At 47.5% G+C, this 243793-nt stretch overlaps 2 long non-coding RNA genes across 2 annotated transcripts; one reads left to right on the top strand and one right to left on the bottom strand.

The window, feature by feature from the left end:
* Positions 1-489: 489 nt before the first annotated feature.
* LOC138283420 (uncharacterized) lies at positions 490-137343 on the bottom strand. Its single transcript, XR_011201249.1, has 3 exons — positions 136344-137343; positions 130543-130726; positions 490-1501 (listed from the first exon to the last, which is right to left on the bottom strand). It is a non-coding gene; the product is annotated as an uncharacterized lncRNA (long non-coding RNA).
* On the top strand, positions 35992-81635 carry LOC138285569 (uncharacterized). Its single transcript, XR_011201614.1, has 3 exons — positions 35992-36098; positions 41201-41311; positions 81444-81635. It is a non-coding gene; the product is annotated as an uncharacterized lncRNA (long non-coding RNA).
* Positions 137344-243793: the final 106450 nt, after the last annotated feature.

Genomic DNA, 243793 nt, shown 5'->3' with positions numbered 1-243793 from the left:
CGCCGTTGTGCCCCCTTGCATGGCGCAAGGGTGACACAAAACTTTGGTAAATCTGTCCCTGGGTTTGTAAAAAGAGCTATTAGAGCTGCCCAAAAACACCTCAATTTCCCATCTCAGAGTGTATGGGACTACCTTTATTTCCAACCCTTTTTATTCCACACCCCTCACTAAAGGAGAGCCTTCCCATGTGGTCTGGTCAAAGTTTGCATTGCTCTTATCTATTTTAACAAAATTGTGTTTGTCAAGGTTAATTGTGCTCAATTGAACTTACTTTGCTATATGTTTGATCTTAGTGATTAGTAATGGAATATTTGCTTGCCCTGGTTATTCTTAATCCATTGTACATTTGAATGTATAGCTTATCACGGTTTTATTAACAAATATAAAGAGCTCAATTACGGGGGCTGCATTTTTGCGACCCCTCCACACCACTTTTTGTGTGCACTGCGACCACCTGCGAACCACTTTTTGTGTGCACTGGTCGGAATTACAGAAAGTTCCGTTTACCACTCTTCACCCATTTAGTTTTCCCCTGTAAACGTTTTTCAGGGGAAGAAAAGACGCGGTAAATACGAGGACATGCAGATTTTGGCATGGAAAGTATGTTATTGCTCATGTGTATCGGGATGCTTGTGACTGGTGCTAATCATCATACCCAGAAGATTCAGACACAAGGGGCAGCAGATTTTACTGGGTTCAATAATTAGTGCATAACACTTCGGGGTACTCGTAATGAGGGTCAATGTGTACTCAATTAAATACTTTCAACAAAAAATACTTAAAAGCTTTCATGGAAATAATGTTCATATAAAAAAATAACTTGTCAGTATAAACACGAATTTTAAAATATATATATTTTTTTTTTTACAAAACATGTATTTCCTTGTTTTAAAAGATACATCGCACTTGTTAGTTCCACAGAATTTTTCTCATGTTGACAGTCCAACCTTAAGTCGATGCCAACTAGGAGGCAATAGTTAGGTCGTAAAATCTGTGATGTTTAAACAGAATTTCTCCACGGCGACACACCTACTATCTGAGTGGTTAGCACTCCCTTAGGTGCTACCGATACTAGGCACCACTTTACAGCTGCTTTAGAAGGGAAACTAACATGCAATATCCATCAGATTTTAAGTAACATTTCGCATGTCAAAAAACATCCTTTCACATGCTTTGAAGACTGAATGCATTCTTGAGATAGGTAAGGATGAAACTTGCATGCTGAAATATCCCATAAAAAATAATATCAATTTTGGTTTAAGGTATACCATAAAATGTACTATTTTTTTGGACTTTACTGATAGCAGGACTACTCTCACATACTTTTCATCGTAATGTAGGCAAAGACTACACGTGTGGGCATTTATGCGTAGCTGTAGTATTTCAGATAACTTCATCTACTGAAATATCCAGAAGAACGGAATGATGGAACAAAACTTGCTCTACGGCTGGCATGAAAAATCAGCGACTGGATGTTTTACATCTCTGGATTTTGTTCTCCCTGGAAAAAAAACACAGACAAAAGAACCATAAGCAACTAGTGGTGGACCAGCACTAAAATAAAAACCTATCAGAAACACTTACTTTATTCGTAATTTGTTCTAAATACAAGCATGGTCAAATAAAACCAAAAAATTCCGTATCAGCATACTAAATGGCAACACTAGATTGTTGTTAATGTTCAGGTTATTATACCATGATGGTTAAAGCACGGCGAAAATTACTTGCCAGGTATTACAGTTTGGTGTCTGTTATATATTTAAACTTTAAGTATTATTTTTTCATCAAGGAGTTAAAACATTTCCAAGAAAATACCCTCATAAAGAACGTAATGACACAGTTATAAGTAAGTCTTCAAGTGAACAGAGCATTTTCTACACGCTCTGTAGGAAAGTAACCTCTTTCTTGGTATGGTTACCCCCTTTTTCTGCCTGGTGTCAGTGTATTTGACTATGTTCACTGGGATCCTGCTAACCAGGACACCAGTGATTATGCTCTCTCCCAAAAGCTCTGTATTTCATCTCACAATTGGCACATTGGTGTCCCGCTGTAAGTCCCTAGTATATGGTACCTAGGGACCCAGGGCATTGGGTTTCCAGGGGATCCCTATGGGCTGCAGCATATATTTTTCCCCCTTAGGGAGCCCAGGCAAAGGGTTATGCAGGACTGCCATTGCAGCCTGCATGAAAAGGTGCAAGCACCATTTCACTATCACTTTTCACTACACCAGGTCACTTATAAGTTACCCATATGGCAGGCCTTCTAGCCCAGATGGCAGGGTACAAAGTACCTGTGTGTGAGGGGACCCGTGCACTAGCAGAGGTGCCCCCATGAACTCCAGGCCCATTTTCCTGGACTTCGTGAGTGCGGGGATGCCATTTTACACGTGTGCTGGAAATATGTCATTACCTATGTCCAGCTGCATAATGGTAACTCCGAACATATGCGTGTTTGGTATAAAAAATGTTGGAATCATACCCCAATGCTTTTGCAAGCATTGGTTGTATGGTCCCATGCACTCTGGGGGGCCCTAAGAGGAACCGTAGAATTACCATTACAGCCTTTTGAAGTTTTTCGAGCAGCCCAAGCTGCTGCCACCTCATAGACAGGTTTCTGTCCTCCTGTTGCTTGAGCAGCTCAAGTCCAGGAAGGCAGAACAAAGGGTTTCCTTTGGGAGTGGGGTGTTATACCCTCTCCCTTTGGAAATAGGTGTTATAGGCTTGGAAGGTGTAGCCTCCCCAAGCCACTGGCAATGCTTTGAAGGGCACATTTGGTGCCCTCCTTGCGTAAACCAGTCTACACCAGTTCAGGGACCCACAGTCCCTGCTCTGGCGCAAAACTGGACAAAGGAAAGGGAAGTGACCACTCCCCTGCCCATCACAACCCCAGGGGTGGTGCTCAGAGCTCCTCCAGAGGGTCCCTCGATTTTGTCATCTTGAATTTAAGGTGGGAAGGGAACTCTGGACGCATCTGAGTGGCCAGTGCCAGCAGGTGACGTCAGAGTCCCTTCCTGATAGGTGGTCACCCAGCTAGATGACCAATCCCCCTTTCAGGGATGTTTAGGGTCTCTCTCTTGGGTAGTTCCTCTGATTAGGTTTGCAAAACTCCCACAGGATTCCTCTGCAACCTCCACTTCAACTTCTGACTGAAGAAACTGCATCAGGGTGCTCCAGGACCCGACACCTGCAACAACAAGCAAGACACCTCCTGCAACATTGTATCCATGGCTCCTTCCAGCAACTGCAACATTTTCCCAGTCGTGCATCCTGTGAGGACAGACCCTCCTCAGCCTGCACCAGAAAGAAGAAGAAATCGTGGATCCCCTCTCCTGCTGAGCTGCATGGATCCTGTATCACGGGTGGTGGACTGAAGTGGTCCCGATGGTCCTCTCTTCCAGCTGTCCAACTTGGGTGGAGGTAAGCACTTGCCTGCCCATGCAGGGCGTCATTTGCAGCTGCCAAGGCTTGTTGGCATATTTTCCAAATGATCTTCAGGCATCTTGAAGCTCTAGCCCCCAGCATTCCATTCCAGCATTCGATGCAAACCTACCTGAGTTGTCTCCAGCGACGTGGGATCCTTTTTTGTAGTGCTGCATGGGCTCCTTCTTCGACTTTAATATCCCCGTCCTGTGGGTCCTGCCTGTGCTTCTGTGTGCTCTCTGTGCTGCTGAGGGCCCCCTATGACTCCCCGTCCTGGGTAGAGTCCACCTGGTCCTTCCTGGTCACAGGCAGCTCCACTTTCTGCTAACCGCACGTTTTGCGTGTGTCAAGGCTTATTGGTGGAATCTGAAGACGCAAACCCGACTGCAATCCTCCTTCTGGTGTGGGTCATCACCTGCATCCTCCAGGAACTCAACTTTGTCTTCTGGGGTGCAGTGCTGACTCTCCTTCATCACCGTCGACTCTTCACTTGCACCTTCAGTCTGGTGGGTAGGGGCTTCTGCCCTTCCTGGACTCTGCTGTGCTTGCTGGACTTGGTCCCATTCTTGCACAGGTCCTCTTGTCCAGGAATCCATTGATGTCTTGCAGTCTCTTCTGGGCTTTGCATTATTCTTCTTTTCTTCCAAGTGGGTGTTCTGGGGAATTTAAAGTGATTTACTCCTGCTTTCCTGATCGCTGGGGGGTGTTATGGCACTTACCTTTAGGCTTTCCTAGTACTCCCAGCCCCCCTCTACACAATCCACTTACCTAGGACGTGGACGTTATTTCACTCACGCTGCAGTGGCAGGCCTGTGTAAGAATTGTCTGAGCTCCCCATGGGTGGCAAAAGAAATGCTGCAGCCCATAGGGATCTCCTGGAACCCCAATACCCTGGGTACCTGAGTACCATATACAAGGGAATTATATGGGTGTACCAGTGTGCCAATGAGAACTGGTAAATTTAGTCACTAGCCTGGGAGCGTGGCCTAGCCGCCGGGCAAGATGGCCGACACGGCGTGAGGCTCTGCCGGGCCCCGGGCTACTGATTCTATTTAACTTATCCTCCAGGTGGCTACGGCGTGTGCAGACCCTCGAGGAGTTGCCCGGAGTCCTCGGTGACTCTCTGGTGGACCGGGGAGCGGCCCGGACGGACTCGGGGAGGCCGGCTCCATGTGGGCGGGTCTGGCCCCGGCAGCTCCCCGTGCGCGCGGATGCTGATTGCGCGCGTGGAGGAGGGGAGGCGCTGGGACTGCTGCCGGCCTCGGGAGAGCTCGGGGGGCCTATTCGGCGGCTGCATCGAGCCGCGGACACCCCCCCCCCCCTGGAGTATATCGCGGCAGATGATATTTAACCCCTTGGGCCCCTATTGCCCTGCTGCCGGAGGATTTTCTTGGGCCTTCCGGCCCGCGTGCTCCCGGCTGTGCGTGCTGCTGCCGGGATTGAGCCTAGACGGCTGAGGTGAGTGGAGAGCGCGCTGGAGGAGAGGAGCTTTCCGGCCCCCCGGACGAAGAGACGGCCGAAGAGGAGGGATGGTCTGGACTTTTACACTCAGGTGAAAGGACGGCCGGAGAGGGTTACGACTTGGTCCTGAGATACTCTTCTGTGGATCCAGCTGGGGGAGGCCTAAATGCGGCACTGGAAGGCCTGAACCGCCCCTGACTGAAGGACCGAGAGGACACTGGTGCAGGTGGTGAGACGGGGGACGGAGGCCAGGTCTGGTGCAGAGGAGTGCTTTGGTGGGGTCTCCTGGTGGCTTGGGGCGGCGGAATACCCTGGCCCTGGCGTTTGGAGTCTGCCCCAGGTCTTTTCTCCCCCCTCTTGTGCTGCGTGGATTGCTTTGCTGCTGGCTGGTCGGCGGTGCTCCCATAAAGGAGGCTGGTTGGGTTTGGAGTGGCTGGGCGGCGAGCTAGAGCGCCTGGAAGCTGTTTGTGGCCCTGTGAGCAGAACTGAGCTGCCAGCTGGATGATTTTCGGAGGTGTGGACCTACAGCCTTCATTTCTTTTCCAGAGCTGATACTAGCTACGATTACCTGTATTGTATTGAATGATGGGCAAGGCAGATAAGCGACAAGCCAAGCTCACCTTCGCGGGTGGAGGAAAACGCAGCGCTCCCGCCGCCTCCCAGCCTGGAGACACTGAGATCGAGGACAAGTCTCCAGAGATATCTGTGCGGTCCATGTTCTTGGAACTTAAGACTAGCTTGGCAGGCATTGATGCCAAGCTGGACCATGTGTCGGAACGGCTTGATCGCAAAAGAGCCCGGGTCGATGACCATGATGCCAGGTTTGAGGTCCTGGAGTCACGTACGTCTGAAATAGAGGATGCGCGTAGTGGTGACAGAGAACAGATTGCGCAAATGGAGCGTCTCCTAGAGGTGATACGGAACAAGAACGAGGACTTGGAGGCTAGGTCCCGGCGCAATAACATACGCATTGGGGGGCTGCCGGAGGCCACTGATATGGGTCGTATGGAAGACTTCGTGGAGAATATGTTGCAGGAACTGTTTGCTGGCGAGCTCTCCCGGATGTTGGTGATTGAAAGAGCCCATCGGTCTCTGGGACCTCGGCCCCCGCCGGGTACACCTCCTCGTCCAATTATTGCGCGTCTACTGAATTACAGGGACCGAGACGCTGTCCTCCGTTTGGCTAGGGAGAGAAGGCCTCTAGTATACAGGAACTCCGAAATAAACTTTTTCCCTGATTACACCCCAGGTGTGCAGGCCCAAAGGCGGGCCTTTCAGCCGACGAAGCGTCTACTGAGCCAGGCTGGAGTTGGATTCGCCCTGTTATAACCGGCTAGACTGAGGGTGCGGCATGAGGGCAAGACGCTGTATTTCTCGGATGCAAAGCAGGCGATTACATTTGCTAGACGACTACCACGACAGCCCGGGGCTGCGGGTCCTGGAAGGGCAGGTGCAGAGGATGCCGCTCTTAGTGACAATGATTAACCGGCGTGTATGGATTACTGCTTTGTTTGGGGCTGCGGGGACGTGCGAGTCTGCTCCGTGATCGGGCCCCTGCTGTGTAGCTGCTGCTTGGCCCAATTGCCCCTCTTCCCTAGAATATTCTGGGTGGAGAGCTATCTGGCAGGCTTCTGCCCCTAGGATGAGTCCAGTAATTGATCGCTTTAAGTTCCCTGGGTGGACTTTGGGGTTGGATGTGAGGGTAATTGCGAGGGTCCGATTGGGGGGCCTATGTGGGCGGTGGGGGGCTTGGGTTCATTTGGAAATGTTCCAGGTTGCTTTTTTGTTAAGTTCTAGGCAGGTGGAGAGGTGTGGTTGCATGCAGTGCTGTGCAGCTGTTGTTCTGGATGAAGGGTGAAGCTACCTCTGCTGTTAGATGCTTGACATGGAACGTGCGGGGGCTCAATGATAATCGGAAGGTTCGCTTGGTGACTGCTTATGTTAAGCGACATGGTATTGACATATGTATGATACAAGAGACACATCTGATGGCGTCTGCTGTTGGCAGACTGAAAGTTGGTTGGGTTGGGGAGGCTCATTGCTCTACATATTCTAGCTACGCGCGCGGGGTAGCAATTATTATCCGCAAAGGATTGAAGTGGCGTATGCGCGAAATTATTATTGATCCCAACGGCAGGTATGTGTTACTGAGCGGAACGTTGCTGGACAGGGCTTGTAGACTTGTGGCTGTGTATGGACCGAATATTGATGACCCGGAGTTTTTCCTGGAGGTGTGGCGTCTTGTGGAGTCGCTGGGTGCTGGAGCTGTGATCTGGGGCAGAGATTTTAATGTAGTCCTAGATGCTAAGTTGGACCGCGAAAGTGTGGCCAGGGTGCAACATGCCTCTTCGGCGAGATCGCTGGCGGCAGTGATGAATAGCGGAGCTCTGGTGGACTTATGGAGGCAGAGGCATGTAGGTGTGCGTGAGGTCACCTGCTTGAGTTGCTTCCATGGTAGCTGGTCTCGCATTGATCGGTGGTTGGGCACCAGAGATGTGGAGGCTTGGACTAGAGCGGTTGACCATCTCCCCCGTACGCTATCGGACCACTCGCCGGTGTTATTAGAATTGGCGATCTCTAGTGAGCTGCAACCGATGGTTATGTGGCGATTGCCCAGCGGAGCACTCCGAGACGAGATCTTTCGGGAGGAAGTACGGGATGCGATCCGTTTTTTTTTTTGCTGAGAATCGAGGATCGGTGGGGTCTCCCGGCACCGTTTGGGAGGCATTTAAAGTGGTTATTCGTGGGGTTTGTCTCGCGAAGCAGCACGGGATTGTGAAAGCTTTAAGACGGGAGATGGCCGATATTGAAGGGAGGCTTAGTGAGCTGGAACGACGCTTGGCGGCGACATGGTCAAGTGAGGTCCTTGCGGAGATCAGACGTGAGGTATCCTTGTATGAGGTGGTCTCCCTAAGGGAAGTTTGTTTCCTTGGGAGACATGCACAGGCTTGTAGGTATGGGGAGGGCGAGAGAGCCGGGAGAACGTTAGCGGGATTACTTCGTAGACCCTGGGCCAGTAACTATGTCACCGAGGTGACAGACGCTGAGGGCGGCAGGGTGACCGGATCGAGTGGTGTATTGCAAGTATTTACAGAATATTTCACGCACCTATATGCGGTCCCGGTAGGTCTGAAGGAGGTAGATATGCAGGAGTACTTTGAGAATATTGCGCTGGTGTGGTTTGAGGAGGCACATAGGGCGTATTTGGATATGGCGTTTACAGTAGAGGAGGTGGCGGCGGCAATTCTAAGTTTACCTGGGGATAAGTCTCCTGATGCTGATGGACTGACCCCTGCATTTTATAAAGAATATGTAGATATCCTTGCTCCGTGTTTGCTAGAGGTGTATGAGGAATCTCTAGAGACTGGGTCACTCCCAGCCTCCCTTCGGGAGGCTTTAATAATAACAGTTTTGAAGCCTTGGAAGGACCCGACACAATGTGATTCTTATCGCCCACTCTCCATGATAAACATCAATAATAAAATTCTTGCAAAGATGATAGCGACGCGCTTGCAGCCACTTCTCTCCAGGTTGGTACTTCCAGATCAATCAGGTTTTGTTCCTGGGAGATCCATGTGCCATAATTTGCGCACCTTCTTTGCGGTGGTGGGCTCATTGGAGGCTGGCGATGATGTAGCTGCGGTGTTTCTTGATGCAGCCAAGGCTTTTGACTCCCTGGCTTGGGAGTATATGTTTGCGCTTTTGGGCCGAGTGGGACTTAGCATGCGTTTTGTGAACTGGATTAGACTGCTGTATACCCTGCCCGCGGCCAGGTTGCGCCTCAATGGAAGTGTATCGGCTCCATTTCCTGTTTTGCGGGGTACACGCCAGGGGTGCCCACTGTCTCCGCTTCTTTTTGCGGCTGCAATGGAGCCGTTGGCGGCGGGATTGCAACAGAAACACAGTGGCAGGGGCTTACAGTTTCGGCAACGTCCTGTCTTGATATCTTTGTATGCGGATGATATTGCGTTATACGTGCGGAATCCAGGACAGAATCTAGATATTCTACTAGATGAAATTGTGCGCTTCGGGAATTTTTCTGGTGTTAATATTAACTGGTCAAAGTCGGTGATCCTGCCTCTGACTTCTAGCGTGGAGAGATTTGATTCTCGATATCCTTTGGTTTGGGCGGAGGGCCCGGTGCGCTATCTGGGCATACACCTGTGCTGTGACGAGGATGCGTTACGTCTAGCTAACTATGGGGTAGCGCTGACTTGGCTGGAGGAAAAGGTGGAGCTCTGGAGGGCTTTGCCGCTTTCGCTAATTGGGCGTATTGCCATTGCAAAGATGGTGGTTCTCCCTAAATTCCTGTATTTGTTCGTGAATCTTCCACTTCCGTTAACTAGGGGCTACTTCCGACGCCTCAGGTCTGCACTCATTCGATTGGCATGGGCGGGACGTCAACCGCGTATTGCATGGGAGAAAATGACGTTGCCGTTTGAACTGGGCGGACTGGCTGCCGCGGACCTGGAGCTATATTATCAGTGCTCAGGTGCATTTTGCGTACTACTGGCTGAATCCGACACGCTATATGCCACATTTGGTGCCTGAGAGCAACTCTGTGTGGCCTGAAGCCTTGGTGCGTGTGCTTGGTAGGCGGGGTCCATCCCGTACTAGGGGAATCGACACGGTGGCCTGCACGGCGAGAGCGTGGAAGGCGCTGATGCAGCGTTCTGGAGTTGATGTACCATTCGCCCCTTCGCTGCCTGTTATGGCGATTGCTCACACGCAGATGTTCCAGGATGGTGGGGTGCGTGGTTTTCTTCGAGACGCTGACCTGCTGGTGCTGGGAGACTGGTTAGTAGACGGCCGTTTGTTGGACATTTCTGATGCGCTCTCTAGCTGTGATGGTACAGCGCTGCAGCGATTTTACGCTCTCCGGGTTCGTGCTTTGCTCCGAGATCGACTTTTTGATGAGACTGGAGCTCCCTCGGAGTTTCGAGCACTCGAGGTACTCTGTGGTGCGAGATCCCCCTCTAAGTTGATAACAAAGCTGTACAGTTCTATGCAGGAGCTGGGGAATGGGCCCGGGGTGTCCTCTAGAGCTGCATGGGAGAGAGATGTGGGAGAGCCTATCCCGGAGGCAATGTGGCGCAGATGTTGCGCTCACATGAAAGCATTGTCCCCGAATTATAGGTTACGATTGTTGCACTTTAAATTTCTGCATCGACTATATTATACGCCCAAGAGTCTCCACTCCATGGGGCTGCTGGAGGATACACACTGCGCTCGCTGCGGGACCCAGGACGCCGGTTTTTTACATCTGCCGTGGGAATGTGCGGAGGTATATAATTTCTGGGCGGAGGTCTGGCAGTCGCTTGCTGAAATGGTGGAGCTGGAGTTTCCTCTTTCCCCTAAGATTGCACTGTTGGGATGTATGGATGAGATTCAGGGACAGCATAGGCGTCTAGTAGGCCTCCTTATGTTGTTGGCTAAGCGCAGGGTTGCTATGTGCTGGGGCCGAGGGAAGGCTCCTCGCCGGTCTGAATGGCTAAGAGATGCGGCCTTTTGTCATGATCCGTTGTCAGTATTCGGGGGACTTATGCCAGAGGGATCCCGTCCTAAGGATATTTGGGCCCCCCTGAATAAATACTTGGCGGCCCGGAAGGAAGGTGCTGTGTGATTGGTGGCTCCCAACCGCTAGGTTCACCCCCCCATGGATTGTATGTGTTACTATGGTATAAGATAAGCCTGAGCGATGTGACTGCTTGCTCCACCTGCCTTTTTTGTAGTTTTGCGATTGTTTTCTCCTGTAGTTCCTTCCCCTCGACTATGTCAGTTATGACCTTTGATGTGTACGTTTTTCCCCTGCACCGGGGCTGTGAACTCCTTGCTCCGCCGGTGTGGTGGATTTTTGAAGATGGTTCCCTTGATACTGTAGCATATAAGTAGAGACTTTAGCTGAGAGCCTCTTGTGACGTGGGATATTATTGAAGCTATATGGTTTGCAATGTTTCTTTTCTCTCACTGACTTTTCCCGTCGAGGGACTTGTTTTGTATTATTGAATGTTTTTGTTCTGTATACAAAACTGAATAAATTTTTTTTTTTTTTAAATTAGTCACTAGCCTGCAGTGACAAATTTAGAAAGCAGAGAGAGCATAAACACTGAGGTTCTGGTTAGGAGAGCCTCAGTGATACAGTTAGGCACCACACAGGGAACGCATATAGGCCACAAACTTATGAGCACTGGGGTCTTGGCTAGCAGGATTCCAGTTACACATAACAAACACACTGACAACATAGGGTCTTCACTATTAGCACTGGGCCCTGGCTAGCAGGATCCCAGTGAGGCAGTGAAAACACCCTGACATATACTCATAAACAGGCCAAAAGTGGGGGTAACAAGGCTAGAAAGAGGCTACCTTCCTACAAGAAGTTCCTATCTCTCTTCGTTGTTGCAGAATCCTAAGCTTCTTCCATCCGGAAGCAGCCTTCTTGCACCTTCATCCGAGGTTTCCTGGGCTCCTGCCCCCCTGGACACTATCACGACTCTTGGACTTTGTCCCCTTGCCTTGCAGGTCCTCAGGTCCAGGAGCCCGTCTTCAGTGCTTTGCTGGTGTTTGTGGTTCTTGCAGAGTCCCCCATCACGACTATTGTGTTCTATTGGGGTAGTAGGTGTACTTTACTCCTACTTTTCAGGGTCTTGGGGTGGGGTATCTTGGACACCCTGACTGTTTTTTTACAGTCCCAGCGACCCTCTACAAGCTCCCATAGGTCTGGGGTCCATTCGTGATTCGCATTCCACTTTTGGAGTATATGGTTTGTGTTGCCCCTAGACCTATGTTCACTTATTGCATCCTACTGTAATTCTACACTGTTTGCATTACTTTTCTTACTCTTACTTACCTGTTTTGGGTTTGTGTACATATAACTTGTGTATATTACTTACCTTCTTACTGAGGGTACTCACTGAGATACTTGTGGCATATTGTCATAAAAATAAAGTACCTTTATTTTTAGTAACTCTGAGTATTGTGTTTTCTTATGATATTGTGCATATGATATAAGTGGTATAGTAGGAGCTTTGCATGTCTCCTAGTTCAGCCTAAGCTGCTTTGCCATAGCTACCTTCTATCAGCCTAAGCTGCTAGAAACACCTCTATTCTACTAATAAGGGACAACTGGACCTGGCACAGGGTGTAAGTACCACAAGGTACCCACTATAAGCCAGGCCAGCCTCCTATACTTCTCCTTTGGATGGAAGATGTCCCACGGCGTGCTGGAGGTTGCAGAAGTGTTTCCACGCAGAAATACCACAAACAAGCCTTGCTAGCTGCAAGGGTCGTGGTAGAGGTTGTTGGATGCTGCTGGGAACCAGGAAGGACCAGGATGTTGCCCCTTGGAGCAGGAGACAGAGGGGGCGCTCAGCAACTCAGAGAGCCCCCACAGAAGCAGGCAGCACCCGCAGAGGTACCAAAACAGGCACTTAGAAGATTTGTGAACTGGAGCTGGCTCAGAGTCACAAAGGAGAGTCCCATGACGTTGGAGTCCAACTCAGAGGGTTGAGCACTTCAGGACGGACTGCTGGGGACCCAGGCTAGGCTGTGCACAAAGGAAACCTTGGAGAAGTGCACAGAAGCCGGAGCAACAGCAAATCAGGCAGTACACAGGTTTGAAGTCTAGCATGGCGAGGCAAGGACGTACCTCCACCAAACTTGGACTGAAGGATCACTGGACTGTGGCAGTCACTTGGATAGAGTTCCTGTGTTCCAGGGACTACGCTCGTCAGGATGAGAGGGGACCCAGAGGACCGGTGATGCAGTCTTTTGGTGCCTGCGTTAGCAGGGGGAAGACTCCGTCAACCCACAGGAGATTTCTTCGGGATTTCCAGTGCAGGGTGAAGGCAGACAGCCCTCAGAGCATGCACCACCAGGAGGCAGTCAAGAAAGCCGGCAGGATTAGGCGCTACAGTGTTGCTGGTAGTCGTCTTGCTACTTTGCTGCGGTTTTGCATGCGTCCTGGAGCATTCGGAGGTCGATCCTTGGCAGAAGTCGAAGAGGGAAGTGCAGAGGAACTCTAGTGAGCTCTTGCATTCGTTACCTGAAGAATACTCCAGAGGAGAGACCCTCAATAGCCAGAAAAGGAGGTTTGGCTACCTAGAAAGGAGGATTGGCTACCAAGAAAGGTAAGTGCCTATCAGAGGGGGTCTCTGACGTCACCTGCTGGCACTGGCCACTCAGAGCAGTCCAGTGTGCCCCCAACATCTCTGAATCCAAGATGGCAGAGGTCTGGGACACACTGGAGGAGCATTGGGCACTTCCCCTGGGAGGTACTGGTCAGGGGAGTGGTTACTCCCCTTTCCTTTGTCCAGTTTCGCACCAGAGCAGGGCTGGGGGATCCCTGAACCGGTGTAGACTGGCTTATGCAGAGATGGGCACCATCTGTGCCCATCAAAGCATTTCCAGAGGCTGGGGGAGGCTAATCCTCCACAGCCCTTCACACCTATTTCTAAAGGGAGAGGGTGTAACACCCTCTCTCAGAGGAAATCCTTTGTTCTGCCTTCCTGGGTTGGGGCTGCCCAGACCCCAGGAGGGCAGAATCCTGTCTGAGGGGTTGGCAGCAGCAGCAGCTGCAGTGGAAACCCCAGAAAGGCAGTTTGGCAGTACCCGGGTTCTGTGCTAGAGACCTGGGGGATCATGGAATTGTCCCCCTAATACCAGAATGGTATTGGGGTGACAATTCCATGATCTTAGACATGATACATGGCCATGTTCGGAGTTACCATTGTGACGCTATACATAGGTAGTGACCTATGTATAGTGCACACATGTAATGGTGTACCCACACTCACAAAGTCTGGGGAATTTGCGCTGAACGATGTGGGGGCACCTTGGCTAGTGCCAGGATGCCCACACACTAACTAACTTGGCACCAAACCTTCACTAAGTGAGGGTTAGACATATAGGTGACTTATAAGTTTCTTATGTGCAGTGAAAAATGGCTGTGAAATAATGTGGATGTTATTTCACTCAGGTTGCAATGGCAGGCCTGTGTAAGAATTGCCTGAGCTCCCTATGGGTGGCAAAAGAAATGCTGCAGCCCATAGGGATCTCCTGGAACCCCAATACCTCGGGTACCTAAGTACCACATACAAGGGAATTATATGGGTGTACCAGTGTGCCAATGAGAATTGGTAAATTTAGTCACTAGCCTGCAGTGACAAATTTAGAAAGCAGAGAGAGCATAAACCCTGAGGTTCTGGTTAGCAGAGCCTCAGTGATACAGTTAGGCACCACACAGGGAACACATACAGGGCACATACTATGAGCGCCGGGGTACTGTCTAGCAGGATCCCAGTGCCACAATGGCTAAAACAACATACATACAGTGAAAAATGGGGGTAACATGCCAGGCAAGATGGTACTTTCCTACACAACCCCCTCCCCCCCAACGAAGGACAATAAGACTAGCCTTGTCCAGATGAGTCTTCATTGTCTAAGTGAAAATATCTGGAGAGTCCATCTGCATTGGAGTGGGTACTCCCAGGTCTATGTTCCACTGTATAGTCCATTCCCTGTAGAGATATGGACCACCTCAACAATTTAGGGTTTTCACCTTTCATTTGCTTTAGCCAAAGTAGAGGTTTGTGGTCTGTCTGAACAATAAAGTGAGTACCAAACAGGTATGGTCTCAACTTTTTCAGTGCCTAGACGACAGCAAAGGCCTCCCTCTCTGTGGCAGACCAATGCTTTTCTCTAGGGGTCAACCTTCTGCTGATAAAAGCAACTGGTTGATCCTGGCCCTCAGAATTCAGTTGTGATAGTACTACCCCTACCCCAGATGCATCAGTTTGAACAATGAATTTCTTGGAGTAACATGGGCTTTTTAGGACAGGTGCAGAGCACATGGCCTGTTTGAGCTCCTCAAAAGCTTTCTGACAGCTAGCTGTCCATAATACCTTCTTAGGCAGTTTCTTGCTTGTGAGATCATTAAGAGGGGCTGCTATGGAGCCATAATTCTTGATGAATCTCCTGTAGTACCCTGTGAGGTCTAGAAAGGCTCTCACCTGGGTCTGAGTTGTAGGGGGAACCCAATCCATGATGGTCTGGATTTTCCCCTGTAGTGGTGCAATCTGTTCTCCACCAACCAGGTGGCCCAGATAAACCACTTTCCCCTGCCTTATCTGGCACTTTGAGGCCTTGATAGTGAGGCCTGCCTTTTGCAGGGCCTCCAAAACTTTCCACAGGTGGACCAGATGATCATCCCAGGTTGAGCTAAAAACAGCAATATCATCTAGATATGCTGCACTGAAAGCCTCCAACCCTTGCAGGACTGTATTCACCAACCTCTGAAAAGTGGCAGGCGCATTTTTCAAACGAAAGGGCATTACTGTGAATTGGTAGTGCCCTCCTATGGTAGACAATTCAGTCTTTGGTTTAGCATCTTCTGCCAATCTAATCTGCCAATACCCTGCAGTTAGATCAAAAGTGCTAAGATACTTGGCAGAAGCCAGTGTATCAATGAGCTCATCTGCCCTGGGAATAGGGTGAGCATCAGTTTTTGTTACCTGATTGAGCCCTCTGTAATCTACACAAAACCACATCTCTTTCTTTCCTTCTTTGGTGTGAGATTGTGGTACAAGAACCACTGGGCTAGCCCAGGGGCTTTCAGGAGGTTCAATCACCCCCAGATCCAACATTTTCTGCACCTCTTGTTTAATGCAGTCTCTGACATGGCCCGGCTGCCTATGCATTTTACTTTTGACAGACAGGCTGTCTCCAGTGTCAATTGTGTGTTCACACCAGGATGTTGTACCTGGTACAAGTGAAAAGAGGTCTGAAAATTGGCTTAGGAGACTGATACAGTTGTCTTTCTGTTCTGCAGTCAGACAATCTGCTAAACCTACTCCCTCCACTAAGGCATCTGCTTCAGTGGTAAAGAAGAGGTCAGGGAGAGGGTCATTCTCTTCTTCCTGTCCCTCATCTGTTGCCATGAGCAGGGTGAGATCAGCCCTGTTATAGTAGGGTTTCATGCGGTTGACATGAATCACCGTAAGGGGACTCCTGGCAGTGCCCAGGTCTACCAAATAGGTAACCTCACCCTTCTTCTCAACAATTAGATGGGGTCCACTCCATTTGTCCTGGAGTGCTCTTGGGGCCACAGGCTCCAATACCCACACCTTCTGTCCTGGTTGGTACTGGATCAGAACAGCCTTCTGGTCATGCCATTGCTTTTGCAGCTCCTGGCTGGCCTGAAGGTTTTTACTGGCCTTTTTCATTTACTCAATCATTCTGGATCTTAGGCCAAGTATATAGTCTACTATGTCCTGTTTAGGAGCTTTTAAAGGTTGTTCGCAACCCTCCTTCACAACAGTAAGTGGACCTCTTACAGGGTGCCCAAAGAGGAGTTCAAAGGGGCTGAAGCCCACTCCTTTCTGGGGTACCTCCCTGTAAGCAAAAAGGAGGCAAGGTAATAGGACATCCCATCTCCTTCTGAGTTTTTGAGGGAGTCCCTTTATCATACCTTTGAGAGTTTTATTAAACCTCTCAACCAGACCATTTGTTTGTGGATGGTAAGAGGTGGTGAACTTGTAGGTAACACCACACTCCTTCCACATTGCTTTTAGGCATGCAGACATGAAGTTGCTACCTCTGTCTTACACCACCTCTTTAGGAAAACCCACCCTGGAAAAGATTCCCGGGAGGGCCTTTGCCACTGCAGGTGCTGTAGTGGTCCTTAAAGGTATGGCTTCAGGATATCTTGTGGCATGGTCCACTATCACCAAGATACATCTATTGCCTGAAGCAGTAGGAGGGTCAAGGGGGCCAACTATGTCACCCCTACCCTTTCAAAGGGCACCCCAACCACTGGAAGTGGAATTAGAGGGGCCTTTGGAGTGCCACCAGTCTTGCCACTGGCTTGGCAGGTCACAAAAGACTTTCAAAAATCTTTGGTGTCCTCTGACATATGAGGCCAGTGAAACAAGGGGACAAGTCTTTCCCACGTTTTCGTCTGGCCTAAATGCCCAGCCAAAGGAATGTCATGTGCTAGGGTGAGAAGAAACTCTGTACTGCAGGGGAATGACCAATCTCCCGGCAGCTCCAGGTTTTGGGTCCCTTGACTGTGTACAAGAGGTTATCTTCCCAGTACACCCTATGACTGTCACTGACATCCCCATTTTGCTGCTTGACAGCTTGCTGTCTGAGACACTCTAATGTGGGACAGGTATGCTGTGCCACACTCTGCTCTTCCCTAGCAGGCCCCCCTCCACCCAAAAGCTCAGCAGTGTCTGCTGCCAGCTCCTCTGGTGTAGGTTCTGCACAGGGAGGAAATTCCTCTTCCTCAGAAGGGGGATCATCTGTAGAGGGAGGGATAATGGGTAGGGATTTACCCTTCTTACCCCTAGCTTTAGGGAGCACTTGGTCCATTGTTCCAGGATCCAAGTCACCCTGTCCTTTTTGCTTTTTGGCCTGAGCCCTGGTTAAAGCTAAAATATGCAAAGGAATGCCCACCATTGCTGCATGGGCCTCCAACTCCACTTCTGCCCAAGCTGATGTCTCCAAATCATTTCCCAGTAGACAGTCTACAGGTAAATCTGTGGCTACCACAACTTTCTTTGGACCAGTAACCCCCCTAGTTGAGATTCACAACAGCCATGGGGTGGCTAAGAGTGTTGTTATGAGCGTCGGTCACTTGGTACTGCTGACCAAGTAGGTGTTGATCAGGGTGGACCAGTTTTTCTATCACTATAGTTACACTGGCTCCTGTGTCCCTGTAGGCCTGGAACTCAACACCATTGATTAGGGGAAGTTGCTTGTACTTATCCATATTAAGGGGACAAGCAACCAAGGTGGCAAAATCAATGCCACCATCAGAGACTAAAACAGCCTCTGTGGTCTCCCTAACAAGACCAACCCCAACTACATTGCCAATAGTGAGCCCAGTTACACCCTTGGATTGGCTATTAGTAGTAGATTTCCCACCACCACTGCTATTACTAGGGGCACTAGAATTTGCAGCAGGGGTTGTGGTGGTGGGGGGGTTTGGTGTTTTTCTTTGGACAAGTGGAATCACTTGCCCAATGGCCTTTGACTTTACACAAATAACACCAAGGCTTTTTAGGTTGATTATTTGGACCCAGCTCCCCCAGAGGATTTTTGTGGGCCTGATGAAGATTCAGAATGCTTACTTTTGTCCCCACCCTTCTCAGAAGACTTACCATCCTTTTTCTTGCACTCCTTGTCACCCCCTGTATGAACTTTTCTGTTCACCCTTGTTCTGACCCATGTGTCTGCCTTCTTTCCCAATTCTTGGGGAGAGGTCACATCAGGGTCCACTAGGTATTGGTGCAACAAGTCAGACACACAATTGTTAAGAATATGCTCTCTCAGAATAAGATTATACAGGCTGTCATAGTCAGAAACTTTACTGCCATGCAACCACCCTTCCAAGGCCTTCACTGAACAGTCCACAAAATCTGTCCAGTCTTGAGAAGACTCTTTTCTGGTGTCTCTGAACTTAATCCTGTATTGTTCAGTGGTTAAGCCAAATCCATCCAAGAGTGCATCTTTCAAAACTTTGTAGTTATTGGCTTCACTTTCTCTAACAGTAAGAGCCTATCCCTACCCTTTCCAGTGAAAGATAGCCACAAAATAGCAGCCCATTGCCGTTGAGGGACCAACTGTACTATACAGGCCCTCTCAAGTGCAGCAAACCACTTATTAATGTCATCCCCCTCCTTGTAAGGGGGGACTATCTTGTGCAGATTCCTGGAATCTTGCTCTCTAACTATGGAGAACTAACCCCAACCTCTGTCTTTCCCTCTCTATGTCTAGGGATTCCCTATCTAAGGCAAGCTGCTGCTGTTTAAGCTTCAGTCTGGTTTCTTAAACCTTCAACTTTTTGAGTTCCCTTTCTAACAAGTTATCCTCAGGGTGGGTGGGGTGGGAGTGCTTTGACACAGAGGAAATGTGGGAAGTTTCAAAGGGGGACCTGTCCCTAACTGTCTGGACCCTAATAACCTGGCCTCTAGGGATGAAGGATGCCCTACTGTAGTGGGAACCTCTATCACTACCAGCATCACTAGGTGCCCTGCTAGGGGGCAGGCCCTTGTAAGAACCCTCCCCAGCTTCTCCAGGGGACTCCTCTTAATCTGACTGGGAAGCTTCTCCCTTTTCTAACCTCTCTTGAGATGGGCCAGACTGGTTCTGGTCATCTACAATGAGCATGTTAAAGAGAAACTCCTTTGTAGGGTTCTTTGCTATACTCAACCCGCTATCCAGGCAGAGACCCCGCAAACTTTTAGAGTTTAAACTCTCATATGTTGCATTAACAGTTTTGGGAGGGGGCTCTACAACAGACATGATAGTATAGGTTTAAGGATAGTGAGAAAGAAAAAAGTTTTAGAACTTTAGAAAGCACTTAAAAAACTTTTTCGAACTTTGGGAAATCTTTTCATAACTTTCTTAAACGTTTTTAGAACAGAAAAGTAAACTTTTTGGTGAAGTGTACATACAATTAACTATTTGGTATATGATTCTCTTATGAAAAGTACAACATGACAAAGTGGTAAAACAGTTGCATGTACTTATCCCACCGCTGCACCACCAATGTAGGAGGCTGGCCTGGCTTATAGTGGGTACCTGATGGTACTTACACCTTGTGCCAGGTCCAGTTATCCCTTATTAGTAGATTAGTAGTGTTCTAGCAGCTTAGGCTGATAGAAGTAGCTATAGCAGAGCAGCTTAGGCTGAACTAGGAGACATGCAAAGCTCCTACTATACCACTTGTATCATATAGCACAATATCATAAGAAAACACAATACTCAGAGTTACTAAAAATAAAGGTAGATCTCAAGGGCCTTCCCTGGGGAGGTGATTGCTAAGATACACGAGGTTAAGGGTAGGTTTGTGGCCATTAGACTCCGTGTAAAGTCATTTCACTTCACAATCGCTACTTTATATGCCCCTAATGAGCGGCAGGAAGCATTTATGAGACAGGCGATTTCCCCCATGCTTGCTTCACCAGATTGGGCACTTTTGGTAGGGGGGACTTAATTTTGGTCCTGGACAATGATATGGACCGCTTTGGGCATCGTTTTGGGCAGACTGGGGCTTTGACTCTAGCGGGTTGGCAATGGCTGGTGGATTGTGACTTAGAGGATGTCTGGGGGAGGGCGCACCCAACGCTGCGGAACTACTCATTCTATTTGGCGTCCTCTAAGACATATACGCGAATAGACTTTTTTTTTGGCCTCCTCGGAGTTTGGCTCCCGAGTTAGGGAATGTACGATCGAACCTCGGGCCTTGACGGATCACGCTCCGGTTACACTGGTGGTCCATCTGGATGGTGGACCTATGTGGGTTCCCAGTTGGCGTTTCAGGGATACAATACTGCAGTCTAAGTCAGTGGGGGAGGCGTTGAGGCGAGCAACTCTTGACTACCTTAGTTACAATGACGACGGGCGGACTGGTTTGGGGGTGCTCTGGGAGGCGCTGAAGGCCGTTATCTGGGGGGAGGTGATATCTCTCTCAGCTAAGGAGAATAAAGCTAGGAGAGAGCTTAGCGAGGTTTTGGAGCGGAAAGTATTGGCCCTAGAGCGTGCTCATAAACATACGGGTGCCCCCAGGGTGTGGAGGGAACTGGAGAAAGCGTGCCTTCAGCTGAGGAGGCTTGACTGGGATCGGGCGGAGTATGCGGTGGCTCGGCTTAAACATAAATACTACGTAGGGGGGGATCGATGAGGGAACCTTTTGGCCCACAAGTTGAGGGCCTAGCGATCGGCTAATGCTATAAAGATGGTGTGCTCCCCCTCTCGGGGGAAGGAACGGACGGATCTCCAGATAGCAGAGGTGTTTGCAGATTTTTATAGCAACTTATACGCTGCGGAGGTGGAGAGTGGGGTGGAGCCGTCCTCCTATCTAGCAGACTGTAACATTGTCCCACTCCGTGAGGAAGATGCTGCCTCGCTTGACCAGCCTATACGAATAGAGGAGGTAATTGTGGGGATTTCTGTTGGGAAGGCGCCGGGCCCAGACGGTTTTACGGCGCTCTTCTATAAGACATTTTGCACTGAGTTCGTCCCGCTTTTAGTTCGGCTCTTTAACTCCTTTTTATTAACAGGGACCCTCACGCCTAGCATGTTAGAAGTGACCATCACAGTCATCCATAAGACAGGGAAGAACTCAGAGGACTGTGGCTCGTATCGGCCCATTTTGCTTTTAAATATTGATGCAAAGCTCTTCACGGGTATTCTATCGCAGCGTCTTAACCCCTTTATGCCGGGACTTATTGACCCGGATCAGTCGGGCTTTATTCCCCATAGACAGTGTGGGGACAACACGAAGCGGCTCCTACATCTGGTAGACAAAATTAATAGATTCCGTAGGGAGACACTCCTCCTTTTCATAGACACGGAGAAAGCATTCGACCGGGTGCACTGGACCTACCTTTTACGGGTGCTGCAACGCTTTGGTTTCGGCCCGGCATTCCGGACCTGGATTCAGTGAGCGGCAGGGAGGGGGATGAGGCAGGGGTGTCCGCTCTCCCCACTACTGTTTGCGCTTTTTATGGAGCCCTTCGCTCAGCGTCTCCAGGATGATGCCCAGATATCTGGCATTCGTTTCGGGGAAGACCATCATCTCATTAGTCTTTATGCCGATGACGTGATCCTCACATTGGCAGACCCTATGATATCCTTGCCGGCACTCATGCAGGCCATTAACGAGTTTGGTCGGGTATCGGGGTTCAAAGTTAACATGCAGAAATCGCAAGTCTTAAGCTTGTCAATTACACCGGAGCATGAACAAGCCCTGCTGGCTCGATACCCCTTTATATGGTCATCGTCCCATGTGCCTTACTTGGGGATTGCCCTGGCCGCATCAGTGGCTAGAACCTGTAGCATAAACTATGCTTCCCTGTCTAGAGAGATATTGAATGATCTGCAGAAGTGGGGGAAGCATGGCCTCTCTTGGTTCGGGAGGGTTTCCGCGATCAAGATGACCGTTTTACTGTGCATACTTTATGTCTTTCAGACGCTTCCCTTAACCCCCCCGCCGCGTACCATTGCAACACTTCAGTCAGCGATACTGAAATTCGTATGGTGAAGAAAGCCGGCCCGGATGCAGCGGGGTGTGCTGTACCGTCCTAAAGATGCGTGTGGCCTGGCGGTCCCCTATTTACTGCGGTATTTCCAGGCGGTTCAACTTCGCTTTTTATTGGAGTGGAGTCGACCTCTAACTGAAAAGCATTGGTGTTTCATGGATCAGGCGGTAGCGGGATCTCATACATGGAGGGAGCCATAGCTCCGACGTAGATATAGAGTGCAGGACTTTACTCCTCGCCGGTTACGGGGGTGACGCTCAGGGTTTGGGATGCATTGGCGGTTAAGAGGGCTTTGACGACCTTCCCCTCCCCGATGTCCCCGATTTGCGGGAATCCTGACTTCGCTCCAGGGTTGAAAGCGAAGTGTTTTAGGCGCTGGCACAAAGGGGGCTGCAAAAGGGTAGGCTGTCTATTCGATGAGAATGGGGTGATGGACTTTGATCAGATCAGGGAGGCCTATGGGCTTGCAGAAGCAGATAGGTTGATGTACTATCAGGTGCGACATTGGGCTCTTCGGCCGGAGATTGGGCCATTGGTATCCAGGCCATTTACCCCGTTTGAGAAATGGCTTATGGGAAAGAAAGATGACAAAAAGATAATTTCGGATTTGTACAGACTCCTCCAGACGGAGAAGCACCCCACTAAAACCAAGCAACAGGACTATGGGAGGCAGAGCTGGGGAGGGAGCTAACAGAGGAGGAGGAGTGGGAGTGTTTTTTATAGATCGCACCACACAGCATACCATGCGTCGGGGTCTGAGATGGCCTATAAGTTGGCTACGTACTGGTATCACACCCCAGCTAGGGTGTACGCATGGGACCCCGCCAAATCTGATCTCTGCTGGAGGGGTTGTGGCAGCAGGGGCACACTTATTCACCTTTTATGGCACTGCCCCAAGTTACACAGGTATTGGAAAGGGGTTCCCGACAATTTGGATAGGGTGTTTCCGACAGAAATTCCTACATTTCCATCATATGTTAAATTGGGCTTACCCAACCCCCTCACCTTCCCCCTTCGCTCTCGGAGGGGACGACAGATGGCGCTGGCCCTTAATGCTGCGATACAGGTCATACTGGCTCTTTGGGGTACGGACAGGGTCCAGACTTACACCTCCTGGCTCTATAGGCTCTGGTTCATTTTGGCGATGGAGAAACTGTCATTAGTGGCAGCACAGAGGGTGGAGGAGATGGGGGACATCTGGAAGCCGTTCATACAGATTCTTTCTGCGGAATTCAATGAGCAGACTTGCCCTGCTTATTTAAGAGTGTTGAGGATGCTGGAGGATGCCTGATGAGTGGGTTCGGACGGGTGTGGCAGGGGGACCGCATGCCGAGTGGGTCAAGAGGATCGGCAGAGAGAGGTGGGCAGAATGTGAGGTACTGCTGGGTTCAGCAAGGGGAAGCACATTTTTGTTCTTGTCTTGTGTTGAATGTATTATAATTTCTTTCCGAGTCTGACATTCTTCATACAGATTGGCACATTTTTCATTTGGAGTTGGGGCGAGGTCCACTAAGAATTGGGCTTTGAAACATAGAACTGTGTCTTATTATGTCGGTGAGATCTCTCTTTAATTGCTTTATTAATAGATAGGAGATTCTCCTGCATAATTGGTTTGCCGGCCGGCTTGGATGCAGGCATTGTGCTTCATTCATGAATGTATATGTTATATACCAATAAACAGGTTTGATCTAAAAATAAAGGTACTTTATTTTAGTGACAATATGCCAAAAGTATTTCAGAGGATATACTCCCTTAGGAGGTAAGTAAAATACACAAAATATATACACAAACCAAAAATCAGGTAAGTAAAACACTTAGAAAAGTAGTGCAAACACTGTAGAACACAATAGAATGCAATAGAAAATAGGCCTAGAGACAACACAAACCATATACTCCAAAATTGGAATGCGAACCACGAATTGACCCCAGGCCTAGTGTAGTGTGTAGAAGGTCGCTGGGAGTGTAAGAAAACACTAAGGGTGTCCAAGATACCCCACTCCAAGACCCTGAAAAGTAGGAGTAAAGTGATTCTACTTTCCCAAAAACACTAAACTTGTGATAGGAGATTCCTGGACCTGAGGACCTGCAAAGGAAGGGGACCAAGTCTAAGACAAACAAGCCTTGCTAGCTGCAAAGGTCGCGGTTGAAGAAAAAGGGTTCTGCCTGGGCCCAGGAAGGACCAGGAGGTCGCCACGTGGACGAGGAGACAGAGGGGGCCCTCAGCAACACAGGGAGCCCACGCACAAGAAGGAAGTACCCGCAGAAGTACTTGAACACAGGTTCAACAAAACTGAGCATGGCGGTCGTCTCAACACTACTAAGGAGGGTCCCACGAAGCCGGTGGTCAACTCAGCGAGTTGAGCAACGCAGAACGGAGTGCTGGGGACCTGGGCTAGGCTGTGCATGAAGGATTCCTTGCAAAAGTACACAGAAGCCCTAGCAGCTGCAGTTCACGTAGTAAACAGGATTACTGTCTGGAGAGGGGAGGCAAGGACTTACCTTCTCCAAATTTGGACAACTGGAATTGGTAAATGAAGTCACTAGCCTATAGTGACGCATTTAGAAGCAGAGAGAGTATAAACACTGAGGTTTTGATTAGCAGAGCCTCAGTGACACAGTTAAGCACTACTGACAACACACACAATTAGGTCATAAACTATGAGCACAGGGGTCCAGACCAGCAGGTTCCCAGTGAGACAGGCAAAAACATACTGACATACATGTAAAAATGGGGGTAACATGCCAAGAAAGATGGTACTTTCCTACAATTAGGCAATGTGTTTATCAATGTCTCCTTTTGGAGATAGTTTGAGATTGTCAGTGAGCCCTGTGTACCAGCTGGAGAAGTTCGGGCGGCTCCCGGTTTCCGCGGGTTCAGCTGCAGTAAGTTGTTGGAGCTAGTGCGAGGCCACTGCGGGGCACCACTTTGAAAAGCACTCACTACACAGGTGGACTTCAAGGTGAGTCTGGTGGGTCCCCTGGGAGTGTTGAGATTGCAAGGGGTGGGGGACCCTTAGAACACAGCTGGATCTTCAGTGCAGGGCACAGGGAGGCCAGGTTCAGAGCGAATAAGTGAGCCAGGAGCTTTGCGCAAGGGTGCCCTTGGAAGCAGAAGGTAGGTCGCTTTGAGGGTCGCTTGCAGGTCAGCAGGGGCACTCTGGTGGGAGGTCCTGGTGTTTTCTGAAGTCGCTTGACTGGGGCTTCCTCCTACTCCTTTTTCAGTCTGGAATGGACTGCCATTCTGGGTGTGTGACGTTGACTGACCAGTACCTGGAGCCATTGCACGGTTTGGCTGCTGGAGGTCGCAGTGCCATCAAACTTGGCACACTGGTAGGTTTCGTCCTCACGGTCCGTCGGGTGAAATTTGGTCAGACTGCAGTGTCCAGTTCCTTGGTCAGCAGCCGGTCAGTAAACTGGACTTCATTGGTCTTTTGGTCTTTGTTGCAAGATAGTGATGCCTTCATTCTGAAGGGAGAATGTCAGTGATTTTGAGAAGAGTGGAGGTCCTCTGGGGATTTGTAGAGTTCGTCCAATGTCCAAGCAATCCCTCAACTGTGATTGTCAAGCCCTGGGTTCATCAGGCAGGGTTTGGCACCTAAGTCTTGGTGCAGAAGGACATCCGTTCTCAAGCTTTGGGACTTCTTTGTTGCTGATCTTCTTGTGTTCTTAGAATCTGCATCCCTGGTCTAGGGGTGCCCACTAAATACTGTATTTAGTGGGTGTTTAGGTGAGTACCTAGTAGTGACCAATGGGTCATCTACCTTAGAGTGGTTCCACACACTAAGTGACCACTTACTGTTGGCAGAGGTCACTTTCCTACACCTGATAGGCTATTTTCCTTCTATGCAAGATGAAGAAAAATGAAATGGAATGGTCACCTTGCATGCAACACCTTAGGAGTGGTGCATCCTTGGACTGACCATTCCTCCTGTCCTTTGTGTGTTTAACTACTGTTGCTCCTGCCAAAATTGGGGGTTTGTGACAGGGGCAGCCATCCGATGCTAGGAGCAGACTTGGGGGTCAAGTTTCAAGGGTGGTAAGCCCGTTGAAGCTCGCTAGCAGGGCAGTGCACATTCCTGAGGAGGAAGGGGTTACACCTCCACCCAGGAAAGGCTTTGTTCTGGTACCCAGAGAGTAGGATTGCTCACCCCAGGGTTCTAGAATCTTATCTGGTGATTGCAGGCTGGTTGTGACCAGCCAGCAACCATGCCAGGGTAGCTTCTTCCTTTTGCAGGGGGCACCTCTAAGGTGTCCCCTGGTTACATTTTGTAATACATCTAATACTGGTACCAGTTTGGCTTTATCATTCTGAGTTGTTTGATACCAAACAACCCAGGGTTCAGAGTAGCCATCAAGTAGCTGTAAAACTCGTACTGATCAGTGTTCAACACATGTATTTGAAATGGCTGTTCTGTTCACTTACTATGTCCCCGGTTGGGCAAGCACACAGTAGAAACATATTGCTCATGCATATATGCTCACACATACAATATAGTGCACCCTGCCTTAGGGCTGGAAGGCCTGCCAGAGGGGTGACAGGCTGTGTGCCATGTCGAGTTTGCATTTTAGGATTACACAGGAACACTCTGGTTGCATGGCCCTAGAGGACGGCACAATCTGTGCTGCTGCGCTGCTCTCTGTGGCCTACCCTTAGTACCCCATGCCCTGGGTACCTTTTTACCATTTACTAGGGACTTATAGTGATTGTGCCAACCATTTAGGTAGCCCTTTAAGCATGTCTCAGACCTGCCACTGAAGAGCCTGTGTTTGCAGTTTTAAACTGCAATGTCAACCTGGCAAAATAAGCCGTTTGCCAGACCCAAACCTTTCTTTTTAATGCATATAAGTAGCCCCTAGGGTAGACCCTGGACATCTCTTCAACCCAGAACCCAGAGTGACTCCAAGGGCTAGTTGGCTTGCCGTCTGATCTGAAGTCTCATAGATCTAAAAGACTTCCAACTACACTGCTGTGCACTTCGACTCTGCCAGCTGTGAGTCTACACTGCCATGTGGTGCCACTCCAGTCCTGGACTCTTGGAAGTCGCCTAAGGTGCTTGCCAGCTGACTCAATGCATTGCTTCTGCTGAGCGTTGCATCCTCGAGTAGAACGGACGCATCTTCTTTGCGGATCTGCACATTCCTGAGCAGAACCAATTCATTGCTGCTACTGCGTGGATTGGACCCGTTGCAAAAGACTCACATCGCCACAGTGACCCACAGCTTGTGTACAATGCATTGTCTTCAGAACCACCGCTGCCTGCCACTTTACCTGGCGCAGTTTCTTTCATCTCTCAACGGCAACCTTGATGACGCCACTAAAAGTCTACATAGCAGCTTCACCACTCAGTGGAATGGATGCATCATCTTCACTGTGCAACGCATCTCCAACACCATCCTTGGCATTGCAAGTCCCGTCGTCAGAATCCTCGACGAGGACGAAGTAGGACCTTGTACCACAACCTCACCGCATCTCAGAACTGACGCATTGCGTCAGCTGCGCGATGTATCTTCGACGCAGATTAGAGCACTAGATTTTAAGGTACTTTGTCTAGTGGGCCTATTTGGGTCCCTGTAGCCGGCCCGCGCTCCATTGCGCTCAGCCTGAACTTGTGACTTTGTCCCAGTCCAGTTCAACTAGATATCCCCGCTAATGCTTCTAGCTTCTTGGTGCTAATTTTACTTAAAACTTTACAATTAATTACCTCTGGGTATACTAATTGGATTTTTGTCATTTTGGTCTTGTTATATTTGCTAAAATCTAACTCTGCCGTGGGCGCCTTTCATGGTGTGTTTTCACTGTGTTACTGTTTGAAGTGTTGTATAAATACTGTATAAACAACACCTTGCCGCTAAGTGAAGTCTGTGTGCTCTCTGTCAAGCTAACAAGGGTTGAGCACAGGTTAATTTGGGGTTTACTCTGTCTTATCCTGACATGAATAGTCGTTGCTACTTGACCAGGATTCCCACCCCAGTCAACCAAAAACCCACTTTCTTACAAGCAACATGCTCAAAGACAAATTAGCACATTTAGGGCCTGATTTAGATATTGGGGAACGGGCTACTCTGTCACAATTGTGGCAGATATCCTGTCCACCAAAATCTAAATCCCATGGGATTTAATGAGATTTAGATTTCGGCAGACAGGATATCTGTCACCGTAGTGATGGAGTAACCCATCCGCCAATATCTAAAGGAGGCCCTTAGTCCCTAAGGCAATCTACTAGTTGCCTCAACGTATATAACAGGACCTCAAGAAAAAATATATACATGGTTGTTGAGCAGCAAAGAAAGAGGAAGCTCAATTTTCCTGAGGACCGTTAGATATGAACAACTATGGTGTAATAGGATGATTGTTTACTCTGCTCAAGCACAAAGGATGAGTAGTCACAGTTGTGCAGTTATGGTTATAATGCTCTTTAAGGCTGCTCAGTGAAAAATAAAGAAGAAAAACATGAATAATTTGAGACTTCCGTCCTGGCACAGAATTTCAGACGTAAGAGCTTTGGATGATGCTAACAGAGTTTTCCAACCTGAAGGTGTTTGTTTTCCTTTACTTGAAGGAGTATTACTTTGTCAACTACCATATTTTAACTCATGCTCCCAGCTAATAATGGGTCTGTGTGGTAAGAATATGAAAGAAGGACGAGTAGTTTGAAGGTGAGTAATATGTCTCAGTCATTGATTTCATTTATGAAACCTCGGTAGAGGACATAAGTAAGGAAAGAAGGAGGGATTAATGTAAATCGGGTTGAAACGCGTTCTGTCAGGGAAACTTTGGCTTATAAAATATCTCAAGGCTTAAGGTATGTGGTTTACAGGATATTCTACATTCAGCATATTGATTCTATTTTAAGCCAATGGAAAGTACTGTGAGATATGTGGTCACAATTCTTGAGGTTCCAAGATGTTAGCCTCTGTGCTTTGTATTGTTAGGCTTGTGGCTTCTCTAGGGAGTTCATAATGCAAACAGATGCTTCAGAGAATAGCATGGGTGGGGGGTGTTAGCACAGTTGAATGAGGAGGGCCTAGACCAACCAGTATCCTTTATTAGGATGTTCCACAGCCTCATAGGTAGGAAATCTAGCTTTTAATGGAAGTTAACAATATCCCTCTTAGACAATTCCTCCCTGAGCTGCATTATTTTCGACCTTTTGTTGTCTGAAGCACTCTACACTATTTCGAGGTTTATCATAATCTAAAGAGTGACTCCTGTACAGTGTAGTTGAAGGGAGAAGATCATTTAATGGAATATGCCTCAATGTGTTTCTAATTGTTTTCACTGTAGGTTCACAGCTAGTTAAACAAGGAAGATTTCTGCTCATTATGGTTTCAGTAAGTGCTAGAAGACTAAAAGTTTCAAATTCCTTGCTTTGTTGCTGCTGTTAGTGGTGCAATCAGGAGGTTGTGCAGTGACCTAATGCTCTTCCTCTGATAGCATCCAGAATGATTTATGTACACAATAAATTCTGGAAGCCACAATAATTTTTTGAATGAATATCATTTACAGTTCATTGATTTTTTTAGATGACAGGCATTAGTTGTGATGGAAGTTTGTTTATGTATGCCACAGCTAACAATGAACATCATAGGAATTATGAGTATTTAACCATTAAAGCAGAACATCTAATCCAGTCCAATTTATAGCTTTTCCTACCTGCCTCTTCTCTGCATCTGAGTCTATCTATTGAGCTGAAAGACTCTGCATTGTTTCACCGGGCCGTCTTGATGCTGCTACAGGTAGTCAGGTGTTTTTCTTGATACATCCCTGGCTCTTCTGCTGTTAACATTGGTTTTAATGTGCATACATCACTGGATGTTGGTGCATCTGGTCTCTCCATCCAGTTGTATGTTTTCATTGGAGATAGCAGGGTAGCAGCATCTTCATCACTTAGTGGGAAAACTCTCTGTTCCCAGTTCGCAGGCTTTAAAAGCGGGAGCACAGAATTACACAAGGCTTGGAAGTCAGCAGAATATCAAGTATTTACAGTTTAATACATTAACACCCTGACCATGTTGAAGAGCCCTGGAATTTAGATTATTTAGTTATAGCATCCCCACAAACATAATTTGAAATTATAGTAAACTCAGTGCTTAATTTGTGCTTGTTGTTTCCGGTGCTGAGCACCGGCACTTATTTTTGAGGGCCGGGGCTTATTCTTTTGCCTCAAGCATTTGCTGCGAATAAAAGACACATATGGGAAAGACGGAGGAAGGGAAAAACAAAAAAAACGTCACAAAGGGAGAAAGTGGAAAGCTGCTAGTCAGCTGAAGGGGCAGAGAGTGACTTTATATGGATTGAAGAGGCCTGAGATGGCTTCAGGATTACACCACCTCAGTATTGCGTGTTCCCATATTTTATTGCAGCAGCCGCGTGTTTAAGAGGAGGGCTTTGGGCACCGGCACCTTTTTATTGATAAATTAAGCATTGAGTAAACTTCTATTGTCTAGGAATGTAACTGAAGAAACTTTACTGTTAAACTACATATTAATATGCAGGTTCCTGAACTGAAGCACTGTTGAAAAGTAGTTGTTTATAAGAAAAATAATTTTGAACAAGCATTGGCAAAGTATGTTTCCCCTGTGCGAGATCTATTGGTGTTGCCAATATCTTTAGGTTTTTCTACATGTTGCACAACAGCGAGAGCTACAGTGCAACATGGCTTAAAGCAGAAACAAAGCACTATGATGCAGCCTGCGTTGATTGCAGGAGGAGGAATCGCCATAGTCCACAAAAGCACCATCAGAGTCTCGAACAGCACCCATGACTCCCTTAACCTCGCCGAGCACCTCCACTTCAGAATCCAAATCAACGCCAACACCACCCTTAAAGGAACTCTGATCTATAGACCCCCAGGCCCCCGCTCTCATTTCTGCGAAGCCATCGTCAGTACCAATGCCCTCGACTCCACAGAGTACATCCTCCTCGCCGATCTGAACTTTCACCTAGAAAACAATGACGACGCCAACACCACCAACCTGATGGCCAACCTGGCCAACCTCGGCCTCAAACAACTCGTAAGCTCACTCACCCACTCCGCAGGCCACACACTCGACCCCGTCTTCTCAGCCAGCAACCACATCTATATCAGCCACACCACCGAACTCAGCTGGACAGACCACTGATGCACCACTTCTCCTACCAGAAGCCAGTCACCCACCACCACCGCACACAACCCCCCGACGCAACTGGAGAAAAATAGCAACGGATCAACTGATTTCCACACTTGCCCAGGACCCACCCCCGAGACCACGGACCCCAACACAGCCGCCACCAACCTGAATCGCTGGTTAGAGGACTGTGCCAACACCCTCGCACTGCTGAAAAAAGAAAAAAAAACACCCTCCACAGAATCAAGGCCAGATGGTTCACCCCAGACCTACAGGAATTCAAACAGCTATGCCGCAGAATGGAAAAAACGTGGCACCGTGAACCTACCAACTCCAACCACATCGCATTCAAGGATGCCATACGCAAACATCACCAACTGATCTGCACCACCAAAAGGACCCACTTGAAAAACCGCATTGACACCAACGCTCACAACAGTAAAGAGCTCTTCGGCATCATCAAAGAGCTCTCCACTCCCAAGACTTGCTCCAACGAACCCCGCCATCACAGAAGTTCTGCAACTCACTTGCAACCCACTTCAGTCGAAAGATAGAAGAAATCCACAACAGCTTCAACCCCCAGACCCACCAGCTGACTACAAACACCCACGAACCCAATCCCGCAAGCGACACCCACCTCCTCCACACCTGAACCCCCATCAACAAAGAAGACACCGCCAACACCATGGCCTCCATCCACTCCAGATCACCATCGGACCCCTGCTTACACCATATCTTCAGTAATGCAAATATCATCATCGCTCCCCACCTCTGCAACACCATCAACAGCTCCTTCAAGTCAGCCACCTTCCCAGAAAGCTGGAAGCACGCAGAAGTCAACGCCCTACTGAAAAAACCCAAGGCAGACCCAGACGACCAGAAGAACTACCGACCAATCCCCCTCCTCCCGTTCCCAGCCAAAGTAATCGAAAAAATTGTGAACAGCCAACTATCCCGATTCCTGGAAGACAGCAAGGCACTCAACACCTCCCAATCCGGATCCTGCAAACACCACAGCACCGAGACCACACTCATCGCTGCCACAGACAACATCAGGACCATGCTCGACGAAGAAGAAACAACAGCACTCATCCTCCTGGACCTCTCCGCAGCCTTCGACACGGTTTGTCATCACACTCTCCGCACATGCCTCTATAATGCTGGAATCCGCGACAAAGCACTCGACTGGATCTCATCAATTCTCCCAGGCAGAACCCATAGAGTCCGCCTTCCACCATTCATATCAGAAGCCTCCAGTATCATCTGTGGCATCCCCCAAGGCTCATCTCTGAGCCCCACGCTCTTCAACGTGTACATGGCCCCACTCGCCAACATCGCACGAACACACCACATCAACATAATTTCCTACGCAGACAACACTCAGCTAATCCTCTCCCTCATAAAAGACCCTAGAGCTGCAAAAAACAACCTCCACAACAGACTCCAAGCCATCGCCAGCTGGATGGAAGCAACCCGCCTCAAATTAAACACAGATAAGACAGAGATCCTCCTGGTGGCCCACCTCCCTAGGATCCGCACCACCTCCCACCATCCTGGATTCCACACTCAGCATGACTCAGCAGGTCAACGCCATCTCCTCTTCTTACTACAACACCCTCCGCATGCTGCGAAAAATATTCAAGTGGATCCCCATCGAAACCAGGAAAACTGTCACCCACGCCCTGGTCAGCAGCCGACTGGACTACGGAAACGCCCTATATGCAGGAACTACAACCAAACTCCAAACAAAGCTGCAAAGAATCCATAACGCATCCACCCGACTCATTCTGGACGTCCTACGCCACCACCACACCACCCCCCACCTCATAGACTTACACTGGCTACCAATACCAAAGAGGATCACCTTCAAACTCCTCGTCCACGCACACAAGGTCCTCCACAACACAGGCCCAACCTACCTCAACGAAAGACTCACCTTCCATACCCCCACCAGCAACCTTCGCTCCGCCAGACTCGCCCTCGCCTCCGTTCCCCGCATCTGCCGCACACCGCCGGAGGAAGATCCTTCTCCCTCCTGGCCGCCAAGACCTGGAACTCCCTACTGCTCCACCTTTGCCAGACTCAAGACCTCTTAACTTTCAGGAAACACCTAAAGACATGGCTTTACGACCAGTAGCTTCCCCCCAGCGCCTTGAGACCCCAATGGGTGATTAGTGCGCTTTATAAATCTTATGATTGATTGATTGATTGATTGATTTTGCTTTTTTTCATTGAAGAAATGATGCACAGCACCTGCACTGCTGTGCAATATATGTAAAAACTGTGTGGAGAATTTCGGAAGGGAAGCAACAAGGAGGAGTGAAGGGTGGGGAAACAAACCACAGATAGCTGCATGAAACAAACCACAGACAGTGGGAGGAAGGTGCAGGGTGCAGAAACAAACCACAGACAACAGGAGGGGTTCAAGATGGGGAAACAAACCAGACAGCGGGCTGGGGGGAAGAAACAACAACAGCAGGAGGAGGGCGAGGGAAAAATATCATGAGGGATGGAGTAATAACAGAGTGAAGAGAGAGGGGGAGGCAGAGGGACTGCATACACATGCATTTCATTAGAGTGCATGTACAAAGTCAGAAAAAAGAGTACCAGCGGGTGTCTGCAGCCAATGGAAGGATACTGGCCACAGACAAGAAGCTGTACCTGGTCAAAGCTCCTTGACAGGGACACACACAAAACCCCTCGGAGAAAGCAGAGGTGAGGAGGATATTCTGACCAATAAGAAGCAAGGAAACAAGTGATGTTGGAGCCAACCAATAGTAAGTAATGGGTAGGCTCAAAGCCTGTTTTAAGCTATAATTATTTGTTTTTTTACAAGAGATTTCTCAAGCATTGTGCAGGTGAAACCTAAATATGAGGACGGAGATGCTACTTACTAACAATATCAATTTTCCAGTATGGGTGTCTTCAACTTTCAAAACAAGTAGGCCTGTGATGACCATCCACATTTTAAACCCAATACATTGAGGTTTAGATCTGAATTTGTCTATGATGGTGAGTTCTGCCAAATACTATCAGACTAAGGGCCAGATGTATGAAAATATTTTGCACTCGCAAACGGTAAAATCGGTCGTTTGCGAGTGCAAAATAGTGGTCTGCAATGCATGAAAGGCATTCGCAGACCACAAAGAAGAAATCGAAAATTTTTTGATTTTTTGCATTGCGACCTGGATTTTGAGAATCGCAATTTGCGATTCGCAAAATCCAGGTCGCAAGGCAATGCTGCGAAAAATCGCAAATTGCAATTTTTCGCAGAATGGTATTTTCCACATGCAAAATACCATGATCTGCAACCAGGAGGTAACCTGGTGCAAAATTTAAATTGAACATGTAAAGCACACATGCCATTTTGGCATGTGTGTACCTTACATGTTAAAAAAAACATTGGGGTGCAGGAGAGGGGGCCTTAGGCCCCCAGCACCCTGGCCTTTTGCATTTCCAAAATTGCAATTTCTGGTTCAGAAATAGCAATTTTGGAAATGCAAAAAATTCACAGCTATGACAGGCCCATAGCTGCGAATGGGGCCGTATCGCAATTTGCGATTCGGTAATCGCATTTGCTATTTTTAAGAAATTGCTATTACCGATTCGCAAATGTGATACATGGCCCTTTGCGAGTCGGTAATAGCGATTTCCTAAAAATCGCTATTACCGAATCGCAATGGGCTGTGATCATACATCTGGCCCTAAATATTTATATTTTTGGTTTTCACAAACCTATGCATTTCTTTACCACAAACATTGGAGGGGTTCCTATCTCGGGCCAAGCAAGGACATTTCAAGAGTCGAAAGACTAACATGGCCATGATGCCTTGCAGATCTAGAGTTTTTGTGCAGGCACAGTCCAGCCATACAACCCTTCCATACATACACAGTGCAAAGGTAAATTTTCTGCAAAAAAAAAAATTCTGCACGCGAAAGTTGATCCATTGCTGCTATGTTTGCTGCCTTGCCATGCACAAGTGCAAGTGCAAAACCTTAGCAAATCTAGGACTTACACTGTGGAGAAAAATAACTTGCAATGGTTAACGCCAAACATTACTTGGCAGGATAATGCACAACATATTATCAACAATAACACATACTTTAAACTCCTGAGTTTCCCACACCATTCTGCACTCAAGCATGCTGTAGGTGAGATGAGTGAAACCAGTTTTGAGAAGTCAACTCCCTTAACTTAATACATTATCCCTCTATAGCTAAGTTGACTTATCTGTAACTCAACATACCTGAGAGAAGTTTGGACTACAAGATGACCACTGATTATTACTGCAGAGTTTTCTGAAAAGGTCCACTAAACAAAAAAGGAGGAACAAGGGCCACGTCTAATGTGTTATTTTTCTCATGTGAAAATGGTGATGGTCTTTCCAACACTTACGAAAGATTTAGAAGACATTGTAGGATGTGGGACTGGGCCAGGGTCAAGATGGAAGCTTGTGTTAGTGGTCCTGCTCACTGCCACTATTCCCACTAACTGATGGCTGTACCAGGGTCCAGCTCACTCTTCCATCCCTCCATGACCAGCCTTTAACCTTGTGTCTCAGTGGCCTGTCGGCACTGCAGTAGCAGAAAGAGAAGCATGAATAGATCTTCTGAAAAATACCTTGTTAAGAAAGCGGGCAACATTTGTTAACATTTCCAAATCACACAAATAGCTGGGCTGATTTGCAAAACGTTCTTGCACTGTCAATGTAAAACTTTAGGTATGATTTAACATCCCATTCATGTAAGGCTCTTTCTGCTGAAGTAATCGGTTAAGGAAAGTGTAGCGGGTTCTTTATCCCGAGTCGAAAGGATATTGGAAGAAGGCAACAGACTCAGGTTTTTTTTGGATTAGTGCTTTTATTTCTATCTGCTCAGATGGGACACTAGCTCGTGTCACAAAACTTTGGTGTTGTCAGAGTCCAGAAACTAATATGAATCCCTTTTCTTTCAGGGCCGAGAGTTCCGGGAATGGCCTGGTCCGGTGTGGAGAGAGACCTTGTTCCCCCGACGCTCAGTGGGACCGGATTCCCCAAAATAAAGAAGAAAGAAAAATAAGGCATAGGTAAGTGGGGAATATACTTTATATCCTGTTTCTTTTACGGTTAGTAGGAAGTGAGGGACGAGGTATTGTGGGGGGGGGGGGGCTGAGGTAGGTGCAGCTATGTCTCTGAATTCCTTATAGTGCCCTCTTGGTGACCCCTTTACTCTTAGCTTTTCTTGCTGTTTCTGGGTTAGGTCGTGGTTGTAGTTAGGCAGGGTCCAGGGTCCCATTTATACTACCTCCCCCTCTTTGCAGGACCTTAACTCCCTCTCCTTGCTGTCCTTCCGCCCAGTCAGCCACCCGTAGCCCCAATTCCACCCTTGGTACGCTCGTACCTGGTTGGGCCACACCCCTCCGGGGACGCGGCCGGCTTGTAGACAGTCTCCTGACTTGTCTTCTGCAGGGGCGGGAGGTGCCCTGGGTGCTCCGTTCTTCGCGCGTCCTTCTCCTCTCGCGGCGGGGTTTTCCTCCGGACTCAGTGGGTTGCTGCGTTTGGAGGTGCTCCTCGTGGTGTCGGCGTCCCTCTCTTTCCTTCCTTCCGTTCCTTGTCCGTCTTCCTGCTTTCGTATTTCTTCCTGACGGATGACGTTAGACGTCATCACGTCAGGAGTTCCTGGGATGCCCCCGGGTTTTCCGTCGGCGGCCGTCTTCTCTGACCAAGCCGCGGCGTCCGGAGGCGCCCGGCTACACATCCCCTCACACGAAGGGGGCTGTTCGAGCCCCGCAAGACCCGGGAACCGGGATAAATAGTCAGCCTGACCCATAAGGTCACCAGGGAGATGACAAACCTGGAAGGAGAAAGGTTGGAGTTCTATGAACCATCTTAATATTCGATTATTGGTATCCTTATACCTTGAGAGCCAGGTAAGTGGTGCATGATCTGTATATAACAGGAAAGGTCGGCCCAAGAGGTAATATTGGAGGCTTTCGATCGCCCATTTAATGGCAAGACACTCCCGCTCTATAATGGGATACCTTTGTTCCCTGGGAAGTAACTTACGACTAATGAAGACAACGGGGTGGCTTATTCCGTCTTCGTCTTTTTGAAAAAGGACGGCACCTACTCCGACGTCGGAGGCATCCGTTTGGAGATGAAAGGGACTATCAAAATCAGGGCATCTTAAAATCGGTTGAGTGGTGAGACACCTTTGTAAAGTACGGTAACTATGTAGCTGGATCGGGTTTAGGATCGTGATTTTGTTGGGTTGCCCTTTCCTTAATAGGTCTGTCAAGGGGGCCGCCAAACTGGAGTAGTGAGGAATAAACCTTCGATAGTACCCCACTAGTCCTAAAAAGGAACGAACCTCCTTCTTCGTGGTGGGAGCCTTGGTGTGTAGGATGGCTTCGATTTTATTCATTTGTGGACGTAGTGTGCCTTTACCAATGTGATATCCCAGGTAGGAGATCTCGTTAAAAACTAGTCGGCTCTTGGCGGGATTGGCCGTTAGTCCAGCCTTCCTTAAAGCCGAGAAGATTCTGTCGAGGTGGACCAAATGATCTTCCCAGGTCTCACTGAAGATAACGATGTCATCCAGATAGGCTGCCGCGTATCTGTTATGAGGTCGTAATATGGTATCAATGAGACGTTGGAAGGTTGCAGGGGCGCCGTGTAACCCAAAAGGAAGTACCTTAAAGTGATATAACCCTGAGGGAGTAGCGAAAGCCGTTTTTCCCCTATCACCGGGGGCCAGCGGAATCTGCCAATACCCTTTTGTCAAGTCGAGGGTGGACATGTATTTTGCTTTTCCTAACCTTTCCAATAATTCGTCTATCCTTGGGAGAGGATATGTGTCAAACTGGGATATGGAATTGACTTGTCTAAAGTCAATACAAAAGCGTACGGACCCGTCAGGCTTGGGTACCAATACCACTGGTGAACACCAGGGACTTTGGGAAGGCTCTATGATGTCTAGCTCTAACATTTTTTCTATTTCGTTTTCTATGAGGATTTTCCTAGCTTCAGGGATACGATAAGGCCTTAACCGTACTGTTTTCCCTGGGGGTGTGATGATTTGATGGTATACCAATCGGGTCCTACCGGGCATCGATGAGAACACCCGGAGATGGTTATAGAGGAGTTTGCCTAACTGTCTATTTTGTTGAAAAGAGAGGTCTGTATTTATGACAGGAATTTCTCTTTCGCCAGGTGGATCAGTGGGACACCATCCTATCTCCAATTCCTTAACGGTGTTAACTAGACATCCTGGCCTTGGTTCGGTCGGAGGTTCTTCCCATCGTTTTAACAAATTAACATGGAAGATCTGTGACCTATTAGGATTATCGTTGAGCTGAATTTTGTAGGTTACGGGTGTTACTATGCCTGTTATAAGGTATGGTCCCTGCCATTTTGCTAACAATTTGTTATCTGAACTGGGGAGAAGTATTAATACTTTATCTCCTATGGCAAAAGACCTTAATTGGGTATTCCGATCATAATTCCTTTTCTGTTTGTCCTGGGCCCTCTCCATGTGTTCCCTAACGCTTTCCCATACTGTGTGTAGGTGAGTTTTTAAGTCTCGAGCATAGTTTAGAAGGGTCTTTTCTCCTTCTTCCTCTTCCCACATTTCCGCAGCCATGTCTAGTAGGGTCCTGGGTTGTCACCCAAATAACTCAAAAGGACTATGGCCTGTAGATGCTTGTTCGTGGGTCCTGATTGCGTATAAGACTAAGGGAAGTTTTCTATCCCAGTCCTTACCGGTCTCTGAGATGGATTTTTTTAGTAGTGTCTTTAGGGTGTGGTTATATCTCTCCACCAAACCATCGGTTTGTGGATGATAGACCGACGTCCGCAATTGTTTAATCCCTAACAATTGACATATTTGTGTCATCAAGTTGGACATGAATTGGGTGCCTTGATCTGTTAAGATCTCCCGAGGAAACCCGATTCGGGAAAAGAACCCAATCATGGCGTGGGCGACACTCTTGGTGTTAATACTAGAGAGGGGAATAGCCTCAGGATATCTAGTGGCGTAGTCCACTAATACCAATATATAACGATAACCTCTGGACGAGGGCAAAAGGGGGCCAACCAGGTCCATCCCTATTCTGGAGAAGGGAACATCAATGATGGGAAGAGGTTGCAAAGGGGCCTTTCTCCGTGAGCCTGGATCAATCAATTGGCATTTTGGACATTGTTGACAGAACCTCCTAATCTGTGAAAAAAACCCCGGCCAATAAAACTTCCTCAACAAATATTCTTCTGTTTTCTCCCTTCCATAATGGCCACCCCCTGGCTGGCTGTGCGCTAAGTGTAGGACTTGTTGTCTGTAAGGTTCGGGAACTATCAACTGCTTTTTTTCTTCTTGGTTCTGATTAGTGACTCGATATAATAGATCCTTAATTACAGTGAACGAGGGACCCTTGTCCTGTGGGGTCCGTGGTCGTGCGCTTCCCCAGGCATGAATTAGACTGGGGTCTTCTTTGAGAGGTCCGGAAGGGGGGAAGACTAGTGAGGGCAAGAACCTCTGTAATTACCCTCGCGGGACTGGGGTTGTCTGAGTTGTAGGTTTTCTTGATCCTTCTTTTCTCCTTCCGGGAGAGTTTGGGTCGCACCGTCGGAGGTGACAGAGGAATGGTGGAAAAAGGAGCATCTTTCCACCAGGTATTCGGTTCTTCGACCGGGCGAACACTCTCCAAGAGTTTAGAAAACTCCGAAAAGTCAGTCCCTATAATGGCTTCTTCAACCAGCTGTTCTACTAACCCCACCCTTATGGGGTTTTCTCTTCCTTCCCAGATGAGGGTTGTCCAGATCAGTGGGTATTCTCTGGTTTCTCCGTGAATACAGCAGATTGATACCGTAAGTCCTGACATGTGGAGAGTCTTATTGAATAAATCAGCCCTGACTACTGACTGGCTACACCCTGAGTCAATAAGGGCCACCGTGGGTTTCCCATTGATAAGCAGTGTCTTTTTGTAAGGGGTTGCCCTTCTCCCAGTGTAAAAGACCCTTCCCCTCGTGACCCCTATTTCCATGGGTTCCGGTTTCTCTGTTTCAGGGGGCAACCGCGAGCGATGTGACCCCATTCTCCGCAGCTAAAACACTGAGGTTGTTGTATGTATGGCCTTTCAAGACCCCGTGGTTTCCCTATTTCCTCATTGATTCTTCGGCCCCCTGATGAAGATATCCCAGAACCTTGACACAGGGGACTAGGCGTGGATCGAGGGGTTGTGACTTTGAATTCGAGGGAGCGATGAAAAGCACAGGCTAGCTCGATGGTGGTATTGGTATCCGGGTTTGGATGTTGCTTGATCCAGTTACGCGTAGAAGGCGGTAGTGCGTCTAGGTACTGTTCTAAGAGCACAATCTCAATAATGTCTTCCCGATTAGTCCCTATGGGGCCCAACCATTTGAGACCCAGATCTTTAATCCTAAAGTATAGAGCCCGGGGATTTTCGGAGGGTCCCCATTTAGATTTTCTAAATCGGACACAATAATGTTCAGAGTCAAATCCCACCCATTCCAAGATGCTCTTTTTAATATCCATATATGGGGTTGTTCCCCCGGGGTTTACCGCCTGATAAGCGGCTTGGAGTGTTCCCGTTAATAAGGGGGCGATATATTGGCCCCAGCGCTCGGGTGGCCAGGTAGCGGAAGTAGCAACTCGTTCAAAATTGGTGAAAAAGGCATCGGGGTCTTCACCTTCTTGATATCGTTGTAGGACTGAACTAGGCACATTTGGGTGCACACGAGTAGCGGCTATTGTATCAGTGAGATTTTTAATGGCGGTTTCATGAACCAACTGGTTGTTGGCCATTATAGTAGCCTGGCTTTTAAGTGCATTTTGTAGTGCCTCTCTTTCCAACTTAGCCTCTTTTTGTTGCTCTTCCCACACTAATTGTAGGTGTCTTTGTCCTGAGGCCAACTGTTGCATCATATCAGACATGCTACACTGTCCCTCCATTTTCTGGAAGCCCTTGTCGCCAATTCCAATATCCCACTTCTGACACCACTGTAGCGGGTTCTTTATCCCGAGTCGAAAGGATATTGGAAGAAGGCGACAGACTCAGGGTTTTTTTTGGATTAGTGCTTTTATTTCTATCTGCTCGGATGGGACACTAGCTCGTGTCACAAAACTTTGGTGTTGTCAGAGTCCAGAAACTAATATGAATCCCTTTTCTTTCAGGGCCGAGAGTTCCGGGAATGGCCTGGTCCGGTGTGGAGAGAGACCTTGTTCCCCCGACGCTCAGTGGGACCGGATTCCCCAAAATAAAGAAGAAAGAAAAATAAGGCATAGGTAAGTGGGGAATATACTTTATATCCTGTTTCTTTTACGGTTAGTAGGAAGTGAGGGACGAGGTATTGTGGGGGGGGGGGCTGAGGTAGGTGCAGCTATGTCTCTTAATTCCTTATAGTGCCCTCTTGGTGACCCCTTTACTCTTAGCTTTTCTTGCTGTTTCTGGGTTAGGTCGTGGTTGTAGTTAGGCAGGGTCCAGGGTCCCATTTATACTACCTCCCCCTCTTTGCAGGACCTTAACTCCCTCTCCTTGCCGTCCTTCCGCCCAGTCAGCCACCCGTAGCCCCAATTCCACCCTTGGTACGCTCGTACCTGGTTGGGCCACGCCCCTCCAGGGACGCGGCCGGCTTGTAGACAGTCTCCCGACTTGTCTTCTGCAGGGGCGGGAGGCGCCCTGGGTGCTCCGTTCTTCGCGCGTCCTTCTCCTCTCGCGGCGGGGTTTTCCTCCGGGCTCAGTGGGTTGCTGCGTTCGGAGGTGCTCCTCGTGGTGTCGGCATCCCTCTCTTTCCTTCCTTCCGTTCCTTGTCCGTCTTCCTGCTTTCGTATTTCTTCCTGACGGATGACGTTAGACGTCATCACGTCAGGAGTTCCTGGGATGCCCCCGGGTTTTCCGTCGGCGGCCGTCTTCTCTGACCAAGCCGCGGCGTCCGGCTACAGAAAGAAAGTCCGCAAAAGGAGGTGAAATCACAAAATAACTTGGAATAAGGTGTAGATTTGTGGATAATGTGAACTAGTCCTTAGTGAACCTATTAAAAGGCGCTTTTACTGAAAACCTTTGAATTTCTCCAACAGGCCTAGGTGAAGGTATTGCAAGAAAAAATGCAATTTCCACAACAGGCTCTGTATGAGGGACATATAAATAGGCTCAGATGGGCTTCTCATGAGGGACCCTAGCACTGTTTAGTCACAGAACAGGAGGCAGCTCGATTTGTGGCGTGAATGTTCTTAATAATACTTTCATAAATTCCTTAAAAATTCTGGTGGACGACAAAAGACTGAGACTTTAGGTATTTGGAAATGGCTACTGAATCAACTATAACAGAAGAGTACAAAAGGGCTCAGCCATGTGGACTAGATAAGGCACAAACTCCTAAGAAAATAAAGGAACTGATATCAGTGCATCTGGGAGTCACTTGCATGCAGCCCCGCTCATTGCATCTGCAAGTGAAAGATGTTTCCACCTACTGGCATGCAGGAGTACTGCTTTTAAGTTCCCAGATAGAGTCTGATGCCTTGGGAAATATTCACAAGGTGAGGAATCTGTGGTTAGATAGAAAAAAATTACTTACCTGTAACTTTTGTTCTCCAGTATAGGATCTTTCATAGATTCACATGCTTAAATCATCCCCGTCGCTGTGAGTCCCACAGTATATTTCTAAAGAAGTGGAAGTAGTATTACATAGCTTACAGTGGCAAAGGACATTGGAAGTCACCACTTGCCAAAAAGTGCTAGGTAAAAGTATGCCTGTTCCAAGTTGCAGCACAGCATATACTTTTGATAGGTACTCCAGCTAACAGAGCTGGTGTTGTAGAAAGTGCTCTTGTAGATAGTATTTTAGGGACAGATGTATCAAAGATCTGTTTTGCATTTCTTAAATAGCGAATTTTAAGAAATCACTATTTAAGAAATGCAAAAAAGGATATATGAAATTTGCGATTCGGTAATAGCGATTTCTTAAAATTCGCAATAGCTATTACCGAGTCCCAATTAAAGAATGGGGCTCCATTCATCCCTATGGGCCTGTAGGCCCATAGGTGCGAATGGTTTGCATTTCTCAGTTTGCGAATTCCAGTTAGGAATTCACAAATTAGGTAATGCAAACCCCAGGGTGCTGGGGGCCTAAAGCCCCCTCTGATGCACCCCAAAAATTTTTTTGAGGACATGTGAAGCACACACATGCTCTAGGGGCATGTGTGCGCTACATGTCATTTTTAAAAATGCAATTATAATGCATTTTTTAAAATTCCACATGCTTACCACCAAATTGGATTTGGTGGTATTTGCATTTCCTAAATGCCCAATTCACATTTAGGAAATGCTTGATACATGTGCTTTAGTAATTTCCTATTATGGGGCCGCAAATTTGAAGAATTGCTGTTTTGGCAATTCCTTAAAATTGCACAGAGAATGCCTTTCATACATCTTGAAAGGGATTTTTGCATTCGCAAACGGCCAAATTTTGTGATTCGCACCGTTTGCAAATGCAAAATTGCTTGATACATCTGGTCCTTAGTACTTTCCCTCAAAGGCCTACCGCCCTTAGAATGACAGAACTGAATGCAGGTTGTGATCCATCTTGTTATGCTGGCTTTGAAACCCGGACCTCCCTTGTCATGGTTTCCATATGCCGCAAATATCTTGTCCATAGTTCGTAGAAGCTTTCTATATTGTAGATAGAACATCTTTTCACATCTAGAGTGTGGAAAGATCGTTCTTCAGGTGTCTACGGATTCTGGAAAAAAGTGTTAAGCACCACAGGTTCTTTAAGGTGGAAATCAGTTGGAACTTTAGGTGTGCACTTGGGATTGGTCCAGAGAATCACAGTATTATTCTTAAATTGCAGGAAAGGTTCCCTTATCGCGGATGCCTGGAGCTCAATCACTCATCTAGTGAAAGTGCGAGCTAGAAGCACAGCCAATTTCCATGTTGTACACTTGAGTTCTGCCCTGTGGATAGGCTTGAAAGGGCTCTTTATTTGCTGCAACAGCACTGTATTAAGGTACAAGGCTGGTGGGACTGGTTTAATTGGAGTGAACACCCTGAATAAACCTCAAATAAATTGTGTGATTAGCCTGTTAGACCACAGAGAAGGAGCTCCTGAAGTTGTTTGATATCTTGATATGGCCGACAAATGCACTTTGACAGAAGAATGCACTAGGCCAGATCTGGCTAGGGAAAGCAAGGATGGCAAAACCTGTTCTGGAGGGGATAGGATAAACCTTTGACCTTTGGCACTATAGACAAATGTGCTTCCATTTCGGGCATCAGGTTTTATTCGTAGTATCAGCAGAGGCTTTTGCAAGAATATCCCTGCAGTCCCCTGGGAAATCTAAGTGGGAAACTCATGGTATTCATGAGCCAGGCCGATAAGTGCAGGGAAGTCAGGTTCGGATAAAGGACCTGTTTGTCGTTCATTGACAATAAATCCTTTTGAGACTGTAGTTGAATGTGGTTGTTGTATGAAAACAGTAAAAGTTTACTGAACCAGTGTTTCCTGGGCCATCGTGGAGCAATGGCGATTAGATGGCACGTTCTCTTTTCATTTTCCTGAAAATCCTGGGACTAAGAGAGATTGGGGGAAAATCATATGCATAGAACCCTGACCATCTTATCGAAAACGTGCTCCCTTACGACCCTATTTGAGGACCCTAGCTTGCGCAAAACTGGTATTTCCACTTCTCCTGAGATGCAAAAAGGTCCAGTTGTGGCTCACCCAATTGTTCGAATATGGTGTTCAGAATGGACTGATTTAGTTCTCATTTGTGACAACTACAAATTGTTCTGCTTAAGGTACCCGCCAAACTGTTGCTGATTTCCGGCAGATGTTCGTCCTTTATGGTCAGCCGATGCCAATTTCCATATTTCTTCACTTCCTATGAAAGGATCTGAGATCTTGTGCCTCCTTGTTTATTGAGGTAGTGCACACTGATTGTGTTCTACATTTGTATTAACACTGAGGACCCCTGTATCCTCAGCAAGAAAGCCTGGAGGGCAACGGAGATCGCTCAGAGGTCCAAGAAATTTATGTGCATTTTCAACTGTGCTAGACTCCATCTGCCTCTTGCAAATGAGCTCTCCAGCCTTCCAGAGAAGCTTCTGTTGTAATGACCTATTCGGGCACTGAAGACAAGATCATTATCTCCGATGAGAGACTGTCAGAGTTTAACCACCAAGGAAAGGCTTCCATCATCTTTGGCATGACCTGGATGTAGGAAGTTGGCTCTGTATGTACTATTTCAAAGTAAGAAATAGCATGCACAGAGTCCAAGGGTTCCCCTTAGAGGTAAGATAGTGGCAAAAAGAGATAATTCTAATGCTCTATTTTGTGGTAGTGTGGTCGAGCAGTAGGCTTATCAGAGGGTAGTGTTAAGCATTTGTTGTACATACACACAGGCAATAAATGAGAAACACACACTCAAAGAAAATTCCAGGCCAATAGGTTTTTGTATAGAAAAATATATTTTCTTAGTTTATTTTAAGAACCACAGGTTCAAGATTTACAATCAATACTTCAAATGAAAGGTACTTCACTTAGGTATCAAAGGAATTTTGAATCAGCAAAATAGCATGTACAGTTTTGGCAAAAATGTCAATAAGCTATTTTAAAACTAGACTCTGCAAATTTCAACAGTTCCTGGGGGAGGTAAGTATTTGTTAGTTTTGCAGGTAAGTAAACAACCTACAGGGTTCAAAGTTGGGTCCAAGGTAGCCCACCGTTGGGGGTTCAGGGCAACCCCAAAGTTACCACACCAGCAGCTCAGGGCCGGTCAGGTGCAGAGGTCAAAGTGGTGCCCAAAACGCATAGACTTCAATGGAGGAGGGGGTGCCCCGGTTCCAGTCTGACAGCAGGTAGGTACCCGCGACTTCGGATGGCAGACCAGGGGGGTTTTGTAGGGCACCGGGGGGACACAAGTCAGCACAAAAAGTACCCCCTCAGCGGCACGGGGGCGGCTGGGTGCAGAGTGCAAACAGGCGTCGGGTTTGTAATGGTGTTCAATGGGAGACCCAGGGGTCTCTTCAGCGAAGCAGGCAGGCAAGGGGGGGGGGGGGGGAGGGGGCTCCTCGGGGTAGCCACCACCTGGGCAAGGGAGAGTTTCACCTGGGGGTCGCTTCTGCACTGGGGGTCGGATCCTTCAGGTCCTGGGGGCTGCGGGTGCAGTGTCTTTACCAGGTGTCGGTTCTTAGAAGCAGACAGTCGCGGTCAGTGGGAGCCTCTGGATTCCCTCAGCAGGCGTCGCTGGAGGGGGCTCAGGGGGTCAACTCTGGCTACTCACAGGGTCGCAGTCGCCGGGGAGTCCTCCCTGAAGTGTTGTTTCTCTGCAGGTCGAGCGGGGGCGTTGGGTGCAGAGTGCAAAGTGTAGGAGGCTGGCCTGGCTTGTAGTGGGTACCAAGGGGTACTTACACTCTGTACCAGGTCCCGTTATCCCTTATTAGTGTAGAAGAGGTGTTTCTAGCAGCTTAGGCTGATAGAAGGTAGCTATAGATGAGCAGCTTAGGCTGAACTAGGAGACATGCAAAGCTCCTGCTATACCACTGGTGTCATATGCACAATATCGTAAAAAAACACAACACACAGATATACTAAAAATAAAGGTACTTTATTTTTATGACAATATGCCAACAGTATCTCAGTGAGTACCCTCAGTATGAGGATGCCAAATATACACAAGATATATGTACACAATACAAAAAATATGCAGTAATAGCAAAAGGAAGTAATGCAAGCAGTGTAAAGTTACAATAGATTGCAATAGGAGCACGTAGGTATAGGGGCAACACAAACCATATACTCCAAAAGTGGAATGCGAACCACTAATGGACCCCAAACCTATGTGAGCTTGTAGAGGGTCGCTGGGACTGTAAGAAAACAGTGAGGGTTAGAAAAATAGCCCACCCCAAGACCCTGAAAGGTAGGTGTAAAGTGCACCTACAACCCCCAGAGAGCACAGAAGTCGTGATAGGGGGATTCTGCAAGGAAGACCAACACCAGCAATGCAACAACAGTGGATTTCCGGACCTGAGTACCTGTAAGACAAGGGGACCAAGTCCAAGAGTCGCGACAGTGTAGAGAGTGGGCAGATGCCCAGGAAATGCCAGCTGAGGGTGCAAAGAAGCTGCCACCAGATGGAAGAAGCTTTGTGTTCTGCAAGAACGAAGAGGACTAGGAACTTCCCCTTTGTAGGATGGATGTCCAACGTTGCGAAGAAGCTTGCAGAGGTATTCCCACGCAGAAAGACCTCAAACAAGCCTTGCTAGCTGCAAGGGTCGCAATTAGGGTTTTTGGATGCTGCTGTGGCCCAGGAGGGACCAGGATGTCGCCACTTGGATGAGGAGACAGAGGGGGCGCCCAGCAAGTCAGGGAGCCCTCACAGAAGCAGGCAGCACCCACAGAAGTACTGGAACAGGCACTTAGAAGAGGAGTGAACCAGAGTCCACCCAAAGTCAGAAAAGGGAGTCCCACGACGCCGGAGGACAACTCAGAAGGTTGTGCACTGCAGGTTAGAGTGTCGGGGACCCAGGCTTGGCTGTGCACAAAGGAAATCCTGGAAGAGTGCACAGGAGCCAGAGCAGCTACAAATCACACGGTACCCAGCAATGCAGTCTAGCGTGGGGAGGCAAGGACTTACCTCCACCAAACTTGGACTTAGGAGTCACTGGACTGTGGGAGTCACTTGGACAGAGTTGCTGAGTTCCAGGGACCATGCTCGTCGTGCTGAGAGGGGACCCAGAGGACCGGTGATGCAGTCTTTTGTTGCCTGCGGTTGCAGGGGGAAGATTCCGTCGACCCACTGGAGATTTCTTCAGAACTCCTGGTGCAAGAAGGAGGCAGGCTACCCCCAGAGCATGCACCACCAGGAAACAGGCGAGAAAGCCAGCAGGATGAAGCAATACAAGGTTGCAGTAGTCGTCTTTGCTACTTTGTTGCGGTTTTGCAGGCGTCCTGAGCAGTCAGCGGTCGATCCTTTGGCAGAAGGTGAAGAGGGAGATGCAGAGGAACTCTGATGAGCTCTTGCATTCGGTATCTGAAGAATTCCCCTAAGCAGAGACCCTAAATAGCCAGAAAAGGAGGTTTGGCTACCTAGGAAGGAGGATAGGCTCTTACCTTTCTTACTAGCCTATCAGAAGGAGTCTGTGACGTCACCTGCTGGCACTGGCCACTCAGAGCAGTCCAGTGTGCCAGCACACCTCTGAATCCAAGATGACAGAGGCCTGGGGCACGCTGGAGGAGCTCTGAGCACCTCCCCTGGGAGGTGTAGGTCAGGGGAGTGGTCACTCCCCTTTCTTTTGTCCAGTTTCGTGCCAGAGCAGGGCTGGGGGATCCCTGAACCGGTTTAGACTGGCTTATGCAGAGATGGGCACCCTCTGTGCCCATCAAAGCATTTCCAGAGGCTGGGGGAGGCTACTCCTCCCCAGCCTTGACACCTTTTTCCAAAGGGAGAGGGTGTAACACCCTCTCTCTGAGGAAGTCCTTTGTTCTGCCTTCCTGGGCCAGGCCTGGCTGGACCCCAGGAGGGCAGAAACCTGTCTGAGGGGTTGGCAGCAGCAGCAGCTGCAGTGAAACCCCAGTAAAGGCAGTTTGGCAGGACCCGGGTTCTGTGCTAGAGACCTGGGAGATCGTGGAATTGTCTCCCCAATGCCACAATTCCATGATCTTAGACATGTTACATGGCCATGTTCGGAGTTACCATTGTGACGCCATGCATAGGTAATGCCCTATGTATAGTGCACGCTTGTAATGGTGTTCCCGCACTCACAAAGTCCGGGGAATTTGCCCTGAACGATGTGGGGGCACCTAGGCTAGTGCCAGGGTGCCCACACACTAAGTAACTTTGCACCCAACCTTCACCAGGTGAAGGTTAGACATATAGGTGACTTATAAGTTACTTAAGTGCAGTGGTAAATGGCTGTGAAATAACGTGGACGTTATTTCACTCAGGCTGCACTGGCAGGCCTGTGTAAGAATTGTCAGATCTCCCTATGGGTTGCAAAAGAAATGCTGCAGCCCATAGGGATCTCCAGGAACCCCAATACCCTGGGTACCTCAGTACCATATACTAGGGAATTATAAGGGCGTTCCAGTATGCTGATGTGAATTGGTAAAATTGGTCACTAGCCTGTTAGTAACAATTTGGAAAGCAGAGAGAGCATAACCACTGAGGTTCTGGTTAGCAGAGCCTCAGTGAGATAGTTAGGCGTCACACAGGGAACACATACATATAGGCCACAAACTTATGAGCACTGGGGTCCTGGCTAGCAGGGTCCCAGTGACACATAACAAACATACTGACAACATAGGGTTTTCACTATGAGCACTGGGCCCTGGCTAGCAGGATCCCAGTGAGACAGTGAAAACACCCTGACATATACTCACAAACAGGCCAAAAGTGGGGGTAACAAGGATAGAAAGAGGCTACTTTCTCACACAAAGTCTCACGCTTCCGGCAGGAAACTTGTTGTCTTTAAAAGTTGCTTATTTGTTGCAAAGATGCTTCTTCTTTGGAGCAGAGCCGCTGTCCTCGGGAGTTCTTGGTCCTTTTAGATGCAGGGTAGTCCTCTGAGGCTTCAGAGGTCGCTGGACCCTGTGGAACGCGTCGCTGTTGCAGTTTTTCTTGAAGTGGGGAGACAGGCCGGTATGGCTGGGGCCAAAGCAGTTGGTGTCTCCGTCTTCTCTGCAGGGCTTTCAGGTCAGCAGTCCTTCTTCATCTTAGGTTGCAGGAATCTATCTTGCTAGGTTCTGGGGGCCCCTAAATACTCAATTTAGAGGTGTGTTTAGGTCTGGGGGGTTAGTAGCCTATGGCTACTAGCTCTGAGGGTGGCTACACCCTCTTAGGGCCTCCTCCCTGAGGGGAGGAGGGCACATCCCTAATCCTATTGGGGGAATCCTCCATCTGCAAGATGAAGGATTTCTAACTGTCAGAGTCACCTCAGCTCAGGACACCTTAGGGGCTGTCCTGACTGGCCAGTGACTCCTCCTTGTTTTTCTCATTATCTCCTCCGGCCTTTCCGCCAACAGTGGGGCTGTGGCCGGAGGGGGCGGGCATCTCCACTAGCTGGAGTGCCCTGGGGCGCTGTAACAAAGGGGGTGAGCCTTTGAGGCTCACCGCCAGGTGTTACAGTTCCTGCAGGGGGAGGTGAGAAGCACCTCCACCCAGTACAGGCTTTGTTACTAGCCACAGAGTGACAAAGACACTCTCCCCATGTGGCCAGCAACATGTCTGGTGTATGGCAGGCTGGTAAAACTAGTCAGCCCACACTGGAAGTCGGATATGTTTTCAGGGGACATCTCTAAGATGCTCTCTGGGGTGTATTGCACAATAAAATGTACACTGGCATCAGTGTGCATTTATTGTGCTGAGAAGTTTGATACCAAACTTCCCAGTTTTCAGTGTAGCCATTATTGTCCTGTGGAGTTCGTGTATGACAGACTCCCAGACCATATACTCTTATGACTACCCTGCACTTACAATGTTTAAGGTTTTGCTTACACACTGTAGGGGCATAGTGCTCATGCACCTATGCCCTCTCCTATGGTATAGTGCACCCTGCCTTAGGGCTGTAAGGCCTGCTAGAGGGCTGACTTATCTATGCCATAGGCAGTGTGAGGTTGGCATGGCACCCTGAGGGGATTGCCATGTCGACTTAGTCATTTTCTACCCACCAGCCCACACAAGCTGGCAAGCAGTGTGTCTGTGCTGAGTGAGGGGTCTCCAGGGTGGCATAAGACATGCTGCAGCCCTTAGAGACCTTCCCTGGCATCAGGGCCCTTGTTACCAGGGGTACCAGTTACAAGGGACTTACCTGGATGCCAGGGTGTGCCAATTGTGGAAACAAAGATACAGGTTAGGGAAAGAACACTGGTGCTGGGGCCTGGTTAGCAGACCTCAGCAGACTTTCAAATCATAACTTGGCATCAGCAAAGGCAAAAAGTCAGGAGGTAACCATGCCAAGGAGGCATTTCCTTACACTCGATAATAATGTTGAATGAGCCTTCCATCTGAACCCACTGCACATACAGTTCCTCCTGAAAACACCACATTCTCCGACGAGCACAAGAAGAATGGCTGATGACCGTGCTGAGAAGAGATCTGAGAAGACAAACAGAAACAGACTTTCTTTTTCGCTAGAGTTCAAGCTAGTATTGTGAGTTTCCTTTGTCTGTCTGTGGACAAGAATGCCTTGTCTTGTAATATACCTAAGGTTGCTCCCAGAAAATGTATCCTCACTGAAGGCGAAAGGAGAGATTTTTGATAAATGATTGTTACCCCCAGTGATTGAAACATCAGTAGGCATGCTTCTGTGGTTTTTGATGCTTGCTGGGCAGATGGAGCTTTTAGTAGCCAGTCGCCAAGGTAGAGAAATACCTGGATACTTTTTTGTTATAAATGAGCTGCCACAGGGGCGACACATTTTGTGAAAATCCAGGGGGCTGACCTGAGACCAAATGGGAGCACTTTGAACCGATAATGAATGCCGGCTTCCATGAATCTGAAAAATGTGTTGTGTTTGGATGGACGGGGACATGGAAATAGGCACTCTGTAAATCCAGACCTGTCATGAAAGCCCTGTGATTTAGAAGTTGCAGGATTTCTTGGAGAGTAATCAAACAAAAGGATTACTTTTTCAGATACTTGTTTGGTTTCCTGAGATTCAGAATGGGGCACCATTCTCCTGATTTCTTCTTGACCAAGAAAAAAAACAGTATAAACCCACTCCTTTTTGAGAGTGTGAGACCTTTTTTTGGCACCCTTGCTTAGCATAGCAAGCGCCTCCTTGCGGAGAAGATGGAGATGGGCTGCAGGCACTCGTTTTGGTGGTGTTGTAAGTGGAATCTGGGTGAACTCCACGGTATGGCCATATGTGATGAGATCCAGGACCAATCTGTCCATTGTGATTTTCTGCCATTGATGGGTATTTCTTGAGATTCTCGCTCAAACAGGGTGTTTTACTGTAATAGAAGTAACCAGCACTATAACATCATCACTGTTTCCTGCCAGTGTCTTTGGCTGGAGCTGTTGGCTTTCTCCCTGATGTCTGCTTGGAATAAACCGTGCTGGCCAAGTTCGATATAACTGATTTTGCTGGAAGGTAGACTCAAAGGGTTGCTGGTAGGGTTGGAATGGCTGGTATCTCTGGTATGCTCCTCAGTAGGAATAGGTATCTTTACCACGTACCCTTATGGAAGGTATTTTATAGAACTGCAGGGTGCTTAAAGATCTACTTGTGTCCGTATCAGTTTTAATTGTTTGCAAGGCTTCATCGACGTGTTTGCCAAACAAGGCGTCACCATTGTAAGACATATCTAAGATCTTGGTTTGGATCTCAGGCCGAAACGTGGTAGCTTTCAGCCAAACTTGGCATCCAAGTACAGCCGATCCTGCGAACTGTTGGAAACCTAGTGAGACAATGTCCATGGCACAGGCTTTTTTGTCATCTGGCAAAAAATCTAGATATGTGTCTACGTCGGACACATCCTGCGGTCATATGTGCCCAAGATTGTTAATGAATTTGCTGCCCGACAGTCATGCCCGATGTAGGAAAGTCTCCTCTTTCTGGCATGGTTATTCCCACTTTTTTGCCTGATGTCAGTGTGCTTAGAATGTTTTCATTGGGATCCTGCTAAACAGGCCCACACTGATTGCGCTCTCTCCTCCAAATTTAGTTGCTTTGGTACTTCTTACACCCCACAGTTGGCATACTGGTGCACCTCTGTAAGTCCCTAGTATATAGTACTTAGGTACCCAGGGAATTGGTACTCCAGGGGTCCCCTATGGGCTGCAGCATGTATTATTCCGCCCATGCAAATCGTGTCTGCAGGCCTGACATTTGCAGCCTGGGTGAAAAGGTGCATGCACCCTTTCACTACAGGTCACTACACCAGGTCACTATAAGTTAGCCCCATGGTAGGCCCTTTCAGCCCAAAGGGCTGGGTGCAGGTACCTGTGTGTGCTGCAGCCCCTCAGACAAGATTCTGTCCTCCTGCTGGTTGACCAGCTCGAGCAGGGGACAGCAGAACACAGAATTTCCTTTGGACAGGGTTGCATCTTCCTCTCCTTTGGAAATAGGTGTTACTAGAATGAAGAGGGGTAGCCTCGCCATTTCACCAGACTGCTTTGAAGGGCACATTTGGTGCTCCCCTTGCAAAATGCGGTTTGCACCAGTCCTGGGACCACTGGTCTCTGCTCAGCCGTGAAACATACAAAGGAAAGGGGCGTGTCCACTCCCCTGTCCGGCACCACCCTGGGGGTGGGTCCCAGCGCTCCTCAAAGTGGCCACTTGGTTCTGCCATCTTGGAAACAAGATGTGCAGAGGCCTCTGGGAGCATCTCAATGGGTAGGCCAGGTACCTGACGTCAGAGACCCCTCCTTAGAGATGGTCACTCCAAAGTGTGACCAAACTCCCTTTGTGGGCTATTTAGAGGCTCCCTTGAGGGTGAGTCCCCAGATTTGTTTGCAAGATTCCACCTGGACTTCTCTACAAAGATCTCTTTTGCTCCTGGCCTCCGGAACCGCTGCTGGGCAATACAGGAACCGAACAAGACTGCAATGCCCAAGAAGCCTTCTCCTTGCAACATTGTTTCCGCAACTCCTGTCAGCAATCTGCAACATTTCCATGGCTGTCCATCCTCTAGGGTTGGCAAGATTTCAGCTGTACCAGGAAGCAAGAAGGAATCTCGCTTGGATTGAAGGAGTCACTTCCCTGCATCTGCAAGCACCTAAGGCAACAATGTCCGACTGGTGGGATCTTCTGTCCTCCGGAACTGAGAAGATTCTCCAACACAGAGGGGATCCCCTGGGTCCCCTTTGCCTTCTTTCCAACGTGGGAGATGGTAAGCCCTTGCCTCTGCCACTGGGATAGAATCCCTGTGCACTGCGTCTGTTGCAGCAACCAAGGCTTGTTGACTCCTGCTCCAAGGGATCTTCAAGATCCAAGTAGCACCGGCCCCCAGCACTTTGCCTCTGCATGGACAGTCTCCTCTCTGCTGCTTCAGCGACATGGAAGTCCTCTTCAAGTGTGTTGAATGAGCCTCACTGCAACTTATTGTGCCTGCTGCCACTGGGTTGCTCGTGGGGGCGCCGACTGTTTCTGCTGGCTCTCCTGTCTTAACTTTCAGCCTAGACTCCCTTCAAGGGTCGAGTCCCCAGGACCTTGCTGGTCCTCCACAGCTCTGCAAAACATCCAACAGCTCCTCTGGCATTTGCTTGTCATTCTGACCACTGACCCATCTGCAAACCAGAGAACTTCGAGGGACAGCTCGCAGACGACTTCAAGACTCCTCTGCAGCACCTGGACCGCGCAACTAGATTTCATCCACCACCGTTGACCCGGCTCTTCAGCTACAGAAGGGTGGGCATTGGCTTCTGCCCCACCTGGACACTCCTGCGTGGACTGGACTCTGTCCCCTTCTTTTGCAGGTCTGCTTCACTCGTAATCTGCCCTTAGGTTCCACTAGTCCTGTCCTGCTTCTGCATTTTCCAACCGCAACGTCCCCATGTTAGTCTATGGAAAAACCAGGTAACTTACCTCTCTGCACCTGGGCGCTGGGGATCTTCTAGATACTTACCTTTTGGGGTTCCAGTCTCTCTCAGCAATTGTCTAACCACTCCATACACTCTGGTTGGGGACTCCTGTTCGCATCCCATTTCTTAGAATATGGTTTTTATGGTTTGGCCCCACTATAGGGCCTTTGCTAATTTATGCTTTTCCTAATTACTTACCTGTGTATATGTTGTATGTTCACACTTCCAGAGGGAAGTATTCATTGGCAGTCTAGTCTAGTGTGCCTATAATAAAGTATCTTTATTTTTTAAACATTGTGTGGTTCCTTTCATGTGTGATAAGGGACTGTGTTACATCTGCGGTACTGCAAGTGCTTCAAATGCCTTTTAGATAAGTCTTGGCTGCTCACCACAGCTACCATAGAGAGCCCTGACTGTCTAAACACTGTAACACTCACTAACAGGGGTTTGCTTGGACCAAGTATAAGATGTAATACCATCGGTGTCCACCACATACTGGGCCAGCTTCCCACATTCAACACTGGGGAGAACAATTTACCAATATTATCACATCATCTGCCTCCTTTGTCAGGTGGTGATGAGATTGGTGCAGATCGGTGCTGAGCAGCCTGGGTAATGACACAATCCGGCTTCGGATCCCTATCAGACATGTAGGAGAATCCTCAGGGTCTTCATATTTTTTGTTGATTCTTGGTAGAACCGGGGTGACTGTGGCTGGAGTTTTCATTATTTTAAATCCTTCTTCCCATGTACAGTCCACTATAGGGATTGCTTTCACTGTTTTCCTGGATTGTTTTTTAAAATCACATAGGAAACAGTCTGAATGTCTTATGGTGATAGGAAGCTGAAAACGCTTGGCTGCTCTTTTCACAAGTGTATTAAAACCACTAATATCTTCTGGGGGGAATCCACAGGCGATGGTTCAGGGAGAGAAGGTGTAAGAATAAGATAGTCATCCCATTCACTGGCCACAGATTGAGCATCATGAACTTCACCCTCCTCTCTATCTTCACTCAAGGAAGATGGGTCATCTCAAGGAGGCACAGCAATATTTGACACTTGGGTCATCCTCTGAGTTGCAGGTGGTGGCATAGGTTTGGGCGATTTAGGTGCAGGAGGTGGTGGACATATTGGTGAAGATTGTGTTCCTGCAGATGTAGGGAAACATTTGTAACAATCCTGCAACATGCCCTGCAAATCCTTTAGTAGGGTAATGGGACACACTCATGCTTTCATGTGTTGGAGGAGGGGCAAAATGATGAAACTGCTCCCTATACTGCTTTGGCTGTCTGTGTTATGTTTGCTCATGGTATTCTTCTTCATCATCCTGCTGTTTGACATGAAGTTCTTACGGGCTATGAGCTGTTCCAAAAGGCCCGTCATCATTATCATCAGCATCGTTGTCAAATTGATCTACATTCAACAAGTGGCTCCGTGTCAGGGGTGACACCTTGGTAGGAGAGGTATGATTTGGGAGCAAAATGTCTTGTGCCATTTGATCCCCTGTTGACAGTGTCTTCGACAATACTGTCAACGATGTAGTTGTCAAATCGGGGGTGAGAATCAACACAGGGGGCTTCTTTGCCTTCATCTCCAATGACAAAAATGACGTCTCCCCTGGATGCACAGTCGGGGATCGGAATTTTCCTCGTCTGTGTAGTCGTGGACAGCGGTGGTGTGGCCATCAACAGTGTTGTTTTGGTTGCCATTGACGAAACAGCAATGAACAACAAGGTTGTTGTCAGTGATGCGGTTGTCGGTGTTGACGAGGTGATCACCGTCACTGGAGCTGTGGTAGAGGATGTAGTCGTCATCAACGTTTTCACTAGGGTGGCCGTCGACAATGGTTTTGACAGCATTACCGTTGTCAACGAAGACCTCAGCTTAAACTTGACTGGTTCTGAGAAGGATTTTGTATGTTTTAAAACCAGGGAGGAAGATAGAGTAGCAGGTTTAGTTCTTGCCTTAAGGAGGTCTGTCAGTAAAACATCGGATGGAAAATGCTTCCGCTGGGAGTGTTCTAGAGGGTGCTGTTGCCTGATTGACTGGAGTTTGGTTCTTTGTGAATGACATAGATAAGCTATAAAACTCAATTGTCTTTGCCATTGTAAACTATGTAATACTACTTCCACTGCTTAGAAATGTACAGTGGGAATCCCACCTTGACAACCGGGATGATTCAAGCATGTGAATCTATGAAAGATCAAATACTGGAGACAGACAGTTACCTTATGTAAGCAGTTTTTTCTTCTTGCCTGGGCTGGGAATTATAATTAACTCTGCTCTTATCGGTTTATTAACCACCTTGGTCTCAGCACAGTGATTTAAACATGTCAACCAGCTTAGAAATTAATTTGCAAGCATAAATGTTATAAAAGATCCAGGTAAACTCATCAAAACCTGGTGCTTTGTTACTTTTAAGTACTTTCATGGCTAATTTTAATTCTGTTTGAGGAGGTTATGCAATGACCCAATGATCTTGCTTTTGTAACATCCAAAATGATTTATATACACAATAAATTCTGTATATTTTATAGAATTAATGCAAGATGCTGGATGCCACAATGAATTTATGAATGAGTATCATTTATAGTGCATGGATATTTGAGAAGCCAGGCTGACGTTCAAACTCCCAACATCCAACACAAAAGACATATCTGGATATAAGTTTTTTCTAGTAAGAATTTTGCAACAAATAATATTTGTGAGGGACGTTTGTTTAGTTGCAAAGTATGAGCTGTAGGAGGCTGGCCTGGCTTATAGTGGGTACCTGAGGGTACTTACACCTTGAGCCAGGTCCAGTTATCCCTTATTAGTAGTGCTCTAGAAGCTTAGGCTGATAGAGGTAGCTATAGCAGAGCAGCTTAGGCTGAACTAGGAAACATGCAAAGCTCCTACTATACCACTTATATCATATAGTACTATATCAAAAGAAACACAATACAGGGAGTGCAGAATTATTAGGCAAATGAGTATTTTGACCACATCATCCTCTTTATGCATGTTGTCTTACTCCAAGCTGTATAGGCTCGAAAGCCTACTACCAATTAAGCATATTAGGTGATGTGCATCTCTGTAATGAGAAGGGGTGTGGTCTAATGACATCAACACCCTATATCAGGTGTGCATAATTATTAGGCAACTTCCTTTCCTTTGGCAAAATGGGTCAAAAGAAGGACTTGACAGGCTCAGAAAAGTCAAAAATAGTGAGATATCTTGCAGAGGGATGCAGCACTCTTAAAATTGCAAAGCTTCTGAAGCGTGATCATCGAACAATCAAGCGTTTCATTCAAAATAGTCAACAGGGTCGCAAGAAGCGTGTGGAAAAACCAAGGCGCAAAATTACTGCCCATGAACTGAGAAAAGTCAAGCGTGCAGCTGCCACGATGCCACTTGCCACCAGTTTGGCCATATTTCAGAGCTGCAACATCACTGGAGTGCCCAAAAGCACAAGGTGTGCAATACTCGGAGACATGGCCAAGGTAAGAAAGGCTGAAAGACGACCACCACTGAACAAGACACACAAGCTGAAACGTCAAGACTGGGCCAAGAAATATCTCAAGACTGATTTTTCTAAGGTTTTATGGACTGATGAAATGAGAGTGAGTCTTGATGGGCCAGATGGATGGGCCCGTGGCTGGATTGGTAAAGGGCAGAGAGCTCCAGTCCGACTCAGACGCCAGCAAGGTGGAGGTGGAGTACTGGTTTGGGCTGGTATCATCAAAGAAGAGCTTGTGGGGCCTTTTCGGGTTGAGGATGGAGTCAAGCTCAACTCCCAGTCCTACTGCCAGTTCCTGGAAGACACCTTCTTCAAGCAGTGGTACAGGAAGAAGTCTGCATCCTTCAAGAAAAACATGATTTTCATGCAGGACAATGCTCCATCACACGCGTCCAAGTACTCCACAGCGTGGCTGGCAAGAAAGGGTATAAAAGAAGGAAATCTAATGACATGGCCTCCTTGTTCACCTGATCTGAACCCCATTGAGAACCTGTGGTCCATCATCAAATGTGAGATTTACAAGGAGGGAAAACAGTACACCTCTCTGAACAGTGTCTGGGAGGCTGTGGTTGCTGCTGCACGCAATGTTGATGGTGAACAGATCAAAACACTGACAGAATCCATGGATGGCAGGCTTTTGAGTGTCCTTGCAAAGAAAGGTGGCTATATTGGTCACTGATTTGTTTTTGTTTTGTTTTTGAATGTCAGAAATGTATATTTGTGAATGTTGAGATGTTATATTGGTTTCACTGGTAATAATAAATAATTGAAATGGGTATATATTTTTTTTTGTTAAGTTGCCTAATAATTATGCACAGTGATAGTCACCTGCACACACAGATATCCCCCTAACATAGCTAAAACTAAAAACAAACTAAAAACTACTTCCAAAAATATTCAGCTTTGATATTAATGAGTTTTTTGGGTTCATTGAGAACATGGTTGTTGTTCAATAATAAAATTAATCCTCAAAAATACAACTTGCCTAATAATTCTGCACTCCCTGTACTCAAAGTTACTAAAAATAAAGCTACTTTATTATAGTGATAATAGGCCAAAAGTATCTCAGATGATATACTCCCTTAGGAGGTAAGTAATATACACAAAATATACACACAAATCAAAATCAGGTAAGTAAACAGTTAGAAAAGTAGTGCAAACACTGTAGAATACAATAGGATGCAGTAGGAGACAATAGGCCTAGGGGCAACACAAACCATATACACCAAAACTGGAATGCGAGCCACAAATGGACCCCAGGCCTAGTGTAGTGTGTAGAGGGTCACTGGGAGTGTAAGAAAACACAAAGGGTGTCCAAGATACCCCACCTCAAGACCCTGAAAAGTAGGAGTAAAGTTACCCTACTACCCCAAAAAGACAGCAAAGTCGAGATAGGGGATTCTGCAAAGGCAACAACAGACTGCAAAGCACTGAAAACATTATCCTGAACATGGGGACCGGTAAAGGAAGGGGACCAAGTCCAAGAGACACGCAAGTGTCCATGGGGGGCAGGAGCCCACTAAACCCCGGATGAAGGTGCGAAAGGGCTGCCTCAGGGTGGAAGAAGCTGAAGATTCTGCGACAACGGAAGGTGCCAGGAACTTCTCCTTTGTACAAATGATGTCCTACGGCATGCTGGAGGATGCAGAGTTGCTTCCACGTAGAAAGACCTGCAAACAAGCCTGGCTAGTTGCAAGAGTCGCGGTTGAAGAAAATGGGGGCTGCCTGGGCCCAGGAAGGACCAGGAGGTCGTCCCTTGGAGGAGGAGACAGAGGGGACACTCAGCAGCACAGACAGCCGACACAGAAGCAGGCAGAACCCGCAGAAGCACTTGAAAAGGCGTTCATGAAATATGAGCACGGCGGTCGTCTCAACACAACAAAAGAGGGTCCCACGAAGCCGGTGGTCAACTCAGCGAGTTGAGCAATGCAGGACGGAGTGCTGGGGACCTGGGCTGTGCTATTCACGAAGGATTCCTTGCAAGAGTGCACAGAAGCCCTCGCAGCTGCAGATCATGCAGTACACAAGATTACTGTCTGGTGGGGGAGGCAAAGACTTACCACCAAATTTGGACAGAAGGACCTCTGGACTGTCTGGGTCACTTGGATCCAGCTCCTGTGTTCCAGGGACCACGCTGGTCAAGATGAGCGGGGACCCAGAAGACCGGTGAGGCATAAGTTTGGTGCCTGCGTTAGCAGGGGAAAGATTCCGTCGACCCACGTGAGATTCCTCCTTGGCTTCCAGTGCAGGGTGAAGGCAGACAGCCCTCAGAGCATGCACCACCAGGAAACAGTCGAGAAAGCTCGCAGGATTAGGCGCTACAATGTTGCTGGTAGTCTTCTTGCTACTTTGTTGCAGTTTTGCAGGCATCCTGGAGCAGTCATCGGTCGATCCTTGGAAGAAGTTGAAGAGAGAGATGCAAAGGAACTCTGGTGAGCTCTTGCATTTGTTATCTGAAGAGAAACCCACAGGAGAGACCCTAAATAGCCCTCAGAGGAGGATTGGCTCCATAACCAGGTAAGAGCCTATCAGGATGGGTCTCCGACATCACCTGCTGGCAGTGGCCACTCAGAGGCCTCCATTGTGCCCTCACACCTCTGCATTCAAGATGGCAGAGGTCTGGGACACACTGGAGGGGCTCTGGGCACCACCCTTGGGGTGGTAATGGACAGGGGAGTGGTCTCTCCCCTTTCCTTTGTCCAGTTTCGTGCCAGAGCAGGGGCTGAGGGATCCCTCCACAGGTGTAGACTGGTTTATGCAAGGAGGGCACCATCTGTGCCCTTCAAAGCATTCCCAGAGGCCAGGAGAGGCTACTCCTCTCAAGCCCTTAACACCTATTTCCAAAGAGAGAGGGTGTAACACCCTCTCTCAGAGAAAAGCCTTTGTTCTGCTTTCCTGGGACTGGGCTGCACAGACTCCAGGCGGGCAGAAACCTGTCTAAGGGTTGGCAGCAGCGGTAGCTGCAGTGAAAACCCCAGAGAGCTAGTTTGGCAGTACCCGGGGTCCATGCTGGAGCACCGGGGATACATGGGATTGGCACCCCAATACCAGATTTGGCATGGGGGGTCAATTCCATGATCTTAGACATGTTACATGACCATATTCTGAGTTACCATTGTGAAGCGACATATAGGTATTGACCTATATGTAGTGCACACGTGTAATGGTGTCCCCGCACTCAAAGTCTGGGGAAATTGCCCTGATCAATGTGGGGGCACCTTGGCTAGTGCCAGGGTGCCCTCACACTTAGTAACTTTGCACTTAGCCTTCACTAAGTGAGGTTTAGACATATAGGTAACTTATAAGTTACTTAAGTGCAGTGTAAAATGGCTGTGAAATAACATGGACATTATTTCACTCAGGCTGCAGTGGCAGTCCTGTGTAAGAATTGTCTGAGCACTGGGGTCCTGGCTAGCAGGGTCCCAGTGACACATAACAAACATACTGAAAACATAGGGTTTTCACTATGAGCACTGGGCCCTGGCTAGCAGGATCCTAGTGAGACAGTGAAAACACCCTGACATATATTCACAAACAGGCCAAAAGTGGGGGTAACAAGGCTAGAAAGAGGCTACTTTCTCACAGGCACAGCAGACCTGCCCCACACTAGAGGGTTTGAGACAGCAAGCTCTCAAACATCAGAAGGGGGATGTCAGTGATAGCCATAGGGTGTATAGGGAAGACAACCTCCTGTATACTGAGTAAAGGGACACTAAACCTGGAGCTGCCAGGAGATTGGTCATCCCTTTGCAATATAAGGAGTTTCTTCTTACCTTGGCACATGACGGTCCTTTGGCTGGGCATTTCGGCCAAAGTAAAACTTGGGACAGGCTTGTTCCCTTGTTTCACTGGCCTCATATGTCAGAGGACACCAGAGACTTTTGTCGCACTTGTGTGACCTGCCAAGCCAGTGGCAAGACTGGTGGCACACCAAAGGCCCCCTTAATTCCACTTCCTGTGGTTGGGGTGCCCTTAGAAAGGGTAGGAGTTGACATAGGTGGCCCCCTTGACCCTCCAACAGCTTCAGGCAATAGGTTTATCCTTGTGGCAGTGGACCATGCCACTAGGTATCCTGAAGCAATTCCCTTAATGACCACTACAGCTCCTGCAGTGGCAAAGGCCCTCCTGGGAATCTTTTCCAGAGTGGGTTTCCCTAAGGAAGTGGTGTCAGACAGAGGTAGTAACTTAATGTCTGCATACCTCAAAGCAATGCGGAAGGAGTGTGGTGTAACATACAAGTTCACTACTCCTTATCATCCACAAACAAATGGTCTGGTTGAGAGGTTTAATAAAGGTCTCAAAGGTATGATAATGGGACTCCCTGAAAAACTCAGAAGGAGATGGGATGTCCTGTTGCCATGCTTCCTTTTTGCTTACAGGGAGGTACCCCAAAAAAGATTGGGGTTTAGCCCCTTTGAACTCCTCTTTGGGCACCCTGTGAGAGGTCCCCTTGCACTAGTGAAGCAGGGTTGTGAACAACCTTTAAAAGCTCCTTAACAGGACATTGTGGACTATGTACTTGGCCTAAGATCAAGAATGGCTGAGTACATGAAAAAGGCCAGTAAAAACCTTCAGGCCAGCCAGGAGTTGCAAAAGCAATGGCATGACCAGAAGGCTGTCCTGAACCAGTTCACCCAGGACGGATGTGTGGGTATTGGAGCCTGTGGCCCCAAGAGCACTCCAGGACAAATGGAGTGGACCCCATCTAATTGATGAGAAAAGGGGGGAGGTTACCTACTTGGTAGACCTGGGCACTGCTAGGAGTCCCCTTAGGGTGCTCCATGTCAATCGCCTAAAACCCTACTCTGACAGGGCTGACTAAACCCTTCTCATGGCAACTGATGAGGGACAGGAAGAAGAGTGACCCTCTCCCTGATCTTTTTCACCACTGAAGCTGATGACTTAGTGTAGGGAGTTGTGCTTGCAGATTGCCTTACTGCTGCGCAGAAGGACAACTTTGTAAATCTCCTAAGTCAATTTTCTGACCTCTTCTCACTGATACCAGGTACAACTACTTGGTGTGAGCACACAATCAATACTGGAGACAGTTTACCTGTCAAAAGTAAGATGTATAGGCAGCCTGACCATGTCAGAAATTGCATTAAACAAGAGGTACAGAAGTTGTTGGACTTAGGAGTTATTGAACCTTCAGAAAACCCTGGGCTAGCCAAGTGGTGCTTGTCCCAAAACCTCACAGTAAGAATGGTAAAAGAGAGATGATGCTTTGTGTTGACTATAGTAACCAAGACTGATGCTCACCCTATACCCAGGGCAGATGAGCTCATAGATACACTGGCTTCTGCCAAGTATCTAAGCACTTTTGATTTAACTGCAGGGTATTGGCAGATTAAGTTATCAGAAGATGTAACACCCAAAACTGCATTTTCAACCATTGGAGGGCACTATCAGTTCACTGTAATGCCCTTTGGTCTGACAAATGCACCTGCCACTTTTCAAAGGTTGGTGAACACAGTCCTGCAAGGGTTGGAAGCTTTTAGTGCAGCTTATCTAGATGATATAACTGTCTTTATCTCCACCTGGGATGATCACCTGGTCCACCTGTGGAACGTTTTAGAGGCCCTGCAAAAGGCAGATAGGACAGGGGGAAGTGGTTTATCTGGGCCACCTGGTAGGTGGGAAACAGATTGCACCACTGCAGGGGAAGATCCAGACCATTATGGAATGGGCTCCCCCTACAACTCAAACCCAGGTGAGAGCCTTTATATGCCTCACCGGGTACTATAGGAGGTTCATTAAGAACTATGGCTCCATTGCAGCGCCTCTTAATGACCTCACTAGTAAGAAGATGCCTTAAAAGGTATTGTGGACAGCTAGCTGTCAAAAGGCTTTTGATGAGCTCAAGCAGGCCATGTGCTCTGCATCTGTCCTAAAAAGCCCTTGCTGCTCCAAGACGTTTATAGTCCAGACTGATGCATCTGAATTAGGGGTTGGGGCAGTGCTATCACAGCTTAACACTGAGGGCCAGGATCAACCTGTTGCTTTTATCAGCAGGAGGTTGACCCCTAGAGAAAAGTGTTGGTCTGCCATAGAGAGGGAGGCCTTTACTGTGGTCTGGGCACTGAAAAAGTTGAGACCATACCTGTTTGGTACTCACTTTATTGTTCAGACAGACTACAAACCTCTATTATGGCTAAAACAAATGAAAGGTGAAAACACTAAATTGTTGAGGTGGTCCATCTCCCTACAGGGAATGGACTATACAGTGGAACATAGACCTGGGAGTACCCACTCCTATGCAGATGGACTCTCCAGATATTTCCACTTGGACAATGAAGACTCATCTGGGCAAGGTTAGCCTTATTGTCCCTCGTTTGTGTAGGAAAGTACCATCTTGCCTGGCATGTTACCCGCATTTTTACTTGTGTGTCAGTTTGTTTTTGCCTGTATCACTGGGATCCTGCTAGCCAGGACCCCAGTGCTCCTAGTTTGTGGCCTATATGTGTTCCCTATGTGGTGCCTAACTGTGTCACTGAAGCTCTGCTAACCAGAACCTCAGTGCTTATGCTCTCTCTGTCTTTTAAATTGTCACTGAAGGCTAGTGACCAATTTCACCAATTCACATTGGCATACTGGAACACCCTTATAATTCCCTAGTATATGGTACTGAGGTACCCAGGGTATTGGGGTTCCAGGAGATCCCTATGGGCTGCAGCATTTCTTTTGCCACCCATAGGGAGATCTGACAATTCTTACACAGGCCTGCCAGTGCAGTCTGAGTGAAATAACGTCCACGTTATTTCACAGCCATTTACCACTGCACTTAAGTAACGTATAAGTCACCTATATGTCTAACCTTCACCTGGAGAAGGTTGGGTGCAAAGTTACTTAGTGTGTGGGCACCCTGGCACTAGTCAAGGTGCCCCCACATCATTCAGGGCAAATTCCCCGGACTTTGTGAGTGCAGGGACACCATTTCACGCGTGCACTATACATAGGTCACTACCTATGTATAGCGTCACAATGTTAACTCCGAACATGGCCATGTAACATGTCTAAGATCATGGCCATTCTGGCATTGGGGAGACAATTCCATGATCCCCCGAGTCTCTAGTACTGCCAAGCTGCCTTTCCCGGGGTTTCACTGCAGCTGCTGCTGCTGCAAACCCCTCAGACAGGTTTCTGCCCTCCTGGGGTCCAGCCAGGCCTGGCCCAGGAAGGCAGAACAAAGGACTTCCTCAGAGAGAGGGTGTTACACCCTCTCCCTTTGTAAAAAGGTGTCAGGGCTGGGGAGGAGTAGCCTCCCCCAGCCTCTGGAAATGCTTTGATGGGCACAGATGGTGCCCATCTCTGCATAAGCCAGTCTACACCGGTTCAGGGATCCCCCAGCCCTGCTCTGGCGCGAAACTGGACAAAGGAAAGGGGAGTGACCACTCCCCTTTTCCATCACCACCACAGGGGTGGTGCCCAGAGCTCCTCCAGTGCATCCCAGACCTCTGCCATCTTGGATTCAGAGGTGTGCTGGCACACTGGACTGCTCTGAGTGGCCAGTGCCATCAGGTGACGTCAGAGACTCCTTCTGATAGGCTCTTACCTTTCTTACTAGCCTATCCTCCTTCCTAGGTAGCCAAACCTCCTTTTCTAGCTATTTAGGGTCTCTGCTTTGGGGAATTCTTCGGATACCAAATGCAAGAGCTCACCAGAGTTCCTCTGCATCTCCCTCTTCACCTTCTGCCAAAGGATCGACCGCTGACTGCTCAGGACGCCTGCAAAACCGCAACAAAGTAGCAAAGACGACTACTGCAACCTTGTATCGCTTCATCCTGCTGGCGTTCTCGCCTGTTTCCTGGTGATGCATGCTCTGGGGGTAGCCTGCCTCCTTCTTGCACCAGGAGCTCTGAAGAAATCTCCCGTGGGTCGACGGAATCTTCCCCCTGCAATCGCAGGCAACAAAAGACAGCATCAACGGTCCTCTGGGTCCCCTCTCAGCACGACGAGCGTGGTCTCTGGAACTCAGCAACTCTGTCCAAGTGACTCCCACAGTCCAGTGACTCTTTAGTCCAAGTTTGGTGGAGGTAAGTCCTTGCCTCTCCACGCTAGACTGCATAGCTGGGTACGGTGTGATTTGCAGCTGCTCTGGCTCCTGTGCACTCTTCCAGGATTTCCTTCGTGCACAGCCAAGCCTAGGTCCCCGACACTCTAACCTGCAGTGCACAACCTTCTGAGTTGTCCTCCGGCGTCGTGGGACTCCGTTTTCTGACTTCGGGTGGACTCTGGTTCACTCCTCTTCTAAGTGCCTGATCCAGTACTTCTGCGGGTGGTGCCTGCTTCTGTGAGGGCTCCCTGACTTGCTGGGCGCCCCCTCTATCTCCTCATCCAAGTGGCGACATCCTGGTCCCTCCTGGGCCACAACAGCATCCAAAAACCCTAACCGCGACCCTTGCAGCTAGCAAGGCTTGTTTGTGGTCTTTCTGCGTGGGAACACCTCTGCAAGCTTCTTCACGCGTGGGGCATCCATCCTCCAAACGGGAAGTGCCTAGTCCTCTTCGTTCTTGCAGAACACAAAGCTTCTTCTATCCGGTGGCAGCTTCCTTGCACCCTCAGCTGCTGGCATTTCCTGGGCTCCTGCTCACTCTCGACACTGACGCAACTCTTGGACTTGGTACCCTTGTCTTACAGGTACTCCGGTCCGGAAATCCACTGTTGTTGCATTGCTGGTGTTGGTCTTCCTTGCAGAATCCCCCTATCACGACTTCTGTGCTCTCTGGGGGTTGTAGGTGCACTTTACACCTACCTTTCAGGGTCTTGGGGTGGGCTATTTTTCTAACCCTCACTGTTTTCTTACAGTCCCAGCGACCCTCTACAAGCTCACATAGGTTTGGGGTCCAGTCGTGGTTCGCATTCCACTTTTGGAGTATATGGTTTGTGTTGCCCCTATACCTATGTGCGCCTATTGCAATCTACTGTAACTTTACATTGCTTGCATTACTTCCTTTTGAGGTTACTGCATATTTTTGGTATTGTGTACATATAACTTGTGTATATTTGGCATCCTCATACTGAGGGTACTCACTGAGATACTTTTGGCATATTGTCATAAGAATAAAGTACCTTTATTTTTAGTATATCTGTGTATTGTGTTTTCTTATGATATTGTGCATGACACCAGTGGTATAGTAGGAGCTTTGCATGTCTCCTAGTTCAGCCTAAACTGCTCTGCTATAGCTACCTTCTATTAGCCTAAGCTGCTAGAAACACCTATTCTACACTAATAAGGGATAACTGGACCTGGCACAGAGTGTAAGTACCCCTTGGTACCCACTACAAGCCAGGCCAGCCTCCTACATTGGTTGTGCAGCGGTGGGATAAGTACTTGCAACTACTTACTACTTTGTCATTTTGTACTTTTCATAAGAGAATAATATACAAAACAAGTTCTGTGTATGTACACCTAACCAAAAAGTTTTGCTTTTCTTCTCTTACACTTTCTGCTAAGTGCTGAAAAGTACTCTTAAACTTTCTAAAATTTCCAAAAAGTTTGAAAAAGTTTTTTTTCTGTTCTTTAAAAAGTCCTGAAACGTTTTCTCTCTTCTCTCTGTCTCTAAACCTTTTTCTATCATGTCTGATGTAGGAACTTCTCTTAAAATGGTCAATACAACATATGACAATCTTAACTTTAAGAGCCTAAGGAGTCTCTGCATTGATAGAGGTTTAGTGGTAGGAAAGAACCCTTCTAGAGAATTTCTGTCTAACATGCTTATTGAGAATGATAAGGCCCAGGGTGGCACCTCATCTGAAAAGTTAGCAGATAGCTCACACTCTGACTCAGGGGAGCCCCTTGAAGAAGGTGTACAGGGTTCTCTTCCAAATCTGCCCCTTAGCAGACCACCTAGCAATGCTGGTAGTAATAGAAGCTCCCATCATAGTAGGGATGTTTTTGTTCCTGAAGGCCAGGTTGTTAGAGTGCAAGCTGTTAGAGGCAGGTCTCCCTCTGTTGAATCCAATATTTCTTCTGTGTCCAAGCATTCCCAACCAACCCACCCTCAAGACAAACTGTTAGAAAGGGAACTCAATAAGTTGAGAGTGGAAGAGACCAGACTGAAGCTTAAACAGCAACAGCTGGCTCTAGACAGGGAATCTCTAGATCTGGAGAAGGAGAGACAGAGGTTGGGGTTTGGACCCCATGGTGGCAGCAGCAGTATTCCTGATAGCAATCCTGTTAAAGAACATGATTCCAGGAATCTGCGCAAGATAGTTCCCCCTTACATGGAGGGGGATGACATTAACAAGTGGTTTGCTGCACTTGAGAGGGCCTGTATGGTACAGGGGCTTCCTCAAAGGCAGTGGGCTGCTATCCTATGGCTATCTTTCAGTGGAAAGGGTAGGGATAGGCTCCGTACTGTTAGAGAAAGTGATGCCAATAATTTTGCAGCTTTGAAGGATGCACTCTTGGATGGATGTGGCTTAACCACTGAACAATACAGGATTAAGTTCAGAGACACCAGAAAAGAGTCCTCACAAGATTGGATAGACTCTGTTGACTGTTCAGTGAAGGCCTTGGAGGGGTGGTTACATGGCAGTAAAGTTTCTGACTAAGAAAGCCTGTACAATCTAATCCTGAGAGAGCATATTCTGAATAACTGTGTCTGATTTGTTACACCAATATCTAGTGGACTCTGATCTGACCTCTCCCCAAGAATTGGGAAAGAAGGCAGACAAATGGGTCAGAACAAGAGTGAAAAGAAAAGTTCATACAGGGGGTGTCAATGCTGGCAAGAAGAAAGATGGTGAGAAATCTCAGGATAAGCATGGGGATAAGGGTAAAACCAAAGATCCTTCTTCACATCCTAAACACTCTTCAAGTGGTGGGGATAAATCAAATTCTTCCTCTTCTTCACAACATACACACATTAAAAAGCCTTGGTGCTATGTGTTCAAAAATAAAGGCCATTGGCAAGGGGGTAAGTCCTGTCCAGGTAAACCCCCTGAGCCAACCACCACTAATACATCAAACTCTAGTGCCCCTAGCAGTAGTGGTAATAGTGGTGGGACTGCTGGCAACAGTCAAACTAAGGGTGTAGTTGGGTTCACTTATGGGTCCATCATAGAAACTGGGGTAGTCAGTCCCAAGACAGTTTCTTTCACACCTAGTGGCATTGGCCTTGCCACACTGGCTGCTTGTCCCCTTACAATGGATAAGTACAGGCAGACAGTTTCAATAAATGGTGTTGAAGCCCAGGCCTACAGGGATACAGGTGCCAGTATCACTTTGGTGACTGAAATCCTAGTGCCTCCTGAACAACACATCATTGGACAACAGTACAAGATTATTGATGTCCATAACTCCACTACGTTTCTTCCCTTAGCTACAGTTCAGCTTATTTGGGGTGGGGTTACTGGCCCTAAGCAGGTAGTAGTATCACCTAGCTTATCTGCAGACTGACTCTTAGGTAATGACCTAGAGACCTCAGGTTGGGCTGAGGTAGAGTTTCATACCCATGCAGCCATGCTGGGTATCCCTGAGGAATTGTTCCCTCTCATTTCTACTGAAATGAAAAAGCAAAGGAGAGAAAAAGGCCTGAAAACTCAGGATCCCTCTCCAACAACAGGTAAAAAGGGAATCACAGTATCCCCTAACCACCCTGCCATTCAGGATACCATTCCTGTGGTGGGAGAAACCTCTCCTGAGGTGGCACCTGTACCAAGGGAATCATCAGCTGGCATAGCTGTACTCCCTGAGGTAGAAGTACCTCTCTGTAGGATAACTAATATTGGTGAGGAAAAGAGCACCATTTTAGTTAATATGGAGCATCCCTCCACCCCTCCCAGAGAAACTTTAGTGCAGAAACCCTGCACTGCCTCACAGCACTTAGGGCAGCAGCCCTGCCCTAGTGTGGAGCTCATAGGACAGCATCCCTGCCCTGCTCCAACTCAAGAGAAACAGCATCCCTGTTCTCTCTTCCAGCCATATGGACAAAGTTTTTGCCCAGCTACGGCTTTACTGAGACAGCATCCCTGTCTGGCATTCTCATCACTAGAATTAGGTCCAGTGGACAATTCCCACTGTTCTAAACTAAAACTTACTGATAGAAACTCTGAAAATATATCTTCACATTGTTGGTTAGCTAAAAAACTTCAAACAGGGTGGTTTACATCCCCACAGGGAAGTAACCATATAGTGGATGATAAAGGGAGTAACCAGTCTATTGCAGAGCTACTCTCCACTTACCACCACTTAGACAATACAGTCTCAACTGGCCAAGGTTAGCCTTATTGTCCTTCGTTTGGAGGGGGGGTTGTGTGAGAAAGTAGCCTCTTTCAAGCCTTGTTACCCCCACTTTTGGCCTGTTTGTGAGTATATGTCAGGGTGTTTTCACTGTCTCACTGGGATCCTGCTAGCCAGGGCCCAGTGCTCATAGTGAAAACCCTATGTTTTCAGTATGTTTGTTATGTGTCACTGGGACCCTGCTAGCCAGGACCCCAGTGCTCATACGTTTGTGGCCTATATGTATGTGTTCACTGTGTGATGCCTAACTGTCTCACTGAGGCTCTGCTAACCATAACCTCAGTGGTTATGCTCTCTCTGCTTTCCAAGTTGTCACTAACAGGCTAGTGACCAATTTCACCAATTCACATTGGCATACTGGAACACCCTTATAATTCCCTAGTATATGGTACTGAGGTACACAGGGTATTGGGGTTCCAGGAGATCCCTATGGGCTGCAGCATTTCTTTTGCCACCCATAGGGAGATCTGACAATTCTTACACAGGCCTGCCAGTGCAGTCTGAGTGAAATAACGTCCACGTTATTTCACACTCATTTACCACTGCACTTAAGTAACTTATAAGTCACCTATATGTCTAACCTTCACCTCGAGAAGGTTGGGTGTAAAGTTACTTAGTGTGTGGGCACCCTGGCACTAGTCAAGGTGCCCCCACATCGTTCAGGGCAAATTCCCCGGACTTTGTGAGTGCGGGGACACCATTTCACGCGTGCACTATACATAGGTCACTACCTATGTATAGCGTCACAATGGTAACTCCGAACATGGCCATGTAACATGTCTAAGATCATGGAATTGTCACCCCAATGCCATTCTGGCATTGGGGAGACAATTCCATGATCCCCCGAGTCTCTAGCACAGACCCGGGTACTGCCAAGCTGCCTTTCCCGGGGTTTCACTGCAGCTGCTGCTGCTGCCAACCCCTCAGACAGGTTTCTGCCCTCCTTGGGTCCAGCCAGGCCTGGCCCAGGAAGGCAGAACAAAGGACTTCCTCAGAGAGAGGGTGTTACACCCTCTCCCTTTGGAAAAAGGTGTCAGGGTTGGGGAGGAGTAGCCTCCCCCAGCCTCTGGAAATGCTTTGATGGGCACAGATGGTGCCCATCTCTGCATAAGCCAGTCTACACCGGTTCAGGGATCCCCCAGCCCTGGTCTGGCGTGAAACTGGACAAAGGAAAGCGGAGTGACCACTCCCCTGACCTGCACCTCCCAGGGGAGGTGCCCAGAGCTCCTCCAGCATGCCCCAGACCTCTGCCATCTTGGATTCAAAGGTGTACTGGCACACTGGACTGCTCTGAGTGGCCAGGGCCAGCAGGTGACGTCAGACTCCTTCTGATAGGCTCTTACCTTTCTTACTAGCCTATCCTCTTTCATAGGTAGCCAAACCTCCTTTTCTGGGTATTTAGGGTCTCTGCTTTGGGGAATTCTTCAGATACTGAATGCAAGAGTTCACCAGAGTTCCTCTGCATCTCCCTCTTCACCTTCTGCCAAAGGATCGATCGCTGACTGCTCAGGACGCCTGCAAAACCACAACAAAGTAGCAAAGACGACTACTGCAACCTTGTATCGCTTCATCCTGCTGGCTTTCTCGCCGGTTTCCTGGTGGTGCATGCTCTGGGGGTAGCCTGCCTCCTTCTTGCACCAGGAGCTCTGAAGAAATCTCCCGTGGGTCGACGGAATCTCCCCCCTGCAACTGCAGGCAACAAAAGACTGCATCACCGGTCCTCTGGGTCTCCTCTCAGCATGACAAGCGTGGATCCTGGAACTCAGCAACTCTGTCCAAGTGACTCCCACAGTCCAGTGACTCTTCAGTCCAAGTTTGGTGGAGGTAAGTCCTTGCCTCCCCACGCTAGGCTGCATTGCTGGGTACCACGTGATTTGCAGCTGCTCCGGCTCCTGTGCACTCTTCCAGGATTTCCTTCGTGTACAGCCAAGCCTGGGTCCCGACACTCTAACCTGCAGTGCACAACCTTCTGAGTTGTCCTCCGGCGTCGTGGGACTCCCTTTTCCGACTTCGGGTGGACTCCAGTTCACTCCTCTTCTCAGTGCCTGATCCGGTACTTCTGCAGGTGCTGCCTGCTTCTGTGAGGGCTCCCTGACTTGCTGGGCGCCCCCTCTGTCTCCTCATCCATGTGGCGACATCCTGGTCCCTCCTGGGCCACAGCAGCTTCCAAAAACCCTAACCGCGACCCTTGCAGCTAGCAAGGCTTGTTTGTGGTCTTTCTGCGTGGGAATACCTCTGCAAGTTTCTTCACGACGTGGGACATCCCCTGGGGCAGATTGACCTAAAATCGACCAATCTGCCCCCAAGGGGGGCAGAAATGGTCTAAATACAGTTTGCCCCCAGGGGAGCGACCCTTGCCTGATCGGTCACTCCCCATCTCTAAAAAAACAAACATACAAAAAAAAAAACACACAAAAAAAATTTGCCTTGGTGCCTAGAGGTTTCTGCCCCCCCCTGGGGGCAGATCGGCCTAATAATAGGCCGAAAATGGCCTAAAATAAATTTGCCCCCCCAACCCTCCCCCCCCCCCCCCCCCCCCCGGGAGCGACCCTTGCCTACGGGGTCGCTCCCCCTGCGTGACATTGGCGCCAAAAAACAAATCCCCGGTGCCTAGTGGTTTCTGCCCCCTTGGGGGCAGATTGACCTAAAATCGACCAACCAAGGGGGGCAGAAATGGTCTAAACGCAGTTTGCCCCCCAGGGGAGCGACCCTTGTCTGATGGGTCGCTCCCCATCTCTAAAAAAACAAACAAACAGAAAAAAATTTTTTTGCCCTGGCGCCAAATAGTATAGACTGGGACATACACACATATATTGAAGGTATACAAATAGAAAGAGAATTATCGGCTACTATACATACAAATATATTTAACTACCTTTCAGATAGATGTGAACAGGATCTTCGCATGATTAGAATAAAAGAGTTTATTTTGAAATCTACAAAACCTGTTGCAGTTTTCTTTCCAAGAGTAAAGTATCCCTTTGAAGGCTAATAAAAAAATAATTCTCATGTGTGACACTGGTGCCACCTTGTGGCCGGAAAGTGAATATATTGAAGTTACTACAATTTTTCAGTGGAACCATGGGCAACAGTCACATGAATTCCCTGCAATACTAACAGACTCATATTTAGTATTAGACCTCCTACTGAATGCTTTTATTAGGGACCTCCCAGTGTGGAATTTAGGATATGAGTAATTTATAAGCATGTATATATATATATCACAATAACATTATTGTTTGTTGTGTCAGGCAAACAAATCACTTAGGCCACACATAAATGCACCTACTCACTATATATATACACATCTGATGTTCACCTTCACAGCCTAATAATAGTTTATGTGAATTCTGGAAATACCCTAGGAAGTAAATAGAAGTCCATTTAGAGTGTAAAACATATAGTACAAAAGATTAAGTTCACTAAACAGACATGGGGTCTCCTTTAGAACACATGGTTAAAGTGTTCTCAGGAGACAGGGACAGGATAGGAAAATACTGTAAGGAATGGCACAAAGCAACATTAAAACTTGCACATGCACGGCCCAAAGAGGGCACATTTGATAATACAATAATAGAACACATGGCCACCTTCCTACAGAGTAAATACAAGGGAAATAAACTAGAGAAAAGGAAGATCACACTAGACCAATGGAGGGTCTTTTGTGAAACAAACATGAATGAGTCAAATACAAAGCCTCAAACCATCCCTTCGGCTCCTCCACCCCCCCCCCTATCAAGATGTGCAATTAAGGTTAGGCAGTGCAAAGGTACAGGGCATGTATACATTGCAACCTGGTGCCCCACACTCATTACCCACCTCTTCACATCCCCCTGCTGTGGGATATACAGACCCAAAGTATAGCCCACCATTAGAATCTTTTTCTAAACATAGAGAATATGTTCACCCATCTCCATGTCCTCAAATGGCCAGTACACCACGGGAAATGTCAGGTGGGGAGAGTACTAAATACATAGGGACAGTAGATGCCACATTTACACTTCATTTAGAGGACGAGATGTCCCCCACTAGGAAGAATGAAGGTATACCTAATGAGGGATCAAGAGGGGTACAGAGAATGGAGGGGGCTAGAAAAAAGGAAGGTGTTTTGAAAAAACCGAGTACCAATATTAAAAATGAGACAAGAAGGTTAGCTTTCAAACCAGAAAGTCCTCCCACAGAGTGCTGGAGGTTCATGCACTAGCGTAGGCAAGTGGGATACAGAGCAGGAAGATGGACGAGTAGACCAAAGAGTGACTTGGGAAAAGGAGGAAGGGCCCCTGAGGCAGTCAAAGGCTCTCACTAGCCCACAAATGAGTGAACAAGAAGGACTAGATGACACAATCTCCACACATAGCAGCTTAGGTGAAGAAGATATGGATTTAGAAAAATCCTACAAAGGATCAGAAAGGGCATTAGATGACATCACTGAACATGTTAAAAGAATGTCCCTTCTTGAGGACCATAACAAGGAACAGTCACAATATGCCTGTGAGGGAGAAGAAAACAATAAGACAGGACAGACTTTACAAAAGAAGCCAAGAGAATTACAGAGATTAGTATTTGATGGGGTGCATGCACACCCATATGAGAGAAAGGGAACATTTGATATGGCAGGAAAAATGACACTGAGAAAAGACATGGCACGTGCATTCCCCGTATGTCCTGGCAATAATTTGACACCCAATGAAATAGTAGCTCAGTATGAAAATAGTTGGTATAATGTTGTCCCTTTTACTGACAACCTAGCAGGTTGGACAGAAGGATTGGCATCACAGATGACACCATGGCCGCGAGAGGGTTCCTTTGAACCCCGAGACATGGCTAATGCAGAAATGTGCATTTTTCAGGGTGCAGGGGATCCTTACTGGGATTATCCCTATATGCAGAAAAGTTTAAGGGTGTGGCAGAGATATGCTTGTAAGTATGACTCGCGTCACCCTACTGGCAATAGGACTACAGTCCTGTCACAGCTACCCTTGATATTCAAGGGCCCAGGGGCGCCTCAATAAATACCATGGCCCCAGATGGACAAAGAAAATCTTTAAAAAACAGTTGCCACAACTTGCTGAGGGTGCTGGGAAATGGATAGCAGCTCTGGAGAAACATACTGCAGGGATTACTCTTGCAATAGGGGAGATTAAAAGTTTACTAAGTTCCCTTATAGGAGATGAGACAGACACACTGTTCACAAAGGCAGGAGTAAAGGATGTGACATTGACTAACCCAAAATGTGATGGGGCACCCTTTAATAGAGTAAGGGGAATTGTTTGGAAACAACTGAGGAAAATGTATCCAGACAGGCCAGACACTGGGTCCCTTATGGCACAAACAATGCAGCCAAATGAGGACCCAGCCCAATTCCTTAGCAGAATGAAGGAAAAATGGACACAGGAAGTGGGGGAGAGTTGGGATGTAACTGGACAGAATGCAATACTATTTTTCAATATAGTGAAAAAGGGTCTGGCAGTTGAAGGGCAGGATAAATTAGATAATATAGTGGCCTTGGAGGCCAAACCATGGACAGAGATACAAGCACACATAATACATTTTTGTAAGAAGAGACAAGAAAAGGAAAAGAGCAAGAAAGATAAAATAGAGAAAGCAGCAGCTAAATTGGTCCAGCAGAAACTAGCCAAGAAAACAGAGGAAGGAATTGCCACTGCCCCCACCCAGTTAGCTGCAGTGTCCCTGGGAATGCCTCCTTCAGGCACCCCAATGCAACCCTACCAGTATGCCCAGAGAAGCAATAACAGGAATAATAGAAGAGGAGGGCGAGGAAGGTTTCGTGGAAACACATTCCAGAGTGGACAGACATGCCACTATTGCAAAATGACAGGACATTTCATTAGAGACTGGAGGTTTAAAAAGGAAGATGAACTTAGCAACCAGACAAGGGCAAATTATGGCCAACAAATGGTACCGCCGGTTGGCATTGTAGCACAACCTGCCACGAGTCCCCAAGTGATATATCTCCCACAGCCCCAAATACAACTGCAGCCTCAACCACAGATACAGCCTCAGCAGTTACAGCAATCAGTGCCCCAAATACAGTATGGGCCACAGCAGACAGTGCAGCCCACCTTGCAGCGCCAGAACTTACAAGGAGGGGTAAGTGTCAGGGGAGGGAACCCATTTCAGAAAAACTACATGGGAGGATATGCCCGATGAAGGTGCCCAAGGAGAAGTCTCATGTGTCCAGTCTTATCGGTAACCCACAGGCCAGATGAGGAACCCACTGTGATGGTAGCCATAAATGACAAGGAGTACACCTTTCTCATTGACACTGGGGCCACTAGGTCCTGTATCCGTGAGAAGGGACTGTCATTGTAAAATTTATCAATGGACACACAGGAGTTCTCAGGGGATGTAATGAGGGTTCCATTCACTAAACCTGTGGAGATGGAAATAGGGGAGAGGTATGTTGATGGATGTTTCTTATTCTCCTCAAATGCACCAGCTAATCTGCTAGGACATGATCTCATGGCAAAATTAAATATGACTATTCACATTGAAGAGGATGGGACTATGATATGTTCAACACCTGGAGTATCTAGGACACGCATCATGACAATGGTTACACCCCCGCCCCCCCCAGATGGCAACCAAGTTAGAGCCAGACCTGTAGACATTTTAGCCTTTACTAGAGCAGTGTACACCATCATAGCAGAAACACCAGAACTGACATGGAAACTAGTTTAATTACCCATAAACGTTCTCTTTAGATGACAGGGCCCCTATTTTGAAACATTAGACAAAAACCTCATTCTGGAAATAGAGGCTCTAGAAGTGTCCCCCACCTATGGGACACTGATGGCAAGTGACCACACTGGTGTGATGTGGGCATGTGTCATCTTTTATGATCCTAACATGCAGTTGGGTGACATATCAGATGACCAGTTGTTTGCTGATGACTTTAGAAGGACAGAGATTGTTTTTCAAAACAGTGTAGCTTTATGCACCACACTGGAGACAAGGCCTGTGATACCAATAAATGTCTCCAGTCCTATCAAAGATAATGACCTTGCGCAGGTACCCTCTAACTTATGGACAAAAGGCCCTTATGATGTAGGCCTCGTCCGCACAGCAGTACCATTCAGAATAATTTTGAAGGAAGGAGCAATACTGCCAAGAGTGAGTCAATATCCTCTATCCAAAGAAGCAGAGGAGGGCATTGCACCTGTTATATAGGCATTGGTGGAGTAGGGAGTCATATACCCAGGTGTATCCCCCTGCAACACCCCAATTTACCCTATAAAGAAGGCCAAGGGAAATTTGTGGCGCATGATTCAAGACCTGCGCCCCCTTAATGACATAGTGATACCAGAATTCCCTGTAGTACCTGACCCTTCCATCATCCTAACCAACATACCCCAAGATGCTAGATACTTTACAGTCATAGACTTGGAGAATGCATTTTTCAGCATACCCCTGCACCAAGACACTCATTATTTGATTATATTTTCCTATCGTGGTTCACAGTATCTGTATTCCATATTACCTCAAGGGTACTGTGAATCCCCTAGTGTCTTGAACAGGACGGTCAAGAATGACCTCACCAATTTTCAGTGTGACAGCAAAGTGTTGCAGTATGTTGATGTACTACTGATCTGTAGTCCAAAAGAAGAGCAGTGTAAAAAGGACACTGTGTCCCTGTTGTGCACCCTTGCTCAAAGAGGTTACAAGGTAGACAGGGACAAATTACAGTACTGTCAGGAAGAAATTCAATACTTGGGGCAACTACTGTCAGCATCAGGCTGCCGAGTTATGCCCGGGAGAGCAGAATCCATTCAGCAGATGACAGAACCTGAGACTGTGGAAGGAATGCAGAAGTTCCTAGGCTTATGTAATTATGTCAGACAATGGGTTTTTGACTACAGTACTTTAATATCCCTACTGCTTGCATCTATCAAACAGGCGAAAACACAGAAATACAGGATAACATGGACTACGGAGATTAAAGAAACCTTCAGTAAGATAAAAACAGAGATAACAAATGCACCAGTGTTAGGAACACCAGACTATAACAAAGAGTTTTTTCTTTTTTGCCACTGTAATGGCCAGGTAATGACGGCTGTCCTCACCCAAAAGTATCCTTTAGGCCACAAACCAATTGCATATTTTAGTGGCCTACTTGATTCTGTCATGAGAAGTCATTACCCTTGTGAACAAGCACTAGCCACAGCAGCCTTTGCAGTAGAGAAAAGTGCTCCCATTGTCATGGGTGCACCCTTGACACTGTATGCTGTACATGCTGTGTTTGCAATAATTCAGAAAGCTAAAACAACACTAACAACACAGAGATTATCAGGCTATGAGATAATATTATCATTACCATCCTTAAAGGTGGTTAAATGCCACACAGTCAATCCTGCTACCTTCTTTGCACACCCCATTTCAGACACTGATGATGATGCCCATGATTGTGCCACATATACTCCAGATGAGTGTAGCGAAGCAACAGAAGACCCCATTCCAGGTAGTGTTGTATATTTTGTGGCTGGATCTTCCACAATAGATCAGGACACAGGGGTAGGACATACAAGTGTTGCAGTGGTCAGAGCGATGCAGCACAACTCTTCAGACACACTGCAGATAACTGAACAGATAACTTTGCCATCTCAATATTCAGCCCAGGCTGCTGAATTAGTAGCTTTACTGGCAGCCCTCAAACAAGGGGAAGGAAAAATAATAACAGTATACTCTGATTCAGCCTAGGTCACTACAACAGTGCATTCCAGCATTATGCTGTGGAATAGATGGGGATTTCTCAAGTCTGATGGAAGCCTTGTCATGCACTGCCCCCTTTTAGAGGACTTGATACAAGCTTTAACACTGCCACATGCAGTTGTAGTAGTGAAATGCGCAGCCCACACTAATGCTGAGGATTTTGTGTCCCGTGGAAATGCCCTGGCTGATTGGGCAGCCAAAGATGCAGCAACACACCCTCTTAGTGATACACATACCACAATTTTGTTAGCTAGTGAAACATTCACATCTTCAGACCCTTTGAATGCATCCAGACATTACACAGAGACAGCTCACCTGCATATAAGAGAGATACAAGAAAATGCACCAGAGCATGAGAAACAGTTGTGGGAAGCCAGAGGATGCACACAGACAGGAACAGATTTAATATACAGACAAATATCAACAGGTAAGCCTGTCATGCCCCAAGCATTGCCACTGATAGCTCTAAACCAGCTACATCTGCCTTCACATACTGCTAGAGACCATATGTCCCTCCAAATACGTCAGGACTGGTTTGTCCCTAACTTACATGAGATGATTACAATGTACATACACACCTGCACAGTGTGCCAGCAGTATTCACCAAATCCCACCTTTGAGGTAATAGCTTCTACAATACCTCGCCCACAAGGTCCCTTTAAGGAACTGCACATTGACTACATTTATATGATTGACAGATGCAATCATTATTGCTATCTTATAGTTGTAGTCTGTCCATTCTCAAGGTGGATTGAAGTAGGACCTTGTGTTCACTGTAATGCCAAATCTGCTGCTAATTTGTTGATCAGTGAGGTAATACCGCGGTGGGGTGTCCCTGAGGGGATCAGATCTGACAATGGCACCCATTTCATCAATATTATCTTTTCTCACCTCACCACCTTGTTAGGAATAACACATAAATTGTCTTCAGCTTATCATCCGCAAAGCAATGGAACTGTGGAGCGCCTTAATGGCCTCCTCAAGAACAGAATAAGTAAACTATGTGTAACATTGAAACAAAATGGCTCTACTGTCTCCCACTAGCCCTCTTTGCTTTGAGAAATACCCCAGGATCAGATCATCATTTAAATCCCCATCAAATAGTGACAGGTAGAACAATGAGCACATTTTTGCCATCAACTAGACGTAAATTGGAGACTGAGAGTGCACCTGAAGTTGTACAAACTGAAATGAATGAATACATGTCTGAGCTAACCAAAGTTGCAAAGTTCTTCTCTAAACAGGTTACACGTGTAGCCAAGAAGCGCGCCAACACATCTCCTGTAAAAGATCAACAAACACCATTACCTTTGGGAACTTTAGTATATATTCGCAATTTTGTCAGAAAGTGGAAGGACTGCAAATCCAATGGACCCTTCCCAGTGACAGAAAGCACGACTACAGCAGTGAAAGTCCAAGGCCACAAACCATGGTACCACCGCCAGGATATCCGCCTGGCCCCAATCATGCCATCCATCCCTTTGGACACCGAGCAGGAAAAAGAGGGGGGAGAACCGGAGAAGCAACCAAAGTAAAGCCTCCCTCTAAAGCTTCAGTCTTACACAATTCTTCTTTTAAGTTATGTATTTTATGTTTGTTTTTCCTCCTCGTTGCACTGATATTGTTGCTTTTAGCCCTTGGATATTGTAATTTTTTTGATCCTATATCAATTATTACACGCATGCGTAGAACTGTTGATAATGATACTGACCATCACCCTCTCCATATTGCTTTGTTTGACAATGTGTGGTATCAGCACCTGCACAGTATAGGCACATCCACATCCAACACCAGTTGTTATGTATGCTCTTTCACCCCCATGCTGCTGGAGCAGATAAATCGCATCTCCCTAAAGAGGTATCCCCAAACATTACACATTGTCTCCTGCACCTATTTGTATGCAGAATGAGAGCACAGCTACAGACAACTCACGTTAGTCCTGCTACTGCACGAGTTAACACAACTAGATTTGACACCACCCCAGAAGTCCTACAAGTCCTGACAGAAGAACAAGAGATAATGGAAGAGATATCAAGAATGAAGGAAGCAGGGCAAACAATGTTTCACCCAGATTGGGAAAAATGGGTATTACGTCGAGGTATTTTTGGAAGGTCTTACCCATCATCTGAATGTAGTAACTATTTAGCTAAACCCCTGCCCCCTGATTGCGCAGGCAGGCCAGTTCTTAGTATCACAGGATCAGTATTTGCCCATGATAAATGGCATACCGAGGCAAAGTTCTCATGTAGAGCAATATCATTGTGGAATGGTACCAAGACACAAGGTCCACTAAGCTTTAATAAGATAATAGGCCAACGTCAGGAAATATGGGATGCGAACATACAGAGATATACATGGACAGGGACTACCATACACCCGAGAATAGCAATGAAATTAACACAGTTTTCTCTTTGTTTCAGAGGGAAAGGGACAGTGAAGGTGGGGAGTAACCTCAACTGCAACATGACCACCTACAATGCTGATATGCAGGGCGGCACCTCCAGCCTGATGGATCACTACTGGATGTGTGGGGCCCGGCTCCACATGCAACTACCCCCGAACTGGAATGGGCTCTGCTCCCTAGTGACTTTGCACACCCCCTCCATGGTAATACCAGGTGTGGACATCGCTCAGTTACATGACCATCCCATGAGCCGTCCAACAACCTTGCTTCACCATTACCGGACAAAACGAGCTGCTGAGTTTCTTGGTACTGAAGTGTGGAAAGAGGTTCCACAGGAACATAGACTATTTAATGATGCCCAAATCTTTTTTGGTAGCATCCTACCATTCATTCAGGCGAAGGCAACTGCACACTGGCTGCAGATCACACTCTTTGAATTGATGAAGACCCTAAATGCAACTGAAGATGGGTTCAATGCTATCAAGGAAGAACTTCGAGCCCTTAGGCTGATGGTAATGCAACACATATATGTACTTGATTTAATGACGGCCATGGAAGGAGGGGTGTGTAAGAAGATTGGATCGGCCTGTTGTACTTATGTGCCGGCCAATGATGCGGACAATGGGACATTAACTCAGGCCATTCAGACATTGCATGATCTACAAAAGAAAATGATCGATGAGGGGGGTGCCCCTGATGGGTGGTTCGAGGGCTGGTTCGAATGGGTGCCGTCCTGGATGTTGGGGTTGTTCAAGGCCTTTTTGCCTTTGATTGTGTTGTTGCTTTTGATGTGTCTTATTTTTCAGGTAATAATAGCATGTTGCAAAAGGATGACAGCTAAATTGGGAGGGACAGAATAGTGGGTACGTGGTGATTCCCCTAGTTTCATTAGTAGATGGGAAGATAGGAAAAGTAGTGCTAGTGCCAGGGTGCCCACACACTACGTAACTTGGCACCTAACCATCACCAAGTGAGGGTTAGACATATAGGTGACTTATAAGTTACTTATGTGCAGTGAAAATGGCTGTGAAAAAACGTGGATGTTATTTCACTCAGGCTGCAGTGGCAGTCCTGTGTAAGAATTGTCTCCGCTCCCTGGCAAAATAAATGCTGCAGCCCATAGGGATCTCCTGGAACCCCAATACCCTGGGTACCTAGGTACCTTATACAAGGGAATTATAAGGGTGTTCCAGTGTGCCAATGAGAATTGGTAAAATTAGTCACTAGCCTGCAGTGACAATTTTAAAAAGCAGAGAGAGCATAAATACTGAGGTTCTGGTTAGCAGAGCCTCAGTGATACAGTTAGGCACCACACAGGGAACACATACAGGGCATACATTATGAGCACTGGGGTCCTGCCTAGCAGGATTCCAGTGACACATGGGCAAAAACAAACATACGTACAGTGAAAATGGGGGTAACATGCCAGGCAAGATGGTACTTTCCTACACTAAACTTCTACCACATTCACCGGCAATGTACCAAACTGTAGCCTTGACTGAAGCCCAAAGTGATCAAGAATGTCTTGTTTGAGAACACAGTGCTGGGCTAAGCAAAACAGTTAGATAGAAAAAATTAAAACAAGACCGTAAAACTGGTTATTGTAAAAATAACAATGCAAAGCCGAATAAAATATATCTAGGTCAAAGTGCACAGCGGCCTAGTGTATTAAACTAACGTGCACAGAGCTATAGCTAAAATGGCTACACAACACCCTCCCCTTGTTGGTTAAAGTGGTTGAAAGCCAAAACTAAAATGTCATTGCTTAAGAAAAACTAAACCTAAGATATATAAAAAACAGAACAATTTTGACAAGTTAAAAGGACACACAAGCATACTACTTGGCAATTTAAAACATGAGCATGTGGCTTATAACCGAATTCAATGATAATGTCAATTTAGAAAAGTTCCAAATTAAGTACGAGCCATGGAGAACAGGAGATCTTCCACTTCGGCAGGTGACAGATCCTGAAAGTCCGCGCCAAAAATGATCAAGGAGCAAGTGTGTTCCATGGCCCCAGTGTCAACCAAGGCAGCGTCCCGTGGAGTGCCCATTGATGAGTTGGTGGTAACTTCCTCCAGGAAGGGTAACTCATAATTAGCTCCACGTAGCAAACGCAGCCTCAGTGCGCATGTCTGGTAATGAACCCTCAGCGAGAACATCAACAGATCAGCATCTATTGCTGGGGGGCGCTGCTGTGAAAGACAAACTTCCAGTGCATGTTCGAAAGAGCACCAGAGGCACCGGAACACGGGCTGCACACAATACAAAACCGGTCTGAATGACAAAGACCAGCCACACTCCAAATGCTCCAAAAGTGTAGCTCCAAAATACTGCATCATACGTTCACGACACAGCTGCGCTGATGGGAGCGCCGTCATTTGTCCATGTTGCAGCGGGACAGCCATTGTGCATAAACAACAGCAAGGATGCCAGCTAATAAAGCCAAAGTTATTGGAAATCCCCCAAAAATACTACTGAAAATTGAGTGGATAGCTGAAGGTATCAAACCGAATATGGAGGAAAAGGTGTGAACAAAACCAGAACCAACAGCTTTCAAAAAATGTGCTATTCCAGTTGTGCTGGACGCATTAAATATTCGTCCTCTGAGTTCACAAAAGTGTCTCGGAAAGTTCGTATTTAACAGGGACTGTATTTCTGCTGATGACCTTGCCACTTGAAGTGCGTAGGTCTCGCGTGCAGATGTAAGGGCCACATGCTTTTGAAACAATAAAGCCTGGAGTCTACTTAACTTGTCAAAATTCACGTTTGAAGTAGCAATGTAAGGCCAGATATCAGCTACTTCCTTAAATTTAGTGGGGGGAAACAGTACGTTCCCGCAGCATGTAACGACCTTAGAGACCGAAACAACGTAAACTTTTCCGGCTCGCATGCCACAACAGTCTTCACTATTGAGAAGGACGTAGTTGCCATTTGAGAGCACCTGGAACGTAGGTCTAATCACGGGAACTCCCCTAAGATAACAAGCCAAGTTTGCAGCCGAGGCGTTACACGCCCCATGCAAGGACAGCTGTTTACAAATCATCAAATGGCTGACTGAAGTCTTGCATTCACTGCCGCTAAGAAAGACCTCTTTCATGCCATTGAAGCATTTGTACGAGAAGGGAAGCTCCCACACCGCATAGATGTAACTATCTCCCAGCTTTTCAAATCTGCCTACTGGAATGTGTTTTAAACAGGAGGTGATTTGTAGTGTTGAAATAGGCAGATTAATAACCCCATGTATTACCCCACTCAGCCAATGGTATTTCTGCCTTGGTAAAAGGCAACGTTTCTAATTTCTCAATGTTAAGTATGACATATGTCGCTTCTTTCCTAGCCATTAGTTGTTGTCGCGTTAGATTAAAAGAAGAAAATATCTCCCTTTCACTGACGTGCTGCCATGGAACACGACCCGCCTTCAATGTTTGGAGTGTCCAACCAAACTGCATAATGGACCTGATCTGACTCTGTCCATGGTATAAAGAAGACAAATCAGATTGTATAATGTCTATAGCAGAAGAGACAATGTTGTTAATTGTGTATATATATATGGTCGGACAAGGTGTTAATCCCATTATGCACAACAGCTAATGCCTTTTTAGGTCGAGCATTCGAGATCTCTTGTATATACTTTAGTATATACTTCTGTACTTCTTTGTGGGGTCTCTGCTTTTTCACTGGTTTGTTTCAGTGTCCTTAAAAAATCCTTGTTTCCTAGTGGTCAATCCTTGCTCTTTGTCCCACCTTTTCCACAGTTGTACACTCCCCTGGATCATGACCCTAGTATTTGTACCCTTCCACTTGTGCCTATGTAGTATGTGCTTAGGAATTACTTTTTTCTTAGGCTAATAGCATTTGACCAGAGCACTGGATGTCTTACTGGCTCCAGTCTGTTTCTGTTAACAGGGCTTTCGTCATCCAGATCACTGCTCCAGGCTTCCCCTATAAACAGGCTTGTGAAGATTGTTCTTTTCTCCTCAAATCTGCTTTAAGTTGCCCAGCGCATGCTATAAATCCAGCAGAAAGTTAACACTGCTAGCTGCCGTAGAGCCCTCCACAGGAAACATCCTGCAGTCTTGTCTCTGCGGAAGGGTCGACAAAGTATTTTAATTTTATCTGTTTTTTCTTTTCAGTGGAAGCAGCAGCCTCAGGAAAGGCAGAAGTGCATGGAAGTAATTTTCATTCTGAGACAGGGAATAGTTCACAGGCCTTCTGCATCCCGCTATCTCTGTAAAACTGCTCCTCGCACACCCCTCACCCCCACCCTCTCTCCTACGCACATAAATCACACAAGACTTTCCCTGACCTGGCCACGTCTGCAGGCAGACATTATCTTTTATTGTATACACTCCTTAACTGGCATTATTTAATGCGTCTCACACCGAATATTGGCTTTTTATAACCCGTCAGCACATTATAAATAAAGAACGAGGGTGGCATCTGGCAGTGAGAGAGGCCTGACCTCTGGCGGCAGTTCTACATTTGGACCAGCACAAACATACCCAGACCATGTCACTGTTGCACATAGCGCACTGGGATGGGCTTACGTACGCTTGTAGGAATCTGGACAATGAGGTATTCACACCCCAGCGAGTGTCCATCACTCCCCCCTCAGCTCTCCCCGCCCCAGACACCTGATGAATGTTGGCCCCCTAACAGAGGTGTAACAAACCCTTTCAACACTCTTTACTGTCAGAAGGACTAAAGTGAAGTGTGAGAGTTTGTGGTTCCAACTGCGTCGTTTTGTCTCTAGCCCATTACCTGATTGCATGAGCCACTACACAGTCTGACACTTTTAAGTAGGATTGATCGACAGTGCACGAATGTTGGCAAAGCAAGGTACACCGAAACAACCACATGTTGCAGCACTTTTCAGAGTAGACACCCTATAAGGAGAACGTGTGTGCAACGTGTGCGTGTCTGCATATGGCCACTGACAAGTACGTTATCTGAACGTGTGTGTGCTCATAATACAACACTACACAATAGTCATCTGTGAGTATCTACAACTTTAGGCTAATCGCATGAAAATGGCCAGTTTTTATTTCACCTAACTCTCCTCTTTTCTTCCACCTCGGTTGTACCCCGCTATTTCCTGTCTTGTAGATGTGGTTTAGCGCTGCATTGGGCCCCATGGTCTTCTCAACGCTTTTTGAAACACTAACTCCTTGACAGAGGAGCAGTGGGTCAGGGATGACCCCCGATTTGTTGTTGACCTGCACTGTCAGAGTGTCTGGGGGTCTCTTCAGCGCCTGGCAGGAGCACTCGCCTTTATAGCACACCAGCAGGAGGCCACTGGGATGATGACCAAGGTATTTTATGGGCACAAACAGATAAAAAGCAGGAAATAAAAAGTCAGCGCAAAAGCCCCTGAGGAAATTAGCTGTATTATTTGTAGTTAGTGGCTGCGCAATCTCTGCTGCAGCCACGCAAGAAGACTTTCAAAGCCTGCTATGAAGACAAGAATCTGCAGGTGAACTCGCATGTTTGAAGTGTTTACTGTTTAGAGAAATGCGTGAAGCATACATCAAGAGCCACCCTAATAACACCCGGATTATCCCATGAAAGCACCCAGGATGAGGGTACTTGCTTTTCACCAGACAATGAACAGGGTTTGCTTCAAACGGGATTCATACAAATGATTCAACGGGACTGGAAATATGTTGCAGGTGATAAGTGACATCGCAAGCTCTTTGTTTTGAAAGATACACATTTTGTGGCACTTTACCAAGCACAGGTTTAGGATAACTTACAGGTGAGCGCATTACTATCTATAGCAAATGTAAGTAGCCGGTTTTTGTGCTGTTTTCGGCTTTAGTCACTCTGATAATTCCTCTTCTGGGAAAAATGTTTGCGTAGCTAGTGTTACCAGGGAAGCCCCATGCATTGTAATATGCAAGTTGTGTGACAAGCTAGCACATGTGCCTCCGAGTATGTTGACAAGTAAACATCATATCAAAGCTGTGTGCTTGCGAGAGCGTTGCAGAATTATTTCAGATGTAACTCATTGGTTTGTGTCTATAATTAAATGTCATCAAAGCTTAATGTAATTCTTTTTACTTCATTTCAGGGTGTGCGATGAAGTAAACATTATGTGAAAGCCTTTGGAAATGTTTAAGGGTTCCGTGAACATAGAATCCCAAAGTTATCGGTGTTCACGGAGACAGGGTAAACATTACCTACACCCACTGCAGACGTCTAGGACTGGGTAGCATCTTTACTCAAAAGCGGGGCGTGTTCATGCAAGGCTTCGGAAACATTTATCTCCTTGCTTGTTTTGAAGGCCTATGGCTCAACACCAGAGATGCCTGCTGCTCCCACATCACCCCTGACCGCCATTAATCATGCACAAAGAATGTCAGCTTGTGTTCTTCCTACATACCACCACCCTGGGCCATCTCAGAGGTGCCTGGTTGCCTTTCCTGCTCTATCTGCCACTAAATATAGTTATCCTTCACGTTAAAACTTTTCCCCAGCCGTGGTCATGTACAGCAAGCAAGATTCAGATGTAAAGTTTGAAAATAACTATTTTAATAGAGGTTGGTGCAGATCAAGAGAGAAACAACTTTAAAACGCCTGGGACTCTTGAAGGGGAGTAAGAGTTAGGACAGCTAGGAAAAAGCTGGAGACTATGTACCATCGTTCAGTTGTGCACGAGGTGGTGGTAGCATATTAGAAGGAACTGCTGTCTGATGGAGGTGCACCTGAGATTACTGTGATGCACAGTGTCAGTCTGCGGTCCTCCCTAAACCTTTGATGCACAAGGCATCCTCCCTGTGTTGCCTCAGTATTTTCCAAATTCTACTCTAGCCTTTGTGTGCTTAAAGCAGATCTATAGGGGCTCGAGTGACATGGTGGCACTTTATAAGGCACATAAGGATTTCAGATGGGGGTGTTCAAAAGTGGCTAAGTGAGGAGAGCTACTTCCTATGTATGTTTATGTGACATTATTCCCTACACGCATACACTGACACACACTATCTCTCTCCTTTGCACACACAGCACATTTTCTACAGCAAGTGACCAACAAAATAACAAAACGTGTGCGAATACAATTGGTTGTTACACACATGGATTAATGCTTTGCCTCTGCTTCCTCTTTATTTCCATTACTCTTGCATTAACTCCTCTGGTCTTCCTCTTCCCAGTACTTACTTAGAAGGCTGTTGCCTCAGTGGGTAGACCATGGTTCTCTTTTTTTTTTAATCAAAACATACAGTGTAGCCCACCAATGCCCCACTCCAGTCCCAAACAATCTACCCCACTCCAATCCCAAACAATCTACCCCCCACAATTGGCACCCCACCTTAGAACACCACTGTGAAAAAGTAACCTCTTTCTAGCATGGTTCCCCCCACTTTTGGCCTGTTTGTGAGTGTGTGTCCGTGTGTTTTTACTGTACTGTGTCACTGGGATCCTGCTAGCCAGGACCCCAGTGCTCATAGATAAAAACCTATATGTCAGTGTATTTTGCCTGTCTCACTGCGATCCTGCTAGCCAGGACCCCAGTGCTCAAAGTTTGTGGCCTAATGTGTGTGTTGTCAGTAGTGCTTGACTGTGTCACTGAGGCTCTGCTAACCAGAACCTCAGTGCTAATGCTCTCCCTGCTTTTAAATTTGTAACTATAGGCTAGTGACTTCATTTACCAATTCTAATTGGCACACTGGACCCAGGGCATTTCGGGTTCCAGGAGATCCTTATGGGCTGCAGCATTTCTTTTGCCAGCCATAAGGAGCTCAGACAAACCCTTCCCCAGCCCTACCATTGCAGCCTGCGTGAAATAATGCACACACTATTTCACAGCCGGTTTCACTGAACTTAAGTAACTTATAAGTCACCAATATGTCTAACCTTCACTTGCTGAAGGTTAGGTGCAAAGTTACTAAGTGTGAGGGCACCATTGCACTAGCAAAGGTGCCCCCACATAATTCAGGACCATTTCCCGGGACTTTGTGAGTGCGGGGACGCCATTACACATGTGCACTACATGTAGGTCAATACCTATTTAGGGTCTCTCCTGAGAGTTCTCTTCAGATTCTATTTGCAAGTTTCCAGCAGGAATCCTCTGCAACTACTACTTCATCCTCTGACCTTGGATCAACTGCAGCCTGCTCCAGGAACCGCTGTAACAGCAAAAAAGTATCCACAAGGAATACTTTTCTTCTGCAACTTCATCTCCAGCCAGCAATCGCAACAGACTCCCTGTCTTCACCCTGCACCTGAAGGACCAAAGAAATCTTCTGTGGGGTGACGGAGTCACTCCCCTGCTCATGCAGGCACCTTCAAAGTCAACAACCGGTTCTCTTGGACTCCTCTCACAGCGATGAGTGTGTTCCTTGGAACACAGAGCGTGGACCCCATTGACACAGACTGTCCTGAGGTCCTGCTGTCACAATTTGGAGGAGGTAAGACATTGCTTTCACCTCAGAACAACAGTACCCCTGTGCACTGTCTTCTTCACCTCGTGATGCCTCTGTACACTATTTGCAAAATTTCTTCATGCACAGCCTGTCCAGATAGCCCCTAGTTGACGCAAAATGCGACTTTGCCGGAACCAAGGCTTGTTGGAGGAATCCAGTGCCAAAACTGGCCTGCATCCAACTTCATGACGTGGGCCATCATTTGCATCATGCAGGAACCCGCTGGCATCTTCCTAGGGTGCATTTCTGCAGTCTTCGTACAACCAGGGACTCTTCTTTTGCACCCTCATCTCGGTTGGCAGGGGCTCCTGTCCTTCCTGGAACTTCTTTCGACTTCTGGACTTGGTCTCCTTTTGCAGGTCTTCAGGTCCAGGAATCCACTGTTTGTTGTTTGCAGACTTGGTTAGTTCTTGCAATAATTCCAATCAAGAGGTGTAGTGTGTCCTAAGGAAACTTGCAGTACTTTACTCCTGCTTTTCTGGGCTCTGGGGTGGGGTAATTTACGTACCTTTACTGTATTCTTACTCGCCCAGCAATTCTGCACACACTACACTTGTCTAGGGGGGGAATTTGCGATTCGTATTCCACTTTGTTAGTATATGGTTTGTGTTTCCCCTAGACCTATTTTCTCCCATTGCATTCTATAGCATTTCCTATTGTTTGCAAGATCCTAGGTCTAATTATTTGCCTCATTTTGGTATCTAGTGTATATATTGTGTATAATACTTATCTCCAGAAGGAGTATTTCCTCTAAGACATTTTTAGTACTGTGTCACCCAAATAAATAACAGTTATTTTTGGTAACACTGAGTATTGTCTTTACGTGTGTATAAGTACTGTGTAACTTTAAGCGGTATTGCATGAGCATTGCATGTCTCCTAGTTCAGCCTAAGCTGCTCTGCTATAGCTACCTCTATGAGCCTAAGCTGCTAGAACACTACTACATTTCACTAATAAGGGATAATTAGTAAGTGCTATATAAATACTATTACAATTACCCTACTCCAATCTGGCCCACTCCAATCCAAAACAATCTGTGTCACTCCAATCCAAAAAATCTCCCCACTCCAATCCAAAACAATCTGTATCACTTCAATCAAAAAATTCTCCCCACTCCAATCCAAAACAATCTCCCCCACTCCAGTCTGCCCCCCTCCAAACTGCCCTACTCCATTCTGCCCTGTTCCCATCTGCCATGCTCCAATCCAAAACAATCTGCCCCACTTCAATCAAAAGCAATCTGCCCAACTCCAATCCAAAACAATCTGCCCTACTCCAATCTCCTCCACTCAAATCCCAAACAATCTGCCCCACTGCAATCTCCCCCACTCCAATCTGCCTCCCTCCAATCTGCCCCACTCCAGTATGCCCTACTCCAATCTAAAACAATCAGCCCTGCTACAATCTGTACCACTCCAACACTCCAATATTCCCCACTCCAATCCAAAACAATCTGCCCCACTCCAAAACCGTAGCCCAAACCTTTACCTCATCCAGTTCTCCCACAGTTAAATCATGCGGCAATTTATCCCCTAAACATCAATTAGGAAAATAAAACAGCTCAAACAAGTAATAAGGTCCGTTCAATAATTCTTTAAAATATAGCTCACCTCTTTCAATTGGCTGCACTGTGTATCATGGCAGCTACTATGCAGTGCTAGCACTGTAATGTATGAGGGATCTATTGTTAATTTCAAAAACACAAAGAATCAACACCCTTTAATTTATTTCCTTCATGGATTTATTGAAAAGAGAAAGCAATCTTTTTTTTTTAGTTTTGTTTGCTTTTTTTTTTCCACAGCAGCTCACGTTTCACTAAATTCTTTATTCAGAACTCCAAATGCTGGCATGACCTATTGGCTTTGTCTGTGTTTGTTTATAACAAGCTAGTATTACATTTCCAGTGTTAATTAAATAGCACAGAAGCTCAACCTTTGGTGTGTGGGGCCGTTCACCAGTGGCACTTGAATTAACAGTAGATGTTGTAGCACCCAGGATAATGTGCTGCATGTCTAAATTCTTATATAGTCCTAAAGGCGAGACCTATTGGCTATGCCAATGCTTGTTTAGATTTTCATGATCTATTTGCCTTAACCGGGCAGCAGCATCTTGTTGGGAAAGGTTCCATATTTCATTATATACTGCATATAAGAAATTCTTCCTACGTGGTATTCTGGGACCCGACAAGAAATCTTGTAAGTCAGTGGAGTTAGACAGGAGATTGAGGTGTTCTTTAACCGCGTTCAGTGAGGATGATTTTAGCCACTGTTGGCGTAATTTTCCTACACTATATGTTGTAATGATATCTGCATGCTCTGGAGATATATAGCGAGGGTCTGGCCTACGCGTCTTAAAACCCCTGAGGAGTTAATAAAACATTGATGACACCCATTGGTATCTATTGGCCACAATAACCACCAGCCTGGACGTGTCAGTGAAGCATTAAACGTACCATTCTGGACCCACTCATCAAGCTCATCTTTAGTTGCATTCGTATATTTTTGTCATTTGTAAAATTTTGCAGGGGCAGGTATACTGGGCATGTTTAATTCCCTGATTGTTGCTAAGCCTAAACAACTTGTTTGTTGCACTGTTTCATTTAAGAAGATAATTTGAACAGGAATAAGACATGCTCTAAACAAGGTTTCTTTTCCCTTAATTTGCCAATTTGGTGTTTCCCAGACACTTTTCAGATCAATTGATTTGGACCAATATTCATAGCCTTCTATCGATAGCCGGGAAACAAAGGATTCCGAATATATTAATTTCGTATTGGTCAATAACATGTGCATATCCTTAGTAGGTGGTACCTTAAAGTAATATGACTCCGCATTCTTTTGGTTGTGCCCGGAAAAATATGCAAACTGTTCAGAATATGTTTTAGAACTGCCTTGCGGTGGAGTTGGACAGTGATCCCATTGCGTGTAATTAAATACCATTTTGGGACTGCTCGCTCTATGTATGAAGTGGTGCCCATAATAATTATAGCAAAACATATCACCATAATTTTCTTTGAATTGGTAAACATCTTCGTTTTTAAAGACAGTATAATATTGCAATTTTGTCATCATAGAATCAACTGTTTTCACATCCCAATCATCAGATACAATGCCTGGTATCACTATTGATCATTCATTGATAATTTGAACACATACAATATTTGAATAATTTCCGCGGGACCATATATATCAAACATTACTTTGTCCCAAACAATCCCATCAGGAATTGGCACTGCGGAAATGTTCACAAAGGATAAATCTCTTCGGACTTTGTGTAACGAAAAATGTGGTTTCAAAACCTCCTCCACCTGTTCAACTGTTGATCTTTCAGGAAGAAAATTACCATGTATTAATAAGAAAAAGGTAATAACAAAACAAATCCAAAGTAGAAAGGCTAGGACAGTCAGAAAAAGTCATAGATAGTTCCATGGAAAAATGAAATACGTTTCATTAAGCCAGTTTATTAGCTTACGTGCAAGTGACAAATCAGCTGTTGAAGAGGTGAATGAGTCTGAGAAATCATCGTTGAAGTCAGCAAAATAACCAGAGGCAGTTCATGCAAATGGCAGAGTCGTTGTCAGCAGTGGAGTTGGTGTTTCCTGCGGTGGCACACTAAAGACAGCACCATCCGTTTGGCTTGAAGTCGAATTGACTTGGTCAAATGTTTCTAAGTTAGTTGACGATAGTGGAACTAATGCAAGATCATCTTCCACCCTCCCCAAGCTCGAAGAGGTGTCGGTGTTTGTGTAAACAACTTGTAGTGGAACTTCTTTGCCAGTAGTGAGAGGAATTCGGGAACTACTGGATGTTCCTCTTGGTTGGCTGTGCAGGATCGGCCACATGGTGTAATTTGCATTGTCAATAGACCTGCCAACGGTGGTAGAATAACAGTTCTGGTACCGTGTATCGCTAGCACAGGAACTGGTGGGAAGGGAAGGGCCAAATTCCTTTTTCACTGCAACTTTTTTTGACGTACAAGATCCCCAACTCTGGGAATCCAGCCGGTAGATGTTACTGGCACATCCTTAATTCCTGTGGAGGCGGCACTTTTGGAAGAATTATCATCACGGAACTGTTGCAATTCCTGTAAGACAGTGACACGTTCATTTATGTCCAAAGGTGTTTCAGCTGCCTCAACCCCAGGACCATCAAGATCCTTTGAGTTCCTAACAGGCACTCATATGAAGTACAACCCCACAGGGACCTTATAGGCAGGTTATTTAGTGCTCTCTGGACTCCATACAGGTGATTAAGCCAACTACGACACATACCTAAGACTCTGGCTGTTAAGGATTGCTTTAAATCGCGGTTTAATTGCTCCACTATACTATTTCCCTCGGGATGAAATGGAGACAAGTACTGGAGCTGGACCCCCAAAAAAGCCATGGTGTCCCTGAATACCTTGAGGCAAAAGCAGGGCCCTGGTCCGAATGGAAGGCTGCAACTGCATATGTACTGATAAAGACTTGCAAATCTTTAATAACAATCCGAGCATCAGCCGAGCGTTGTGGCCACACCCATAAAAATCTGGAGCATGAATCAACAGCAACTAATATATATGTGTATGCACTATCAGGTGTTAGGGGACCGCAGTGGTCCAAGTACACACACTGTAATGGTTTGTTTGAAATTAAGAGGGGTGTCTGCGGCGGGCGTTTGGCAGTGGAAACTTTGATTTGTTGACAGATGTCACAACAAAGGACATACTGCTTAGTTTCTTTGTAGAGACCTGGCCACCAATAACGGGCCTGTAAGATCGAGATTGTAGCCGCCACAACAGCATGTGCAGATGCTACCCACTCATGTGCTGCTTTAATCAATTGTGGTCTTATATCTTTGTTAGGGTTGTCTCGTATGCCTACGCCTGGTATCTTAACTTCAGCGTTCAGCATACTTCCCATATGATAATGATATCTGTTAGGAAATCCTTTAGGTAGGGGCGTACCATCAGCCGTAGCTTTCACAGCAGCCCAAATGTCTGTGTCTGGTTTTGAACTTGAGCGAGTTACTGTAGCTACAGTGGCTACTGCCACTGCTGACTTTGCGGCTTCATCAGCCAATGCGTTTCCAGCAACATGTATTCCAACGCACTGGTGTCCAAGTGTATGTACAACATTGACATTCAGTAGCGTCTCTTTCAGGTAAGCTACTTTCCCCCACAGTAGACTGTGTTTAATGGTGTTGCCTTTGGAGTCTGAGCCCATTCTGGTGCCAATAAGGCAGGTATTCATCAAAGGACTGGACACAATAATATGAATCACAAACAATCAGCGTAGGCTGTGCCGGATCCATGTGTTCCAGTGCCATCAGCAGAGCTTTTAGCTCAGCCAATTGTGCTGTACAATCCCCTAGAGTTTGTGTAAAGGTATGTAGAGGACAAAATTGATCCCCTTCCATATAGCCACTTACGACTGCGCAAGCAGCAGAATATTGATGTTTAGTTCCAAATGCAGGTTGTGCAGAGCCATCGGTGTACATGACTCTATGATACTGATCAAAAGGCAAAGTATTTGTTAGAACTGGATATTCTACTTCATATTGTAGGAATTCCTGAGTGTGTAACTTTGGGTTGAAAATGTAGTCTACATCAGTGGCTGTCAGAGACGTAGCCCATTGTATCCAACGTGGATGTAGTGCTTTTGCGTTCGGAACGCTAGCTTTTGTAACAGCCTCTAGGGCTGGGATTGGAGAAATGTCAATAATGCGTTTTCCTTGGGCAAGAGGTCTTTCTTTAATGATAGCCATTTGTACAGCAGTGAGAATTTTCTCTGTGGGAGCAAAGCGTTGTTCAGCTGCTGAATACAAATGTGATTTGTATGCAATCGGGACTGTCTCAACTTCATTAAATGTCACATAGGTGAAACCGATGGCCCCAGTTATTACTCGGATGACCAAATGTGTTTTGTTGTCCCTGGTGTGTAAATGTTGTGCTGTAAGCATGTCTGTCTGCAATTCTCTAAGAATACGTGTATGTTCAGTTGTCCAGAATTTACTTGAAAAATCTGGATGTATTAGGTCATATAAAGGCTTTATGCACGTAGCATAATCTGGAATGTAGGTTCTGCCAAAATTTAAGAAACCCAATAATGATTGGAGTTTTTTTAATCGTATTCGGTGGTTGTAACTGTGCGCACTTTTCTAAGAATTGTGGCGCTAGGCTCTTCCCTTCACTTGACAGCTCATATCCTAGAAACAGGACACTGAGGAAGGCTATTTTTGTTTTTTTATGTTAAATTTGTAGCCAAATTCAGCAAACCCTACAACAATGCGGGCTACCCGTCTTAAATGTTGTAGTAATTCATCATCCGTGAGATATATATCATCTACATAGGACAATGCTTCAGGGTCGATCTCGTGCAAAATGGCAGTGACACGAGCTGCAAACAGTCCTGGGCTGTTCTTATACCCCTGAGGTAAACTACAGAATTTAGAGAGCCTAGTGCGCTAAAGCTTAAGTCTCTGCTTTCAGGGGCTATATTCTGGCAGAAAAACCCATTGGAAATGTCTAGTGTTGTTTTGTATTTTTTACACACTATGTTGCTCATTAGTGCAGCGCTATGTGAGTTTTGTATAGCATAGGTATGTGTATTACTTAGATGTCTGTAGTATAAGACTATTCTGTATGAATGGTCTGCTTTAGCTACGGGGAATAAAGGGTTATTCATTGGCGAGACAAAGGGTTCAATCACACCCTGGTACTCTAATTGCATGAGTATTTCTCTCACTGGTGCTTTTGCTTCATGTTTTATAGGATACTGCGGTTGTGGCTGAGGTTTACTTTTAATGGGAATTACATGGTAGGGGGATTCCTTATCCCATCCTACGTGATTTCTGTATAATGCAGGTGCTTGTGCTAGAGCCCACTCAATGGAATAGGATTCAGCTAGTTCCTCTGGAACAAGGGGCGAGAAAGAAGGCTTAATGACATCTTCTCCATATGGGCAGGTACGGACAAAGTCAGGCGACCAATCTTGTTCGGCCAACAAGACATCATACACTTTTACTATGTGATCCAAAAGATTTAATCTATTGTGCGTTCAATGTCTCTTCTAATTGTAGTGTTACTTTGTACACCCTATCAGGCTTGGAGTCACGCATGTCAGCTGTTTCTACTTGTATAAAGTCATCAGTTGCTTTCACCTCCAGATGCTCTGGAAGATTCCGGCGAACTATTGTGACCTCTGCCGCGCTGTCTAGCAAGGCTAGAGCCCAATTCTTGTTCTTCAAGAGGACCCTCTTCCTGTGTGGGATGTCGGACTGTGACTGCTGCCACTTTTTTCTTTCTAAATTGTTGTTTTTGTTGGGCGGGTGTAGGAAGGTAGCCTCTTTCTAGCCTTGTTACCCCCACCTTCGGCCTGTTTGTGAGTATATGTAAGGGTGTTTTTACTGTCTCACTGGGATCCTGCTAGTCAGGGCCCAGTGCTCATAGTGAAAACCCTATGTTGTCAGTATGTTTGATATGTGTCACTGGGATCCTGCTAGCCAGGACCCCAGTGCTCATACGTTTGTGGCCTGTATGTGTTCCCTGTGTGGTGCCTAACTGTATCACTGAGGCTCTGCTAACCAGAACCTCAGTGTTTATGCTCTCTCTGCTTTTAAAAGTGTCACTACAGGCTAGTGACTAATTTTACCAATTCTCATTGGCACACTGGAACACACTTATAATTCCTTTGTATATGGTACCTAGGTACCCAGGGTATTGGGGTTCTAGGAGATCCCTATGGGCTGCAGCATTTCTTTTGCCACCCATAGGGAGCTCAGACAATTCTTACACAGGACTGCCACTGCAGCCTGAGTGAAATAATGTCCATGTTATTTCCCAGCCATTTTACACTGCACATAATCAACTTATAAGTCACCTATATGTCTAACCCTCACATGGTGAAGGTTAGGTGCAAAGTTACTTAGTGTGTGGGCACCCTGGCACTAGCCAAGGTGCCCACACATTGTTCAGGGCAAATTCCACAGACTTTGTGAGTGCGGGGACATCATTACACGCGTGCACTACATATAGGTCACTACCTATATGTAGCGTCACAATGGTAACTCTGAACATGGCCATGTAACATGTCTAGGATCATGGAATTGTCACCCCAATACCATCCTGGTATTGGGGTGACAATACCATCCTGGCATTGGGGTGACAATTCCATGCATCTCTAGCACAGAGCCCGGGTACTGCCAAACTTGCTTTCCGGGGTCTCCACTGCAGCTGCTGCCAACCCCTCAGACAGGTTTCTGCTCCCTGTGGCCTGGGCAGCCAGTCCCTGGAAGGCAGAACGAAGGATTTCCTCTGAAAGAGGGTGTTACACCCTCTCCCTATGGAAATAGGTGTGAAGGGCTAGGGAGGAGTAGCCTCCCTCAGCCTCTGGAAATGCTTTGATGGGCACAGATGGTGCCCTCTCTGCATAGCCAGTCTACACCAGTTCAGGGATCCCCCAGCCCTGATCTGGCACATAACTGGACAAAGGAAAGGGGAGTAACCACTCCCCTGACCAGCACCTCCCAGGGGAGGTGCCCAGAGCTCCTCCAGTGTGTCCCAGACCTCTGCCATCTTGGATGCAGAGGTGTGAGGGCACAATGGACAGCTTTGAGTGGCCAGTGCCAGCAGGTGACGTCAGAGACCCCTCCTGATAGGTGCTTACCTTTCTCAGTAGCCAATCCTCCTCTGTAGGCTATTTAGGGTCTCTCCTCTGCACTATTCCTCAGATAGTGAATGCAAGAACTCACCAGAGTTCCTCTGCACTTCCCTCATCGCCTTCTGCCAAAGATCGACCGCTGACTGCTCCAGGACTCCTGCATAACTGCAACAAAGTAGCAAGAAGACCACCAGCAACATTGTAGTGCCTCATCCTGCCGGCTTTCTTGACTGTTTCCTGGTGGTGCATGCTCTGAGGGCTGTCTGCCTTCACCCTGCACTGGAAGCTAAGAAGAAATCTCCAGTGGATCGACAGAATCTTCCCCCTGCTAATGCAGGAACCAAACTTCTGCATCATTGGTCCTCTGGGTCCCTTCTCATCCTGACGAGTTTGGTCCCTGGAATACAGGAGCTGGGTCCAAGTGTCTTCCACAATCCAGTGGCCCTTCTGGCCAAATTTGGTGGCGGTAAGTCCTTGCCTCTCCACGTCAGACAGTAATCCTGTGTACTGCGTGAACTGCAGCTGCTCGGGCTTCTGTGCACTTTTGCAAGACTTCCTCCATGCACAGCCTAGCCCCGGTCCCCAGCACTCCGTCCTGCATTGCACAACTCGCTGAGTTGGACTCCAATGTTGTGGGACCCTCCTTTGTGACTTTGCGTCGACCGCTGTCCTCAGATCTTCTAAGTGCCTGTTCAGGTGCTTCTGCGGGGCTCTCTGAGGTGCTGAGCACCCCCTCTGTCTCCTCCTCTAAGGGGCGACCTCATAGTCCTTCCTGGGCCCCAGCAGCACCCAAAATCCTCAGCTGCGACTCTTGCAGCTAGCAAGGCTTGTTTGCAGTCTTTCTGCGTGGAAACAACTCTGCATCCTCCAGCACGCCGTGGGGCTACCAAATGAGAAGTTCCTGGTACCTTCCGTTGTTGCAGAATCTTTGGCTACTTCCACCCGGAGGCAGCCCTTTTGCACCTTCATCTGGGCTTTAGTGGGCTCCTGCCCCCCCCCCCCCGGACACTTGCGTGACTCTTGGACTTGGTCCCCTTCCTTTACAGGTCCTCAGGTCCAGGAATACATCTTCAGTGTTTTGCTGGCAGTTGTTGTCCTTGCAAAATCCCCTATCTCGACGTTACTGTCTTTCTGGGGTAGTAGGGTAACTTTACTCCTACTTTTCAGGGTCTTGGGGTTGGGTATCATGGACCCTCTACACACTACACTAAGCCTGGGGTCCATTTGTGGTTCGCATTCCACTTTGGAGTATGTGGTTTGTGTTGCCCCTAGGCCTATTTCTCCCTATTTCATTCTATTGTGATTCTACATTGTTTGCAGTAGTTTTCTAACTGTTACTTACCTGATTTTGGTTTGTGTGCATATAATTTGTGTATATTACTTACCTCCTAAGGGAGGGTATCCTCTGAGATACTTTTGGCATATTGCCACTAAAATAAAGTACCTTCATTTTTAGTAACTCGGAGTATTGTGTTTTCTTGTGATATAGTGCTATATGATATAAGTGGTATAGTAGGAGCTTTGCATGTCTCCTAATTCAGCCTAAGCTGCTCTGCTATAGCTACCTCTATCAGCCTAAGCTGCTAGAACACCTCTATTCTACTAATAAGGGATAACTGGACCTGGCACAAGGTGTAAGTACCACAAGGTACCCACTATAAGCCAGGCCAGATTCCTACAGCGGGTTTCTCTTCCTTTTTAACAGAAACCTCCGAAGAGCGTTGTGATTCCTGTCTCGGTTTCACGTACTCTGTTCTTCGCTCTGATCGCCCACCTCTCTCATTTCTCTTTTCCGATGAGTCCTGAAAGGAACAAGACTGGCGTGTATCAGTATATTGATATCTATCAGGCGTTTTGATATTATCTCTATTTCTGAGACTATACCTATTTTCTGGGGTCTCCGTATGTGGAGATTCTCCCCTTTCTTTTTTAGGCGTTTGTTGCTTTTTATCCCAGCGTTTCTTATTACCCTCAGGTGTTTGTTTGGGTTTATCTTTATGTGATTTACCCTGAAATTGAGGTTTTTGTGGTCTGGCCCCTAGGCTATCTAGACCGATACTTGAATAGGTCTCTGCTATTATTTTAGGTAGCTCTCGTTCTTGATCTTGTTGCGGAATGTCACGAAGCCGCATGCGCACTGAAAGTGCGACAGCTTCCCCTTTAATGTTACTTAAAATGATTGAGGACACCGTGACAAAATTGCCCATCAATTGCATCCCCAAATCTAGGGCCGGGGCAGCCCCATATTCATCTTGAATTTGTTTCTGCACTTCTGGTAAACTGGCAAGTGTTGGTGTACCGTGTGCAGTTGTGTAGAGCGCAGCAAATACCGTACCCCAGGTATTACAGTTTTCTACTGTAGGGACCATCCCGAAAGGCAAGCACATCGTTAATATTCTATGTTTATCCTGAGGTCCCGTATGGGGAAATACTGCCTCCAGTGTATTAATTTTCTGTGCTAACCAAAAAGAGTTTCCTCTCGTTTGGCGGGTACCATAATTGAATATACAGTCGCAGGATTTATACCTGGCGTTACTGCATGTGGATGTGCTGGAGCAGCACGTGCTGGGTTTGTATTTAATGTTTGTATCACAAATTGTACTAATCGTCTATATATTGCTGTTAATTAAATGTATAAGCGACGAACCTCAGCTACTGCTAAATTTCCAACCGCAGGATGAGGTGTATAGGTGGCCAATAAAGGCCAGGTAGGACAGTCATTACTTAGTGGACCTAACCTTACTGGTAATATTGTATGGGGTAGTGTGCCATCAAGCCAATTATTATGTTCTTGATAAGATAGAGGTATCTCTAAATATGCGTACGCTCTGTATTGTCCAGGCACGTTCGCAGGTGTATATTGATGAAATATATTAGTGTTCCCATCAACTGCTGGAAATGTGACCCAAGAGTAAAAAAGTTCTGTTCTATAAGCTGCATGGGCGTCCACCACAAATGTGACTGGACCTCCCTGGGCCGTTTGGCCATTTGCTAGTAAGTGTGCTGTCAGAGGTTGTCTCATGTTAACAGCTATTTGTACATGTTGGGGATTCGCCATGAAGGCACACCAAAATGGGGTTTCCTTTTAAAGTTCAAGCTTGAACAACTGCCAGTTGTAGTAGGATTACCTACACAGCTGTGGTGGAAATCCTCAGTACCACGGACGTCTCCGCACACGGCATTAAGGTGTCATTATATATAATGAGACAGAGATGCTCCGGACGACCCGAAAATTAGGGCCTGACCAAACGTTGGCAGTGACATGTCGTGTAGGCTCTCATTATTCTAATGAGACTACTGGATTTTGAGCAGCAAGATCTTCCACAGTGTGGGAGACTGAGTCTGACCCACAGTGGGTGACACCTGACGCTCCAAATCCGTGTTTTGCTCCGGCTAACTAGCAGTGCCTCGTCTCTCCCGAAAGGTAGAGATGATTGGGCAGCCAAGTGCATGACATATCATACTTCTCAGGGAAGTCGTGGTCACTCAGGTCGCATCCGGTTCTCTTATTCGCAATTCAGTCTCATATATAAATGACAATAAAAGCAGTACAAGTTTTAAAGACTGGTTTAATAAAATGACTGTATTTTAGATAGCAAAGTGTGAGCTGCAATAACCAGAACAACACAACATGACAATATTAAAATGGTGACGATGACAGTGAAGCATAAGAATAACTCTATCATATTGCCACTAGAATCGATGGACTATTTTCTATATGAGTCATAATTTCAGCACAGAATGTTAAGCTCTAATTCTGCCTTTCAGGTTCCTCCGGGAGGACATCGACCCTCATACCTGAGCAAAGGCCTGTAGTCTGCATTAGCATCTGCAGCGAAGCATTCAGCAATCGGCATACAGCTGTGGTTCCCTGGCTGGAATCTCCCTCTTAACGTGTACTGGGACTAGGAAGTGTTTTTATAATAACACAGCTAATGTTCTAAGAAAATGTCCCTACATAAGGATGTGTATTTTCTACGAATGTTGGAGACAAAACTTTCACCGGCAATGTACCAAACTGTAGCCTTGACTGAAGCACAAAGTGATCAAGAATGTCTTGTTTGCAAACACAGTGCTGGGCTAAGCAAAACAGTTAGATAGAAGAAATTAAAACAAGACCGTAAAACTGGTTATTGTAAAAATAACAATGTGAAGCCAAATAAAATATATCTAGATCAAAGTGCACAGCGGCCTAGTGTAAGAGGCTGGCCTGGTTTGTAGTGGGTACCAAGGGGTACTTACACTCTGTACTAGGTCCAGTTATCCCTTATTAGTGTAGAAGAGGTGTTTCTAGCAGCTTAGGCTGATAGAAGGTACAGAAGCTATAGCAGAGCAGCTTAGGCTGAACTAGGAGACATGCAAAGCTCCTACTATGCCGCTGGTGTCATATGCACAATATCATAAGAAAACCCAATACACAGATATACTAAAAATAAAGGTACTTTATTTTTATGACAATATGCCAAAAGTATCTCAGTGAGTACCCTCAGTATGAGGATGCCAAATATACACAAGATATATGTACACAATACCAAAAATATGCAGTAATAGCAAAAGGAAGTAATGCAAGCAATGTAAAGTTACAGTAGATTGCAATAGGAGCACATAGGTATGGGGCAACACAAACCATATACTCCAAAAGTGGAATGCGAACCACGAATGGACCCCAAACCTAAGTGAGCTTGTAGAGGGTCGCTGGGACTGTAAGAAAACAGTGAGGGTTAGAAAAATAGCCCACCCCAAGACCCTGAAAAGTAGGTGTAAAGTGCAGCTGTAACCCCCAGTGTGTCGCGCCGCGGCGGCAAGTACGGGCCGCGGCGGCGTGGCACTCGCTTAATACCGCGGCCCGCAGGCAAGCCGCGGGGGAAGCCGCGGCTTGCAGGCAGGCCGCGGGAGAAGCCGCAACTCAGGTCAGGGGTCGCGGCACTCGCCGCGCCCCCTCCTTTTGTTGTTTACTGCAAGGGTAGATGCGGCAGGGGAAGAGACTCTGAGTTGGGTCTCGAACCTGCCGCGCATAGCGCATTTAGGGGGTCATTCCGACCACGGCGGTCAAGGGTCGGCGGGAGCACCGCCAACAGGCTGGCGGTGCTCCTGAGGGCATTCTGACTGCGGCGGTATGGCCGCGGTCAGAACCGGAAAACCGTCGGTGTCCCGCCGGTTTTCCGCTGCCCTGAGGAATCCCCCAAGGCGGCGCAGCTTGCTGCGCCGCCATGGGGGATTCCGACCCCCTCACCGCCATCCTGTTCCTGGCGGTTTCGACCGCCAGGAACAGGATGGCGGTGAGGGGTGTCGTGGGGCCCCTGGGGGCCCCTGCAGTGCCCATGCCAATGGCATGGGCACTGCAGGGGCCCCCGTAAGAGGGCCCCACTTTGAATTTCAGTGTCTGCTTAGCAGACACTGAAATTCGCGACGGGTGCTACTGTACCCGTCGCACACCTTCCACTCCGCCGGCTCCATTCGGAGCCGGCTTCCTCGTGGAAGGGTGTTTCCCACTGAGCTGGCGGGCGGCCTTTTGGCGGTCCCAGCCAGGCCGGCGGCTACCGCCGCCGGCCGGGGTCAGAATGACCCCCTTAGTGCGCTTAACATTCTGGTGCATTTCACATAACCCTCTTTTCCCTCACTTACCGGTCACAAAGGCAAAAGCCGACTGCATGCACATGATTTCTTTTTATGCATGCTTCCTCCTTTCCCAGCATGCTGTTCACATCCTTTCTTCCCTGCATGCATTGCTCTCCTTTTCTAAGTACATGTTCCCTATCATTAAACATGACTTTTTCCCCAATACAAGATGGTGGTATTTCTACTTCCTATTTTTCACTTCCTGTCTATGGGTATATAAGGGGATTTCAGCTTCTTTGTCATTGCGTTGCAACACTCCTTTGGTGGTAATCACGCTCCGGCTGGTTTCCTCTTGTGGAGTCAGTTATTCTTGACCTGTCTTTCGTCTCCAGTATTCCTGTACTCTCGGATCTTCAGTTCTAACGTCCTTGTGTCCTCCTTCTGTTTCACGGAACTCCTGTTGGAGTTTTTTTTTACCCTTTTGGGATTTTTCCTCTGGGACTCCTTCTGGAGGGCACGGACTGTAGTGGCTTGCTATTGTCAAACAGCACCGTGGCTACCGGAAGGGGTCGCCCCTACCTCGGCCAGAGCAGAACCTGCCGGAACCGGGGTCGTTCCCCAACTCTCATCAACTTCGACGGTAAGCCCAGTGTAAACCATGACACAGAGAGCACAGAAGTCGTGATAGGGGGTTTCTACAAGGAAGACCAACACCAGCAAAGCAACCAAAGTGGATTTCCGGACCTGAGTACCTGTGAAACAAGGGGACCAAGTCCAAGAGTCGCGACAATGTAGAGAGTGGGCAGATGCCCAGGAAATGCCAGCTGAGGGTGCAAAGAAGCTGCCACTGGATGGTAGAAGCTGTGGATTCTGCAAGAACGAAGAGGGCTAGAAACTTCCCCTTTGGAGGATGGATGTCCCACATCGTGAAGAAGCTTGCAGAGGTGTTCCTACGCAGAAAGACCACAAACAAGCCTTGCTAGCTGCAAGGGTTGCGGTTAGGGTTTTTGGACGCTGCTGTGGCCCAGGAGGGACCAGGATGTCGCCACTTGGATGAGGAGACAGAGGGGGCACCCAGCAAGTCAGGGATCCCTCACAGAAGCAGGCAGCACCCGCGGAAGTACCAGAACAGGCACTTGGAAGAGGAGTGAACCGGAGTCCACCCAAAGACACAAAAGGGAGTCCCACGACGCCGGAGGACAACTCAGAAGGTTGTGCACTGCAGGTTAGAGTGTCGGGGACCCAGGCTTGGCTGTGCATAAAGGAAATCCTGGAAGAGTGCACATGAGCCGGAGCAGCTGCAAATCACGCGGTACCCAGCAATACAGTCTAGCGTGGGGAGGCAAGGACTTACCTCCACCAAATTTGGACTGAAGAGTCACTGGACTGTGGGAGTCACTTGGACAGAGTTGCTGAGTTCCAGGGACCACGCTCGTCATGCTGAGAGGGGACCCAGAGGACCGGTGATGTAGTCTTTTGTTGCCTGCGGTTGCAGGGGGAAGATTACGTCGTCCCACTGGAGTTTTCTTCAGAGCTCCTGGTGCAAGAAGAAGGCAGGCTACCCCCAGAGCATGCACCACCAGGAAACAGGTGAGAAAGCCAGCAGGATGAAGCGATACAAGGTTGCAGTAGTCTTCTTTGCTACTTTGTTGCGGTTTTGCAGGCGTCCCGAGCAGTCAGCGGTCGATCCTTTGGCAGAAGGTGAAGAGAGAGATGCAGAGGAACTCTGGTGAGCTCTTGCATTCGGTATCTGAAGAATTCCCCAAAGCAGAGACCCTAAATAGCCAGAAAAGGAGGTTTGGCTACCTAGGAAGGAGGATAGGCTAGTAACACAGGTAAGAGCCTATCAGAAGGAGTCTCTGATGTCACCTGATGGCACTGGCCACTCAGAGCAGTCCAGTGTGCCAGCAACACCTCTGTTTCCAAGATAACAGTACTGGAGTACACTGGAGGAGCTCTGGGCACCTCCCGTGGGAGGTGCAGGTCAGGGGAGTGGTCACTCCCCTTTACTTTGTCCAGTTTCGCGCCAGAGCAGGGCTGGGGGATCCCTGAACTGGTGTAGACTGGCTTATGCAGAGATGGGCACCCTTTGTGCCCATCAAAGCATTTCCAGAGGCTGGGGAGGCTACTCCTCCCCAGCCCTGACACCTTTTTCCAACACCCTCTCTCTGAGGAAGTCCTTTGTTCTGCCTTCCTGGGCCAAGCCTGGCTGGACCCCAGGAGGGCAGAAACCTGTCTGAGGGGTTGGCAGCAGCAGCAGCTGCAGTGAAACCCCGGGAAAGGTAGTTTGGCAGTACCCGGGTCTGTGCTAGAGACTCGGGGGATCATGGAATTGTCAGAATTGCATTGGGGTGACAATTTCATGATCTTAGACATGTTACATGGCCATATTCGGAGTTACCATTGTGACGCTATACATAGGTAGTGACCTATGTATAGTGCACATGTGTAATGGTGACCCCGCACTCACAAAGTCTGGGGAATTTGCCCTGAACGATGTGGGGGCACCTTGGCTAGTAACAGGGTGCCCACACACTAAGTAACTTGGCACCCAACCTTCATTAGGTGAAGGTTAGACATATAGGTGACTTATAAGTTACTTATGTGCAGTGAAAAATGGCTGTGAAATAACGTGGACGTTATTTCACTCAGGCTGCAGTGGCAGGCCTGTGTAAGAATTGTCTGAGCTCCCTATGGGTGGCAAAAGAAATGCTGCAGCCCATAGGGATCTCCTGGAACCCCAATACCCTGGGTACCTAAGTACCATATGCAAGTGAATTATATGGGTGTACCAGTGTGCCAATGAGAATTGGTAAATTTAGTCACTAGCCTGCAGTGAAAAATTTAGAAAGCTAGAAAAATTTAGAAAGCAGAAAGAGCATAAACACTGAGGTTCTGGTTAGCAGAGCCTCAGTGATACAGTTGGGCACCACACAGGGAACACATATAGGGCACATACTATGAGCACTGGGGTCCTGCCTAGCAGGATCCCAGTGACACAGGGGCTAAAACAACATACATACACTGAAAATGGGGGTAACATGCCAGGCAAGATGGTACTTTCCTACACTGTCTTTCTGGGGTAGTAGGGTAACTTTACTCCTACTTTTCAGGATCTTGGGGTGGGGTATCTTGGACACCCTTAGTGTTTTCTGACACTCCCAGCTACCCTCTACACACTACACTAGGCCTGGGGCCCATTTGTGGTTCGCATTCCACTTTTGGAGTATATGGTTTGTGTTGCCCCTAGGCCTATTATCTCCTATTGCATTCTATTGTGTTCTACAGTGTTTGCACTACTTTTCTAAGTGTTTTACTTACCTGATTTTGGTTTTGTGTGCATATTTTGTGTATATTACTTACCTCCTAAGGGAGTATATCCTCTGAGATACGTTTGGCATATTGTCACTATAATAAAGTACCTTTTTTTAGTAACTCTGAGTTTTGTGTTTTCTTATGATATCGTGCTATATGATATAATTGGTATGGTAGGAGCTTTGCATGTCTCCTAGTTCAACCTAAACTGCTCTGCTATAGCTGCCTCTATCAGCATAAGCTGCTAGAACACTACTAATAAGGAATAACTGGACCTGGCACACGGTGTAAATACCAACAGATACCCACTATAAGCCAGGCCAGCCTCCTACATTGGTTGTGCAGCGGTGGGATAAGTACTTGTAACTGCTTTACCACTTTGTCATTGGTGCTCTTCATAAGAAAAACATACCAAATACTTCAGAATATACACAGTAACCTAAACAGTTTACCTTTCCTTTTCTAAAACTTTCTAAAAAGTTTCTGAAATGTTTCTGAAAACTTTCAAAAGTTTGAAAAAGTTTTTCTCTGTTCTTTTAAAAGTTCCAACAACTTTTTTTTCTCTCTCTCTCTGTCCTAAACCTTTTCTGTCATGTCTGCAGTAGAGCTTACTTCCACAGTTGTCCAGGCAAAATATGGGAATCTAAACTTTAAAAGTTTGAGGGGTCTCTGCATTGAAAGAGGTTTAGCAATTGGTAAGAATCCTACAAAAGATCTTCTCCTTAGCCTTCTCCTAGACAGTGACCAGAACCAGTCTGGCCCATCCCAGGATCAGGAGGTAGAGGAGGGGTTACCCAGCCAGACTCATAGGAGTCCCCTGAGGATGCTGAGGAGGGTTCTTCCAATGACCTGTCAGCTAACAGGCCATCTAGTGACACTGGTAGTGGGAGGGGGTCACACACTAGTAGGCCACCTTTCACTCCTAAAAGCCAGGTTACTAGAGTCGAGCCAGTTAGGGACGGGTCTCTCTCTGCCAATTCCCACATTTCTTCTGTGTCTCACAATTCCCAACCCTCCCACCCTGAGGATAACTTAATGGAAAGGGAACTCAGAAATCTGAGGTTGAAAGAGGCCAGGCTGAAGCTTAAACAGGAGCGGCTGGCCTTAGACAGGGATTCTCTGGATGTGGAAAGGGAAAGGCAGAGGTTGGGATTAGTTCCCCATGGTGGCAGCAGCAGTGTTTTTGATAGTAATCCTGTTAGAGAGCAAGATTCCAGAAACCTGCATAAGATAGTCTCCACTTACAAGGAGGGGGATGACATTAACAAGTGGTTTGCTGCAATTGAGAAGGCCTGCATGGTACAGATGGTCCCTCAAAGGCAGTGGGCTGCTATCTTGTGGTTATCTTTCACTGGTAAGGGTAGGGATAGGGTCCTTACTGTCAGAGAAAGTGATGCTAATAACTAAAAAGTTTTGAAGGATGCACTCTTGGATGGGTTTGGCTTAACCACTGAACAATACAGGATTAAGTTCAGAGACACCAGAAAAGAGTCCTCTCAAGACTGGACAGACTTTGTAGACTGTTCAGTAAAGGCCTTGGAGGGTGGGTTACATGGCAGTAAGGTGACTGCCTATGAAAGCCTGTATAATCTAATCCTGAGAGAGCATACTTTGAACAATTGTGTGTCTGATTTGTTGCACCAGTACTTGATAGACTCAGATCTGACCTCTCCCCAAGAATTGGGAAAGAAGGCAGACAAATGGGTTAAAACAAGAGTGAACAGAAAAGTTCATACAGGGGGTGACAAGGATGGCAAGAAGAAGGATGGTAAGTCTTCTGACAAGGGTGGAGACAAAGATAAAAAACATTCTGAGTCTTCATCAGGCCCACAAAAATCCTCTGGGGGTGGTGGGTCCAAATCCTCTTCTCACAATCAGCCACGGTGTTATTTATGTAAAGTAAAAGGCCATTGGGCAAGTGATGCCACTAGTCCAAAGAGAAACACCAAGGCTCCCACCACCACAACCCCAACTGCAACCTCTAGTGCCCCTAGTAATTGCAGTGGTGGTGGGAAGTCTACTACTAATAGCCAATCCAAGGGTGTAGCTTGACTCACTATTGGCAGTGTAGTTGGGGGTTGGTCTTGTAAGGGAGACCACAGAGGCTGTTTTAGTCTCTGATGGTGGTATTGACTTTGCCACCTTGGTTGCTTGTCCTCTTAATATGGGTAAGTACAAGCAACTATCCCTAATTAATGGTGTTGAGGATGAGGCCTACAGGGACACAGGAGCCAGTGTAACTATGGTTATAGAGAAACTTGTTCACCCTGATCAACACCTACTTGGTCAGCAGTACCAAGTGACTGATACTCACAATAACACACTTAGCCACCCCATGGCTGCTGTGAATCTCAACTGGGGGAGGGGGGCTTACTGGACCAAAGAAAGTTGTGGTAGCCACTGAATTACCTGTAGACTGCTTACTAGGCAATGATTTGGAGACAGCAGCTTGGGCCGAAGTGGAGTTGGAGGCTCATGCAGCAATGCTGGGCATTTCTGGGCATTATTTTTGCTTTAACCAGGGCTCAGGCCAAAAAGCAAAAAAGACAGGGAAACTTGGATCCTGGAACAATTGACCAAGTGCTCCCAAAAGCTAGGGGTAGGAACGGTAAATCCTTACCCACTATCCCTCCCTCACCAGAAGATTCCCCTTTTGAGGAAGAGGAATCCTCTCCCTGTGCAGAACCTACACCAGATGAGCTGGCAGCAGACACTGCTGAGCTTTTGGGTTCAGGGGGGCCTGCTAGGGAAGAGCCGAGTGTGGCACAGCAGACCTGTCCCACACTAGAGGGTTTGAGACAGCAAGCTGTCAAACATCAGAAGGGGGATGTCAGTGATAGCCATAAGGTGTATTGTGAAGACAACCTCCTGTATACTGAATCAAGGGACCCTAAACCTGGAGCTGCCAGGAGATTGGACATCCCTTTGCAGTACAGGGAGTTCCTTCTTACCTTGGCACATTACATTCCTTTAGCTGGGAATTTGGGCCAAAGTAAAACTTGGGACAGGCTTGTCCCCCTTTTTCACTGGCCTCATATTTCAAAGGACACCAAAGAGTTGTTTTGCTCTTGTGTGACCTGCCAAGCCAGTGGCAAGACTGGTGGCACTCCAAAGGCCCCTTTAATTCCACTTACAGTGGTTGGGGTGCCCTTTGAAAGGGTAGGGGTTGACATAGTTGGCCCCCTTGACCCTCCTACTGCTAGAGGCAATAGATTTATCTTGGTGGTAGTAGACCATGCCACAAGATACCCTGAAGCCATACCTTTAAGGACCACTACAGCTCCTGCAGTGGCAAAGGCCCTCCTGGGAATCTTTTCCAGGGTGGGTTTTCCTAAAGAGGTAGTATCAGACAGAGGTAGCAACTTCATGTCTGCATACTTGAAAGCAATGTCAAAGGAGTGTGGTGTTACCTACAAGTTCACCACCCCTTACCATCCACAAACAAATGGACTGGTTGAGAGGTTTAATAAAACTCTCAAAGGAATGATAATGGGACTCCCTGAAAAACTCAGGAGGAGATGGGATGTCCTGTTACCTTGCCTCCTTTTTGCTCACAGGGAGGTACCCCAGAAAGGAGTGGGCTTCAGCCCCTTTGGGCACCCTGTAAGAGGTCCACTCACTCTTGCGAAAGAAGTTTGGGAACAACCTTTAAAAGCTCCTAAACAGGACATAGTGGATTATGTACTTGGCCGAAGATCCAGAATGGCTGAGTACATGAAAAAGGCCAGTAAAAACCTCCAGGCCAGCCAAGAGCTGCAAAAGCAATGGCATGACCAGAAGGCTGTTCTGATCCAGTACCAACCAGGAGAGAAGGTGTGGGTATTGGAGCCTGTGGCCCCAACAGCACTCCAAGAGAAATGGAGTGGACCCCATCTAATTGTTGAGAAAAAGGGTGAGGTTACCTATTTGGTAGACCTGGGCATTGCCAGGAGTCCCCTTAGGGTGATTCATGTCAACCGCCTAAAACCCTACTATGACAGGGCTGATTTCACCCTGCTCATGGCAACAGATGAGGGACAGGAAGAAGAGAGTGACCCTCTCCCTGATCTCTTCTCCACCACTGAAGCAGGTGCCTTAGTGGAGGGAGTAGTTTTAGCAGATTGTCTGACTGCAGAACAGAAAGACAACTGCATCAGTCTCCTAAGACAATTTTCAGACCTCTTTTCACTTGTACCAGGTACAACATCCTGGTGTGAACACACAATGGACACTGGAGACAGCCTGCCTGTCAAAAGTAAAATTTATAGGCAACCTGACCATGTCAGAGACTGCATTAAACAAGAGGTGCAGAAAATGTTGGATTTAGGGGTGATTGAACCTTCTGAAAGCCCATGGGCTAGCCCAGTGGTGCTTGTACCAAAACCTGACACAAAAGATGGAAAGAGAGAGATGAGGTTTTGTGTAGATTACAGAGGGCTCAATCAGGTAACAAAAACTGCTGCTCACCCTATACCCAGGGCAGATGAGCTCATTGATACACTAGTTTCTGCCAAGTATTAGCACTTTTGATCTGACTGCAGGGTATTGGCAGATAATTTTCTACTATAGGATGGCACTACCAATTCACAGTAATGCCCTTTGGTTTGAAAAATGCACCTGCCACTTTTCAGAGGTTGGTAAACACAGACCTGCAAGGGTTGGAAGCTTTCAGTGCAGGATATCTTGATGATATTGCTGTCTTTAGCTCAACCTGGGATGAGCACCTGATCCACCTTTGGAAAGTTTTGGAGACCCTGCAAAAGGCAGGCCTCACTATCAAGGCCTGAAAGTGGTTTATCTGGGCCACCTGGTAGGTGGAGAACAGATTGCACCACTACAGGGGAAAATCCAGACAGTCATGGATTGGGTTCCCACTTTTTAGGCCTCACAGGGTACTACAGGAGATTCATCAAGAAGTATGGCTCCAAAGGAGCCCCTCTTAATGGTCTCACAAGCAAGAAAATGCCTACAAAGGTGTTATGGACAGATAGCTGTCAGAAAGCTTTTGAGGAGCACAAACAGGCCATGTGCTCTGCACCTGTGCTAAAAAGCCCATGTTACTCCAAGAAATTCATTGTTCAAACTCATGCATCTGATTTAGGGGTAGTGGCAGTCTTATCACAACTGAATTCTGAGGGCCAGGATCAACCAGTTGCTTTTATCAGCAGAAGGTTGACCCCTAGAGAAAAGCGTTGGTCTGCCATAGAGAGGGAGGCCTTTGCTGTTTGTCTTGGCACTGAAAAAGTTGAGGCCATACCTGTTTGGTACTCACTTTATTGTTCAGACAGACAACCGACCTCTACTTTGGCTAAAACAAATGAAAGGTGAAAACCCTAAATTGTTGAGGTGGTCCATATCTCTACAGGGAATGGACTATACAGTGGAACATAGACCTGGGAGTACCCACTCCAATGCAGATGGACTCTCTAGATATTTACATTTAGACAATGAAGACTCATCAGGTCATGGCTAGTCTTATTGTCTTTCATTTGGCGGTGGGGGTTGTGTAGGAAAGTACCATCTTGCCTGGCATGTTACCCCCACATTTCACTGTATGTATGTTGTTTTAGCCCTTGTGTCACTGGGATCCTGCCAGGCAGGACCCCAGTGCTCATAGTATGTGCCCTGTATGTGTTCCCTGTGTGGTGCCTAACTGTATCACTGAGGCTCTGCTAACCAGAACCTCAGTGTTTATGCACTCTTTGCTTTTAAAATTGTCACTGCAGGCTAGTGACTAATTTTACCAATTCTGATTGGCACACTGGAACACCCATATAATCCCCTAGTATATGGTACCTAGGTACCCAGGGTATTGGGGTTCCAGGAGATCCCTATGGGCTGCAGCATTTCTTTTGCCACCCATAGGGAGCTCAGACAATTCTTACACAGGACTGCCACTGCAGCCGGAGTGAAATAACGTCTACGTTATTTCACAGCCATTTTACACTGCACTTGAGTAACTTATAAGTCACCTATATGTCTAATGCTCACTTAGTGAAGGTTAGGTGCAAAGTTACTTAGTGTGAGGGCACCCTGGCACTAGCCAAGGTGCCCCCACATTGTTCAGGGCAAATGCCCTGGACTTTGTGAGTGCGGGGACACCATTACACTCGTGAACTACATATAGGTCAATACCTATGTGTAGCTTCACAATGGTAACTCTGAACATGGCCATGTAACATGTCTAGGATCATGGAATTGTCCCCCCAATACCATTCTGGTATTGGGGTGACAATACCATGCATCCCCGGGGGTCCAGCATGGACCGCGGGTACTGCCAAACTAGCTTTCTGGGGTTTTCTCTGCAGCTACCACTGCTGCCAACCATCAGACAGGTTTCTGCTCCCCGGGGCCTGGGCAGCCCAGTCCCAGGAAGGAAGAACAAAGGATTTTCTCTGAGAGAGGGTTTTACACCCTCTCCCTTTGGAAATAGGTGTTAAGGGCCTGAGAGGAGTAGGCTCTCCTGGCCTCTGGAAATGCTTTAAAGGGCACAGATGGTGCCCTCCTTGCATAAACCAGTCTACACCGGTTCAGGGATCCCCCAGCCCCTGCTCTGCCGCAAAACTGGACAAAGGAAAGGGGAGTGACCACTCCCCTTTTCCATCACCACCACAGGGGTGGTGCCCAGAGCTACTCCAGTGCATCCCAGACCTCTGCCATCTTGAATGCAGAGGTGTGAGGGCACAATGGAGACCTCTGAATGGCCAGTGCCAGCAGGTGATGTCAGAGACCCGTCTGATAGGCTCTTACCTGGTTAGGTAGCCAATCCTCCTCTGAGGGCTATTTAGGGTCTCTCCTGTGGGTTTCTCTTCAGATAACGAATGCAAGAGCTCACCAGAGTTCCTCTGCACTTCTCTCTTCAACTTCTGCCAAGGATCGACCAGCACGCCATGCGACATCTTCTGACCAAAGGAGAAGTTCCTGGCACCTTCTGTTGTGGCCGAATCTTTGGCTTGTTCTACCCAGAGGCAGCCCTTTTGTACCTTCATCCGGGGATTAGTGGGCTCCTGCCCCCTCTGGACACTTGCTTGACTCTTGGACTTGGTCCCCTTCCTTTGCAGGTCCTCAGGTCCAGGAATCCGTCTTCAGTGCTTTGCAGTCAGTTGTTGTCTTTGCAGAATCCCCTATCTCGACATTCTGTCTTTCTGGGGCAGTAGGGTAACTTTACTCCTACTTTTCAGGGTCTTGGGTTGGGGTATCTTGGATACCCTTAGTGTTTTCTGACACTCCAAGCAACCCTCTACACACTACACTAGGCCTGGGGTCCAGTCGTGGTTCGCATTCCACTTTTGCAGTATATGGTTTGTGTTGCCCCTAGGCCTATTGTCTCCTAATGCATTCTATTGTGTTCTACAGTGTTTGCACTACTTTTCTAAGTGTTCTACTTACCTGATTTTGGTTTGTGTGTATATTTTGTGTATATTACTTACCTCCTAAGGGAGTATATCCTATGGAATACTTTTGGCATATTGTCACTAAAATAAAGTACCTTTATTTTTAGTAACTCTGAGTATTGTGGTTTCTTATGATATAGTGCTATATGATATAAGTGGTATGGTAGAAGCTTTGCATGTCTCCTAGTTCAGCCTAAGCTGCTCTGCTATAGCCACCTCTATCAGCCTAAGCTGCTAGAACACTACTAATCTACTAATAAGGGATAACTGGACCTGGTACAAGGTGTAAGTACCAACAGGTACCCACTATCAGCCAGGCCAGCCTCCTACAATTGTAAGTGCAGGGTAGCCATAAGAGTATATGGTCTGGGAGTTTGTCAAACATGAACTCCACACTTCCCTAATGGCTACTCTGAAACTTGGGAAGTTTGGTATCAAACGTCTCAGCACAATAAATGCACACTGATGCCAGTGGGGGAATTTATTGTAAAATGCACCCAGAGGGCATCTTAGAGATGCCCCCTGAATACCAATCCGACTTCTAGTGTTATGCTGACCAGTTTCTGTCAGCCTGCCACAACCAGACGAGTTGCTGGCCACATGGGCAGAGAGCCTTTGTCACTCTGTGGCCAGGAACAAAGCCTGTAGTGGGTGGAGGTGCTTCTCACCTCCCCCTGCAGGAACTGTAACACCTGGCGGTGAGCTTCAAGGGCTCACCCCCTTTGTTACAGCACCACAGGGCATCCCAGCTAGTGGAGATGCCCGCCCCTCCGGCCACTGCCCCACTTTTGGCAGCAAGGCTGGAGGAGAGAATTAGGAAAACAAGGAGGAGTCGCCCACCAGTCAGGACAGCCCCTAAGGTGCCCTGAGCTGAGATGACCCCTGTGTTTAGAAATCCTCCATCTTAGTTTTGGAGGATTCCCCCAATAGGATTAGGGATGTGCCCCCCTGCCCATAGGGAGGAGGCACAAAGAGGGTGTAGCCACCCTCCAGGACAGTAGCCATTGGCTACTGCCCCCCAGACCTAAACACACCCCTAAATTTAGTATTTAAGGGCTCCCCAGAACCCAGGAAATTAGATTCCTGCTACCTGAACTAAAGAAGAAGGACTGCTGACCTACAAGTCTACGGAGACGATGGAAGACGACAACTGCTTTGGCACCAGCCCTACCGGCCTGTCTCCTGACTCGAAAACCTGCAACCAGCGACGCATCCAACAGGGACCAGCGACCTCTGAAGCCTCAGAGGACTGCCCTGACCCCCAGGAACAATAAACTCCCATGAGCAGTGGCTCTGCTCAACAACCTGCAACAAACTTGCAACTCTTCTACAACTTTAAAGACCTCACTCTTCCTGCCGGAAGCGTGAGACTTCCCACTCTGAACTCAACGCCCCCGGCTCGAGATCCAGAGAACCAACACCACAAGGAGGACTCCCCGGTGACTGCGACCCCGTGAGTAGCCCGAGACGACCCCCCTGGACCCCCACAGCGACGCCTGCAGAGAGAATCCAGAGGCTTCCCCTGTCCGCGACTGCCTGTAACAAGTGACCCGACGCCTGGACCAAGCACTGCACCCGCAGCCCCCAGGACCTGAAGGAACCGAACCTCAGTGCAGGAGTGACCCCCAAGTGACCCTCTGCCTAGCCCAGGTGGTGGCTGGCCCGAGAAGCCCCCCCTGTGCCTGCCTGCACCGCTAGAGTGACCCCCAGGTTTCCCATTGAAACCAATACAAAACCTGAGGCCTGCTTTGCACACTGCACCCGGCCGCCCTGTGCCGCTGAGGATGTGTTTTGTGTGCTTACTTGTGTCCCCCCCAGTGCTCTACAAAAACCCCCTTGGTCTGCCCCCAGAGGACGCGGGTACTTACCTGCAGGCAGGCTGGAACTGGAGCACCCCTGTTCTCCATAGGCGCCTATGTGTTTTCAGCACCTCTTTGACCTCTGCACCTGACCGGCCCTGAGCTGCTGGTGTGGTAACTTTGGGGTTGCCCTGAACCCCCAACGGTGGGCTGCCTATGCCCAGGAACTGAGACTTGTAAGTGCCTTACTTACCTCACAATCTAACCAATACTTACCTCCCCCAGGAACTGTTGATTTTTGCACTGTCTACTTTTAATATAGCTTATTGCCATTTAAACAAAAAAATGTATCTGTTATTGCTCTAATTCAAAGTTCCTAACTTACCTGTGTGGAGTACCTTGCATTTTATGTATTTACTTCAGATCTTGAACTTGTGCTTTTAAAAATAAATTAAGAAAATATATTTTTCTATATAAAAACTATTGGCCTGGAGTAAAGTCTTTGAGTGTGTGTTCCTTATTTATTGCATGTGTGTGTACAACAAATGCTTAACACTACCCTCTGATAAGCCTACTGCTCGACCACACTACCACAAAATAGAGCATTAGAATTATCTAATTTTGCCACCATCTTACCTCTAAGGGGAACCCTTGGACTCTGTGCACACTATTTCTTACTTTGAAATAGTATATACAGAGCGAACTTCCTACATTGGTGGATCACCGGGGGGGTCTAAGACTTTGCATTTGCTGGACTACTTAGCCAATACCTGATCACACGACTAAATTAAAAAAATTGGCATTAGAAACAGATCTTTGAAATTTTAGCTATTTTTCTAAATTTTTAAAAGTCCTGCTGGGGCCTTGTGTAAGTCCCTGTTAGCATTTCTTTTAGAGTTTAAAAGTTTGTAAAAGTTTGGATTTAAGTTGTACAAGTAGTTTTTAGATTCTTAAAACGTTATCCCAACTTTTAGAGAAATAATGTCTAACACGGATGAGATGGTGGTGGAACTCAACCTCACCCCTTACCTGCATCTAGGGATGTCAGAGATAAGGTGTAGGAAGGTAGCATCTTGCCTGGCATTTTACCCCCATTTTTACTTGTGTCAGTTTGTTTATGCCTGTCTCACTGGGATCCTACTAGCCAGGACCCCAGTGCTCATAGTTTGTGGCCTGAATGTGTGTCCCTGTGTAGTGACTAAGGGCCAGATGTAGGAACCGGTTTGCATCTTGCAAACTGCAAAAAACGCAGTTTGCGACTTGCAAAATGGCCATCACGATGCTGATTCACATTTTGCGAGTCGGTACCGACTCGCAAACTGTGAATCCGACTCGCAAATAGGAAGGGGTGTTCCCTTCCTATTTGAGACTCGCACCGCGATGCAGAATTGCTTTGTGACCGTGAAAGCGGTTGCAAAGCAATTCGCAGTTAGCACCCACTTGAAGTGGGTGGTAACTCATTTGCAACCGGGAAGGGGTCCCCATGTGACCCCTTCCCCTTTGTGAATGTCCCTGAAGAACGAGTTACTTACCTTCGGTAACGACTTTTCTGGTGGATACATTAGCTACCTGTGGATTCCTCACCTCATGAATACTTCCATGGCGCCAGCATTCTACGGAAATCTTCTTACTAGTCTCTGCACGTCGACGAGGACGTCACTGTCTTGCACGCGACGCCGTCTGACATCATACAGGCAATAAGAGGTCCTCGACGACGTGCGGACGTCAGTACCAATCATTTTTTACGTGCATGAGAACAACCAGGCAATGCAATGAAAGAACAAAGCAACATCCATTATATTGTAAAAATACACCACATTGTATGAATAACTGTAAATCTTTTTATGTACATATATATATATATATATATATATATATATATAAAACTCTCTCTTTTAAAATATATACACACACCAAGTATATACATAAAGATATATACACATATACCCATATATATATAAATATATTATATATATATACATCTATTGCACCCTCAAAGACCAAGAGGAGCACACTCAAGGATTACTTGGCAAGACCATAAAGGCAACGGGGAGGCGGGTGGGACCGTGAGGAATCCACAGGTAGCTAATGTATCCACCAGAAAAGTCGTTACCGAAGGTAAGTAACTCGTTCTTCTGATGGATACAACTACCTGTGGATTCCTCACCTCATGAATAGAGTCCCAAAGCAGTACCACGCCCGGCGGTGGGTGCCTAAATGGTCAAACCAAGAAATCCTGCAGCACTGACCGTGCAAAATGGCCGTCCCTTCTAACCTCAGAATCTAAACAGTAATGTTTTGCAAAAGTGTGAAGGGACGACCAAGTTGCGGCCTTGCAGATGTCGACCACAGGAACACCTCTGGCTAAGGCCGAAGTGGCCGACTTAGCTCTGGTGGAATGAGCTCTAATGCCCTCAGGAGGATCCTTCTTTGCCAAAGAGTAACATATTTTAATGCAAAGAACAACCCACCTGGATAGTGTTCTCTTGTGGACTGCCTTTCCTCTCCTCTTGCCCACGTATCCAATAAACAGCTGATCCTCCAGCCTGAAATCCTTTGTTCTATCGATAAAGAAGCTCAACGCTCTCTTTGGGTCCAGACGGTGCAGTCTTTCTTCCTCTTTGGAAGGATGAGGCGGAGGATAGAACGTGGACAAAGTAATTGCCTGAGCCAAATGGAAGGGTGAAACAACCTTCGGGAGGAAAGCAGCCTTGGTCCTCAACACCACCTTATCCCCATAAAAAGTTGTATAAGGGGGTTTTACTGATAAGGCCTGCAACTCACTCACTCTCCTTGCTGATGTTATAGCTATCAGGAAGACTGTTTTTAAAACCAAATACCTCAAGGGGCAAGAATGCATAGGTTCAAAAGGGGACCCCATAAGGAAAGTCAGGACAAAGGACAAATCCCATTGCGGCATAACGAATGGCTTTGGAGGATATTGATTTAGAAGACCTTTCAAGAATCTGATAACAATAGGGGATTTAAATAAAGATGGTTGGTCTGGAAGACATATGAAGGCTGACAAGGCCGATAAATAACCTTTAATGGTAGCCACTGCACAACCTTTCTGCGCCAGAGATAGAGCAAAAGACAAAACGTCCGATAGATGAGCATGTAAAGGATCAATCTGCCTCTCTCCACACCACGCAACAAATTTAGACCACCTATTAGCGTAGATAGATTTAGTGGAGTGTCGCCTGGCCGCTAATATAACATCCACTACCTCAGGCGGGAGAGAGAAGGAACTCAGGTTGCCCCGTTCAATCTCCAGGCATGTAGGTGCAGACTCTGGAGGTTGGGGTGTAGAACCTGCCCCTGCGACTGTGAGAGGAGGTCTGCCCTGAAAGGGAGACGGAGCGGCGGGCACGTTGAGAGTTGGAGAAGGTCGGAGTACCACACCCTCCTTGGCCAATCCGGAGCTATTAAGATTACTAGAGCCCGGTCTTGGCGAATCTTCCTCAATACTCGAGGAATCAAGGGTATGGGAGGAAACGCGTAAAGCAACTGGCCGCACCAGGTCATTTGAAACGCGTCCCCCAACGCTTCCTGCATCGGATACTGAAGGCTGCAGAACAACGGACAATGCGCGTTCTCTCGAGTGGCGAACAGATCTACCCGAGGAAACCCCCACTTCTGGAAGATTAAACGGATTTGATCTGGATGGAGACGCCACTCGTGGTCTGCCGAGAAGTGGCGACTGAGACTGTCCGCACGCACGTTCAAGACTCCGGCCAGATGGTTTGCTATCAAGCAAATCCGATGGTCCTTTGCCCAGGACCATAGTCGAAGAGCTTCTCTGCAGAGAAGGTACGACCCCACTCCTCCCTGCTTGTTCATGTACCACATCGTGGTAGTATTGTCCGTTAGGACCTGTACCGACTGACCACGAAGGGAAGGGAGGAAGGCCTTGAGAGCCAGACGTACAGCCCGTAACTCTAACAGATTGATGTGAAAAATCTGTTCCTCTGGAGACCAAAGACCTTTGATCTCCAGATCCCCCAGATGAGCTCCCCACCCTAGAGTGGAAGCATCCGTTATGACTGTGGCCACTGGTGGCGACTGCTGGAACGGCTTTCCTTGTGAAAGATTGTTGCTTGCAATCCACCACTTCAAATCCACAGCAGCATCTCTGGAGATCTTGACAGTACCCTCTAGATCCCCTCTGTGTTGAGACCACTGCCTTCGGAGGCACCACTGAAGAGCCCTCATGTGCCAGCGAGCATGCGTGACCAACAGAATGCAGGAGGCAAAAAGACCGAGCAGACGAAGGACCTTGAGGACTGGAACTACCGCTCCATTTCGAAACATTGGAACCAAATCCTGAATATCTTGAATCCGCTGAGGCGGAGGAAAGGCCCGACCCAATGTTGTATCCAGTACTGCCCCTATGAACAGGAGGAGCTGAGAGGGCTCCAGGTGAGATTTGGGCTCGTTCACCGAAAAGCCCAGGTCGAACAACAACTGGGTTGTTGACTGCAGATGACGCAACACAAGCTCCGGGGACTTGGCTTTGATCAACCAATCGTCCAAGTAAGGGAATACTGCTATCCCCTTCCTTCTGAGCTCTGCCGCAACCACCGACATCACCTTCGTGAAGACTCGAGGTGCTGAAGTAAGACCAAACGGAAGGACCGCAAACTGGTAGTGTTGCGATCCCACCACAAACCGGAGATACTTCCTGTGTGACTTGAGTATCGGGATATGAAAGTAAGCATCCTGCAAGTCGACAGACACCATCCAGTCTTCCATGTTCAACGCCAAAAGCACCTGTGCTAGGGTCAGCATCTTGAACTTTTCCTGCTTGAGGAACCAATTCAAGATCCTCAGGTCCAGAATTGGTCTCAAACGACCATCCTTCTTGGGAATCAGGAAATACCTTGAGTAAACTCCTTGACCCCTTTCCTGCTCCGGGACCAACTCCACCGCGCCCTTTAAAAGGAGGACTTCTACCTCCTGTTCTAGCAACAGGAGGTGTTCTTGTGAACAATACGAAGGGCGGGGCGGGATGAGGGGCGGAAACTCCCGAAAGGGAAGGGTGTAGCCTTTTCCCACAACACTGAGAACCCAAGTGTCCGACGTAACAGTCTCCCATTTGGTGAGAAAATGCTGTAATCTTCCCCCTACAGGAGAGGAGTGAGTGGGAAATGGTGGAAGCCTAAGGCTGCTTCCCCTGCTGCACCCCGCCAGAGGATGAGGAAGAGGCAGAGTGCTGCTGAGAGGCTCCCCTGGTGCGGACCCTACCCCTCCCCCTAAAAGATCTATAGGGGCGGGAAGAGGCAGGTTGCTGATATCTTCCCCGAAAGGAAGAGGAGGAAGAGCCACGCCCAAATCCACGAAACCTCCTGAAGAATCTGGAAGAGGCCGTGGAAGAAGGAGCTTGGAGTCCCAACGACTTAGCCGTGGCCCTGCTCTCCTTAAAACGTTCCAAGGCCGAATCAGCCTTAGCCCCAAACAGTTTGTCCCCATCAAACGGGAGATCCAACAATGTGGACTGTACATCTGCCGAAAAGCCCGAGTTACGGAGCCAGGCCTGTCTCCTTTCCACCACAGTTGTGCCCATTGCTCTGGCTACCGAGTCGGTGGTATCCAGTCCCGTCTGAATAATTTGGGTCGCAGCAGCCTGGGCATCAGAGACAAGATCCAAAAGACCCTGGGGAAGCTCTGTAAACGAAGAGGAGATGTCATCCATCAGAGCATGAATATACCTCCCCAGGATACAGGTCGCATTAGTGGCCTTTAACGCCAGACTGCAGGACGAAAAAATCTTCTTCGACTGCGCCTCTAGCTTTTTTGAGTCTCTGTCCCCAGGCACCGTCGGGAAAGAACCAGGCGCTGACTTGGACGAACAGGAGGCCTGCACTACCAAGCTCTCCGGCGTAGGGTGCCTAGATAGGAAACCAGGATCAGTTGGAGCCGTCCGATACCTCCTGGCCACGGCTCTGTGAACTGCTGGGGAAGATGCCGGCCTCTTCCACACCTCTAAAACCGGATCCAGCAGAGCGTCATTAAAAGGTAACAGAGGCTCCGCCGCGGCTGAGGCCGGATGCAACACCTCCGTCAAAAGGTTTTGTTTTGCCTCCACCACCGGCAAAGGCAGGTCCAAAAAACTAGCTGCCTTCCGTACCACTGTATGAAAGGAAGCAGCTTCCTCAGTATATTCCCCCGGGGACGAAAGGTCCCACTCAGGGGAAGTGTCCAGCCCACTGGCCGACTCCAGTCCACGCAGCCCATCACCCGAGTCCTCTAGCTCTCCTTCCTCTAGGGCTCGTTGGTACTCCTGCTCTTCTAGTACCCGGAGAGCACGCCTCCTTGAATGCAGTCGTTGCTCAATCCGCGGAGTCGACAATGCCTCCGCCGAAGTCGGAGATCGGCGCCGATCTTCCGAAGCCACCGACGCCGCATCCGGCGCCACGGGTAACTTCGGCGCCGACTGAAGAGCAGCTGAAACAGATGGACCCACCGGAGTCACAGGCCGAAATCTCGACGTCGACGGGATGGAAATCCCTGGGGCCAATCCCTCCGAAGCCACCGGAGCGGCCACCGGCACCGACACTGGCGCCGAGCCCACGTTCCCAAACGGGAGAAAGGGCATAAAGGGTGCCGGCCGAAGAGGCGCAGGATCACCCAAAGAAAAGGCCAAAGGCCCAGCCGGAGCACCCCCTGGAGCCATCTGTTGGAAGATGGCATACATCGCATTCAAGAATGCGGAACTATCGGCTCCAGGGGTGGGAAAAGCCGGGTACTGGGGTGCCTGTCTCAGAGGCGACCCCGACTCCGGCCTCGGCGTCTGCGCCGGAGAAAACACTTGAGGCTCCAATACCTCAATCACCGACGCCTGTCCAGGCGAAGTTGGTGACGCCGGAGAGGGCAACGGCGTCGAAGGATGCGGCGTCACCGTGGGGCTGACCTCCCATGTCTTTCGGCGCCGATCCGGAGACCTGGAACGAGCCTCCCTTGAATGACGCCGAGATTCTCTACGGCGCCGGGAGTCTCGATGACGCCGATGTTTTGGAGAAGACTTCTTGTGATGCTTCTCCTTTGACTTGGCCATAAACAGCTTCGCCTCACGTTCTTTAAGGGCCTTCGGATTCATGTGCTGACATGAATCACAAGTCGAGACGTCGTGGTCGGAGCTCAAACACCAAAGGCAATCGGAATGAGGATCCGTCACCGACATCTTGCCTCCACACTCACGACAAGGCTTAAATCCAGACTTTCTCTGCGACATTATTTCCACAGAGAAAGAGTACGCAGCAAGATATACACTGTAACCGCAAGAGTAACAGTTGCTCCCTCGAAGATAACCGTTTCGAATGCACGGAAAAAAGGGAACTGACGTCCGCACGTCGTCGAGGACCTCTTATTGCCTGTATGACGTCAGACGGCGTCGCGTGCGAGACAGTGACGTCCTCGTCGACGTGCAGAGACTAGTAAGAAGATTTCCGTAGAATGCTGGCGCCATGGGAGTATTCATGAGGTGAGGAATCCACAGGTAGTTGTATCCATCAGAAAATATTTTTTTCAGAGCAGGCAGTGGTCCAATGGAAATATGGCCTACTCTGAAAATATGAAGCCAAATGGTTTCATTATTTTTTTAATTTCAATTTGTTTTCCTTTAAGGAAATTAAGGAAAAAGGGCTGCAATTAAAAAAAAAAAACTGCTTTATTAAAAAAGCAGTCACAGACATGGAGGTCTGCTGTCTTCAGCAGGCCACCATCCCTGTGACTGTATGGACTCGCTATGGGGTCGCAAAATGCGACCCACCTCATTAATATTCATGAGGTGGGTCTTTGCGACCCTATAGCGAGTCGCAGAAGGTGTCTGAGACACCTTTCTGCATACAATTTTGCGAGTTGCAAATTCCGAGTCGGTATGACTCGCAATTTGCAACTCACAAAATTTTCTGTTGCTACATCTGGCCCCAACTGTGTCACTGAGGATCTGCTAATCAGAACCTCAGTGCTTATGCTCTCTCTGCCTTTAAAATTGTCACTATAGGCTAGTGACCATTTTTACCAATTCTAATTGGCACACTGGAACACCCTTATAATTCCCTAGTATAAGGTACCTAGGGAATTGGAGTTCAAGGAGATCCCTATGGGCTGCAGCATTTCTTTTGCCACCCATAGGGAGCTCAGACAATTCTTACACAGGACTGCCACTGCAGCCTGAGTGAAATAACGTCCACGTTATTTCACAGCCATTTTACACTGCACTTAAGTAACTTATAAGACACCTATATGTCTAACCCTCACTTGGGGAAGGTTAGGTGCAAAGTTACTTAGTGTGTGGGCACCCTGGCACAAGCCAAGGTGACCCCACATAGTTCAGGGCAATTTTCCCAGACTTTGTGAGTGTGGGGACACCATTTCACGCGTGCACTATACATAGGTCACTATCTATGTATAGCGTCACAATGGTAACTCCGAACATGGCCATGTAACATTTCTAAGATCATGGAATTGTCACCCCAATGCCATTCTGGCATTGGGGAGACAATTCCATGATCCCCCGAGTCTCTAGCACAGACCCGGGTACTGCCAAACTACCTTTCCCGGGGTTTCACTGCAGCTGCTGCTGCTGCCAACCCCTCAGACAGGTTTCTGCCCTCTTAAAGATGGCTCAGTAGATTGAGTGATCTATTCTGGCCAACAGCAGGCTGACTGCAGGCAAGTACTCCAGCAGTTTGCTGAGCTCTTTTCTCTAACCCCTGGTCAGACACACCTGTGTACCCATGATGTGGACACAGGAGACAGCATGCCTGTCAAAAACAAAATATTTAGACAGTCTGACCAAGTTAAGGAAAGCTTCAAAGTGGAAGTCCAGAAGATGCTGGAGTTGGGAGTGATTGAGCACTCTGACAGTCCCTGGGCTAGCCCAGTAGTCTTGGTCCCCAAACCTCACACCAAAGATGGCAAGAGAGATATGATGTTTTGTGTGGACTACAGAGGGCTTAACTCTGTCACCAAGACAGATGCTCACCCCATTCCAAGAGCAGATGAACTAATAGACAAATTGGGCGCTGCCAAATACTTAAGTACCTTTGACTTAACAGTAGGGTACTGGCAAATAAGAATGGCACCAGAAGCAAAAGAGAAAACAGCATTCTCTACACTTGATGGGCATTACCAGTTTACTGTGATGCCCTTTGGCTTAAAGAATGCCCCTGCCACCTTCCAAAGGTTGATGAATGAAGTCCTTGATGGCTTGGAGTCCTTTAGTGCAGCTGATCTTGATGATATTGCTGGCTTTAGTTCCAACTGGCAGGATCACCTGGTCCACCTGAAGAAGGTTCTGCAGGCCCTGCAAGCAGCAGGCCTCTCTATCAAGGCATCTAAATGTCAGATAGGGCAGGGTACTGTGGTTTACTTGGGTCACCTTGTAGGTGGAGGCCAAGTTCAGCCACTCCAACCCAAGATCCAGACTATTATAGACTGGGTAGCTCCAAAAAAAACAGACTCAAGTAAGGGCATTCCTTGGCTTGACTGGGTACTAGAGAAGGTTTGTGAAGGGTTATGGATCAATAGTGACACCCCTCACAGAACTTACCTCCAAACAAATGCCCAAGAAAGTGAACTGGACCGTGGACTGTCAAAAAGCCTTTGACACCCTGAAGCAAGCAATGTGTACAGCACCAGTTCTGAAAGCTCCAGATTACTCTAAGCAGATCATTGTGCAGACAGATGCCTCTGAACATGGGATAGGAGCAGTCCTGTCCCAGACAAATGATGATGGACTTGACCAGCCTGTTGCTTCTATTAGCAGGAGGTTACTCCCCAGGAAGCAGCGTTGGAGTGCCATTGAGAAGGAGGCCTTTGCTGTGGTCTGGTCCCTGAAGAAGTTGAGACCATACCTTTTTGGTACTCACTTCTGAGTTCAAACTGACCACAGACCTCTCAGATGGCTAATGCAAATGAAAGGAGAAAATCCTAAACTGTTGAGGTGGTCCATATTCCTACAGGGAATGGACTTTGTAGTGGAACACAAACCTGGGACTGCCCAGGCCAATGCTGATGGCCTTTCCAGGTTCTTCCAATTAGAAAAGGAAGACTCTCTTGGGAAAGGTTAGTCTTATCCTCTTTCGTTTGGGGGATGGGGGGAGGCTACCCCTCCCAAGCCTTGTAACACCTATTTCCAAGGAGAGGATGTTACCTCCCTCTCTCACAGGAACTCCTTTGTTCTGGCGTCTTCTGGAGCAGGAGGGCACAAACCTGACAGAGGGGTGGCAGCAGTGTGAGCTGCTTAGAAAACCCCAGACGACTGGTAGGAGCAATGCTGGGGGTCCTCTAAGGAGGCCCCAGAGTGCATGGAATCATACAACCAATACTGGCAACAGTATTGTGGTATGATTCCAACATGTTTGATACCAAACATGCCCAGGTTCTGAGTTACCCTTATGTAGCCAGACATAGGTAGTGGCCTGTGTCCAGTACATGGGTAAAATGGCTTCCCGCACTTACAAAGTCCAGTGTAATGGAGTTGGAGTTTGTAGGGGCACCTCTGCCCATGGAGGGGTGCCCTCACACACAGGTACCTACACCCTGCCCTCAGGAATAAGAGGGCCTACCATAGGGGTGACTTACAGTGACCTGGTATAGTGACCTGTAGTGAAAGGGTGCATGTACCTTTTCACGCAGGCTGAAATGGCAGGCCTGCAGACACAGTTTGCATGGGCTCCCATCGATGGCATAATACATTCTGCAGCCCATGGGGCCCCCCTGGTGCCCCAATATCCGGGGCACCTAAGTACCATATAGTAGGAACTTATATGGGGGCACAAGTATGCCAACTGTGGGGTGTGCAAAGTCCTAAGCAACCAAACTTAGAGGGAGAGAGCACAATCACTGGGTGTAGGACGCTGGCCTGGTTTGTAGTGGGTACTTACACCTTATACCAGATCCAGTTATCCCTTATTAGTTAAGTAGTAGTGTTCTAGCAGCTTAGGCTGATAGAGGTAGCTATAGCAGAGCTGCTTAGGCTGAACTAGGAGACATGCAAAACTCATGCAATACCACTTATAGTTACACAGTACTTATACACAAGAAAAGAAAATACTCAGTGTTACCAAAAATAAAGGTATTTATTTGGGTGAGACAGTACCAAAAATACCTTAGAGACAACACTCCTTCTGGAGGTAAGTATTATACACAATATATACACTAGACATCAAAATTAGACAAGTAAATAGTCATAGAACAATGCAAACAATAGAAAATGCTACAGAACGCAATGGGAGAAACTAGGTCTAGGGGCAACACAAACCAAATACTAAGAAAGTGGAATGTGGATCACGAATTCCCCCCTGAACAAGTGTAGTGTGTGCAGAATCGCTGGGAGAGTGAGAATACAGTAAAGGTAAGTAAATTACCACACCCCAGAGCACAGAAAAGCAGGAGTAAAGTACTGCAAGTTCCCTTAGGGCACATTATACCTCATGATTGGGATTTTGCAGCAACCAACCAAGTCTCCAAAGAATAACTGCTGGATTCCTGGACCTGAAGACCTGCAAAGGAAGGGGACCAAGTCAAGAAGTTGAAAGAAGTTCCAGGAAGGACAGGAGCCCCTGCCAACCCAAAAGAGAGTGCAAAAGAAGAGTCCCCGGTTAGTCGAAGACTGCAGGAATGCACCCTAGAAAGATGCCAGCGGGTTCCTGCATGGTGCAAAGGATGTCCCACGACGTGAAGATCGTTGCAGATGTGATTGTGTTGGAAGTCGCCAACAAGCTTTGGCTATGACAAAATTGCGTTATGCGTCAAAATGGCGCTGGCTGGACCCAGGAAGGACCTGGGTGCCTCAACTGTGTGTGAAGAGAAAGAGAGGGCTCTCAACACTTTAGAGAGCCCTCAGGATGCCAGCCAGCACCCCCGGAAGTCCCAGGACATGGGGACAAAGGAGGTGCAGCACCACAAAGGAAGGTCTCACACCACCATAGAAAAAGAAGCACCCTCCTCCGTAGCCACGCTAGGAGGAGAGAGCCACGCTAGGAGGAGAGAGCATACCAGTGTCAGCGGAGGTGTCTAAACCACTGGCATCACCCAAATCCTGCACCCAGTCCATTTGGGGGTCAAGCTGGGGAAAGTCGTCATGGCACGACCAGCGTCAGGACAGATCTGAGATCGGATCCGGAGGGGCCCTCCGGAGCCGAGGCCGAAGCCGACAGCTTTTAAAACGAGGGGACTCCAACTGACTCACCTGTGCCCAAAGGGTTCAAAGGTGGGTCAGACCGCCCAAAAATGAGGCGCATGGCCTCGTAAAATTCTTAAAGTTGGGCAGGGGTGGCTCCGGTGCCTGGGAAGTCGGGGAAGTGCAGAGCCGACCCAGAAGAAGGTTCTGTTGATGGAGGCCTAGAGCGTCCAATCGATGGGGTGAAGTCCAAGAACGCTTATCCTTCTTCGATTTCTTCTTTTTGTGACACTAATGTCCCGATGACTTGGAGGACGAAGAGTGGTAGTGACTCCGCTGCCGGTCTCAAGATCTTCCTCTCGAACTGGACCGTGAGCACCGCGGACTCGAGTGTCAGGCACCATGAGCTTTAGGGACCGCTCCCTCAAAGCCTTCAGGTTCATGGCTTGACACTCGGAGCACGACTTCAGGTCGTGATCGCGCTCCAGGCACCAGAGACACACAAGGTGCGGATCTGTCACCGACATAGTTCGGTGACAGGAGTCGCAGGACTTGAATCCGGTCTTGCAGGACATCCCTCGACGCATCCACAAACTTGTCAAAAATTCGACAAAAGTGTCGACGTAGCCAAAAAGTGACTCAGGTAGCTCTTCTCTGGATCTGTGCGTAGGCTGGTGTGGAAAGAAAACAACTGACGTTAACGCGCCGGGGTTGCACCTATATACGACGGCGACATCATCATGGCGAGCACGACACAAACGATCCCCTCGGAGTCGACCGACGCCAGCTGACCGGGCGCAGAGGTACTGCTCAAAGAAAAATCTCCGGATCCAGTCTGACCCTTGGGAAAATTCAAAATGTAAGGAATCTGCAACTAGAAGTCTCTATCAGATGTTAAAGTTTGACAGTAGTGAACTGCACTTATTTATTTTTCACTCTAAAATCCATAACTCCAATTATACATATCTGATTGTGTTTGTTTTGATGTCTAAATTTATATAGAAATCTGTTCTACTTATATAAACTGGTGCTGGATTTCTTTTGAGTCTTGTCAATTACTCATCGTCCATGGGCCCAATTCACAACAGTAAACTTAGACGTTTGGACCAAACGTCTAAGTTTATGATTTTTGGAATTCACAAAGAGCATTTACGAGTAGTACCTTAATGTGCGCACTCAGGGCAGGTTTTCTCCCCAAGTGCAGACATTAGAATACTACTCATAAATGCCCTTTGTGAATTCCAAAAGTAGCAAACTTAAACCTTTGGTCTAAGTTTAGGGCAAAAGTCTACATTTACCTTTGTGAATCGGGCCCCATGTTGGTGCTCTGAAATGCTTAACATATGTTTCTCTAGTAAAGCCTGACTGCTCTGTCACACTAGCAGGACTCAGCTAGAGATTTATTATAGTGAATCCAAAGCACCCAGTATGGGGCATTGTGTAAGTATTGCATAGTGAGACATAACCAGCCTCCCTACATAATACTCCAGTTTCCTACATTCATAAATGCATGATGTACGTTAATGTGTGCATGGGCATAGTTGACTGAGGGTATGTTTTATACAACATTGAAACCTACTAGCTTTTGTAAAGTTTGTTTTACTCCTCACCACCAACATATGAGAAGACGTCTTGAGGTTTCTAAATTTTAATGTATCATAATAAAGCATAAAAGGTTGAGTTAGTCTGGATGTCATTTGCAAAGTCGGGCAGACTGTGGTGTGCTTTTCAAGTTTGTTTGAAGTTAGCTAATAATATAAAGAATTAGGTGTTAGTGGAATGGCAAGGGCCTTGCCTACTGGGGTTTGACAAAAAATACAGTCAAATGCCTGGCAACATGGTCTAATGTGAGACAAAGGAGAATAATAAGAAAATCTCACCTTTTCTTCTCCTTCTTCCTCTGAACACTGAGGTACCCATGTATTCTCGTCACCTGACGTTTCTAAGTAAAGAGAGTTGGGGATGACTTCAGCATCACAGCATACCAAGGAGCAGGAACTGTTGTGGGTCTCTTTTAAATGCAGATTGTGTCCTTGTAACCCATCTGGATATTGGCTTGAACACCTTGCCAAAAAAGTGATTGACATCAGTTATATAACTGTTAAGAGTTCACCAATCTGCACTTTTATTCACATGGTTATATAATCCCTTACGTACAAAAATACTTGACCAAAGTGCATGGAAGTGGCTATTTATTTTGAAAAGTAAATATCCTGCTCACTAATGCAGAATGCCAAGTTGCATTTAAAACATTAGGTGGTGCTGATGTTCTCAGACCTTCATCTGGGGGTCATCCAAATACCCATTGAGCAGCTCTGTTGAATAATTAGAGTTATATAAAGTGGATGAGTTAGCATGTCGGAAAGCTGTCTTCAGAAACTCAGCAATTCAACTACTGGACTATATGTCAGCAGTTGCAGTACTCACCCTACTTTTCAAACCAAATGGTTGACAACTATTTCCTCCTCACTGCAGCCCTAGTTCACAAAAGTAACTTACAAACCTGAACTTTACACTCTGAGTAAGTTATGTTTGTAACCATTTTAAATAATTTAATTTAATGTAATATTATTTCCCTTAGGGTTTTATTTTAAGTTCCTACCTCAATTATTTTCTATAGGAGGATGTTGCAGATCCAGTGGTTGGCCATGTGTAGGGCAGGGCATACTACTGCTTTTTTAGTAGTAATTTTAATTCACAGTTTGTGAATACTGAAAAGTTGCAAACATACTTTAAAGTGCAAACATACTCACAAGTGTAAGTTACCTTTGTGATCCAAGGCCTCCAAATGTAATGGAGGTAGGGTCCTAAAATAAAACCCCGTAGGAATTTTTTTTAAATTAAAAGAAAAGTATTTAAAATATTTAAAAATATTAATATTTGTTTTAAAAATGTATACACTTAGTACATATTTAATATTTATTTACAAAATATTGAAAGAACCTATTTTAAATGATGCACAATACAAATATATATTTTGGTTCATAATTTAATTTTGAATGTAAACTTCTGAAAAATAACTTTTATTTACTTTATTATAGTTTTATTAATTAAAGTTGCAGCATGTTTATATTTTGTTCGACATTTTCCCCCATACTTTACCATGTGGAGATCTCCACTTGGACTGTGAAGCTTCCCGATGGTATAGTACAAGAACATTTAAATAATGTATTTACATATATTGTGCCATTTTTAAAATTAAATTAAATAGGTTAATAAAATATTTCATAACTAAATAATAAATAGCACTATTTTATATTTTGTTATCATTAATTTACATTTATCCATATGTTTATATATTTAATTTAAAGTAACATGACTTCCATGGTGTTTTATTGTAAGTCGCTACTGCTGTTATTTTTTATGGGAGGCTGTTACAGTACTAGTGGTTGGCCTGTGTTGTAACTTACACTCTGAGTTTGTGAATACTGAAAAGAAGTCAACTTAATCAAAAGTACAAACTAACTCAAAAGTGTAAATTACCTTTTTGAATCAGATCCATAGAGCTTAAAGCAAATATTGAAGCTTTTAAAGTTTACACATTTACAAATAGGCACCAAGCGCAACTTTTGCAGATGTTCTGAGATAATGCATCCTTTCACGCTCCAATATGGCATTTTATTCAAACTTTTCTCGAAGAAATCTGATAGCAAATTACAAAAAAGGTTGTGTAGGAGTAATAGCTAAACTTGAGGCAACAAATGACAATAGATTTTATAATTGGGAAGAGTTCAAGTTTGTTGCTAGCTTTCTAAATATGATTTTAAAAAAATCAAGCTGCAATGATTCCTGAGCTACATATTGTTTTATTCATGGTCTGTATAAAGCGCTACAGTTGCTGGTCATCTTCAAGCACAGTCAGAGTAAGAGGTTAATAAGGATATAGTGGGCACAACAACAAATACAATTGCAAAGACCAGTGAGGTTGCATTTCAAATACGCTGAATTAGCAATGGTATAGTGGGGCTGTGTTAGAAATGGGGTCTTTGGTTGGCAGTCAGGTTTCCCCCTGTCCAGCAAGGACCCACACTCTAGTCAGGGTAAAAGAGATTCACCCCCAGCTTGGCACGAGCAGTAGGCTTAACTTCAGAGTGCTAGGTGTAAAGTATTTGTACCAACACACACAGTAACTTAATGAAAACAGTATAGAATGACAACACAGGTTTAGAAAAATAGGAATTATTTATCTAAACAAAACAAGACCAAAACGACAAAAATCCAACATACACACGTCAAGTTATTGATTAAAAAGCAAAAAGAATCTTATATACTTGAGAAAACATGTAAAACACTGTTAGCGTTGAAAAGTACCTGGGTAGCGTCAAAATAACACGCATGGGTGAGTGTGTGTCGAAAAAGGTAAGCGGTGTGTTGATTTCTCACTCGCAAGCGAGTTTGGGCGCGTTTCGCCTTCTCCGGTCGGACTGGTGTGCATCGTTTTTCCTCCCCGCAGGGGAACGATGCGTCGATCCGGGCAGCACTCGGTCCGAGCAGGCGTTGCGTTGTTTTCCCGCACCCAGCAAGGTTTGCGGCGAAAATCCTGCTGCACGGTCTCACCAAAACCGCACAATGTGGGTTGCGACGTTAACAGCCTCCGTCAGCGGGTGTGAGCGTCGTACGTCCAGCTCTGTGCGTCGATTTTCAAGCTGCAATGCCGGTGGTGTGTCTATTTCTGCTGCGAAGCCGGCAGCGCGTCATTTTTCAGCCGCGTCTTAGAAGGTGCGTTGAATTTTTCCCTGCACAGAAGTCTGTGCGTGGATTTTCAGTCTTGTTCTGCCAGCTTCTCCTTTCAGTGTCCCCAGAACTGGATGGGCACCACTTGGCAGGGCAGAGGCTCCAGGTGCTGGTAGAGAGAAGTCTTTGCTGTCCCTGAAACTTCAACAACAGGCGGCAAGCTCTATCTCAAGCCCTTGAAAATGTCTTCACAAGAAGGGAGGCAACACAAAGTCCAGTCTTGACCCTCTTGCACAGGCAGAAGCAGCAACTGCAGGATGGCTCCACAAAGCACAGTCTCAGGCAGGGCAGCACTCCTCCTCAGCTCTTCTCCAGGCAGAGGTTCCTCCTGATGTCCAGAAGTGATCTAAAGTCTGGTTTTGGGTGCCCTTCTTATACCCATTTTGTCCTTTGAAGTAGGCTTAATTTAAAAGAAAGTCTCTTGATTGTGAAATCCGGCCTTGCCCAGGCCAGGACCAGGACACATACCAGGGGGTTGGAGACTGCTTTGTGTGAGGGTAGGCACAGCCCTTTCAGGTGTGAGTGACCACTCCCTCCTAGCACAGATGGCTCATCAGGAAATGCAGACTTCACCCCAGCTCCCTTTGTGTCACGGTCTAGTGAGAGGTGCAACCAGCCCAACTGTCAAACTGACCCAGACAGGGAATCCACAAACAGGCAGAGTCACAGAAACGGTATAAGCTAGAAAATGCTCACTTTCTAAAAGTGGCATTTTCAAACACACAATCTTAAAATCAACTTTACTAAAAGATGTAATTTTAAATTGTGAGCTCCGAGACCCTAAACTCTAAATGTCTATCTGCTCCCAAAGGGAATCTACACTTTAATCATATTTAAAGGTAGCCCCCATATTAACCTATGAGAGGCACAGGCCTTGCAACAATGAAAAACTAATTTTGTAGTATTTCACAGTCAGGACATAGAAAACACATTATTGTATGTCCTACCTTAACCAACACATTATTGTATGTCCTACCTTAACCATACACTGCAACCTTCCCTTGGGGCTACCTAGGGCCTACCTTAGGGGTGTCTTACATGTAAGAAAAGGGAAGGTTTAGGCCTGGCAAGTGGGTACACTTGCCAAGTCGAATTTACAGTTAAAACTGCACACACAGACACTGCAGGGGCAGGTCTGAGACATGATTACAGAGCTACTTATGTTGGTGGCACAACCAGTGCTGCAGGCCCACTAGTAGCATTTGATTTATAGGCCCTGGGCACTTCTAGTGCCCTTTACTAGGGACTTACCAGTAAATCAAATATGCCAATCATGGATGAACCAATTACATACAATTTACATAGAGTGCATATGTACTTTAGCAGTGGTAAAGTGCTCAGAGTTCAAAAGCCATCAGCAGCAGGTCAGAAAAATTAGGAGGCAGGAGGCAAAAAGATTGGGGATGACCCTGCATAAGCAAAAAAGTCCAAGAGGCTGAATCTGAAATTGCAGTAATTGCCAAAATGTACAACAGATTCACTATGTGATATTTAAAAAAAAATAGGGGAAATGTACACTTCTGTTTATCCCATAAATATGTGTGAGTTTCAATTAAATGATCCCCCTATATATACAAAAGGGAAGTGAGCAGTTGAATTTAATTTTTAATTGTATCAAAACTAAGAAGGATTCTTAAACTTAATAAGAGTTGATGTGGAGCACAGAATATCAATAGGTGTAGTTCTATGAAAATCGAAAATAACCAACACTATTTGAGGCTCACATGATAAAAATCAGCACAAGACAGCTTTATCATCCACAAGGTAGAAGCACTGGTGTGGGTAGCAAAGACAGAAACGGACACTGAAGATAGGTAAATAGAAAAATATCTTAAGGAGCCAATCTTTTTTAATTTACACAGTCAAGCAACAGCATTCCTTAGGATAAAGGCATTAAGACAGTATAAGGTGAAAAAAAATATCGAAAATGTTAATTTGTTCAATTTTAGCTGACAGCTGAGCAAACGTATCAGTTAGGGGCCAGATGAGCAGCAATGTCGTTCAGTAGGGCTTGAATTATGGGAGCAGTAATCAGCAATTCCAGCCGGGTATTCCTTCATGCTGTTCTGAGTTTTGGCGGAATGGAGAATAAGGAATAGTATCTCCCTGTAATCCTGTTTCTCCTTTAGATGAATCTTGATTATAGCATTAACGCTGAATTGCTCCATCTATATGCAGAATCACAGAGCACTTTTTACTATCTATCTATGCAAATATATATATATATATATATCTCATCCAAGTTTTCTCCGCTGAGAGCCAGATCAAAATTAGGGCGGTTAGGCGCTATGAAGGCGGAGAACCTTCATTATATAATCTTTCATTCTCCACAAGGAAGAAATAAAGCGCCCAGCCAGTAATACAGCGCAACGAGGCACTTTAATACATGTTAAATCATGGGCAAAACGAAGATTATTCTGATGCGTTTCGGCTGACAGCACAGCCTTAATCATAGATACATCGCTTTGTATTTAAAAAATGAACACGTGGTGAAGTTGACTCGCCTTTTATACTGTGGCCTTAAAGTCACATGTTCACTTTTACTGCCGAGAGTGCACTTAATTACTTGCATCAGCGTAGTGGTAATTTTCTTTGTGAATAAAAGTCAATATAATCCTTTCATACACGTTGCCAAAATTCATTTGCTGTATTAATTATATCATTTCCAAAAGCACATTTGCTGTTTCAATAATCTCTTTTTCTCAAAAGCACCCAGCAACAGGTTTCTTTGTGTTCAACTTTAAATGTAAATTTCATAAACTCACTACAGCTGCTTGTAGCTTTCCGGCCTCTTCATGCAATAAAATTGTCAATGGCCTACATTTCACCTTTGTGCCACTTAAACGCTGCAAACCAGTGAAAAGGATCCAATCTCCTTCATTTCCCTGCTCCCGGTTCCACAATAACATGCCGTATTTCATTTCTTGTTCGGTGGGTATCCCCGTACCTTTATTTTCTTGTGGCTGTGGTCACGGGCAGTTCCGGCTCTTTCAAAATAAACATCATCCAAGTTTTCTCCGCTGAGAGCCAGATCAAAAATAGGGCGGTTAGGCGCTATGAAGGTGGAGAACCTTCATTATATAATCTTTCAAACATTCTCCACAAGGAAGAAATAAAGCGCCCAGCCAGTAATACAGCGCAACGTGGCACTTTAATACATGTTAAATCATGGGCAAAACGAAGATTATTCTGACACGTTTCGGCTGACAGCACAGCCTTAATCATAGATACATCGCTTTGCATTTAAAAAATGACCATGTGGTGAAGTTGACTCGCCTTTTATACTGTGGCATTAAAGTCACATGTTCACTTTTACTGCCAAGAGTGCACTTAATTACTTGCATCAGCGTAGTGGTAATTTTCTTTGTGAATAAAAGTCAATATAATCCTTTCATACACGTTGCCAAAATTCATTTGCTGTATTAATTATATCATTTCCAAAAGCACATTTGCTGTTTCAGTAATCTATTTTTCTCAAAAGCACCCAGCAACAGATTTCTTCGTGTTCAACTTTAAATGTCAATTTCATAAACACACTACAGCTGCTGGTAGCTTGCCTCTTCATTCAATAAAATCGTCAATGGCCTACATTTCACCTTTGTGCCACTTAAACGCTGCAAACCAGTGAACAGGATCCAATCTCCTTCACTTCCCTGCTCCCGGTTCCACAATAACATGCCGTACTTCATTTCTTGTTCGGTGGGTATCCCCGTACCTTTATTTTCTTGTGGCTGTGGTCACGGCAGTTCCGGCTCTTTCAAATAAACATCATCCAAGTTTTCTCCGCTGAGAGCCAGATCACAAATAGGGCGGTTAGGCGCTATGAAGGCGGAGAACCTTCATTATATAATCTTTCAAACATTCTCCACAAGGAAGAAATAAAGCGCCCATCCAGTAATACAGCGCAACGAGGCACTTTAACACATGTTAAATCATGGGCAGAACGAAGATTATTCTGACGCGTTTCGGCTGACAGCACAGCCTTAATCATAGATACATCGCTTTGCATTTAAAAAATGACCACGTGGTGAAGTTGACTCGCCTTTTATACTGTGGCCTTAAAGTCAAGTAATTAAGTGCACTCTTGGCATGTGACTTTAAGGCCACAGTATAAAAGGCGTGATTTAACATGTATTAAAGTGCCTCGTTGCGCTGTATTACTGGCTGGGCGCTTTATTTCTTCCTTGTGGAGAATGTTTGAAAGAATATATATATATATATATATATATATATATATGTAAATATATATATCACTTTTTTTGTTTGTTGAAAAAACAATTTTTAATACAGAAAAATATTTTTTTCCAGCTAATTGAAAGCTAGTCTGGAATTCTAATTTAAAAAAACAGCCAAATTTCCATACTGGGAATGTCAATATTTAAAGAGTAGTCACATGAAAAGCTCTTTATAAAACTTCTTTTAAAGCAAAATATGTGAGAAAAGGGGTCATGTGCCAAATAGGCTGCATCTCACAAAAGTCGGAAAAGTGGCACTCCTCCTTTAAGAAAGAACACTTCAGGAATGGTACATCATGCCCTGCCAGTGGCAGTTGAAACACTTATCTTTGAACAATAATAATGAGGGTTCCTTAGAGAATATAGCCAGTTTCCACGTCTCTCTTCCACAGAGGAGGAAGGGTTGCTAAAAACTATAATAAAGATTGCCTTGTAGAAAAACTAGGAGCACAGGTAAATACATATTCCTTCTCCTCTTGAGAGTCTTAATTTACAGCCACAAGCACTAAACAGAGTAGTAAGCCCATCTCTATAAACAGCAACATTTCTGTACCACTTGGGCATCTGCTTTGGAATCTGAGTTATTACAGTAATAAGTAAGTGTAAGTGTATACGCAGCTTCCAAATGGCCCCTTTACGTAGTTCAGCAATCTAAATATTTCTCAGTAATGCAGCAGTAGCTTATTTGTTTCTTTCGGAGTGGGATCTGGGCTTAACAGCTATACTTTTTTTTAAAACACTACGATAACACAGAGGAATACACATAACACTCCATCCAGAAATAGACTGCTTTGGGTTAGGGAAACCGGAAAGTCAAGCCAATAATTGACAAAATTATATTTTGACTGTCTAACGTCCTTTATTTTATCTAAACAGAATTTCAAAACCCTCTTGACATCCACAGAATTGAAAGACCTTGTATATCTGTTGGAGAAGATGGATTCGGGAAAGCTGCTTTCCAAAAGATATGTTGCTGGGTAGTCTTATAAATTGGTTTAAAAAAAGCAGGAAACATTAACTCTAAGAGCACAAATTGATCCCTTTTAAAAAAAAACTCTTATCGCAGGACTTGCATAAAAGTGGTTTGTAAAGGACATTTTCTATAAACAGAATTGGCTGCAAGATGTAACTTTATATTATCAGAAACACTGCATTCTATCAACCAAATATATGAGATAAGAAAGTACCATCTCCCCTTGACATCTAGTCGGGGCAATATTCATCTGGATACACAAGACGTAGAACATGTTCAAGTGAAAACTGTAGGATACTTTGGTGAAGAGGTGCCTAGTCTCCCTCATTAGGTCCATAAATCTAGCAGAAGTTACCATATTGCAAGAGTACAGAAATAAGGGTGCCAAGGTCAATGTTAGAGGGTTGGGATGCAGGTTATGGCCAATGAATTTGATCAGCATTGGATTTGGAAAGGTGCAGAAGGTTAATGAGCCACCACTGATTCGGTCACTCTGGTGCAATTCAGAACATTTGAGTGCTGTCTCTCGTTAAATTGACAATGTCTGTTTGAATCACTGACATTGGTGGAAACTTCATTTAACAGCTCCTCAAAAAGGCATTGCACGACGTGGCTTGTTGGGAAAATTTGCAGGTGCACTTTGGACATTTTTAGTGTTGCAGAAAATCTTTATTGGTGAAAAACACATTTGCAGAATGTGTCGTACAGCACTTTGTCATTTAACACCCTGTCAGAATTGCGGAATGAACACTATCAGTTCATAGTGACGCTGAACTGCCTGAGACATTGCCAGGAGGCCTTAAGATAGAAACACCACTCGCCTTGCTGTAAAGAGCTAATAGAGGCTGAACACAGAAATTAGGAACCATTGAATAGGCAGCCCTCACAACACAGCACCCACACCCCATCACCCGTTGTTTTTTCCTTATCCTGTTGTCCACCACTACTATGTCCTCACAAAAACATCCCCGATTCACAGACGATGAGTTGAGGGTCATGGTGGATGTAATCATCAGGGTAGAGTCACACCTATTTGGAGCACAAGTCCAACAAACCTCGATTGCCAGGAAAATGGAGATGAGAAAAAAATATAGTCGACGGTATATTCTGTATACAGCTATCCATGCACAAGGGAGAACATCAGGAAGAAGTGGAACGACCTCAGGGGGAAGGTATGTTCCCTGGCCGCCAGACACCAGCTGGCGGTCCAAAAGGCTGGCGGTGGGTCCCCATCTCCTCCCCCAGCGTTCACATCATGGGAGAAGGGCTTGGACATCCTGCATCTTGAGGGTTTGAGAGGAATACTTGGGGGAGTGGAGTGGGGTAAGTCACAACACTGAAAATGTCACCCTAAAGTTCTGTCTTGCATGCTCACTGATCACCTTTTGACGTCTTAGAAGACAACACACGCACCACCCCTATGTCCAACTGTTCAAATACCTCTCTCTGGCATACCACAGGTCAACTAAACTCACCTGGGGGCACAGTGTCTGTGAATGGCGTGGGCAGTACAAGGACTGACAGCACTATAGCTCTCAGCAGGCACTGTTCTATCATTAAGAAAACCAGAACTGTAACCAAACTGAAAATAGCCTACATGTCAACTATACAATCAACTAAACTCACCTGAATGATCCACAATATCACAGTCTAGGGCAATGACAGCAATGCCATGGGCATCTGTCAGTATAATACCACCAGCAAACAGCTACAGATGTGCCCAATGCTAAAATGGACCTTTTAGCTCCCAACACCCATTGAAAGCAACTCACCTGGGAGGAACACACATATCTGCAGTGTGCTGTACTAGGTGTAACCTAATATATATGGCCAGGCAGATTGGTTACCCCTAAGCTGATGTACAGGTCACTTTCTACTTCACATTTTGCATCTGTCTGGTGTCTCAATACTGAACTATTGCAAACTGGGAGCTACCTTGGACAATATTAAGCTACACAGCAGATCAGATATGAGTCTATCAACAGACAGCCAACTGTCAAACTAATCTGGTATTCTGTAGCAAGGTGTATGCCATAGGAATTCCCTGTATCCCATTTAGCTCTACCCCTGATTTGAAAGCAGGTGTCACTGTCATAGCAGGGAATCTAGCTATGCATATCTACCTGTCAAAGTTTGATACCACACGTTGCATTACAATCTGTGACGGTCTGTTTCACTTCTTCAACAGGTCACCTACCTATTATGAACAGGAAGAGGACACCTGAGACAGCGCCTTCCCCCTATATGAAGCTCTCAGTGAGACAAAACCCCTGTATTTGAGGACACTGAGGATGACTCTGGCCCATTTAGGAGAACCTGGTCAGTCTACAACTGTCAACCCCACCCTGTCTTCATCAACCCCTCTCAACCTGTTGCATCTACATCCCAAGCAACCATTCGCCCTCAAACCTGTGATCCAAGGACAGTTAATACCATCTGATGCCTCCCTATACTGGTACCTGAGTCAGCACAAGAAAAGCCTGACAATGAAGGACCTGGCACCAGAGGGATTGGGCAAACTGTGCCAAGGGCATAGACACTTGGGGTAGGGTGCTTGGGACGGATGATGTAGGGTAGCAGATTGAAGCTCCTAGGGATACAACTGGGGTAGTGTGCATGGGAGGGATGGTGTAGGGCAGCAGATTGAAGCTTCTAGGGATACAACTCACCAGGACACCATCGCCCAAGTCTTGGGAGCCTACCAATAGTCCCAAGGCGTGATGGTCCAAGTACTTGACATGATGGAGGAGATTAAGCAGCTGCAGAGAGACAACCACCAGGAAGTCATGCAAAAGTGGGAGGCCCACCATGCCAACATGGCCTCCCTAACAGGGGTACTGAGAGACAATAATAGCACCCTGAGTACGTTATCTTCTCAAAAGCAGACCCCTTCCATTGGCCATGTAACATCAGACCCTTATACATCTGTGGCAGCCAGTGCAATGGATGATCTGCAAGGGGAAGGACATGTCTCAGACACCACCGCCTCTGTAGCTGATGAACCCCCAGCAAACGTGGACATCCACCAAAAAATCCAGGAGGAGCAGATACCAAGACTTCAACCACTGACACCCTTTGTGTGTCACAGATACACCATGTTGACTGTGTTACAACCACTCTCCATTTTCCTATGGTACAAGGACACTGGACTTGAGACTCCAAATATAGTAGCAGCTACCCTGATGATTACAGTCACCATGACTGAACCCTTCACTGTGTGCATTTAATGATTTGATCCCATTCCTTAACTCCTTGGATGCCCTGGGCGAGCTGGTCTCGTCCAGGCACACGGTTGCTGTGTGCCTGGGACAAGACCAGCTCGTCCTGCACCCAGCCCACGGGGGGGAGCACTAGCGCTCCCCCCCGGGCCTCCCTCCCACACCCCCCAGTTGGGAATGGATGGGCAATCGCTTCCCCTTCCACCCCCGATTCCCCCCAGCCTCTCAGTGACGCCGATGATGTCAGTGCGCAAATCGCACGCTGACCTCATTAGATGTCCCCTCGGATCGCAATGGAAGCATGCTTCCAGCGCGATCCCGGAAGAGAAATGCTTTTGCATTTCTCTTCCGACTGGGAGGCGGGCGGGAGAGACATGAAAGGAAAGGAAAACCTTTCCTTTCCTTTCAGGTCTCTCGAAGCATTCTGCTGACCACTAGACAGATGGAAGGCCCATCTGACCCCAACAGGGGCAGAAAGCCCACCAGGGACTAGGGAAGATTTTTTTTTCAAAGTAAGAGGGTGGGGGTATGGCCATACTCCCAATCCAAATAAATGGGGCCAAAGTTGTTCTGCCTACTGGGCAATTACCCCCGATCCACACCCCGGGGGGGGCAGAAAGTCTACTAGATGCCAGGGAATAAAAAAAAAATTGACAAATTGTGGGGTGGTGGCTCCCAACCAGTATGAGTCTGTTTATGCCCTGACCCCAACTGAGGGGGGTAACAGTCTTTCAGCTCTCTCCCACACACTAAAACATCTTATCCCACGGCAAGCAAGAGGACATTTGATTATTTTGGGTTTTGGTTTTACATTTGGGCCATGAGAGCTTGGTAACTCTCAAAATCGTCCCACTTGGAATGGTAAGGGCTGCATTGTTTTGACTTTGGGACGCTGCCATGTAGAAAAATCCAAAAGACTCAGACACATCTGAAAACTAAACATCTGGTTGATTCCATAGTGGTGTGCTTCACATGCACCGCACCATTTTCTTACCCGCAATGTCCTGCAAACCTCTAACTTTGCTGGAAATCACATATTTTTCCCACATTTTTGTGATGGAACCTTCGGGAATCTGCAGGAATCCACAAAATTCCCACCACCCAACATTGTCTCATCTATACCGATAACAATTCTGCTTCACTTGTCAGCCTAAAAATTTTTTTTTTCAAACTGTCCTTTTGGACCAGCTTTGGTTCCCCCTCAATCTCAACATGTTTATGGCTCTTCCCTGTCACAGGCACTTGGCCCACCTACAAAAGTGAGGAACCATTTTTACCGGGAGACTGAGGGGAACGTTGGGTGGTAGGAAATTTGTCCCAGTGGGGAGATCCCACAGAGAAATGTGGGAAAATTTGATTTTTTAGCTAAATTTGAGGTTTGCTGAGGATTCTGGGTAAGAAAACATTGGGGGATCCATGCAAGGCACACCTCCCTGGACTCCCTCAGGCGTCTAGTTTTCAGAAATGCCCAGGGCCAAAAACGCAGGTGTCCCCAACCCCCCCCCCCCCCCCCAAAAAAAACAGGTCGTTTTGTATTTGATAATTTTGATGTATCCAGATAGTGTTTTGGGGCATTTCCTGCCGCGATCACTAGGCCTACCCAAACAAGTGAGGTACCATTGGTATTGGGAGACTTGGGGGAACGCTGGGTGGAAGGAAATTTGTGGCTCCTCTCAGATTCCAGAACTTTCTGTCACCGAAATAAATGAGAGGAAAAAGTGTTTTTTTGGCCAAATTTTGAGGTTTGCAAAGGATTCTGGGTAACAAAACCTAGTAAGATCCCCACAAGTCACCCCATCTTGGATTCCCCTAGGTGTCTAGTTTTTAAAAATGGGTAGGTTTGGTAGGTTTCCCTTGGTGCCAGCTGAGCTAGAGGCTAAAATCCACAGCTAGGCACTTTGCAAAAAACAGCTCTGTTTTCTTTGGGAAAATGTGATGTGTTCACATTGTGTTTTGGGGCATTTCCTGTTGCGGGCGCTAGGCCTACCTACACAAGTGAGGTAGCATTTTTAACTAGAGACTTGGGGGAATGCTGGGTGAAAGGAACTTTGTCCCGGTGTGGTGATGCCACACAGAAATGTGGGAAAATGTGATTTTTTTTTAGCTAAATTTGAGGTTTGCTGAGGATTCTGGGTATGAAAACATTGGGGGATCCATGCAAGTCACGCCTCCCTGGACTCCCTCGGGTGTCTAGTTTTCAGAAATGCCCAGGACCAAAAACGCAGGTGCCCCCGCAAAAACAGGTAGTTTTGTATTTGATACTTTTGATGTGTCCAGATAGTGTTTTGGGGCATTTCCTGTTGCGAGCACTAGGCCTATCCACGCAAGTGAGGTACCATTTTTATCCAGCGACTTGGGGGAACACAAGATAGCACAAAAGTGTTATTGCCCCTTGTCTTTCTCTACATTTTTTCCTTCCAAATGTAAGACAGTGTGTAAAAAAGATGTCTATTTGAGAAATGGCCTGTAATTCACATGCTAGTATGGGCACCCCGGAATTCAGAGATGTGCAAATAACCACTGCTTCTCAACACCTTATCTTGTGCCCATTTGAAAAATACAAAGATTTTCTTGATGCCTATTTTTCACTTTTTATATTTCAGCACTTGAATTGCTGTATACCCGTTATAGAATGAAAACCTATTGCAAGGTGGAGCTCATTTATTGGCTCTGGGTACCTAGGGTTCTTGATGAATCTACAAGCCCAATATATCCCCGCAACTAGAAGACTCCAGCAGACGTAATGGTATGTTGCTTTCAAAAATCTTACATTGCAGGAAAAAGGTACAGAGTAAAACGTGGAGAAAAATGGCTGTTTTTGTTCACCTCAATTTCAATATTCTTTTAATTTCAGCTGTTATTGTCTGTAGGAAACCCTTGTAGGATCTACACAAATTACCCCTTGCTGAATTCAGAATTGTGTCTACTTTTCTGAAATGTTTAGCTTTCCAGGATCCAGCATTGGTTTCACACCCATTTCTGTCACTAACTGGAAGGAGGCTGAAAGCACAAAAAATCATAAAAATGGGGTATCTCCCAGTAAAATGCCAAAATTGTGTTGAAAAATTGGGTTTTCTGATTCAAGTCTGCCTGTTCCTGTTGATGCCATTTTCAGGGGAAAAAACCACAAGCCTTCTTCTGCAGCCCTTTTTTTTTTAAAAAAACAAAATTTTCGCTATATTTTGGCTAGTTTTTTGGTCTCCTTCAGGGGAACCCACAAACTCTGGGTACCTCTAGAATCCCTAGGATGTTGGAAAAAAAGGACGCAAATTTGGCGGGGTAGCTTTTGTGGGCAAAAAGTTATGAGGGCCTAAGCGCGAACTGCCCCAAATAGCCAAAAAAAAGGCCTGGCACCTGAGGGGGAAAAGGACTCACAGCGAGGGAGTTAAATATCCATGAGCACTTGTAAATAAACACTACTAAACCACATATCATGTTTGAGAGTCATTTGTCAGCTATTTTGAACCTTAACTGTGAAATGTGTTGCTTACACATGCTATTCACGTATGAACCAAATCTGTTAAGTCCCAATTCACATGTACTGTTGAATCTGGTTCAGATATATGTACATTTATACAAATGGACACACTCCTAATCCCATTTATTGCACTTTCCTGCACATAGGTTGACAACATGCCAAATATCACAACGTGCCTTACAGCTTTATAATGTAAAGCTTCAGCATAGATGTAAATAACAAGCACCCCACAGACTAATGAAGTTAGGGACATGTCAGTCTTTGTCTATACAAATAGGCAAAAAGATTGGTTCTATTAGTCATCAGCTAGAGCCTTATCTCATTTGCATTCCCATACCATACCACGCTAACGAGCATACCCCATGATACAGAGGTAAGTACGAAAGTCCCCAGTCATTGAACCTTCCACTTACCATGGCCAGGTACATGTAGGCATGCTACTCACCTATTTCAGTCTTTACACACATGCACAGAGGCCTCCAGTGAGGTAACACATTTACAGCTACATACAAGTTAAATAGCAAGCATCTACATCAAACCATTGAGAAGGTAGAGGTTATGGATTGCATAGGATGGCATGTGTCAGATACACAATATCACACATTTGACACCCTTGGACCCAGATAACATGGCACACAGGTCGAAATCGTGGAACAGTACACTACCATCACACTGTCCAGACAGTCTGGGCATGGAACTCATACACCACCAATATGATGACATACATGTAGGAGGCTGGCCTGGCTTAAAGTGGGTATCTGATGGTACTTACACCTTGTGGCAGGTCCAGGTATCCCTTATTAGTAGATCAGTAGTGTTCTAGCAGCTTAGGCTGATAGAGGTAGCTATAGCAGAGCAGCTTAGGCTGAACTAGGAGACATGCAAAGCTCCTACTATACCACTTATATCATATAGCACTATATCATAAGAAACAATGTGTCAGAAATATCTCAGAGGATATACTCCCTTAGGAGGTAAGTTAAATACACAAAATATACACACAAATCAAACTCAGGTAAGTAAACAGTTAGAAAAGTAGTGCAAACACTATAGAATACAATAGGATGCAATATGCTCTAAAAGATGAATGCAAACCACGAATGGACCCCAGGCCTAGTGTAGTGTGTAGAGGGTCGCTGGGAGTGTTACAAAACACTAAGGGTGTCCAAGATAACCCACCACAAGACCCTAAAAAGTAGGAGTAAAGTTATCCTACTACCCCAGAAACATAGTAAAGTCATGATAGGGGATTCTGCAAGGACAACAACTGACTGCAAAGCACTGAAGACGGATTCCTGGACCTGAGGAACTGCAAAGGAAGGGGACCAAGTCCAAGAGTCACGCAAGTGTCCAGGGGGAACAGGAGCCCACTAAACCCCAGATGAAGGTGCAAAAGGCTGCCTCCGGGTGGAAGAAGCCAAAGATTCTGCAACAACAGAAGATGCCAGGAACTTCTCCCTTGCACAGAAGATGTCCCACGGTGTGCTGGAGGATGCAGAGTTGTTTCCACGCAGAAAGACAGCAAACAAGCCTTGCTAGCTGCAAGAGTCATAGTTGAAGAAAATGGGTGCTGCCCAGGCCCAGGAAGGGCCCAGCTCGCCCCTTGGAGGAGGAGACAGAGGGGACTTGAACAGGCATTCAAGAAATCTGAGTACGGCGGTCCTCTCAACACTACAAAGGAGGGTCCCACGAAGTCGGTGGTCAACTCAGCGAGTTGAGCAATGCAGGACAGAGTGCTGGGGACCTGGGCTATGCTGTGCATGAAGTATTTCTTGCAAGAGTGCACAGAAGCCCTATCAGCTGCAGATCACGCAGTACAAAGGATTACTGTCTAGTTTGGGGAGGCAAGGACTTACCTCCACCAACTTTGGACAGAAGGACCACTGGACTGTCGGGGTCACTTGGATCCAGCTCCTGTGTTCCAGGGCCCATGCTCGTTTAGATGAGAGGGGACCCAGAGGACCGGTGATGCAAAAGTTAGGTGCCTGCGTTAGCAGGTGGAAGATTCTGTCGACCCATGGTAGATTTCCTCTTGGCTTCCTGTGCAGGGTGCAGGCAGACAGCCCTCAGAGCATGCACCACCAGGAAACAGTTGAGAAAGCCGACAGGATTAGGCGCTACAATGTTGCTGGTAGTTGTCATGCTACTTTGTTGCAGTTTTGCAGGCGTCCTGGATCAGTCAGCGGTCGATCCTTGGCAGAAGTCGAAGAGGGAGATGCAGAGGAACTCTGGTGAGCTCATGTGTAGGAAGTTGGCTCTGTATGTACTATTTCAAAGTAAGAAATAGCATGCACAGAGTCCAAGGGTTACCGTTAGAGGTAAGATAGTGGCAAAAAGAGATAATTCTAATGTTCTATTTTGTGGTAGTGTGGTCGAGCAGTAGGCTTATCAGAGGGTAGTGTTAAGCATTTGTTGTACACACACAGGCAATAAATGAGGAACACACACTCAGAGACAATTCCAGGCCAATAGGTTTTTGTATAGAAAAATAACTTTTCTTAGTTTATTTTAAGAACCACATGTTCAAGATTTACAAGTAATACTTTAAATGAAAGGTACTTCACTTAGGAACTTTAGGAACTTTGAATTAGCAAAATAGCATATACAGTTTTCACATAAATGACATATAGCTATTTTAAAACTAGACAGTGCAATTTTCAACAGTTCCTGGGGGAGGTAAGTGTTTGTTAGTTTTTGCAGGTAAGTAAACCACCTACGGGGTTCAAAATTGGGTCCAAGGTAGCCCACCGTTGGGGGTTCAGAGCAACCCCAAAGTTACCACACCAGCAGCTCAGGGCCGGTCAGGTGCAGAGGTCAAAGTGGTGCCCAAAACGCATACGCTTCAATAAGGAAGGGGGTGCCCCGGTTCCAGTCTGCCAGCAGGTAAGTACCCGTGTCTTCGGAGGGCAGACCAGGGGGGTTTTGTAGGGCACCGGGGGGGACATAAATCCACACAGAAAGTACACCCTCAGCGGCACCGGGGCGGCCGGGTGCAGTGTGCAAACAAGCGTTGGGTTTGCAATAGGATTCAATGGGAGACCAAGGGGTCTCTTCAGCGATGCAGGCAGGCAAGGGGGGGCTCCTCTGGGTAGCCACCACCTGGGCAAGGGAGAGGGCCTCCTGGGGGTCACTCCTGCACTGGAGGTCGGATCCTTCAGGTCCTGGGGGCTGCGGATGCAGAGTCTTTACTAGGTGTCGGGTCTTTGAAGCAGGCAGTCGCTTTCAGGGAAGCCTCAGGATTCCCTCTGCAGGCATCGCTGTGGGGGCTCAGGGGGGTCAACTCTGGCTACTCACGGTCTTTTAGTCGCTGGGGAGTCCTCCCTGTGGTGTTTGTTCTCCACAAGTCGAGCCGGGGCGTTGGGTGCAGAGTGCAAAGTCTCACGCTTCCGGCGGGAAACGTGTGTTGTTTCAAAGTTGCTTCTTTGTTGCAAAGTTGCAGTCTTTGTGGAACAGAGCTGCTGTCCTCGGGAGTTCTTGGTCCTTCTAGATGCAGGGTAGTCCTCTGAGGCTTCAGAGGTTGCTGGACCCTGGGAACGCGTCGCTGGAGCAGTGACTTTAGAAGTGGGGAGACAGGCCGGTAGAGCTGGGGCCAAAGCAGTTGGTGTCTCTGTCTTCTCTGCAGGTTTTCAGTTCAGCAGTCCTCTTCTTCTTAGGTTGCAGGAATCTAGTTTCCTAGGTTCTGGGGAGCCCCTAAATACTGAATTTAGGGGTGTGGTTAGGTCTGGGAGGGCAGTAGCCAATGGCTACTGTCCTTGAGGGTGGCTACACCCTCCTTGTGCCTCCTCCCTGAGGGGAGGGGGGCACATTCCTATCCCTATTGGGGGAATCCTCCATCTGCAAGATGGAGGATTTCTAAAAGTCAGAGTCACTTCAGCTCAGGGCACCTTAGGGGCTGTCCTGACTGGCCAGTGACTCCTCCTTGTTTTTCTCATTATCTCCTCCGGCCTTGCCGCCAAAAGTGGGACCGTGGCCGGAGGGGGCGGGCAACTCCACTAGCTGGAGTGCCCTGGGGTGTTGTAACAAAGGGGGTGAGCCTTTGAGGCTCACCGCCAGGTGTTACAGTTCCTGCAGGGGGAGGTTATTAGCATCTCCACCCAGTACAGGCTTTGTTACTAGCCTACTAGCCACAGAGTGACAAAGGTACTCTCCCCATGTGGCCAGCAACATGTCTGGTGTGTGGCAGGCTGCTAAAAACAGTCAGCCTATGCGGGTAGTCGGTTAAGGTTTCAGGGGGCACCTCTAAGGTGCCCTCTGGGGTGTATGTTACAATAAAATGTACACTTGCATCAGTGTGCATTTATTGTGCTGAGAAGTTTGATACCAAACTTCACAGTTTTCAGTGTAGCCATTATGGTGCTGTGGAGTTCGTGCATGACAGACTCCCAGACCATATACTCTTATGGCTACCCTGCACTTACAACGTCTGAGGTTTTGCTTAGACACTGTAGGGGCATAGTGCTCATGCACTTATGCCCTCACCTATGGTACAGTGCACCCTGCCTTAGGGCTGTAAGGCCTGCTAGAGGGGTGACTTGTCTATACCTGTAGGCAGTGTGAGGTTGGCATGGCACCCTGAGGGGAGTGCTGGCAAGCAGTGTGGCTGTGCTGAGTGAGGGGTCCCCAGGGTGGCATAAGACATACTGCATCCCTTAGAGACCTTCCCTGGCATCTGGGCCCTTGGTAACAGGGGTACCAGTTACAAGGGACTTACCTGGATGCCAGGGTGTGCCAATTGTGGAAACAAAGGTACAGGTTAGTGAAAGAACACTGGTGCTGGGGCCTGATTAGCAGGCCTCAACACACTTTCAAATCATAACTTGGCATCAGCAAAGGCAAAAAGTCAGGGGGTAACCATGCCAAGGAGGCATTTCCTTGCATCATGCATTTGTTATCTGACGAGAACCACACAAAAGAGACCCTAAATAGCCCTCAGAGGAGGATTGTCCACCTACCCAGGTAAGCACCTATCAGGAGGGGTCTCTGACGTCACCTGCTGGCACTGGTCACTCAGAGATCTCCATTGTGCCCTCACACCTCTGCATTGAAGATGGCAGAGGTCTGGGACACACTGGAGGAGCTCTAGACACCACCCCTGGGGTGGTGATGGACAGGGGAGTGGTCAGTCCCCTTTCCTTTATCCAGTTTCACACCAGAGCAGGGGCTGGGGGATCCCTGAACCGGTGTAGACTGGCTTATGCAAGGAGGGCACCATCTGTGCCCTTCAAAGCATTTCCAGAAGCTGGGGGAGGCTACTCCTCCCCAGCCCTTAACACCTATTTCCGAAGGGAGAGGGTATAACACCCTCTCTCAGAGGAAATCCTTTGTTCTGCCTTCCTGGGACTGGCCTGCCCAGACCCCAGGAGGGCAGAAGCCTGTCTGTGGGTTGGCAGCAACGGTAGCTGCAGTGAAAACCCCAAAGAGCTAGTTTGGCAGTACCCGGGGTCCATGCTGGAGCCCCAGGGGTGCATGGGATTGGCACCCCAATACCAGATTTGGCATGGGGGAACAATTCCATGATCTTAGACATGTTACATGGCCATGCTCGGAGTTACCATTGTGAAGCTCCATATATGTACTGACGTATATGCATTGCACGCGTGTAATGGTGTCCCCGCACTCACAAAGTCTGGGGAAATTGCCCTGAACAATGTGGGGGCACCTTGGCTAGTGCCAGGATGCCCTCACACTTAGTAAATTTGCACCTAACCTTCACTAAGTGAGAGTTAGACATATAGGTGACTTATAAGTTACTTAAGTGCAGTGTAAAATGGCTGAGCTCCCTATGCTGCAGCCCATAGGGATCTCCTGGAACCACAATACCCTGGGTACATAGGTACCATATACTGGGGAATTATAAGGGTGTTCTCGTGTGCCAATCAGAATTGGTAAAAATGTTCACTAGCCTGCAGTGACAATTTTAAGTGAGAGCATAAGCACTGAGGTTATGGTTAACAGAGCCTCAGTGACACAGTTAGGCACTACACAGGGAACACATATAGGCCACAAACTATGAGCACTGGGGTCCTGGCTAGCAGGATCCCAGTGACACATATGAAACACACAGACAAATAGGGTTTCCACTATGAGCACTGAGGTCCTGGCTAGTAGGATCCCAGTGATACAGTAAAAACACACTGACATCTACTCAAGAACAGGCCAAAAGTGGGGGTAACAAGGCTAGAAAGAGGCTACCTTCCTACAATACAGTACCTGGATCTATCCATGTTCACTTCACATGTCGGACCTGCAAATCCCACCTGTCTGTGACACAATTCAGAATTGACCAAATGAGGATGACCTTGTGAAGAAATCTGCAAAGTGCAAATGTGATACAAAAGGTATAGGCAGGTAATGGTAAGGAAGACCTATTAAGACATGTCCCAAACACAATAGTAACACTGATTGTGTAGTGTGACAAACATTAACTAAGGAGATCATCACAATAATCACAACTCCAAGTACAATTTTGCATGCACACCATAGTTATGTACTGCAGGGCAACTAATGAGCTGTCTGATGGTCATACAAAGACCCTTCTCAAACATCTCTAAGCCCCCTATTAACCCACTGAGTCAAGTATGTAACAAAACAACACATACCTACAGTCAATGGAAGTACTGATTTATGAGATCTGCCTGGCTGTCTCCACCTTCCTCCTCATCATTGTAATCCTCACTTGGCAATTCTGCATTCTAACCCACTGGAACTGCTGGCTCCCCCTCATCTGGTATATATGGGATCTGACGTCTTAGGGTGAGGTTGTGCAGCATGAAGCAGGCAACAATGATATGACACACTTAGGTGGTGAGTAGAGGAGGGCTTCATCAGAATTATCAATGCAATGAAATCTAGCCTTTAGGAGCCTAAAAGTCCGCTCCATGACACTACTTGTCCTTCTGTGGGCATCATTGAATCAAACTTCCCCAGGCGTGGTTGGGTACCTCACAGGTGTCAACAACCAGGGACAGTTTGGGTAGCCAGAATCCCCTGTAAGGAATTGTTACATGTGTGCAAACATAAATCTTTCATATCCTTATATTTGGCAGCAGACATAAGATACTGACACACATCACATATATCACTTAAAAAACAGCTAGGCCCTCTGTCATCAGCAGTGGGATATTGCTGTTACGCATGATGAAGGCATCATGAACTGACTTTGGGTACTTTGCACATACTTGAGAAAAGTAGAGGTCCGCCGAACAGACTACTTGCACATTTATGGAGTCGAGGTTCTTCCTGTTCTGATACACCTGTTCATTGCCATTTGGGGGAACGAATGCCACATGGGTACCATCGATGGCTCCCACCATATGTGCGCTAAAGCATAAAAGTCTGCCTTCACATGGGCCAAATCCTCACGTTGTGGAAATCTGATGTAGCTGTCCAGGTGTTTCAAGAATGCAGAGAGTACATCCTTCAAGCCCAGACTGAATATAGGCTGGGACATCCCTGCAGTTAGGGCCACAGTATTCTGAAAGGACCCTATGGCTATTAAATGCAGCATTGACATGACTTGTACAATGGGTGGTATGCTAGTTGAATGACGTATGGCAGGCATCAGATATGGCTCCAACTTACAACACAGATCCATGATTGTCTGCCTACCCAGGCAGCAGATCTGGATGACATGCTGATCCTCCATGGTCTGCTAGTGGAGAGTACGCTGGTGGTTGCCTTCTCATTCCAGGGTAAATAGATGAAGGAATACAAGAAGGTATGTCGATCAGTCATTGTGTCCACTGTAAGTTTGAATATGCATATCTCACACATGATGCGTGGACATGCAGTATGAAACAGTGGAACACGGTACACAGGACATACCTATGGAAATAATGGCTTATTGCTGCCATGTCATACCCTTACCTCGATCATGATTTGGAAATTGATACAGATGTCACTGAAAGTCTCAGTGAAAATGACATTCTTATCATGTTTCACATATGATAGACACTAATACCATCCATCCAATTGGGTGCAGGCCATGCCACTAATGATACATAACTCACATATCATGTATCTTACAGCATGTAAATTAACTCAGAATTAAAATACGTGGTTGCTCAAAGCCAGCACTGGAAACTATGGCATAGGTATGTTTCTGATCTTGTGACACATTTTTCTTTTACAAACATCTAGGGACCTTAAAATGGCAGCTGCCTGACCTACTATACTGGACATTAGGAAATGACCTGCGTGGTCAAAGAAACGGAATCCACATTGGCAGACATTGGGCCGAAACAGAAAGATCTAGCAGCCGAGGTGACCTCCCTGGCTACCAGAGTGGCGCGACTTGAACAAAGAGCCAAGGATGCAGAGGGGAGAAACAGGAGGAACAATGTGCGCGTGGTGGGCCTCCCCAAGGGGGCCGAAGGAGCCAACATGGTGGACTTCCTGGAGAAATGGTTTAGTACAACGGTTGCTCCCGGATGCCTGACACCCTTCTACACGCTGGAGCGAGCACACCGGATGCCATTGAGGCCTCTCGCCCCTGGCAGGCCACCCCGTGTAGTGATTGCCAAATTACTGCATTACAGGGACAGAGACACTCTTATACAGAAGGCTAGAGGGATAGGCCCGTTTAAGGTAGCAAACGGAGAGGTGACGCTATTCCCGGAATACACATTGGATGTTCAGAACAAGCAAACTTCATTTCTAGTAGTCAAAAGGGCCCTCAGAGAAGAAGGGATTCAATACTCGTTGTTGTACCCGGCCAGACTGAGAGTGATATTGGAGGGGAAAACCACTTTCCTCCAGACCCCGGAAGAAGCATGGGAATGGCTTGAGAAACGTGGGCCCCAGGTGGGGCGATCCGTGGGTGAGGGCGCGGCTAGGAGTCGGACACAAATGCAAAAAGAAAAAGGCAAGAAAGCGGCTCTGGAGGCGGCGGCTCGAGTGGGTGGTGGAGTGTCCCCTCCGGAGGGCTCAGGAGAGGACTCAGATGATACAGTGGTGTCCTCGGCTGGGGACTCGGGCTGCTCGACGCGTGCTCCCAGGGTGACACTGCAAAGTGCTGACGAACTCGGATAAGCTTGGCGTGGGAGGGCCCGGTGATGTGGTACAACAGGAGAACGAGAGGCCCCTCCGGACTTGGCCACCCCCGATCCAGCTGGTCCATTTAGGCTGGCGAGAACTGTAGCTACATGTTGAACAAGTTGCACTGTTGCATGATTTTCTGGGCTACCTGCAGGTTAGTAGGCGCCCTGGGGAGGGGGAGTTGGGGTTTACGGTTACAAGTTAATTTGGCTAAGTGGGTGGCGTTGTCTGGCGGTAGCAAAGGTCTGAACATGGGAAGGGGTAAGCCGGAAGCCTGGGTGAACCAAGGGCGCTATTATCAGACTATTATATTAAAATGGCAGACTACAATCTCTTAACATGGAATGTCAGGGGGATGGGCACACCGGCCAAAAGACATAGAATCCTCTCCTACTTAAAGAGAAGAGGTGTGCAGGTGGCAATGCTGCAGGAGACCTATTTAGAAACTAGGGAGGTGGAGAAACTGAGACGCAGATGGAAGGGACAGGTGTTTGCCACGCAGTACTCAGCTTATGCAAGAGGAGTGATGATATAGACTCATCCATTATAGACCGGGAAGGCAGATTTGTGATATTGGAGGGGAGACTACATGGTACTCCGATTGTTATGAGCTGCATTTATACCCCCAATCAGGACCAGATCCCCTTCCTGACTAGGTTATCGAGCCACCTTACCCGCCGATGCACAGGAGAACTGCTAGTAGAGGGGACTTCAATGCAATATTAGGCACTAACATGGACAGATCAACCCCGCCACTGCAGGGTGCAGTGTCCACTAGAATAGCCAAAAAGCTTTGTGAATGGCTGGGCAACTGGGGGCTGGTGGATGTCTGGCGGGAGCAACACCCAAAAGACAGAGACTACTCGTATTATTCAGGCCTCCACCGGCTGCATACTAGAATTGATAGAGTGACATGCACGGCGGGCCTTGCACGTTATATGACCCATTCCGAGTATCTTGGCCGCACACTGTCGGATCATAATCCCTTGTTGCTGACACTAAGAGGTTTGGAGGACTGGCCCCCTATACCATCATGGAGACTGTCCCCGCGGTGCTGGAAGATCAGACGTATAGAGACACCCTTCGGTGCCACCTAACAGAACATATTAAGATTAATGGTGGATCCACCCCATCTAGGTCCACAGAATGGGAAGCACTTAACCCCTTCGCTGCCAGGCCTTTTCCCCCTCCTGAGCCAGGCCTTTTTTTGGCTATTTGGGTCAGTTTGCGCTTAGGCCCTCATAACTTTTTGTCCACATAAGCTAGCCAAGCCAAATTTGCGTCCTTTTTTTCCAACATCCTAGGGATTCTAGAGGTACCCAGACTTTGTGGGTTCCCCTGAAGGAGGCCAAGACATTAGCCAAAATACAGTGAAAATTTCATTTTTTTCAAAAAAATGGGAAAAAGTGGCTGCATATGAAGGCTTGTGGTTTTTTCCCTGAAAATGGCATCAACAAAGGGTTTGCAGTGCTAAAATCACCAGCTTCCCAGCTTTCAGGAACAGGCAGACTTGAATCAGAAAACCCAATTTTTCAACACAAATTTGGCATTTTACTGGGACATACCCCATTGTTAAAATTTTTTGTGTTTTCAGCCTCCTTCCAGTCAGTGACAGAAATGGGCGTGAAACCAATGCTGGATCCCAGAAACCTAAACATTTTTGAAAAGTAGACAAAATTCTGAATTCAGCAAGGGGTCATTTGTGTAGATCCTACAAGGGTTTCCTACAGAAAATTACAACTGAAAAAGAAAAATATTGAAATTGAGGTGAAAAAAACAGCAATTTTTCTCTACGTTTTACTCTGTAATTTTTTCCTGCAATGTCAGATTTTCGAAAGCAATATACCATTACGTCTGCTGGACTCCTCTGGTTGCGGGGATATATAGGGCTTGTAGGTCCATCAAGAACCCTAGGTACCCAGAGCCAATAAATGAGCTGCACCCTGCAGTGCGTTTTCATTCTATACTGGGTATACAGAAATTCATTTGCTGAAATATAAAGAGTGAAAAATAGCTATCAAGAAAACCTTTGTATTTCCAAAATGGGCACAAGATAAGGTGTTGAGGAGCACTGGTTATTTGCACATCTCTGAATTCCGGGGTGACCATACTAGCATGTGAATTACAGGGCATTTCTCAAATAGATGTCTTTTTTACACACTCTCTTATATTTGGAAGGAAAAAATGTAGAGAAAGACAAGAGGCAATAACACTTGTTTTGATAATCTATGTTCCCCCAAGTCTCCCGATAAAAATGATACCTCACTTGTGTGGGTAGGCCAAGCGCCCCGACAGGAAACGCCCCAAAACAGAACGTGGACACATCACATTTTTTGAAAGAAAACAGAGATGTTTTTTGCAAAGCGCCTACCTGTAGATTTTGGCCTCTAGCTCAGACGGCATTTAGGGAAACCTACCAAACCTGTGCATTTTTGAAAACTAGAGACCTATGGGAATCAAAGATGGGGTGACTTGTGGGGCTCTGACCAGGTTCTGTTACCCAGAATCCTTGGCAAACCTCACAATTTGGCTAAAATAACACATTTTCCTCACATTGTGGTGACAGAAAGTTCTGGAATCAGAGAGGAGCCACAAATTTCCTTCCATCCAGCGTTCCCCCAAGTCTCCCGATACAAAATGATACCTCACTTGTGTGGGTAGGCCTAGCACCCGCGACAGGAAATGCCCCAAAACGCAACGTGGACACATCACATTTTTTTAAAGAAAACAGGGGTGTTTTTTGCAAAGTGCCTACCTGTAGATTTTGGCCTCTAGCTCAGCCGGCACCTAGGGAAACCAACCAAACCTATGAATTTTTTAAAACTAGAGACCTAGGGGAATCCAAGATGGGGTGACTTGTGGGGCTCTGACCAGGTTCTGTTACTCAGAATCCTTTGCAAACCTCAAAATTTGGCTAAAAAAACACATTTTCCTTACATTTTGGTGAAAGAAAGTTCTGGAATCAGGGAGGACCCACAAATTTCCTTCCACCCAGCGTTCCCCCAAGTCTCCCGATAAAAATGATACCTCACTTGTGTGGGTATGCCTAGCGCCCGCGACATGACATGCCCCAAAACGCAACGTTGACACATCACATTTTTTGACAGAAAACAGAGGTGTTTTTTGCATAATGCCTACCTGTAGATTTTGGCCTCTAGCTCAGACGGCACTTAGGGAAACCTACCAAACCTGTGCATTTTTGAAAACTAGAGACCTATGGGAATCCAAGATGGGGTGACTTGTGGGGCTCTGACCAGGTTCTGTTACCCAGAATCCTTTGCAAACCTCAAATTTGGCTAAAAAAACAAATTTTCCTCACATTTTGGTGACAGAAAGTTCTGGAATCAGAGAGGAGCCACAAATTTCCTTCCACCCAGCGTTCCCCCAAGTCTCCTGATAAAAATGATACCTCACTTGTGTGGGTAGGCCTAGCGCCCGCGACAGGAATTGCCCCAAAACGCAACATGCACACATCACATTTTTTGAAAGAAAACAGAGGTGTTTTTTGTAAAGTGCCTACCTGTAGATTTTGGCCTCTAGCTCAGCCGGCACCTAGGGAAACCTACCAAACCTATGCATTTTTAAACACTAGAGATCTAGGAGAATCCAAGATGGGATGACTTGTGGGGCTCTGACCAGGTTCTGTTACCCAGAATCCTTTGCAAACCTCAACATTTGGCTAAAAAAACACATTTTCCTCACATTTTGGTGACAGAAAGTCCTGGAATCAGAGAGGAGACACAAATTTTCTTCCACCCAGCGTTCCCCCAAGTCTCCCGATAAAAATGATACCTCACTTGTGTGGGTAGGCCTAGCGCCCGCGACAGGAAATGCCCCAAAACACAACGTGGACACATCACATTTTTTTAAAGAAAACAGAGGTGTTTTTTGCAAAATGCCTACCTATAGATTTTGGCCTCTAGCTCAGCCGGCACCTAGGGAAACCTACCAAACCTGTGTATTTTTGAAAACTAGAGACCTAGGGGAATCCAAGATGGGGTGACTTGTGGGGCTCTGACCAGATTCTGTTACCCAGAATCCTTTGCAAACCTCAAAATGTGGCTAAAAAAACACATTTTCCTCACATTTTGGTGACAGAAAGTTCTGGAATCATAGAGGAGCCACAAATTTCCTTCCACCTAGCGTTCCCCCAAGTCTCCTGATAAAAATTATACCTCACTTGTGTGGGTAGGCCTAGCGCCCGCGACAGGAAACGCCCCAAAACACAACGTGGACACATCACATTTTTTGAAAGAAAACAGAGGTGTTTTTTGCAAAGTGCCTACCTGTAGATTTCGGCCTCTAGCTCAGCCGGCACCTAGGGAAACCTACCAAACCTGTGCATTTCTGAAAACTAGAGACCTAGGGGAATCCAAGATGGGGTGACTTGTGGGGCTCTGACCAGGTTCTGTTACCCAGAATCCTTTGCAAACCTCAAAATATGGCTAAAAAAACACATTTTCCTCACATTTTGGTGACAAAAAGTTCTGGAATCAGGGAGGACCCACAAATTTCCTTCCACTCAGCGTTCCCCCAAGTCTCCCGATAAAAATGATACCTCACTTGTGTGGGTATGCCTAGCGCCCGCAACAGGAAATGCCCCAAAACGCAACATTGACACATCACATTTTTTGACAGAAAACAGGTGTTTTTTGCATAATGTCTACCTGTAGATTTTGGCCTCTAGCTCCGCCGGCACTTAGGGAAACCTACCAAACCTGTGCATTTTTGAAAACTAGAGACCTATGGGAACCCAAGATGGGGTGACTTGTGGGGCTCTGACCAGGTTCTGTTACCCAGAATCCTTTGCAAACCTAAAAATTTGGCTAAAAAAACACATTTTCCTCACATTTTGGTGACAGAAAGTTCTGAAATCAGAGAGGAGCCACAAATTTCCTTCCACCCAGCGTTCCCCCAAGTCTCCCGATAAAAATGATACCTCACTTGTGTGGGTAGGCCTAGCGCCCGCGACAGAAAATGCCCCAAAACGCAACATGCACACATCACATTTTTTGAAAGAAAACAGAGGTGTTTTTTGCAAAGTGCCTACCTGTAGATTTTGGCCTCTAGCTCAGCCGGCACCTAAGGAAACCTACCAAACCTGTGTATTTATGAAAACTAGAGACCTAGGGGAATCCAAGATGGGGTGACTTGTGGGGCTCTGACCAGGTTCTGTTACCCAGAATCCTTCCAAACCTCAAAATTTGGCTAAAAAAACACATTTTCCTCACATTTTGGTGACAGAAAGTTCTGGAATCAGAGAGGAGCTACAAATTTCCTTCCACCCAGCGTTCCCCCAAGTCTCCCGATAAAAATGATACCTCACTTGTGTGGGTAGGCCTAGCGCCCGCGACAGGAAATGCCCCAAAACACAACGTGAACACATCACATTTTTTGAAAGAAAACAGAGGTGTTTTTGCAAAGTGCCTACCTGTAGATTTTGGCCTCTAACTCAGCCGGCACCTAGGGAAACATACTAAACCTATGCATTTTTGAAAACTAGAGACCTAGGGGAATCCAAGATGGGGTGACTTGTGGGGCTCTGACCAGGTTTTGTTACCCAGAATCCTTTGCAAACCTCAACATTTGGCTAAAAAAACACTTTTTCTTCTCATTTCGGTGACAGAAAGTTCTGGAATTTGAGAGGAGCCACAAATTTCCTTCCACCCAGCGTTCCCCTACGTCTCTCGATAAAAATGGTACCTCACTTCTGTGGGTAGGCCTAGCGCCCACGAAAGGAAATGGCCCAAAACACAACGTGGACACAACACATTTTTTCACAGAACACAGAGGTGTTTTTTGCTAAGTGCCTACCTGTGGATTTTGGCCTCTAGCTCAGCCGGCCCCGGGGGGGCAGAAATGGCCTAAAATAAATTTGACCCTCCACCCCCCCCCAAATCCCCTTGCCTCCGGGGTCGCTCCCCCTGAGTGACATTGGCGCCAAAAAACAAATCCCCGGTGCCTAGTGGTTTCTGCCCCCTTGGGGGCAGATTGACCTAAAATCGGCCAATCTGCCCCCAAGGGGGGCAGAAATGGTCTAAATACAATTTGCCCCCTAGGGGAGCGACACTTGCCTAATGGGTCACTCCCCATCTCTAAAAAAACAAACAAAAAAAAAAAAAACAAAAAAAAAAATGTGCCCTGGCGCCTAGAGATTTCTGACCCCCCTGGGGCCAGATTGGCCGAATAACAATAGGCCGATCTGCCCCAAGGGGGGCCAGAAATGGCCTAAAATAAATTTGACAACCCCCCTCCCCCGCCCAGGAGCGACCCTTTCCTACGGGGTCGCTCCCCCTGCATGACATTGGCGCCAAAAAACAAATCCCCGGTGCCTAGTGGTTTCTGCCCCCTTGGGGGCAGATTGACCTAAAATCGGCCAATCTGCCCCCAAGGGGGGCAGAAATGGTCTAAATACAATTTGCCCCCTAGGGGAGCGACACTTGCCTAATGGGTCGCTCCCCATCTCTAAAAAAACAAACAAACAAAAAAAAAAACACACAAAAAAAATTGCCCTGGCGCCTAGAGGTTTCTGACCCCCCTGGGGGCAGAAATGGCCTAAAATAAATTTGCCCCCCCAACCCTCCCCACCCCGGGAGCGACCCTTGCCTACAGGGTCACACCCCCTGTGTGACATTGGCGCCAAAAATAAAATCCTCGGCGCCTAGTGGCTTCTGCCCCCCTTGGGGGCAGATTGGCATAGCAAAAAATGGCTGATCTGCCCCCAAAGGGGGCAGAAATGGCCTAAATAAAATTTTCCCCTCCAGGGGAGCGACCCTTATCCAAGGGGTCGCTCCCCATCTGTAAAACAAAAAAAAACAAAAAATCCCCGGTGCCTAGTGCTTTCTGCCCCCCTTTGGGGCAGATCGGCCTAATCAAAATAGGCTGATCTACCCCCCAAGGGGGCAGAAATGGCCTAAAATAATTTCCCCTCCCAGGGGAGCGACCCTTGCCTAAGGGGTCGCTCCCCTTGCGTGAAATTCACGAAAACAAAAAAAACTCCCTGGTGTCTAGTGGTTTCTGCCCCCATTGGGGGCAGATTGGCCTCATCAAAATAGGCCACCTGCCCCCAAGGGGGGCAGAAATGGCATAAATATAATTTGCCCCCTAGGGGAGCGACCCTTGCCTAAGGGGTCGCTCCCCACCTAAAAAAAACAAAAAACAAAACAAATAGAAAAAAAAAAAATGATCCCTGGTGCCCTAGAGGTTTCTGCCGCCAGGGGGGGCAGAAAAGGCCTTCCTAAAAAATGCCCCCCATTGGGAGTGACCTCTTTGCCCCAGCGCGATGGGGGAGACCCTGTGACAAATCAGCGCGCCCTCCTGTGCTGACGTCACGGGGGTGGGGGGGGTCGGGGGTGGAAGGGGAAGGGCTTCCCCTTCCATCCCCGTCTTGGGGGGGTGGGTGATGTGCACTATTGGTTGATGATCATTGATAAAATTGCTGATGTGAGTCAGTGTTGGATGGTATGTGATAATCAGTGGTACTTGCTCTGTTGTATCGTGTTTTTTATTGTAACATGTTCATGCTAGCTATTCAGTTCATGTTGAAATTCTTTGTCAATTTGTCTGAAAGAGTGTCTGTAAAGTAGAACATCTGTTAGCATTGTATAGAGAAGTGGGTTGCTTTTCCTTTCATCTGAGCATCTGCTTTGGTAACACATTTCTCCATTGCAGGTATATCATGCTATAAGTGTGAATTTATGTATGACTTTTGTTTGTTTCAGCTTTTACAGGTGTTATGGTTGTGCCTGGTAAGATAATGTTGTACAAAGCCTATTCCATGGTAAATTGATGCAGAGATGATAATAGTTTAACTCCATGATGAAACCTTTGAGTCCATATCAGCAATATATCATTTCTGTAACATGTTTAGTGCAATGGGTTAGGAAGTTATTTATCAGTTCAGTTACAAAACTATTTGTATATTGTGGTGCTGGACTTGTACCCATTGGATCTTCAGTGCGAAACATCCTACTGAAGGTAAGTTAATGTGCGTCTGACTGGATCTTATAAGGATAAATGGCAGTCACAGTTGTGGTGGCCAGAAGGAAGTTAGAGGACATATTTTCTCTGAGCTGCAGTTGACTGAACAAAATCAGTGGTCTTTTGGAAAAAGCTGCTTGAAACTAGTGCCACAATTCATTAAAACTAATGAGTTCTGAGACAGTTCCAGTCAGCTTGGTGCAACTAGGTAGAAGTCACAAAAAAAACTAAGCATTTGCAATGCAATAGGTCTTGCATATTTCAATCAAGTTAATTGTCTTCTTTTGGCAACAGCGTCTACAAGCAAAAACAAAAGAAAACATGAGCAGAAACTGAAGGGAAGACGACTCTGCAAAATAAAATAAAGTTAGCTTTAAAAAATAAAAAAATAAAAAATGTGTGCCTGCTGGGCACGTTTTTGCCAGTCACAAGCCTTCTGTTTGTGGGCCACTCGAAGTTAAAACAATAAATAGTACCTTGATCACGTCGAGAGAAGCAGACGGGCCCTAATCAAGTTGAATTAAGTTGTGCTTGATCCCTGTTGCACACAGAGAAATTGAAGTGATGCCAGGCATGCCTTGCCGAATTAAAACGCTGTAAAGAAGAGTGCCACGCAAACCAACAAATGGTGAGCAACAGGCGGGCTCCAGTCCCTTTACTGAACACAGCAGTCTCTCACAAGCAAGACGCTTGTGCTAGCCCATGCACTCACAGGCTCGACCCTAAAAGATGGAGCACCCCTTAGAAAAGTTGAAAATATGTGGTATGAAAGATTATTTTTAACAACACTTCCAATTACTGAAAGTGGGGAAGACGCTGATCTTAGCACATAAACCTTTTGTTAATGCCATTAAAACCCTGCACTTTCTTGCACAGCCCTTGTTTGGCGTTTAGAAAAAAATACAAACACCTAAGTCTACCTACATTTTGGCTGTTTTCTTGGTTCCCTCCAGGCTAACCCTCAAACCCTGTGTACCTTTTAGAATCCCCAACATGTGGGGGGAAAAGGAGGCACATTTGGGCTTGATAAACTTTGTGGGAAAAAAGTAAAGAAAGCTTAAGCATGAACAGCCTAACGCATCAAACAACTGTGAGCACTTGTGGTTTGGTGATGGGGATAGAAACCTCAGCACTAAAGACGTTAAACCTCTTTGATCCTGTTCCTCGTTGACTCTCATTTTGAGTGAACCTAATAGATGAGGGAGCGTCTAATTTTCTTTTTCATATGGCACATTTGCTTTGCCTGTGGAGGTCGTTTGTAGTTTTCATAAGCTGTGGAGTCTGACGGTTTTGTGTTAGGTTATACTTTCTGCAGTTAGGAAGTGCATGTCATTATTTTTTTATTTTTTTCATATATTTTCATTAACAATTCGCTGTTTTACATTACACCAGTCCATTAATGGGAACATCTTGTTCTTCTCTCGGTCTTTATTACCCCTACCTCTAGTGTTCTAGCATTCCTATCTTTGGGGGTCCTACTCTCTGTTGTTTTGTGTTACCCTTTCATTTTATATGTCCGCATAACAGCTTTAACTCAATATTAAACTATGTATAAACATGGTGGCTTCTTGTGGGTGGTTCTTGTGTTAGCTGGGGGAGGTCTCTCACTGGGGTCTTTATTATTAGGGGGGCAACTGACCATCCTTATTCATTTTCCTTCTGTTTTTTGTGATAGTTTGTGACCAACTCCGCTCTGACCCATGTATCATATTGTGGACTGCTGGTATACTCGTCTGACTGCTTCTCTGGTGTTTTTCCCTCCCCAAGAGGTGGCTCTATTGGGCGCATCCATTGTCTCTTCTTTATACCCACTCAGGGCCCTATTTCTACTGGTACCACATTGGGAGCTATTGGTCCTTTCACTACATCGTCCCAACTCATCACTAGGTCCTCCCATTCTGGGGCAATGGGAGTCTGTCAGATGCCTTTTGCTTCCTCAGCTTTCAGGACCTGTAATTCGGCCCTAGTCCATTTTGTGATGTCGCTTTTCCATTCAGCAAGCGAGGGGTGACTAGGAGCCTTCCAACCCTTCGTGATCAGCCTTCTGTAGAGGGCTAGGGTGAGGTTTAAGAAGCGATTCCCAACTTTACCTCGTAAAGTACCCGTTTTTATGCCCAGCAGACATATATCGGGGGTTAACAGCAGTTCCGTGCCAAATAGCCTTGACATGACCGCTATCATTGCCCTCCAGCCAATCTGTAACACTGAGCATTTCCACATCATGTGGTCAAAGTCTGCCTCACCGTCACCACATCTGGGGCATGTCCTAGGGGTCCCCCCATATATACGGAACAGTCGGTGAGGAGTAAGGTACGTCCTATGTAGGTAGTTATATTGGATGTATTGCAAACGGGTGTTACGCGAGATCGCCCTGGGATAAGTCAGAGCCCTGCTCCACTCCGTCTCGGACAAATCGTGTCTGACCATTTTCTCCCACTTCTCCTTCAGCGAATGCAGGGGATCCAGTGGAGCTTCTACCTGGGCCCGATATATTTTAGCGATCAAGTGGGGTTCTTCACCCAATGTCAACAGGAGGTGTAACACTCTGTGGACAGTGGGCTCTGCATTTATCGTATCCCAGTGGCCTTTCAGAGCATGCATCAACCTCCTGAAAAGCAAGAATTGACCCTTGGGGACCCCCCCTCCCTACTAGGTCAGCGAAGTTCCTCAACACCCCTTCCTTGAAAAGCTCTCCCACTGTCCCTATTCCTGCCCCCGTCCATGGTCCCAACCCCAGGCCCCCGGATCCCGTCCCCTTCGGGTCTACAACTAAGACCGACATCAGTAGCGCCGGAGAGTAGGGTGGGCCCACTCCAACCCTTCTCGTACATCTCTTCCAGCATGTCATCGCAACATTAGTCATTAGGTTGTCTCCAAGGGGGGCAACCCTCCTCTCTATCATACGTGCTATTATTCGAACTGTGTCTAACATGCCGTGGGAAGTAAACAAGTCCAGTTGTCCCCTGCCCACCATCCAGCCGGACACCCATTGCAATTGAGATGCCAGGTAATATGCCTCGGAGTCAGGAGCCCCCAGTCCACCCACACGCGTCGGTCTGCATACAGTCATCAGTGCTGTACGCCTGCGACCCTCGTCCCATATTAGATCCCAGAGCAGAGTGTTCAATTCACGAAACCACGCCGGGGGGATCCATAATGGTAAATTAGCGAAGTAGTAGAGGAGGCGGAGAAGCATAACCATTTTAGACAATGCTACTCTGGCCATTGTTGTTAGTTTCAGTGATCGCCAGAACCCAACCGAGGACCGCAGGGAGCGGAGCGTCCTACCTAGGTTGCCGTCCCGGAGGTCGCCCAGTTCATGGAATATTTGAATGCCCAAATATTTAAAGGTACGTGGGGCCCAGTTCACGTCCCTCGGGCATGTTTCAGGGCGCATACAGACTGGCAGCATGGGGAATACAAATGTTTAGTCTCGGTTAAGGCGAAGCCCAGATAGTTCCCCGAAATCTTCCAGAATCCTCAGAGCCCACGGGAGACCACTGGTTCCATCTCTCAGATAAACCAGAATATCGTCAGTGTGTAGGGAGATAACATGCTCGTTTAGTCCCCACTCAATTCCTTTACCCACTCCCTCGTGTCGCAGCTGGGCCGCCAGAGGCTCAATTGACAGGGCAAATAGCAGTGGGGATAGGGAGCATCCCTGCCTAGTTCACCGATGTACCGGGTATGTGTAGGATATCGTTCTGCCCATCTTCACCCTTGCTAGCGGGGATGAGTACAGCAGGTCCACCCATTTCACCCAGCCCTCCCCTAATCCCATTTTTAACATCACAGCCCTGAGGTAGTCCCAGTCGAAGGCCTTTTCGAAGTCCACCGCAAGCAAAACCCCCGTAGGAGGCTTCTCTTCTTCTGGCATATATAAGATAGCAGAAATTTGCCTTAAATTTAGCGAAGTGCTGCGTCCAGGGACAAAACCGCTCTGGTCTGCATGCACTAGTGTGGTCATAAGGGGGAGCAACCTGCCAGCCATGACCTTACTAAGAATCTTAAAGTCGCTGTTTAGCATTGATAAAGGACGAAAGTCAGTCACTGGTGCATCCCTGTTTTTTGTCTTAGGGAGCGGCACCACCAAAGCCTCACGCAGCGTGCACGGCAGCTCCCCCTGGCGCAGAGCCTCCGCGTACACCTCCGCCAACTGGGGAACCAGTAATGTCTTATATTTTTTTATAAAAGTCCATTGGAAGGCCGTCTTTACCGGGAGTCTTCCCGGGAGCCAACTGCGATATGGCCTCGCTTTTCTCCTCTGCTGTCAAAGGACCCCCCAGGCTATCCCTCTCTTCCGGGTTCAGAGTTGGGAGTGGGACCTGCTGCAGGAGGTTCTCAAAGGCCTCCACCCCAGGTCACTAGGTTTCCTGTACAGGCGCATATAATATTCCTTAAATGCTTCGTTAATTGGGCCTGGACTATGTCTGCAAAGTCTCTCTTTATCTTGTACACTCGTGATGGGCTCTCCACCCCCGCTTGGGCGCACCAGCCACACCAACAGTTTCCCTGACCTACCTTCCTCTGATTGTACTGATGTCAAGTATTTTTGCATGCTATGACACCTAAGCTGCTCCTCGATCCGGGAATGCTCTCTTCGGGCTCGATTATATTCCTCGTTCTCCTGAGCTTCAGGACCCTGTCTCAATTCCACTTCGTGTATTTTCTTCTCTAGGGCGGACAGTTCCATTTCAAGTGTGCGTTTCACCCCCACCGATTGACCCAGGCAGAAGCCCCTCGTCACCACCTTAACCGCTTCTATGCCTTGGACGAGCTGAGAAAAATGGCATCCTGATCACTTGAAATTGCTTTTGGTCTCGAGATCTATCATATATACTGGTGAAAAGCAAATTCCCATTGCAATAAACAGAGACAAGTTGGTAAACAAAAAGAAAACAAAAAAAGGAAATGACCTGCGTCTTCCGGCGGAAGACGTCATGGTGGCAGGCAGATTCTACAGCGGTGGATCTTGCCATTGGAACACATTGCTGCCTTTCGCAGTAATGGGACAATGGTGATGTCCACCAGTGGTAATTGTGTCTTACGTTGTGGATGTGACGCCATTTCATATTTCATCTCTCACTTGACTCCTGATAGTGCTGCCAGCAAGACCTCCAGGACTTGAGCTGCTGTGTACTGCCTCTGAGAGCAATCATGCAATGTCCTACAGGTGATATGTTCCCTCCCTTCTCACCTGAGGAGCTTGAGAAGCTGGTAGAGGAGGTCCTACCCCTGTATGAACAGCTCTATGGTGTAGGACGCTGGCCTGATTTGTAGTGGGTACCCTAGGTACTTACACCTTATACCAGGTCCAGTTATCCCTTATTAGTGAATTGTAGTAAGTGTTCTAGCAGCTTAGGCTGTCTAGAGGTAGCTGTAGCAGAGCAGCTTAGGCTGAAATAGAAGACATGCAAAGCTCCTGCAATACCACTATAGATACACAGTACTTATACACAATAAAAGACAATACTCAGTGTTACCAAAAATATTATATTTTAGTGACACAAGGCCGAAAATATCTTAGAGGCAATACTCCTTCTTGAGGTAAGTATTATACACAATGTATACACTAGAGACCAAAATCAGGTAAGTAAATAGTCATAGAATAGTGCAAACAGTAGAAAATACAATAGAATGCAAAAGCCCTAGGGGCAACACAAACCATATACTAAGAAAATGGAATGTGAATTACGAATTCCCCCCTACGCAAGCGTAGTGTGTAGAGGGGCACAGGAAGTGTAAGAGAACACCAAAGGTAAGTAAAATACCCCACCCCAGAGCACAGGAAAGTAGGAGTAAAGTACTGCAAGTTTCCTCAGGACAAACTACAAGTTGTGATAAGAGTTATTGCAAGAACCAAGCAAGACTGCAAACAACAAATGGTGGATTTCTGGACCTGAAGACCTGTGAAGAGAGGAGACCAAGGGGGTCATTCAGACCTTGGCGGACGGCGGAGGCCGTCCGCCAAGGTACCGCCGACAAATGACCGCACCGCGGTCAAAAGACCGCAGCGGCCATTCAAACATTTCCGCTGGGCCGGCGGGCGCTCTCCAAAAGAGCGCCCGCCGGCCCAGCGGAAATGCCCCTGCAACGAGGACGCCGGCTCAGAATTGAGCCGGTGTAGTTGCAGGGGTGCGACGGGTGCAGTTGCACCCGTCGCGTATTTCAGTGTCTGCAAAGCAGACACTGAAATACTTTGTGGGGCCCTCTTACGGGGGCCCCGCGGCACCCCCTACCGCCATCCTGTTCATGGCGGGTTTCCCGCCATGAACAGGATGGCGGTAGGGGGTGTCTGAATCCCCATGGCGGCCATGGAGGATTCAATGGGGCAGCGGTAAACCGGCGGGAGACCGCCGGTTTACCCTTTCTGACCGCGGCTGAACCGCCGCGGTCAGAATGCCCTTGGGAGCACCGCCAGCCTGTTGGCGGTGCTCCCGTGGTCGGTGACCCTGGCGGTCACCGGCCGCCAGGGTCAGAATGACCCCCAAAGTCCAGAAGTCGCAGAAGATTCCAGGAAGGACAGGAGCCCCTGCCAACCTAGAAGATGGTGCAAAAGAGGATTCTCAGGTTAGAAGAAGTCTGCAGAAGAGCACCAAAGAAGATGGCTGCGGGTTCTTGCGTGGTGCAGGAGATGTCCTACGTCGAGATGTTGGACTCAGACTGTTTGTGTAACTGGATTCGTCCAACAAGCCTTGGTTCAAGCAAGGTCGTGGTTTGCGTCAAAATGGCGCTGCCTGGACCCAGGAGGGACCTGGGGGCCTCAACTTGGATTCAGGAGGCAGAGGGGGCGCCCAACACTAGAGAGAGCCCACAGATGACCAGGCAGCACCCACAGGAGTCCCAGTACACGGGTACAAAGAAGGCGCAAATTGCGGTTGGTGCAGCACAACAAAAGAAGGTGCCACGCTGCCGGAGAACAACTCAGTGAGTTGTGCGTCAAAAGATGGAGTGCTGGGGACCTGGGTTACACTGTGCACGAAGGATTCTTGGAAGAAGTGCACAGAAGCCCAAGGAGCTAGAGATGACGAGGTGTATAGGGGTACTGTTGCAAACCGGGAAGGCAAGCTCTTACCTCCTCCAAATTTGGACAGCTGGACTTTAGGACAGTCTGGGTCAGATGGGTCCACCACCTCTATTCCAGGGAGCATGCTTGTCGTCAGGAGAGGAGTCACAGAGAACCGGTCGTCGTCTTGGAAGGTGCCTGCAGGAGCAGGGAAGTGACTCTGTCACTCCACAGGAGATTCCTTCGGTTCTTCTGGTGCAGGGTGAAGACAGGGAGTCCTCAGAGCATGCACACTTTGGAAACTGTTGCAAATGCTGGCTGGAGCTGAAGTTGCAGGTCACAGGAGTCGTCCTCGATACTTTGTTGCAGTTACAGCAGTTCCTGGGGCAGCCTGCGGTTGATCCGGCGGTCAGAAGCTGAAACAGAGAATGCAGAGGATTCCTGGAGGAGTCTTGCAGGCTGTACTGAGGAGGAACCCACAGGAGAGACCCTAACTAGCCCTGAGAGGGGGATTGGCTACCTACCCAGGTATGCACCTACCAGGAAGGGTCTCTGACGTCACCTGCTGGCAATGCCCACTCAGACATCTCCAGAGTGTCCCCACACCTTGGAAAACAAGATGACTAATGCCAGAGACACACTGGAGGAGCTCTAAGCACCACCCCTGGGGTGGTGATGGACAGGGAAGTGATCACTCCCCTTTCCTTTGTCCAGTTTCACGCCAGAGCAGGGACTGGGGGTCCCTGAACCAGTGTAGACTGTATTATGCAAGGAGGGCACCATATGTGCCCTTCAAGGCATTTCCAGAGGCTCTGGGAGGCTACCCCTCCCAAGCCTGTAACACCTATTTCCAAAGGGAAAGGGTGCAACACCCTCCTCCCAAAGGAAATGCTTTGTTCTACCTTCCTGGGATTGAGCTGCTCAGACCCCAGGAGGGCGGAACCCTGTCGGTGAGGTGGCAGCAGCTGTAGCTGCAGTGCAAGCCTCAGAGAACTGGTTTGGCAGCACTGGGGGTCCATGGTGGAGCCCTCAGAACACATGGGATTGGCCCCCCAGTACCAGATTTGGAATGGGGAGGCAATCCCATGATCTTAGACACCTTACATGGCCAGATTCGGAGTTACCATTGTGAAGCTACATATAGGTATTGACCTACATGTAGTGCACGCGTGTAATGGTATCCCCGCACTCATGAAGTCCAGGGAATTGGTCCTGGACAGTGTGATGACCACCCCAAAACCATATCTGTCTGCCACCTCACATTCTATCACCTCCCTCCCTGTAGCTCCCCACTCAGTTGGTAGTGCCCGCCCATCCAAGAGGGTGGGTGTCTCGTTCACCGCAAGCACCTCTGCCCCAGACCCTGTTAGCCCTTCTGCCCTCAGTGAGGAGGCTATTGACCTCCTGAGGTCGATCTCTGTGGGTCAATTGACCATCGTGAATGCCATCTAGGGACTGGCAACTTTAATCCAACAGAGCAATGCGTTCCTGGAGGGCATTCATGGCGCACTGGCTGGTCTACAGAGATCATATCAGGTTCTGGTATCCCCTCTGATAGCAGTCAGTCACCCTTTGCCTGCCGACATCCCTCCACCTTCCTCTTCCCAGTACGAATCCTCTCTCCCCGACCCAGCCAAAGCACACAAACAGACAGGCATGCATCCACCTCAACTTCCAAGGGTAGCGCAGACAAACATAAGCACCACAAGACAACATATACCTGCAGACACAGCAACAGTCACAACCTGCTCTGACACTCCCACCACCTCTACCATCACTGACACAACACCTGGCACACCTACCGACACCACAGCAACATTCAGTGATCCAGCAACCACACTAATCCTACCCGCAGACAGCAGCCCAGCAGACCCTCAGAAATCCACCCCAGTCACCACACCCACAGACACCACTACCACAGACACGCCTACATGCAGCCATCCACCATACCTGCAGGCACCACCCCAACAGACAACCAACCACCCACCAGCTTCTCCACCCCCCTCGGCCAACGACAAATAAATGCCCACACTCACCACACCTCCCACAAACATGCAACCAAAACAATCACACCGACACATCATACAACCACTTTCTGTCGCGCCGCGTGGTGCGGCGCGAGTCAAGTGTTCGGCGCAAGCCGGGCGTTCGGCTCGGGCCGCGCATCGCGTTTTTAAAACGCGGCGCGCCCCTAGCCTTTCCTGCACTTTACGAGGCCCCAGAATGGGCATGGGGCCTCGCTCTGCTTTCTCCCTCCGCATTTTTGGGTTCTCCTGACCCCTCTTACCTGTTCTTGCTCCTTCTTTTTCTTTTCTTCTTTCTTGGGTCTTTTTTGTTGCACCTTCCTTTATGTCTTTTCCCCCTTCCCAGGTTACCTTTTTCTTCCCAGCATTCCTTATTCCCTATTCTCTATGGTTCCTACTCTATTCTGTTCTATGTACTTTTCCCTATCTAAGATGGTGTCCTTTTTCTTCCTGTGGGTCACTTCCTGTTTTTTGGTATTTAAGGGATGTGTTTTCTTCTTTTCTTTGCGCTGCAACACTTTCTGTTCGGATGGTGTCCTCGCTCCTGATTTCCTTGCCTTTTGGTTCTGGAATTCGCCAATTCTGTGTTATTTGAATTTAGTTCTTTTGATTCCTGTTCTTTTGTTCTTGTTTTCAGGAATCATTCTGTTTGGAGTTTTTTCCCCTTTTTATAAGGTTTTTTTTCCCTCTGGCGCTATTTTCTGAAGGTCACGGTCTGTTCTTGGTGTATCCATTGCCTACAGCGCCGTGGCTACCAGAAAGAGTCGCCCCTTTTTGGGTCAAAGCCGAACACTCAAGACCCACGCCACTAGATCTGCAGATTCCAGGCGCAAGCTGCACGTGAGTCGTGACAGATTGCAGCGACTGACCATTCCGACGTCTTCAAACACCATGGATGACACAGTGGTGGCTGCTGCAGATACGGATCAATCTCTTCTGACAACGATTCAGCAACAAGCTCAAGAATTGCAACAACTACGCAATGAGAATGCTGCGTTACGACAGGCTTTGGCTTTCCGCAGTAGTGATGTTCCGACTACTTCCGCTTCTACCCCTCGCTTCTCCGGTGAACCAACCAAACTGCGTGAGTTCCTTGATGCATTGACGGTATACTTCGCCTTCCGACCTACCCAATTCTCCCATGACAGGACAAAGGTGGGTTATCTTATCAGTGCCTTATCCGGTCCTGCCTTGGCCTGGGCAACCCCGATGGTATCATCCAACGATCCGGTATTGTCGGACTATTCCGTCTTCGTGAATCGCTTCAAACAAATGTTTAGTCGTCCAGGATTGGAGGCCTCTGCGGAAGAAGCCTTGTGCGACATCCAACAAGGCTCTCAAGATGTCCTCCAATATATAACACGTTTTCGTCAGCTAGCGGCAGAGACCACCTGGGTGGAACGTACCCTGGTGACTCTGTTTCGTAGAGGACTCAAAGAAGAAATAAAGGATGAATTAGTACATTCCACCAGAATGGAAGATCTTCGTGGCCTGATGGATCAAGCACTTTCCATCGAGTATCGTCTTCAGGAACGGAGATCGGAGAAGAGAAGGAGTAGAGGGTCTTCCCAGCCAAGCACTTCACGAGCTTATCCGCATCGTTCTGAGGAACCTCGCCCTCCTGCTAGAGACATCGAAGGAGAACCCATGCAGGTGGATACTACTCGAGGCCCGCTCTCTGCTAGCGAGCGTGAAGACAGACGAAAGAAAGGGTTGTGCCTGTACTGTGGTTCTGCTGGTCACATGCTTCGTACCTGTCCTGTACGTCCGCCAAGGCCATCGGGAAACGCCACTTCCCGTCCTCTGTAAGAAGGGAGGGGACGGGATCATCAGCTATACCTTCCATCAGTTCCTTTAATGACAATACGACATCCTTGTTCATATTACCAGTCATGTTACAATTTCCTGACGGCCGTCAAGAAAAGACTATGGCATTACTAGATTGTGGTGCTAGTGGTATTTACATGGATAAAACGTGGGCCACTACTCAACAAGTTCCTACACAACCCAAAGAAATTCCCGAACAAGTGCACACAGTGGACGGATCCTTGATATCCTCTAGTCCAGTTGATACTACTACCCTGATGTTGAGTTTACAGATCGGTAACCATCAAGAACACATCTCCTTTGATCTCATAACATCCCCCAACCATACCATCATTCTTGGAATTCCGTGGTTCATCAGACATAATCCGTATGTGAACTGGGTAACCCGGACTGTTTCCTTGTCTTCACAGTTTTGTCATGAGCACTGTTTTGCTTCCGACAAGTACTGGTCACCGAAAAGATCAATAATTACTGAAGGTACTACCGGTTATTCCATTAATACAGTCCAAGGAGTCCCTGAACACTATTTGGAGTTTCAAGATGTGTTCCAAAAACCATCCAGACCTGTGTTACCTCCACATCGAGACTACGATTGTGCTATTCCCTTGGAACCTGGCACTATCGTTCCTTTTGGGAGGATGTATTCCCTCACGGAACCCGAAAAGGAAGTTCTAAAAGAGTATCTGGAAGAAAATGTACAGAATGGTCTTATTGTTCCATCGTCTTCTCCGGCCGGGGCTCCTCTCTTTTTTGTACCCAAGAAGACAAAGGATCTTCGTCCTTGCCTGGATTTTCGAGGCCTGAATAAGATAACTATTAAAGATCGTTATCCTTTGCCTCTCATCAGGGATATTCTAGAAGCAGTCAGAGGGGCTCAACGTTTTAACAAACTAGATCTACGGGGAGCCTACCACCTTTTACGCATTAAAGAAGGAGACAAGTGGAAAACAGCTTTCAGGACCCCATTTGGTCACTTTGAATACAAAGTTATGCCTTTTGGTCTCACTAATGCCCCCGCAATCTTCCAGAGATTTATGGACTCAGTGTTTTCTGACCTTCTAAACCAGACAGTTGTAATTTACTTAGATGATATTCTTATTTATTCTAGAAATCCCGAACTCCATTCTTCCCATGTGAAACAAGTCCTTCAAAGACTCCGGGCACATCAACTATTTTGCAAACCAGAAAAGTGTGAGTTCGACACAACGGAAGTCAAATATCTGGGTTATCATTTAAGTCCCACCGGCATAGCTATGGATCAAGAAAAAGTACAAGCTATTCTAGATTGGCCTTCCCCATCTTCTATTAAAGAAACACGGGGCCTGATTACAACTTTGGAGGAGGTGTTAATCCGTCCCAAAAGTGACGGTAAAGTGACAGATATACCACCAGCTGTATTACGAGTCCATTATATCCTATGGAACTCGCAATACGGCTGGTGGTATATCCGTCACTTTACCGTCACTTTTGGGACGGATTAACACCTCCTCCAAAGTTGTAATCAGGCCCACAATGTTTTTTAGGATTAGCAAACTTTTATCGGCAATTCATCTTAGACTTTGCGAAACAGACTAGCCACATAACTCACACTTTAAAGAAGGAAAATTTAACGAAAGGGTTTGTCTGGACTTAGGCGGCTGAAACAGCTTTTCAAGATTTAAAGAGGGCTTTCACTCAAGCTCCCATCTTAAGACATCCAGATACCAACAAACAATTTATTGTAGTTACCGATGCTTCCGAAAGAGCCATTGGAGCTGTCTTACTCCAACAATTAGAGGATGATGGTCTTGAACATCCTGTTTTCTATTTGTCTCATATACTCTCTACAGCAGAACAACATTACTCAGTACTTGAAAGGGAATTATTGGCTCTGAAAACAGCCTGCTTAGAATGGAGACAGTTTCTAATGGGTTCCAAGGAGCCTTTTGAGGTTAGAACAGACCACCGTAATTTACAATGTTTACGAAATTTTGTATGCCAGAATAGTCGCCAGGCTCGTTGGGCCTTTTTCTTCAGTCAGTATGATTTTTACATTACTTATATTCCTGGATCCCAAAACATTCTGGCTGATGCTCTGTCTCGCCGTTATCCAGATTGTACTCTTTCCCCATCTCAGTATCTACTGGAACCTAGTAAGATCATTGGAGTAGCTCAGTCTTTTCTGGAGGAGGTACAACTGGAATACTCCAGCCTATCTGATCACGAAGTAGAGCAACTAAGACCTTTATTACATAAGAGACAAGGATATTATTATTATCGGAACCTGTTATTCCTCCCTACTAACAGAGTTAGAGAAAAAGCATTACAAATGTGCCATGATTCACCGGTTGCTGGTCATAGAGGCATCAAGGCCACACAAGAACTTCTTTCGCGATATTTCTGGTGGCCTACCTGGAAGCTGGATGTTGAAAGATACGTTCAGGCATGTCCCATATGTGCTCAAGTCAAGATTCCCCGTACCAGACCTGCAGGATTGCTCCAGCCTTTGCCTGTTCCGCCAGCTCCATGGCACACCATCTCTACTGATTTCATGTGTTCGCTTCCACCATCAGCAGGAAACCGGGTTATCATGGTCACTGTGGATTCCTTTACTAAGATGGCTCACTTCACTGCCCTGAAAAAGCTACCTACATCCCAAGAACTAAGCCAGATATTTATCGATCATATCTTCCGTCTCCATGGACTTCCACATACCATTGTATCTGATAGAGGACCTCAGTACATTTCCCGGTTTTGGAGATATTTTTGTAAAACACTTAATATCAATAGAGCCCTGTCATCGGGGTTCCATCCTCAGACCAATGGACAGACTGAGCGTCTGAACCAAGGTTTAGAACAATACCTTCGCTGTTTTTGCAATTCTACCCAAAGCAACTGGAACACTTATCTCCCTATTGCTGAATTTTCCTACAATAATACTGTCCATAGTGCCTCCAAGGTCACTCCTTTTTTCTGTTCTTATGGCTTTCATCCTACCTCTTTCCCTACTTCTCCTCGGTCTACCTCTCCTCTGCACGCTATTACTTATCTCTCCAAACGACTTCTACAAATCCATAGACTAATTCGATCCAATCTATTACACACCAAGAGATATATGAAGAAAGTAGCAGACAAGAAACGTAGGACCACTCCAGACTACCATCTGCAAGCTAAAGTCTGGCTTTCTTCCAAATTCTTACCCTCACGTCTTTCTCAGAACAAGTTCACACCTCGCTACTACGGGCTTTTCCGTATTCTTCAGTTGATTAATCCTGTCACTGTCCGTCTTCACTTGCCTCATACATGGAAGATTCATCCAGTCTTTCATGTTTCTCAGCTCAAACCTTATGTACCTGACCCTTACTCTCGTCAGTTTCCTTGTCCTCCTCCTGTATTAGTGGATGATGTTCCTGAATATGAGGTACAGAAAACTTGTGACTCTCGTCTTTTTCACAAACGTCTTCAGTATCTGATTCATTGGAAGGGTTATCCTCTCAGTGAATGCTCTTGGGAAGATGCATCTTCTGTTCACGCACCTCTTCTGATTCAGCGCTTTCACCGTTTATTTCCTCTCAAACCTGGGCCATCGGGAGGGGGACCTACTGTCGCGCCGCGTGGTGCGGCGCGAGCCGAGTGTTCGGCGCAAGCCGGGTGTTCGGCTCGGGCCGTGCATCGCGTTTTTAAAATGCGGCGCGCCCCTAGCCTTTCCTGCACTTTACGAGGCCCCAGAATGGGCATGGGGCCTCGCTCTGCTTTCTCCCTCCGCATTTTTGGGGTCTCCTGACCCCTCTTACCTGTTCTTGCTCCTTCTTTTTCTTTTCTTCTTTCTTGGGTCTTTTTTGTTGCACCTTCCTTTATGTCTTTTCCCCCTTCCCAGGTTACCTTTTTCTTCCCAGCATTCCTTATTCCCTATGGTTCCTACTCTATTCTGTTCTATGTACTTTTCCCTATCTAAGATGGTGTCCTTTTTCTTCCTGTGGGTCACTTCCTGTTTTTTGGTATTTAAGGGATGTGTTTTCTTCTTTTCTTTGCGCTGCAACACTTTCTGTTCGGATGGTGTCCTCGCTCCTGATTTCCTTGCCTTTTGGTTCTGGAATTCGCCAATTCTGTGTTATTTGAATTTAGTTCTTTTGATTCCTGTTCTTTTGTTCTTGTTTTCAGGAATCATTCTGTGTGGAGGTTTTTTCCCCTTTTTATAAGGTTTTTTTTCCCTCTGGCGCTATTTTCTGAAGGTCATGGTCTGTTCTTGGCGTATCCATTGCCTACAGCACCGTGGCTACCAGAAAGAGTCGCCCCTTTTTGGGTCAAAGCCGAACACTCAAGACCCACGCCACTAGATCTGCAGATTCCAGGCGCAAGCAGCACGTGAGTCGTGACACTTTCTCACTCTCCACACCCAAAACCCCCTTCAGATGAATGTCCCATGTGCCCAAAAAAAAATCCTTTCTGAGTTTGACCTGTTTCATACCCCGGTAATTTTTAGGGGTGGGGGCTAGGGGGGAAGCATGCTGGAACCGTGCATGCTGATTACTAATGCCTTTACCAGGAATGCCTTTACAATGAAAAATCGCTGTAAAGGCATTTGTGGTAAAGGCATTAGTGATACCAACGAGTTTGTTGTTCCAAACTCATTGTTGAGCCATGGGTGCTTGAAGCACTCGTGGTTTCGAGATATAACCCCTAAAACCCCACTTAAGCCCAAGCCCAAACCCACCCTCCCTCAATGCCCCCATAGGATCTCTGAGGTGCCTGACTGCCCCCTTGAAGCCCCTACCAGTGGAGGTTACATGCAAGTCAGGAGTCAAGTATGGGCACCATTTAGTGCCTTTTTTGCTGTTTTTGAGTGGAAGAGGACTAGCCTATGGCCTTGGACATTGTTTTTTAAATCATTATTTTACATAAAGATTTAACAAACCAGTTGTTGGTTTTCACGTTAGATCTTTGTCCTGCATTTCCTTTCCTAGGTTATAGTTGTTCCTGGCTGACATTGGTTGTGTGGCAGTATTTGTGTGTGTGCTGTTTGATGCTTCCGGTATTGTCTGGGCAGTTTGTGTAGTTGTGTCCAGTGCTTTTATCCCCTAGGGTTAGGGTGTGTTTTGTGTGATGGGTATGTGTATGTAGCTAAATTTTTGTTGCCATGGGGGTGTGTTGTGTTAGTGTTGATATGTGTTTGTTGTAGTGCTGTGTGGCTTTGTGTGTTTGGCTTGTTTGAGTCTGCGTGTATTGTGCATGGCATAATAGGTTGGTGTACTGTGTGTGTTATGTGTATGTCGATTGCTAGGTTGTATGATGGTGTAAATGTGAGTGTTTCATCACTGATGGTTTTATATTGTGTTGTACGTGTGTGAAGTTCCTGGCCAGTGTTGGTTGTGAGTGTTTGACATGTGTTCATATTTGTGCGCTTGTCTGTGAGGCTGGCCCTATGTTGTGTTGCCATGCATAAGTGTGTGTTATTGACTTGTGGTGGGTGTGTGTGCTAGCGGCAGTTATGTTGGCAGTGTGCAGCCTAATAATGAGTCCGGCGGAAACATGGTCTCCGCCGGACTGATTGAGGCTCCAATCAACAGTGGAGGTCTGACCGAACTGACAGTGCCGGCGGTGCTTTGGCAGGAATCTGTGTGCATCACTGCCAATGTAATAATTTAGCGGTCCTCCCATCAGCCTGTTGGCGGTCGGACCGCCGAACTCGTAATAAGGCCCTGAGTGTCTAAACACAGCAATTACTCTTAGGGCCTGATTACAAGTGTGGTGGTCCAAGGACTGCCAGACTCGCAGTGACGGTCTGACTGCCCCACTCCAGGCGGTCTGACCACCACATTACAACCCTGGTGGCCGGACAACCATGGGACCGCTGTCCCTGCCAGGAACATGGTTCCCAACGGGCTTGCGGAGGTCTGAGTTGTACTCAGCCATGAGCGCCGCATGGCTGATTACAAAACAGCTTTCCGCCATGGAAAGGTTGAACGAACGCCAGTGCCGGGGGCCTCCCTGCCCAGCACCATAAGAATGTGCACTGTCTGCATAGATGCTGGTGTGCTACAATATTGGCCTTGGCTCCCTTAAAGGAGCAGAGACCAATATCATAGCATTGTTCCTGCAGGTCAGCCCTGAGGGAAGGCATAATACAATGTTCCCACCGGTCAACCAGGCGCGAACATTGTAATACACTTGGGGGGACGCCACCAGTATGATGGTGGTGTCCTACCCACGAGTTTGGCAGTTGGCTCATTGGACCAACAAACTCGTAATCAGGCCCTCAGACTCCATTTGTAAGAGATGCAAAGAACTTGTTACAGAATCGGAAATTGGAATTGCGACTACATATCGATTCGGTATTAGGAAGAGGCGTGTCAAGGTCGTCCCTTCCTAATACCGAATTGCAGAGATATGTATGAATGTTTTGTGACCCAAATGCGGTTGCAAAACATTCGCATTTTACCGCCTATTGAAAGTAGGTGGTAATGCATTCGCAAAGTGGAAGGGGTCCCCAGGGGACCCCTTCCCCTTTGTGAATGCATGTGAAAACCTTATTTAAGAGCAGGCAGTGGGACCACTGCCTCCTCTTAAAAAATGAAAAGAAAACTTTTCATTTTTCTTTTTTAAGGAAAATGTGCTGCATTAAAAAAAAAAAAAAGGTTGCTTTATTTAAAAGCAATCACAGACATGGTGGTCTGCTGAGCCCAGCAGGCCACCATCCCTGTGATTGTAGCCATTCGCAATGGGTCACAAATTGCGACCTACCTCATGAATATTAATGAGGTAGGTCCATTTGCGAGCCCTTGCAAATCACTATATGAAACTCCTGGAGTTTCATACATTCCAATAGCGATAACTTAATTGCGATTCGCAAAAAATCGCAATTTGGTAAACGCTATTGGAAATAATGATACATCTGGCCCTTACATTTTAAAAACATTTAGGGCACATGTCCCTAATACTTGAGAAGACACTTGCCAAACTGCGAAGGAACCAGAACCATGATACTCAACTGATATTTAGCCAAAGAAATAATAACCAAATTGTGTCTGCCCTCAGGTAAATCAACTGGATCTAGGCTAAACAGATAATTGAAGACAAGATCATTTCCATTATCGACAGGTATCTAATCAAACACTTTTGGTCTTCTTACCTCCAGTGCAAGATCTACCTCCCTAAACCTAAATGCCACCCTCTTGTATAGGCTCAGTTTTTGGAAGATCACTCGATGTGCATTAACGTACTCTCATTAACGTACTCTATGAAATGTCCCTTTCACTCCTCAGGTGCCCTCCTCCTCTGCACAGCTCCTTTCCTCTCCTCCCACAAGAGGCCAATTCTAACTGTGCTCCTGAAAAGCAGTCATTTTCCCCATCCTCGCTGTCACTCCCCTAGGTTTGGGATTATTTGTTATGGGAGGAGGATCACATTAGCTGCACATCATATTCGTCGATTGTCATTCTGCAAATGACAATGAGCCAGCTGGCTTTGCACGCACAGTCAGACTTACTCTTTGAACACCAACCTTAAGACTGCAGCAGTCTTTTGAGTTGTGCACTAGCAGCCAATCCAGCCCAAGCAAGGAGCCCAGTTTATCTATAGTAATAAAAACATCTCACCAACTGGCCTGACCATGAGCCTGTCAATTGTGGATTCTCTGTATTTCTTACTTGAGCCTAGCCCTTTCTTTGGGCCTTGCAGCACTGAAATCTTGCAGGGTGGGTTAATGTCATTTTGCAGGACACTTTTGGCACATAGACATCGTAAGAATTTTTGGGGTATTGGGGGACTACTAGTCACAGAAGACATTTTTAGGTGGATCATCCCACAACACTGTGCTCTAAATCAGTCCCTTATTAAAAATAAATAGCTAGGCTAGCTGGATAAGGGTCTATTCAGGTATGATTAATGTTACACACTATATTTGAGTTCTGATGCCTAGAGCACTTCCTGGAGTAAGGTTTGACTACTCACTATTGCCACCTTTGGAGAACCAAGGCCTGTATTTATACTTTTTTTGCGCCGCATTTGCGTCGTTTTTTGACGTAAAAACGGCGCAAACTTGCAAAATACCATTGTATTTTGTAGGTTTGCGCCGTTTTGCGTCAAAAAGCGGCGCTAAAAAAAGTATAAATACGGGCCCAAGTTTCTAAAAGGAATAACTCTTAACCAAATGAAATGGTTCTGAAATAGCAATTGTAACCAATGGTATCCACCACAGATACTGACATATACTTAACTGTTGCCCTGCCCCAAAGAAAAGGCCTCACGATATACCTATGTTTTTTTCCTTTTACATAAAAATATTGTGGTACACTCACTCAAGAAAGGGTAGCAAAGAGATGTCAGAATATGCTGAGAAGTTTTGAGCCTGCTGAAGGTTTTTGGCGTAGAACAATGACCACAGTCTTTTTTGTTTTTTTACACTGGTAGGAACCAATGACGAGTCAGGCAAGATATTGCAAAGGGAGGTCAGGGCAGGAGCTGTCATCTCTAGATCAGCACATGTGTAGGAAAATGTCCTACTAGGATGGAGATTTAATAGAAAGTTTGAGGAGTAAACTCAACCAAAGCAAAGGCAGTAGAGGTATTTGCCCTTTGCAGAAACCTAAATGAATTAGTTCTAAATGGAGCTCGCTCTAAGAGGTTCTACTGCTTAATACCTCCTTTACCACTAGATTTAGATCACAAATATTAGATAGTTCATGCTCAGCTCTCTGTGCAGCCAAGGGAGCTGGAAAAAAGGAGAGTTGGCTCTGCCTGCATGGTGGAAGAGCTGCTCGGGATCTCACGCTCCCTGCAACCACTGCCCTACATGCACGTCATGCAGCTGCAGGAAAACGGGCACTAGCACCCACTGCCGTAGGTTGTGGGTAACACCACAGCATCCTCATAGTAGCCGTCGGGAAGGAAAAAGTTGAGACAAGACAAAATACTGACAGGCTGCCAGAATAGGACAATTAAAATACTAATGAAGGTACACTGGAGAAGATAGGAATGTTACAACTGGCATTGCACTTTAGTGTGATGGATCTCTGAATAAGTCCTGTGTAAAGGGCAAACACATTGGCTGGGGTGGCACTGCATGTGTATTATATGATGAAGAAGAATAAAGAATAAAAAATTCTATAAATTAATTGGTCTTTCTGGATGAAATAATGAACTGAACATGGAGTCTACATTTCTGATGTCACCCTTAATGATTGAAAACATATGGGATATAGCGATCGCAATATGATATGCATTTTTGAATGCTCCTCTCCTGTGTGTTGACTTAGAGGTCAAGGGAAGTAATAGAGTAAACAGAGAGCAGGCTGAATTTGAGCAAGACGATTTCAGATCACATCCCTTTGTGAAGGATGACGCATCTTAAAACTAAACGTTTGTTTTAATTTTTTACATGGAAAATAAATAGATACGTAATTGAAAACCAGAGCAGATGGCTCAATGAACTCAGAGGCACACACTGGTCCAAAGATATTTTCACCTTCTCTCCAGCCTCTTAATTTTGTTTAGGGTGATTATGCCCACTTACATCCACCTCTCCTCTCAATGCTCTACTTTTCACCTCATCTCTTGCCCAAACTATTATCTACTCTTGCTGGTTCAGCCTTGTCCACTTGACCCCTGCATTATCTCTTCTTCATCTCTCCCAAAGCATTTTTTCTTTTCCTCTCTAACTCAGCCACTCTCACATCCATCTTTCTCCTCCGTCCCTCTACTCCTATCCTCTCATCTTTCCACCTTTCCCTCACCTTTTCTTGCCTCAACTCTTTTTACTGGTTCTGCAACCTTTACATCTAGCTCTTCCTTTTCACCAGCTTCTTCTTGCTGGTTCTACCCTTCTTACATCCACATCTCACTTCAATATGCTACTCTTTACTACTCTTCTTCCCCTAGCCTCTTTCCTTGTTTCAGCTGTTCTCTTTCTTTACATTCACCTCTCTGCTTCCACCCTCCCGCTCTCTGAAAGGCTTTTACTTTTTTTTTCTGGATTCTACCCCACCTATCCTTACTCTGCTTTTGCATACTATTATAGGTGGGCAAACCACTGAAAGATCAAGCTAGAGGCCTGGTTCTCAGCTCAATAGTGGTCCTCTTAGAATCAGAAGCCCAAAATGAGGCAAGCTTTCACAAGAGGTGATGTGGCCTAGTGACTACAGATGCCCACCAAGTATCATGGCGAGCCAGACTTGAATCCTGGCCTTTGGTCAGCACCTTGTGAATCCAGGCAAATATTTGTGCTTGAAAAAAATGAACGTGGTCTTTGTCTATTGCTCTTTGACCACAGCTAAGGTTTAAGCTATGTAAAACTGCCAAAAATACAATGTGGATCCTGTCTATCACTCATGCTCCAGTCTTGTTTACCAAGAATTAAAGTTAACTTATTAAGTTTTAATGTTGTAAAGAGATACCCTTCTAGTGGCTGACTTGCACAGTGATAAACTGGAAAACCTAGGATCAATCCTGGCTTTACTGCTTGACCAAACTGTGTTAATAAATGCTCTATTTCACCAACCTCCATTCTGTTCTGTGCTCCTCTTCACTAGACCTCGCACACACACCCCAAATCTGTCACAGCTGCAACGGAAGCCATTCCTTCTCCTACATCGCCACCACGGCTTAGAAAAACCTGCCCCTCCACTGCCAAACAGCACCCTCCCTTGTGGATTTCAGAAAGAAACTCAAGATCTGGCTCTTCGACTGAGCCCTCTGCGCCCCAGCGCCCAGATACTCCCAGGGGTGACAGTGCTGTGCTCTACAAATGATGGTTGATTGATATTAACATAGCACTTCAAATATGTGCATTCAGAGTGTTCATTGTGCAGACACATCTTGTATCTGATGTAGTAGGCAGTGAAGGGGCCCCCCCTACCAGCACCCTCGGAATACGCACTGTCTACTCCTAAGGGAGCTGAGATCAATGCCGCCGCACTGTTTCCACAAGGATGACTGGCAGAAACCTCGTAATATGATGGTTTCCACCCATCAGCCCGTAATACAAAGGGGGTGAGGCAGCCGCCTTGATGGCCACCTCACCATCACCGTATTGGAGCTGTGGCGGTTCAACCGCTCAACTCGTAATTGGGCCCTATATTTTTTGCTCACAGCTTAATAAGAATCTAGCCAACACACAAGGTACATGAACCCTGACATGCATCCTAGTCGGGGTTGTAGGAAAGTAACATCTTGCCTGGCATGTTACCCCCATTTTTACTTGTGTGTCAGTTTGTTTTTGCCTCTCTCACTGGGATCCTGCTAGCCAGGACCCCGGTGCTCATAGTTTGTGGTGTGAATGTGTTCCCTGTGTGGTGCCTAACTGTGTCACTGAGGCACTGCTGACCAGAACCTCAGTGCCTATGCTCGCTCTGTCTTTAAAATTGTCACTACAGGCTAGTGACCATTTTTACCAATTCTGATGGCACACTGGAACACCCTTTTAATTCCCTAGTATATGGTACCTAGGTACCCAGGGTACTGGGGTTCCAGGAGATCCCTATGGGCTGCAGCATTTCTTTTGCCACCCATAGGGAGCTCAGACCATTCTTACACAGGACTGCCACTGCAGCCTGAGTGAAATAACGTCCACGTTATTTCACAGCCATTTTACACTGCACTTAAGTAACTTATAAGTCACCTATATGACTAACCCTCACTTGGTGAAGGTTACGTGCAAAGTTACTAAGTGTGAGGTCAGCTTGGCACTAGCCAAGGTGCCCCACATTGTTCAGGGCAATTTCCCCGGACTTTGTGAGTGCGGGGACACGCTTACACGCGTGCACTACATATAGTTCAATACCTATATGTAGCTTCACAATGGTAAGTCCGAATATGGCCATGTAACATGTCTAAGATCATGGAATTGTCACCCCATGCTAAATCTGGCATTGGGGTGCCAATCCCATGACTCCCTGAGGCTCCAGCATGGACCCCGGGTACTGCCAAACCAGCTCTCTGAGGTTTTCACTGCAGCTACTGCTTCTGCCAACTCACAGACAGGCTTCTGCTCTCCTGGGGTATGGGCTGCCCAGTCCCAGGAAGGCAGAACAAAGGATTTCCTCTGAGAGAGGGTGTTACACCCTCTTCCTTTGGAAATAGGTGTTGAGGGCTGGGGAGGAGTAGCCTCCACCAGCCTCTGGAAATGCTTTGAAGGGCACAGATGGTGCCCTCCTTGCATAAGCCAGTCTACACCGGTTCAGGGAACCCCCAGCCCCTGCTCTGGCGCCAAAATGGACAAAGGAAAGGGGAGTGACCACTCCCCTGTCCATCACCACCCCAGGGGTGGTGCCCAGAGCACCTCCAGTGTGTCCCAGTCCTCTGCCATCTTGAATGCAAAGGTGTGAGGGCACAATGGAGGCCTATGAGTGGCCAGTGCCAGCAGGGGTCGTCAGAGACCCCTCCTGATAGGTGCTTACCTGGTTAGGTGGCCAATCCTCCTCTGAGGCTATTTAGGGTCTCTCCTGTGGGTTTCTCGTCAGATAACGAATGCAAGAGCTCACCGAGTCCCTCTGCATCTCCCTGTTCGACTTCTGCCAAGGATCGACTGCTCCAGGACACCTGCAAAACCGCAACAAAGTAGCATGACGACTACCAGCAACATTGTAGCACCCAATCCTGCCGGCTTTCTCGACTGTTTCCTGCTGGTGCATGCTCTGAGGGCTGTCTGCCTTCACCCTGCACTGAAAGACAAGAAGAGTGGGTGACAGAATCTTCCCCCTGCTAAAGCAGGCACCAAACTTCTCCATCACCGGTCTCCTGGGTCCCCTCTCATCGTGACAAGCATGGTCCCTGGAACACAGGAGCTGGATCCAAGTGACCCCGACAGTCCAGTGGTCCATCTGTCAAAATTTGGTAGAGGTAAGTCCTTGCCTCCCCACGCTAGACAGTAATCCTGTGTACTGCGTGAACTGCAGCTGCTAGGGCTTCTGTGCACTTTTGCAAGCAAGGAATCCTTTATGCACAGCATAGACCAGGTCCCCAGCACTCCGTCCTGCATTGCTCAACTCGCTGAGTTGACCACCGGCTTCGTCGGGGCTCCCTCCTTTGTAGTGTTGAGACGACCGCTGTGCTCAGTTTTCTTGAACCAATGTTCAAGTGCTTCTGCGGGCGCTGCCTGCTTCTGCATAGGCTCTCTGTGTTGCTAAGCACCCCCTCTGTCTCCTCCTCCAAGGGGCGACCTCTTGGTCCTTCCTGGGCCCGGACAGCACCCATTTTCTTCTACCGCAACCTTTGCAGCTAGCAAGGCTTGTTTGCGGTCTTTCTGCATGGAAACAACTCTGCATCCTCCAGCACACTGTGGGACATCTTCTGTGCAAAGGAGAGGTTCCTGGCATTTTCCATTGTTGCAGAATCTTCAGCTTCTTTCACCCGGAGGCAGCCATTTTGCACCTTCATCCGGGGTTTAGTGGGCTCCTGCCCCCCCTGGACACTTTCGTGACTCTTGGACTTGGTCCCCTTCCTTTGCAGGTCCTCAGGTCCAGGAATCCATCTTTAGTGCTTTGCAGTCAGTTGTGGTCTCTGCAGAATCTCCTATCACAACTTTAGTGTGTTTCTGGGGAAGTAGGGTAACTTTACTCCTACTTTTCAGGTCTTGGGGTGGGGTATCTTGGACACCCTTTGTGTTTACTTACACTCCCAGCGACCCCCTACACACTACACTAGGCCTGGGGTCCCTAAGTGGTTCGCATTCCACTTTCTTAGTATATGGTTTGTGTTGCCCCTAGGCCTATTGCCTCCTATTGTATTCTACAGTGTTGCACTACTTTTCTAACTGTTTACTTACCTGATTTTGGTTTGTGTGTATATTTTGTGTATTTTACTTACCTCCTAAGGGAGTATATCCTGGGAGATATTTTTGGCACATTGTCACTAAAATAAAGTACCTTTATTTTTAGTAACTCTGAGGATTGTGATTCTTATGATATAGTGCATATGAAGTGGTATAGTAGGAGCTTTGCATGTCTCCTAGTTCAGCCTAAAGTGCTCTGCTATAGCTACCTCTATCAGCCTAAGCTGCTAGAACACTACTAATCTATTAATAAGGGATAACTGGACGTGGCACAAGGTGTAAGTACCATGAGGTACCCACTATAAGCCAGACCAGCCTCCTGCACTGGTGGTGCAGCAGTGGGATAAGTACTTGTAACTGCTTTACCACTTTGTCATTGGTGCTTTTCATAAGAAAAACATATACCACATATTTAAAAATATACAGAGTTAACCTAAACAGTTTAACTTTCTTTCTATAAACTTTCTAAAAAGTTTCTGAAAAGGTTTCAAAAGTTTTCAAAAGTTTGAAAAGTTTTTCTCTTTTCTTTAAAAGTTTCTAAAACGTTTTTCTCTCTGTCCTAAACCCTTTCTAAACATGTCTGCAGTAGAACGTACTCCCACAGTTGTCTAGGCAACCTATGGTAGTTTAGACTTTAAAAGTTTGAGGGGTCTCTGCATAGAAAGAGGTTTAAGCATTGGTAAGAACCCTACCAAACATCTTCTCCTTAGCCTTCTCCTAGAAAGTGACCAGAACCAGTCTGGCCCATCCCAGGATCAGGAGGTAGGGGAGGGGGTACCCAGCAAGAATCAGGGGAGGGCCCTGAGTACTCTGGGGAGGGTTCATTCAAAGACCTGCCAGCTAACAGGTCTCCTAGTGACACTGGTAGTGGGAGGGGGTCACACACTAGTAGGGCACCATTCACTCCAAAAGGCCAGGTTACTATAGTCCAGCCAGTTAGAGACAGGTCCCATTCTGCTGATTTCCATATTTCCCCTGTGTCTCAGAATTCCCAAGCCTCCCACCCTGAGGATAACACCATGGAAAGGGAACTCAGAAAGCTGAGGTTGGAAGAGGCCAGACTGAAGCTAAGACAGCAACAGTTGGCCTTAGACAGGGAATCTCTAGATGTAGAGAGGGAAAGGCAGAGTTTGAGGTTAGTTCCACATGGTGGCAGCAGCAGTATCCTTGATAGTAATCCTGTAAGAGAACAAGATTCTAGAAACCTGCATAAGATAGTCCCCCTTACAAGGAGGGGGATGACATTAACAAATGGTTTGCTGCACTTGAGAGGGCCTGTATGGTACAGTTGGTCCCTCAAAGGCAGTGGGCTGCTATCTTGTGGCTATCTTTAACTGGTAGGGGTAGGGATAGGCTCCTTACTGTTGTGGAAAGTGAAGCTAACAACTACACAGTATTGAAGGATGCACTCTTGAATGGATTTGGCTTAACCACTGAACAATACAGGATTAAGTTCAGAGACACCAGAAAAAAGTCCTCTCAAGACTGGACAGACTTTGTAGACTGTTCAGTGAAGGCCTTGGAGGGTTGGTTACATGGCAGTAAGGTAACTGACTATGAAAGCCTGTATAATCTAATCCTGAGAGAGCATATTGTGAATAATTGTGTGTCTGACTTGTTGCATCAGTAGTTGGTAGACTCAGATGTGACCTCTCCCCACGAATTGGGAAAGAAGGCAGACAAATGGGTCAGAACAAGAGTGAACAGAAAAGTTCATACAGGTGGTGAAAAGGATGGCAAGAAGAAGGATGGTAAGTCTTCTGACAAGGGTGGAGACAAAGATAAAAAACATTCTGAGTCTTCCTCAGGCCCACAAAAATCCCCTGGGGGTGGTGGGTCCAAATCCTCTTATAACAGTCAAAAGAAGCCATGGTGTTACTTATGTAAAAGTAAAGGCCATTGGGCAAGTGATTCCACCTGCCCAAAGAAAAACACCAAGGCTCCCACTCCCACTACCACAACCCCAACTGCAAACTCTAGTGCCCCTAGTAATAGCAGTGGTGGTGGGAAGTCTACTACAAATAGTCAATCAAAGGGTGTAGCTGGGCTCACCATTGGTAGTGTAGTTGGGGTTGGTCTTATTAGGGAGACCGCAGAGGCTGTTTTAGTCTCTGATGATGGTATTGACTTTGCCACCTCGATAGCTTGTCCCCTTAATATCCGTAAGTACAAGCAACTTCCCTTAATAAATGGTGTTGAGGTTGAGGCCTATAGGAATACAGGAGCCAGTGTCACTATGGTGATTAAGAAACGGGTCCACCCTGATCAACACCTACTTGGTGAGCAGTACCAAGTGACTGATGCTCATAACAACACTCTTAGTGGCTGTTCTGAATCTCAACTGGGGATGAGGTTACTGGTCCAAAGAAAGTTGCGGTAGCCATTGAATTACCTATAGATTACTTACTAGGTAATGAGTTGGAGACATCAGCTTGGGCTGAAGTGGAGTTGGAGGCTCATGCAGCAATGCTGGGCATTCCTGGGGATATCTTTGCTTTGACAAGGGCTCAGGCCAAGAAGCAGAGGACAGGGAAGCTTGGATCCTGGAACAATGGACCAAGTGCTCCCAAAAGCTAAGGGTAGAAAGGGTAAATCCTTGCCCACTATCCCTCCCTCACCAGAAGATTCCCCTTTTGAGGAAGAGGAATCCTCTCCCTGTGCAGAACCTACACCAGATAAGCTGACAGCAGACACTGCTGAGCTTTTGGGTGCAGGGGGGCCTGCTAGGGAAGAGCTGAGTGTGGCACAGCAGGCCTGTGGCACAGCAGACCTGTCCCACACTAGAGAGTTTAAGACAGCAAGCTGTCAAACAGCAGAATGGGGATGTCACTGGTAGCCATAAGGTCTTTTGGGAAGAAAACCTCATTTATACTGAGTCAAGGGACCCTAAACCTTGAGCTGCCAGGAGATTGGTTATATCTTTGCATTATAGGGAGTTTCTTCTGACCTTGGCACATGACATTCCTTTGGCTGGGCATTTGGGCCAGAGCAAAACTTGGGACAGACTTGTTCCATTGTTTCACTGGCCTCACATGTCAGAGGACACAAAGGAGTTTTGTCGCTCCTGTGTGACCTGCCAAGCCAGTGGCAAGACTGGTGGCACACCTAAGGCCCCTTAAGTCTACCTCCTGTGGTTGGGGTGCCCTTTGAAAGGGTAGGGGTTGACATAGTTGGCCCCCTTGACCCTCCCACAGCTTCTGGCAATAGGTTTATCCTGGTGGTAGTGGACCATGCCACAAGGTATCCTGAAGCAATCCCCTTAAGGACCACTACAGCTCCTGCAGTGGCAAAGGCCCTCCTGGGAATCTTTTCCAGAGTGGGCGTCCCTAAGGAAGTGGTGTCAGACAGAGGTAGTAACTTCATGTCTGCATACCTCAAAGCTATGTGGAAGGAGTGTGGTGTAACTTATAAGTTCACTACTCCTTATCATCCACAAACAAATGGTCTGGTTGAGAGGTTAACAAAACTCTCAAAGGTATGATTATGGGAATCCCTGAAAAACTAAGAAGGAGATGGGATGTCCTGTTGCCATGCCTCCTTTTTGCTTACAGGGAGGTACCTCAAAAAGGAGTGGGCTTTAGCCTCTTTGAACTCCTCTTTGGGCACCCTGTAAGAGGTCTCCTTGCACTTGTGAAGGGGGGTTGGGAACAATCTTTAAAAGCTCCGAAGCAAGTCATTGTGGACTATGTATTTGACCTAAGATCCAGAATGGGTGAGTACATAAAAAAGGGCAGTAAAAACCTTCAGGCCAGCCAAGAGCTCCAAAAGCAATGGCATGACCAGAAGGCTGTCCTGACCCAGTACCACCAAGGACAGAAGGTGTGGGTATTGGAGCCTGTGGCCCCAAGAGCACTCCAGGACAAATGGAGTGGACCCCATCTCATGTTGATGTGGAAAGAAGGGTGAGGCTAGGTACATATATATATACCTTGTGTCAACAGATCATGGGGAGGTAACTCTTTTACCATCAGGGCTGCCCGTTTCTGGAATGCTCTACCCTCTGAACTTTGCCACAAACCTTCAGAACTTCTTTTTAGGAAAAAGTGAAAAACAATCCTTTTCTGCAGCTAATTGATTTTCTTTGTTCTTTCTGTGTGTCGTTGTATACTGTTAGCGCTGGGATGCCCTTGGGTAGCTATGCGCTTTATAAACCCATAAAACTTAAACTAAACTAAACTAGACCTGGGCACTACCAGGAGTCCCCTTAGAGTGCTCCATGCCAATCGCCTAAAACCCTACTATGACAGGGCTGACTTAACCCTGCTCATGGCAACTGATGAGGGGCAGGAAGAAGAGAGTGCTCCTCTCCCTGACCTCTTCTCCACTACTGAAGCTGATGGCTTAGTGGAGGGAGTGGTGCATGCAGATTGCCTTACTGCTGAGCAGAAGGACAACTGTATAAATCTCCTAGGCCAATTTTCTGACCTCTTCTCACTGATACCAGGTACCACTACCTGGTGTGAGCATACAATCAACACTGGAGACATTTTACCAGTCAAAAGTAAGATTTATAGGAGCCTGACCATGTCAGGGACTGCATAAAACAAGAGTTACAGAAAATGCTGGATTTAGGAGTGATTGAGCCTTCAGAAAGGCCATGGGCTAGCCCAGTAGTGCTTGTCCCAAAACCTCACAGTAAGGATGGTAAAAGAGAAATGAGGTTTTGTGTTGTCTAAAGAGGACTCAATCAAGTAACCAAAACCAATGCTCACCCTATACCCAGGGCAGATGAGCTAATTGATACACTGGCATCTGCCAAGTATCTAAGCACTTTTGATTTAACTGCAGGGTATTGTCAGATTAAATTATCAGAAGATGCTAAACCTAAAACTGCATTTTCCACCATTGGAGGGCACTATCAGTTCACTGTGATGCCCTTTGGGTTGAAGAATGCACCTGTCACTTTTCAGAGGTTGGTTAACACAGTCCTGCAAGGTTTGGAAGCTTTTAGTGCAGCATATCTAGATGATATAGCTGCATTTAGTTCCACCTAGGATGAGCACCTAGTCCACCTATGGAAAGTTTTGGAGGCCCTGCAAAAGGCAGGCCTCACTATCAAGGCTTCAAAGTGCCAGATAGGGCAGGGGAAATTGGTTTATCTGGGCCACCTGGTAGGTGGGGAACAGATTGCACCATTGCAGGGGAAGATCCAGACCATTATGGAATGGGCTTCCCCTACAACTCAAACCCAGGTGAGGGCCTTCTTAGGCCTCACAGGGTACTATAGGAGGTTCATTAAGAGCTATGGCTCCATTGCAGTTCCTCTTAATGACCTCACTAGTAAAAAGATGCCTAAAAAGGTATTGTGGATAGCTAGCTGTCAAAAGGCTTTTGATGAGCTCAAACAGGCCATGTGCCCTGCAGCTGTCCTAAAAAGCCCTTGTTACTCCAAGAAGTTCATAGTCCAGACTGATGCTTCTGAATTAGGGGTGGGGGCAGCGCTATCACAGCTTAATACTGAGGGACAGGATCAACCTGTTGCTTTTATCAGCAGGAGGTTGACCTCTAGAGAAAAGTGTTGGTCTGCCATAGAGAGGGAGGCCTTTGCTGTGGTCTGGGCACTGAAATAGTTGAGACCATACCTGTTTGGTACTCACTTTATTGTTCAGACAGACCACAAACCTCTATTATGGTTTAAACAAATGAAAGGTGAAAACCCTAAATTGTTGAGGTGGTCCATCTCCCTGCAGGGAATGGACTATACAGTGGAGCATAGACCTGGGAGTACCCACTCCAATGCAGATGGACTCTCCAGATATTTCCACTTAGACAATGAAGGCTCATCTGGGCAAGGTTAGCCCTATTGTGCCTCGTTTGGGGGGGGGGGAGGAGTTGTGGAGGAAAGTACCATCTTGCCTGGCACGTTACCCCCATTTTTACTTGTGTGTCAGTTTGTTTTTGCCTGTCTCACTGGGATCCTGCTAGCCGGGACCCCAGTGCTCATAGTTTGTGGCCTGAATGTGTTCCCTGTGTGGTGCCTAACTGTGTCACTGAGGCTCTGCTAACCAGAACCTCAGAGCTTATGCTCTCTCTCTCTCTTTAAAATTGTCACTGCAGGCTAGTGACCATTTTTACCAATTCTGATTGGCACTGGAACACCCTTATAATTCCCTGGTATATGGTACCTAGGTACCCAGGGTATTGGGGTTCCAGGAGATCCCTATGGGCTGCAGCATTTCTTTTGCCACCCATAGGGAGCTCAGACCATTCTTACACAGGCCTGCCACTGCAGCCTGAGTGAAATAATATCCACGTTATTTCACAGCCATTTTACACTGCACTTAAGTAACTTCTAAGTCACCTATATGTCTAACCCTCACTTGGTGAAGGTTAGGTGCAAAGTTACTAAGTGTGAGGGCACCCTGGCACTAGCCACGGTGCCCCCACATTGTTCAGTGCAATTTCCCCGGACTTTGTGAGTGCGGGGACACCATTACACGCGTGCACTACATATAGGTCAATACCTATATGTAGCTTCACGATGCAACTCTGTATATGGCCATGTAACATGTCTAAGATCATGGAATTGTCCCTCCATGCCAAATGTGGTATTGTGGTGCCAATCCGATGCATCCCAGGAGCATGGACCCCGGGTACTGCCAAACCAGCTCTCTGTGGTTTTCACTGCAGCTACTGCTGCTGCCAACCCACAGAAAGGCTTCTGCCCTCCTTGGGTCTGGGCAGCCAAGTTCCTCTGCATCTCCCTCTTCGACTTCTGCCAAGGATCAACCGCTGACTGCTCCAGGTCGCCTGCTAAACTGCAACAAAGTAGCAAGAAGACTACCAGCAACATTGTAGCGCCTAATCCTGCCGGCTTTCTCGACTGTTTCCTGGTGGTGCATGCTCTGGGGCTGTCTGCCTTCATCCTGCACTGGAAGCCAAGAAGAAATCTCCTGTGGGCCGATGGAATCTTCCCCCTGCTAACGCAGGCACCAAACTTCTGCTTCACTGGTCCTCTGGGTCCCCTCTCATCGTGACGAGCATGGTCCCTGGAACACAGGAGCTGGATCCAAGCGACGCAACAGTCCAGTTGTCCATCTGTCCAAATTTGGTGGCGGTAAGTCCTTGCCTCCCCACGCCAGAGAGTAATCCTGTGTACTGCATGAACTGCAGCTGCTAGGGCTTCTGTGCACTTTTGCAAGGAATCGTTCATGCACAGCATAGCCCAGGTCCCCAGCACTCCGTCCTGCATTGCTCAACTCACTAAATTGACCACCGGCTTTGTGGGACCCTCCTTTGTAGTGTTGAGACGACCACCGTGCTCAGTTTTCTTGAACCCTTGCTGACGTGCTTCTGCGGATGCTGCCTGCTTCTGCGTGGGCTCTCTGTGTGGCTGAGTGCCCCCTCTGTCTCCTCCTCCAAGGGGCAACCTCCTAGTCCTTCCTGGGCCCGGACAGCACCCATTTTCTTCAACCGCGACCTTTGCAGCTAGCAAGGCCTGTTTGCGGTCTTTCTGTGTGGAAAGAACTCTGCATCCTCCAGCACGCCGTGGGACATCTTCTGTGAAAAGGAGAAGTTTCTGGCATCTTCCGTTGTTGCAGAATCTTCAGCTTCTTCCACTTAGAGGCAGCCATTTTGCACCTTCATCAGGGGTTTAGTGGGCTCCTGCCCCCCTTGGACACTTTCATGACTCTTGGACTTGGTCCCTTTCCTTTGCAGGTCCTCAGGTCCAGGAATCTGTCTTCAGTGCTTTGCAGTCAGTTGTGGTCTTTGCAGAATCTCCTATCACAACTTTAGTGTGTTTCTGGGGAAGTAGGGTAACTTTACTCCTACTTTTCAGGGTCTTGGGGTGGGGTATCTTGGACACCCTCAGTGTTTTCTTACACTCCCAGCGACCCTCTACACACTACACTAGGCCTGGGGTCCCTAAGTGGTTCGCATTCTACTTTCTTAGTATATGGTTTGTGTTGCCCCTAGGCTTATTGCATCCTATTGTATTCTACAGTGTTTGCACTACTTTTCTAACTGTTTACTTACCTGATTTTGGTTTGTGTGTATATTTTGTGTATTTTATTTACCTCCTAAGGGAGTGTATCCTCTGAGATATTTTTGACACATTGGTGGTCATCACAACCCTGGCGGACGGTTTTAAAGCGGCGGTAAGACCACCAACAGGCAGGCGGTAAAAAATGGGAATTATGACCGTGGCAGAAACCGCCAACAAAGACAGTCACTTTAACACTCCGACCCACAGGGCGGTACAGACAAACAGCGTGGCGGTCACCGCCAACAGACAGGCGGGAGACAAAGTCCCGCCCACAGTATCACAACCTACCAATCCGCCACCTTTTCCGGGGCGGATTCACCGCGGATAAAAACACGGCGGAAACAGGAATTTCAAAGGGAAAACGCTCACCTCTATACACTCCACGAGGAACAACGACACCATGGAGCCAGAACTCCATATTCTTCCTGCACTAGTCTTCCTGCTCCTATACGACGATCATCAACGCTGGCGGCGAAGACAACGGTGAGTACTGCACCTACGACATAGGGGAGGGGGAGGCAAAAGACAGGGACACAACCACGCAACACCCCCACGCCCACCCCGACCCTCACCCACAACACACACACCAATGCATATCCAAACATTACAGTAACAGCCCCCAACCCCCCCGGAAGAATGCAAAGACAAAAGGAAATGAGTTGAACCATTGTAATCTATCAAAATACAGTAACCAAATAAATACATATATATATATGCACATTAAACAAAATATACATCACAATTAGTAGTGCAGGTAGTACACCATTCATTGTCCGTGGACCACTGGGCCCAAAATGCATGGGCGAGGCCCACACTAGATACCTGATCAAAATGGAGAGAATACTGCTGGGGCATCAAATAGAAATACAACAGGCACCTCAGGGGGAAGGGAAGGGGGGGCACCTCAGCCGGATGAGTGCACCACGCCAGATCCACGAGGGGGCTCCATGCCCACTGATGTATCCTGGGGAGTACAAAGCCACAGTCTCTCAAGTCTCTACAGTGGGCGGTTTGCCCACTGTTACATCCTGGGGAGTGCAAAGCCACAGTCTCTCAAGTCTCTACAGTGGGTGGTTTGCCCTCTGTACCATCCTGGGGAGTGCAAAGCCACAGTCTCTCAAGTCTCTACAGTGGGTGGTTTGTCCACTGTTACATCCTGGGGAGTGCAAAGCCACAGTCTCTCAAGTCTCTACAGTGGGTGGTTCTCCACTGGTTCTGGAGGGGGACTGGTGCCCAGAGTGCTTCATCCTGTGAAGGACAGAGGTAGTGGATGCATGTATCCACTGGTTCTGGAGGGGGACTGGTGTCCAGAGTGCTTCATCCTGTGAAGGACAGAGGTACTGGATGCATGTCTCCACTGGTTCTGGAGGGGGACTGGTGCCCAGAGTGCATCACTCACCCCGTGACGGTCCCAGTTGCGTCACTACCCCTGCCGCCCATGGGCTAGGGGGCTTGAGTTGGCGGTCTTTGCCCTGTTCAGCGGTGCTTGCCATGGCGGTCTTTGCCATGTTCATCGGTGCTTGCGTTTGCAGTTTCTGACCTGTTCAGCAGTGTTTGCCCTGTTCAGCGGTGCTTGAGTTTGCAGTTTCTGACCTGTTCAGCGGTGCTTGCCCCGTTCAGCGGTGCTTGCCATGGCGGTCTTTGCCCTGTTCAGCGGTGCTTGAGTTGGCAGTTTCTGACCTGTTCAGCGGTGCTTGCCCTGTTCAGCGGTGCTTGCCATGGCGGTCCTTCATTGCCCAGCTGGGCTGGGGCTGGCGGTCCTTCATTGGGCAGCTGGGCTGTGGCTGGCGGTGGCCTCCTGGGCACTGACTCTGGCGGTGGCCTCCTGGCCAGGGACGATCGGGCTGCCCTCCTGGGCACTAACTCTGGCGGTGGCCTCCTGGCCAGTGACGATTGGGCTGGCGGTGGCCTCCTGGGCAGCGGGGATGATGGCGGTCTTCTCCGCCGTGCTGCTCCTCCCAGACTTTGGCGATTTCTTCTGCCCCTTCCCCACCTTGGGAGGAGTCACAGCTGAGTCGACACTCCCCCCGGGACCCTTGTGAGCGGCTTTGCTGGCTGGAGACTTCACCCTCTCCCGCCGGGCACTGTCCAACTTCTGGTGCTTCACAGGGGGGGGGGGGGGGGACTGGCTGTGCTGTGGCTCTGTGTCACACTGGCTGCCCTGGTGCCTGGTGCACTCCACATACCTGTAACAACAGGCACCACTGGTCCCAGAGATTTTTGGGCTGAGGTGCTAGTACGGGACCTATGAATTGGAGGAGGGGGTGGGAAAGAGGTCAAGCTTGGTCAGGAAAGGTTTCTTAGGAACACTGGGACGGGTAGCTGGAGGGGGTTTGGGAGTGGAGGAAGAGGTAGTGGTTGTAGGAGGTGTACGTTTGGTGACTTTGGGTGAAGGTGCATGCGCTGGAGGCTGTCGTGAGGTGGATGGCTGTTGGGTGGGTGTGTGCCTGCGTTTGTGTACTTTGGGAGGGGGCGTCACAGACACACTGGGAGAGGACACAGGGGACGTGTAAATGGTAGTGGGGGCGGTGAGTGCACGTGAGCGGGGTCTGGTGGTGAGTGTGCTGGTGCGGGATGTAGTGGCTGTAGTGGTAGTGCATGCAGGTGAGAATGTAGACGAGACTGGGAGGGAGGAGGGAGATGACGAGGAGGGGGACACAGTGGAGGCAGTGGATGTTGCTGTGTCTGTATGTGTGTGATGCTTGCGTGAGTGCCTGTGGGATGTGTGGTGCTTATGTTTGCCTGAGCTTCCCTGCGGAAACCCACAGCCCTCCTCCCCCACCCAGACACCTTCACTGCGCGCAAAGTCCGCTGAATGATGTTGTACTCACCCCCTTGTGTCTACTGTGATGCCCTCAAGTGCCCATCCAACTCAGCGTAGGCCACCGCCAGGATCCGAAACATCAGGGGGGTCATGGTTCGACAGGCACCCCTCCCGTGTTGGGAGGCCATCCCTAGCTGAGCCTCTGCCGTCTTCTTGCTCCAGCGGCGAATGTCCTCCCATCTTTTACGGCAGTGGGTGCTAAGTCTATGGTGGACCCCCAGGGTCCGGACGTCCTTGGCGATGGCATGCCAAATATCCTTCTTCTGGTGGGCGCTGACCTACATGAAATGTACAGGGGAAGAAGAGAAATCATTAGCAACTGCACCGTCGAAGTGAGTGGCCCACATCCCTACCCTTGCCATGTGGTACATGCATTCACAGTCCTTCATGCACGCAGAACTGTGCCCCCTTCCTTCTTACAACCAGCCCTCTCCACACAGGCATAGCCCATACAACGTGCTCCCTGTGTACTTACCTGTTGGTCTGGAGGACCGTAGAGTAGCGTGTACTGGGGGACGACCTCATCCACGAGCTTCTCCAACTCCTCTGCAGTGAAGGCAGGGGCCCTTTCCCCAGACACACGAGCCATTGTCTCTTCCAGACCGAGGTCACAGCAGCACTTACATTGTAGGTCCTCTCCTGTTGAAAATCAGGTATCGAGTGATTGAACAGCTAGAAAATGGCGGTCACGTCTGCGGCAGTGCGTACCATCACCGCCGGCGTACATCGTCATTGGCTCCTGGGACGCATAGGGTCCAATGTTAACCAATGCAGCATTGCCCCGCGAACTTCAACCGCCTACCGCGACGGTGTACAATGCCAGCGCAGTTACCTCACATCCCATTATCCCACTTTACAGGTCTGGCAGGCGCCATTTCAGGGGCCCACATGGCCTAATTACCAACTGCGCCACACATACCTAGGCCTTGTCTCACAACACAAATACAGGCCACATTCCGTGTATGAATGGTGTTCTGTGTAGGCTGTGGGTACATACCTCTGAGTTGTTTGACTCTGTGGTCGCTGTTGTCCTTCCTAGGCACTGTCCGCTGGGACATGTGAGGAGATGGCAGAATCCTCCGGTGTACCAACCGCTGGTGGACCTGTTGACAATGGAGGAGCGGCATTTGATCATCACCTACAGGTTTGACCGTAGGAACTGTGTACCCAGTTGGAGCCAGACCTAACGTCAGCAATCCGCCATCCCACAGGGATCCCCCCTCAAGTGCAGGTGCTATCAGGGCTCCATTTCCTTGCAAGTGGGTCATTTCAAACAACAGTGGCCATGGCATCAGGGATGTCCCAGCCTATGTTTTCAAACGTGTTGCCCAGAGTGTTGTCTGCCCTGCTGAAACACATGCGGAGCTACATCGTTTTCCCTCAGGTGGAGGATTTGCCTACAGTGAAAGGAGACTTCTATGCCCTTGGACATATCCCCAACATCATAGGTGCCATTGATGGGACCCATGTAGCTCTGGTCCCCCCACACAGGAGTGAACAGGTGTACAGGAACCGGAAGAGTTATCATTCCATGAATGTACAGATGGTATGTTTGGCAGACCAGTACATCTCCCAGGTAAATGCTATGTTCCCTGGCTCTGTGCATTACGCCTACATCCTGCGGAATAGCAGCATCCCTTATGTGATAGGTCAACTCCAGAGGCACCGGGTGTGGCTATTAGGGGACTCTGGTTACCCCAACCTGTCATGGCTACTGACCCCAGTGAAGAATCCCAGGACCAGGGCAGAGGAACGCTACAATGAGGCCCATGGGCGGACTAGGGGGGTGATCGAACGCACCTTCGGCCTCCTGAAGGCCAGGTTCAGGTGCCTCCATATGACAGGTGGTTCCCTATTCTACTCACCAAGGAAGGTGTGCCAGATCATCGTGGCCTGCTGTATGCTTCACAATTTGGCTTTGCGACGACAGGTGCCTTTTCTGCAGGCGGATGGTCCAGATGACAGTGTTGTGGCAGCTGTGGAGCCTGTGGACAGTGATGAGGAGGAAGCAGAGGAAGAAGACATTGACAACAGGGACTCAGTTATCCAGCAATATTTCCAGTGACACACAGGTGAGAATACATTCCTGCCTACTACAAGTACTTTAACACTTCTACTTCTATCCTGTCTGTCGATTTCAACCAGTATATGGTAACTGAGTTGTACATTTCCATTACGGTTTCACAGGTGTGGTTTCCAACGTGTGTTATCTGCTTAGATTTCTCATGGACTTGAGATGTGTGACATAGGTATGTTGACATTACATTTGAGAACGCATTTTGTCACTGTCATTGCTATTACACATTTTCTAAATCACAGACTGACTCCAGATTGTTTTGTGCTTTAAGTGTGTTTATTTAAGTGCTAAATATTGGAGGGGGTAGGAAAATGGTGAGGGGTGATGGTGGAGCAATGTCCATGGCAGAGTCCAGTCTATTAGTCTCACAGGTGCATTGCCCATATGGGCATAGGAAGTGGAGCTGGGGCAGTTCCAATATGGACAGGGTTACAAAGTGGGACAGTAGGATGACAATCAGGGTGGTCTAATTTCTTGGCGGGGGTCTTGGCATCGTGCTCTGTCTTGTTCCTGGATCTCAGGGACAGTTTGCGGGGTGGTTCTCCATCTGCAGGGGGTGGGGTGCTGGTGTGGTGGTCCTGTGGCTGTGCCTCCTGTCCACTAGCGCTGGCAGAGGTGGTGGGCAGTTCATCGTCCATGCTAGCGTCAGGGGCCCCTTAGAGTGCCACAGTGGTTCTCCTGGTGTTAAGTATCTCCTTCAGCACCCCTACGATGGCGCCCAGGGCGGTGCTGATGGTTCTGAGTTCCTCCCTGAAGCCCAAATACTGTTCCTCCTGCAGGCGCTGGGTCTCCTGAAACTTGGCCAGTAACGTTGCCATCGTCTCCTGGGAGTGGTGGTATGCTCCCATGATGGAGGAGAGGGCCTCGTGGAGAGTGGGTTCCCAAGGCCTGTCCGCCCCCTGTCGCACAGCAGCCCTCCCAGTTCCCCTGTGTTGCTGGGCCCCCGTCCCCTGGACCGTGTGCCCACTACCACTGCCCCCAGGTCCCTGTTGTTGTTGGGGTGGTGGGTTATCCTGGGTTCCCTGTAGTGGTGGACACACAGCTGATTGACGTGTCCTGGGTATGGAGGTATGGTCCCGCTGGGTGGGTGCTGTGCTGGTGTTACCAGAGGGTGGAAGGTCTGTGGTGGCCTGTGAGTGGGTGTGGGGAACCAACTGTCCCGAGGCCCACGATGGTCCGGGCTGGTCATCTGGATCCAGTTGGACAGAGCTGCTGTCATCACTGTGGGCCTCTTCTGTGGGTGGGGTGGAGATGTCTGGACCCTCCTGTCTGGTGACATTTGGTAGTGGTCCTGCAGTGGTGTAAAAGCATGTGTCATGGTGTGCAATGGGTGGGTGACCGTGTACCCCAGTGCTAGCATTCCTGTGTGGGGGCTTGTGTGATGATGGTTGGGGGGGGGTTATGGGTATGTGCAGTGGGCATGCTTTAGTGATGGGTGTCCATGCTGTGAGAAAGTAGCCTCTTTCTAGCCTTGTTACCCCCACTTTTGGCCTGTTTGTGAGTATATGTCAGGGTGTTTTCACTGTCTCACTGGATCCTGCTCGCCAGGGCCCAGTGCTCATAGTGAAAAACCTATGTTTTCAGTATGTTTGTTATGCGTCACTGGGACCCTGCTAGTCAGGACCCCAGTGCTCATAAGTTTGTGACCTATAGGTATGTGTTCCCTGTGTGATGCCTAACTGTCTCACTGAGGCTCTGCTAACCAGAACCTCAGTGGTTATGCTCTCTTTACTTTCTAAATTGTCACTAACAGGCTAGTGACCAATTTCACCAATTCACATTGGCATACTGGAACACCCTTATAATTCCCTAGTATATGGTACTGAGGTATACAGGGTATTGGGGTTCCAGGAGATCCCTATGGGCTGCAGCATTTCTTTTGCCACCCATAGGGAGCTCTGACAATTCTTACACAGCCCTGCCACTTCAGCCTGAGTGAAATAACGTCCACGTTATTTCACAGCCATTTACCACTGCACTTAAGTAACTTATAAGTCACCTATATGTCTAACCTTTACCTGGTAAAAGTTGGGTGCTAAGTTACTTAGTGTGTGGGCACCCTGGCACTAGCCAAGGTGCCCCCACATAGTTCAGGGCAAATTCCCCGGACTTTGTGAGTGCGGGGACACCATTACATGCGTGCACTATACATAGGTCACTACCTATGTATAGCGTCACAATAGTAACTCCGAACATGGCCATGTAACATGTCTAAGATCATGGAATTGTCACCCCAATGCCATTCTGGCATTGGGGAGACAATTCCATGATCCCCCTAGTCTCTAGCACAGACCCTGGTACTGCCAAACTACCTTTCCCGGGGTTTCACTGCAGCTGCTGCCAACCCCTCAGACAGGTTTCTGCCCTCCTGGGGTCCAGCCAGGCTTGGCCCAGGAAGGCAGAACAAAGGACTTCCTCAGAGAGGGTGTTACACTCTTTCCCTTTGGAAAAAGGTGTCAGGGCTGGGGAGGAGTAGCCTCCCCCAGCCTCTGGAAATGCTTTGATGGGCACAGATGGTGCCCATCTCTGCATAAGCCAGTCTACACCGGTTCAGGGATCCCCCAGCCCTGCTCTGGTATGAAACTGGACAAAGGAAAGGGGAGTGACCACTCCGCTGACCTGCACCTCCCAGGGGAGGTGCCCAGAGCTCCTCCAGTGTGCTCCAGACCTCTGCCATCTTGGAAACAGAGGTGCTGCTGGCACACTGGACTGCTCTGAGTGGCCAGTGCCAGCAGGTGACGTCAGAGACTCCTCCTGATAGGCTCTTACCTGTGTTGCTAGCCTATCCTCCTTCCTAGGTAGCCAAACCTCCTTTTCTGGCTATTTAGGGTCTCTGCTTTGGGGAATTCTTTAGATAACGAATGCAAGAGCTCATCAGAGTTCCTCTGCATCTCTCTCTTCACCTTCTGCCAAGGAATCGACAGCTGACTGCTCAGGACACCTGCAAAACCGCAACAAAGTAGCAAAGACGACTACTGCAACCTTGTATCGCTGATCCTGCCGCCTTCTCGACTGTTTTCCTGGTGGTGCATGCTGTGGGGGTAGTCTGCCTCCTCTCTGCACTAGAAGCTCCGAAGAAATCTCCCATGGGACGACGGAATCCTCCCCCTGCAACCGCAGGCACCAAAAGAACTGTATCACCGGTCCCCTGGGTCCCCTGGGTCCCCTCTCAGCACGACGAGCATGGTCCCTGGAACTCAGCAACTCTGTCCAAGTGACTCCCACAGTCCAGTGACTCTTCAGTCCAAGTTTGGTGGAGGTAAGTCCTTGCCTCCCCACGCTAGACTGCATTGCTGGGTACCGCGTGATTTGCAGCTGCTCCGGCTCCTGTGCACTCTTCCAGGATTTCCTTTGTGCACAGCCAAGCCTGGGTCCCCGACACTCTAACCTGCAGTGCACAACCTCCTGAGTTGCCCTCCGGCTTCGTGGGATCTCCTTTTGTGACTTCGGGTGAGATCCGGTTCACTCTTCTTTTCTAGTGCCTGTTCTGGCACTTCTGCGGGTGCTGCCTGCTTCTGTGAGGGCTCCCTATCTTGCTGGGCACCCCCTCTGTCTCCTCATGCAAGTGGCGACATCCTGGTCCCTCCTGGGCCACAGCAGCATCCAAAAACCCTAACCGCGACCCTTGCAGTTAGCAAGGCTTGTTTGCGGTCTTTCTGTGTGGGAACACACCTGCAAGCTTCTTCACGACGTGGGACATCCATCCTCCAAAGGGGAAGTTCCTAGTCCTCTTCGTTCTTGCAGAATCCACAGCTTCTACCATCCGGTGGCAGCTTCTTTGCACACTCAGCTGGCATTTCCTGGGCATCTGCCCAATCTCGACTTTGTCGCGACTCTTGGACTTAGTCCCCTTGTTCCACAGGTACTCTCGTCCGGAAATCCACCTTTGTTGCATTGCTGGTGTTGGTCTTCCTTGCAGAATTCCCCCATCACGACTTCTGTGCTCTCTGGGGAATATAGGTACACTTTACACCTACTTTTCAGAGTCTTGGGGTGGGCTATTTCTCTAACCCTCACTGTTTTCTTACAGTCCCAGCGACCCTCTACAAGCTCACATAGGTTTGGGGTCCATTCGTGTTTCGCATTCCACTTCTAGAGTATATGGTTTGTGTTGCCCCTATACCTATGTGCTCCTATTGCAATCTACTGTAATTCTACATTGCTTGCATTACTTCCTTTTGCTATTACTGCATATTTTTGGTATTGTGTACATATATCTTGTGTATATTTGACATCCTCATACTGAGGGTACTCACTGAGATACTTTGGCATATTGTCACAAAAATAAAGTACCTTTATTTTTAGTATATCTGTGTATTGTGTTTTCTTATGATATTGCGCATATGACACCAGTGGTATAGTAGGAGCTTTGCATGTCTCCTAGTTCAGCCTAAGCTGCTCTGCTATAGCTACCTTCTACCAGCCTAAGCTGCTAGAAACACCTCTTCTACACTAATAAGGGATAACAGGTCCTGGTACAGAGTGTAAGTACCCCTTGGTACCCACTACAAGCCAGGCCAGCCTCCTACACATGCTTTGTTGTGTCATGCAGGGCTTGGTGTTGGGATGGGTGGTTAGTGTTATTAGTACATTAGTGAGGAGTTGGAGTGATAGGGGAGGGGGCGAGGGTGGGGGTCTGTGATAGCATGCAGGTAGGGTGGGGGATATGATAGTTAAGATTTGACTTACCAGAGTCCATTCCTCCACCGACTCCTGCGAGGCCCTCAGGATGCAGAATAGTCAAGACCTGCTCCTCCCATGTTGTTAGTTGTGGGGGAGGAGGTGGGGGTCTGCCTCCAGTCCGCTGTACCGCGATGTTGTGTCTGGAGACCACGGAACGCACCTTCCCCCGTAGGTCGTTCCACCTCTTCCTGATGTCGTCCCTATTTCTTGGGTGCTGTCCCACTGTGTTAACCCTGTCGACTATTCTTCGCCATAGCTCCATCTTCCTAGCTATGGAGGTGTGCTGCACCTGTGATCCAAATAGCTGTGGCTCTACCCGTACGATTTCCTCCACCATGACCCTGAGCTCCTCCTCTGAGAACCTGGGGTGTCTTTGCTGTGCCATGGGGTGGTGTAGGTGATGTGTGGGGTGGTGTATGTGGTGATAAGTGTGGTGATATGTAGTGGTGTGTGGTGTTTTGTGTGTGGAAGTTGTGTGGGTGAATGTGTTGAAAGACCACCGCGTGGATTCGTGGGTCGTGATAGCATGGGCGTATTTCTGTTGGCGTGACGGTGGAGGTTTTGTTTTTGCCAGTTTATCACTGACCTTTGGTGTGGCGGACTTGTGTGGGTATCTGAATTTTGTCGGATTTCGGGATGTGGGTCATAATAGCTGTGGCGGATTTCAACGGCCACGGCGGTGTGTTGGTGGTCTTCTGCATGGCGGTAAGCGGCTTTTACCGCCAATGTTGTAATGACCCCCATTGTCACTAAAATAAAGTACCTTTATTTTTAGTAACTCTGAGTATTGTGATTCTTATGATATAGTGCTATATGATATAAGTGGTATAGTAGGAGCTTTGCATGTCTCCTAGTTCAGCCTAAGCTGCTCTGCTATAGCTACCTCTATCAGCCTAAGCTACTAGAACACTACTAATCTACTAATAAGGGATAACTGGACCTGGCACAAGGTGTAAGTACCATCAGGTACCCACTATAAGCCAGGCCAGCCTCCTACAAGGGGACACTGGCTTTGTGCGATTTTGCTGTTTCTGCAGTTTCTGCGTTTTCTGCGTTGTTATGGATTGGCTGCATTTGCAACATAATGGAACTGCTGCGTAAACTGCAGTTTTTTAATAAAAAACATAATTATGTTTCTTGCTCAAATGGATCATAAGTTAACAGCAATACAACACATGTTGCTGCTCAGTGGAAAGCCCTTTAGTTGACTGGTCACCTTTCTGTTTCTTATAGTTGTATTTGAGTGTCACACTGGGGCCACTAGAATTATGTGATTGTGCAGCTACTGAGATTTTTGCATACTTATAGATTTGCTGCATCTGCCACATGATCTATCATCTGCTGCTTAATTTGCTGATTGTAACAGCATTTGTTTTGTTTCTAGCTTAAACAGTTCAAAAGTTACTAAAGATGTAGCAACATATTGCTGTGCAGTGACAGGCCCTTTGCAAAGTCGGACTGGTCACCTTTCTACTGCTTATTGTTATATTTGTGTTTTAAACTGGTACTAATGAGGCACAACCAATAGCCATACAATGTTACCAAATTAAAAATGACAAAATAATGAAGTAATACTATTACAAAATGTGGCACACCATGCTGCATAATTTGGCTTTTCATGAAGTATAATTTGCTCAACCTTACAGCATTTGGTGATATGAAACCTCTGCCTAGATTAACAAGTTACTTACCTTCAGTAACAAATTATCTGGTAGAGACTCTATCCAGCTGCAGATTCCTTACCTTAGAATTCCCTGGCGTCAGCTTCGAATCCGGAATTTTCCTGCTGAGCAGTACCCTGCACGTGCCGTCGGGTGGCGTCGTTCGGATCCGTGTGCGTCGTCTGCCTCCGTGTGGTGTCCTCAGCATTGTTGGAGCCGTCTATGATGTCACGTGGTCTATATAGACGCCACCTCGGCACGTGTACGTCAGTTCTTTTCCCACAACTTTCCACGCCAGAAGCACAGGGTCATGGAAGAACCAACAGTATTTAGTTTAGCATTTTTACTTGATTGTTTGAAGGAAAAATACATGCCTTTAAGAAAGGCAAAAATACCAAAACATATATACATATATATATATATATATATATATGTATATATATATATATATATATATATATATGTGTGTGTGTGTGTAAATATATATCCGCAGAGTGGTGAGGCTTGGAGTCTGAAGCTAGATAGAGTCTCTACCAGATAATTTGTTAACGAAGGTAAGTAACTTGTTCATCTGATAGAGACTTCTAGCTGCACATTCCTTACCTTAGAATAGATAACCAAGCTATAATTCCTGGCGGTGGGTCTTGAGGATATATTTTATACCAGGAAGTCCTGCAGGACTGAGCAGGCAAAATGCCCCTCCCTTCTTATTTGGCTATCCAGGCAGTAGTGTCTCGCGAACATGTGCAAGGAAGCCCACGTTGCCGCTTGGCAGATGTCAAGCACCGGCACTCCACGTGCTAACGCACTGGTAGCAGCTTTCCCTCTGGTAGAGTGAGCCCTCAAGCCCTCTGGAGGCTGCTTCTTGGCCAAAGCATAGCAGACCTTTATACAGAGAATGACCCAGACAGAGCGAAATGGACCATTTCTGTACTGCCCAGCCCTTCTTTGCACCAACGTATCCCACAAAGAGTTGGTCCTCCACCTGGAACTCTTGTGCGGTCAAGGTGGAACGATATTGCTCTTTTTGGGTCCAGCCGATGGAGAGGCTCCTCTTCCTTAGAGGGATGCGGTGGCGCAAAGAAGGTGGGCAGGGTGATATTTTGACCCAGATGGAAAGGGGTCACCATCTTGGGGAAGAAAGAGGCACTAGTTCTTAATACTACCTTGTCAGGTCATATTGTGAGATACGGCGGTTTTGAAAATAAAGCCTGCATCTCACTCATTTTCCTGGCAGATGTAATTGCCACCAAAAAGGCTGTTTTAATAGTGAGTAGCCGGAGAGGACCGTTATGTAAGGGCTCAAAAGGAGCACACATTAGGAAAGTAAGAACAAGATTAAAATCCCACTGGGGCATGACAAAGGGCACAGGTGGAAACAAATGCAGAAGCCCTTTCAAAAATCTTTTTACTATAGGAGACTTAAACAAAGATGGGTTAATCGGGCAAGCGTAGAAAAGCTGATAAGGCAGCAAGATAGCCCTTAAGAGTCCCTAAAGAGGATCCCTGTTGGGCAAGGGATAAAATAAACAAAAGGATATTAGATAGAGGAGAAGAAAGAGGATCAATAGACCTCTCTGTACAATATGAAACAAAACGTTCCCAACGGCAGGCTTAAATCAACTTAGTAGGGGCACATCTGGCTGCCAGATTGACATCACTGACTTCGGAAGGGAGGTCATAAACCATCAACTGTCGCCGCTCAACCTCCAAGCATGAAGCTGCAAAGTTGACAGGCTTGGGTGAAGAACCTTCCCCTGCTGCTGCGACAGAAGATACTCCCGAAGAGGCAACCTGATTGGAGGACTGATGCTCATTTTGAGAAGCTCTTGATACCAGACTCTCCGTGCCCAATCTGGAGCCACTAGAATTACTTAGGCCCGGTTGTTCTTGATTTGGGCAGAAGTGGTATGGGAGGAAAAGCGTACAGGAGGCCTGAACTCTATTTGTGATGAAAATAGACGCCTAGTGATAGTCGCCTTGGAAAATCCAACGCGCAAAACTGCTGACATTGCGTGTTCTCTACAGAGGTGAACAGATCTAACCAAGGCTTTCCCCGCTGTTGAAAGAGTCCTTGCGTCACCTCCAGATGTAGATACCATTTGTGATCCGCCAAACATTTTCGACTGAGCCGTCCGCCCTGGAGTTAAGAGAACCTGCCAGGTGTTGAACCACCAGGGTTATGCCCTGCTGTTCTAGGCAAGCCCAGAGACACTGAGCCTCTTGACAAAGGGTCCACGACCCCACACCGCACTGCTTGTTGCAGTACCACATTGCGGTGGTGTTGTCTGTGAACAACTGCACTACCTTCCCTTTCACAACAGGAAGAAATGCCTTTAATGCTAGCCGGATCACCCGACGCTCCAACAAGATGATATGGAGCCCAGATTCCGCCATAGACCAGTGACCTCTGATTTCCACCTCTCCCAGATGGCCGCCCCATCCCAGAAGTGACGCATCTGTCACTACTGTGAGATCTGGTAGGGGAGGGGAGAGGAGTCTGCCTTTGACCCAATCGCAGTTAACTAGCCATCACTGCAGATCCTTTGCAGTTCCCTCCGAGATCTGAACCACGTTGGTAAGATTCCCCTGATGCTGTGCCCTTTGGAACTTCAGGTCCCACTGTAGAGCCCTCATATGCCATCTGGCATGCTTGACCAATAGGATGCAGGAAGCCATGAGTCCCAGCAGCCTCAGAGTCTGTCTCACCGAAATCCAGGATAGTGGCCAAAACATCAGTATCATAACCTGAATATCCTGGACTCGCTGCTCGGGAGGATGGGCCCGATACTGCACTGTGGCCAGAACAGCTCCGATAAAAGTGAGCTTCTGAGAGGGAGTCAGGTGTGACTTCAGCACATTAATAGTGAACCCCAGTGAGTGCAGGAGGTTCGCTGTCGTCTGGAGATAGGTGACGAGAGCCTGGGTAGTGGGAGCCTTCAACAGCCAATCGTCGATGTAGGGGAAGACTGAAATACCTGACCTGTGCAAATGCGCTGCCATCACCACAATCACCTTTGTGAACTCCTGAGGGGCACTAGTGAGACCGAAAGGGAGCACGGTAAACTGAAAGTGCTCTTGGCCCACCTTGAACCACAGGTAACGCCTGCGGGCTGGCAGGATGGGGATATGAAAATACGTGTCCTGCAAGTCCAACGCTACCATCCAGTCTCCTTGAATTAGGGCAGACAAGACCTGAGCAAGAGTGAGCATCTTGAATTTCTCCTTCTTGAGGAACAGATTGACGTCCCTTAAATCCAGGATAGGGCGAAGGCCCTTGTTCTTTTTGGGAATCAAAAAGTAGTGGGAATAACAACCACTGCCTACTTCTGACATCAGGACCCTTTCTATGGCTCCCTTGGCCAAGAGAGACGTAACTTCCTCGCGGAGCAAAACCAAATGGTCCTCCATCAGCCATTCTTTTGTTAGAAGGATATAGGGAGGAAAAGACTTGAAGGGGAGGGAATAGCCCTTCCGTATGATCTGCAGAACCCATTTGTCCGCTGTGATGGAAAGCCAGTGAGGGAGATGAAATTGAATCCTCCCTCCAACTGGACGGAAGTGGTCCTGCAGAACTACACTAGGAGGGCTTGGGCGCAGTGGAGGGGGGCTGTGTGGTGGCCGACGGCTGGCCAGACCCTCTGGGTCTAATGGTACCACAACCACGTCCTCTTCTGGGATGGTGTGAAGCCTGAGGATGGGGGCTAAACTGTGGCTGGCGAGGTTCCACACCCCTTCCGAAGCCTTGAAAGGGGTGAAAGACAGACTGCTGTTGTACTGGCACTGAAAGGCCCAAGGATCTGGCAGTAGCTCGAGAATTCTTGATTCTCTCAAGCACCGAGTCTGCCTTCTCACCAAAAAGGTGAGAGCCATCAAAAGGCATGTCCATCAAACTTGACTGGACATCCCCCGAAAAGCCAGTTGAACGTAGCCAGATGTGGTGATGTAGGACCACTGACGATGTAATCGCTCTGCCCAGCGAGTCGGTCGTGTCCAAGCCACACCTAATCGTAAACTTGGCTGCATCTCTCTCATCCTTGACAGCCTGGGTGAGAGTGTCCCGTATGCCCTCCGGGACCTGGGGCAGCACCTGTGCCACCATATCCCATAAAGTATGGGAAAAACCACCCAATAGGCAAGAGGTGTTTACGAACCTCAATGCCAGGCTGTAGGAAGAAAACATTTTCTTTCCAAGCTGATCCTGCCTCTTGGATTTGCTGTGCGGGGGAGCAGAAGGGAAGGCACCATGGGAAGTAGAGGCTTGGACCATCAAGCTCTCCAGGATGGGGTGTTGGGTCAGGAAACTAGGGTCGCTCGGAGCGGGTCTATGGCAGTGGAAAACTGTCCTATCACAGGAGCCCTCTTGCTGGGTTTGGACTATGTTCCCAGAAGGATGTCGGTTAGGGCATCATTGAAGGGCAACATCGGCTCTGATGTTGTCACCCCCGGTTGAAGCACCTCTGTCAGGAGATTTGTCCTGACTGGCACCATGGGCAAGTCTAGGGTCAAGACCTCAGCTGCCCTACGCACCATTATAGCATAAGAAGCTCCCTCCTCCCTAGCCACATTAGGAAGCAAGAGCATACCAGTATCTGGAGATGTGTCAAGTCCACTGGCCCCCCTAGATCCTTGTACCAGTCCTGTTCTAGGTCATGTTCTAAAGGGTCCTCAGACCCCTCCCATTCCTCTCCTGTGCCTGGCTGTTCAGAATAATGCTCAGACAATGATCTGAGCCGAATCGGCACATCGAAGTCAGAGTCAGTGTCGTATGATGTCGCACCGGCTCTGGATCATCTGGAATGAGGATGGGGCTACCACCGGTATGTTCCCGGTGGTGGAGGAAGCGTTGACGTCAGACACGGTGCCGGAGGAGGTCGACCGTGAGAGACCAGCACCGGTCCGGATCCGTTATCGGATCCTGGGGTCCCCAACGGCAGCGAGGCCAAAGCCGCCAACGTCGAACCCGATGGGGTCCCTGCTGACCCCACAGTCCCGAAGACCCAACCGAGGGTTCAGCCCGCTCAAAACCAAGGCGCATGGCTTTGTAAAATTCTTTAATTTGAGCGGTGGTCACTCCGGTCCCCGAAAAGGGGGAAGACGCGGAGTCGACCGTGGCGACGGCTCTGCGGAACCGCGCTTGGAACATCGACGGTCCCTTGATGCCTCGTCAGCCAACGGGCATGGCGAAGTTGAAGTCCGCTTGGACTTCTTCTTTTTGTGCCTCTTACCTGAGTGATCAGACAACCTTGAATGCGAGGAAGAGGACTTGGGGCTCCGGGAGCGGTGCCGCGACCTCCTCCTACTGCGCGCAGGGTACTGCTCAGCAGAAAAATTCCGGATTCGAAGCTGACGCCAGGGGATTCTAAGGTAAGGGATCTGCAGCTAGAAGTCTCTATCAGATAGTAATATCATGGGAAAAATGACAAATGAATGTCACTAAATGTGCTCAATTATGTCACATAATTTGCTTTTCATTGCTGCATAAATTATGAAACTCTGCTGCATAATTGGTCCTTTCCTGACACATTACTCCAGTGGCTCTTCTCTTAGTTCACTAATACCATTATCATCAGGGTGGGGGCAAAAATGTTTCTCAGTACATGTTTAAAAACTCACTTTTACTAAATAAATCTCAATGCAGTGATATAATCTAATGTACTAAGATAAAACGTCCGTGTGTTAAAGAAATAAGCTTTTCTGGATTTTGATGAACCCCATAGATTCATCCTGATAATTTGTTGGCTCGCCCACCTCTACATGAGATCTCTTTCACCTTGTTTTTCATCCAGACTCTCACTGATTGTGCCTACAATTGTCCTCTTCCCCGTCTCTCTTTCATTCTTGCATCCTAAGTGAGTAGTGAATTTGGTAATGGGACATGATTCTTTCTTTTGCTGTGTGCTCTGCAGGACATGCAGTGTTAGAAAAGCTTTTCATTCATGCAGATTGAGGGTTCACTTCACACCTAAGGGCATTTCAAATGTCCATATAATCCCCATTATCATGCAGATGCAGTGATTAATCTGAAGCCCTTTCAGACCGTGGCTGCGAGGCCCAATGAAAGGGGGCTCCTTCCTTAGACTTCGTAGCTAGGCCTCGTACCTCTGGAATATTTTTAAATGCAGAGCTCTGGTATGTGCCCCCCTGGTTTTGAGCAGGAGTGGGACCCTGTGCAGCTGCCCACACTGCCCATACCTAGCGCCGGCCCTGCTACTCAAACGGACCCATCGGAAAACCCCATTCAGGTGATGGCAAGTGCCATTACAAACATTCACAATGAATTGGAAACTGCTAGACAGAAATGAATATTTATACTTGCTTGTACCAATCAGGTTATGCCAAGCTCCTCATCTTTTGTACATAGATATTTGCAAACATCAAATCCAACTCCTAGTACTAGCAGCATTTCCGAAAGTAAATGCAAGTTGAACTCCAAGTTCCATCCAACAGTTTTTTTCCATTTTGACAGGACCGTAGAAATTCTGAGGCAATCCCTCATAAATTCCAGATTTGCATGCTCAATGTAAGTTTGACCTTTTAGATAAACCTACACAATTTGTTACGAACACTCAGAATATTACCTTTATTTTCTCATATGTAAGTAAACAAAGGTATGTCGGCCACACCTTTATTGTGATACAAAGCCTGCAGTTAAGAGATTGAGTTAGTTCTTGCCTCAAAATGTAAACATACACACCCAAACTCTGAATGCCCCATACACTAACCTCTCAAAACACCACTCCCAGTTCCTTTAACACACATTCCTGTTCGGAATCAAAAGACCCTGGAATATAAGGAAATGGTTAACAAAAGCAACATATTGAAATAGGCAATCACATGTGGCAAATATTAAAACATTTTCAGAAACAAACAATCCGAGTAAGCAACAGACACAATAGGTTCAAGTTTAATGTTTTATAATGTTTTTGTAAAAACAAGGGACAAAAAATAAATTAACCTGTAGGAAATTGCCTCTCATGGCATGGTTAACCCCTAACTTTTTGCCTTTTGTTGATGTCAGTTATGATTGAAAGTGTGCTGGGACCCTGCTAACCAGGCCCCAGCACCAGTGTTCTTTCCCTAAACTGTACCTTTGTCTCCACAATTGGCACAGCCCTGGCACACAGATAAGTCTTTTGTAAATGACACCCCTGGTACCAAGGGCCCTGTGGTCAGGGAAGGTCTCTAAGGGCTGCAGCATGTATTATGCCACCCTGGGGACCCCTTACTCAGCACATGCACACTGCCTCACAGCTTGTGTGTGCTGTTGGGGAGGAAATGACTAAGTCGACATGGCACTCCCCTCAGAGTGCCATGCCCACAACCCACTGCCTGTGGCATAGGTAAGTCACCCCTCTAGCAGGCCTTACAGCCCTAAGGCAGGGTGCACTATACCACAGGTGAGGGCATAGTTGCATGCGCACTATGCCCCTACATTACTGAAGCAAATTCTTAGACATTGTAAGTGCAGGGTAGCCATAAAGAGTATATGCTCTGGGAGTTTGTCAAACACGAACTCCACAGTTCCATAATAGCTACACTGAATACTGGGAAGTTTGGTATCAAACTTCTCAGCACAATAAATCCAGACTGATGCCAGTGTGGGATTTATTGAGAAATGCACACAGAGGGCATCATAGAGATGCCCCCGGTATACCAATCCAACTACTAGTGTTAGGCTGACCAGTTTCTGCCAGCCTGCCACATCCAGATGGGTTTCTGGCCACATTGGGTGAGTGCCTTTGTCACTCTGTGGCCAGGAACAAAGCCTGTATTGGGTAGAGGTGCTTCACACATCCCCCAGAAGGAACTGTAACACCTGGCGGTGAGCCTCAAAGGCTCAAGCCTGGTGTTACAGCGCTCCAGGACACTCCAGCTAGTGGAGATGCCCGCCCCTACGGACACAGCCCCAACTTTTGGTGGTAAGTCCAGAAGAGATAGTGAGAAAAACAAGGAGGAATCACCCACCAGTCAGGAGAGCCCCTAAGGTGTCCTGAGCTTAGGTGACCCCTGCCTTAGGAAATCCTCCATCTTGTTTTGGAGGATGTCCCCCAGTAGGATAAGGGATGTGCCCCCCTCCCCACAGGGAGGAGGCACAAAGAGGGTGTAGCCACCCTCCAGGACAGTAGCCATTGGCTACTATCCCCCAGACCTAACACACCCCTAAATGTAGTATTTAGGGGAAACCCTGAACCCAGGAAATCAGATTCCTGCAACCTGAAACAAGAAGGACTGCTTACCTGAAAGCCTGACGACAACTGACTTGGTCCCAGCCCTACCGGCCTGTCTCCAGACTCAGAGTACCTGCACAGCGTTGCATCCAGCGGAACCAGCGACCTCTGAGGACTCAGAGGACTGACCTGCACCTAAAGGACCAAGAAACTCCCAAGGACAGAGGCTCTGTCCAAAACTACAACAAAGAAACTATCTTTAAAATACTCCAGCCTCACTCCGGAAGCGTGAGTCTTCACACTCTGCATCCGACCCCCCCTTAGCTTGTGTCCAGAAGAACCAACACCGCAGAGAGGACCCCCAGGTGACTCCAACGACGTGGACACCCTGAGTCGACCTCCCTGCACCCCCACAGCAACGCCGGCAGAGAGGATCCAGAGGCTCCCTCTGACCGCGACTGTCCGATGACAAAGGAACCCGACACCTGGAATAGGCACTGCACCCGCAATCCCCAGGACCGAGAGGAACCAACCACCGGTGCAGGAGTGACCAGCAGGCGGCCCTTATCCTAGCCCAGTCAGTGGCTGGCCCGAGAAGCCTCCCTGTACCCTGCCTGCATCGCCAGAGTGACCCCTGGATCCCTCCATTGACTTCAATACAAAACCCGACCCCTTGTACACACACTGCACCCGGCCGCCCCTGTGCCACTGAGGGTGTATTTTGTGTGCCGGTTTGGGACCCCCCCAGTGCTCTACAAAACCCCTCTGGTCTGCTCCCCGAGGACACAGGTACTTACCTGCTAGCAGACTAGAACCAGAGCACCCCTTTTCTCCAAAGGCGCCTATGTTATTTGGGCCCTACTTTGCCCTCTGTATCTGACTGGCCCTGTGTTACTGGTGCCGGGTGTTTGGGGTTGACTTGAACCCCAAACAGTGGGCTCCTACTCCAAGGAGACTGAACTTGTAAGTGCTTTACTTACCTGAGAAACTAACCGATACTTACCTCCCCCAGGAACTGTTGATTTTTGCAGTGTCCACTTTTAAAATAGCTTATTGCCATTTTTGCCAAAACTGTGTACATTACAGTTTTAATTCAAAGTTCCATACTTACCTGTGTAAAGTACCTTACACTTTATGTACTTACCTAAATTCTGAATATCGTGGTTCTAAAATAAATAAAGAAAATAATATTCATCTATATAAAAACCAATTGGCCTGGAGTTAAGCCTTTGGGTGTGTGTTCTCACTTATTGCCTTTGTGTGTACAACAAATGCTTAACACTACCTTCTGATAAGCCTAGTGCTCAACCACACTACCACAAAATAGAGCATTAGTATTATCTAATTTTGCTACTATCAACCTTCAAGGGGAATCCTGGGACTCTGTGCACACTGTCTCTCACTTTGAGATAGTATATACAGAGCCAACTTCTTATTGAAATATTGAAATTGAGGTGAAATAAACAGCCATTTTTCTCGATGTTTTACTCTGTAACTTTTTCCTGTGATGTCAAATTGTTGAAAGCAATATACCGTTACGTCAGCTGGACTCTTCTGGTTGCGGGGATATATAGGGCTTGTAGATTCATCAAGAACCCTAGGTACCCAGAACCAATAAATGAGCTGCACCTTGCAATGGGTTTTTATTCTATACCGGGTATAGAGCAATTCATTTGCTGAAATATAAAAAGTGAAAAATAGGTATCAAGAAAACCTTTGTATTTCCACAATGGCCCCAAGATAAGGTGTTGAGAAGCAGTGGTTAATTGCACATCTCTGAATTCAGGGGTGCCCATACTAGCATGTGAATTACAGGGAATTTCTCAAATAGATGTCTTTTTTACACACTGTCTTACATTTGGAAGCAAAAAATGTGGAGAAAGACAAGGGGCAATAACACTTGTTTTGCTATTCTGTGTTCCCCCACGTCTCCCAATAGAAATGGCACCTCACTTGCGTGGATAGGCCTAGCACCTCCGACAAGAAATGCCCCAAAACACAACGTGGACACATCACATTTTCACAAAGAAAACAGATCTGTTTTTTGCAAAGTGCCTAGCTGTGGATTTTGGCATCTAGCTCAGCCGGCACCTAGAGGAAACCTGGCAAACCTGCGCAGTTTTGAAAACTAGACACCTAGGGGAATCCAAGATGGGGTGACTTGTGGGGCTCTGACCAGGTTCTGTTACCCAGAATCCTTTGCAAACCTCAAATTTCGGTCCAAAAAACACTTTTTCTTCTCATTCCGGTGACAGAAAGTTCTGGAATCTAAGAGGAGCCACAAATTTCCTTCCACCCAGCGTTCCTCCAAGTCTCCCGATAATAATGGTACCCCACTTGTGGGGGTATGCCTAGCGCCCGCGACAGGAAAAGCCCTAAAACACAACGTGGACACATCAAATTTTTCCACAGAAAACAGAGGTGTTTTTTACAAAGTGACTACCTGTGAATTTCGGCCTCTAGCTCAGCTGGCACCTGGGGAAATCTAGCAAACCAGTGCATTTTTTAAAACTAGACACCTAGGGGAATCCAGGATGGGGTGACTTGTGGGGCTCTGACCAGGTTCTGTTACCCAGAATCCTTTGGAAACCTCAAAATTTGGCCAAACAACACTTTTTCCCTCTCATTTCGGTGACAGAAAGTTCTGGAATCTGAGAGGAGCCACAGATTTCCTTCTACCTAGCGTTCTCCCATGTCTTCCGATAAAAATGGTACCTCACTTGTGGGGGTAGGCCTAGCGCCCGCGACAGGAAAGGCCCCTAAACACAACGTGGACACATCAAATTTTCACAAAGAAAACAGAGCTGTTTTTTGCAAAGCACCTAGCTGTGGATTTTGGCCTCTAGCTCAGCCGGCAGCTAGGGAAACCTGGCAAACCTACGCAGTTTTGAAAACTAGACACCTAGGGGAATCCACAATGGGGTGACTTGTGGGGCTCTGACCAGGTTCTGTTACCCAGAATCCTTTGCAAACCTCAAAATTTGGCCGAAAAAACACCTTTTCCTCTCATTTCGGTGACAGAAAGTTCTGGAATCAGAGAGCAGCCACACATTTCCTTCCACCCAGCGTTTCGATAAAAATGGTACCTCACTTGTGTGGGTAGGCCTAGCACCCACGAAAGGAAATGGCCCAAAACACAACTTGGACACATCACATTTTTTCACAGAAAACAGAGGTGTTTTTTACAAAGTGACTACCTGTGAATTTTGGCCTCTAGCTCAGCCGGCACCTGGGAAAACCTAGCAAACCAGCGCATTTTTGAAAACTAGACACCTAGGGGAATCCAGGATGGGGTAACTTGTGGGGCTCTGACCAGGTTCTGTTACCCAGAATCCTTTGCAAACCTCAAAATGTGGCCAAAAAACACCTTTTCCCTCTCATTTCGGTGACAGAAAGTTCTGGAATCTGAGAGGAGCCACAGATTTCCTTCTACCCAGCGTTCTCCCATGTCTTCCAATAAAAATGGTACCTCACTTGTGGGGGTAGGCCTAGCTACGCGACAGGGAAAGCCCCAAAACACAACGTGGACACATCAAATTTTGTGGATTCCTGCACATTCCGGAAGGTTCCATCACAAAAATGTGGGAAAAATGTGTGATTTCCAGCAAAGTTGGAGGTTTGCAGGGGGTTGTGGGTTTAAAAATGGTGCGGGGTGCATGTGAAACACACCACACTAGAATCACCCAGATGTTTAGTTTTCAGATGTGTCTAGGTCTTGTGGATTTTTATACATGGCAGCGTCCCAAAGTCCATAAAGTGCAGCCCTCACTATTCCAAGTGGGACGATTTTGAGAGTAAGCCAAGCTCTCATGGCCCAAATGTAAAACTAGAACCCAAAATAATCAAATGTCTTCTCGCTTGCTGTTCGATAAGATGTTTTAGAGTGCAGGGGAGAGCTGAAAGACTGTTACCCTCCTCAGTTGAGGGCCCAACCAGGGCGTAACTAGACCCATACTGGTTGGTAGCCACCACCCCAATATTGTTTTTTTTTTTTAAATTCCCTAGCATCTAGTAGACTTTCTGCCCCCCCTGGGGTGTGGATCAGGGGTAATTGCCCCATCTGCCCACTGGTGGGCAGAACAACTTTGGCCCCATTTATTTGGTGTGGCGGTATGGCCATACCCCACCGTCTTATTTTTGAAAAAAAAAACTTTGCTGGCCTCTGGTGGGCTTTCTGCCCCCCCTCGGGGCAGATGGGCCTTCCAAAAATAGGCACGTCTGCCCCCAATGGGGGGCAGATATGGCCAACAGTAATGTGCCCCCATCGGGAGGGACCCTTACCCAAGGGGCTGTCCACTAAAGAAAACACACGCATACACACACACCAATCCCTGGTGCCTAAGTGGTTTCTGCCCACATGGGGGCAGATTGGCCTAACAAAATCGGCCGATCTGCCCCCAAGGGGCAGAAATGGTCTAAATACAATTTTCCCCCCAGGGGAGCGACCCTTGACTAAAGGGGTCAGCGACCCATGACAAAGGGGTCGCTCCCCACCTCTAAAAAACAAAACAAAAAAAACAAAACAATTTTTTTTATCCCTGGCGCCTAGAGGTTTCTGTCACACCTGGGGGCAGATCGGCCTAATAACAATAGACCAATCTGCCCACACGGGCAGAAAAGGCCTAAAATAAATGTGCCCCCTCCTCACCCGGGGAGCGGCCCTTGCCTAAGGGGTCGCTCCCCTTGCGTGACATTGGCACAAAAAAAAGATCCCCAGTGCCTAGTGGTTTCTGCCCCTCTTGGGGGCAGATTGACCAAACAAAAATCATCCGATCTGCCCTCGGGGGGCAGAAATGGCCTAAAATAAATCCCCTCCCCCCCCCCCCCCCATCTCTCCCCCGGGAGCGACCCTTGGCATTTCAAAAGCCGGATTGCTTTAGAATCCGGCTTTTGAGATGCTCTGAGAGACTTCAAAGGGAAGGAAATTCCTTTCCTTCCCTTTGAAGCCTCTCAGGCCCCCATCACATGATCGGAAGAGAAATGCTTTGCATTGAAGTGGCCTACTAGTCAACTCCCTCACCCTCAGAGCCAGAGTCCCTCAGTGTTATCTGCCTCATTTTTTGACTACCAGTGACCCTCCTGATGGCCAGCATATTCGTTGCTTGCTCCAAAGTGTTGTTCTGTATTCATAGAGCTCTGTTTAATAGAGGTCCTTCTCTGCTTAGGATATTAGCATCCTTTTACATACCTGCCAGACAGCTTAGGTCCTCGACAGCTGCCCTGGCTCTCATTCCTAGAGTAAAGAAGTTGGGATGTGACGAGCAAGGCTACGGATTTCTCTACCTCTCAGCCTTCCCCTCACCAACCATGAATTCTCCTTTCGGAGAGCACTGAAAACTTGGCTATTCAAAGCTTAATCCCTCAGCTTACATCTCAGAGTTTTGTCCTCAGTGCTGGGAGGCCTAAGGGTAGCCATGCACTATATAAATACAAATAACATAACATAACAAAGGAAGGTGAAAGCAGATATATGCCGACTTCAGTTACATACTAGAGTGAAATACACACATCATCAAAGTGGTCTGCAATTTATACATTAAAGGTTAATATTCTAAAGAAAGGGGACCCAATGTGTCAGCACAAACAACCTAATTTAGAATTTGGCAGACTGGCTGGTCATTCACAAAAACCATGGCTATCCTGCCTGCCTTATTAAAATGATAAAAGGACATATATTAAATAGCACTTGTAATAAGGCAGATGAGATATCCCTCACTTTTGTGACTGATTATCCATCTGCAAAACTCTATACCCAGCACAATATCTGTTGACGTACTAAATTCAAGCACTATTAACCTTTTTCTAAGTAAACCACTGAGTCACATCTACAAAGCTTGACAGGCATGACATTCCATGACAAATGTGACATACATTTTGGCCAACATATTGTAGGAGGCTGGCCTGGTTTTTAGTGGGTACCTATGGTACTTACACCTTATTCCAGATCCAGTTATCCCTTATTAGTGAAATGTAGGCAGTGTGTAGAAGCCAGGCTCTCTAGAGGTAGCTGTAGCTGAGCAGCCAAGGCTTATCTAGCAGACATGCAAAGCTCATGCAATACCATTGTATTCACACAGTACGCACACACATGAAAGAAAACACTCAGTGTTACAAAAATAAAGGTACTTTATTTTGGTGAAATAAATGCCAAAAATACTGTACAGACTGTACTCACTCAGGAGGTAAGTAATACACAAATTATGTACACTAGTATGCAAAAACAGGTGTAAAAACAGTTAGAAAACAGTGCAATTAGTGAAAATAAGAATAGTTAGAAATAGGCCTGGGAAACACCATATACTAAGAAAGTGGAATGCGAATGTCAGTTTCCCATCTAGGCAAGTGTAGTGTGTAGAGGGGCACTGGGAGTACTAGAAAACCCCGAAGGTAAGTACTAAAACCCACCCAAATGCCCAGGAAAGCAGCAGTAAAACTCAGTAACTGCCTCAGAACACACAGAGACAGGAGAAAGAAGATTATGCAAGAACCAGAAGAGACTGCAAGATACCAACAGTGGATTCCTGGACCTGAAGACCTGTGAAAGGAGGGGACCAAGTCCAAGAACCACAGAAGAGTCCAGGGAGAACAGGGGCCCCTGCTAACCTGGATGAAGGTGCAAAAGAAGAACCACCAGTAAAGAAGAACAGTCAGTACTGCACCCAAGAAGACAGAGTCAGGTTCCTGGTTGGCACAAGTGATGTCCTACGCCGGATGGAGGATTGCAGTCTGGTTTGCATGCAACTTTTCAAGCAGGCTGCAATGGCAGTCCTGCAGAAGCCTTTGCATGGGCTCCCTATGGGTGGCAAAAGATATGCTTCAGCCCATAGGGATCCCCTGGAGCCCCAATGCCCTGGGTACCTAGGTACCATATACTAGGGACTTATAAGGGGGCACCAGTATGCCAATTGTGGGTGAAATACTGTATTAACAGTATCCTACAACCACATTTAAGGGAGCGAGCATAACTACTGGGGTCCTGATTAGCAGGATCCCAGTAGACACAGTCAAACACACTGACAAACAGGCCAAAAGTGGGGGTAACCAAGCTAGAAAGAGGCTACTTTCCTACAAATACAACAAGTTAGATATGATTTTAATACACTTGTCATATGGTGCATGTGTGTCCTACCATGTTTTTCAATAAGTATCCCATCTGTCAACCTGTAAACCAAGCACATATTGTTATCTAGTTTTTTAAATATGGTTGACAGCAATGATCTGTGCATGGTGTAGACGCCTAGCGCATGCCCAACATTCACATCTGTAATTATCTGCTATGACACTTTCAGAACTATATACACATTACCCTTATAAAAACCTGTGTGTATGTGAAGGCCCTGAATGCCTTTGTGACTATAGTGTGGTCATACACGTGCCCAGGACCTGGATGCCCACTATAAACTTCAACTTTAAGTAATGGCCATTGGATACTATCCATGTTGCAAATGAGTTTATAGCACAGAAGTGCCAACACATCATGTTTAATGGAGATCTGAGCATGACCAATACGTTTTATCTGCAACACAGGATATGTCACATGAACCGCTTGATGAAGGGTCCGATCTCAAGTTTGTTAAGAGGAGACCCCATCACCAATGTGACAGATATCCCATTTGTAATGTTACAATTACATTACTGCCTATGTAACTTTTAAGACAGAAGATGGGATGTACTTCATGCTTGCAATGGAGAATCACATCCTTCAAAAAGTATAAAATAATATGTACGGCCTGATTTAGAGTTTGGTGGGTGGGTTACTTTGTCACAAATGTGTCAAGAATCCTGTATGCCTTATTACATGTGCATTATATCATATAGCACTTGTGGTGGATGGGATAATTGTCACATTGTTATGGAGTAACTCAATCAGGCCCATTGTTGTGATATAAGAGTTTTGTTAAATGTGTACTCATTTTTAGATAACAATTACTCAGTGTTGAGTGATACCATTAAATACTATACTCTGCGGCTGCTTTTGTAGTTTTTGGACAAGTTACTCCATCACAATGTGATGGATAGCATGTATGCCATATTAAACGTAGTTTATATAGGACTTGATTCGTAATTATGTGTATGGGATGTCTGTTGCATTGTGAAGGGGTAACTTTTCTGGCAAAGAGAAACTTAAACAGAAACTCAAGGCCTTCATACTTTATGTAGCAGGTAGATCTTGGAGTGCCCTGTCCACAAAATGCCTGTATCAATGTTATCCTTTTTGTCAAGTGTAGAGTGAAATATTCAGTGGCAGAGTCTGTGTTGACTGTCAGAAAGCTTTTACTTTAATTTAGGACATGGCTCAGTAGTGCCATGTCTAACTTACTAGTGTCTTGCCTACACCATTTAATGCAAAACATGGCAAGCTTTGTGACACCAAGGATGTTATTCAATTTGTTCCTCAACTCATTGTTGCCCTGGTAGACCACACAGCTCCCTCATGCCAAAGGAAAACTCTGCATGCCCTGACCAGTGTGTGACAGGTCAAAGTGGTTCTTGTCAACATACCCGGATGTTTAACTATTGTGAGCCTGATTTTTAGATTTGTGTCTGTTTTTCAATCAGTAATGGCTGGAAACTACATTACAACACAAATCTCGATGTATTACTGTCTAGAAATTATAAACTAAGCAGGAGTAGTGTACCAAATGGATATTTATTACATAAAACTATTTCGGTCTGCAACTCTGGTTAGGCATTGCATTTTATTTGTGAGATTTGCGGCGATGGCGGTCCAGCCACTGTGAGGTTGGTGGTCGAACCTCCGTATTACGAATCAAGAAGGCCTATGGAGCCAAGACGCGGCGGTTCCGCCGGCACCGCTAGGCAGCACAGACCGCCACAGTCATGAGGTTGCACCAGTAGGAAGAGCCTGTGTTTCTGCCGGAATAATTACAAGGTTGCACACCACCAATGAGACCGTGGCGGTCCAACCACCACGTCTCAGAAGGCAGAAACAGACAGTATAAATAGAGATCCTCGCCTGCTGGCAGCCTCACTCATCTGATGCCGCCATGGAGCCTATCACACATGTCCTGCCTTTTCTGATGATCCTTGATTGTGCACAAACCCAATGCTGCTGTGGACACCACCAACGGTAAGTACACACACCTACCCATATCAGAACATTTAATAACAGATCGCAGCACCATCATCCACACAATAGGGGGGCACACCACTGGCACTAAGTACGCGTCCATCCTGTACACAGTCCTAAACTTATATCAAGACGGAAACATTCACAGTCACGATACGCCACCTTTGGGCAGCTCACTCACACTGCATTGCAACACTACAAAAGAACACATGGCCACACACCTCTGCCACAAGGACAGTGAAGGGGACATACATCACCAACAACACACAAACATCACAGTCACAAAAACAACTCACACACTCACATTCCACACATGCCAGGGACTGTTGTCACATACAACACACATATGTGTGAATGTATCATGGAACACAAACAACACCATCATTAAACAGCCCTGCAATGGACACACACATCAAAGCACAATGGAAGCACAATGGCATGCACAACACACAGAGAGACATATAAATAAAGAGTTCTATGCACACAATACCTGCACAATTGTGATGGGGGCACTTGGAACACTCAGCAAAGGAGGCTGCATGGGACACATATCACCGTGCAACTGCCCATAAAACATTTTCACAAGACATGGTCCTACATATGTCTCAACGACAAATGATACTAGACACAAATCTCATGCCCATGTGCACAATGTGGAAATGCACATTAACAAGCACATACTCCTCCAACTGCATGGGACCTACCCCTACAGGAACTAGCTGCAAGGGATACACACGAAAATGGACATATGCACAATCAAATGCAAACAAAGCTAGCACAAAAGAACACACTATCTCTGCACTAACAAAACTCAAGCTGACACACATCAGATTGATACGTAAGCCATAACAGGGGATAAGGCTAACACTATACATGCCCACATTGGACAGCACAATGAAATACTCACTTAAACAAACACCACACAATGCCATGGCACCAAAATTGCATTTACACGCACATATACATACACTCAACAAATACCATTGTCTTGGGGCACACAAGCACTGCTAACAAAGTTACACACTGCAAACAATAACAAATGGAGCTGCAAGCAGGCATACACACACACACAACTGTAGGCACAAAACGCAAGTTAATCAGGAACAACAGTAAGGTAGAAAAGGAATTGCAGGACAAATGAATACCCAAGGAAACAAAGTTGTTGGGTTTATTCAACAGGAAATATCGAAGTCCAAAAGGCATAGACATGTGCTCCAAAGTAGCAGAGTGTTGTGCCAAACCTGACTCCCAACTGCCATGGACCAGAGGCATCAAGGGGGCAGGCACCTCAAGGATTATTCTGGGGGGGGGGGAGGCTGGATATGGGAGCGGGGCTGGGTTTGGGGGGGTGGTCTTCTTCTTGGGAGGGGTGGGCTTCTTCTTGGGGGGGAGAGGTATGGGTGGTTGCAAGGGAGGCAGGGGAGGCCTTGAAGGTGGAAGGGGAGGCCTGGGAAGTGGGTGGGGTCCTCTTGGGTTTGGTGCGGGGGTGGAGAGAACAGGGCAAAGGTCAAGACCTAAAAAAAAAATTTTTTAGGGACACAGGGACGGTCAGCAGAAGCAGGTCGGAATTTGGAGGTTGAGGGAGAGGTTGTATGCTGGGTAGGTGTGGATATTGTGGGTGTGTGCTTATGGGAGGTATGCTTGTGTTTGGTGGGTGTCAGTTGGGTGGGCGTTTGTGTGTCTTGTAGGGCTGGGAGGCAAAGGTGCTGGGGCATGCACTGGTGGGTGGGTGTGAGATTGTTGGGGTGGTGATTGCAGGTATTGTGGATGTGGTGGATGTCTGTGTGTCTGTAGTTGTGGTGTCTGTGAGTGTGGTCCTTGTGGTGGATGTCTGCGGGTCTGCTGGGGTGGTGTCTGTGGGTTTGATGGTTATAGTGGGTGTATCACTGACTGTTGGTGTGGTGCCTATGGGTATGCTGGATGTGGTGTATGTGATGCTGTGGGTGGTGGGGGTGTCAAGGGAAGTTGTGACTGTTGCTGTTCTGCGGTGTATGTTGTTCATGTGCCTGCCGGTGTGTTTTGTGTTGCTTGTGTTTGTGTGAGCTACTCTTGGCTGTTGAGGTGGATATCTGCAGATCAGTCTGTGTGCTTTGGGTAGTTAGGGGAAGGGGGGATTTGGAGTGGGATGACGGAGGTTGAGGGGGGACGGATGGTAGGGGGTGACTGGTGCCTTCAGTGAAGAGGCCAGAGCCTGAAAAGATCTCTGTAGGCTAGACATTGCACCATGAATACCTTCCAGGAATGCATTGGTTTGCTGGAGTTGTGTCACCAACCCCTGGATGGCGTGCACAATGGCTGTCAGACCCATGGAGCTACTTCACAGGAGGTCAGTAGCCTTCTCACTGAGACCAACAGGGGTGACAGGGGCTGGGGCAGACGTGATTGCGACAAAGGAGACTCCCATCCTCTTGGGTGAGCGGGCACGGCCAACTGGGTGGAGAGCAACAGGGATGGCGGTGATAGAACGGGGGTGGTGGACAAGGATGGTACTGGGGGATTCCCCGATGGGTCGCCACCACTAGGGAGTGGCCACTGGAGGAGGAATCTGATTATGATGATGAGGATGTTCCAGTCTCCCAGTGGCACACCTCTCGCCCTCCGGGCCACGAGGTCCCTTTGTGTCATTTATGTCTTGACCCGAGGTCCCGTGGCCAGATGCTTTCCCACTTGGCTCTGCCCCGTCTCCTTCACTTGCCTGTGCTGATGCTGCAAAGTCAAAGAGGAATAGGGTCACCATTTGTCCATGAAAATACTTGGACAACAGCTCTGATTAGCAAACATGATCATGATCTCAAATAGGCCCCAGTAACAAACTCCTACTAAGTGGCCCATACATGGGCCATACTATATCCATGCATGCCATCTGAACTGTCAACATTTGCCCACATGAAAATCAGGATCTCCCAATACTACAACTGAATGGCTGAAGTTGTGCAATCACAATAACAATAACCAGTCAACCATTTGGAGATACCATCACCCACAAAGCGTCCCATAGAGCAGACCTCAGTTACCTCTTGGCATACAAATGCAGGCCACTGCAAAGTCCATTCCTACAGATCCCACACAAGGGCATGTACACATCCATTTATCACATACATTATTACCCTACAATAAGAAATTATTCTCCAAAATTCAGCCATGTTGATGGCAGAAGTACAATAGCCTGGCGAAGGTGACATGGAAATATCAATGTCACAATGAGAAAATATCAACAGTTTACACTTCACCAAGTGATTTTTATCCCAATAGAGTCAAGGAGGTAGTATCAATGTCGTACAGATACTACCACACATGTGGAATGGAAAGGACCACAGTAGACATCATGTCCAATATGTCAGGGAGAGATGTCCCCAAAAACTTACCACAATGAATCAGAAAGCCCCAGGGTAATCACCTGTAATGGCTGGCGCCCATTACAATGACATACTCTCAGTGCATCAGTAGAAGCCATCAGACATTTGCATGTTGGAGAGACAGAGGTAGCAAGGACTTGTAGGAGGCCCGCAACATGTTGCTCAAAGGTAAGTTACAGCATCATCTGTGAGAGGAGGCCTCTTTTTCCAAGGTTAGCCCCCACTTTTTGCCTGACGATGTGTTCTAGAAGATGGTAGTGCCCAGGGCCCCTGCTAACCAGGTTCCCTGGGCCAGAGCACTTTTCCAAAATCTGTTGTGATGATTGGCACAATTAGATACACTCTCACAAATCACTGTATGACCTGAGTAAATGTGCACTCCAGTACCCAGTGCATGGGATAGTGGGAGTAGGCCCCTGAGGGCAGCAGCACTGATTGTGCCACCCTCTAGGGCCCTGCACCCAGATACACCCAGCACTGCCAGTGCAGTCTGAGTGTACTGGGGCAAACCTAAAAAGGTGAAATCAACATGGCACACTCCCTGTGTGCCCGACCACCCTACACTGCATATGATATGGGTAAGTCACCCCTCGGGTAGGCCTTACAGCCCAAAAGCAGGGTGCACCATACTATATGTCAGGGCATAATTGCATGAGCAATATGCCCCCACTGTGTCCTTGCCAAACGTGGGACCTAGTGAGTGAACAGAGCAGCCATTTTAAGTGCATATACTGGACACTAGTCAAACATAAGTTCCCCGGTTACATGATGGCCACTCTGTACCCTGGCTTGTTTGGTATCAAACAACTCAGAATATTAAGTCCAAACTGGCATCAGTATTGGATTTAACCCAAAATGTACCCAGGGGTCACCTTAGAGTTGCCTCCGGCAAAAGCTAACCTAACTTGCATAGTTGCTGACTAGTTCCATCCAGCCTGCCATTTCCAGAAGAACAAGTTACTTACCTTCGGTAACGCTTTTTCTGGTGGATACAACTACCTGTGGATTCCTCACCTTATGAATAGAGTCCCAAAGCAGTACCACACTCTGAGGTGGGTGCCTGTCTGATTACACCAAGAAATCCTGCAACACAGATTGTGCAAAATGGCCGTCCCTCCGAACCTCAGACTCTAAGCAATAATGCTTTGCGAAGGTGTGGAGGGACGCCCAAGTTGCTGCCTTGCAAATATCCACCACCATAACCCCCCTTGCCAGGGCCGAAGTAGCGGAATTAGCCCTGGTGGAATGGGCTCTGATACCCTCAGGGGAAAACTTTTTTGCCAACGAGTAGCAGATCTTTATGCAAAGGATAACCCACCTGGAGATTGTTCTTTTATGGACTGCTCTGTCCTTCCTCTGTCCAATATATCCCACAAACAGCTGATCTTCCAGGCGAAAGTCTTTCGTCCTTTCAATGTAAAAACTAAGCACCCTTTTAGGGTCCAAGCAGTGGTGCCTTTCTTCCTCCTTCGAGGGGTGAGGAGGAGGGTAGCAAGATGGAAGGGTAATAGTCTGCCCTTTATGAAAAGGAGTGACAACTTTTGGCAGGAAAGCCGCCCTGGTTTTCAACACCACTTTAGCTGGGAAAAACAAGGTAAAGGGGGGTTTAACAGAAAGAGCTTGAAGCTCACTAACCCGCCTAGCTGAGGTTATGGCAACAAGAAAAAATGTTTTAAGCACTAGAAACCTTAACGGGCAAGAGTGCATGGGCTCAAATGGTGACCCCATTTAAAAGGTTAAAAAAAGATTTAGGTCCCAATGAGGCACAGAAAAGGAGTGGGAGGAAACTTATTAAGTAAACCCCTAAGAAACCTAACCACAATAGGTGATTTAAACAATGAGGGCTGATCCGGGAGACAAAGAAAGGCCGACAGAGTAGCTAAATAAACCTTAACCGTAGCCACTGCACAACCCTTCTTTGATAAGTCCAAAGGAAATAATAAAATATCAGAAAGGTGGGCCTTCAAAGGATCAATTTGCTTTTCTCCACACCAACCCACCAATTTTGCCCACCTGCCATCATAAACTGACTTAGTGGAGTGTCGACTGGCCAATAAAATAACATCCACTACATCTGGTGGGAGAGAAAAGGAACTCAGGTTGCCACGTTCAATCTCCAGGCATGAAGGTGCAGGCTCTGGAGGTGGGGGTGTAGAACCTACCCCTGCGACTGCGAGAGGAATTCTGCCCTGAGAGGGAGACGGAGCCGAGGGCACAGTGAGAGTTGGGGAAGGTCTGTGTACCAAACCCTTCTTGGCCAACCCAAAATAACCTGAGCCCGATCCTGGCGAATCTTCCTCAGAACTCGAGGAATCAAGGGTATGGGGGGAAATGCGTAAGCAACTGATTGCACCAAGAGATCTGAAACGTATCCCCCACTGCTCCTTGCACCGGATACTGGAGGCTGCCTAATGACGGGCAGTGCGCGTTCTCTTGAGTGGCAAACAGATCTATCACTAGAGAACCCCAGATCTGAAAGATGAGCAGGGCCAGATCCGGATGGAGACGCCACTCGTGATCGGCTGAAAGATGCCGACTGAGAGAGTCCGCACGCACGTTGAGCACTCCGGCCAGATGATTTGCTATCAAGCAAATCTGATGGTCCTGAAGCCAGGACCAGAGAGGCAGAGCTTCTCTGCAGAGAAGATATGACCCTACTCCTCCCTGCTTGTTTATATACCACATTACGGTAGTGTTGTCCATCAGGACCTGAACTGACTGACCACGAAGGGACGGGAGGAAGGCCTTGAGAGCCAGACGTATCACCCGCAATTCCAACAGATTGATATGAAAAGTCTGTTCCACTGGAGACCAACAACCCTTGATCTCCACCCTAGAGTGGAAGCATCTGTCATGACCGTGGCCACCGGAGGCGGTAGTGAAAAAGGCCTTCCTTGAGAAAGGTTGCCATCCACAGCCCACCATCGTAAATCTGCTGCAGCGTCTCTGGAGATTGTTATCGACTCCTTGAGATCCCCTTTGTGTTGAAACCACTGCCTGCGGAGGCACCAATGGAGAGCACTCATGTGCCAACGTGCGTGAGTGACCAACAGAATGCAGGAAGCGAACAGGCCGAGCAGGCGTAAGACCTTGAGGACTGGAATAACCGCTCCATTTTGAAACATTGGAATCAACACCTGAATATCCTGAATTTGCTGAGGTGGAGGATAAGCCCGATTCAATGTTGTATCCAGTACTGCCACTATGAACAGGAGGCATTGAGAGGGCTCCAGGTGAGATTTGGGTGCATTTATTGAAAAACCCAGCCTGAACAACATCTGATTTGTCATCAGCAAGTGACGCAACACAAGCTCTGGAGACTTGGCTTTGATCAACCAATCGTCCAGGTAAGGGAATACCGAAATCCCCTTCCTTCTGAGACTCGCTGCCACCACTGCCATCACCTTTGTGAAGACTTGAGGTGCTGAAGTAAGACCAAACGGAAGGACCGCAAACTGGTAGTGTTGCGACCCCACCACAAACCAGAGTTACTTCCTGTGCGACTTGAGTATAGGGATATGAAAGTACGCATCCTGCAAATCGACAGACACCATCCAATCCTCTTTGTTCAACGCCAGAAGTACCTGCGCTAGAGTCAGCATCTTGAATTTCTCCTGTTTGAGGAACCAATTCAACATCCTCAGGTCTAGGATTGGTCTCAAACGACTGTCCTTCTTGGGGATCAGGAAGTATCTTGAATAACAACCCTGACCCCTTTCTGGCTCTGGAACCAACTCCACCACACCTTTTTACAATAGGGTCTGAACCTCCTGCTGTACCAACAGGAGATGGTCTTCTGAGCAAAACGAGGGACGGGAGGTATGGGAGGAGGAAACTCCTGAAAAGGGAGAGCATATCCTTTTCTCACAATATTTAGAACTCATGAGTCTGATGTAACTAACTCCCACTCGTGGAGAAAAAGACGTAATCTTCCCCCTACAAGTATGGTCGATAAAGGAGAGAAAACTGGGGGTTGCTTCCCTTGCTGTTGTCCTCCTGAGGAAGAGGATGACGTAGGGTGATGTTGGGTGGCCCTTCTTGTCCTCCCCCTCCCCCGCCCTCTAAAGGACCAACATGGGAGAATGGTAGGCTGCTGGACCGGGGAAAGGAGTCTCCCTCGATAAGCTGCTCCACGCACAAACCCCCTGAACCTCCGAAAGGACCTAAAAGGGGTAGCAGAGGAGGCTTGCAAACCCAAAGACTTCGACGTGGCCTGGCTATCTTGAAAGTGCTCTAGGGCAGAGTCCGCTTTATCTCCAAACAGTTTTTCTCCATCAAAAGGTAAATCCAACAAAGTGGTCTGTACATCTGAAGAAAACCCAGAGGACCTCAACCAAGCGTGCCTCCTGGTAGCAATAGATATACCCATTGCCCTGGCCACAGAGTCCGTAGAGTCCAGGCCAGACTGGATTATTTGTTTCACCACAGCCTGTGCATCAGACAGGAGTTCTCCAAATGGTCTCTGTACATCCTGGGGCAGGTCAGGAATCATGGCCTTCGCAGAGTCCATGAGGGCGTGGACATATCTACCCAGCACACAGGTAGCGTTTGCAGCCTTGAGAGCCATGCTACAAGATGAGAATATTTTCATTGCGGATTGCTCCACGCTTGGATTCCCTGTCTGATGGAACCACAGGGAAGGAGCCTGGAGCAGTCCGTGTAGAGCAAGAAGCCTGAACCACCAGACTCTCTGGAGTAGGATGTCATGATAAAAACTCCAGATCACCAGGTGCTACTCTGTATCTCCTTGCCAAAGCTCTATTCACAGCAGGCAACGATACAGGCTTCCTCCAAAGTTCTAATATGGGCATTGAATGGAAGCAAAGGGTCTGCAGAAGCCGAAGAAGGATGCAGGACCTCTGTTAAAATGTTCGTCTTAACTTCCACAGCAGGCAATGGAAGTTCTAAAAAGTCCACTGCCTTCCTGATCACTGTGTGAAAAGAAGCTGCCTCCTCAGTAAATTCCCCTGGTGAAGACAAGTCCCATTCCGGGAAGTATCCAGTCCACTGGCCGACTCCAGGCCTTAATACTCTCCCAAGGGCTCGATAATCTCTCCTTCCTCCAACAACTGCCTTTGAAACTCTTCCTCCTCCAAGAGCCGCAAAGCCTTCCTGCGTGTCCTCCATCGAGCTTCCAAGCTCGGCGTCGACATGGAATTTGCCGACATCGTAGACACCAGCTTCAACACCTGACGTGGACAGGAGAGGAACGTTGACTCCGTTCGAATCCACCACTCGGATCCGGCACGGCACGGATCCATATGGCGCTGAGGATGCTCGTGGCTCCACTAATGGCTCCAGCTGACGGGGTGATGAAATCGGCACCATAGATCTAGACGGTGACGTCATGGGATCCACAGGGCCTCATGGCGATGTCATTGGCGCCGGTCCGGTACTCTCAGCTGGATAGAACGGCATAAACGGCACCGCCTTGTACGGAGCAGGGGAGCCCAACGAAAATGCCAATCGACCCGTCGGACCAGCCTGTGCACCAGCAGGGGCCATCGCATTGAACATAGAGAACATGGCATTCAAATATGCCACCAGATCTGCTCCTGGAGCAGGAAAGGCAGGATACCTCTGGGCTCCCTGATGTACCTGTGCTTGCTGAACCTCAGACTCCTGAGCAGCAGGTGAAAATTGAGGACTGTGCGGAGGCGCCACAACCTCAAAGACAGACAGCGCCGGAGAAGCCTCAGGGCTCTGGGGTTGAGGAGTCACCGTCGGACTCACCTCCCACGTTGCAGGGCGCCAACAAGATGGAGCTCTCAATCTTGATCGGCTCCGAGCCGAATGACACCGGGAGTCATGACGGCTCCATTTCTTATGCTTCTTCGAAGAAGCATGGGAAGAGGATCTACAATGGCTTCTATGACCCTTCTTCGCCTTAGCCAAAAAGAGTTTGGCCTCCCCTTCCTTCAACGCCTTTGGATTCATGCTCTGGCAAGACTAACACTCCTCGAAGTCATGCTCACAGCTAAGGCACCAAAGACAATCTTCATGAGGGTCAGTGACCAACATGCGACCCTGCACTCTCTGCATGGCTTGAAACCGGACTTCCTAGGGGGAGACATTGTAACTAACAATTCTGCTAGCAACAAAACGAAACCTCCAACAGAAGCGAGAGCTAGGAGAAAATCGTTAGCATCGAAGGCACGGAAAAAAGGGAACTGATGTCAGCATGCCGGCGAGGACCTCTTATTTGCATGGTGACGTCAGACAGAGTCGCGTGAAGCCGTGCAATTGTGACATCCTCGTCGACGTGGAGAGCTGGGAAGAAGATTTTCCGTCGGATGCTGGCGCAAGGGTGAATTCATAAGGTGAGGAATCCACAGGTAGTTGTATCCATCAGAAAGCCAATATACAAATCTGGGGGAGAGCCATGGCTCTCTGGTTTGTAAAACAATGCACTTCCTGGGTGGAGGAGCTAACACTCCCTCAGGAATGTGCAACATCCAGGCGGTAAACTTCAAAGGGCTACCGCCCCTGAAACTTGAGCCTCTAGGCCTGCTGCTAACAGGAGAGGGCTTGCAAACCCTCAATATTGGTGGGAGCAAAGGCAGGAAACCAGACAAAGAGTAGGAGGAGTGGCCTCATTAAACATGCACCATGAAGTGCACCCTCCATTTCATTTTTCTCCATGTTGGATGTAGGAAAATAGACAATGAGGTTTAGGGAAGTGATCCTTCCCACATGAAGTGGTCACTGTAGTGGGCGTAGCCACCCAAGGGTAGGTGTCCCATTGGCACTACAAGGTACCCCCTAAAACTTTCACTAAATACAGTATTTAGTGGGCTCCCCTAGACCAAGAGTTTAGATTCATCTGGAAGAAGAGAAGACAGCACCAAAAAACCCGCCCAGATGAGAACAGAGGACCTGCTACACTTGAAGACCCTGCTTGCTGCACCTGAGTCCAGACAATCGCCGCTGCGGAGGAGCTGACCACTGGACTGACCTCAAAAGACCCCAAGGACCTCAAGGCATCGCAAATAGCCAGAGATCTCCCTCCTTGGTGGAGGCACCACTCAGGACACCAAAGGAACGTGCAAGGAACCGGTGGAGGACACTTCACCGACTGTATGATATTCCTGCAATCGGAAGTCACAGCTAGACCGGACGACACACCAATGACAGCCCGGGTGAGACCTGCAAGTGTGCCGACTTTAGTGGCACAGCACCCTCCTGTGGTCGATTTGTGCCGATACCCTGAGTACTGGGCAGTGCACGTTGGACAACACCAAAAACAGCTCACCCAGAGCTGTAACTGGACCAGGAGGAAGCCCTAGTCAAGGTACTTCAGTGACACCCCGGACCTCCCGCCATAGCGCCCGTGATGTCCTGCAGGACCCCAAGAAGAAGCCTTACCTCCAGCTCCCAAGGGTCCCTTTGCGCACACCATCCAACACCTCCAAACGCCCTGCACCTGTCAACCCTGAGCCTTGCATTGTGGGGTCTGCTGTGTGCTCTGGGTCTCCAACCCCTTGCAACCTCAACAGCCCAAGGGGACCCCAAGGCACCATTTTTAAATCTGCAAACCAGCTCCTTTTCCAAGTGGCCCCTCCAGCTGGCCTTGTGCTGTGCCAAGAGACACAGAAACTTTCCAAAGCCGGGAGCCACCCAAGGCTCTCCAGCTGGCACAAGGTGCCCACCGACTGCTGCAACCATCCTGCAAAAGAAGAGACTGGTAACTCAAATGTACAATTTTTAATGCATTTTTAAATGTGACGGTACATTGATTCCAATGGTGCGTAATAACGCACAGAAAGACTAACTTTGCCAAATCTTTGAAAAGTCATAACTCGAAAAATACTTAACGTATTCTAAAGATCTTGGTCTTAAAATATATATAAAAGTCTGAAGCATTTGTTTAAAATCTGGTCTCGAATCATTCATTGTGTGTGGTGCCTGATTGGATTTGTGAGTACAGCAAATACTTAGCACATCTCCTGGATTAGCCTAACTGCTTGACCAGCTACCTTAAAAATTGGAGCATTAGGTGGTCTAATTTTTATCTTAGGAAACCAACGTGTGATTGCCTGGACCCCCTGCATAGTGTGCCTAGTTTTGCACACTACATCCTCATCATGGTCATGGTCATGCAAACCCAGATGTCTGTCTCTGGATGTATGCCTGTGCCCAAACACTTGTGTCTAAAACAGAGCTGCAAGTCACTCCATGACGCATGCCAACAGTCAGGGCACATATCGTAACCTTTACACATGTGCAGTGCATTTTTCCACATGATGCCACATCAAGCTCAAAGATATTCATATTGTGGCTCTTAACTCTAGGCATACCTGTCATGTCTCTAATTGCTACTGCAATTGTACCAGCCAAATGGCATGCTATGACACATGAGGGAATAAACAATGGTGACACTCCTGTATGTGGCACAACATGAACTGTAACACCAGTTAAATGTGCTGTTCCACAAACAGTTTGCCATGCAAAGATAGGTGAGGGAATCCAGACATCATCCCATCAACATAGGTAAACCATGCATGAAACTGCAGCTTTCAAATGTTTCCTAAAGAGCAAGGGACACACGCTGACATGTAGGCACAAAGAGTGCTGGCAACAGTGATCCCACTTACCAAGGGAAAATAATGATCTATAGCCGCACACAAAGAACATTGTAAGCCCTGTCACATGTATGCTGGACACCTTCACATTACAGACTGCAGTGAGGCCCCAGGAACCATCATACACTGAGAAAACAAGCTTCTGGGTGGAAAATGCCAACATACACATTTACACAGATTCATGACTGAGGACAGTGATCCATCACCTACTTACCTATGCACTGGAACACTGAGGAGTAGTGGTCTGTTGCATAGAAATTACACACACTACAACAACAAACAGTATATGAATGATAACTGTACTTAGCCATATGTGGTCTTTTCAGAGCGAGTGGTGCGAGGATTCCACCCAGTTTTTTCCTAGGTCCCTGGTACAATAGGCAAGGCACATCAGTACAAAACACATGACATGTCAACACAAACAATCTCTTCTCCACTGTGTGACAGATGGCTCATCCCTAATAGTCAGGTGGACCAGTCAGAGCCTCACTCAATCACTTGGCAATGGGACAGGCAGGAATATACTCTGTACTCACCCCCTTGTTGCTGCTGTGCTGCCCTCAAACGCCCATCAAGCTCTGGATAGGCCACTGCCAGATTGCGGGTCATTAGGGAGGTCCTGGTCCGATGGGTTCCCCGCCCACGTTGGGAGGACAGCCCCAGCTAGGCCTCCACGATCTTCTGAGCCCAGCGTCTCAGGTCCTCCTACCTCTTTCTGCAGTGGGAGCTCTGCGGGCTATTGAACCCCAGGGTCCGCACCTTCTTGGCAATGGCTCTCCATATCTCTTTCTTTTGATGGGCGTTGATCAGCATGGATGCAAAAGAAAAATCAAGAGATCATGATCACAAATATCATCACAAATGGTTCAGTCACATACATGTCAGTTACATCAAGCTATAACTTTCCCATATTGTCAATACTCCCCAGTTGTGACACATACAAGCCAATACATAAAACGACTTGACTCAAGACATACATTTCCCAATCTGAAGGCCAATCTACCACCCTGCTCAGGCCCTACAATGACTAGGCAGGCTTACTGACATCTTGTGAGACGTGCCATAGCAGCTGACTGAGATGTGAGCCATTGTGGCTTCTGCAAGGTAGACTCCTTAGGCATGAATGGACCAACACATTCATACTCTGTGAGGATGACTCTCTGCATGGAGTCCCTACAGCCTACTTCCAGAGTACCAACTCCAACATCACACATGTGTAACAATGAAAGGACTGGCATGGTGGGCACAGAAAGTGTCTATCCTGTCCATGTGTGGACATTTGCAATAACCAATGCAGACTCATGCCACTTCAGGGGGTGGAGTTCTGTGGTATCTACTTGTACCACAGAACACGCTTTTGGCCATTGGTGTCCATCCTACAGAGATGGCATCCAAAAAACAAAAGCATGCATGGATCAGTTTCTGCTTTGTGACCAAGCTACTGAGTCACATATCATGGTCTCCCAGGAATCAACACACTGTCTGCACTGTGGGACTGCCATTTATGGAATAAGCCTACACAGAATACAAATGACTTATATGAAGGTGACAACAGGGCTGTGGGAGGAAGGGACCTGCCAGAAATCAGAGACACACACTGACAATGATTCTAAGTGCACATCTGTCACAGATCAGTAACCCACCCCTGTACCCATTCCCAAACTGATCAAAGGAATGAGGCATTCTGGGCAGCATTTTACAACAGAGCCTCATATTTGCCACATGACTGGATCTGCTAGTGTGCAGGGAATGGCACAGTGCCACAGTTGCATAACTACAGAGACTCCACCCCGTTCTAGACTATGACATACTGTGAGATACATGTGACTTTTTTGCACCCCTTAGAGCCCCACTAACACCACCATGTGTGCCCTGTATCTAAGATATGGCGCACCATGGCGGTAGTTTGGGAACTAGTTGTAGGAAAGAACCCTCTTTTTGGCATGGTTACCCCCACTTTTTGCCTGCTGGCAGTGTGTTTTGACTGTTTTCACTGTGATCCTGCTAACCAGAATCCCAGTGACTGTGCCCTCTCCCTCTAAATTTGGTTACTTAACACTTTGCACACACCACAATTGGCATACTGGGGCACTCCTATAAGTCCCTTGTGTAAGAAGCTGGCCTGCTGTGTGGTGAGCACCTATGGTGTTATCACCTTATACCAGTTCCAAGTATCCCCTATTAGTGAGGTGTATGCAGTGTCAGGGCTCCATAGAGGTAGCTGAGGATGAGCAGCCAAGACGTATCTAGGAGAAATGCAAAGCTTATTCAATACCACTATAGTCACACAGCACTTAAACACATGAAAGAAACACTCAGTGTTACAAAAAAATGTACTTTATGTCGGAAAGTAGCCTCTTTCTAGATTGGTTACCCCCACTTTTCGCCTGTTTGTCAGTGTGTCTGACTGTGTCTACTGGGATCCTGCTAAACAGGACCCCTGTAGTTATGCTCTCTCGCTTAAATTATGGTTGTTGCATACTGGTAACCCAGTATTTAACCCACGACAGGCATACTGATGCCCCCTTATAAGTCCCTAGTATATGGTACTTAGGTACCCAGGCCATTGGGGTTCCAGGGGATCCCTATCAGCTGCAGCATATCTTTTGCCACCCATAGGGAGCCCATGCAAAGGCTTCTGCAGAACTGCCATTGTAGCCTGCGTGAAAAGGTCCATGCACCCTTTCACTGCCATTTAAGCTGCACCAGGGGCCAGATGTACCAAGAAGTCCTTTTGCGAGTCGGAAATAGCACTTTTTAAGAAATCGCTATTTCTGATTTGCAAAATGCAATGTATCACATTTGCGATTCGGTAATAGTGATTTCTTAAAAATTGCAAACGCTATTACCGAATCGCAAATTGTGATACCGGCCCCATTCGCACCTATTCGCCCATATTTGCGAATTTTTTGCATTTCCAAAATTGCGATTTCTTAACTGGAAATCGCAATTTTGGAAATGCAAAACCCCAGGGTGCTGGGGGCCTAAGGCCCCCTCTACTACACCCCAAAAAGTTTTTTAGGACATGTAAGGTGCACACATGCCAAAAGGGCATGTGTGCTTTACATGTACATTTTAAAAATGCATTTTAAATGCATTTTTTAAATTTGCACATGGTTACCACCAAGTTCAACTTGGTGGTAAATAGCGATTCCTTAATGCCCAATTCGCATTAAGGAATTGCTTCTTACATGTGCTTAGAAATTGCAAATAAGGAATCCTTATTTGCGATTTCTTGTTTAGAGAGTCGCCATTTGCGACTCTCTAAACAGGGTTGCAATTTTAAGGATTCGCTATTTTAGCGATTCTTTAAAATTGCTTTCAGAATGCCTTTAATACATTCTGAAATGGCTTTTTGCATTTACAAATGGGCATTCGCACCGTTTGCAAATGTAAAAAGCTTTCATACATCTGGCCCCAGGTCACTTATAAGTCACCCCTATAGTAGGCCCTCCAGCCCTTAGGGCAGGGTGCAGAGTACCTGTGTGTGAGGGCACCCTTGCACCAGCAGATGTGCCCCCACGACCTCCAGGACCATTTTCCCAGGGAGTGAGGGGCGCCTTTTTACACGTGTACTGGACATAGGTCACTACCTATGTCCAGATACATAATGGTAATTCCGAACTTAGGCATGTTTGGTATCAAACATGTTAGAATCATACCCCAAGGCTTTTGCAAGCATTAGTTGTATGATTCCTTGCACTCTGGGGGCTCCTTAGAGGACCCCCATTACTGTCATTCCAGCCTTCTGAGGTTTTCCAGTCAGCCCCAGCTGCTGCCACCTCTTGGACAGGTTTCTGCCCTCCTGTTGCTTGAGAAACTCAAGCCCAGGAAGGTACAACAAAGGATTCCCTTTGGGAGAGGGGTGGTACACCCTCTCCCTTTGGAAATAGGTGTTACATGCTGGGGAGGGGTACCCTCCCCAAGCCACTGGAAGTGCATTGAAGGGCATATTTGGTGCCCTTCTTGCATGATCCAGTCTACACTGGTTCAGGGACCCCAAGTCCCTGCTCTGGTGTGAAACTGGACAAAGGAAAGTGGAGTGACCACTCCCCTGTCCATCACCACCCCAGGGGTGGTGCTCAGAGCTCCTCCAGAGGGTCTCTGGGTTTTGCCATCTTGGATACCAAGTTGGCAAGGAACTCTGGGAGCATCAGAGTGGCCAGTGCCAGCAGGTGACGTCAGAGCCCTCCCCTGATAGATGCTTAACTGCTTAGCGGACTAATCCCCCTTTCAGGACTATTTAGGGTCTCTCCCATGGGTGGTTCTTCAGATTCGGATTGCAAGACTGCAGCAGGAATCCTCTGCATCCTCTACTTCACCTTCTCACCAAAGAAACTGCATCTGGACCCTCCAGGAACTCTACAAACTACAACAAAAAAGCAAAGACGACTTCTGCAACATTGTATCTTCAGCTCCTGCCAGCAACTGCAACTGTTCCCCGGTCGTGCATCCCCACAGGACAGCCTGTCTTCAGCCTGCACCAGAAGGGCGAGGAATCTCCCTTGGAGTGAAGGAGTCACCCCCCTGCTTCAGCAGGCACCTCACTGCATTGACGACTGGCTGGGTGGATCCCCTCTCCTGCTGAGCTGCATGGATCCTGTATCACGAGTGGTGGACTGAAGTGGTCCCGACAGTCCTGATGTCCTACTGTCCAACTTTGGTGGAGGTAAGAGCGTGCCTCCGACGCACGACAGTACCCCCGTGCACTGCATGTTTTGCAGTTGCCAAGGCTTGTTGGTATCTTTCGACGAAGTTCTTCGTGCACCGTGCAGCTCCGGTCCCCAGCACTTTATCCTGTGACGCACATCTTCCTGAGTGGTTGGGTGCGTGGGAGCCTTCGTGGTAGTGCTTCATGGGCCACCTTTATTTTTGCAACACTGTGGTTTTTTCATGAGTGATAGTGCTGTGTGACTATAGTGCTATTGCATAAGCTTTGCATGTCTCCTAGATAAGTCTTTGCTGCTCATCCACAACAACCTCCCTGGCTTCCTAGACTCTGCCTACACTTCACTAATAGGGGATACCTGGACCTGGTATAAGGTGATAACACCATAGGTGCTCACTACACAGCAGGTCAGCTTCCTACACCAGTGTCCAAATTTATTACACTAGTTCAGAGCTTAGCAGGATTAGAGTCAAAACTGTTGACACTTATTCTGCAAAGCCCATTGAGGCCCAATGTAAACAATGGCATGCCTCCTTTGAACACCTGCTCTGAGCAGGCGTTAAAAGTGCATTAAAAAATGACGCAAAGAAATCTCTTATATTTCTTTGCACCATTTTATCAGCCCCTAGGGGGGAACGCCCCCTTTGCATACATTATGCTTGGTGCAGGCATAAGTAGTGCAAAGGGTTACAAAGTGGCGCAGTGCATGCATTGCGCCACTTTGTAAGTTTGGCATAGCAATTTTGGCCTTGTTGGGCCACATTAGCGTAAAAAAGAGACGGTAATGTGGCGCAAGGAGGCGCTAGGGGCTCTTAAATCTGCCAATTAATTGCATGAACTTAAAAAGCCACCGGTGATATCACACCTGCCCCTAGAAGATACCAAGACATATACATACCTGACCATTGAACAATTACAAATAATAAGGAACCTTTGCTTTTACATGACAATCTAAATAATGAGAAACGAACTGTAATATTTTCTACGGCAAACAACTTGATGAAACTTAGCAAATGTCAAACCTGGATGAAGGATGGGGCCTTCAAACTCCATCCCAAATCATTCAGTCACATATACACCAAAGATGGTGAATATCATAACACAAATAACACTCTTTTGTGTTCCCTACAACCAAATAAACAAAGGAGCACTTACTACGACCTCTTAAACCATATAAAACATATAACAAAAAACTACTACCCTCAACAAATAAATCTTGACTTTTAGCAAGCCATGATTCAAACCATTCTAAAAATATACCCCCACACAACCATATAAGGCTGTTTCTTTCATTACAATCAAAGTATATGGCAACACCTCCAAAAATCTACACTAAGGGCCTCATTGTGAGGTTGGTGGGCCGTTAGCACTGCGGGGAAGAGACCGCTGCAGAGCTGGCAGTCTCCCTCCAACCAATTACGATGTTTCCACTGGGCTGATCGGTGGCCCTCAAGGCCAATGCCATCGCACGGAGGGGGCCTTAGTAGACAGGTGCATTCCGAGGGTGCTGGGCAGCGTGCCCTGCACTACCCACGACATGGTTATGGGCAGTGTGGAGGCCCCCAGTGGCCCCCAGCACTGCCACTCTGCCAGCCTTTTCATGGTGAGGACCCCCCCATGAAAAGGCTAGCACAAAGGGGACTTGTGATTATCATGGCGGCACTGAACTCAGCGCTGCTGTTGCTGACCATTTTTCTGACTGCACCCACCCCGCTAGGATCCATGATCCAGGCAGTGGCGATAGTCCCCTGGGGGTCTGACCACCACCGCAGCTTTCGCCTTGGACTGCCAAAGTCATTATGAGGGCCTAAGTGTAGAGTATTCCACAAACAGCCATTTTGACTTTGAAATAAAAAAAATTATAACATTAGCCTATGTCCCTGTCAGAGAGTTAGGCAACCACTACAATTCATTAATAGGAAGCCCCTTCTACCACAAAATGAAGACAAACTTAGGGCCTGATTCCAAACTTGACGGGCACTGTTCCGCAGTCAAGTTTTCAGTGGTCAGACTGCCGCCTCCTCGGCAGTCAGACCACCCGATCATGATTTGGGCAGTGACACTGCCTCAGTACCGCCGCCACCACTGACATCACTGTGACCGTGGCGGCGACGATGACAGTGGAGGCTGTCAATGGAGACAGGCCTGCAACATCAGCCGCTGGGCTGATCAGGACCTGACTTTCCGCCAGCCTTCACCTAGCGGGTTACTCGTTGGGTGAGGGTAGGCAGAAAGGCAGGTAAAGTGCCACAACAATGGCATTAAGATGATTATGCCCTTCTGCAATGAGAGCTATCACTCACTCCTAGCCCCCCAATGACGACTGGTCGGGTGCGTGCACTGTGTCACTTTGTAGGAAGCTGGCCTGGTGTGTGGTGGCTACCTAGGGTACTTACACCTTATACCAGATCCAGGTATCCCCTCTTAGTGAAGTGTAGGCAGTGTCTAGAAGCCAGGCCCTCTAAAGGTAGCTGTGAATGAGTAGCCAAGGCTTACCTAGGAGACATGCAAAACTCATGCAATACCACTGTGGTCACACAGCACTTACACACATGAAAGAAACCACACAGTGTTACAAAAATAAAGGTACTTTATTTTAGTGACACAGTACCAAAATTACTAAAAAGGCAATATTCCCTTAGGAGGTAATTAACACAATAAGGGGCTCATTATGAACACAGCAGTTCAGACCGCCATGCGGGCGGTGGCGGTAAATACCGCCACCGGCATGGCGGTCTGAACCACCATATTATGTACACAGGCAGGGCCGCCTGTGGTGGCCCTCTGCCACCGCTAGGCTATCGCCGACAGGCAGCCTGACGATGGTGGATATCATTATCCGACAGGGCAGCACTGCAAGGAGCGCCGCCCTCCGGATAATGATCCCTGTTTCCCCCAGCCTTTCCCTGGTGGATTCACCCACCAGGGAAAGGCTGGCGGAAGGGGTGTTTCGGGGCGCAGGTCACTGCCCGATTTGGGGTAGTGATCTGCACGACGGGTGCTGCTGCACCCGCCACACTGAGGCATTGACAATGGCTCCATGTGGAGCCGTCGGCAATGTCCCGGCCCAGCAGAATGTTTGTAATTCGGCCGGCAGGTTCTCAAGGGAGCTAGCAGCCTATGAAAAGACCGCCAGCATGAACACTGCGGGGTTTCCCACTGTTTTCATAATCAGCCCCTAAATATGTACACTAGTGATCATCAATATACATTGAAAAGGTTTGAAAACAGTGCAAATAGCAATAAGCAATAGTGATCCTCGGGGAGCTCAAACCATATACGAAAAAAATGGAATGCGAGCACAGGACCCCCACCTAGGTAAGTGGAATGTGTAGAGGGGAGCTGGGAGTACTAGAAAACCACATAGGTAAGTACCACAGTACCCTCCAGCGACCAGGAGAGCAGGAGTAAATCACTGGAATTTTCCCAAACCACCCAAAAGGAAGAAAGAAGAAAAGAAGACACCCAGACAAGACTGCAGGAAATCTGCGGTGGATTCCTGGAGAAGAAGACCTGTGGAGAGAGAGGACCAAGTCAAAAGTCACAGTGGAGTGCAGGAGGGATAGGAGCTACTACTCACCCAGCTATATTTTAAGGAGTTGGTCAACGTTGATGATGATCAGGTCAGCACTGGAGCCCTGGAGCTGAAGAAGAGTTCCTGAAGGATGCAGAAGATGTCCCATGCTGGTATGAACACTGCAGACAGGTGTCAGTGCCGGAATTCCACCAACAAACCTTGGCAAAGGCAAACTTGTGGTTAGTGGGATAGTGGTGC

Source organism: Pleurodeles waltl, chromosome 3_1 (assembly GCF_031143425.1).
Source record: "Pleurodeles waltl isolate 20211129_DDA chromosome 3_1, aPleWal1.hap1.20221129, whole genome shotgun sequence".
Lineage (NCBI taxonomy): Eukaryota > Metazoa > Chordata > Amphibia > Caudata > Salamandridae > Pleurodeles > Pleurodeles waltl.
Note: the sequence above shows the minus strand (reverse complement) of the source record. Positions and strands in the feature narration are given on the sequence as shown.